Raw genomic sequence first — 286,879 nt, 5'->3', positions numbered from 1 at the left:
ATAAAAAAACCTTCTGTTTCTATAGCCAAAGCTTTCAGGGGAGCATTTGCAACCGGTTGACACCATTTTTGAGTGAATTGACAAAAGTGAGATTTTTGCTGAAATTGTGACCCCGGGGCTTAGGGATTTTTTTCAAAAAAATCTTTTCCGCCGGTTAAGTTATCGAGGGCTGATTTCCTGTCCTGTGATATAAAGCCTTCTGTTTCCATCGCCAAAGCTTTCAGGGGAGCATTTGCAACCGGTTGGCACCATTTTTGAGTGAATTGCCAAAAGTCAGATTTTTGATGAAATTGTGACCCCGGGGCTTAGGGATTTTTTCAAAAAAATCTTTTCCGCCGGTTAAGTTGTCGAGGGCTGATTTCTTGTCCTGTGATAAAAAAACCTTCTGTTTCTATAGCCAAAGCTTTCAGGGGAGCATTTGCAACCGGTTGACACCATTTTTGAGTGAATTGACAAAAGTGAGATTTTTGCTGAAATTGTGACCCCGGGGCTTAGGGATTTTTTTCAAAAAAATCTTTTCCGCCGGTTAAGTTATCGAGGGCTGATTTCCTGTCCTGTGATATAAAGCCTTCTGTTTCCATCGCCAAAGCTTTCAGGGGAGCATTTGCAACCTTCTGGCACCATTTTTGAGTGAATTGCCAAAAGTCAGATTTTTGATGAAATTGTGACCCCGGGGCTTAGGGATTTTTTCAAAAAAATCTTTTCCGCCGGTTAAGTTATCGAGGGCTGATTTCTTGTCCTGTGATATAAAGCCTTCTGTTTCCATCGCCAAAGCTTTCAGGGGAGCATTTGCAACCGGTTGGCACCATTTTTGAGTGAATTGCCAAAAGTCAGATTTTTGATGAAATTGTGACCCCGGGGCTTAGGGATTTTTTCAAAAAAATCTTTTCCGCCGGTTAAGTTGTCGAGGGCTGATTTCTTGTCCTGTGATAAAAAAACCTTCTGTTTCTATAGCCAAAGCTTTCAGGGGAGCATTTGCAACCGGTTGACACCATTTTTGAGTGAATTGACAAAAGTGAGATTTTTGCTGAAATTGTGACCCCGGGGCTTAGGGATTTTTTTCAAAAAAATCTTTTCCGCCGGTTAAGTTATCGAGGGCTGATTTCCTGTCCTGTGATATAAAGCCTTCTGTTTCCATCGCCAAAGCTTTCAGGGGAGCATTTGCAACCTTCTGGCACCATTTTTGAGTGAATTGCCAAAAGTCAGATTTTTGATGAAATTGTGACTCCGGGGCTTAGGGATTTTTTCAAAAAAATATTTTCCGCCGGTTAAAGTGTTAAGTGCTGATTTCTTGTCCTGTGATATAAAGCCTTCTGTTTCCATCACCAAAGTTTTCAGGGGAACATCTGCAACCGGTTGGCACCATTTTTGAGTGAATTGCCAAAAGTCAGATTTTTGATGAAATTGTGACTCCGGGGCTTAGGGATTTTTTCAAAAAAATATTTTCCGCCGGTTAAGTTGTTGAGGGCTGATTTCTTGTCCTGTGATAAAAAGCCTTCTGTTTCCATCGCCAAAGCTTTCATGGGATCATTTGCAACCTTCTGGAATGATTTTTTAGTGAATTGCCAAAAGTCAGATTTTTGATGAAATTGTGACCCTGGTGCTTAGGGATTTTTTCAAAAAAATATTTTCCACTGGTTAAGTTGTCGAGGGCTGATTTCTTGTCCTGTGATAAAAAACCTTCTGTTTCTATAGCCAAAGCTTTCAGGGGAGCATTTGCAACCGGTTGACACCATTTTTGAGTGAATTGCCAAAAGTGAGATTTTTGCTGAAATTGTGACCCCGGGGCTTAGGGATTTTTTTCAAAAAAATCTTTTCCGCCGGTTAAGTTTTCGAGGGCTGATTTCTTGTCGTGTGATATGAAGCCATCTGTTTCCATCGCCAAAGCTTTCAGGGGAGCAATTGCAACCTTCTGGCACCCTTTTAGAGTGAATTGCCAAAAGTCAGATTTTTGATGAAATTGTGACCCCGGGGCTTAGGGATTTTTTCAAAAAAAATCTTTTCCGCCGGTTATGTTGTTGAGGGCTGATTTCTTGTCCTGTGATATAAAGCCTTCGGTTTCCATCGCCAAAGCTTTCATGGGATCATTTGCAATCTTCTGGCACCCTTTTTGAGTGAATTGCCAAAAGTCAGATTTTTGATGAAATTGTGACCCCGGGGCTTTGGGATTTTTTCAAAAAAATATTTTCCGCCGGTTAAGGTGTTAAGGGCTGATTTCTTGTTCTGTGATATAAAGCCTTCTGTTTTCACCGCCAAAGCTTTCAGGGGAGCATTTGGAACCGGTTGGCACCATATTTGAGTCAATTGCCAAAAGTCAGATTTTTACTGAAATTGTGACCCCAGGGCTTAGGGATTTTTCCAAAGAAATATTTTCCACCGGTTAAGTTGTTGAGGGCTGATTTCTTGTCCTGTGATATAAAGCCTTCTGTTTCCATCGCCAAAGCTTTCAGGGGAGCATTTGCAACCGGTTGGCCCCATTTTTGAGTGAATTGCCAAAAGTCAGATTTTTGATGAAATTGTGACTCCGGGGCTTAGGGATTTTTTCAAAAAAATCTTTTCCGCCGGTTAAGTTATCGAGGGCTGATTTCCTGTCCTGTGATATAAAGCCTTCTGTTTCCATCGCCAAAGCTTTCAGGGGAGCATTTGCAACCTTCTGGCACCATTTTTGAGTGAATTGCCAAAAGTCAGATTTTTGATGAAATTGTGACTCCGGGGCTTAGGGATTTTTTCAAAAAAATATTTTCCGCCGGTTAAAGTGTTAAGGGCTGATTTCTTGTCCTGTGATATAAAGCCTTCTGTTTCCATCACCAAAGTTTTCAGGGGAACATCTGCAACCGGTTGGCACCATTTTTGAGTGAATTGCCAAAAGTCAGATTTTTGATGAAATTGTGACGCCGGGGCTTAGGGATTTTTTCAAAAAAATCTTTTCCGCCGGTTAAGTTGTTGAGGGCTGATTTCTTGTCCTGTGATAAAAAGCCTTCTGTTTCCATCGCCAAAGCTTTCATGGGATCATTTGCAACCTTCTGGAATGATTTTTTAGTGAATTGCCAAAAGTCAGATTTTTGATGAAATTGTGACCCTGGTGCTTAGGGATTTTTTCAAAAAAATATTTTCCACTGGTTAAGTTGTCGAGGGCTGATTTCTTGTCCTGTGATAAAAAACCTTCTGTTTCTATAGCCAAAGCTTTCAGGGGAGCATTTGCAACCGGTTGACACCATTTTTGAGTGAATTGCCAAAAGTGAGATTTTTGCTGAAATTGTGACCCCGGGGCTTAGGGATTTTTTTCAAAAAAATCTTTTCCGCCGGTTAAGTTTTCGAGGGCTGATTTCTTGTCGTGTGATATGAAGCCATCTGTTTCCATCGCCAAAGCTTTCAGGGGAGCAATTGCAACCTTCTGGCACCCTTTTAGAGTGAATTGCCAAAAGTCAGATTTTTGATGAAATTGTGACCCCGGGGCTTAGGGATTTTTTCAAAAAAAATCTTTTCCGCCGGTTATGTTGTTGAGGGCTGATTTCTTGTCCTGTGATATAAAGCCTTCGGTTTCCATCGCCAAAGCTTTCATGGGATCATTTGCAATCTTCTGGCACCCTTTTTGAGTGAATTGCCAAAAGTCAGATTTTTGATGAAATTGTGACCCCGGGGCTTTGGGATTTTTTCAAAAAAATATTTTCCGCCGGTTAAGGTGTTAAGGGCTGATTTCTTGTTCTGTGATATAAAGCCTTCTGTTTTCACCGCCAAAGCTTTCAGGGGAGCATTTGGAACCGGTTGGCACCATATTTGAGTCAATTGCCAAAAGTCAGATTTTTACTGAAATTGTGACCCCAGGGCTTAGGGATTTTTCCAAAGAAATATTTTCCACCGGTTAAGTTGTTGAGGGCTGATTTCTTGTCCTGTGATATAAAGCCTTCTGTTTCCATCGCCAAAGCTTTCAGGGGAGCATTTGCAACCGGTTGGCCCCATTTTTGAGTGAATTGCCAAAAGTCAGATTTTTGATGAAATTGTGACTCCGGGGCTTAGGGATTTTTTCAAAAAAATCTTTTCCGCCGGTTAAGTTGTCGAGGGCTGATTTCTTGTCCTGTGATAAAAAGCCTTCTGTTTCCATCACCAAAGCTTTCAGGGATCATTTGCAACCTTCTGGCACGATTTTTGAGTGAATTGCCAAAAGTCAGATTTTTGATGAAATTGTGACCCCGGGGCTTAGGGATTTTTTCAAAAAAATATTTTCCGCCGGTTAAGGTGTTAAGGGCTGATTTCTTGTCCTGTGATATAAAGCCTTCTGTTTTCATCGCCAAAGCTTTCAGGGGAGCATTTGCAACCGGTTGGCACCATTTTTGAGTGAATTGCCAAAAGTCAGATTTTTGATGAAATTGTGACGCCGGGGCTTAGGGATTTTTTCAAAAAAATCTTTTCCGCCGGTTAAGTTATCGAGGGCTGATTTCTTGTCCTGTGATATAAAGCCTTCTGTTTCCATCGCCAAAGCTTTCAGGGGAGCATTTGCAACCGGTTGGCACCATTTTTGAGTGAATTGCCAAAAGTCAGATTTTTGATGAAATTGTGACCCCGGGGCTTAGGGATTTTTTCAAAAAAATCTTTTCCGCCGGTTAAGTTGTCGAGGGCTGATTTCTTGTCCTGTGATAAAAAAACCTTCTGTTTCTATAGCCAAAGCTTTCAGGGGAGCATTTGCAACCGGTTGACACCATTTTTGAGTGAATTGACAAAAGTGAGATTTTTGCTGAAATTGTGACCCCGGGGCTTAGGGATTTTTTTCAAAAAAATCTTTTCCGCCGGTTAAGTTGTCGAGGGCTGATTTCTTGTTGTGTGATATAAAGCCCTCTGTTTCCATCGCCAAAGCTTTCAGGGGAGCATTTGCAACCTTCTGGCACCCTTTTTGAGTGAATTGCCAAAAGTCAGATTTTTGATGAAATTGTGACCCCGGGGCTTAGGGATTTTTTCAAACAATTTTTTTCCGCCGGTTAAGTTGTTGAGGGCTGATTTCTTGTCCTGTGATATAAAGCCTTCTGTTTCCATCACCAAAGTTTTCAGGGGAACATCTGCAACCGGTTGGCACCATTTTTGAGTGAATTGCCAAAAGTCAGATTTTTGATGAAATTGTGACTCCGGGGCTTAGGGATTTTTTCAAAAAAATATTTTCCGCCGGTTAAGTTGTTGAGGGCTGATTTCTTGTCCTGTGATAAAAAGCCTTCTGTTTCCATCGCCAAAGCTTTCATGGGATCATTTGCAACCTTCTGGAATGATTTTTTAGTGAATTGCCAAAAGTCAGATTTTTGATGAAATTGTGACCCTGGTGCTTAGGGATTTTTTCAAAAAAATATTTTCCACTGGTTAAGTTGTCGAGGGCTGATTTCTTGTCCTGTGATAAAAAACCTTCTGTTTCTATAGCCAAAGCTTTCAGGGGAGCATTTGCAACCGGTTGACACCATTTTTGAGTGAATTGCCAAAAGTGAGATTTTTGCTGAAATTGTGACCCCGGGGCTTAGGGATTTTTTTCAAAAAAATCTTTTCCGCCGGTTAAGTTTTCGAGGGCTGATTTCTTGTCGTGTGATATGAAGCCATCTGTTTCCATCGCCAAAGCTTTCAGGGGAGCAATTGCAACCTTCTGGCACCCTTTTAGAGTGAATTGCCAAAAGTCAGATTTTTGATGAAATTGTGACCCCGGGGCTTAGGGATTTTTTCAAAAAAAATCTTTTCCGCCGGTTATGTTGTTGAGGGCTGATTTCTTGTCCTGTGATATAAAGCCTTCGGTTTCCATCGCCAAAGCTTTCATGGGATCATTTGCAATCTTCTGGCACCCTTTTTGAGTGAATTGCCAAAAGTCAGATTTTTGATGAAATTGTGACCCCGGGGCTTTGGGATTTTTTCAAAAAAATATTTTCCGCCGGTTAAGGTGTTAAGGGCTGATTTCTTGTTCTGTGATATAAAGCCTTCTGTTTTCACCGCCAAAGCTTTCAGGGGAGCATTTGGAACCGGTTGGCACCATATTTGAGTCAATTGCCAAAAGTCAGATTTTTACTGAAATTGTGACCCCAGGGCTTAGGGATTTTTCCAAAGAAATATTTTCCACCGGTTAAGTTGTTGAGGGCTGATTTCTTGTCCTGTGATATAAAGCCTTCTGTTTCCATCGCCAAAGCTTTCAGGGGAGCATTTGCAACCGGTTGGCCCCATTTTTGAGTGAATTGCCAAAAGTCAGATTTTTGATGAAATTGTGACTCCGGGGCTTAGGGATTTTTTCAAAAAAATCTTTTCCGCCGGTTAAGTTGTCGAGGGCTGATTTCTTGTCCTGTGATAAAAAGCCTTCTGTTTCCATCAACAAAGCTTTCAGGGATCATTTGCAACCTTCTGGCACGATTTTTGAGTGAATTGCCAAAAGTCAGATTTTTGATGAAATTGTGACCCCGGGGCTTAGGGATTTTTTGAAAAAAATATTTTCCGCCGGTTAAGGTGTTAAGGGCTGATTTCTTGTCCTGTGATATAAAGCCTTCTGTTTTCATCGCCAAAGCTTTCAGGGGAGCATTTGCAACCGGTTGGCACCATTTTTGAGTGAATTGCCAAAAGTCAGATTTTTGATGAAATTGTGACGCCGGGGCTTAGGGATTTTTTCAAAAAAATCTTTTCCGCCGGTTAAGTTATCGAGGGCTGATTTCTTGTCCTGTGATATAAAGCCTTCTGTTTCCATCGCCAAAGCTTTCAGGGGAGCATTTGCAACCGGTTGGCACCATTTTTGAGTGAATTGCCAAAAGTCAGATTTTTGATGAAATTGTGACCCCGGGGCTTAGGGATTTTTTCAAAAAAATCTTTTCCGCCGGTTAAGTTGTCGAGGGCTGATTTCTTGTCCTGTGATAAAAAAACCTTCTGTTTCTATAGCCAAAGCTTTCAGGGGAGCATTTGCAACCGGTTGACACCATTTTTGAGTGAATTGACAAAAGTGAGATTTTTGCTGAAATTGTGACCCCGGGGCTTAGGGATTTTTTTCAAAAAAATCTTTTCCGCCGGTTAAGTTATCGAGGGCTGATTTCCTGTCCTGTGATATAAAGCCTTCTGTTTCCATCGCCAAAGCTTTCAGGGGAGCATTTGCAACCTTCTGGCACCATTTTTGAGTGAATTGCCAAAAGTCAGATTTTTGATGAAATTGTGACTCCGGGGCTTAGGGATTTTTTCAAAAAAATATTTTCCGCCGGTTAAAGTGTTAAGGGCTGATTTCTTGTCCTGTGATATAAAGCCTTCTGTTTCCATCACCAAAGTTTTCAGGGGAACATCTGCAACCGGTTGGCACCATTTTTGAGTGAATTGCCAAAAGTCAGATTTTTGATGAAATTGTGACTCCGGGGCTTAGGGATTTTTTCAAAAAAATATTTTCCGCCGGTTAAGTTGTTGAGGGCTGATTTCTTGTCCTGTGATAAAAAGCCTTCTGTTTCCATCGCCAAAGCTTTCATGGGATCATTTGCAACCTTCTGGAATGATTTTTTAGTGAATTGCCAAAAGTCAGATTTTTGATGAAATTGTGACCCTGGTGCTTAGGGATTTTTTCAAAAAAATATTTTCCACTGGTTAAGTTGTCGAGGGCTGATTTCTTGTCCTGTGATAAAAAACCTTCTGTTTCTATAGCCAAAGCTTTCAGGGGAGCATTTGCAACCGGTTGACACCATTTTTGAGTGAATTGCCAAAAGTGAGATTTTTGCTGAAATTGTGACCCCGGGGCTTAGGGATTTTTTTCAAAAAAATCTTTTCCGCCGGTTAAGTTTTCGAGGGCTGATTTCTTGTCGTGTGATATGAAGCCATCTGTTTCCATCGCCAAAGCTTTCAGGGGAGCAATTGCAACCTTCTGGCACCCTTTTAGAGTGAATTGCCAAAAGTCAGATTTTTGATGAAATTGTGACCCCGGGGCTTAGGGATTTTTTCAAAAAAAATCTTTTCCGCCGGTTATGTTGTTGAGGGCTGATTTCTTGTCCTGTGATATAAAGCCTTCTGTTTCCATCGCCAAAGCTTTCATGGGATCATTTGCAATCTTCTGGCACCCTTTTTGAGTGAATTGCCAAAAGTCAGATTTTTGATGAAATTGTGACCCCGGGGCTTTGGGATTTTTTCAAAAAAATATTTTCCGCCGGTTAAGGTGTTAAGGGCTGATTTCTTGTTCTGTGATATAAAGCCTTCTGTTTTCACCGCCAAAGCTTTCAGGGGAGCATTTGGAACCGGTTGGCACCATATTTGAGTCAATTGCCAAAAGTCAGATTTTTACTGAAATTGTGACCCCAGGGCTTAGGGATTTTTTCAAAAAAAATATTTTCCACCGGTTAAGTTGTTGAGGGCTGATTTCTTGTCCTGTGATATAAAGCCTTCTGTTTCCATCGCCAAAGCTTTCAGGGGAGCATTTGCAACCGGTTGGCACCATTTTTGAGTGAATTGCCAAAAGTCAGATTTTTGATGAAATTGTGACTCCGGGGCTTAGGGATTTTTTCAAAAAAATCTTTTCCGCCGGTTAAGTTGTCGAGGGCTGATTTCTTGTCCTGTGATAAAAAGCCTTCTGTTTCCATCACCAAAGCTTTCAGGGATCATTTGCAACCTTCTGGCACGATTTTTGAGTGAATTGCCAAAAGTCAGATTTTTGATGAAATTGTGACCCCGGGGCTTAGGGATTTTTTCAAAAAAATATTTTCCGCCGGTTAAGGTGTTAAGGGCTGATTTCTTGTCCTGTGATATAAAGCCTTCTGTTTTCATCGCCAAAGCTTTCAGGGGAGCATTTGCAACCGGTTGGCACCATTTTTGAGTGAATTGCCAAAAGTCAGATTTTTGATGAAATTGTGACGCCGGGGCTTAGGGATTTTTTCAAAAAAATCTTTTCCGCCGGTTAAGTTATCGAGGGCTGATTTCTTGTCCTGTGATATAAAGCCTTCTGTTTCCATCGCCAAAGCTTTCAGGGGAGCATTTGCAACCGGTTGGCACCATTTTTGAGTGAATTGCCAAAAGTCAGATTTTTGATGAAATTGTGACCCCGGGGCTTAGGGATTTTTTCAAAAAAATCTTTTCCGCCGGTTAAGTTGTCGAGGGCTGATTTCTTGTCCTGTGATAAAAAAACCTTCTGTTTCTATAGCCAAAGCTTTCAGGGGAGCATTTGCAACCGGTTGACACCATTTTTGAGTGAATTGACAAAAGTGAGATTTTTGCTGAAATTGTGACCCCGGGGCTTAGGGATTTTTTTCAAAAAAATCTTTTCCGCCGGTTAAGTTGTCGAGGGCTGATTTCTTGTTGTGTGATATAAAGCCCTCTGTTTCCATCGCCAAAGCTTTCAGGGGAGCATTTGCAACCTTCTGGCACCCTTTTTGAGTGAATTGCCAAAAGTCAGATTTTTGATGAAATTGTGACCCCGGGGCTTAGGGATTTTTTCAAACAATTTTTTTCCGCCGGTTAAGTTGTTGAGGGCTGATTTCTTGTCCTGTGATATAAAGCCTTCTTTTTCCATCGCCAAAGCTTTCAGGGGAGCATTTGCAACCGGTTCGCACCATATTTGAGTCAATTGCCAAAAGTCAGATTTTTGCTGAAATTGTGACCCCAGGGCTTAGGGATTTTTTTCAAAAAAAATATTTTCCAGCGGTTAAGTTGTTGAGGGCTGATTTCTTGTCCTGTGATATAAAGCCTTCTGTTTCCATCGCCAAAGCTTTCAGGGGAGCATTTGCAACCGGTTGGCACCATTTTTGAGTGAATTGCCAAAAGTCAGATTTTTGATGAAATTGTGACTCCGGGGCTTAGGGATTTTTTCAAAAAAATCTTTTCCGCCGGTTAAGTTGTCGAGGGCTGATTTCTTGTCCTGTGATATAAAGCCTTCTTTTTCCATCGCCAAAGCTTTCATGGGATCATTTGCAACCTTCTGGCACCATTTTTGAGTGAATTGCCAAAAGTCAGATTTTTGATGAAATTGTGACCCCGGGGTTAGGGATTTTTTCAAAAAAATATTTTCCGCCGGTTAAGTTATCGAGGGCTGATTTCCTGTCCTGTGATAAAAAACCTTCTGTTTCTATAGCCAAAGCTTTCAGGGGAGCATTTGCAACCGGTTGACACCATTTTTGAGTGAATTGACAAAAGTGAGATTTTTGCTGAAATTGTGACCCCGGGGCTTAGGGATTTTTTCAAAAAAATCTTTTCCGCCGGTTAAGTTGTTGAGGGCTGATTTCTTGTCCTGTGATATAAAGCCTTCTGTTTTCACCGCCAAAGCTTTCAGGGGAGCATTTGGAACCGGTTGGCACCATATTTGAGTCAATTGCCAAAAGTCAGATTTTTGCTGAAATTGTGACCCCAGGGCTTAGGGATTTTTTCAAAAAAAATATTTTCCACCGGTTAAGTTGTTGAGGGCTGATTTCTTGTCCTGTGATATAAAGCCTTCTGTTTCCATCGCCAAAGCTTTCAGGGGAGCATTTGCAACCGGTTGGCACCATTTTTGAGTGAATTGCCAAAAGTCAGATTTTTGCTGAAATTGTGACTCCGGGGCTTAGGGATTTTTTCAAAAAAAATATTTTCCAGCGGTGAAGTTGTTGAGGGCTGATTTCTTGTCCTGTGATATAAAGCCTTCTGTTTCCATCGCCAAAGCTTTCAGGGGAGCATTTGCAACCGGTTGGCACCATTTTTGAGTGAATTGCCAAAAGTCAGATTTTTGATGAAATTGTGACTCCGGGGCTTAGGGATTTTTTCAAAAAAATCTTTTCCGCCGGTTAAGTTGTCGAGGGCTGATTTCTTGTCCTGTGATATAAAGCCTTCTTTTTCCATCGCCAAAGCTTTCATGGGATCATTTGCAACCTTCTGGCACCATTTTTGAGTGAATTGCCAAAAGTCAGATTTTTGATGAAATTGTGACCCCGGGGTTAGGGATTTTTTCAAAAAAATATTTTCCGCCGGTTAAGGTGTTAAGGGCTGATTTCTTGTCCTGTGATATAAAGCCTTCTGTTTCCATCGCCAAAGCTTTCAGGGGAGCATTTGCAACCGGTTGGCACCATATTTGAGTCAATTGCCAAAAGTCAGATTTTTGCTGAAATTGTGACCCCAGGGCTTAGGGATTTTTCAAAAAAAATCTTTTCCGCCGGTTAAGTTATCGAGGGCTGATTTCTTGTCCTGTGATAAAAAACCTTCTGTTTCTATAGCCTAAGCTTTCAGGGGAGCATTTGCAACCGGTTGACACCATTTTTGAGTGAATTGCCAAAAGTGAGATTTTTGCTGAAATTGTGACCCCGGGGCTTAGGGATTTTTTTCAAAAAAATCTTTTCCGCCGGTTAAGTTTTCAAGGGCTGATTTCTTGTCGTGTGATATAAAGCCCTCTGTTTCCATCGCCAAAGCTTTCAGGGATCATTTGCAACCTTCTGGCACCCTTTTTGAGTGAATTGCCAAAAGTCAGATTTTTGATGAAATTGTGACCCCGGGGCTTAGGGATATTTCAAAAAAATCTTTTCCGCCGGTTAAGTTGTTGAGGGCTGATTTCTTGTACTGTGATATAAAGCCTTCTGTTTCCATCGCCAAAGCTTTCAGGGGAGCATTTGCAACCGGTTGGCACCATTTTTGAGTGAATTGCCAAAAGTCAGATTTTTGATGAAATTGTGACTCCGGGGATTAGGGATTTTTTCAAAAAAATATTTTCCACGGGTTAAGTTGTCGAGGGCTGATTTCTTGTCCTGTGATAAAAAACCTTCTGTTTACATCGCCAAAGCATTCAGGGGAGCATTTGCAACCGGTTGGCACCATTTTTGAGTGAATTGCCAAAAGTCAGATTTTTGATGAAATTGTGACCCCGGGGCTTAGGGATTTTTTCAAAAAAATATTTTCCGCCGGTTAAGGTGTTAAGGGCTGATTTCTTGTCCTGTGATATAAAGCCTTCTGTTTTCATCGCCAAAGCTTTCAGGGGAGCATTTGGAACCGGTTGGCACCATATTTGAGTCAATTGCCAAAAGTCAGATTTTTGCTGAAATTGTGACCCCGGGGCTTAGGGATTTTTTCAAAAAAATATTTTCCGCCGGTTAAGGTGTTAAGGGCTGATTTCTTGTCCTGTGATATAAAGCCTTCTGTTTCCATCGCCAAAGCTTTCAGGGGAGCATTTGCAACCTTCTGGCACCATTTTTGAGTGAATTGCCAAAAGTGAGATTTTTGCTGAAATTGTGACCCCGGGGCTTTGGGATTTTTTCAAACAAATCTTTTCCGCCGGTTAAGTTGTTGAGGGCTGATTTCTTGTCCTGTGACAAAAAGCCTTCTGTTTCCATGACCAAAGCTTTCAGGGATCATTTGCAACCTTCTGGCACCATTTTTGAGTGAATTGCCAAAAGTCAGATTTTTTATGAAATTGTGACCCCGGGGCTTAAGGATTTTTTCAAAAAAATATTTTCCGCCGGTTAAGTTGTTGAGGGCTGATTTCTTGTCCTGTGATATAAAGCCTTCTGTTTTCATCGCCAAAGCTTTCAGGGGAGCATTTGCAACCGGTTGGCACCATATTTGAGTCAATTGCCAAAAGTCAGATTTTTGCTGAAATTGTGACCCCAGGGCTTAGGGATTTTTCAAAAAAAATCTTTTCGCCGGTTAAGTTATCGAGGGCTGATTTCTTGTCCTGTGATAAAAAGCCTTGTGTTTCCATCGCCAAAGCTTTCAGGGGAGCATTTGCAACCGGTTGGCACCATTTTTGAGTGAATTGCCAAAAGTCAGATTTTTGATGAAATTGTGACCCCGGGGTTTAAGGATATTTTCAAAAAAATCTTTTCCACCGGTTAAGTTGTCGAGGGCTGATTTCTTCTCCTGTGATAAAAAGCCTTCTGTTTCCATCACCAAAGATTTCAGGGATCATTTGCAACCTTCTGGCACCATTTTTGAGTGAATTGCCAAAAGTCAGATTTTTGATAAAATTGTGACCCCGGGCCTTAGGGTTTTTTTTAAAAAAAATATTTTCCGCCGGTTAAGTGGTTGAGGAATGATTTCTTGTCCTGTGATATAAAGCCTTCTGTTTCCATCGCCAAAGCTTTCAGGGGAGCATTTGCAACCGGTTGGCACCATTTTTGAGTGAATTGCCAAAAGTCAGATTTTTGCTGAAATTGAGATCCCGGGGGCTTAAGCGTTTTTTCAAAAAAATATTTTCCGCCGGTTAAGTTGTTGAGGGCTGATTTCTTGTCCTGTGATATAAAGCCTTCTGTTTTCATCGCCAAAGCTTTCAGGGGAGCATTTGCAACCGGTTGGCACCATTTTTGAGTGAATTGCCAAAAGTCAGATTTTTGATGAAATTGTGACTCCGGGGCTTAGGGATTTTTTCAAAAAAATCTTTTCCGCCGGTTAAGTTGTCGAGGGCTGATTTCTTGTCCTGTGATATAAAGCCTTCTTTTTCCATCGCCAAAGCTTTCATGGGATCATTTGCAACCTTCTGGCACCATTTTTGAGTGAATTGCCAAAAGTCAGATTTTTGATGAAATTGTGACCCCGGGGTTAGGGATTTTTTCAAAAAAATATTTTCCGCCGGTTAAGGTGTTAAGGGCTGATTTCTTGTCCTGTGATATAAAGCCTTCTGTTTCCATCGCCAAAGCTTTCAGGGGAGCATTTGCAACCGGTTGGCACCATATTTGAGTCAATTGCCAAAAGTCAGATTTTTGCTGAAATTGTGACCCCAGGGCTTAGGGATTTTTCAAAAAAAATCTTTTCCGCCGGTTAAGTTATCGAGGGCTGATTTCTTGTCCTGTGATAAAAAACCTTCTGTTTCTATAGCCTAAGCTTTCAGGGGAGCATTTGCAACCGGTTGACACCATTTTTGAGTGAATTGCCAAAAGTGAGATTTTTGCTGAAATTGTGACCCCGGGGCTTAGGGATTTTTTTCAAAAAAATCTTTTCCGCCGGTTAAGTTTTCAAGGGCTGATTTCTTGTCGTGTGATATAAAGCCCTCTGTTTCCATCGCCAAAGCTTTCAGGGATCATTTGCAACCTTCTGGCACCCTTTTTGAGTGAATTGCCAAAAGTCAGATTTTTGATGAAATTGTGACCCCGGGGCTTAGGGATATTTCAAAAAAATCTTTTCCGCCGGTTAAGTTGTTGAGGGCTGATTTCTTGTACTGTGATATAAAGCCTTCTGTTTCCATCGCCAAAGCTTTCAGGGGAGCATTTGCAACCGGTTGGCACCATTTTTGAGTGAATTGCCAAAAGTCAGATTTTTGATGAAATTGTGACTCCGGGGATTAGGGATTTTTTCAAAAAAATATTTTCCACGGGTTAAGTTGTCGAGGGCTGATTTCTTGTCCTGTGATAAAAAACCTTCTGTTTACATCGCCAAAGCATTCAGGGGAGCATTTGCAACCGGTTGGCACCATTTTTGAGTGAATTGCCAAAAGTCAGATTTTTGATGAAATTGTGACCCCGGGGCTTAGGGATTTTTTCAAAAAAATATTTTCCGCCGGTTAAGGTGTTAAGGGCTGATTTCTTGTCCTGTGATATAAAGCCTTCTGTTTTCATCGCCAAAGCTTTCAGGGGAGCATTTGGAACCGGTTGGCACCATATTTGAGTCAATTGCCAAAAGTCAGATTTTTGCTGAAATTGTGACCCCGGGGCTTAGGGATTTTTTCAAAAAAATATTTTCCGCCGGTTAAGGTGTTAAGGGCTGATTTCTTGTCCTGTGATATAAAGCCTTCTGTTTCCATCGCCAAAGCTTTCAGGGGAGCATTTGCAACCTTCTGGCACCATTTTTGAGTGAATTGCCAAAAGTGAGATTTTTGCTGAAATTGTGACCCCGGGGCTTTGGGATTTTTTCAAACAAATCTTTTCCGCCGGTTAAGTTGTTGAGGGCTGATTTCTTGTCCTGTGACAAAAAGCCTTCTGTTTCCATGACCAAAGCTTTCAGGGATCATTTGCAACCTTCTGGCACCATTTTTGAGTGAATTGCCAAAAGTCAGATTTTTTATGAAATTGTGACCCCGGGGCTTAAGGATTTTTTCAAAAAAATATTTTCCGCCGGTTAAGTTGTTGAGGGCTGATTTCTTGTCCTGTGATATAAAGCCTTCTGTTTTCATCGCCAAAGCTTTCAGGGGAGCATTTGCAACCGGTTGGCACCATATTTGAGTCAATTGCCAAAAGTCAGATTTTTGCTGAAATTGTGACCCCAGGGCTTAGGGATTTTTCAAAAAAAATCTTTTCGCCGGTTAAGTTATCGAGGGCTGATTTCTTGTCCTGTGATAAAAAGCCTTGTGTTTCCATCGCCAAAGCTTTCAGGGGAGCATTTGCAACCGGTTGGCACCATTTTTGAGTGAATTGCCAAAAGTCAGATTTTTGATGAAATTGTGACCCCGGGGTTTAAGGATATTTTCAAAAAAATCTTTTCCACCGGTTAAGTTGTCGAGGGCTGATTTCTTCTCCTGTGATAAAAAGCCTTCTGTTTCCATCACCAAAGATTTCAGGGATCATTTGCAACCTTCTGGCACCATTTTTGAGTGAATTGCCAAAAGTCAGATTTTTGATAAAATTGTGACCCCGGGCCTTAGGGTTTTTTTTAAAAAAAATATTTTCCGCCGGTTAAGTGGTTGAGGAATGATTTCTTGTCCTGTGATATAAAGCCTTCTGTTTCCATCGCCAAAGCTTTCAGGGGAGCATTTGCAACCGGTTGGCACCATTTTTGAGTGAATTGCCAAAAGTCAGATTTTTGCTGAAATTGAGATCCCGGGGGCTTAAGCGTTTTTTCAAAAAAATATTTTCCGCCGGTTAAGTTGTTGAGGGCTGATTTCTTGTCCTGTGATATAAAGCCTTCTGTTTTCATCGCCAAAGCTTTCAGGGGAGCATTTGCAACCGGTTGGCACCATATTTGAGTCAATTGCCAAAAGTCAGATATTTGCTGAAATTGTGACCCCAGGGCTTAGGGATTTTTCAAAAAAAAATCTTTTCCGCCGGTTAAGTTATCGAGGGCTGATTTCTTCTCTTGTGATAAAAACCCTTCTGTTTCCATCGCCAAAGCTTTCAGGGGAGCATTTGCAACCTTCTGGCACCATTTTTGAGTGAATTGCCAAAAGTGAGATTTTTGCTGAAATTGTGACCCCGGGGCTTAGGGATTTTTTCAAAAAAATCTTTTCCGCCGGTTAAATGTTCGAGGGCTGATTTCTTGTCCTGTGACAAAAAGCCTTCTGTTTCCATGACCAAAGCTTTCAGGGATCATTTGCAACCTTCTGGCACCATTTTTGAGTGAATTGCCAAAAGTCAGATTTTTTATGAAATTGTGACCCCGGGGCTTAAGGATTTTTTCAAAAAAATATTTTCCGCCGGTTAAGTTGTTGAGGGCTGATTTCTTGTCCTGTGATATAAAGCCTTCTGTTTCCATCGCCAAAGCTTTCATGGGATCATTTGCAACCTTCTGGCACCCTTTTTGAGTGAATTGCCAAAAGTCAGATTTTTGATGAAATTGTGACCCCCGGGGCTTAGGGATTTTTTCAAAAAAATATTTTCCGCCGGTTAAGGTGTTAAGGGCTGATTTCTTGTCCTGTGATATAAAGCCTTCTGTTTTCATCGCCAAAGCTTTCAGGGGAGCATTTGCAACCGGTTGGCACCATTTTTGAGTGAATTGCCAAAAGTCAGATTTTTGATGAAATTGTGACCCCGGGGCTTAGGGATTTTTTCAAAAAAATCTTTTCCGCCGGTTAAGTTATCGAGGGCTGATTTCTTGTCCTGTGATATAAAGCCTTCTGTTTCCATCGCCAAAGCTTTCAGGGGAGCAATTACAACCTTCTGGCACCCTTTTTGAGTGAATTGCCAAAAGTCAGATTTTTGATGAAATTGTGACCCCGGGGCTTAGGGATATTTCAAAAAAATCTTTTCCGCCGGTTAAGTTGTTGAGGGCTGATTTCTTGTCCTGTGATATAAAGCCTTCTGTTTCCATCGCCAAAGCTTACATGGGATCATTTGCAATCTTCTGGCACCCTTTTTGAGTGAATTGCCAAAAGTCAGATTTTTGATGAAATTGTGACCCCAGGGCTTAGGGATTTTTTCAAAAAAAATATTTTCCACCGGTTAAGTTGTTGAGGGCTGATTTCTTGTCCTGTGATATAAAGCCTTCTGTTTCCATCGCCAAAGTTTTCAGGGGAGCATTTGCAACCGGTTGGCACCATTTTTGAGTGAATTGCCAAAAGTCAGATTTTTGATGAAATTGTGACCCCGGGGCTTAGGGATTTTTTCAAAAAAATATTTTCCGCCGGTTAAGTTGTTGAGGGCTGAATTCTTGTCCTGTGATATAAAGCCTTCTGTTTCCATCGCCAAAGCTTTCATGGGATCATTTGCAACCTTCTGGCACCCTTTTTGAGTGAATTGCCAAAAGTCAGATTTTTGATGAAATTGTGACCCCGGGGCTTAGGGATTTTTTCAAAAAAATATTTTCCGCCGGTTAAGTTGTTGAGGGCTGATTTCTTGTCCTGTGATATAAAGCCTTCTGTTTCCATCGCCAAAGCTTTCAGGGGAGCATTTGCAACCGGTTGGCACCATTTTTGAGTGAATTGCCAAAAGTCAGATTTTTTATGAAATTGTGACCCCGGGGCTTAAGGATTTTTTCAAAAAAACATTTTCCGCCGATTAAGTTGTTGAGGGCTGATTTCTTGTCCTGTGATATAAAGCCTTCTGTTTTCATCGCCAAAGCTTTCAGGGGAGCATTTGCAACCGGTTGGCACCATATTTGAGTCAATTGCCAAAAGTCAGATTTTTGCTGAAATTGTGACCCCAGGGCTTAGGGATTTTTCAAAAAAAATCTTTTCGCCGGTTAAGTTATCGAGGGCTGATTTCTTGTCCTGTGATAAAAAGCCTTGTGTTTCCATCGCCAAAGCTTTCAGGGGAGCATTTGCAACCGGTTGGCACCATTTTTGAGTGAATTGCGAAAAGTCAGATTTTTGATGAAATTGTGACCCCGGGGCTTAAGGATATTTTCAAAAAAATCTTTTCCGCCGGTTAAGTTATCGAGGGCTGATTTCTTGTCCTGTGATAAAAAGCCTTGTGTTTCCATCACCAAAGCTTTCAGGGATCATTTGCAACCTTCTGGCACCATTTTTGAGTGAATTGCCAAAAGTCAGATTTTTGATGAAATTGTGACCCCGGGCCTTAGGGTTTTTTTTAAAAAAAAATATTTTCCGCCGGTTAAGTGGTTGAGGGCTGATTTCTTGTCCTGTGATAAAAAGCCTTCTGTTTCCATCGCCAAAGCTTTCATGAGATCATTTGCAACCTTCTGGCACCCTTTTTGAGTGAATTGCCAAAACCAGATTTTTTATGAAATTGTGACCCTGGGGCTTAAGCGTTTTTTCAAAAAAATATTTTCCGCCGGTTAAGTTGTTGAGGGCTGATTTCTTGTCCTGTGATATAAAGCTTTCTGTTTCCATCGCCAAAGCTTTCAGGGGATCATTTGCAACCTTCTGGCACCATTTTTGAGTGAATTGCCAAAAGTCAGATTTTTTATGAAATTGTGACCCCGGGGCTTAAGGATTTTTTCAAAAAAATATTTTCCGCCGGTTAAGTTGTTGAGGGCTGATTTCTTGTCCTGTGATAAAAAGCCTTGTGTTTCCATCGCCAAAGCTTTCAGGGGAGCATTTGCAACCGGTTGGCACCATTTTTGAGTGAATTGCCAAAAGTCAGATTTTTGCTGAAATTGTGACCCCGGGGCTTAGGGATTTTTTTCAAAAAAATCTTTTCCGCCGGTTAAGTTTTCAAGGACTGATTTCTTGTCGTGTGATATAAAGCCCTCTGTTTCCATCGCCAAAGCTTTCAGGGATCATTTGCAACCTTCTGGCACCCTTTTTGAGTGAATTGCCAAAAGTCAGATTTTTGATGAAATTGTGACCCCGGGGCTTAGGGATATTTCAAAAAAATCTTTTCCGACGGTTAAGTTGTTGAGGGCTGATTTCTTGTACTGTGATATAAAGCCTTCTGTTTCCATCGCCAAAGCTTTCAGGGGAGCATTTGCAACCGGTTGGCACCATTTTTGAGTGAATTGCCAAAAGTCAGATTTTTGATGAAATTGTGACTCCGGGGCTTAGGGATTTTTTCAAAAAAATATTTTCCACGGGTTAAGTTGTCGAGGGCTGATTTCTTGTCCTGTGATAAAAAAACCTTCTGTTTACATCGCCAAAGCATTCAGGGGAGCATTTGCAACCGGTTGGCACCATTTTTGAGTGAATTGCCAAAAGTCAGATTTTTGATGAAATTGTGACCCCGGGGCTTAGGGATTTTTTCAAAAAAATATTTTCCGCCGGTTAAGGTGTTAAGGGCTGATTTCTTGTCCTGTGATATAAAGCCTTCTGTTTTCATCGCCAAAGCTTTCAGGGGAGCATTTGGAACCGGTTGGCACCATATTTGAGTCAATTGCCAAAAGTCAGATTTTTGCTGAAATTGTGACCCCGGGGCTTAGGGATTTTTTCAAAAAAATATTTTCCGCCGGTTAAGGTGTTAAGGGCTGATTTCTTGTCCTGTGATATAAAGCCTTCTGTTTCCATCGCCAAAGCTTTCAGGGGAGCATTTGCAACCTTCTGGCACCATTTTTGAGTGAATTGCCAAAAGTGAGATTTTTGCTGAAATTGTGACCCCGGGGCTTAGGGATTTTTTCAAACAAATCTTTTCCGCCGGTTAAGTTGTTGAGGGCTGATTTCTTGTCCTGTGACAAAAAGCCTTCTGTTTCCATGACCAAAGCTTTCAGGGATCATTTGCAACCTTCTGGCACCATTTTTGAGTGAATTGCCAAAAGTCAGATTTTTTATGAAATTGTGACCCCGGGGCTTAAGGATTTTTTCAAAAAAATATTTTCCGCCGGTTAAGTTGTTGAGGGCTGATTTCTTGTCCTGTGATAAAAAGCCTTGTGTTTCCATCGCCAAAGCTTTCAGGGGAGCATTTGCAACCGGTTGGCACCATTTTTGAGTGAATTGCCAAAAGTCAGATTTTTGCTGAAATTGTGACCCCGGGGCTTAGGGATTTTTTTCAAAAAAATCTTTTCCGCCGGTTAAGTTTTCAAGGACTGATTTCTTGTCGTGTGATATAAAGCCCTCTGTTTCCATCGCCAAAGCTTTCAGGGATCATTTGCAACCTTCTGGCACCCTTTTTGAGTGAATTGCCAAAAGTCAGATTTTTGATGAAATTGTGACCCCGGGGCTTAGGGATATTTCAAAAAAATCTTTTCCGACGGTTAAGTTGTTGAGGGCTGATTTCTTGTACTGTGATATAAAGCCTTCTGTTTCCATCGCCAAAGCTTTCAGGGGAGCATTTGCAACCGGTTGGCACCATTTTTGAGTGAATTGCCAAAAGTCAGATTTTTGATGAAATTGTGACTCCGGGGCTTAGGGATTTTTTCAAAAAAATATTTTCCACGGGTTAAGTTGTCGAGGGCTGATTTCTTGTCCTGTGATAAAAAAAACCTTCTGTTTACATCGCCAAAGCATTCAGGGGAGCATTTGCAACCGGTTGGCACCATTTTTGAGTGAATTGCCAAAAGTCAGATTTTTGATGAAATTGTGACCCCGGGGCTTAGGGATTTTTTCAAAAAAATATTTTCCGCCGGTTAAGGTGTTAAGGGCTGATTTCTTGTCCTGTGATATAAAGCCTTCTGTTTTCATCGCCAAAGCTTTCAGGGGAGCATTTGCAACCGGTTGGCACCATTTTTGAGTGAATTGCCAAAAGTCAGATTTTTGATGAAATTGTGACCCCGGGGCTTAGGGATTTTTTCAAAAAAATCTTTTCCACCGGTTAAGTTGTCGAGGGCTGATTTCTTCTCCTGTGATAAAAAGCCTTCTGTTTCCATCACCAAAGCTTTCAGGGATCATTTGCAACCTTCTGGCACCATTTTTGAGTGAATTGCCAAAAGTCAGATTTTTGATAAAATTGTGACCCCGGGCCTTAGGGTTTTTTTTAAAAAAAATATTTTCCGCCGGTTAAGTGGTTGAGGAATGATTTCTTGTCCTGTGATATAAAGCCTTCTGTTTCCATCGCCAAAGCTTTCAGGGGAGCATTTGCAACCGGTTGGCACCATTTTTGAGTGAATTGCCAAAAGTCAGATTTTTGCTGAAATTGAGATCCCGGGGGCTTAAGCATTTTTTCAAAAAAATATTTTCCGCCGGTTAAGTTGTTGAGGGCTGATTTCTTGTCCTGTGATATAAAGCCTTCTGTTTTCATCGCCAAAGCTTTCAGGGGAGCATTTGCAACCGGTTGGCACCATATTTGAGTCAATTGCCAAAAGTCAGATATTTGCTGAAATTGTGACCCCAGGGCTTAGGGATTTTTCAAAAAAAAATCTTTTCCGCCGGTTAAGTTATCGAGGGCTGATTTCTTGTCTTGTGATAAAAAGCCTTCTGTTTCCATCGCCAAAGCTTTCAGGGGAGCATTTGCAACCTTCTGGCACCATTTTTGAGTGAATTGCCAAAAGTGAGATTTTTGCTGAAATTGTGACCCCGGGGCTTAGGGATTTTTTCAAAAAAATCTTTTCCGCCGGTTAAATGTTCGAGGGCTGATTTCTTGTCCTGTGACAAAAAGCCTTCTGTTTCCATGACCAAAGCTTTCAGGGATCATTTGCAACCTTCTGGCACCATTTTTGAGTGAATTGCCAAAAGTCAGATTTTTTATGAAATTGTGACCCCGGGGCTTAAGGATTTTTTCAAAAAAATATTTTCCGCCGGTTAAGTTGTTGAGGGCTGATTTCTTGTCCTGTGATATAAAGCCTTCTGTTTCCATCGCCAAAGCTTTCATGGGATCATTTGCAACCTTCTGGCACCCTTTTTGAGTGAATTGCCAAAAGTCAGATTTTTGATGAAATTGTGACCCCCGGGGCTTAGGGATTTTTTCAAAAAAATATTTTCCGCCGGTTAAGGTGTTAAGGGCTGATTTCTTGTCCTGTGATATAAAGCCTTCTGTTTTCATCGCCAAAGCTTTCAGGGGAGCATTTGCAACCGGTTGGCACCATTTTTGAGTGAATTGCCAAAAGTCAGATTTTTGATGAAATTGTGACCCCGGGGCTTAGGGATTTTTTCAAAAAAATCTTTTCCGCCGGTTAAGTTATCGAGGGCTGATTTCTTGTCCTGTGATATAAAGCCTTCTGTTTCCATCGCCAAAGCTTTCAGGGGAGCAATTACAACCTTCTGGCACCCTTTTTGAGTGAATTGCCAAAAGTCAGATTTTTGATGAAATTGTGACCCCGGGGCTTAGGGATATTTCAAAAAAATCTTTTCCGCCGGTTAAGTTGTTGAGGGCTGATTTCTTGTCCTGTGATATAAAGCCTTCTGTTTCCATCGCCAAAGCTTACATGGGATCATTTGCAATCTTCTGGCACCCTTTTTGAATGAATTGCCAAAAGTCAGATTTTTGATGAAATTGTGACCCCAGGGCTTAGGGATTTTTTCAAAAAAAATATTTTCCACCGGTTAAGTTGTTGAGGGCTGATTTCTTGTCCTGTGATATAAAGCCTTCTGTTTCCATCGCCAAAGTTTTCAGGGGAGCATTTGCAACCGGTTGGCACCATTTTTGAGTGAATTGCCAAAAGTCAGATTTTTGATGAAATTGTGACTCCGGGGCTTAGGGATTTTTTCAAAAAAATATTTTCCGCCGGTTAAGTTGTTGAGGGCTGATTTCTTGTCCTGTGATATAAAGCCTTCTGTTTCCATCGCCAAAGCTTTCATGGGATCATTTGCAACCTTCTGGCACCCTTTTTGAGTGAATTGCCAAAAGTCAGATTTTTGATGAAATTGTGACCCCGGGGCTTAGGGATTTTTTCAAAAAAATATTTTCCGCCGGTTAAGTTGTTGAGGGCTGATTTCTTGTCCTGTGATATAAAGCCTTCTGTTTCCATCGCCAAAGCTTTCAGGGGAGCATTTGCAACCGGTTGGCACCATTTTTGAGTGAATTGCCAAAAGTCAGATTTTTTATGAAATTGTGACCCCGGGGCTTAAGGATTTTTTCAAAAAAACATTTTCCGCCGATTAAGTTGTTGAGGGCTGATTTCTTGTCCTGTGATATAAAGCCTTCTGTTTTCATCGCCAAAGCTTTCAGGGGAGCATTTGCAACCGGTTGGCACCATATTTGAGTCAATTGCCAAAAGTCAGATTTTTGCTGAAATTGTGACCCCGGGGCTTAAGGATATTTTCAAAAAAATCTTTTCCGCCGGTTAAGTTATCGAGGGCTGATTTCTTGTCCTGTGATAAAAAGCCTTGTGTTTCCATCACCAAAGCTTTCAGGGATCATTTGCAACCTTCTGGCACCATTTTTGAGTGAATTGCCAAAAGTCAGATTTTTGATAAAATTGTGACCCCGGGCCTTAGGGTTTTTTTTTAAAAAAAATATTTTCCGCCGGTTAAGTGGTTGAGGGCTGATTTCTTGTCCTGTGATAAAAAGCCTTCTGTTTCCATCGCCAAAGCTTTCATGAGATCATTTGCAACCTTCTGGCACCCTTTTTGAGTGAATTGCCAAAACCAGATTTTTTATGAAATTGTGACCCTGGGGCTTAAGCGTTTTTTCAAAAAAATATTTTCCGCCGGTTAAGTTGTTGAGGGCTGATTTCTTGTCCTGTGATATAAAGCTTTCTGTTTCCATCGCCAAAGCTTTCAGGGGATCATTTGCAACCTTCTGGCACCATTTTTGAGTGAATTGCCAAAAGTCAGATTTTTTATGAAATTGTGACCCCGGGGCTTAAGGATTTTTTCAAAAAAATATTTTCCGCCGGTTAAGTTGTTGAGGGCTGATTTCTTGTCCTGTGATAAAAAGCCTTGTGTTTCCATCGCCAAAGCTTTCAGGGGAGCATTTGCAACCGGTTGGCACCATTTTTGAGTGAATTGCCAAAAGTCAGATTTTTGATGAAATTGTGACCCCGGGGCTTAAGGATATTTTCAAAAAAATCTTTTCCGCCGGTTAAGTTGTCGAGGGCTGATTTCTTCTCCTGTGATAAAAAGCCTTCTGTTTCCATCACCAAAGCTTTCAGGGATCATTTGCAACCTTCTGGCACCATTTTTGAGTGAATTGCCAAAAGTCAGATTTTTGATAAAATTGTGACCCCGGGCCTTAGGGTTTTTTTTTCAAAAAAATATTTTCCGCCGGTTAAGTGGTTGAGGGCTGATTTCTTGTCCTGTGATAAAAAGCCTTCTGTTTCCATCGCCAAAGCTTTCATGAGATCATTTGCAACCTTCTGGCACCCATTTTGAGTGAATTGCCAAAAGCCAGATTTTTTATGAAATTGTGACCCTGGGGCTTAAGGGTTTTTTCAAAAAAATATTTTCCGCCGGTTAAGTTGTTGAGGGCTGATTTCTTGTCCTGTGATAAAAAGCCTTCTGTTACCATCGCCAAAGCTTTCAGGGGATCATTTGCAACCTTCTGGCACCATTTTTGAGTGAATTGCCAAAAATCAGATTTTTGATGAAATTGTGACCCCTGGCCTTAGGGATTTTTTCAAAAAAATATTTTCCGCCGGTTAAGTTGTTGAGGGCTGATTTCTTGTCCTGTGATAAAAAGCCTTCTGTTTCCATCGCCAAAGCTTTCATGAGATCATTTGCAACCTTCTGGCACCCTTTTTGAGTGAATTGCCAAAAGCCAGATTTTTTATGAAATTGTGACCCCGGGGCTTAGGGATTTTTTTAAAAAAATCTTTTCCGCCGGTTAAGCTGTCGATGGCTGATTTCTTGTCCTTTGATAAAAAGCCTTCTGTTTCCATCGCCAAAGCTTTCAGGGGATCATTTGCAACCTTCTGGCACCATTTTTGAGTGAATTGCCAAAAGTCAGATTTTTGATGAAATTGTGACCTTAGGGATTTCTTCAAAAAAATATTTTCCGCCGGTTAAGTTGTTGAGGGCTGATTTCTTGTCCTGTGATATAAAGCCTTCTGTTTTCATCGCCAAAGCTTTCAGGGGAGCATTTGCAACCGGTTGGCACCATATTTGAGTCAATTGCCAAAAGTCAGATTTTTGCTGAAATTGTGACCCCAGGGCTTAGGGATTTTTCAAAAAAAATCTTTTCGCCGGTTAAGTTATCGAGGGCTGATTTCTTGTCCTGTGATAAAAAGCCTTGTGTTTCCATCGCCAAAGCTTTCAGGGGAGCATTTGCAACCGGTTGGCACCATTTTTGAGTGAATTGCCAAAAGTCAGATTTTTGATGAAATTGTGACCCCGGGGCTTAAGGATATTTTCAAAAAAATCTTTTCCACCGGTTAAGTTGTCGAGGGCTGATTTCTTCTCCTGTGATAAAAAGCCTTCTGTTTCCATCACCAAAGCTTTCAGGGATCATTTGCAACCTTCTGGCACCATTTTTGAGTGAATTGCCAAAAGTCAGATTTTTGATAAAATTGTGACCCCGGGCCTTAGGGTTTTTTTTAAAAAAAATATTTTCCGCCGGTTAAGTGGTTGAGGAATGATTTCTTGTCCTGTGATATAAAGCCTTCTGTTTCCATCGCCAAAGCTTTCAGGGGAGCATTTGCAACCGGTTGGCACCATTTTTGAGTGAATTGCCAAAAGTCAGATTTTTGCTGAAATTGAGATCCCGGGGGCTTAAGCGTTTTTTCAAAAAAATATTTTCCGCCGGTTAAGTTGTTGAGGGCTGATTTCTTGTCCTGTGATATAAAGCCTTCTGTTTTCATCGCCAAAGCTTTCAGGGGAGCATTTGCAACCGGTTGGCACCATATTTGAGTCAATTGCCAAAAGTCAGATATTTGCTGAAATTGTGACCCCAGGGCTTAGGGATTTTTCAAAAAAAAATCTTTTCCGCCGGTTAAGTTATCGAGGGCTGATTTCTTGTCTTGTGATAAAAAGCCTTCTGTTTCCATCGCCAAAGCTTTCAGGGGAGCATTTGTAACCTTCTGGCACCATTTTTGAGTGAATTGCCAAAAGTGAGATTTTTGATGAAATTGTGACCCCCGGGGCTTAGGGATTTTTTCAAAAAAATATTTTCCGCCGGTTAAGGTGTTAAGGGCTGATTTCTTGTCCTGTGATATAAAGCCTTCTGTTTTCATCGCCAAAGCTTTCAGGGGAGCATTTGCAACCGGTTGGCACCATTTTTGAGTGAATTGCCAAAAGTCAGATTTTTGATGAAATTGTGACCCCGGGGCTTAGGGATTTTTTCAAAAAAATCTTTTCCGCCGGTTAAGTTATCGAGGGCTGATTTCTTGTCCTGTGATATAAAGCCTTCTGTTTCCATCGCCAAAGCTTTCAGGGGAGCAATTACAACCTTCTGGCACCCTTTTTGAGTGAATTGCCAAAAGTCAGATTTTTGATGAAATTGTGACCCCGGGGCTTAGGGATATTTCAAAAAAATCTTTTCCGCCGGTTAAGTTGTTGAGGGCTGATTTCTTGTCCTGTGATATAAAGCCTTCTGTTTCCATCGCCAAAGCTTACATGGGATCATTTGCAATCTTCTGGCACCCTTTTTGAGTGAATTGCCAAAAGTCAGATTTTTGATGAAATTGTGACCCCAGGGCTTAGGGATTTTTTCAAAAAAATATTTTCCGCCGGTTAAGTTGTTGAGGGCTGATTTCTTGTCCTGTGATATAAAGCCTTCTGTTTCCATCGCCAAAGCTTTCATGGGATCATTTGCAACCTTCTGGCACCCTTTTTGAGTGAATTGCCAAAAGTCAGATTTTTGATGAAATTGTGACCCCGGGGCTTAGGGATTTTTTCAAAAAAATATTTTCCGCCGGTTAAGTTGTTGAGGGCTGATTTCTTGTCCTGTGATATAAAGCCTTCTGTTTCCATCGCCAAAGCTTTCAGGGGAGCATTTGCAACCGGTTGGCACCATTTTTGAGTGAATTGCCAAAAGTCAGATTTTTTATGAAATTGTGACCCCGGGGCTTAAGGATTTTTTCAAAAAAACATTTTCCGCCGATTAAGTTGTTGAGGGCTGATTTCTTGTCCTGTGATATAAAGCCTTCTGTTTTCATCGCCAAAGCTTTCAGGGGAGCATTTGCAACCGGTTGGCACCATATTTGAGTCAATTGCCAAAAGTCAGATTTTTGCTGAAATTGTGACCCCAGGGCTTAGGGATTTTTCAAAAAAAATCTTTTCGCCGGTTAAGTTATCGAGGGCTGATTTCTTGTCCTGTGATAAAAAGCCTTGTGTTTCCATCGCCAAAGCTTTCAGGGGAGCATTTGCAACCGGTTGGCACCATTTTTGAGTGAATTGCGAAAAGTCAGATTTTTGATGAAATTGTGACCCCGGGGCTTAAGGATATTTTCAAAAAAATCTTTTCCGCCGGTTAAGTTATCGAGGGCTGATTTCTTGTCCTGTGATAAAAAGCCTTGTGTTTCCATCACCAAAGCTTTCAGGGATCATTTGCAACCTTCTGGCACCATTTTTGAGTGAATTGCCAAAAGTCAGATTTTTGATAAAATTGTGACCCCGGGCCTTAGGGTTTTTTTTTAAAAAAAATATTTTCCGCCGGTTAAGTGGTTGAGGGCTGATTTCTTGTCCTGTGATAAAAAGCCTTCTGTTTCCATCGCCAAAGCTTTCATGAGATCATTTGCAACCTTCTGGCACCCTTTTTGAGTGAATTGCCAAAACCAGATTTTTTATGAAATTGTGACCCTGGGGCTTAAGCGTTTTTTCAAAAAAATATTTTCCGCCGGTTAAGTTGTTGAGGGCTGATTTCTTGTCCTGTGATATAAAGCTTTCTGTTTCCATCGCCAAAGCTTTCAGGGGATCATTTGCAACCTTCTGGCACCATTTTTGAGTGAATTGCCAAAAGTCAGATTTTTTATGAAATTGTGACCCCGGGGCTTAAGGATTTTTTCAAAAAAATATTTTCCGCCGGTTAAGTTGTTGAGGGCTGATTTCTTGTCCTGTGATAAAAAGCCTTGTGTTTCCATCGCCAAAGCTTTCAGGGGAGCATTTGCAACCGGTTGGCACCATTTTTGAGTGAATTGCCAAAAGTCAGATTTTTGATGAAATTGTGACCCCGGGGCTTAAGGATATTTTCAAAAAAATCTTTTCCGCCGGTTAAGTTGTCGAGGGCTGATTTCTTCTCCTGTGATAAAAAGCCTTCTGTTTCCATCACCAAAGCTTTCAGGGATCATTTGCAACCTTCTGGCACCATTTTTGAGTGAATTGCCAAAAGTCAGATTTTTGATAAAATTGTGACCCCGGGCCTTAGGGTTTTTTTTTCAAAAAAATATTTTCCGCCGGTTAAGTGGTTGAGGGCTGATTTCTTGTCCTGTGATAAAAAGCCTTCTGTTTCCATCGCCAAAGCTTTCATGAGATCATTTGCAACCTTCTGGCACCCATTTTGAGTGAATTGCCAAAAGCCAGATTTTTTATGAAATTGTGACCCTGGGGCTTAAGGGTTTTTTCAAAAAAATATTTTCCGCCGGTTAAGTTGTTGAGGGCTGATTTCTTGTCCTGTGATAAAAAGCCTTCTGTTACCATCGCCAAAGCTTTCAGGGGATCATTTGCAACCTTCTGGCACCATTTTTGAGTGAATTGCCAAAAATCAGATTTTTGATGAAATTGTGACCCCTGGCCTTAGGGATTTTTTCAAAAAAATATTTTCCGCCGGTTAAGTTGTTGAGGGCTGATTTCTTGTCCTGTGATAAAAAGCCTTCTGTTTCCATCGCCAAAGCTTTCATGAGATCATTTGCAACCTTCTGGCACCCTTTTTGAGTGAATTGCCAAAAGCCAGATTTTTTATGAAATTGTGACCCCGGGGCTTAGGGATTTTTTTAAAAAAATCTTTTCCGCCGGTTAAGCTGTCGATGGCTGATTTCTTGTCCTTTGATAAAAAGCCTTCTGTTTCCATCGCCAAAGCTTTCAGGGGATCATTTGCAACCTTCTGGCACCATTTTTGAGTGAATTGCCAAAAGTCAGATTTTTGATGAAATTGTGACCTTAGGGATTTCTTCAAAAAAATATTTTCCGCCGGTTAAGTTGTTGAGGGCTGATTTCTTGTCCTGTGATATAAAGCCTTCTGTTTTCATCGCCAAAGCTTTCAGGGGAGCATTTGCAACCGGTTGGCACCATATTTGAGTCAATTGCCAAAAGTCAGATTTTTGCTGAAATTGTGACCCCAGGGCTTAGGGATTTTTCAAAAAAAATCTTTTCCGCCGGTTAAGTTATCGAGGGCTGATTTCTTGTCTTGTGATAAAAAGCCTTCTGTTTCCATCGCCAAAGCTTTCAGGGGAGCATTTGCAACCTTCTGGCACCATTTTTGAATGAATTGCCAAAAGTGAGATTTTTGCTGAAATTGTGACCCCGGGGCTTAGGGATTTTTTCAAAAAAATCTTTTCCGCCGGTTAAATGTTCGAGGGCTGATTTCTTGTCCTGTGACAAAAAGCCTTCTGTTTCCATGACCAAAGCTTTCAGGGATCATTTGCAACCTTCTGGCACCATTTTTGAGTGAATTGCCAAAAGTCAGATTTTTTATGAAATTGTGACCCCGGGGCTTAAGGATTTTTTCAAAAAAATATTTTCCGCCGGTTAAGTTGTTGAGGGCTGATTTCTTGTCCTGTGATATAAAGCCTTCTGTTTCCATCGCCAAAGCTTTCATGGGATCATTTGCAACCTTCTGGCACCCTTTTTGAGTGAATTGCCAAAAGTCAGATTTTTGATGAAATTGTGACCCCGGGGCTTAGGGATTTTTTCAAAAAAAAAATTTCCGACGGTTAAGGTGTTAAGGGCTGATTTCTTGTCCTGTGATATAAAGCCTTCTGTTTTCATCGCCAAAGCTTTCAGGGGAGCATTTGCAACCGGTTGGCATCATATTTGAGTCAATTGCCAAAAGTCAGATTTTTGCTGAAATTGTGACCCCAGGGCTTAGGGATTTTTCAAAAAAAATCTTTTCCGCCGGTTAAGTTATCGAGGGCTGATTTCTTGTCCTGTGATAAAAAGCCTTCTGTTTCCATCGCCAAAGCTTTCAGGGGAGCATTTGCAACCGGTTGGCACCATTTTTGAGTGCATTGCCAAAAGTCAGATTTTTTATGAAATTGTGACCCTGGGGCTTAAGGGTTTTTTCAAAAAAATATTTTCCGCCGGTTAAGTTGTTGAGGGCTGATTTCTTGTCCTGTGATAAAAAGCCTTCTGTTTCCATCGCCAAAGCTTTCAGGGGATCATTTGCAACCTTCTGGCACCATTTTTGAGTGAATTGCCAAAAGTCAGATTTTTGATGAAATTGTGACCCCTGGCCTTAGGGATTTTTTCAAAAAAATATTTTCCGCCGGTAAAGTTGTTGAGGGCTGATTTCTTGTCCTGTGATAAAAAACCTTCTTTTTCAACAGCCAAAGCTTTCAGGGGAGCATTTGCAACCGGTTGGCACCATTTTTGACTGAATTGCCAAAAGTCAGATTTTTGATGAAATTGTGACCCCGGGGCTTAGGGATTTTTTCAAAAAAATCTTTTCCGCCGGTTAAGTTGTCGATGGCTGATTTCTTGTCCTTTGATAAAAAGCCTTCTGTTTCCATCGCCAAAGCTTTCAGGGGATCATTTGCAACCTTCTGGCACCATTTTTGAGTGAATTGCCAAAAGTCAGATTTTTGATGAAATTGTGACCTTAGGGATTTCTTCAAAAAAATATTTTCCGCCGGTTAAGTTGTTGCGGGCTGATTTCTTGTCCTGTGATATAAAGCCTTCTGTTTCAAGAGCCAAAGCTTTCAGGGGAGCATTTGCAACCGGTTGGCACCATTTTTGAGTGAATTGCCAAAAGTCAGATTTTTGATGAAATTGTGACCCCGGGGCTTAGGGATTTTTTCAAAAAAATCTTTTCCGCCGGTTAAGGTGTTAAGGGCTGATTTCTTGTCCTGTGATATAAAGCCTTCTGTTTTCATCGCCAAAGCTTTCAGGGGAGCATTTGCAACCGGTTGGCACCATATTTGAGTCAATTGCCAAAAGTCAGATTTTTGCTGAAATTGTGACCCCAGGGCTTTGGGATTTTTCATAAAAAATCTTTTCTGCCGGTTAAGTTAGCGAGGGCTGATTTCTTGTCTTGTGATAAAAAGCCTTCTGTTTCCATCGCCAAAGCTTTCAGGGGAGCATTTGCAACCTTCTGGCACCATTTTTGAGTGAATTGCCAAAAGTGAGATTTTTGCTCAAATTGTGACCCCGGGGGTTTGGGATTTTTTCAAAAAAATCTTTTCCGCCGGTTAAGTTGTCGAGGGCTGATTTCTTGTCCTGTGATATAAATCCTTCTGTTTCCATCGCCAAAGCTTTCAGGGGATCATTTGCAACCTTCTGGCACCATTTTTGAGTGAATTGCCAAAAGTCAGATTTTTTATGAAATTGTGACCCCTGGCCTTAGGGATTTTTTCAAAAAAATATTTTCCGCCGGTTAAGTTGTTGAGGGCTGATTTCTTGTCCTGTGATAAAAAAACCTTCTGTTTCAAGAGCCAAAGCTTTCAGGGGAGCATTTGAAACCGGTTGGCACCATTTTTGACTGAATTGCCAAAAGTCCGATTTTTGCTGAAATTGTGACCCCGGGGCTTAGGGATTTTTTCAAAAAAATCTTTTCCGCCGGTTAAGTTATCGAGGGCTGATTTCTTGTCTTGTGATAAAAAGCCTTCTGTTTCCATCGCCAAAGCTTTCAGGGGAGCATTTGCAACCTTCTGGCACCATTTTTGAGTGAATTGCCAAATGTGAGATTTTTGCTGAAATTGTGACCCCGGGGCTTTGGGATTTTTTCAAAAAAATCTTTTCCGCCGGTTAAGTTGTCGAGGGCTGATTTTTTGTCCTGTGACAAAAAGCCTTCTGTTTCCATGACCAAAGCTTTCAGGGATCATTTGCAACCTTCTGGCACCATTTTTGAGTGAATTGCCAAAAGTCAGATTTTTTATGAAATTGTGACCCCGGGGCTTAAGGATTTTTTCAAAAAAATATTTTCCGCCGGTTAAGTTGTTGAGGGCTGATTTCTTGTCCTGTGATATAAAGCCTTCTGTTTCCATCGCCAAAGCTTTCATGGGATCATTTGCAACCTTCTGGCACCCTTTTTGAGTGAATTGCCAAAAGTCAGATTTTTGATGAAATTGTGACCCCGGGGCTTAGGGATTTTTTCAAAAAAAAAATTTCCGCCGGTTAAGGTGTTAAGGGCTGATTTCTTGTCCTGTGATATAAAGCCTTCTGTTTTCATCGCCAAAGCTTTCAGGGGAGCATTTGCAACCGGTTGGCACCATATTTGAGTCAATTGCCAAAAGTCAGATTTTTGCTGAAATTGTGACCCCAGGGCTTAGGGATTTTTCAAAAAAAATCTTTTCGCCGTTTAAGTTATCGAGAGCTGATTTCTTGTCCTGTGATAAAAAGCCATCTGTTTCCATCGCCAAACCTTTCAGGGGAGCATTTGCAACCGGTTGGCACCATTTTTGAGTGAATTGCCAAAAGTCAGATTTTTGATGAAATTGTGACCCCGGGGCTTAAGGATATTTTCAAAAAAATCTTTTTCGCCGGTTAAGTTGTCGAGGGCTGATTTCTTGTCCTGTGATATAAAGCCTTCTGTTTCCATCACCAAAACTTTCAGGGGATCATTTGCAACCTTCTGGCACCATTTTTGAGTGAATTGCCAAAAATCAGATTTTTGATGAAATTGTGACCCCTGGCCTTAGGGATTTTTTCAAAAAAATATTTTCCGCCGGTTAAGTTGTTGAGGGCTGATTTCTTGTCCTGTGATAAAAAACCTTCTGTTTCAAGAGCCAAAGCTTTCAGGGGAGCATGTGCAACCGGTTGGCACCATTTTTGAGTGAATTGCCAAAAGTCAGATTTTTGATGAAATTGTGACCCCTGGCCTTAGGGATTTTTTCAAAAAAATATTTTCCGCCGGTTAAGTGGTTGAGGGCTGATTTCTTGTCCTGTGATAAAAAGCCTTCTGTTTCCATCGCCAAAGCTTTCATGAGATCATTTGCAACCTTCTGGCACCCTTTTTGAGTGAATTGCCAAAACCAGATTTTTTATGAAATTGTGACCCTGGGGCTTAAGCGTTTTTTCAAAAAAATATTTTCCGCCGGTTAAGTTGTTGAGGGCTGATTTCTTGTCCTGTGATATAAAGCTTTCTGTTTCCATCGCCAAAGCTTTCAGGGGATCATTTGCAACCTTCTGGCACCATTTTTGAGTGAATTGCCAAAAGTCAGATTTTTTATGAAATTGTGACCCCGGGGCTTAAGGATTTTTTCAAAAAAATATTTTCCGCCGGTTAAGTTGTTGAGGGCTGATTTCTTGTCCTGTGATAAAAAGCCTTGTGTTTCCATCGCCAAAGCTTTCAGGGGAGCATTTGCAACCGGTTGGCACCATTTTTGAGTGAATTGCCAAAAGTCAGATTTTTGATGAAATTGTGACCCCGGGGCTTAAGGATATTTTCAAAAAAATCTTTTCCGCCGGTTAAGTTGTCGAGGGCTGATTTCTTCTCCTGTGATAAAAAGCCTTCTGTTTCCATCACCAAAGCTTTCAGGGATCATTTGCAACCTTCTGGCACCATTTTTGAGTGAATTGCCAAAAGTCAGATTTTTGATAAAATTGTGACCCCGGGCCTTAGGGTTTTTTTTTCAAAAAAATATTTTCCGCCGGTTAAGTTGTTGAGGGCTGATTTCTTGTCCTGTGATAAAAAGCCTTCTGTTTCCATCGCCAAAGCTTTCATGAGATCATTTGCAACCTTCTGGCACCCTTTTTGAGTGAATTGCCAAAAGCCAGATTTTTTATGAAATTGTGACCCCGGGGCTTAGGGATTTTTTTAAAAAAATCTTTTCCGCCGGTTAAGCTGTCGATGGCTGATTTCTTGTCCTTTGATAAAAAGCCTTCTGTTTCCATCGCCAAAGCTTTCAGGGGATCATTTGCAACCTTCTGGCACCATTTTTGAGTGAATTGCCAAAAGTCAGATTTTTGATGAAATTGTGACCTTAGGGATTTCTTCAAAAAAATATTTTCCGCCGGTTAAGTTGTTGAGGGCTGATTTCTTGTCCTGTGATATAAAGCCTTCTGTTTTCATCGCCAAAGCTTTCAGGGGAGCATTTGCAACCGGTTGGCACCATATTTGAGTCAATTGCCAAAAGTCAGATTTTTGCTGAAATTGTGACCCCAGGGCTTAGGGATTTTTCAAAAAAAATCTTTTCGCCGTTTAAGTTATCGAGAGCTGATTTCTTGTCCTGTGACAAAAAGCCTTCTGTTTCCATGACCAAAGCTTTCAGGGATCATTTGCAACCTTCTGGCACCATTTTTGAGTGAATTGCCAAAAGTCAGATTTTTTATGAAATTGTGACCCCGGGGCTTAAGGATTTTTTCAAAAAAATATTTTCCGCCGGTTAAGTTGTTGAGGGCTGATTTCTTGTCCTGTGATATAAAGCCTTCTGTTTCCATCGCCAAAGCTTTCATGGGATCATTTGCAACCTTCTGGCACCCTTTTTGAGTGAATTGCCAAAAGTCAGATTTTTGATGAAATTGTGACCCCGGGGCTTAGGGATTTTTTCAAAAAAAAAATTTCCGCCGGTTAAGGTGTTAAGGGCTGATTTCTTGTCCTGTGATATAAAGCCTTCTGTTTTCATCGCCAAAGCTTTCAGGGGAGCATTTGCAACCGGTTGGCACCATATTTGAGTCAATTGCCAAAAGTCAGATTTTTGCTGAAATTGTGACCCCAGGGCTTAGGGATTTTTCAAAAAAAATCTTTTCGCCGTTTAAGTTATCGAGAGCTGATTTCTTGTCCTGTGATAAAAAGCCATCTGTTTCCATCGCCAAACCTTTCAGGGGAGCATTTGCAACCGGTTGGCACCATTTTTGAGTGAATTGCCAAAAGTCAGATTTTTGATGAAATTGTGACCCCGGGGCTTAAGGATATTTTCAAAAAAATCTTTTTCGCCGGTTAAGTTGTCGAGGGCTGATTTCTTGTCCTGTGATATAAAGCCTTCTGTTTCCATCACCAAAACTTTCAGGGGATCATTTGCAACCTTCTGGCACCATTTTTGAGTGAATTGCCAAAAATCAGATTTTTGATGAAATTGTGACCCCTGGCCTTAGGGATTTTTTCAAAAAAATATTTTCCGCCGGTTAAGTTGTTGAGGGCTGATTTCTTGTCCTGTGATAAAAAACCTTCTGTTTCAAGAGCCAAAGCTTTCAGGGGAGCATGTGCAACCGGTTGGCACCATTTTTGAGTGAATTGCCAAAAGTCAGATTTTTGATGAAATTGTGACCCCTGGCCTTAGGGATTTTTTCAAAAAAATATTTTCCGCCGGTTAAGTGGTTGAGGGCTGATTTCTTGTCCTGTGATAAAAAGCCTTCTGTTTCCATCGCCAAAGCTTTCATGAGATCATTTGCAACCTTCTGGCACCCTTTTTGAGTGAATTGCCAAAACCAGATTTTTTATGAAATTGTGACCCTGGGGCTTAAGCGTTTTTTCAAAAAAATATTTTCCGCCGGTTAAGTTGTTGAGGGCTGATTTCTTGTCCTGTGATATAAAGCTTTCTGTTTCCATCGCCAAAGCTTTCAGGGGATCATTTGCAACCTTCTGGCACCATTTTTGAGTGAATTGCCAAAAGTCAGATTTTTTATGAAATTGTGACCCCGGGGCTTAAGGATTTTTTCAAAAAAATATTTTCCGCCGGTTAAGTTGTTGAGGGCTGATTTCTTGTCCTGTGATAAAAAGCCTTGTGTTTCCATCGCCAAAGCTTTCAGGGGAGCATTTGCAACCGGTTGGCACCATTTTTGAGTGAATTGCCAAAAGTCAGATTTTTGATGAAATTGTGACCCCGGGGCTTAAGGATATTTTCAAAAAAATCTTTTCCGCCGGTTAAGTTGTCGAGGGCTGATTTCTTCTCCTGTGATAAAAAGCCTTCTGTTTCCATCACCAAAGCTTTCAGGGATCATTTGCAACCTTCTGGCACCATTTTTGAGTGAATTGCCAAAAGTCAGATTTTTGATAAAATTGTGACCCCGGGCCTTAGGGTTTTTTTTTCAAAAAAATATTTTCCGCCGGTTAAGTGGTTGAGGGCTGATTTCTTGTCCTGTGATAAAAAGCCTTCTGTTTCCATCGCCAAAGCTTTCATGAGATCATTTGCAACCTTCTGGCACCCATTTTGAGTGAATTGCCAAAAGCCAGATTTTTTATGAAATTGTGACCCTGGGGCTTAAGGGTTTTTTCAAAAAAATATTTTCCGCCGGTTAAGTTGTTGAGGGCTGATTTCTTGTCCTGTGATAAAAAGCCTTCTGTTACCATCGCCAAAGCTTTCAGGGGATCATTTGCAACCTTCTGGCACCATTTTTGAGTGAATTGCCAAAAATCAGATTTTTGATGAAATTGTGACCCCTGGCCTTAGGGATTTTTTCAAAAAAATATTTTCCGCCGGTTAAGTTGTTGAGGGCTGATTTCTTGTCCTGTGATAAAAAGCCTTCTGTTTCCATCGCCAAAGCTTTCATGAGATCATTTGCAACCTTCTGGCACCCTTTTTGAGTGAATTGCCAAAAGCCAGATTTTTTATGAAATTGTGACCCCGGGGCTTAGGGATTTTTTTAAAAAAATCTTTTCCGCCGGTTAAGCTGTCGATGGCTGATTTCTTGTCCTTTGATAAAAAGCCTTCTGTTTCCATCGCCAAAGCTTTCAGGGGATCATTTGCAACCTTCTGGCACCCTTTTTGAGTGAATTGCCAAAAGTCAGATTTTTGATGAAATTGTGACCCCGGGGCTTAGGGATTTTTTCAAAAAAAAAATTTCCGCCGGTTAAGGTGTTAAGGGCTGATTTCTTGTCCTGTGATATAAAGCCTTCTGTTTTCATCGCCAAAGCTTTCAGGGGAGCATTTGCAACCGGTTGGCACCATATTTGAGTCAATTGCCAAAAGTCAGATTTTTGCTGAAATTGTGACCCCAGGGCTTAGGGATTTTTCAAAAAAAATCTTTTCGCCGTTTAAGTTATCGAGAGCTGATTTCTTGTCCTGTGATAAAAAGCCATCTGTTTCCATCGCCAAACCTTTCAGGGGAGCATTTGCAACCGGTTGGCACCATTTTTGAGTGAATTGCCAAAAGTCAGATTTTTGATGAAATTGTGACCCCGGGGCTTAAGGATATTTTCAAAAAAATCTTTTTCGCCGGTTAAGTTGTCGAGGGCTGATTTCTTGTCCTGTGATATAAAGCCTTCTGTTTCCATCACCAAAACTTTCAGGGGATCATTTGCAACCTTCTGGCACCATTTTTGAGTGAATTGCCAAAAATCAGATTTTTGATGAAATTGTGACCCCTGGCCTTAGGGATTTTTTCAAAAAAATATTTTCCGCCGGTTAAGTTGTTGAGGGCTGATTTCTTGTCCTGTGATAAAAAACCTTCTGTTTCAAGAGCCAAAGCTTTCAGGGGAGCATGTGCAACCGGTTGGCACCATTTTTGAGTGAATTGCCAAAAGTCAGATTTTTGATGAAATTGTGACCCCTGGCCTTAGGGATTTTTTCAAAAAAATATTTTCCGCCGGTTAAGTGGTTGAGGGCTGATTTCTTGTCCTGTGATAAAAAGCCTTCTGTTTCCATCGCCAAAGCTTTCATGAGATCATTTGCAACCTTCTGGCACCCTTTTTGAGTGAATTGCCAAAACCAGATTTTTTATGAAATTGTGACCCTGGGGCTTAAGCGTTTTTTCAAAAAAATATTTTCCGCCGGTTAAGTTGTTGAGGGCTGATTTCTTGTCCTGTGATATAAAGCTTTCTGTTTCCATCGCCAAAGCTTTCAGGGGATCATTTGCAACCTTCTGGCACCATTTTTGAGTGAATTGCCAAAAGTCAGATTTTTTATGAAATTGTGACCCCGGGGCTTAAGGATTTTTTCAAAAAAATATTTTCCGCCGGTTAAGTTGTTGAGGGCTGATTTCTTGTCCTGTGATAAAAAGCCTTGTGTTTCCATCGCCAAAGCTTTCAGGGGAGCATTTGCAACCGGTTGGCACCATTTTTGAGTGAATTGCCAAAAGTCAGATTTTTGATGAAATTGTGACCCCGGGGCTTAAGGATATTTTCAAAAAAATCTTTTCCGCCGGTTAAGTTGTCGAGGGCTGATTTCTTCTCCTGTGATAAAAAGCCTTCTGTTTCCATCACCAAAGCTTTCAGGGATCATTTGCAACCTTCTGGCACCATTTTTGAGTGAATTGCCAAAAGTCAGATTTTTGATAAAATTGTGACCCCGGGCCTTAGGGTTTTTTTTTCAAAAAAATATTTTCCGCCGGTTAAGTTGTTGAGGGCTGATTTCTTGTCCTGTGATAAAAAGCCTTCTGTTTCCATCGCCAAAGCTTTCATGAGATCATTTGCAACCTTCTGGCACCCTTTTTGAGTGAATTGCCAAAAGCCAGATTTTTTATGAAATTGTGACCCCGGGGCTTAGGGATTTTTTTAAAAAAATCTTTTCCGCCGGTTAAGCTGTCGATGGCTGATTTCTTGTCCTTTGATAAAAAGCCTTCTGTTTCCATCGCCAAAGCTTTCAGGGGATCATTTGCAACCTTCTGGCACCATTTTTGAGTGAATTGCCAAAAGTCAGATTTTTGATGAAATTGTGACCTTAGGGATTTCTTCAAAAAAATATTTTCCGCCGGTTAAGTTGTTGAGGGCTGATTTCTTGTCCTGTGATATAAAGCCTTCTGTTTTCATCGCCAAAGCTTTCAGGGGAGCATTTGCAACCGGTTGGCACCATATTTGAGTCAATTGCCAAAAGTCAGATTTTTGCTGAAATTGTGACCCCAGGGCTTAGGGATTTTTCAAAAAAAATCTTTTCGCCGTTTAAGTTATCGAGAGCTGATTTCTTGTCCTGTGACAAAAAGCCTTCTGTTTCCATGACCAAAGCTTTCAGGGATCATTTGCAACCTTCTGGCACCATTTTTGAGTGAATTGCCAAAAGTCAGATTTTTTATGAAATTGTGACCCCGGGGCTTAAGGATTTTTTCAAAAAAATATTTTCCGCCGGTTAAGTTGTTGAGGGCTGATTTCTTGTCCTGTGATATAAAGCCTTCTGTTTCCATCGCCAAAGCTTTCAAGGGATCATTTGCAACCTTCTGGCACCCTTTTTGAGTGAATTGCCAAAAGTCAGATTTTTGATGAAATTGTGACCCCGGGGCTTAGGGATTTTTTCAAAAAAAAAATTTCCGCCGGTTAAGGTGTTAAGGGCTGATTTCTTGTCCTGTGATATAAAGCCTTCTGTTTTCATCGCCAAAGCTTTCAGGGGAGCATTTGCAACCGGTTGGCACCATATTTGAGTCAATTGCCAAAAGTCAGATTTTTGCTGAAATTGTGACCCCAGGGCTTAGGGATTTTTCAAAAAAAATCTTTTCGCCGTTTAAGTTATCGAGAGCTGATTTCTTGTCCTGTGATAAAAAGCCATCTGTTTCCATCGCCAAACCTTTCAGGGGAGCATTTGCAACCGGTTGGCACCATTTTTGAGTGAATTGCCAAAAGTCAGATTTTTGATGAAATTGTGACCCCGGGGCTTAAGGATATTTTCAAAAAAATCTTTTTCGCCGGTTAAGTTGTCGAGGGCTGATTTCTTGTCCTGTGATATAAAGCCTTCTGTTTCCATCACCAAAACTTTCAGGGGATCATTTGCAACCTTCTGGCACCATTTTTGAGTGAATTGCCAAAAATCAGATTTTTGATGAAATTGTGACCCCTGGCCTTAGGGATTTTTTCAAAAAAATATTTTCCGCCGGTTAAGTTGTTGAGGGCTGATTTCTTGTCCTGTGATAAAAAACCTTCTGTTTCAAGAGCCAAAGCTTTCAGGGGAGCATGTGCAACCGGTTGGCACCATTTTTGAGTGAATTGCCAAAAGTCAGATTTTTGATGAAATTGTGACCCCTGGCCTTAGGGATTTTTTCAAAAAAATATTTTCCGCCGGTTAAGTGGTTGAGGGCTGATTTCTTGTCCTGTGATAAAAAGCCTTCTGTTTCCATCGCCAAAGCTTTCATGAGATCATTTGCAACCTTCTGGCACCCTTTTTGAGTGAATTGCCAAAACCAGATTTTTTATGAAATTGTGACCCTGGGGCTTAAGCGTTTTTTCAAAAAAATATTTTCCGCCGGTTAAGTTGTTGAGGGCTGATTTCTTGTCCTGTGATATAAAGCTTTCTGTTTCCATCGCCAAAGCTTTCAGGGGATCATTTGCAACCTTCTGGCACCATTTTTGAGTGAATTGCCAAAAGTCAGATTTTTTATGAAATTGTGACCCCGGGGCTTAAGGATTTTTTCAAAAAAATATTTTCCGCCGGTTAAGTTGTTGAGGGCTGATTTCTTGTCCTGTGATAAAAAGCCTTGTGTTTCCATCGCCAAAGCTTTCAGGGGAGCATTTGCAACCGGTTGGCACCATTTTTGAGTGAATTGCCAAAAGTCAGATTTTTGATGAAATTGTGACCCCGGGGCTTAAGGATATTTTCAAAAAAATCTTTTCCGCCGGTTAAGTTGTCGAGGGCTGATTTCTTCTCCTGTGATAAAAAGCCTTCTGTTTCCATCACCAAAGCTTTCAGGGATCATTTGCAACCTTCTGGCACCATTTTTGAGTGAATTGCCAAAAGTCAGATTTTTGATAAAATTGTGACCCCGGGCCTTAGGGTTTTTTTTTCAAAAAAATATTTTCCGCCGGTTAAGTGGTTGAGGGCTGATTTCTTGTCCTGTGATAAAAAGCCTTCTGTTTCCATCGCCAAAGCTTTCATGAGATCATTTGCAACCTTCTGGCACCCATTTTGAGTGAATTGCCAAAAGCCAGATTTTTTATGAAATTGTGACCCTGGGGCTTAAGGGTTTTTTCAAAAAAATATTTTCCGCCGGTTAAGTTGTTGAGGGCTGATTTCTTGTCCTGTGATAAAAAGCCTTCTGTTACCATCGCCAAAGCTTTCAGGGGATCATTTGCAACCTTCTGGCACCATTTTTGAGTGAATTGCCAAAAATCAGATTTTTGATGAAATTGTGACCCCTGGCCTTAGGGATTTTTTCAAAAAAATATTTTCCGCCGGTTAAGTTGTTGAGGGCTGATTTCTTGTCCTGTGATAAAAAGCCTTCTGTTTCCATCGCCAAAGCTTTCATGAGATCATTTGCAACCTTCTGGCACCCTTTTTGAGTGAATTGCCAAAAGCCAGATTTTTTATGAAATTGTGACCCCGGGGCTTAGGGATTTTTTTAAAAAAATCTTTTCCGCCGGTTAAGCTGTCGATGGCTGATTTCTTGTCCTTTGATAAAAAGCCTTCTGTTTCCATCGCCAAAGCTTTCAGGGGATCATTTGCAACCTTCTGGCACCATTTTTGAGTGAATTGCCAAAAGTCAGATTTTTGATGAAATTGTGACCTTAGGGATTTCTTCAAAAAAATATTTTCCGCCGGTTAAGTTGTTGAGGGCTGATTTCTTGTCCTGTGATATAAAGCCTTCTGTTTTCATCGCCAAAGCTTTCAGGGGAGCATTTGCAACCGGTTGGCACCATATTTGAGTCAATTGCCAAAAGTCAGATTTTTGCTGAAATTGTGACCCCAGGGCTTAGGGATTTTTCAAAAAAAATCTTTTCCGCCGGTTAAGTTATCGAGGGCTGATTTCTTGTCTTGTGATAAAAAGCCTTCTGTTTCCATCGCCAAAGCTTTCAGGGATCATTTGCAACCTTCTGGCACCATTTTTGAATGAATTGCCAAAAGTGAGATTTTTGCTGAAATTGTGACCCCGGGGCTTAGGGATTTTTTCAAAAAAATCTTTTCCGCCGGTTAAATGTTCGAGGGCTGATTTCTTGTCCTGTGACAAAAAGCCTTCTGTTTCCATGACCAAAGCTTTCAGGGATCATTTGCAACCTTCTGGCACCATTTTTTAGTGAATTGCCAAAAGTCAGATTTTTTATGAAATTGTGACCCCGGGGCTTAAGGATTTTTTCAAAAAAATATTTTCCGCCGGTTAAGTTGTTGAGGGCTGATTTCTTGTCCTGTGATATAAAGCCTTCTGTTTCCATCGCCAAAGCTTTCATGGGATCATTTGCAACCTTCTGGCACCCTTTTTGAGTGAATTGCCAAAAGTCAGATTTTTGATGAAATTGTGACCCCGGGGCTTAGGGATTTTTTCAAAAAAAAAATTTCCGACGGTTAAGGTGTTAAGGGCTGATTTCTTGTCCTGTGATATAAAGCCTTCTGTTTTCATCGCCAAAGCTTTCAGGGGAGCATTTGCAACCGGTTGGCATCATATTTGAGTCAATTGCCAAAAGTCAGATTTTTGCTGAAATTGTGACCCCAGGGCTTAGGGATTTTTCAAAAAAAATCTTTTCCGCCGGTTAAGTTATCGAGGGCTGATTTCTTGTCCTGTGATAAAAAGCCTTCTGTTTCCATCGCCAAAGCTTTCAGGGGAGCATTTGCAACCGGTTGGCACCATTTTTGAGTGCATTGCCAAAAGTCAGATTTTTTATGAAATTGTGACCCTGGGGCTTAAGGGTTTTTTCAAAAAAATATTTTCCGCCGGTTAAGTTGTTGAGGGCTGATTTCTTGTCCTGTGATAAAAAGCCTTCTGTTTCCATCGCCAAAGCTTTCAGGGGATCATTTGCAACCTTCTGGCACCATTTTTGAGTGAATTGCCAAAAGTCAGATTTTTGATGAAATTGTGACCCCTGGCCTTAGGGATTTTTTCAAAAAAATATTTTCCGCCGGTTAAGTTGTTGAGGGCTGATTTCTTGTCCTGTGATAAAAAACCTTCTGTTTCAAGAGCCAAAGCTTTCAGGGGAGCATTTGCAACCGGTTGGCACCATTTTTGACTGAATTGCCAAAAGTCAGATTTTTGATGAAATTGTGACCCCGGGGCTTAGGGATTTTTTCAAAAAAATCTTTTCCGCCGGTTAAGTTGTCGATGGCTGATTTCTTGTCCTTTGATAAAAAGCCTTCTGTTTCCATCGCCAAAGCTTTCAGGGGATCATTTGCAACCTTCTGGCACCATTTTTGAATGAATTGCCAAAAGTGAGATTTTTGCTGAAATTGTGACCCCAGGGCTTTGGGATTTTTCATAAAAAATCTTTTCTGCCGGTTAAGTTAGCGAGGGCTGATTTCTTGTCCTGTGACAAAAAGCCTTCTGTTTCCATGACCAAAGCTTTCAGGGATCATTTGCAACCTTCTGGCACCATTTTTTAGTGAATTGCCAAAAGTCAGATTTTTTATGAAATTGTGACCCCGGGGCTTAAGGATTTTTTCAAAAAAATATTTTCCGCCGGTTAAGTTGTTAAGGGCTGATTTCTTGTCCTGTGATATAAAGCCTTCTGTTTCCATCGCCAAAGCTTTCATGGGATCATTTGCAACCTTCTGGCACCCTTTTTGAGTGAATTGCCAAAAGTCAGATTTTTGATGAAATTGTGACCCCGGGGCTTAGGGATTTTTTCAAAAAAAAAATTTCCGACGGTTAAGGTGTTAAGGGCTGATTTCTTGTCCTGTGATATAAAGCCTTCTGTTTTCATCGCCAAAGCTTTCAGGGGAGCATTTGCAACCGGTTGGCATCATATTTGAGTCAATTGCCAAAAGTCAGATTTTTGCTGAAATTGTGACCCCAGGGCTTAGGGATTTTTCAAAAAAAATCTTTTCCGCCGGTTAAGTTATCGAGGGCTGATTTCTTGTCCTGTGATAAAAAGCCTTCTGTTTCCATCGCCAAAGCTTTCAGGGGAGCATTTGCAACCGGTTGGCACCATTTTTGAGTGCATTGCCAAAAGTCAGATTTTTTATGAAATTGTGACCCTGGGGCTTAAGGGTTTTTTCAAAAAAATATTTTCCGCCGGTTAAGTTGTTGAGGGCTGATTTCTTGTCCTGTGATAAAAAGCCTTCTGTTTCCATCGCCAAAGCTTTCAGGGGATCATTTGCAACCTTCTGGCACCATTTTTGAGTGAATTGCCAAAAGTCAGATTTTTGATGAAATTGTGACCCCTGGCCTTAGGGATTTTTTCAAAAAAATATTTTCCGCCGGTTAAGTTGTTGAGGGCTGATTTCTTGTCCTGTGATAAAAAACCTTCTGTTTCAAGAGCCAAAGCTTTCAGGGGAGCATTTGCAACCGGTTGGCACCATTTTTGACTGAATTGCCAAAAGTCAGATTTTTGATGAAATTGTGACCCCGGGGCTTAGGGATTTTTTCAAAAAAATCTTTTCCGCCGGTTAAGTTGTCGATGGCTGATTTCTTGTCCTTTGATAAAAAGCCTTCTGTTTCCATCGCCAAAGCTTTCAGGGGATCATTTGCAACCTTCTGGCACCATTTTTGAGTGAATTGCCAAAAGTCAGATTTTTGATGAAATTGTGACCCCAGGGCTTTGGGATTTTTCATAAAAAATCTTTTCTGCCGGTTAAGTTAGCGAGGGCTGATTTCTTGTCTTGTGATAAAAAGCCTTCTGTTTCCATCGCCAAAGCTTTCAGGGGAGCATTTGCAACCTTCTGGCACCATTTTTGAGTGAATTGCCAAAAGTGAGATTTTTGCTCAAATTGTGACCCCGGGGGTTTGGGATTTTTTCAAAAAAATCTTTTCCGCCGGTTAAGTTGTCGAGGGCTGATTTCTTGTCCTGTGACAAAAAGCCTTCTGTTTCCATGACCAAAGCTTTCAGGGATCATTTGCAACCTTCTGGCACCATTTTTGAGTGAATTGCCAAAAGTCATATTTTTTATGAAATTGTGACCCCGGGGCTTAAGGATTTTTTCAAAAAAATATTTTCCGCCGGTTAAGTTGTTGAGGGCTGATTTCTTGTCCTGTGATATAAAGCCTTCTGTTTCCATCGCCAAAGCTTTCAGGGATCATTTGCAACCTTCTGGCACCATTTTTGAGTGAATTGCCAAAAGTCAGATTTTTGATGAAATTGTGACCCCGGGCCTTAGGGTTTTTTTTCAAAAAAATATTTTCCGCCGGTTAAGTGGTTGAGGGCTGATTTCTTGTCCTGTGATAAAAAGCCTTCTGTTTCCATCGCCAAAGCTTTCATGAGATCATTTGCAACCTTCTGGCACCCTTTTTGAGTGAATTGCCAAAAGTCAGATTTTTTATGAAATTGTGACCCTGGGGCTTAAGGGTTTTTTCAAAAAAATATTTTCCGCCGGTTAAGTTGTTGAGGGCTGATTTCTTGTCCTGTGATATAAATCCTTCTGTTTCCATCGCCAAAGCTTTCAGGGGATCATTTGCAACCTTCTGGCACCATTTTTGAGTGAATTGCCAAAAGTCAGATTTTTTATGAAATTGTGACCCCTGGCCTTAGGGATTTTTTCAAAAAAATATTTTCCGCCGGTTAAGTTGTTGAGGGCTGATTTCTTGTCCTGTGATAAAAAAACCTTCTGTTTCAAGAGCCAAAGCTTTCAGGGGAGCATTTGAAACCGGTTGGCACCATTTTTGACTGAATTGCCAAAAGTCCGATTTTTGCTGAAATTGTGACCCCGGGGCTTAGGGATTTTTTCAAAAAAATCTTTTCCGCCGGTTAAGTTATCGAGGGCTGATTTCTTGTCTTGTGATAAAAAGCCTTCTGTTTCCATCGCCAAAGCTTTCAGGGGAGCATTTGCAACCTTCTGGCACCATTTTTGAGTGAATTGCCAAATGTGAGATTTTTGCTGAAATTGTGACCCCGGGGCTTTGGGATTTTTTCAAAAAAATCTTTTCCGCCGGTTAAGTTGTCGAGGGCTGATTTTTTGTCCTGTGACAAAAAGCCTTCTGTTTCCATGACCAAAGCTTTCAGGGATCATTTGCAACCTTCTGGCACCATTTTTGAGTGAATTGCCAAAAGTCAGATTTTTTATGAAATTGTGACCCCGGGGCTTGAGGATTTTTTCAAAAAAATATTTTCCGCCGGTTAAGTTGTTGAGGGCTGATTTCTTGTCCTGTGATATAAAGCCTTCTGTTTCCATCGCCAAAGCTTTCATGGGATCATTTGCAACCTTCTGGCACCATTTTTGAGTGAATTGCCAAAAGTCAGATTTTTGATGAAATTGTGACCCCGGGGCTTAGGGATTTTTTCAAAAAAAAAATTTCCGCCGGTTAAGGTGTTAAGGGCTGATTTCTTGTCCTGTGATATAAAGCCTTCTGTTTTCATCGCCAAAGCTTTCAGGGGAGCATTTGCAACCGGTTGGCACCATATTTGAGTCAATTGCCAAAAGTCAGATTTTTGCTGAAATTGTGACCCCAGGGCTTAGGGATTTTTCAAAAAAAATCTTTTCGCCGTTTAAGTTATCGAGAGCTGATTTCTTGTCCTGTGATAAAAAGCCATCTGTTTCCATCGCCAAACCTTTCAGGGGAGCATTTGCAACCGGTTGGCACCATTTTTGAGTGAATTGCCAAAAGTCAGATTTTTGATGAAATTGTGACCCCGGGGCTTAAGCATATTTTCAAAAAAATCTTTTTCGCCGGTTAAGTTGTCGAGGGCTGATTTCTTGTCCTGTGATATAAAGCCTTCTGTTTCCATCACCAAAACTTTCAGGGGATCATTTGCAACCTTCTGGCACCATTTTTGAGTGAATTGCCAAAAATCAGATTTTTGATGAAATTGTGACCCCTGGCCTTAGGGATTTTTTCAAAAAAATATTTTCCGCCGGTTAAGTTGTTGAGGGCTGATTTCTTGTCCTGTGATAAAAAACCTTCTGTTTCAAGAGCCAAAGCTTTCAGGGGAGCATGTGCAACCGGTTGGCACCATTTTTGAGTGAATTGCCAAAAGTCAGATTTTTGATGAAATTGTGACCCCGGGGCTTAAGGATATTTTCAAAAAAATCTTTTCCGCCGGTTAAGTTGTCGAGGGCTGATTTCTTGTCCTGTGATATAAAGCCTTCTGTTTCCATCGCCAAAGCTTTCAGGGGATCATTTGCAACCTTCTGGCACCATTTTTGAGTGAATTGCCAAAAATCAGATTTTTGATGAAATTGTGACCCCAGGCCTTAGGGATTTTTTCAAAAAAATCTTTTCCGCCGGTTAAGTTGTCGATGGCTGATTTCTTGTCCTGTGATAAAAAGCAGTCTTTTTCCATCGCCAAAGCTTTCATGGGTTCATTTGCAACCTTCTGGCACCATTTTTGAGTGAATTGCCAAAAGTCAGATTTTTGATGAAATTGTGATCCCGGGGCTTAGGGATTTTTTCAAAAAAATATTTTCCCGCGGTTAAGTTTTCGAAGGCTGATTTCTTCTCCTGTTATAAAAAGCATTCTGTTTCCATCGCCAAAGCTTTCACGGGATCATTTGCAACCTTCTGATACCATTTTTGAGTGAATTGCCAAACGTCAGATTTTTTATGAAATTGTGACCCCGGGGCTTAGGGATTTTTTCAAAAAAATATTTTCCGCCGGTTAAGTTGTCGAGGGCTGATTTCTTGTCCTGTGATATAAAGCCTTCTGTTTCCATCGCCAAAGCTTTCATGGGATCATTTGCAACCTTCTGGCACCATTTTTGAGTGAATTGCCAAAAGTCAGATTTTTGATGAAATTGTGACCCCGGGGCTTAGGGATTTTTTCAAAAAAAAAATTTCCGCCGGTTAAGGTGTTAAGGGCTGATTTCTTGTCCTGTGATATAAAGCCTTCTGTTTTCATCGCCAAAGCTTTCAGGGGAGCATTTGCAACCGGTTGGCACCATATTTGAGTCAATTGCCAAAAGTCAGATTTTTGCTGAAATTGTGACCCCAGGGCTTAGGGATTTTTCAAAAAAAATCTTTTCGCCGTTTAAGTTATCGAGAGCTGATTTCTTGTCCTGTGATAAAAAGCCATCTGTTTCCATCGCCAAACCTTTCAGGGGAGCATTTGCAACCGGTTGGCACCATTTTTGAGTGAATTGCCAAAAGTCAGATTTTTGATGAAATTGTGACCCCGGGGCTTAAGCATATTTTCAAAAAAATCTTTTTCGCCGGTTAAGTTGTCGAGGGCTGATTTCTTGTCCTGTGATATAAAGCCTTCTGTTTCCATCACCAAAACTTTCAGGGGATCATTTGCAACCTTCTGGCACCATTTTTGAGTGAATTGCCAAAAATCAGATTTTTGATGAAATTGTGACCCCTGGCCTTAGGGATTTTTTCAAAAAAATATTTTCCGCCGGTTAAGTTGTTGAGGGCTGATTTCTTGTCCTGTGATAAAAAACCTTCTGTTTCAAGAGCCAAAGCTTTCAGGGGAGCATGTGCAACCGGTTGGCACCATTTTTGAGTGAATTGCCAAAAGTCAGATTTTTGATGAAATTGTGACCCCGGGGCTTAAGGATATTTTCAAAAAAATCTTTTCCGCCGGTTAAGTTGTCGAGGGCTGATTTCTTCTCCTGTGATATAAAGCCTTCTGTTTCCATCGCCAAAGCTTTCAGGGGATCATTTGCAACCTTCTGGCACCATTTTTGAGTGAATTGCCAAAAATCAGATTTTTGATGAAATTGTGACCCCTGGCCTTAGGGATTTTTTCAAAAAAATCTTTTCCGCCGGTTAAGTTGTCGATGGCTGATTTCTTGTCCTGTGATAAAAAGCAGTCTTTTTCCATCGCCAAAGCTTTCATGGGTTCATTTGCAACCTTCTGGCACCATTTTTGAGTGAATTGCCAAAAGTCAGATTTTTGATGAAATTGTGATCCCGGGGCTTAGGGATTTTTTCAAAAAAATATTTTCCCGCGGTTAAGTTTTCGAAGGCTGATTTCTTCTCCTGTTATAAAAAGCATTCTGTTTCCATCGCCAAAGCTTTCACGGGATCATTTGCAACCTTCTGATACCATTTTTGAGTGAATTGCCAAACGTCAGATTTTTTATGAAATTGTGACCCCGGGGCTTAGGGATTTTTTCAAAAAAATATTTTCCGCCGGTTAAGTTGTCGAGGGCTGATTTCTTGTCCTGTGATAAAAAGGCTTCTGTTTCCATCGCCAAAGCATTCAGGGGAGCATTTGCAACCGGTTGGCACCATTTTTGAGTGAATCACCAAAAGTTAGATTTTTGCTGAAATTGTGACCTTAGGGATTTTTTCAAAAAAATATTTTCCGCCGGTTAAGTTGTTGAGGGCTGATTTCTTGTCGTGTGATAAAAAGCCTTCTGTTTACATCACCAAAGCTTTCAGGGGAGCATTTGCAACCGGTTGGGACCATTTTTGAGTGAATCGCCAAAAGTCAGATTTTTGCTGAAATTGTGACCCCGGGGCTTAGGGATTTTTTCAAAAAAATAATTTCCGCTGGTTAAGTTGTTGAGGGCTGATTTCTTGTCCTGTGATATAAAGCCTTCTGTTTCCATCGCCAAAACTTTCAGGGGAGCATTTGCAACCTTCTGGCACCATTTTTGAGTGAATTGCCAAAAGTCAGATTTTTGCTGAAATTGTGACCTTAGGGATTTTTTCAAAAAAATATTTTCCGCCGGTTAAGTTGTTGAGGGCTGATTTCTTGTCGTGTGATAAAAAGCCTTCTGTTTACATCACCAAAGCATTCAGGGGAGCATTTGCAATCGGTTGGCACCATTTTTGAGTGAATTGCCAAAAGTCAGATTTTTGCTGAAATTGTGACCCTGGGACTTAGGGATTTTTTCAAAAAAATATTTTCCACCAGTTAAGTTGTTGAGGGCTGATTTCTTGTCCTTTGATAAAAAGCCTTCTGTTTCCATCGCCAAAGCTTTCAGGGGAGCATTTGCAACCGATTGGCACCATTTTTGAGTGAATTGCCAAAAGTCAGATTTTTGCTGAAATTGTGACCTTAGGGATTTTTTCAAAAAAATATTTTCCGCCGGTTAAGTTGTTGAGGGCTGATTTCTTCTCCTGTGATAAAAAGCCTTCTGTTTCCATCGCCAACGCTATCATGGGATCATTTGCAACCTTCTGGCATCATTTTTGAGTGAATTGCCAAAAGTCAGATTTTTGCTGAAATTGTGACCTCGGGGATTAGGGATTTTTTCAAAAAAATATTTTCCGCCGGTTAAGTTGTTGAGGGCTGATTTCTTCTCCTGTGATAAAAAGCCTTCTGTTTCCATCACCAAAGCTTTCAGGGGAGCATTTGCAAACGGTTGGCACCATTTTTGACTGAATTGCCAAAAGTCAGATTTTTGCTGAAATTGTGACTCCGGGGCTTAGGGATTTTTTCAAAAAAATCTTTTCCGCCGGTTAAGTTATCGATGGCTGATTTCTTTTCCTGTGATAAAAAGCCTTCTGTTTACATCGCCAAAGCTTTCAGGGGATCATTTGCAACTGGTTGGCACCATTTTTGAGTGAATTGCCAAAAGTCAGATTTTTGCTGAAATTGTGACCCCGGGGCTTAGGGATTTTTTCAAAGAAATCTTTTCCGCCGGTTAAGTTATCGAGGGCTGATTTCTTGTCGTGTGATAAAAAGCCGTCTGTTTCCATCGCCAAAGCTTTCAGGGGAGCATTTGCAACCTTCTGGCACCATTTTTGAGTGAATTGCCAAACGTCAGATTTTTTATGAAATTGTGACCCCGGGGCTTAAGGATTTTTTCAAAAAAATATTTTCCGCCGGTTAAGTTGTTGAGGGCTGATTCCTTGTCCTGTGATAAAAAGCATTCTGTTTCCATCGCCGAAGCTTTCATGGGATCATTTGCAACCTTCCGGAATCACTTTTGAGTGAATTGCCAAAAGTCAGATTTTTGCTGAAATTGTGACCCCGGGCCTTAGGGATTTTTTCAAAAAAATCTTTTCCACCGGTTAAGTTGTCGAGGGCTGATTTCTTGTCCTGTGATAAAAAGCCTTCTGTTTCCATCGCCAAAGCTTTCACGGCATCATTTGCAACCTTCAAGCACCATTTTTGAGTGAATTTCCAAAAGTCAGATTTTTGATGAAATTGTGACCCCCGGGGCTTAAGGATTTTTTCAAAAAAATATTTTCCGCCGGTTAAGTTGTCGAGGGCTGATTTCTTGTCCTGTGATAAAAAGCCTTCTGTTTCCATCGCCAAAGCTTTCACGGGAGCATTTGCAACCGGTCGGAACCATTTTTGAGTGAATCGCCAAAAGTCAGGTTTTTGATGAAATTGTGACCCCGGGGCTTAGGGATTTTTTCAAAAAAATCTTTTCCTGCGGTTAAGTTGTCGAGGGCTGATTTCTTGTCCTGTGATAAAAAGCCTTCTGTTTACATCGCCAAAGCTTTCAGGGGAGCATTTGCAACCGGTTGGCACCATTTTTGAGTGAATTGCGAAAAGTCAGATTTTTGATGAAATTGTGACCCCGGGGCTTAGGGATTTTTTCAAAAAAAGTTTTTCGCCGGTTAGGTTGTCGAGGGCTGATTTCTTGTCCTGTGATAAAAAGCCTTCTGTTTACATCGCCAAAGCTTTCAGGGGAGCATTTGCAACCGGTTGGCACCATTTTTGAGTGTATTGCCAAAAGTCAGATTTTTGCTGAAATTGTGACCCTGGGGCTTAGGGATTTTTTCAAAAAAATATTTTCGGCGGGTTAAGTTGTCGCGGGCTGATTTCTTGTCCTGTGATAAAAAGCCTTCTGTTTCCATCGCCAAAGTTTTCAGGGGAGCATTTGCAACCGGTTGGCACCTTTTTTGAGTGAATTGCCAAAAGTCAGATTTTTGCTGAAATTGTGACCCCAGGGCTTAAGGATATTTTCAAAAAAATCTTTTCCGCCGGTTAAGTTGTCGAGGGCTGATTTCTTGTCCTGTGATAAAAAGCCTTCTGTTTCCATCACCAAAGCTTTCAGGGATCATTTGCAATCTTCTGGCACCCTTTTTGAATGAATTGCCAAAAGTCAGATTTTTGATGAAATTGTGACCCCGGGGCTTAAGGATTTTTTCAAAAAATTATTTTCCGCCTGTTAAGGTGTTAAGGGCTGGTTTCTTGTCCTGTGATATAAAGCCTTCTGTTTTCATCGCCAAAGTTTTCAGGGGAGCATTTGGAACCGGTTGGAACCTTATTTGAGTCAATTGCCAAAAGTCAGATTTTTGCTGAAATTGTGACCCCAGGGCTTAGGGATTTTTTCAAAAAAAATATTTTCCACCGGTTAAGTTGTTGAGGGCTGATTTCTTGTCCTGTGATATAAAGCCTTCTGTTTCCATCGCCAAAGCTTTCAGGGGAGCATTTGCAACCGGTTGGCACCATTTTTGAGTGAACTGCCAAAAGTCAGATTTTTGCTGAAATTGTGATACCGGGGCTTAGGGATTTTTTCAAAAAAATCTTTTCCTGCGGTTAAGTTTTCGAGGGCTGATTTCTTGTCCTGTGATAAAAAGCCTTCTCTATCCATCACCAAAGCTTTCAGGGATCATTTGCAACCTTCTGGCACCATTTTTGAGTGAATTGCCAAAAGTCAGATTTTTGATGAAATTGTGACCGTGGAGCTTAGGGATTTTTTCAAAAAAATATTTTCCCGCGTTTAAGTTTTCGAAGGCTAATTTCTTCTCCTGTTATAAAAAGCATTCTGTTTCCATCGCCAAACCTTTCACGGGATCATTTGCAACCTTCCGGCACAATTTTTGAGTGAATTGCCAAAAGTCAGATTTTCGCTGAATTTGTGACCCCGGGGCGTAGGGATTTTTTCAAAAAAATCTTTTCCGCCGGTTAAGTTGTCGAGGGCTGATTTCTTGTCCTGTGATAAAAAGGCTTCTGTTTCCATCGCCAAAGCATTCAGGGGAGCATTTGCAACCGGTTGGCACCATTTTTGAGTGAATCACCAAAAGTAAGATTTTTGCTGAAATTGTGACCTTAGGGATTTTTTCAAAAAAATATTTTCCGCCGGTTAAGTTGTTGAGGGCTGATTTCTTGTCGTGTGATAAAAAGCCTTCTGTTTACATCACCAAAGCTTTCAGGGGAGCATTTGCAACCGGTTGGGACCATTTTTGAGTGAATCGCCAAAAGTCAGATTTTTGCTGAAATTGTGACCCCGGGGCTTAGGGATTTTTTCAAAAAAATAATTTCCGCTGGTTAAGTTGTTGAGGGCTGATTTCTTGTCCTGTGATATAAAGCCTTCTGTTTCCATCGCCAAAGCTTTCAGGGGAGCATTTGCAACCTTCTGGCACCATTTTTGAGTGAATTGCCAAAAGTCAGATTTTTGCTGAAATTGTGACCTTAGGGATTTTTTCAAAAAAATATTTTCCGCCGGTTAAGTTGTTGAGGGCTGATTTCTTGTCGTGTGATAAAAAGCCTTCTGTTTACATCACCAAAGCATTCAGGGGAGCATTTGCAATCGGTTGGCACCATTTTTGAGTGAATTGCCAAAAGTCAGATTTTTGCTGAAATTGTGACCCTGGGACTTAGGGATTTTTTCAAAAAAATATTTTCCACCAGTTAAGTTGTTGAGGGCTGATTTCTTGTCCTGTGATATAAAGCCTTCTGTTTCCATCGCCAAAGCTTTCAGGGGAGCATTTGCAACCGGTTGGCACCATTTTTGAGTGAATTGCCAAAAGTCAGATTTTTGCTGAAATTGTGACCTTAGGGATTTTTTCAAAAAAATATTTTCCGCCGGTTAAGTTGTTGAGGGCTGATTTCTTCTCCTGTGATAAAAAGCCTTCTGTTTCCATCGCCAACGCTATCATGGGATCATTTGCAACCTTCTGGCATCATTTTTGAGTGAATTGCCAAAAGTCAGATTTTTGCTGAAATTGTGACCTTAGGGATTTTTTCAAAAAAATATTTTCCGCCGGTTAAGTTGTTGAGGGCTGATTTCTTGTCGTGTGATAAAAAGCCTTCTGTTTACATCACCAAAGCATTCAGGGGAGCATTTGCAACCGGTTGGCACCATTTTTGAGTGAATTGCGAAAAGTCAGATTTTTGATGAAATTGTGACCCCGGGGCTTAGGGATTTTTTCAAAAAAAGTTTTTCGCCGGTTAGGTTGTCGAGGGCTGATTTCTTGTCCTGTGATAAAAAGCCTTCTGTTTACATCGCCAAAGCTTTCAGGGGAGCATTTGCAACCGGTTGGCACCATTTTTGAGTGTATTGCCAAAAGTCAGATTTTTGCTGAAATTGTGACCCTGGGGCTTAGGGATTTTTTCAAAAAAATATTTTCGGCGGGTTAAGTTGTCGCGGGCTGATTTCTTGTCCTGTGATAAAAAGCCTTCTGTTTCCATCGCCAAAGTTTTCAGGGGAGCATTTGCAACCGGTTGGCACCTTTTTTGAGTGAATTGCCAAAAGTCAGATTTTTGCTGAAATTGTGACCCCAGGGCTTAAGGATATTTTCAAAAAAATCTTTTCCGCCGGTTAAGTTGTCGAGGGCTGATTTCTTGTCCTGTGATAAAAAGCCTTCTGTTTCCATCACCAAAGCTTTCAGGGATCATTTGCAATCTTCTGGCACCCTTTTTGAATGAATTGCCAAAAGTCAGATTTTTGATGAAATTGTGACCCCGGGGCTTAAGGATTTTTTCAAAAAATTATTTTCCGCCTGTTAAGGTGTTAAGGGCTGGTTTCTTGTCCTGTGATATAAAGCCTTCTGTTTTCATCGCCAAAGTTTTCAGGGGAGCATTTGGAACCGGTTGGAACCTTATTTGAGTCAATTGCCAAAAGTCAGATTTTTGCTGAAATTGTGACCCCAGGGCTTAGGGATTTTTTCAAAAAAAATATTTTCCACCGGTTAAGTTGTTGAGGGCTGATTTCTTGTCCTGTGATATAAAGCCTTCTGTTTCCATCGCCAAAGCTTTCAGGGGAGCATTTGCAACCGGTTGGCACCATTTTTGAGTGAACTGCCAAAAGTCAGATTTTTGCTGAAATTGTGATACCGGGGCTTAGGGATTTTTTCAAAAAAATCTTTTCCTGCGGTTAAGTTTTCGAGGGCTGATTTCTTGTCCTGTGATAAAAAGCCTTCTCTATCCATCACCAAAGCTTTCAGGGATCATTTGCAACCTTCTGGCACCATTTTTGAGTGAATTGCCAAAAGTCAGATTTTTGATGAAATTGTGACCGTGGAGCTTAGGGATTTTTTCAAAAAAATATTTTCCCGCGTTTAAGTTTTCGAAGGCTAATTTCTTCTCCTGTTATAAAAAGCATTCTGTTTCCATCGCCAAACCTTTCACGGGATCATTTGCAACCTTCCGGCACCATTTTTGAGTGAATTGCCAAAAGTCAGATTTTCGCTGAATTTGTGACCCCGGGGCGTAGGGATTTTTTCAAAAAAATCTTTTCCGCCGGTTAAGTTGTCGAGGGCTGATTTCTTGTCCTGTGATAAAAAGGCTTCTGTTTCCATCGCCAAAGCATTCAGGGGAGCATTTGCAACCGGTTGGCACCATTTTTGAGTGAATCACCAAAAGTAAGATTTTTGCTGAAATTGTGACCTTAGGGATTTTTTCAAAAAAATATTTTCCGCCGGTTAAGTTGTTCAGGGCTGATTTCTTGTCGTGTGATAAAAAGCCTTCTGTTTACATCACCAAAGCTTTCAGGGGAGCATTTGCAACCGGTTGGGACCATTTTTGAGTGAATCGCCAAAAGTCAGATTTTTGCTGAAATTGTGACCCCGGGGCTTAGGGATTTTTTCAAAAAAATAATTTCCGCTGGTTAAGTTGTTGAGGGCTGATTTCTTGTCCTGTGATATAAAGCCTTCTGTTTCCATCGCCAAAGCTTTCAGGGGAGCATTTGCAACCGGTGGGCACCATTTTTGAGTGAATCGCCAAAAGTCAGATTTTTGCTGAAATTGTGACCTTAGGGATTTTTTCAAAAAAATATTTTCCGCCGGTTAAGTTGTTGAGGGCTGATTTCTTGTCGTGTGATAAAAAGCCTTCTGTTTACATCACCAAAGCATTCAGGGGAGCATTTGCAATCGGTTGGCACCATTTTTGAGTGAATTGCCAAAAGTCAGATTTTTGCTGAAATTGTGACCCTGGGACTTAGGGATTTTTTCAAAAAAATATTTTCCACCAGTTAAGTTGTTGAGGGCTGATTTCTTGTCCTGTGATATAAAGCCTTCTGTTTCCATCGCCAAAGCTTTCAGGGGAGCATTTGCAACCGGTTGGCACCATTTTTGAGTGAATTGCCAAAAGTCAGATTTTTGCTGAAATTGTGACCTTAGGGATTTTTTCAAAAAAATATTTTCCGCCGGTTAAGTTGTTGAGGGCTGATTTCTTCTCCTGTGATAAAAAGCCTTCTGTTTCCATCGCCAACGCTATCATGGGATCATTTGCAACCTTCTGGCATCATTTTTGAGTGAATTGCCAAAAGTCAGATTTTTGCTGAAATTGTGACCTTAGGGATTTTTTCAAAAAAATATTTTCCGCCGGTTAAGTTTTTGAGGGCTGATTTCTTGTCCTGTGATAAAAAGCCTTCTGTTTCCATCACCAAAGCTTTCAGGGGAGCATTTGCAACCGGTTGGCACCATTTTTGACTGAATTGCCAAAAGTCAGATTTTTGCTGAAATTGTGACTCCGGGGCTTAGGGATTTTTTCAAAAAAATCTTTTCCGCCGGTTAAGTTATCGATGGCTGATTTCTTTTCCTGTGATAAAAAGCCTTCTGTTTACATCGCCAAAGCTTTCAGGGGATCATTTGCAACTGGTTGGCACCATTTTTGAGTGAATTGCCAAAAGTCAGATTTTTGCTGAAATTGTGACCCCGGGGCTTAGGGATTTTTTCAAAGAAATCTTTTCCGCCGGTTAAGTTATCGAGGGCTGATTTCTTGTCGTGTGATAAAAAGCCGTCTGTTTCCATCGCCAAAGCTTTCAGGGGAGCATTTGCAACCTTCTGGCACCATTTTTGAGTGAATTGCCAAACGTCAGATTTTTTATGAAATTGTGACCCCGGGGCTTAAGGATTTTTTCAAAAAAATATTTTCCGCCGGTTAAGTTGTTGAGGGCTGATTCCTTGTCCTGTGATAAAAAGCATTCTGTTTCCATCGCCGAAGCTTTCATGGGATCATTTGCAACCTTCCGGAATCACTTTTGAGTGAATTGCCAAAAGTCAGATTTTTGCTGAAATTGTGACCCCGGGGCTTAAGGATTTTTTCAAAAAAAAATTTCCGCCGGTTAAGTTGTCGAGGGCTGATTTCTTGTCCTGTGATAAAAAGCCTTCTGTTTCCATCGCCAAAGCTTTCAGGGGAGCATTTGCAACCGGTCGGAACCATTTTTGAGTGAATCGCCAAAAGTCAGGTTTTTGCTGAAATTGTGACCCCGGCTTAGGGATTTTTTCAAAAAAATATTTTCCGCCGGTTAAGTTTTTGAGGGCTGATTTCTTGTCCTGTGATAAAAAGCCTTCTGTTTCCATTGCCAAAGCTTTCAGGGGAGCATTTGCAACCGGTTGGCACCATTTTTGAGTGAATCGCCAAAAGTCAGATTTTTGCTGAAATTGTGATCCCGGGGTTTAGGGATTTTTTCAAAAAAATCTTTTCCTGCGGTTAAGTTTTCGAGGGCTGATTTCTTCTCCTGTGATAAAAAGCATTCTGTTTCCATTGCCAAAGCTATCACGGGATCATTTGCAACCTTCTGGCACCATTTTTGAGTGAATTGCGAAAAGTCAGATTTTTGATGAAATTGTGACCCCGGGGCTTAGGGATTTTTTCAAAAAAATCTTTTCCTGCGGTTAAGTTATCGAGGGCTGATTTCTTGTCCTGTGATAAAAAGCCTTCTGTTTCCATCGCCAAAGCTTTCAGGGGAGCATTTGCAACTGGTTGGCACCATTTTTGAGTGAATTGCGAAAAGTCAGATTTTTGATGAAATTGTGACCCCGGGGCTTAGGGATTTTTTCAAAAAAAGTTTTCCGCCGGTTAAGTTGTCGAGGGCTGATTTCTTGTCCTGTGATAAAAAGCCTTCTGTTTACATCGCCAAAGCTTTCAGGGGAGCATTTGCAACCGGTTGGCACCATTTTTGAGTGAATTGCGAAAAGTCAGATTTTTGATGAAATTGTGACCCCGGGGCTTAGGGATTTTTTCAAAAAAAGTTTTTCGCCGGTTAAGTTGTCGAGGGCTGATTTCTTGTCCTGTGATAAAAAGCCTTCTGTTTACATCGCCAAAGCTTTCAGGGGAGCATTTGCAACCGGTTGGCACCATTTTTGAGTGAATTGCCAAAAGTCAGATTTTTGCTGAAATTGTGACCCTGGGGCTTAGGGATTTTTTCAAAAAAATATTTTCCGCCGGTTAAGTTGTCGAGGGCTGATTTCTTGTCCTGTGATATAAAGCCTTCTGTTTCCATCACCAAAGCTTTCAGGGGAGCATTTGCAACCGGTTGGCACCATTTTTGAGTGAATCGCCAAAAGTCAGATTTTTGCTGAAATTGTGACCCCGGGGCTTAGGGATTTTTTCAAAAAAATATTTTCCGCCGGTTAAGTTGTTGAGGGCTGATTTCTTGTCCTGTGATAAAAAGACTTCTGTTTCCATCGCCAAAGCTTTCATGGGATCATTTGCAACCTTCTGGAATCATTTTTTAGTGAATTGCCAAAAGTCAGATTTTTGATGAAATTGTGACCCTTGAGCTTAGGGATTTTTTCAAAAAATTATTTTCCGCCTGTTAAGGTGTTAAGGGCTGGTTTCTTGTCCTGTGATATAAAGCCTTCTGTTTTCATCGCCAAAGTTTTCAGGGGAGCATTTGGAACCGGTTGGAACCTTATTTGAGTCAATTGCCAAAAGTCAGATTTTTGCTGAAATTGTGACCCCAGGGCTTAGGGATTTTTTCAAAAAAAATATTTTCCACCGGTTAAGTTGTTGAGGGCTGATTTCTTGTCCTGTGATATAAAGCCTTCTGTTTCCATCGCCAAAGCTTTCAGGGGAGCATTTGCAACCGGTTGGCACCATTTTTGAGTGAACTGCCAAAAGTCAGATTTTTGCTGAAATTGTGATACCGGGGCTTAGGGATTTTTTCAAAAAAATCTTTTCCTGCGGTTAAGTTTTCGAGGGCTGATTTCTTGTCCTGTGATAAAAAGCCTTCTCTATCCATCACCAAAGCTTTCAGGGATCATTTGCAACCTTCTGGCACCATTTTTGAGTGAATTGCCAAAAGTCAGATTTTTGATGAAATTGTGACCGTGGAGCTTAGGGATTTTTTCAAAAAAATATTTTCCCGCGTTTAAGTTTTCGAAGGCTAATTTCTTCTCCTGTTATAAAAAGCATTCTGTTTCCATCGCCAAACCTTTCACGGGATCATTTGCAACCTTCCGGCACCATTTTTGAGTGAATTGCCAAAAGTCAGATTTTCGCTGAATTTGTGACCCCGGGGCGTAGGGATTTTTTCAAAAAAATCTTTTCCGCCGGTTAAGTTGTCGAGGGCTGATTTCTTGTCCTGTGATAAAAAGGCTTCTGTTTCCATCGCCAAAGCATTCAGGGGAGCATTTGCAACCGGTTGGCACCATTTTTGAGTGAATCACCAAAAGTAAGATTTTTGCTGAAATTGTGACCTTAGGGATTTTTTCAAAAAAATATTTTCCGCCGGCTAAGTTGTTGAGGGCTGATTTCTTGTCGTGTGATAAAAAGCCTTCTGTTTACATCACCAAAGCTTTCAGGGGAGCATTTGCAACCGGTTGGGACCATTTTTGAGTGAATCGCCAAAAGTCAGATTTTTGCTGAAATTGTGACCCCGGGGCTTAGGGATTTTTTCAAAAAAATACTTTCCGCTGGTTAAGTTGTTGAGGGCTGATTTCTTGTCCTGTGATATAAAGCCTTCTGTTTCCATCGCCAAAGCTTTCAGGGGAGCATTTGCAACCTTCTGGCACCATTTTTGAGTGAATTGCCAAAAGTCAGATTTTTGCTGAAATTGTGACCTTAGGGATTTTTTCAAAAAAATATTTTCCGCCGGTTAAGTTGTTGAGGGCTGATTTCTTGTCGTGTGATAAAAAGCCTTCTGTTTACATCACCAAAGCATTCAGGGGAGCATTTGCAATCGGTTGGCACCATTTTTGAGTGAATTGCCAAAAGTCAGATTTTTGCTGAAATTGTGACCCTGGGACTTAGGGATTTTTTCAAAAAAATATTTTCCACCAGTTAAGTTGTTGAGGGCTGATTTCTTGTCCTGTGATATAAAGCCTTCTGTTTCCATCGCCAAAGCTTTCAGGGGAGCATTTGCAACCGGTTGGCACCATTTTTGAGTGAATTGCCAAAAGTCAGATTTTTGCTGAAATTGTGACCTTAGGGATTTTTTCAAAAAAATATTTTCCGCCGGTTAAGTTTTTGAGGGCTGATTTCTTGTCCTGTGATAAAAAGCCTTCTGTTTCCATCACCAAAGCTTTCAGGGGAGCATTTGCAACTGGTTGGCACCATTTTTGAGTGAATTGCCAAAAGTCAGATTTTTGCTGAAATTGTGACCCCGGGGCTTAGGGATTTTTTCAAAGAAATCTTTTCCGCCGGTTAAGTTATCGAGGGCTGATTTCTTGTCGTGTGATAAAAAGCCGTCTGTTTCCATCGCCAAACTTTCAGGGGAGCATTTGCAACCGGTTGGCACCTTTTTTGAGTGAATTGCCAAAAGTCAGATTTTTGCTGAAATTGTGACCCCAGGGCTTAGGGATTTTTCAAAAAAAATCTTTTCCGCCGGTTAAGTTATCGAGGGCTGATATCTTGTCCTGTGATAAAAAGCCTTCTGTTTCCATCGCCAAAGCTTTCAGGGGAGCATTTGCAACCGGTTGGCACCATTTTTGAGTGAATTGCCAAAAGTCAGATTTTTGATGAAATTGTGACCCCGGGGCTTAGGGATTTTTTTCAAAAAAATCTTTTCCGCCGGTTAAGTTGTTGAGGGCTGATTTCTTGTCCTGTGATAAAAAGCCTTCTGTTTCCATCACCAAAGCTTTCATGGGATCATTTGCAATCTTCTGGCACCCTTTTTGAGTGAATTGCGAAAAGTCAGATTTTTGATGAAATTGTGACCCCGGGGCTTAGGGATTTTTTCAAAAAATTATTTTCCGCCTGTTAAGGTGTTAAGGGCTGGTTTCTTGTCCTGTGATATAAAGCCTTCTGTTTTCATCGCCAAAGCTTTCAGGGGAGCATTTGGAACCGGTTGGCACCATATTTGAGTCAATTGCCAAAAGTCAGATTTTTGCTGAAATTGTGACCCCAGGGCTTAGGGATTTTTTTAAAAAAAATATTTTCCACCGGTTAAGTTGTTGAGGGCTGATTTCTTGTCCTGTGATATAAAGCCTTCTGTTTCCATCGCCAAAGCTTTCAGGGGAGCATTTGCAACCGGTTGGCACCATTTTTGAGTGAACTGCCAAAAGTCAGATTTTTGCTGAAATTGTGATCCCGGGGCTTAGGGATTTTTTCAAAAAAATCTTTTCCTGCGGTTAAGTTTTCGAGGGCTGATTTCTTGTCCTGTGATAAAAAGCCTTCTCTTTCCATCACCAAAGCTTTCAGGGATCATTTGCAACCTTCTGGCACCATTTTTGAGTGAATTGCCAAAAGTCAGATTTTTGATGAAATTGTGACCCCGGGCCTTAGGGATTTTTTCAAAAAAATCTTTTCCGCCGGTTAAGTTGTTGAGGGCTGATTTCTTGTCCTGTGATATAAAGCCTTCTGTTTCCATCGCCAAAGCTTTCAGGGGAGCATTTGCAACCGGTTGGCACCATTTTTGAGTCAATCGCCAAAAGTCAGATTTTTGCTGAAATTGTGACCCTGGGGCTTATGGATTTTTTCAAAAAAAAATTTTCGGCGGGTTAAGTTGCCGCGGGCTGATTTATTGTCCTGTGATAAAAAGCCTTCTGTTTACATCGCCAAAGCTTTCAGGGGAGAATTTGCAACCGGTGGGCACCATTTTTGAGTGAATTGCCCAAAGTCAGATTTTTGATGAAATTGTGACCCTGGGGCTTAGGGATTTTTTCAAAAAAATCTTTTCCGCCGGTTAAGTTGTCGAGGGCTGATTTCTTGTCCTGTGATAAAAAGCCTTCTGCTTCCATCACCAAAGCTTTCAGGGATCATTTGCAACCTTCTGGCACCCTTTTTGAGTGAATTGCCAAAAGTCAGATTTTTGATGAAATTGTGACCCCGGGGCTTAAGGATTTTTTCAAAAAATTATTTTCCGCCTGTTAAGGTGTTAAGGGCTGGTTTCTTGTCCTGGGATATAAAGCCTTCTGTTTTCATCGCCAAAGTTTTCAGGGGAGCATTTGGAACCTGTTGGACCCTTATTTGAGTCAATTGCCAAAAGTCAGATTTTTGCTGAAATTGTGACCCCAGGGCTTAGGGATTTTTTCAAAAAAAATATTTTCCACCGGTTAAGTTGTTGAGGGCTGATTTCTTGTCCTGTGATAAAAAGCCTTCTGTTTCCATCACCAAAGCTTTCAGGGATCATTTGCAACCTTCTGGCACCATTTTTGAGTGAATTGCCAAAAGTCAGATTTTTGATGAAATTGTGACCCCGGGGCTTAAGGGTTTTTTCAAAAAAATCTTTTCCGCCGGTTAAGTTGTTGAGGGCTGATTTCTTGTCCTGTGATATAAAGCCTTCTGTTTCCATCGCCAAAGCTTTCAGGGGAGCATTTGCAACCGGTTGGCACCATTTTTGAGTCAATCGCCAAAAGTCAGATTTTTGCTGAAATTGTGACCCTGGGGCTTAGGGATTTTTTCAAAAAAATATTTTCCGCCGGTTAATTTGTTGAGGGCTGATTTCTTGTCCTGTGATAAAAAGCCTTCTGTTTCCATCGCCAAAGCTTTCATGGGATCATTTGCAACCTTCTGGAATCATTTTTTAGTGAATTGCCAAAAGTCAGATTTTTGATGAAATTGTGACCGTGGAGCTTAGGGATTTTTTCAAAAAAATATTTTCGGCGGGTTAAGTTGTCTCGGGCTGATTTATTGTCCTGTGATAAAAAGCCTTCTGTTTACATCGCCAAAGCTTTCAGGGGAGAATTTGCAACCGGTGGGCGCCATTTTTGAGTGAATTGCCAAAAGTCAGATTTTTGATGAAATTGTGACCCTGGGGCTTAGGGATTTTTTCAAAAAAATATTTTCCACCGGTTAAGTTGTCGAGGGCTGATTACTTGTCCTGTGATAAAAAGCCTTCTGTTTACATCGCCAAAGCTTTCAGGGGAGAATTTGCAACCGGTGGGCACCATTTTTGAGTGAATTGCCAAAAGTCAGATTTTTGATGAAATTGTGACCCCGGGGCTTAGGGATTTTTTTCTAAAAAATATTTTCCGCCGGTTAAGTTGTTGAGGGCTGATTTCCTGTCCTGTGATATAAAGCCTTCTGTTTCCATCGCCAAAGCTTTCAGGGGAGCATTTGCAACCGGTTGGCACCTTTTTTGAGTGAATTGCCAAAAGTCAGATTTTTGCTGAAATTGTGACCCCAGGGCTTAGGGATTTTTCAAAAAAAATCTTTTCCGCCGGTTAAGTTATCGAGGGCTGATATCTTGTCCTGTGATAAAAAGCCTTCTGTTTCCATCGCCAAAGCTTTCAGGGGAGCATTTGCAACCGGTTGGCACCATTTTTGAGTGAATTGCCAAAAGTCAGATTTTTGATGAAATTGTGACCCCGGGGCTTAGGGATTTTTTTCAAAAAAATCTTTTCCGCCGGTTAAGTTGTTGAGGGCTGATTTCTTGTCCTGTGATAAAAAGCCTTCTGTTTCCATCACCAAAGCTTTCATGGGATCATTTGCAATCTTCTGGCACCCTTTTTGAGTGAATTGCGAAAAGTCAGATTTTTGATGAAATTGTGACCCCGGGGCTTAGGGATTTTTTCAAAAAAATCTTTTCCTGCGGTTAAGTTTTTGAGGGCTGATTTCTTGTCCTGTGATAAAAAGCCTTCTGTTTCCATCACCAAAGCTTTCAGTGATCATTTGCAACCTTCTGGCACCATTTTTGAGTGAATTGCCAAAAGTCAGATATTTTATGAAATTGTGACCCCGGGGCTTAAGGATTTTTTCAAAAAAATCTTTTCTGCCGGTTAAGTGGTTGAGGGCTGATTTCTTGTCCTGTGATATACAGCCTTCTGTTTCCATCGCCAAAGCTTTCAGGGGAGCATTTGCAACCGGTTGGCACCTTTTTTGAGTGAATTGCCAAAAGTCAGATTTTTGCTGAAATTGTGACCCCAGGGCTTAGGGATTTTTTCAAAAAAAATCTTTTCCGCCGGTTAAGTTATCGAGGGCTGATATCTTGTCCTGTGATAAAAAGCCTTCTGTTTCCATCGCCAAAGCTTTCAGGGGAGCATTTGCAACCGGTTGGCACCTTTTTTGAGTGAATTGCCAAAAGTCAGATTTTTGATGAAATTGTGACCCCGGGGCTTAGGGATTTTTTTCAAAAAAATCTTTTCCGCCGGTTAAGTTGTCGAGGGCTGATTTCTTGTCCTGTGATAAAAAGCCTTCTGTTTCCATCACCAAAGCTTTCAGGGATCATTTGCAACCTTCTGGCACCCTTTTTGAGTGAATTGCCAAAAGTCAGATTTTTGATGAAATTGTGACCCCGGGGCTTAGGGATTTTTTTCAAAAAAATCTTTTCCGCCGGTTAAGTTGTCGAGGGCTGATTTCTTGTCCTGTGATAAAAAGCCTTCTGTTTCCATCACCAAAGCTTTCAGGGATCATTTGCAACCTTCTGGCACCCTTTTTGAGTGAATTGCCAAAAGTCAGATATTTTATGAAATTGTGACCCCGGGGCTTAAGGATTTTTTCAAAAAAATATTTTCCGCCGGTTAAGTTGTTGAGGGCTGATTTCTTGTCCTGTGATATAAAGCCTTCTGTTTCCATCGCCAAAGCTTTCATGGGATCATTTGCAATCTTCTGGCACCCTTTTTGAGTGAATTGCGAAAAGTCAGATTTTTGATGAAATTGTGACCCCGGGGCTTAGGGATTTTTTCAAAAAATTATTTTCCGCCTGTTAAGGTGTTAAGGGCTGGTTTCTTGTCCTGTGATATAAAGCCTTCTGTTTTCATCGCCAAAGCTTTCAGGGGAGCATTTGGAACCGGTTGGCACCATATTTGAGTCAATTGCCAAAAGTCAGATTTTTGCTGAAATTGTGACCCCAGGGCTTAGGGATTTTTTCAAAAAAAATATTTTCCACTGGTTAAGTTGTTGCGGGCTGATTTCTTGTCCTGTGATATAAAGCCTTCTGTTTCCATCGCCAAAGCTTTCAGGGGAGCATTTGCAACCGGTTGGCACCATTTTTGAGTGAACTGCCAAAAGTCAGATTTTTGCTGAAATTGTGACCCCGGGGCTTAGGGATTTTTTCAAAAAAATCTTTTCCTGCGGTTAAGTTTTCGAGGGCTGATTTCTTGTCCTGTGATAAAAAGCCTTCTGTTTCCATCACCAAAGCTTTCAGGGATCATTTGCAACCTTCTGGCACCATTTTTGAGTGAATTGCCAAAAGTCAGATATTTTATGAAATTGTGACCCCGGGGCTTAAGGATTTTTTCAAAAAAATATTTTCTGCCGGTTAAGTGGTTGAGGGCTGATTTCTTGTCCTGTGATATACAGCCTTCTGTTTCCATCGCCAAAGCTTTCAGGGGAGCATTTGCAACCGGTTGGCACCATTTTTGAGTGAATTGCCAAAAGTCAGATTTTTTATGAAATTGTGACCCCGGGGCTTAGGGATTTTTTCAAAAAAATCTTTTCCGCCGGTTAAGTTGTCGAGGGCTGATTTCTTGTCCTGTGATAAAAAGCCTTCTGTTTCCATCACCAAAGCTTTCAGGGATCATTTGCAACCTTCTGGCACCCTTTTTGAGTGAATTGCCAAAAGTCAGATATTTTATGAAATTGTGACCCCGGGGCTTAAGGTTTTTTTCAAAAAAATATTTTCCGCCGGTTAAGTTGTTGAGGGCTGATTTCTTGTCCTGTGATATAAAGCCTTCTGTTTCCATCGCCAAAGCTTTCATGGGATCATTTGCAATCTTCTGGCACCCTTTTTGAGTGAATTGCGAAAAGTCAGATTTTTGATGAAATTGTGACCCCGGGGCTTAGGGATTTTTTCAAAAAATTATTTTCCGCCTGTTAAGGTGTTAAGGGCTGGTTTCTTGTCCTGTGATATAAAGCCTTCTGTTTTCATCGCCAAAGCTTTCAGGGGAGCATTTGGAACCGGTTGGCACCATATTTGAGTCAATTGCCAAAAGTCAGATTTTTGCTGAAATTGTGACCCCAGGGCTTAGGGATTTTTTCAAAAAAAATATTTTCCACTCGTTAAGTTGTTGCGGGCTGATTTCTTGTCCTGTGATATAAAGCCTTCTGTTTCCATCGCCAAAGCTTTCAGGGGAGCATTTGCAACCGGTTGGCACCATTTTTGAGTGAACTGCCAAAAGTCAGATTTTTGCTGAAATTGTGACCCCGGGGCTTAGGGATTTTTTCAAAAAAATCTTTTCCTGCGGTTAAGTTTTCGAGGGCTGATTTCTTGTCCTGTGATAAAAAGCCTTCTGTTTCCATCACCAAAGCTTTCAGGGATCATTTGCAACCTTCTGGCACCATTTTTGAGTGAATTGCCAAAAGTCAGATATTTTATGAAATTGTGACCCCGGGGCTTAAGGATTTTTTCAAAAAAATATTTTCTGCCGGTTAAGTGGTTGAGGGCTGATTTCTTGTCCTGTGATATACAGCCTTCTGTTTCCATCACCAAAGCTTTCAGGGATCATTTGCAACCTTCTGGCACCCTTTTTGAGTGAATTGCCAAAAGTCAGATTTTTGATGAAATTGTGACCCCGGGGCTTAGGGATTTTTTCAAAAAAATCTTTTCCGCCGGTTAAGTTGTCGAGGGCTGATTTCTTGTCCTGTGATAAAAAGCCTTCTGTTTCCATCGCCAAAGCTTTCAGGGGAGCATTTGCAACCGGTTGGCACGATTTTTGAGTGAACTGCCAAAAGTCAGATTTTTGCTGAAATTGTGACCCCGGGGCTTAGGGATTTTTTTTAAAAAATATTTTCCGCCGGTTAAGTTGTTGAGGGCTGATTTCTTGTCCTGTGATAAAAAGCCTTCTGTTTCCATCGCCAAAGCTTTCATGGGATCATTTGCAACCTTCTGGAATCATTTTTTATTGAATTGCCAATAGTCAGATTTTTGATGAAATTGTGACCCTGGAGCTTAGGGATTTTTTCAAAAAAATATTTTCCACGGGTTAAGTTGTCGAGGGCTGATTTCTTGTCCTGTGATAAAAAGCCTTCTGTTTACATCGCCAAAGCTTTCAGGGGAGAATTTGCAACCGGTGGGCACCATTTTTGAGTGAATTGCCAAAAGTCAGATTTTTGATGAAATTGTGACCCCGGGGCTTAGGGATTTTTTCCAAAAAATATTTTCCGCTGGTTAAGTTGTTGAGGGCTGATTTCTTGTCCTGTGATTTAAAGCCATCTTTTTCCATCGCCAAAGCTTTCGGGGGAGCATTTGCCACCGGTTGGCACCATTTTTGAGTGAATTGCCAAAAGTCAGATTTTTGATGAAATTGTGACCCTGGGGCTTAGGGATTTTTTCAAAAAAATCTTTTCCGCCGGTTAAGTTGTCGAGGGCTGATTTCTTGTCCTGTGATAAAAAGCCTTCTGTTTCCATTACCAAAGCTTTCAGGGGAGCATTTGTAACCGGTTGGCGCCATTTTTGAGTCAATTGCCAAAAGTCAGATTTTTGCGGAAATTGTGACCCCTGGGCTTAGGGATTTTTTCAAAAAAAAATCTTTTCCGCCGGTTAAGTTATCGAGGGCTGATTTCTTGTCCTGTGATAAAAAGCCTTCTGTTTCCATCGCCAAAGCTTTCAGTGGATCATTTGCAACCTTCTGGCATCATTTTTGAGTGAATTGCCAAAAGTCATATTTTTGCTGAAATTGTCACCCCGGTGCTTAGGGATTTTTTCAAAAAAATCTTTTCCCGCTGTCAGGGGTTCAGGGACAGAGGCACAGGTGAGGGGGGAGACGGAGAGCGATGGGGAAGAAACCCAGGACAGTGAGGAAGAGGATGACAATGACTTGAGGTCTTCCATGAGTCTCTCAAGTGAATCGGAGGATTCCCAGAAGGGGGCGCCCCTGGTCAAGCCAAGGGTGGTCACAGGAGGGACCTGCCAGGAGAAGGGAAGCAGCAGGGAAACCCCGAGTGGGAGTGGGAGATCGGGGTCGGCTTCCCAGGAGGAACGGAGTGAGAAGGGTGGGGTTCCCAGTGTGACACACGGAGCAGAGCAGGAAGGAGACAGGGGAAGGAGATCGGGGCAGGACGTCCTGCCGGAAGGGGCGGAGAGTAGTACAGGGAGTAGTGTAGCTGTCAAAAGGAAGGTCAGGGGTAGCGAACGCGCGCCAAGTTCAAATGTGGAGGCGCGTGGAAATGCAGAGAGCCCGAAGGAGGAGCCTGGCCCCAAAGCACGAAGGAGGGGGGAGCAGGCATCTGAGGAATCCGCGTCAGGGGAAAGCAGGAGGGAAGGAACCCAGGGGGGCAGAAAGACCCTGCGGAAAAGAAAGGACAGGAAGAGGTGGTCTAGCACAAGCCTCTTAAACTGGTGTAGAGGCGGGACCGATTCAGAGGGGACTTCAAATGTCTAGGCTAAGAGACTGCGCGCCTCGGTTGTGGAACCATTAATGAACTGCAATAAACATCCTTGTATATAAGAAGAGCTTGGCGTTGGTCTTTTGTGAGCTGAGACCTGAGGCAGCCCATGACACCCGCGGTTAAGTTTTCGAGGGCTGATTTCTTCTCCTGTGATAAAAAGCATTCTGTTTCCATCGCCAAAGCTTTCACGGGATCATTTGCAACCTTCTGGCACCATTTTTGAGTGAATTGCCAAAAGTCAGATTTTTGATGAAATTGTGACCCCGGGGCTTAGGGATTTTTTCAAAAAAATATTTTCCTCCGGTTAAGTTGTTAAGGGCTGATTTCTTGACCTGTGATATAAAGCCTTCTGTTTTCATCGCCAAAGCTTTCAGGGGAGCATTTGCAACCGGTTGGCACCATTTTTGAGTAAATTGCCAAAAGTCAGATTTTTGCTGAAATTGTGACCCCGGGGCTTAGGGATTTTTTCAAAAAAATCTTTTTCGCCGGTTAAGTTGTCGAGGGCTGATTTCTTGTCCTGTGATAAAAAGCCTTCTGTTTTCATCGCCAAAGCTTTCAGGGGAGCATTTGCAACCGGTTGGCACCATTTTTGAGTAAATTGCCAAAAGTCAGATTTTTGCTGAAATTGTGACCCCGGGGCTTAGGGATTTTTTCAAAAAAATCTTTTTCGCCGGTTAAGTTGTCGAGGGCTGATTTCTTGTCCTGTGATAAAAAGCCTTCTGTTTCCATCGCCAAAGCTTTCAGGGGATCATTTGCAACCTTCTAGCACCATTTTTGAGTTCATTGCCAAAAGTCAGATTTTTGCTGAAATTGTGACCCCGGGGCTTAGGGATTTTTTCAAAAAAATATTTTCCCGCGGTTAAGTTTTCGAGGGCTGATTTCTTGTCCTGTGATAAAAAGCCTTCTGTTTCCATCGCCAAAGCTTTCACGGGTGCATTTGCAACCGGTTGGCACCATTTTTGAGTGAATTGCCAAAAGTCAGATTTTTGATGAAATTGTGACCCCGGGGCTTAGGGATTTTTTCAAAAAAATATTTTCCGCCGGTTAAGTTGTTAAGGGCTGATTTCTTGACCTGTGATATAAAGCCTTCTGTTTTCATCGCCAAAGCTTTCAGGGGAGCATTTGCAACCTTCTGGCACCATTTTTGAGTGAATTGCCAAAAGTCAGATTTTTGCTGAAATTGTGGCTTAGGGATTTTTTCAAAAAAATCTTTTCCGCCGGTTAAGTTGTTGAGGGCTGATTTCTGCGAAAAATACAGTAATTCGAGCCATTTTATTATGTGTCATGATTTATTAATTTTTTTTGTTAAATTGCTTTGGTTTTCTAAAGAAAAGCAGGATATAATGTTTTAAATTAATAAGATCAGTCTTCTCTCTGCAGTCACCACTCCACTTAATTTCAGCTTGTTGGGGAGTGGGGGGGAAGGGGGACGCAGAGGAGAAGCTCAGAGGGTAGATGCAAGGTTTTTCGTGCAGTAAAATGAAGCTTTTTAGGAATGCAGGTCCCAAAATATAGAATCGTAGAGCTGGAAAGGGCAGGAATCTTGACTAGATCATATATGACAGATGGCCATCCAACCTCTGTTTAAACGCTAGAAGGAGAGACCATCACCTTGTAAGAGACTCTGTTGAACAGCTCTTACTGTTGGAAAGTTCAGTCGGAATGTAGCAGAGATGGTGGACTCTCATCGTTGGCCGTGATGTTTGGGGCTTCTGGGAGTCCAGCAACATCTGGAAGGCCACTGGGTCCCTACCCCTTGTACGCAAGCACCATTTGAAATGTGCCTGAAAATAGACCAGTAGAAAAATCTTCAGAGACAACAAAAAAAATAGACTAGTAGACAGTAGCTCCCTGCAACAATTTAGAGCTTGCCAGTCCTTGGGCAGCAGCGGCCAGACTTTCTCTATTCAAGAAGGTACTGCTATTATCTCAGTTATAACTTACTGTTTCTTGATCACCGTTCAGTTTCCCCTCTCAAAGTATAAAGGTAAAGGGACCCCTGACCATTAGGTCCAGTTGTGACCGACTCTGGGGTTGCAGCGCTCATCTTGCTTTACTGGCCGAGGGAGCCGGCGTACAGCTTCCGGGTCATGTGGCCAGCATGACTAAACCGCTTCTGGCAAACCAGAGCAGCGCACGGAAACGCCATTTACCTTCCCGCCGGAGCGGTACCTATTTATCTACTTGCACTTTTTGGCATGCTTTCAAACTGCTAGGTTGGCAGGAGCTGGGACAGAGCAACGGGAGCTCACCCCGTCGCGGGGATTCGAACCGCTGACCTTCTGATTGGCAAGCCCTAGGCTCTGTGGTTTAGACCACAGCGCCACCCACGTATAGCTCATAACTAATTTGCTTTTTCCCTTTTCGTACAGAATGCCCCACAGTTCCAGGTATGTTTCCTTCTTCTTTGTTCCATGTGTGACAAGAAGTAAGAGTTTTAAAGGAAGACCAATTAGAAGCAGCAATGCAGAAAACTGAATGCAGAGCTGGAGCTAGGGGGGTTTAGCCTTTTTTTGCCCCAGGGGAAGTCTCTAGAGGGGCACCATTGAGGCTCGCAGCCTGTGAGTGTGTGTATGCAAATGTGGGGTGGGTAGGTGCCAATCTGGGTCTTTGAACCGGGTGAAATAAAGGCAGATTTCACCCCTGCTTAATGAGAGATCTTCAGATGGAGGCTGGCTGTAGCTTCTCCTTAGAGGAGTGGATTATTAATTCTTGGTGATGCAGATTTATAGTATACTGGTAGATTATACAGAGGAGACTCATAGGCGTAGCCTAGGGGAGGGGTAAGCCCCCTCAATCAAGTAAGTAAAAAAAATTAAATGCTTCAGTAACTGAGGTCCTGCCCCACCTAATTTAAAGCCTGCCCCCACCCAATATATGCATGTATAAATTTATATGTATGTATAAATATATCTGCATTTATTACATTGCAAATGAGATTTTACCAACCCATTTAAGAGGTAAGAACTGCAATCTCTCACACACTTACCTGGGAATCATCCCAGGGGCTAACTTCAGAGCAAACCTAGAGAAAATTGGATAGCAAATAGCCTGAAGTGGATTGGGCAGGGCCCAAGGCACATTTTGTAGGAATAGCAAGCCTCCCAGTTTATCAGCAGTGCCCATTACTATTGGAGAAATGTACAGAATGTGCTTGCAGCAGCTAAATAATGAGATCTCTATATATTTGTTTTTTCAGTACCAACCTCATGTCGGTTTCAAAATAAATACTACCAGGTGAGCTGAATTTTCTCTCTCACAGCGAGAGTTCTGAATAAAAGCTTTCATTCCTGACCCTGTCGCTTGGACACACAGCAAGCACTTAATACAAGGCAATGTTCTTTTTCGTTAGCATCCAGCGTTGAAGGCCATTTTCTGGAATCATGAGGCAAAGAAATTGCCTGTAGCTGGGGATGGGAGCTAATTTTGATCACCATTAAAAGCTGCTCCTGCGGTATAAGCATAATGAAGCTGTGATCCGAATTGTGATTCGAAACCGCAGTTGTAAGAATCACAATTTTGAGAGAACAGGATCAGCTGAATTAAATCCTGCTGAATCGGGCTTTGGGGCCCACAGTTTTGCTCGGAGGCAACGCCAACATTGCTACCTTTCGTTATTTGGGTTTTCCAGACTGGGGAAACGTTTACTTCCCCCTTTTCTTCTTCTTGAAACCTAGCCTATCCAAGAAATACAAAGAAACTGCTGTCCCTTGAGGCTCATAGTCCTTTATTTCTTGTGCAAGTTTAAAATACCCTTTGGGCATTTTCTAGAAGCAGGAGAGAAAACCCTTTTGTGATAAATCAGATAAAATCACAGTACAAGAGCAACAGTTATTTTATTTTAGTGTTTTGTTGGAAGCCGCCCAGAGTGGCTGGGGAAACCCAGCCAGATGGGTGGGGTATAAATATTAAATTATTGTTGTTGTTCAAAAACTTAGCTCTTTACTGATGCTCTTTCACGTCGTCCAATGCTTCAGCCGTGTTTACCATCCTTGCTAGGTGTAAATGAAGGTAACCCGGTTCCTGTGAAGGGAACAGTTAATGCAGGCGGCTGCAAAGGCCAAACCCTGATGGCAAAGTGTGTTGGGGAATGCCAAAATAAGTTGACTTTGGTGCTTCTTCATAGATATCTAGAATAAGCTGCATACGTTGTATTGAACAGGGGAAGTGAACAGGAGGGAGACAAACTGAAATTACAGAGCTTTGAGAAATTGAAGGTTAAAGTGCAAGGTTGGCTCCATTATTATCAAATAATGGAGGTGTACAAACAGGACAGGAAAACTGGCTTTCAGGTGGAGAAATCAAAATTAGAAACAGAACTGTTAGAACCCAATACTAAGAATTTGTCAAGAATGTACAACTTGTTGCTGAAATGGAATACACAAGATGAGACAGTGAAATCGGCTATGATAAAGTGGGCACAAGACATTGGTCATAACATTATGTTTGCTGACTGGGAACAGTTGTGGACCACCGGTATAAAATTTACGGCATGTAATGCCTTAAGAAAGAATATTATGAAAATGATCTACAGGTAGTACATGACCCCAGTCAAGCTAGCAAAAATTTATCATTTGCCTAACAATAAGTGTTGGAAATGCAAATAAACTGAAGGTACTTTTTTTCACCTATGGTGGACGTGCCCAAAGATTAAGGCTTTCTGGGAAATGATATATAATGAAATGAAAAAGGTACTTAACTGTACTTTTCCTAAGAAACCAGAAGCCTTTCTCTTGGGCATTGTCAACCAATTGGTGTCAAAGAAAGATAGGACTTTTTTATGTATGCTACAACAGCAGCAAGAATTCTCATCGCAAAGTATTGGAAGACACAGGATCTACCCACTCTGGAAGAATGGCAGATGAAGGTGATAAGACTATATGGGACTGGCTGAAATGACTGGCAGAATATGAGACCAAGGGAAAGAGACGACTGAAGAAGATTGGAAGAAATTCAAAATTTATCTTAAGAAATACTGTAAAATTAATGAGTGCTAAAATGTTGAGGTTATAGAAAGAAGGGGATTACAGCTGTAAAAGATTAAGTAAAAGAAAAGAATAAGAGAAAATTAGACAAAATCAAGGGGGAGGATTTGCTGAAATAAATTTGGGAATTGGGATGCAGAAAGGAGAGGTACGGGGAAGTCGGCGAAGTAAGGTTTAAGAAAAAAAGGATTTGAAATTATACATGTTTGTTTATGTGTTTGTATGTTTGTATTGTGTATTGTTTGTGTTTATAAAATTGTGAAAAACCAATAAAAATTTTCTAAAAAAAAGAAAAGAAAAAAAGAACAGGGGAGGTGAAGGTACCGTAGATTGTGAGGAACAATTCTGCTAGACAATCACACAGTAGGATGTAGTGATTTTTTCCAGCCATTTCCACAGCACATGGTCCTCTCGATTCAGCATGCGAAAGGCACACGGCGGCAGTGGCATTTGGACCATGGTGTTCACAGGGGACCCACTGAAGAATTTGGCTGCTTCCATTGATATGGATCAGGATGCCCAGTCCATACAGCTAGAGCTGGAATGGGGCCAGTCTTTTTCATCTTTGCAGCTGTGGCTTTAAGGAATTTCCCCAAACACACTTGCTAGAAAGTGCTTTAAAAACACAGATACGAACCCTTCAGCACTGTTCAATTTTAAAAAGAGTATTTTTATTATCAGCTCATCACGTTTTTCTCTCCTGTTTTATTCTCATTTCAGGTATGGGGACGTTGACCGTAAATTGCTGAACAGGTGCCCTTGCTGCAAGGCGAAGAAACATATCGACAATACGTGCCCCACAGGAAAAAATAGCACAATATAAATGTCGGCACACAAATGTTGCCAGCAGCTGCCAGATTTGCGGTGGTCACTAAAGTAATCATATTTTAAATGGTTTCTCGTCCGCCCTTGCCCCATACTCTCAAACATTAATAAAATGTGGTTTTGAGATTTCCTATGTAACCACAGCCAGTGGTTTCAAGAATCGATACAATTAAGACAATGCCTCAATCTTCATAAAATTCCACAATACATGTTTTCGTAGTTATCTTCTGAAATGGAAAAATAAATTCTATTTTGAAATAGCTGTTCCCAGTTTTGTGTTGGTTTGGTGACTATTTGCACCACTAAACAGGTGTGCTGTACAATCTTTCCATTGTTGTGACCTATGCCATGACTGAAACAAGTTGCATCGTCAGTCTGAGTTAACTTACGGTTGGATCCGGGTTTCCCAAACTTGGGTCTCCAGCTGATTTTGGACTACAGTTCCCACCATCCCTGACCACTGGTCCTGCTAGCTTGGGATGATGGGAGTTGTAGTACAAAAACAAGTGCAGACCCAAGTTTGGGAAATCCTGGGCTGGATGAAAGCATGATCCTGAAATATATTACCCAACTACTCACCTGAAAAGGAGTCCTGTGAAATATGTTTAGAGGAGGAAGTGAGATACAGTAAGTAGGAGGTTTCTCAAAGTTGGAAGACCACCTTGATAAATAAGCACCTTGCAGACCTCAAAAGGAAGCCACCTGAAACCTTCTGAAAGTTTATACACTGACCATTTTCAGAAGCTTGTATCCCTAAACTTGGCCCTGTTTGTCAAGAACCAACAGCTGTTAGTTTGCGCTCAATTTGCAAGTAAATGAAAGTAGTTCATTTCCTGCAGATGAATCTCAAACCGGAGAGCAGTCAACAAACAAAATAAGTTCCTCGGGCAAAAATTAAGTCTGGAATCTTAAGAATCCTGTTTCGGCAGGATTGCTTTCTTGCTGGAAAACAATTCCGTTAGAAAACTCCCCTCCTGCACAGACAGCATGAAATGCAGGAGCGGCTGATGGTATTTCCTATCATTTTGGGTCCTTGATGAATACACAGGCTACTTTCCACGTAGAGAAAGCCTTAGGAGTTTAACTGGTTTAAATTATTTTTCTAAAATACGAAAGCAGGAGAACATTTCGCACGCTTGTTCCTTGCAGCCATCAAGAAAACTCTTTAACTATGCTGAAGGTCAGTGGAGTAAGTCACCCTATATAACCTGTATTTGCTCCATAGCACTTCTGTAATTCTGACCATTACCGGTGTTATTAGAATATTTGGGGGGAGCGGGGAGATTAAGGCTGCAAAGGAAAATGCAAGATAAAATGGTGATGGGCAACTTTCAAATTAAGTCATACTCAGAGGAGAACTGCAGGCTGTATCCAACTAACTCGTTCCATCAGTACAGGGATTTACACAAACAAAAATCTGCTTTCTTAGGGTGGGGAGGGAAAACCCCATAACAAATTAAGGGGGTTGTTTCAAGGGGGTGGGGTTCCACTGCACAAGCAGAAATCCTTACACTGACCAGATTGGTTGGATATTGTCCACTGAAACTGACCACAGTCCAAAGATGTCTATGGTTCTACACTTGCATATGAGATCACCTTATGACTTGCTCTGTGACACCTGCTCCAGATGATGCCTTTCTCCTTTTGACTGCCAATATAGAGCCTAGGACTTGCCGATCAGAAGGTCGGCGGTTCGAATCCCCACGACGGGGTGAGCTGCCGTTGCTCGGTCCCTGCTTCTGCCAACCTAGCAGTTTGAAAGCACATCAAAGTGCAAGTAGATAAATAGGTACCACTCCGGCGGGAAGGTAAACAGTGTTTCCGTGTGCTGCTCTGGTTCGCCAGAAGTGGCTTAGTCATGCTGGCCACATGACCCAGAAGCTCTACGCTGGCTCCCTCGGCCAATAAAGCAAGATGAGCACCATAACCCCAGAGTCGGCCACGACTGGACTTAATGGTCAGGGGTCCCTTTACCTTTATATAAAATACATTGTTATACTGCTGCCAACACAGCTGGTCTGCTCTCTTCTGCTTCTAACCGGAGTGCCTCTTACATGCATTTATGTAAGAATGGGTTAAGAACCTCTGAACCTGTGTGTGTTACCTGCGGCCCCCCAGGTGTAGCTGGGCTCTCAGCTGGCATCATCCATGGACACTGGCTTTGATGGTTGGGGGCAAAGGAAGCCAAAGTCCAACAGCAACCCCCGGGGGGGGGCACAGATTCAGCATCCATGAACTCACTATAGACAGCCTTCAGGAAGTCGTTCAACATGACGATACCTGATTCCCAGGGACAAGAGCAGGTGTGATGACATAGCAGTGCTGCCAAAGAAGGCTTCTCAATGGCCTTAATGGTGTTGTTCTTCCTATACCAGGGTTTCCCAAACGTTGGTCTCCAGCTCCTTTTGGACTACAGTTCCCATCATTCCTGACCACTGGTCCTGCTAGCAAGGAATGATGGGAGTTGTAGTCCAAAAACAGCTGGAGACTCAGGTCTGGGAAAGCCTGCTCTACACCATGGCTTCACAAAACAGATCAAAAGACTCAGAAGACGGCCATAATTCCAAGCAAGGAGGAATCAGTTGCAATCCGGAAGCTATTTCAGGCGGTCATTTCTCAGGCAAACGTAGGGCATGTTCCATCCTTTGTTCATAAAATGTCATTCTGACAATGTGGTTATCATTTTAGAATACTTTCCACACACTATTAAATCCTTATCACCTTCATCTTCACGAGGAGCCTGAAGTTTTATTCCCATTTTACAGACGGGCAAACTTGGGAAGATAGACCAGTTTTAGCGAAGTTATGGTTGGGGGTGGCGTCAACCCAACTTTCCCAGCTCTAAGACCATCTTAGCCACATTGTTAAGCAATATCTACTTCAATAAACACCAGACACTTTTCCATCACTCAGGACTTCTTCACCTTGGCATCAAACCCATTGAAAGTGGCGTCTGCAAAGCAGCATTCTACCCAGCAGCTGTCTGAATGCAATTTCCCATGTGGTTTGACAGTCGGGATGAGAAACACACACATACCCCATGTACCTCTTTGGCTACCTGCTTGGAGTTCCCAAGAGTAGTACTGTCGTGGAAAAAGGCTTTCAATAGTTACCATCATATTCAGTGCTATCTGATTTTCCTTATCCTTGAGCATCTAACTCTTATAAGAATTTTAAGGTCTCAAATATAGAAAAAATACTCATAAATGCACACATATCTAAATATATAAATCATGTGTCTGAAATATACAGGAGAGCAATCCTGAAGCCATTTTGACTCTCCCAATGACCATTTTGACTCTCCCAATGACCGCAGCAAGGGAGGAAAATGGGGAAAGGCTTCCCATTGTCTTTTCGCTTACAATTCCTGTCTTTGTGTATGACTAGGGTGAGCCTGGGACCTGGATCCAGGAACTAAAGTATTAACCATCACAAAAGAATGGCCAGGCTGCCAGGTAATGCAACCAGAGACCATTATCAGGTATCCTGGCAGACAGGATTTCTGCTGCAGACCACCTCCTATATATGATGATTTTGGGGTGGTCAAAAGTTTTTAAAGGTTCCAGCACCCTTTTGTTCAGGGTCTCTCCCTCCTTGGAAGGAGGGGAGGGAAATCTGTTGCAAGAGAAAAATTAATATCTGCCTTGCTTTCCACTGGATCCTGCCTCCATCCATTCTTCTCTGACCAATCACGGACTAAGGGGAAACAAGAGTCCCATTGGAGAGTTCAGCAGCAAAAGCCACACTCCAATTTTTACATCAAAACTCTGACTGGTCTTTCCACTTTGGCCTGTCTATCTAATATGGTCCTTTTCGTCCCATTGATATTCAAGTAGCACATTAAATTTATATCCTAATTTCTGCAACGCAAGGGGTGCTTTTGAGAGCGTTCCACCTTTCCTTTCCTTTCTCTTCATCAAGTTCTTCAAATAAGTCTTTGGGAAATAAATATTAGCCAGCTGAAGTTTGCTATATATGTCCTAGGGCCCTGAATGAGAACCTGTCATATTCATTGCTTAAGTTCAATGCAGGTATATGTACCGATCTCAGGTCATGGGACCACAACCTAGCAACATTTATGCTGGGAATAAGCCCCACTGAATTCACTGGGACTGCAACTGTCAAGCATTCAGTATGCCTAAATGCATCGGTTTTTCAGAGTAGGCTCCATTCTGATCTTTTCTGTAATTATGTTGAACACTTATAAACGTCTGTACATTCAGGAGAACTTGCATCTAACGTGCAGGCATGTGAAATGCTTTAAACATGCCCCAAATCTCCAGAAATTTCCCAGATTCGAATAACCCCCATCAGCTCCTTTTGCATTCGCCCCTCCACAGGCCCCAGCAAAATGAAGCCCCCGTTTTTCAAGACAACCTGTGAAATTATGAAGAGGCAGCATGACTTTCTGACTTATCTGTTCTCCCTCTAGAAGCGAGGGGCTTGTTTTCCCAACACCGTTTGTTTCAAGCGAGAGCCGCCCCATTTAAAAAACTGCACCCACTCTCGGTAGTGTGTTTCAATTTGCTTCCTTTCATGTGTTTGATTTCCATATTCCAATTATAGCAGTTAAAATACACCTTATGTTACCTGCTGCTGCTGCTGCTGTTTTTTCTAAAAAAAAACCCATAATGAAACTTCAATTCTGAAGCTTAGTTCTGTTAATTATCCTGCTACACTGTATATTGAAAAATACACATTTCACACGTCTGCGCATAGTTTTGGTCAGAAATAGGCAAAACCTGGAATCTAGAGTGCTGTACTTTGATATTTCAAGGCCCAAATTCTGTTTATGTGGAAGAGTCGAGTCCTGCTGTGAACTACAGACACATCCACAGTCTTGCTCATTCCGGAAGATTCCATGGCCTCTTTCTGAATTCTTAAAAGGACAGACAAGTCACACAGATATGGTTGGTTGGTTGGTTGCTTGCTTTTTCCTTTTTTTTTTCCTTTTCAAAGGCTTGATTATTTCTGCTGCCCATTAGCACGGTCTTAACATATTGCACAATGTTTCGTTATAAAAATGTCTTCTGCGTCGGGCAGAAAGAAAGGGCGAGAGTTTCTGAAGGAGGTGTTACTGCATAGCGTCTTCTGTCAGCAGAGGTACGTGGTTGTTTAGGTGGCCATCTTGGACTGGGACCTACAAAGGAGAAAGCGAAGCAGGGGAAAAAGTCACTTTATTCTTTCTATCTGTTTTTCATTTACTGCCGCCTGCTTCCTCGCATCCGCCTAATACAGTGGTGCCTCGCAAGACGAAAATAATCCGTTCCGCGAGTCTCTTCGTCTAGCGGATTTTTCATCTTGCGAAGCAACCCTATTAGCGGCTTAGCGCTATTAGCGGTTTAGCGGCTATTAAGGGCTTAGCGGCTTAGCGGCTAAAAGGCTATTAGCGGCTTAGCAGCTTAGAAAAAGGGGGGGGACCGAAAAAAATCGCAAGCCCATAGGGAAATTCGTCTTGCGAAGCGCATCGAAAAACGGAAAACCCTTTTGTCTAGCGGGTTTTTCGTCTTGCGAGGCATTCGTCTTGCGGGGCACCACTGTATTTTTCCACAAATAAACCCCATAAAGCCAATGGGGAACTCAGTTTGGGAACACTGGTGTGAGCATCTGCTTGGACCCAGTGTTGCATCAGGACCTCACTCAGGAGCAGGCAGTGAACTGAGGCGTAGGGGATTTTCTGTATTTATTTCACAAGTTTTATAGACCACCCGGTTGTAATAAAACTTCAACACACTTCACAAAAGTATTGTTAAAAAAAATAAAAATCTCTTGGGGGAAAAAGTTCTCTGAAGCTTTCCTTTTAGGAATTCTAGGTGCCAAAATTTAACAGATCAGAAAAGACTATTTATGTACGCAGCCACTGCTGCTCAGATGTTATTGGCCCAGAGATGGAAAGATGACAGAGTCCCAACCAGAGAAGAATGGCAGATCAAGTTGATGGACTATGCCGAATTGGCAAAAATGACCGGAAGAATCAGAAATCAGGAAGACCAAATTTTAATCAGGAATGGGGAAAATATATAATTTACCTTAAAAACCACTGTAAACAATTAAAATTGTTAGTAGGATTGGAATAACACTTGCAGCTTTAAGTTGAATTTGGGGTATAATGGAGTTTTAATAGATTTGGATTAATGGACAAGATGCAGGAGAAAAAAGTTAATATAAGGACCCACAAAGGGGAGGAGGGAAGCTCAGGAGATTATTCAGAATTCCCTTTCTATGTTGGCTGTTTGATAATTGTTTGTAAATTTTTAAAATCTGAAAAATAAATTATTATTATTATTGAGAAGTTCTCTGAATAGCCAAGTTTCCGGAGTAAACTTCATATTTTGATGCCAGGATTGTTCTCTCAGTGAACTAAAATTCAACTGTGCCTCAAGTTTTTAGCCAATAATTAAACATTTGCTGGAAAATCTTTATGGACCAGTCAAGACTCCCTTTCCAGCTGCAAATACCAGATCAGATCCAAAGAACATTTTGCCCAATTTTTCATTTCATTGGGTTCATCTTAAGGATCATCTGCCTTCCCTAGAGCCCATGGGTCATAAAGTACCAATGAACCGACAAAAATATATATGGGAGTATTCCCCCCCCCCCAGTTGGTACCAATGATTGTTCCAAAGAAAGTGTGTTGGGTAGCAGATCTGGAAACATCAAAACCAGATTCCGCAAGTTTCACAACCAGAAGAGCAAGTGTATCCCTGGATCTTCCTTTCTGGTAGAGAGGAGTTATTATTCTCTCTATTGGTTCCTTTTGCCAGATCTGGAGGATAGTGGCAATTAAAATTCCCTGTTTAGGGAAGTTTTTAATGTTTAATGCTGCGTTGTGTTTTTAATATTCGATTGGGAGTTGCCCAGAGTGGCTGGGGAAACTGGGCGGGGTATAAATAATAATAAATTATTATTATTGTTGTTGTTGTTGTTGTTGTTGTTGTTGTTGACAAAAGCAGGACTATGACGAGAAGAACTGAACAGAATACAGCTTCATGGGAGATTTTTGGAGATCAGCCTCTTTTGACAGAGATGGCTGGACAATACCATATTTTTCGCCCTATAGGACGCACCGGCCCATAGGACGCACTTATTTTGGGGGGGGGGGAATAAAGGGGAAAAAATTATTTCCCCCCCCCAGCCCCAAAGAGCAAAGAAGCCATGACAGCAAGCGGGATGGATCCCGCTCGCTTTCCTGGCTTCGTTTTTAGCCTTGGGGCTGGGGGTCCAGAAGCGAAGTCGAGGTTGCGCGCAACCTTGCCATCGCTCTCGGAGCTTGCGGGGCTGGGGGCGGGGGAAGTCCGAGCTTCCCCCGACCCCAGCCCCCAGAACGGGTCGGAGAGCGATGGCGAAGCTGCGCGCAACCTCGCCATCGCTCTGGGAGCTTGCTGGGCTGGGGGGATAGCTTCCTGAAGCCTGGATTCACCCCATAGGATGCACACACATTTCCCCTTCATTTTTGGAGGGGGGAAAGTGAGTCCTATAGGGCGAAAAATACGGTACTTCAAATAATGAGGAGTGTTATTGCTCTGCAGAATTCCCAGTCTCCATCCCAGGGCTACTATTATCACCTGCTCTAAAATCCTCCTCTAAAAGTAATCTCTGTTTTTCTGACTCCTTGGTCTAGGCTAGCATTCTCAGTGGCTTTATAAAATGAAATATTGGAAGCGGAAGTACACTCCATAAGCATACACAAACAGCTGCATAATCTGCCTTCCTTGAGGCACTTTGTAGCCTGTCTGAGTTTAAAGTAGTTTATAATGGTCTGGATCACGTCCCCATTGACTTTTAATTCCACTGGGCTGCTAGTAATGGCAAGTGTGTGTTCCATTATTCTCAGCCCCGAGGTCGCCATCTATTATTATTATTTTTTAATTCTTTGGCATGCAAAACACATATTTAAGCACTGAGAGCCGTTCCTCAGAATACACTTACAGATGTAGATTTATGAGAGCCCAGTCTGAAACGACAGCAGATGATTTCCACTATGAATCCCCCAATGCCGTGTAAAATTCCTGCAAAAGGGAGAACAATTTGGACGTATGGAAATGCTGCTCTTTCATTATTGACGTAGCTTTGCAATCAGTCATAAAATGAGAACCATTTCATAGGTTCAGCTACCGGCTACACACACAACAGGGAATGGAAACCCATCCTGACAGGAACGCCTCGTGTTAAGGTACCATTTGGCAAACATGATAATAACAAGAATACCTTTATTGTCAATGTACAACCTGTGTACAAAGAAATTAACCGAGCCCCCCCCCCCACTCGATCTCATTGCACTCTGTGTGCTTGTCGCACAACACCCCAACCCTGAAAGTCAGTTGCACTATATTATTTTCCGTTCAGCAGCCTAACAGCCCACGGATAGAAACTGTTTTTTAGCCTGTTGGTACCACTGATTATACTTCTGTATCTCCTGCCTGAGGGTAGAAGATTAAAGAGGTGCTGGCCGGGGTGTGAATCGTCCCTGAGAATTTTTCTCGCTCTCCTAAGGCAACGATCCCTTGCGATGTCATCTAGCAGGCTCAGGGGACAGCCCATGACATCATGTGCTGTGTTCACCACCCTCTGTAAAGACTTTCTGTCCGTGGCTGTCAAGCCAACATACCACACTGTGATACAACATGAGAGGACACTTTCTATTGTGGCCCGGTAGAAGGAGGTCATCAACGGCTGTTTAACATTGTTCTTTCGCAAAACCCTGAGAAAATGGAGTCTCTGTTGGGGCCTTCCTAACCACCTGAGTGATAATGTTTTTCCAAGTGAAGTCTTCACTAAGGTAAACTCCCAGGAATTTAAAGGAAGAGACTCACTCCACACTCACACTCTATGACCTGTGACCCTTCAGATGTTGCCAAACCACAACTCCCATCATCCTGGGCCACCAGATAAACCTAAGCTGATTTAGGTTTAAGGCTGATTGAGTTGGGAATCTGATGATATCTGGAGGGCCACAGCTGCATTTCAGGTACACATTTAAAACATGTACACATGAATATGCAGCATGTGAGAGTCCTGAAATTCTCCCATGGTTAAGGAGTGTGTGACTGTTCTCCCATGTGATGATGATGATGATGATGATGATGATTTGTACCCCGCCCATCTGGCTAGGTTTCCCCAGCCACTCTGGGCGGCTTCCAACAGTAATAAAAATACAATACAGTGGTACCTCGGGTTAAGTACTTAATTTGTTCCGGAGGTCCATTCTTAACCTGAAATTGTTCTTAACCTGAAGCACCATTTTAGCTAATGGGGCCTGCCCTGTTGCTGCCGCACGGCCAGAGCCCGATTTCTGTTCTTATCCTGAAGCAAAGTTCTTAACCTGAAGCACTATTTCTGGGTTAGCGGAGTGTGTAACCTGAAACATATGTAACCTGAAGCGTATGTAACCCGAGGTACCACTGTAGCCTATTAAACATTAAAAGCTTCCCTAAACAGGGCTGCCTTCAGACGTCTTCTAAAAGTCTGGTAGTTGTTTTTCTCTTTAACATCTGGTGGGAGGGCGTTCCACAGGGCAGGTGCCACTACCGAGAAGGCCCTCTGCCTTGTTCCCTGTAGCTTTGCTTCTCGCAGTGAGGGAACCGCCAGAAGGCCCTCGGCACTGGAACTCAGCGTCCGGGCAGAACGATGGGGGTGGAGACACTCCAATACCACTGATTTAAAAGCAGTGACATGGTCGTCAGCAGGGTGGGAGTTTGGGAACAAATAACAAGAAGGAGGAAAGAGAGGGAGAACCTACTCTTGTTTATGCCATGGAGGGAGGGAAACAGTTCAAAGAGCAAAAGGAGGAAACAGGCCCTTGATATACTTAATGAAATTCTTGCCACATAATCTGAGTTTGTACCTGTCGTTGAAAAGATTCCTCCAATGATGCCACAAAGCCTCACTAAAAACTGCCAAAAGGGCATGTGTTCTTCTGTCACCGTCACCATAAGGGAACTGATGTCGTATTTCATGAAAATCCCGGACACTCCATGACTGCCTGCCGCGTGGTTTATCACTCTTTCCTAGCAACAGGGGGAAAAGCCGGACACAATTTAGCAACTTTAGATCGTGCGCAAGCAAAGACGGAGTATCTCGCCTGTACAAGACAGGAAAACAGAGCTTGTGAGCATCTTGGCAACAGTGAGGTGGCACTGAAATGAAATGTTATTTAGTGAGGGTGGCAAAACTCGCATGTTGTTGGCGCCAATCAAGCAAGCAATCGCTCGTTTTATTTGCACAGCTCCTTTCCAGAGTTAAAACTGTGCCCAAGGCAGTTTACAACACACACAAAAATTACATAATTTAAACGTAACAAATGTAGCATTTGTCAATGATAGTTTGTTTGCTGTTTTAATAAATAAAACAGCAAAAAACACACAACCAAATTGAACAATTTCTACATCAAACGTAAGATCTAGAATAAAGATACACAAAAATTAGTATCAGTAAATAATACCCCAGCCCAAGAGTCTGCTCAGCAGCCTCAGCTTTTGTAGTTGGAGTCAGTCCGGGCCCCACCCTCCCAGGCCAGGAGGAAAAGGCCTGCAAAGCAGGGAGCAGGTCTTCCAGGGCTAACAGCCAAGATGGTCTCTTGCCTCAGTTTTGCTCAGAGAAGACTCACCGAAATTAACAAACATGACTGAGTTGGCTCCATTAATTTCAGCGGGTCTTCTCTGAGTAAAATACAGTTGACTACCACCCTTCAATAGCATTTAAAGCTTTAAGGAGAGCTTGAATTCGTGAATTTTTGGAAAAAGAAAATCAGGTCACAATATAACGAGAGAGAGATTTTATTGATACATTTTTTAAAAAAACAAGCTTTATATACAGCTTACACCAGCATTTCCCAAGTTATCGTCCCGCACAGACTTACCCTTTCTGTTACTGAAAACTGATGGGTTTCCGCTGCGATTTTATACGTATGAAGTTTCGTTGGCACAACAGTGATAAAGTACTGGAACATCTGGTTGTCTAAAAGGCAAAAAAAAGGTACCTATTGAAAGAAGACTCCCCATTTGGGAAAGAAACAGTCGGCACAGACTTGCAGGCACCGATGTGATTCGAGGTGGGTCGCAGCATTTTAAAAACAAGCGTAAACTTTCATAAAGGCAACCAGCCCAATACTGTGGTTTGCAACATACAGGCACAGCCCCTCACAGGTCTGCATTCTCAGAAGATCTGAAGAATCATAGAGTAGGAAGGAAGCAGCCCTGCTAGATTAGACCCAAAGCCAATGTAGCCTGGATGCCTCTGGGTACCAGCTTCTGGAAATCACAAGTTGGGTAAGTGCCTGGGGGCTGGTTGGCCCCTGGGACAACAGGATGCTGGAATATCGTGGGCCTTTGGCTGGATCCAGGAGAGCTCTTCTTGCACAGTATCCTATTCTCACAATGGTAAAGCAGAGGCCTATTGGAAGCCCTATTGAGTCCACCTTAACCCGTGGTTCCCAACGTGGAGCACACACCCCACGGGGGGCAATTTGATTTTTAAGGGGGGCAATTTGAGAATGTTTAGACCAAGTTAATGGCCTTCCTCCATGTGAAAAGGAGTTCACTTTTTGAATAATAAGAATTATATTTCACGGGTGGGGGGGATCAGGATTTTAGAGATGATTAGGTGGGAACCACTGGCCTAAACCCATCATGATTAAAAGTATTGGGTTATTTGCTAAATAAATTTATATGTGTGTTTTTTTTTGTATCTCTCTCTCTCTCTCTCTCTCTCTCACACACACACACACACACACACACACACACACAATATACTTCTGAATCAGTAAAAGGCTCACCCAGAATTTAAATACACGTTAGTCTTTATATAAAATTATAATACTTGCATTGTAATACATAAGTGTCAAAATTGTACTGTTAAAGTTTAAGTGAAGATGGATTTTTAACGACTGAAAGATAGGCAAGAAAATCAAGCTTGCAGTAGGAAATAAAAACTGTAAAGTAAGGCTGAACGGAACTTTTTTTTACTTTTTAAACCTGCCTTTCAATATTGCTTTGACTCAGGGCAGTTTACAGCCCATACAACTGAGGAAGATACCCCCCTCCCCTCCAAAAAAATCACATTCTACTAAGAATTCGGGGAACATACATAATGTAAGAAGACATTGCTAAAAATAGAACAACATGAAAGATACTTTTCTGTGAGGTGAGTGACACTTACGATCTGATGCAATCTTTTCAGTGCCATCTAAAGGATTGATAACCCCCGTGATGAGCTCCCCAAAAGACAAGTGATCTATCCTGTGGGAGAAGTTGTACGCTGAAAAACAGAACAGAACAAAAGCCGCAGAGTTAGCAGCGCTGCTTAGCTTCCCCCAATAGCGGCCGTTCTGTTTCAAGTTATGCAGTCCCTGAGAATTTCACTCTAAGCCAAACAACTTCTAACAGCTAACTTCAAGCAATTAAGGCTTCTACCTTCCTTTTAAAAGCATATTTTAAAAAGGTTTCTTTAAACCCCCAAAGCCCCGCACAAAGCGACAAACCTGGAGTCAAAACACAGAGCTCAAGCATGTGCAGTCTTCCAGAATGCAAAAATGGATGCAAATATTTATGCTAACGTCAGACCGCTTATAAGGAAAGAAAGGATTTGTCACAGACTCACCGTGAGCAGGATGCTCAAATAAAGAACGACTAAACAACACGGCAGTCATTGTGTTTCAGAATATTAGATGGCTCGGTTCAGTCTGAAACCGTGGATGAGAGCCAACACACTGAAGCTCAGTCCAGATAGGACTGAGGCACTGTTAGGGGATGGTTCCCTAGACCAGATGGGTGGGAGATCGCCTGCTCTTGATGGGATTACACTTCCTCTGAAGGAGCAGGTTCATAGCTTGGGGTCCTCCTGGATCCTCTGCTGTCGCTCAAGGCTCAGGTGGCCTCAGTGGCCCAGAGTGCCTTCCATCAGCTTTGGCTGGTGGTCCAACTACACCCCTACCTGGGCAGGGATAGTCTAACTACTGTTGTCTATGCTCTGGGAACCTCAAGGTTAGATTACTGCAATGCATTATACGTAGGGCTGCCTCTGAAGATGGTTCAGAAACTTCGGCTGGTGCAGAATTCAGTGGCCAGGTTGCTCACGGTTTGAGCATGTTACACCGATCCTGGTCCAACTGCACTGGCTACCAATTAGTTTCCGGGCCCAATTCAAAGTGCTGGTTTTGACCTATAAAGCCTTAAACGGCTCAGGACCGCAATACCCCAAGGAACACCTCTTCCCATAAGAACCCACCTGGAGCCTGAGATCATCTTCTGAGGCCCTCCTTCGTGTGCTTCCTCCTCGAGAGGTCCGGAGGGTGGCAACACGAGAACGGGGCCTTCTCTGCAGTGGCTCCCCATCTGTGGAATGCTCTCCCCAGGGAATTTTGCCTGGCGCCTTCATTGTACACCTTTAGGCACCGGGCAAAAACGTTCCTTTTTAACCAGGCCTTTGGTTGATCTTATTGACATCCTATGTCCTTTTAAAATGTGACTCTTTTCTGGGGGGGTGTTTATTGGGTTGCTGTTTTTATTTGCATTACAGTAGACCTGGGTTTAAGAAAACCAAATGTTTATGAAAACCAAATGTTTAAGTAAACCAAATGTTTAAGTAAACCAAATGTTTACGAACCATTTGGTTTACTAACTCCACAAAACCGGAAGTAGTGTCCCAGTTTGCAAACTTTACCTCGGTCTTAGAATGGAATCCGAATGGTGGAAGGGCACCAGCGGCGGGAGGCCTCATTAGGGAAAGCGTGCCTCAGTTTAAGAACGGTTTTGGTTTAAGAATGGACTTCTGGAACGGAGTAAGTTCGTAAACCAAGGCACCACTGTATATATTTTGTGGTTTTATATTTCAGTTTTATTCTGTGAACTGCCCTGAGACCTCTGGGTATAGGGCAGTACATAAACTCAATAAATAATAACTTAATAAATAACAATAAATAAATAATAATAACCAGGTCTTTCCACCCACAGATCCCTCTTGTTCCCCTTTACAAAATTTCAATCTTATGGATCGCTGTTATTAAAACAGGTAAAGGGGTTCACCTGGTTTCATTTTAATCCGAATGCCAATGACCACACAGAAGATGGAAGTTGGGTAGGGGAATTATTAATGGAAGGAAATTACTAATTGATTACAACCATATATGGAATGCAAGAGGGATTCAACAAGAACTTACAATTTTCCTTACGGAGTGCTTGAAAGAATAGACTGTGTGAAATACTGGGATGATTTGTAACATTGCCAGCTAAAGAGAGCTCTAGTTCTGATTTATGATGGCTTTGGTGAGACGCCAGCTCGACTGAAGAAACAAGGAGATAAACACTGAAAGTAAGCCAGAAGTCGCGGCCTGACTTCTTTCTGCTTTCGGTCTCAGAGAGGCAAAACGAAGCTGTGACAAAATGAGCTTTCGAAGGAGGGGCCACGTTGAATAAAATTGACTGATCACAACATGAAGGAAATGAAGAAGGTAAACAAATACCGTATTTTTCGCTCTATAAGATGCACTGGACCATAAGACGCACGAAGATGCACAGTGATCCCTCTTGATGTTCTGGCTTCTGGGATAGCTGTGCAACCTGTATTCGCTCCATAAGACGCACACACGTTTCCCCTTACTTTTTTTGGGGGGGAAGGTGAGTCTTATAGAGCAAAAAATACGGTATTTCACACAGCTACAGGATATAAATCCCCTCTGCAAGTTAATGGATTTGGATTTATTAAATACGATCGAAAGTCATCACATCAGTGGCTGCTAGAACAAAGGATTAAGATCGGAATTGTGGAACTTGGATTAAGAAAATTGGCGCAGGATCAAGAAATAACATCAACTCCTGATAGCCGGAACACAGGAAGCCATCCAAAAATGTTTAATTCAGAACTGTTTAATTGGCTCCTTTGATTGTATTGTGATTTGATATGATTTGGCATTGTATTAATGTGGCCTCCATTGGATTCTTACTAATGGAAAAATAATTTTAAAATAAGAAGTTGGGTAGGGAGTGGACAAGGGACAGATTTATCCATGAAAGAAGGGAGGGAGAGAGAGGTGTTCATCATCATACACAATGACACCCCCCCAGCCAATACAGTGATACCTTGGTTCTCAAACACCTTGGTACTCAAACAACTTGGAACCCAAACACTGCAAATCCGGAAGTGTTCTGGTTTGCGAACTGTTTTCGGAAGCCGAACGTGCTCTGGTTTGAGTGCCACACTTCTGTTTTGAGTGTTACGCTGAGGTCTGTCTATTTTTGCTATTTATTTTGCATTTTTGTGGCTTTTTTGTTTTGTTTCTGTGACTGTGTGGAACCCAGTTCAGCTACTGATTGATTGTGTGACTGCAGTACATTGTTTATTGCTTTTACTTTATGGATCAATGGTCTCGTTAGATAGTAAAATTCATGTTAAATTGCTGTTTTAGGGGTTGCTTTCAAAAGTCTGGAACGGATTAATCCATTTTGCATTACTTTCTATGGGGAAGCATGCCTTGGTTTTGGAACGCTTTGGTTTTGGAACGGACTTCCAGAACGGATTAAGTTTGGGAACCAAGGTACCACTGTGTCTGTTCCACAAAACCTGGTGCCAGCGGTAGGTCTGAACTGGTCTGAAAGAAGCGGGCAGAGCTTTTTGAATGTGCCACATCACAGATGGAATATTTCAAAACGTTTTTCTTCCAGATGTATTTGCCCCAAACATCTCATAACTAACAATCTATTCATGCAAGATCACAAAAGGGACTCACATTCATGGCTCACAAGGGCTGCCAAGTGCGCATGGCCTCTTGGGTGTGGAATTGCCCTAAGGAAAGAGAGAAAAAGAGGGAGGAGGGAACAAAGTTTCAGGATGCGATAAGAAGGACAAACTTCAATAGGCAGAGCAAAGCACCACTTACAAGGGGACACAGCCATTTGGAGACAGCACACCTGGAGATTGTGAGAATGGCTACCCCTGGTGTATACAGAAGAGCAACAGGCAACCGAAGACCTAACATTGCTCTGTGGAGCCCCGAAATAAGTCTATGTTCCGGGGCCAAGGCAGTTTTGTCTAGCGTTCAAATGCATGGCAAAACTGCTGACAGATGCCATCAATGTAATTCGGTGTAAGCGTTTTAGGAATCTGGTAAATGAAATCTTCACTGTGCCTGCCTTGTTAGTGGACATACTGCATACCGGCTACTCTTAATCGTGAGCAACCAAAACTTGAGACAGAAAAAAACCCTTTAAAGTCACATGAGCAGAATGCAGCTTTTTCTCTCTCTACCCAGTGTCAAAATTATTATTCTTATTATTAATAAGAATAATAATAATATATTTGTACCCTGCCCATCTGGCTGAGTTTCCCCAGCCACTCTGGGCGGCTTCCACAAAAAACAAAAATACACTAAGATGTCACACATTAAAAACTTCCCTGAACAAGGCTGCCTTAAGATGTCTTCTGAATGTCAGGTAGTTGTTTATCTCTTTGACAAAGAGTTTGGATTTGATATCCCGCTTTATCACTACCCGAAGGAGTCTCAAAGCGGCTAACATTCTCCTTTCCCTTCCTCCCCCACAACAAACACTCTGTGAGGTGAGTGGGGCTGAGAGACTTCAGAGAAGTGTGACTGGCCCAAGGTCACCCAGCAGCTGCAGGTGGAGGAGCGGGGAAGCGAACCTGGTTCACCAGATTACGAGACTACCGCTCTTAACCACTACACCACACTGGCTCTCTGATGGTAGGGCGTTCCACAGGGCGGGTGCCACTACTGAGAAGGCCCTCTGCCTGGTTCCCTATAGCTTTGCTTCTCGCAATGAGGGATCCGCCAGAAGGCCCTCAGTGCTGGACCTCAGCGTCCGGGCAGAACGATGAGGGTGGAGATGCTCCTTCAGGTATACTGGGCTGAAGCCCTCTCCGGAGGGTCATATCCCTGCCCACCCATCCCCAAAGCAGGGAGGGTTGCGTTGTGTGGGGCCACACCAGCAGAGTTCTTGCTGATGCAATATCCCTTTGTCCAATTTCCGGTGATTCGCAAACTTGAGCCTCATATGGCACAGCCCACACCGTGCACAGGGTGTGAAGGAGAGATCCCATCAGATGTCAAGGAAATAAACAACTGTCTGACTTTTAGAAGACATCTGAAGGCATCCCTGTACGGGGAAATTTTTATTGACTAATGTTTTACAATTTTTAATGTGGTGCCGTTGTGGGTTAAACCACAGAGCCTAGGGCCTGCCAATCAGAAGGTCAGTGGTTCGAATCCCTGCGACGGGGTGAGCTCCCGTTGCTCGGTCCCTGCTCCTGCCAACCTAGCAGTTCAAAAGCACGTCAAAGTGCAAGTAGATAAATAGGTATTGCTCCAGTGGGAAGGTAAACGGCGTTTCCGTGTGCTGCTCTGGTTCGCCAGAAGCGGCTTAGTCATGCTGGCCACATGACCCGGAAGCTGTACGCCGGCTCCCTCGGCCAGTAAAGCAAGATGAGCGCCGCAACCCCAGAGTCGGTCACGACTGGACCTAATGGTCAGGGGTCCCTTTACCTTTACCTTTAAGCCGCCCAGAGTGGCTGGGGAAACCCAGCCAGATGGGCGAGGTATAATATTATTATTATATCAGTTGCCTGAGCTGCCCTCTGCCAACACAACCACTGGATACAACCCTAACGCTAAAGGTCTGAGAAAAAGAACAAGCATGTGACTTAAGATTCCTTGGTGACAGGTTAAACAGAAAGTTAGGAAATCAGCATAGCACTTTGGCAGTTGTTCTGTCAGCTTGCCCAACAGAATGATCTACCCTCCGAAGTACTGTTCTGGAGGTTTTCCAGACCCCTCCGAGCCAAAAAAAAATTTTTTTTTGGGGGGGGGAGCCCTGTTGTGCTAGTGAAGGCCTTGCCCAGGTTTTTGCAAGCAGGACCGGTTTGCTGACTCCCATCCCAAGGGGTTCACAGGTAGAGGGAGATATTCAAAACGTTTAATCTTGAGAGGAGAAAAATCCCAAAGGGCTTTAAAAAAAATCAAAAGCAGTGTTATAAAAAAAAGGGGATGGGAATCACCTCAGGGTCATGGATCTGAGCCCCACGTTGGGCGAAAGATTCTTGCATTGAGGGGCTGGACAAAATGAGGAAGGACACAATCATAGCTCGTGGTCCCTTTCCAAGTCTAAAAATCTATGATTCTATGAATTTGCTTCAAGGTAGACATGCGTATGATCTCACTGCTGATTTGTCCATCATAAAGTGAAGCCCCCAACATGCCGATAACGGAGGGAGGAGTTGGTTTATAGTGTTTTCAGTAAATGAAATGAACATACTTGCCCACAGTTATGTGAAAGTTCCCTGCGACTTTATTAACATACAGCTGCCCGTGAATTCTGCAGGCATCCGGAGGCTGGAATGACTTGTCCTCCCTGATGGAAGAAGGAAAACGAGTTACAGCCACAGATAGCGTTACTTTTCACGCACCGCGGGCATTTCTGTGTCACCAGTTACGCTATTTGCAGTACTGGGCAAACAAACAGCAGAAGAAGCCAAAAGTTGAGCTCCTCAGAAGCCCAGAAGTCATTGTTGACTTCAGCCTATGACAGGAAAAAAGGAAAGAGCATGCTTGATTTCAGAAGCAAAAAGAGACACAGTGCCAACAAGAGCAACATCCAGGAAGAATATCCTTACAGGCCTGACCTATTTTGGAATGCATGTCAGAACTGTCAAGTCACTTCCTTTCCTTGCCCCTTAAGTTCCTCAAAAAACGCATTTAAGAGCCATTAGTTTCACTGGAACTTGCTGGTGAGCAAGCGTAGCATTGTTTTCTGTGGGGAGGAGACTATAGAAGTGAGTAACCTGCAGATCAGTATGACGATCTTAAACACACCTTGAGGGCAATGGCATTTACCTCTGAAGAAACACACATAAGACCACATGTATATACCATATTTTTCGCTCTATAGGACTCACTTTTTCCCCTCCAAAAATTGAGGGGAAAGGTGTGTGCATCCCATGGGGCGAATGCAGGCTCCTTGGCTTGAGCAATAGCAACGCTAACCCTCCGAAGCACAGAGGGAGCGCTCCCTCCGTGCTCCAAAGACTTCGCGTTGCTTTCGCTGAAGCCTGGAGAGTGAGAGGCGTTGGTGCGCACCGACCCCTCTCGCTCTCCAGGCTTCAGGGATAGCCGCACGCAGCCCCTCCGGCAGGGAGAGGTTGCGTGGGGCTAAAGAGGAAGCCAAAACAGCGAGCGGGATCCATCCCGCTGGCTGCCTTGGCTCGTGCCATAGCCGCATGCAACCCCTCCGGCAGGGAGAGGCTGCGGGCATCCTGTACGCTGCTCTTTGGGGCTGGGGGGGGGAAATAATTTTTTTTCTTGATTCCCCCCCCCCTAAAAACTAGGTGCACCCTATGGTCCGGTGCGCCCTATGGAGCGAAAAATACGGCAATTGTTATTATTTTTAATTCCCCTGCATATAGTAAATGCTTGAAGCAAAGGATGAACTGCAAACCGCAAACGTTTACCTTGGTGGTAGTGCCGTCGAGGCACTTTTTAGAGCACTTTTAAATATTATGTCTTGGAGGGAGTGTTCTTCCTGCAGCCTGCTCTGAATTATCTGCAGCATCCTGCAAGTCAGATGGATAACGGAGAAAGAATTCAGCCGCGTAAAAGCAGGGTTGGGAAACCCATGGCCTTCCAGATGTTATTTGATGCCCAACACACATCATCCTTGAGCCCAAGCACATCTGGAGGACCACAGCTTCCCCACTCCATGTGTGACATGGACACAATAAAGCTGTACAGGATTTAGTCATCTATACACAAACACGCACAAGATACTGGCTACTCTTATTTGCGAGCGACAACAATTTGAGACAGGAAAAAAACCTTCAAAGTTGCACCCAAATGTCATACAGTGAGGGAAAGAAGTATTTGACCCCCTGCTAAATTTGCCCTCTGACAAAGAAATGACCAGTCCATAATTTTAATGGTAGGTTTATTGTAGCTGTGAGAGACAGAATCTCTGACTTTTGTCTTCTGGGGTTCTGGGGGTTTTTCCTGTTGTTATTCTGTCTCTTGCAGCTAGAATTAACCTACCATTAAAAATACGGACTGGTCATTTTTTCGTCAGAGGGCAAACGGGCAAACTTAGCAGGGGATCAAATACTTCTTTCCCTCACTGTATGAGCAGAAGGCAGCTTTCTCTCTCCACCCAGTCTCAAAAAAGCCTCTCTACTTTGCACGTCAAAGTGCAAGTAGATAAATAGGTACCGCTCCAGCAGGAAGGTAAACGGTGTTTCCGTGCGCTGCTCTGGTTCGCCAGAAGTGGCTTAGTCATGCTGGCCACATGACCCGGAAGCTGTACACCGGCTCCCTCGGCCAATAAAGTGAGATGAGCGCCATAACCCCAGAGTCGGCCACGACTGGACTTAATGGTCAGGGGTCCCTTTACCTTTACGAGGGTCGTGTTCCAGCCCGCTCATCCCCAAAGCAGTGTGGCGTGGGGCTACGCCAGGATAGTTTTTGTTATGTAGTGTAGTTTCACCCTGGGCCAACAGGGGGATACTGTATATAGTTTTCACTCAGGTCTGTAGATAGTTTTCACTCAGGTCCGCGTCCGTTATTTTAGGCGGGAACTCTGAGCTGTTATGGTTACAATGTTGACAGCCGGCTGACTATAAATACAGGCCGGCTGAGCTGTTCGCTGTCAGTTTATTTCCAGCTTACCAGAATAAAAGAGCTACTTGAAGAAATCGCTGTGCCGGCTGCTATGTCAACCCACAACTTAACTCTGGCGACGAGGGTGGGATGGATGGACATCAGAGCACAGCCAGATGCGGCCAGCCTCTGAACTGAGCTGAATCACAGAGCGAAATCACTGAGCGAAATCACTGGGCAGAACCAATTCAGAGCTGACTGTTCTGGCTGGAGCACTGTGTTCCATCCATCGCCCTTCACGCCGGCATCGGAATCATGGCTTCACTTGTGCCTCTACCGCCGTTTGCGCCAGCATCTGAATCATGGGACTCCTACCTCGCTCGGTTCGACTGCTACCTCCAAGCCAACGAGCTGACAGCAGTATCAAAGGATCGGAAGCGGGGCATATTCCTCAGCCTCTGTGGGCCTGAGGTGTTTGAGACGGCCCGAGCATTGGTTGCGCCTGAAGCAGTCCAGGAAACACCATGGGACACGATCCAAGAGTCGAGGCCTACACCACCGGCAGCTAAGGGACACACCTGGGAGACGCCAAAGACACCCTGGTCGAGGGTGCACATCGATCTGGCTGGCCCCTTTCACGGCCGGACCTTTATGGTAGTGGTGGACGCCTATTCCAAATGGCTGGAGGTCACCCTGATGCCCTCCACCCCTACCGAAGCTGTCATCCGGGTGCTGCGAGGCCTGTTTGCAACGCATGGGTGTCCTGATGTCCTGGTCTCTGACAACGGACCGCAGTTCACGTCAGGCACGTTTGAGCGGTATCTTTTGGGACTGGGCATCCGCCATGCCCTAATGGCACCTTTTCATCCATCCAGCAACGGGCAAGCAGAAAGAACGGTGCGCTCGACAAAAGAGGCACTGGCGCGCCTGGACCGGGGAGACTGGCATGAGCGGGTCGCCGAATACTTGTTCGTGCAACATATCACCCCTCATGCGGCCACAGGGAGGAGTCCTGCTGAACTGCTTATGGGCCGCCGCCTCAGGTCACCGCTCGACCGGCTACACCCAGACTTTGCCGTGGCTGAACCCCCAGGCTGTGCCAACGCACCACGGTCATTTGTCCCAGGAAACCAGGTCTTTGCCCGGAACTATGTGGGGGACATCCCTTGGGTGCCAGCCACAGTAGTGGGAGTCACTGGACCTCGCTCGTACCAGGTGGCACTCGAAGACGGACGTTTGTGGCGACGGCACATAGACCAGCTTAGGCGCAGGGTTGGCGACTTGGACACTACCGAGGTGCCCCCAACTGCGTTTGCGGCTCCAGAAGAGACACGTACAGATGGCGAGGCCCCACCTACACCTCCCTCGCAAACTGCCAGCGTGGAGCCGAACCAAGCCGTTTCAGAACAGACTCAGACCACTCCACTTGCGGAGGCTCCACCCACAGCAGCGGATCCAGGGGAGTTGGTTCCAACGCCACCTAGGGTCGCACCACAGCCTCAGCAAGAACTGTGTGGCCCTCCGGACTTGGCTACCAGTCCCCGGCGGTCTGGCAGAGTTTCCAAGCGCCCAACTTATTTAAAGGACTATGTTGTTGGACAGGTATCACTGTTGGTCTAAGTATGGGAAATGTAACCGATATGCTTTTGTGCCTAATTGAACCATTACGCGTAGTGCTGTATATAAGGAAACCATTACGATTGTAACTAACGCCTTATCTCGGTGGGGAGGGGTGTTATGTAGTGTAGTTTCACCCTGGGCCAACAGGGGGATACTGTATATAGTTTTCACTCAGGTCTGTAGATAGTTTTCACTCAGGTCCGCGTCCGTTATTTTAGGCGGGAACTCTGAGCTGTTATGGTTACAATGTTGACAGCCGGCTGACTATAAATACAGGCCGGCTGAGCTGTTCGCTGTCAGTTTATTTCCAGCTTACCAGAATAAAAGAGCTACTTGAAGAAATCGCTGTGCCGGCTGCTATGTCAACCCACAACTTAACAGTTTTTGCTGACACAATATCCCTTCGCCCAGTTTTGGATGATTCCCAGACTTGAGCCCCATATGGCACAGCACCGTGCAAAGACGGTCTCAGCACCACTGTATGTTAATGCAGGAGCAAGGGAGCGCCTAAAAAACTCAGTACTTGGAGGCAGGCAGTCAAGTCAAGTTGAAATGATCCCTGGGAGGAGCGCAGAGAGAAGAAACACAGTGGTGCATTTGCAGCAGCACAAACGGACGCCTTCATCTGAACCCAGCTGCAGCAAAACATGTCTCTCCTGTACGGTCTCTACAGCCACAGAAGGCGCTGCAACCTTCCAACAGCTTGACCTCACCCCCAAAGGCACACTCTTCCGAAACAGATGGATGCCAAGGAACCGGGGATTGGAGACCGGCACTTTGTATTGTGCTCTGATGCAAACTGGTAGCCAGTACAGCTGCTTAAGAACCGGTGGGATGCGCTCCATCAGACTGGTTCCAGTCCACAGCTGTATACCGAACTAAGCCAAGTTTCCGAGCTGTTTTTGAAAGGCAGCCCCACAAACAATGCGCTGCAGTAGTCCAGGGATGAGGAACCTTTGACCCCAAATATGTTGCAGGACTCCAACTCCCATCAGCCCCAGTCATCGCAGCCACGGGTCAAGGATCATGGGAGTTACTGCCTAGCAAAATCTGGAGGGACTTAGGTTTTCCCAACCAGGCAGTAGATCAATCTATTATGACTGCAGCCAGCTCCATTTGCAGAAATTACACAGCAAATGGACTTGAACTGCAGAAGGCCCCTAAGGGCATTGTGCGCCATTAGCTGTTTATTTTTATTTCTTAGTTTTAAGTGGAAAGTGTGTGTGTCAAATTTAAACACCCACCCTTATTCGGCCTGCTTACATGCACTGTATGGCACCGGTATTATTTCTTACCTTTGCCACTCTCTTTGCAAAGGACTGAGTTCAAATATTACCTGCAACGGAGAAGATCGACATTCAGTAAAGAGTTCCGCAAACCAAGCAAAAATTAAAGAATGCTGTGTTAATTTCACACGCCGTGTAAATATCTTAATTTTCCAAAGAGCAACAAGAAAGATTTAAAAAGAGATAGTCACAGATTTGAAACTGGTTTTGTATCCCTCACATTACTAGATTTTATGAATTTTTAAAAAAAATATTTTAAGAAATGGAAAATGTTCAGCCCCACAGCAATGATTAATCCTCAAATGAAACTAAGCTTATGTTAATGCATGAACTTGCCTTCAAGCCTTGCTATTCTTGGCATTCCTCACCTCCCCCACCCCCCAGTCTAAAATCTGGACTACAATATCCTTGGAACAGGGACTTTTATGGTACTTGGTAAGGCAAGGCAGTGTTTCTTAAACTCAAGTCCCTCGCTGTCGTTGGACTACAATGCCCATCATCCCTGACCACTGGTCCTGCTAGCTAGGGATAATGGGAGTTGTAGTCCAACAATAGCAGGGGGGACCCAGGCATCGTGCACCCTCTCTAAGGTTAATCCATCTTGTTTTACACAACTAAAACTTGTGCACAGGACCTCTGCGAACTGTGGATCTTTGCCTAGGCTCATTAAAATGAAAAGTAGTTTTCTACGCCCCTCTACATTTGAATAGAATGTACATTTATGAATAGAATCTACATTTATGAATGGAATGGAGCGAACTTACTGGCTCGTAAACTAATCCATCAGCAGAGGATACCATTGTTTCTGCCAGATCTAGAACGTCGGCCCCGATATCTGTCACAAAATAGTTCAAATGTTAAGGCAGGCAGGTAAGAATAAAAACAGGCCTGTAAAACTGGCATATCTAACAGCTCTTTTTCTAACGGTTTGTCTTGAAAAATGTCGGGTTTTCTTTCTTCTGCCTCTTAAGGAGATCTCAGTTTGTCACAGCGACCTTTGGCGCCGCACACGTGAAAAAAGATTGTGCAATGGTGAGTTTTTTGAGCCGCCCAATTGCAGCACCTTAAGTGACCCGTTTCTTCCTAATGAGGACTTTGGAAATGTCACAGTCCTTTCATGACAGCAAAGCCTTGCGTGGTTTGTTGCTACAGACTGCTGTCAGCACGTCTGATAAGTAAAAAAGGACAAATTTTACAATGCCTTAGTTCAGGAGAAGGCTGCCGCAAAGTATATGGGCATTATTTCAGCTCATTTTGCTTTATATTAGCTCCAATGTGCACTTCTATTTTTCTTTTTCTTACAGTAAGAAAAGAATGAATGCTTTCCCCCCCCCCCTAAAGACAGAACCGGGTTGATTATTTCCCCTTTCCCTCTTCCAAGTAAAAACCATAATCGTTAGAGGCAACAGAAAAAACCCACAAATGTCTTATTATCTAAAGTTTTATGTGATGCAAAGCTCATCCAGCTTAGCAAAGTTGAACTTAGTCCAGAGCATTAGTAAATGAGGATTTGTACCAGAGAAAAATCAGAAAAATCAGGTTTACTTTGTGAATTAAAGAATGTCTGCACTTAGAAATATGGAAAGCACGTACCACATTAAGTTTGTTTTATAGAAAAATGGGGTAGTGTAATAAAGTACTAGAAAATGTAAATCCACATATTTTATTATAATCCATTCCAGTAAAACTTTACAGATATTATTATGTAGATCAAGAAAGCTATATATATTTCCATTATTATCATTTATTATATTTTCAACATCACTTCTTTTGGATTACTACTGAATAAAAAGGAAAAAGGGAAAAAAATATGTGTGTGTGTATTTAAAAAAGAAATTATTGCTAAAATTAACATCCCCGTGCCATGAGGTAAATGATCACACAGTCCCGGGGACACAATTTTTGGCATCAACTCTTGTTTTTGTGGGTAATAGATAGTGCCCTCCTATTACTGTAACAAAAACAGTAATTTCAAACTGAAAAAATTAACAGCATTGCATTAGAATACTTACACTGACACTTCATTGCGACAGTAATGTCTATATTGATTCTTAATTTGCTAGGGGGGAAAAAGAAGACACAGCATGTCAATTTCACAAAAGCTACGTGAGATTGCTGTAGAATACAGTCATACCTTGGTTGTCGAACGGAATCCGTTCAACTTCTGAAAACGTTCGACACCAAGGCGGGGCTTCCGATTGGCTGCAGAAGCTTCCTGCACGCAATCGGAAGCCGTGTCGGACGTTCGGGTTCCAAAGAACGTTCGCAAACTGGAACACTCACTCGGTGGTGTTTGGGAGCCAAAACATTTGACTCTCAAGGCGTTTGGGATTCAAGGTACGACTGTAATTCCTATGGCATACGGTGGCTCACGTTTCATAGGAGACAGCAGATCATTTGTATCTGAACTACGAGTGTATACCGTGAATTCTGAGCCAGAAAGCTAAAGGCAGATTTAGAGAGGCATTTGCCACATTGCAAAAGAATGGCGGGTGTCACCTCTTAACTTCTGGAACAAATAATAAATAAATATAATAAATAAATAAATACATAAATAAATAAATAAATAAATAAATAAATAAATAAATAAATAATTTATACCCAGCCACTCTGGGAGGCCTCCGACAAAAGATTAAAAATACATTAAAACATCAGTCATTAAAAATGTCCTTAAATAGGGCTGCCTTCAGATTTCTTTGACATCTGATGGGAGGGCATTCCACAGGGCAGGAGCCACCACCGAGAAGGCCCTCTCCCTGTAACTTCACTTCTTGCATATTTGGCCTTCCTCAGTTTGCACATAACGCTGCATGGAAACCACGAGCTAAGTCCCTAATCTCCCAAATCACAGTTTGTAGGATTCAAATAATTATGTTTGGGCTATCTCTCACATGACTGCTGCCCCAGAAGTGCACTGAACATCTCATGACCGCAAAGTACTGTATTCCTGCTCCTCTTTCAAATTGCTGTTTGTGGATCCCGAGTAAAGAACATTCTGCTTGGTGCTCTATCTATGTCCAGTCAAAATGCCGATCATTTTGCACTCGAGGCCAATGACTACTGCAAAATCTCACCTTGGCAAAGCATTTCTCCTAGCAGAAAGCCTCAATTATGCTATCTGAATGGGAATGCTTATAATTTGCTTCACTTCTGCTTGCGTTCACACCCACAAGAGGAAGTAAGGAAAGGAAGCAAGTTTGCATTTCTAGTTAAAGCAAGACATAACGTCTCTACGTACAAATCAGCACCAGATAAATGCAGTTGTATCTGCGAGTTGAACAGAACCGTCTGAAGAAATCGGAAGAAACTCCTACGAAAGTACCTACATTCAGTGACTTCCGTGTGCATAATACTGTGAACTATCACAGTGCTTCTTAAAATGTTGGAAGGAATATTGAAAGATATGCAGAGCCTCAGATAAGGTGGAAAGGCAGAAACACTCAAAATACTCTTTTTCTTTTATATAAGGAACAGGAAGTTGAAGCAAGTCAATAGATTTAGGAAGGAGCCCCCACATTTAACTGGTCAAACAAGGCAAGATAGTTCACCTGGGACTTCTTACCAAGGGGTACAGCATCTCAAAATTTCCAGGCACCTCCTGCTCATTAGACTGATGCTGACATCAGCCAATTATCTCCATGACAACAGGGCAAGGAGCCAAAATGCACAACAGCTATTATTTGCCAAAGCATTAAGATCACATTGGCTTCAAACAGAGACGCAAGACGCTGGTGACTCCCCAAAGCGATGCACAGCAGGCAGACACGTGCTCTGATCTGAATATTATTATTATTTCTCAGCTTGGGGGACCATGTTTAAGAGACTGGGAGCAAGTTGCGGATTGTATGCTCTCTTCCCATCGATTACGAATTCGTTGCAAGCTTTAACCACTGTTATAGCACTGAGATTAACTGTGGTTAAGATGAACTTGGGTTGGGCCATAAACAAGAATTGAAGTCAGGGCTTCAAACAGCTCAAAAATCACGGTAAATAGCGAGCCCCAGAGTTATAGCAGATTAAAAACCCTGGACGGAATGAAAAGGTGTTCAGCTGATTGAAAATGGCATGAAAAGTGTTGGGGGGGGATAATTTTAATTCTTGCCCCAGTGGTTACCAAGTGGAAAACTCCCCCAAATGGGCCCCAATGAAGCCTTAAACTGGGGGTGCCCAAACTTTTTTCAAAGAGAGCCAGATCTGATGAAGTGAACAAGCATGAGGGGTGACCACAGTTGTTGAGCTTTTTTTTACAATTTTATCCCAAAGTTATTGTTGAGCAGGGGCATGATTTATTTAATGATGGTTATTAAAGGATGGTTGTTAGCCGCCCTGAGTTCTTCTGTGAGGAAAGGAGATATACACTGGTTTTATATTTTGATTTTGTCCTGCGAACCACCCTGAGACCTCCGGGTATAGGGCGGTACAGAAATTCAATCAATCAATCAAAATAATAATAATAGGTAAATAAAGATGAAGTCTTGTGGGAAAGGGAAAGGAGACTTCACCCTTGAAGGGAATGACTGAACAATCCTGCAGGCCATTTTTAACTCTTAACCATAAAGGTAAAGGGACCCCTGACCATTAGGTCCAGTCGTGGTTGACTCTGGGGTTGCAGCGCTCATCTCGCTTTATTGGCTGAGGGAGCCGGCGTACAGCTTCTGGGTCATGTGGCCAGCATGACTAAGCCGCTTCTGGCGAACCAGAGCAGCACACGGAAACGCCGTTTACCTTCCCGCCAGAGCGGTACCTATTTATCTACTTGCACTTTGATGTGCTTTCGAACTGCTAGGTTGGCAGGAGCAGGGACCGAGCAACAGGAGCTCCCCCCGTCGCGGGGATTCGAACCGCCGACCTTCTGATCGGCAAGTCCTAGGCTCTGTGATTTAACCCACTGCACCACCCGCATCCCTGCACTCTTAACCATGGCCAGCAGCAAATGGATAACTGCAAGAACATGCCAATTCAATGGTGTCAGACTTTTAAATACAGTGGTGCCTCGCAAGACGAAAAGAATCCGTTATGTGATTCTCTTTGTCTAGCGGTTTTTTCGTCTTGCGAAGCAAGCCCCTTGACGGATTAGATTAGCGCTATTAGCGGCTTTTAGCGGCTTATCGGATCAGCATGGCAGCCGATTCTGAAAGGCAGGAAAGCACATTAATTCCTACAGAATGTGACCAGCAACCTCATGGGCTTAGGTGATGGATTTGATCACAAGCTCAAGGACAACGTTCACATTAGAAGTAACCAAATCAATCGTCATGTGATTTCTTCCTACAGACATTACTGAGAAGGCATGGAGTTCAGCCACACAGTAATGGTTCTCGTGCTGCCAGAATAACATGAATTATCCCCAGGTAACTGGTCACATCTGTTGGACTCTGACTAAATGCCATGCTTCCTCTCCTCAGCTCTTCTTGCCCCAGGAGATAGGTAATAATTTTGTTTTTCAGCTTCTCAAGCAGCTGGGCGTTGCTGTTACCAGGGCATCCTGGATTCAAATGGAAATCTGAAAGCTATTGCCTGAGGGCAGCCAAGATGTTTTTAGGAAGCGTAAAACAGCATGCCATCCGCACAGGTTTGAAAAGCAAATGAGCGAAAAATTACCTTGTAAAATCTTTATCTACTTCATATTCATATTTCATCCAGGTGTCTCGATAGACCATAAACTCCATTATGGTTAAGAGAGCCATCGTTGTAAACGCTATTAAAGAAACTGGGAAGAAAGAAAGAAAGAAAGAGCTAGCATAAATACAATATCCATTAAATTTGCAAGGAGAAAAAAGGTAATGTGGAACACACTTTCTACTAAACACATGAATATATTAAGCGATGCCGTTTGAAAAGTTTCTCCCTACTCTGCTTCAGGACAGTAATGCAAACTCAGGAAAAATTACTCTGCTCCTAGGAGCTGTCCCCAAGAACAGCTTCGACTGGGTGACTAAACCAGGAGAGAGAGACCCCTGCGTGCAAATACAGACTCTGGCAGATTGTGCAGACGAAGCCAGCAGTGGGTCCAGCAGTCAAGAAGACAGTTTCTGCATGTGCTGTCGAGGGGAAATGAGAGTCAGACTGGCCTCAGAAACCTGGGAAAGCAGCCCATCTGGGGGGGGGGGACTCTGATCCTAAACCTCTGCTGCCTTATGGGATATCTTCAGGTGGAGGAAACCCTACACAAATCCAGAGTGGAGATCCTAAGACGGCCAGATGGCGCCTTGCAAGCCTCCTTCTGGCAACTCTGGCAGCTAAGCTGGTGCCAAATGTCTTGCTCTGCTTTCCTTCGGATCACATCAGCAAGGCCACGAAGGGTCTTGTCTAGGCAGCCCAGGACCTCCAGACACGCTGCCCAGCCTTGTGTCCCCTAATTCATCTCCCCTTTCCCACTCTTCAGTGTGACTGATCAGTTCTCACGATGCCCCGCAGAGGACATGGAAGGGGAGCGCTTAGGTGAATGTCACAATCGTTATTCCTAAAAGGCAATGGTCTACACAAGCAACAAGAACAAAAAAGAGCCTTGCTGAATCAGAGCACAGGCCTATCTGGCCCAGGCATTCTGTTCCAATTTCTCGCAGTGGCCAACCAAACGATTACGGGAAGCCTGCGAGCGCAAAGACAGAACTTGCAAATTCTATATCTGAGGAATCATAAAAATGGGTGAAGGGGTTGATCCGTGGTAGGAAAGGGCACACCATCTTCAGTAAAAGAAGCCCAGTGAGTTCTTGCAATGCAAAAACCCGGAAAAGGTCTGCCAAAAAAAGAGAGGGGAGAAATGCTTTTTGTACCAATTACAGGTTTTAAAAAGCAAATTCTCAACCTTTTTTCTTTTTGCTCCTAATGAGCAAAGAGCACACATGAAAAGCACCAGAAAAGGACTCGAGGCCAGTCTGTAGCACAATGTGTTCAGTTCAGGTATTCAGAAAGGAGCCTTTTCATTAAGGCTGAGTAATCATTCGGGCAAGCAAAATGTAACTATGCTAATTGTTCAAAAAGAAATCCAAGGCTGTGCGCACTTCTTGGGGAGCAAGTCCTGTGGCACAACCCCCCAAAATTCTGTGGGGAAGGAGGTATAATTTGGGGACTTTGGAGTAATAGCCTGCCTGTGCAAGAGGGTGAAAAAGGCAGCCACAAATAGTGTTTCTGTTCATTTAACGCCGCCTACAAAGTCTGGCAAATCCCCTCAGTTGTATCCCAGAAACTGCTACGTAGGTGAATTAGCAACTAGCTATTTATCAAGGCCAGCCCCAACATCAGGTACGGTTTGGAAACCTGTCTCAGGTGGTAGATTTTGAGATATGATGAAAGGGAAGCAAATGGCAAATCATTTATTCATTATTAAATGGAGGAGTGCCATTTGGATTTTCTATCCTGGGCATGGAAATCCCTTGGGGCTGTTCCCAAGTACACTATCTCCTTTTGCTAGAGTCGCTGGTCTTTCCAATCAGTGCATTAAAAAACAGAATCCAACCCTTGGAATCAGAATTCATTAAGAGGTTAAAGGAGAAACAGGAGCTGAACTCCGTGAGTTTCAGGATAATTCCAGGTGGGTACTGAAGCTGACTTCTGAGCAAAGGATTTAAACATAAAAAGTGGACCTCAGATTACCTTCAAGATGCTATATGCCATGCCAATGAAGTCATTCCTGTACAGCGGAACTTTGGTTCTCGAACGTAATCCATTCCTGGAGTCAATTCAACTCCCAAAACTGTTCGAAAAGCAAGGCTCAGCTTCTGATTGGCTGCAGGAGCTCCCTACACTCAACTGGAAGCTATGGAAACTACGTTGGATATTCGGCTTCTGAAAAACGTTCGCAAACCGGAAAACTCACTTCTGGGTTTGTGGAGTTTGAGAACCGATTTCCTTGGGAACCAAGCTGTTTGAGTACTAAGGTACCACTGTACACAAAAAAACAGGGCCTTCACACATGGCCACACTGAAGTATTTTCTGCACACAGCTAGTCCTTTTCTGTGTTTCCTCCCTGGTGGAGGAAAGCCTGAGAATCGCAAGCACTGGAATGCACCTGGAAAGTCATCTATCCTAACCCTCTGTGCACAATGCAAGATGCAGATATTGGCAGCCCTGACCGATCAGTGTCTCTGCTGCAACTCCTCCAGCGACAGAGAGGCAACCATCCCCCACGGTGGCCTGCTCCCACTGTCAAACATCTGCCTTCCTGACAGGAGGTTTCTCCTGATATTCAGCCAAGATTTGCTCCCCTGCAATTTCCAACCATCTGTTCTTGTCCTGCTCCTTCCCTCTGGAACAACAGAGAACAAGACCGCTCCACCTTCTGCATATCTGAAGATCACGATGTCTCGTTTTAATCACCTCTTCTCCAGGCTAAACATACCCACTCCTCGTCATAAAATAAAGGGACCCCTGACCGTTAGGTCCAGTCGTGACCGACTTGGGTTGCGGCGCTCATCAAGCAATGGACTCATTGCTTTATTGGCCGAGGGAGCCGGCGTACAGCTTCCGGGTCATGTGGCCAGCATGACTAAGCCGCTTCTGGCGAACCAGAAGCGTTTACCTTCCCACCGGAGCGGTACCTATTTATCTACTTGCACTTTGACGTGTTTTCAAACTGCTAGGTTGGCAGGAGCTGGGACTGAGCAACGGGAGCTCACCCCGTCGCAGGGATTCGAATCGCCGACCTTCTGATCGGCAAGTCCTAGTGTCCTCGTCATACTTGGCTTCTAAATCCTTCCCCCTTCTGGTCAGATTCCTCTGGACCCGATTCTCTTTGTCAGTGACAATCAACCTCCAAGCCACCCAAGACCTGTGCCATTCTGAACACTGCTACCAACAACAACACTTGGAGGAAGCAGCATTTTTTTACATTAAGGTGCTACATTTAAAACACCATTACTGTATAATAATAATAATTTTAAAAAAATTATTTATATCCTGCCCTCCCCAGCCGAAGCCAGGCTCAGAGTGGCTAGCAACAGTAAAATAATACAACATTCTAAAATCAGTTCATTATAAAATCAGTTCAAATCAGATTAATGGCAACCATTGGGCTAGAGTTCTGTGAGGATTGCCAAAGGTGGGGGTCAGGCTGTGTCCTGGCCAAAGGCCTGGTGGAACAGCTCTGTTTTGCAGGCCCTGCGGAAAGATGTCAGGTCCCGCAGGGCCCTAGTCTCTTGTGACAGAGTGTTCCACCAGATTGGAGCCACAGCCGAAAAAGCCCTGGCTCTGGTTGAGGCCAGCCTAGCCTCTCTGTGGCTCGGGACCTCCAAAATGTTTTTGTTTGAAGACCATAAGGTCTTCTGTGGGATATACCAGGAGAGGCGGTCCCGTAGGTATGAGGGTCCTAGGTCGTAAAGGGCTTTAAAGCCTTTTCATCCAAGAATGTTGACCCAAGTTTGTAGGGTTATTTACCCAAATCAGGGGTCCTCCAGAGAATGAGAGTCATGAGAACGTCTGACTCTAGTCAACATGGGGTAGACAGAGGTGTACGAAATGGGGGGCAGAGGGGTGCCACTCTGAGTGTGTGTGTGTGTGTGTGTGTGTTTGTGCGCGTGTGTGTGACCAGATGGCTCCTGCCTCTCCCTAGCTGCAGTGTCCGAGGGCGCGCGCAGTCAGCATGGGCGCTGCGCATACAGAGTGCCTCTCGCATGGCGACCGCACGGGATGCCGCACATGAGCAGTCCGTATGGACGTCGCGTGGGTGTCACCGGGTGGGTCGCTCTGGCCCTTGGCGTCCCTCCCTGGGTGCCGGAGAGGGTTCCTCCAACACTGGGGGTAGAAGAAGAGATTTTGAATAAACATACACAAATTTATTGTTGATAACATGATGGACAGATATGTAAGGATATATACAATTTTATCATATGAAGAGAAAACATGTGCAGTGAAATCAGGGAGAGGAGCTGAGGGAAGTCCTTGGTGGGGGGGGGACGGGAGGAAATAAAGGGGGGAAATTATGTAGGTGATTATATGGTTTGATAATTTGTTATGTGGAAATCAAGCAATAAAAAATATTTTTTTAAAAAAAGAAGAGGAGGGAGAAAATTGGGTGCAGTTCCGAACAGAACCAATTTGGGCTGTGGGGCCTCCATGACCTTTCTCAAACCGTATTAAAACTATATTGGCAAGTTTCTTTAATGTGAAGTTTGAAAATCACTGTGCGACAGCTTGCTCTTCTAAATATTTGTATCCTTTTTTATTATGCTAATGCAGCTTGCTAGAGCAAATGATTCGACAGCGGCCCCCCTTTGGTGGAACATAATTCTTAAAAATGGAAATTAATCTGCCAGCAGGGCTTACCTGTTCCTCCAGTTGCCGTGGTCTCTATGTAGCTTTCAGGGACTTTTGGGAAGGCATCCAGTTCCTTCATTAAATTCAAAGTCTTCTTCCGATTCAGTCGCCTCATCTTCAGCTGATTCCTCAACGCCTTCCTTCATATATTCACTCTGTATTTAAGAGAGGAAAGCCCAATGGTAATAAAATTGTAATTAAAAAAAAAACGCTACTTCTGAGCTTCTCAACATTCCCTACCGCAACTGAAATGAGGTGGCCAAGATGAGCACAAAACTCTCCGGGATTTAATAACCCCAGTTCTATAAAATTACTGAAGTGAAAAGGCATCCTGCCCTTGGATATCCGGCATCAGCATTAACGGTTATTTTCTTGGTTGGCTAAAGCAACTATCAACATTTGCAGCGTGAAATTAAATCAAGATTAAGTCTCTTTTTGAGGCACACGACAACCTCACGCTTTTTAAAATCTCCTGCCAATGTCACTAATCTCTGTTTCACTTGAGAGTCCATGGCCCTTTTAGTCATAAGAATGGCTATGGAGACTTAACGTTTTATGGGTCAGCAAAAAAGCATCATGTGACCTAGCCCAATAATACACAATTTAAGATCCTGGAAACAGATGCTGTTATTTAAATATTCCCACAACTCTCTTGCCCTTGAGATACTCAACAAGCTCCTGTGATTTTCTTGCTGCTTATAAGTGACACCATGACTACAAATTATAACTGTGAGTGCAAATCAGGAAAAACTGAATTTGTGTGTCAACGTTAACTAAAAAAAGTTTCCTCTTCGAGTGTAAACAGATACCTGGAGCTATTTTGCTCTGACAGCCACTTTAGTGGAATCATTCATGGAAGTCGCAGTTTTCTTTTTTCCTGCCAGTTATGCTGACCTTTTTCAGTTATGCCAACCTTGACATCTAATGCATATGGCAGAATAATATTGAACCTAGTGCATGTACTATGAATTTGCCCCTACAGCTAGGCTTCTTCCCAAGTGTGGAGCCTGTCTGGGGGAAAACAATCCCGAGGGGGTTGGCTGCGGATGAACAACAATCACAGCGGAAAGGTTAAGCACTGCTTTTCCCCACCTGCTCGAGCATTCATGTTACCAAGCAAAGATGGATTTAGGAACACTTGCTAACCAAGACCAGCCTTTCTCAAGTTCAGATGCTTTTAGCCTGCATTCAAAAATTCGCCAGGCGCATTTCTCACCTGGCTATTGGCCACTTGCGACCATGCGGCGCATGCCTGGGGTTCCTTCAGTCTTGACTGTTTTCACATACTAATAATCCATTCCTGTAGAATTCTATCCGTTATATTTTATCTGCACAGAACGATTTTCAGGAACCAAAAAGTTGCACTGAAAAATACAACTTTCAAGCCATCTGACCCCAAAATGACAACTAGGCATTACATTTTGGCAACTGTAACCCCAGTTTAAGGAGCCATTTGGCACCTAGCTTATATATCTGAGCTTCTAACACTGCTTCTGGCAATTCCTCTCCACCATCTCTGACCATTGGACATGCTGGCTATTGCTGGTGGGAGTCAGAATTCAACCGAGGACATCAGGTAGGGCACGGCTGTCCAAGGTAACACATGGCTCTGGCCAGAAGATTATATCCTGGCAAGAATATTTAAATGGTATTTATTTTTTTAACATAGCTTGCATTCAGGCAGTTATGAAACAGCTATGAAGTCTCCCACATTATGCTGTTTTAGATTTCACAACCTAAAAAGCTTTTAAAATACAAAGCGTACATGAATTATGTAAATTCCACTACTATTTGCTTTCCTCATTTGCAGTTACCAAGCTGGGCTTAAAATCATTTTGCTGGAAGTTTCCCTGGAAATTCAAACACATTAAAACTCAAACACAATTCCATTTGTGAAAGCACAGTTTAAGAAAGAAAGAAAGAAAGAAAGAAAGAAAGAAAGAAAGAATCTAGCAAATGAACGATCTTACCTTGGCCTTCAGTTCCTCTTGCAGTCGTTGTTTGTATTGCAGAGGTCGTGCAACAGGACAATGAGCAGAGATGCTGAAAGGAAGAGACTACGGTCATGAAAGGTGTTTCAAATGCACCTAAACTCTCAGGGAGATGCTCTGTTTCCATCGCCCCATTGCATTTTGGAAACTTAATTCTCTTTGACAGCATAGCCACTGGAACTGGAAAGGTGCTGCAACTTATTTGGGCAACTGGTTATGCTGAAATTGATTGAAGTCAGAGAAGGCTAAATAATTCATAACCAGGTTTGGAGGGAAATGAAGCAGGTCAAAATAAGATAAGACAAGATAAAAAATAAAATAAAAAAATAATTTTTATTTATACCCCGCCCTCCCCGGCCAAAACTGGGTTCAGAGTGGCTAACATCAAATGTATAACACATAACATAAAATCAGGCAATCAGTTAAAATATATCCTAAAATCAGATCAGCACCAGAATAAAATCCAATCAGATGGCCACCCCCAAATTAGAGTTGGGGACCTTAAATGCTCAAAAAGCACAAAGGTGGGAAACTAAAGTATTTAATAAATGGACAACGCAAGTGAGAGAAAGGGAAGAGGCTAACTAAGACGCAGAATAGCTGAGATCCTTCATATTTTGAAATCCACTATATTGGCAGGGTTCTGATTACACTGGAAGACTATCTGCAATGAAATGCTTTTATATAGATGAAATGGGCTCCCATGTGGTTGTTTGGTATGGAGTTTTGTAGCGATCACACAGGGTCCCCGGACATTTGACGGTCTATTGATCCCTATGCCACCACTGTGCTCGCTTCCCCGCTGCCACCAACCCGTCACTCTCGGGTACACACGGAGTCCAGACAGTTGTTAAAATTAAATCAAATAAACTAGTTTATTTTGTAAGCATTAACAAGTATGGTTTCTCAGTTAATTTTCTTGCCAGTTTCTTATGCTTAGTTTCTTTACCGGCCTATACCTTCCTAATACCTTCTGACTGATTATCTCAACTGTTTGACTGACTCCTCTTAACAGATTCTCTCACTCTCTGGCATCAGACTAGCCCAACCCAAAGACTTATCCTCCCTCTCCCTTCTCTAACTCCAGACTGACTTCTTAACTCTAACTCCTTCTTTTGGGTTCCTATAGGTTAGTCATTTTACCATTAGTTAACCCTTTCCTTATGAACCCAGTATGATGTCACACACCTAGGAGGGCAAACGCACAAGCGGCAAGGGGGGGGGGAAATCACTGATCAATCCACAGTGCACCTATAATCATGAATTACAAAGTTCTCGCCTTCCCAAGCATCATTTTTAGTGCAGGATGGAACAGAATCCATCCTGGCACCAAATACACTACAAATTCTCCAGTGTTACCAAATCCCTGCTATTTATCTAATGGGCATTAGTGCAAGACTCCAGAGCCTGTCTTCTCATGCAAGTGGAAGTCCTTAACTCACAGAGGGTTTGAGACTCACCAGGTACCCTCACCTGGTTTAGCCGTTCCCGGGGTGTGACCGCAGTTGCATGCGGACAGGTTCTAGGAGCCACAGGTGAGAGCTGAGGGTCTCCCGCCAGAGGCATTACCCCTCTTAAACCTGAATCCTAGATACTGCAGGGACTAAGTGGCTTTAAAAGGGGGCAGAAATCAAGCATCATTCTAAGTAAGTTTTGATTAGCTGGACTTGTTGACCACATGACACCACTTTGCCAAGCTTAACAGAAACATAAATGTAAGAAGCCAGTAGACCTGTTATTAGAGAAAGGCTCTGATCCAATTAAAAGTTAGTCATGGCTTTCATTAAAAGCAATGGGATTTAAATTGGCTGTGACTCACATGCTCCATTGGGACACAATGGTGGCTAACTTTAGCAGGCCAAAGAGGTTTATTCCGTAGCCTTTCTCCTTCCTGTTCTTTCGAAGCAAACTGAGATCAGATCACAGATCAGAGAATTCTCAAGGGAGTGTAATTCATGCCCTCTCACACATTTGCTGCAAAGCATTAAATCACGTGCTAGTTTCCACTGCCCCGCTGCAAGGGGACACTTGGCTCCATAACTCACCCTTAGTTCCACTACAGCAGCACCCACAGGCAGCACAGAGCTGGAGAACAGATCTATGCAGTTGAGGGCTGAGCCAAGGACACAGGTGGTGGCAATGGCTCTGTCACCCTAGCACAGGGCCAGGAAACCAGCACTGCGGGACTCCGATTCCCATCAGCCCCGGACAGCCTGCCCAACGGTCAGGGGTGATGGGATCTGAACTCCAACACCTGGAAGATCACAGGTTCCCCATCCCTGTCCAAGCATAAGCATGCACCACCAAGAAGCTACAGCAAGCCTTGGATGCTAGCGTCCTGCAGCCACGTTCAGGACAGGAGCCAACGCTTGCGGCCATTGTTGCATCAGAATCATCCGCTGGCCCTATAGAAGGCGGAAAAGGTAAAGGTAAAGGAGCCCCTGGCCGTTAGGTCCAGTCGCAGACGACTCTGGGGTTGCGGCGCTCATCTCGCTTTACTGGCCAATGGAGTCGGCGTACAGCTTCCGGGTCATGTGGCCAGCATGACTGAGCCACTTCTGGCGAACCAGAGCAGCGCACGGAAACGCCATTTACCTTCCCGCCGGAGTGGTACCTATTTATCTACTTGCACTTTGACGTGCTTTCGAACTGCTAGGTTGCCAGGAGCTGGGACTGAACAACGGGAGCTCACCCCATCACGGGGATTCGAACCGCCAACCTTCTGATCGGCAAGTCCTAGGCTCTGTGGTTTAACCCACAGCGCCACCTGTGTCCCAGAAAGGTGGAATGAGGCTGCAAATTCCTACCAAGCACAGGGACTCTCTTCCTACCTCTGGAAAGCATTTGTGAAAGAAGCAATTTCCATGCAGTGAATTCAAAAAGGCAGTAAGCAATGTTATAATGGATTGAGGGCAGGCTATACTACTGTACTAACGTGCCCAACCATAATTACAATGTGAGTCAGTTAAAATAAACAGTTCTGGACATTAACTTTTCAAAGTCAAACAGGAATCCTGTTCTGCAACCATCTTACCTGTCTCCCCCCACAAAACACACTCCTCTGCCACGGCAGCCTATCAGCAGCTGCCAAATTATCTTTAGCCACCTATCAGACAAAGCCAGATAGGAGGAAATGTGCTTGTCACAGGAACCCAGGAATTCTTTTTTCATTCCTCTCTCTCTCCCTCTCTCTCTCATCTATTTCTCAGCACTCTACCTAAGACTCCAATATTTAACAAGAGACCAACTCGCTACTCCTTTAGCAAGCAAAGTATTATTGCAATCTGTCAAGTAACCAAGGCAACAGGTTTCATTATCGGACAAATCTGAAGTCTGTTTGACGAAGCATTTGCACCCGAACTCAATGCAAGTTACTCCCAAAGTAATGTGTACATGGGATTACATTGCAAATCCAGTGGATGGACACTGAAATATATTTACATTATATATATACACACACAAACACACACACACATTACATATCTGTTCTAAAAACCAGACTGCAAACCCATTTCTTGCAAGAAGTGTAGCCTGCACATGTTGCTTCAATAGCAGAAATGAATACTGTGATTTAAAAGACATTAACATCCCCCGGCAGACATCCTTTTATATGGTATTGGGTACTGATTCGGGCAAAGAAGATAACGGAATGATGAAAGAATGAATCAAAGGGGAAGCCACTAGGAATAGCAAATTTGCATAACACGAAACTAAACACTTTTACGAGGAGGGAGAGACAAGGAACACGAGAGAAGTTTATAAAAACTCTCAAACTCATAAAAACTGCAAACATTCCAGGAGAAATTGAAGTGTATATGAACAGCTCATTGGCCACATCTATATACTCTCAGAAATCCTAACGGTTATTAAAGCAACAGGGAAAGGACAAGTGCCCTCGAGGAATTTTCATAAATGATGACCTTCAATTGCGAATGTGAATTAAATCAGTTGTTATTATGGGGGAGAAGAATTAAAAGGAATTTTCACACAGGGCACTTTTTGCCTCCCTTATACTGCCCCTACACATACACAGGAATAGTATTAATGCAAGATAGAATCCATTTACATCTTAGGATTTACGTTTGACCTTACAAACCAGTTTATAAGGCATTTTCACAAACTGAGATTTAGAACAGGTCTGGGGTCATATGCAGCGCTGTGTATCCACTGGCCCAAGAGTCCTTTTGCTAGCGCAAGTCTCTTTTTCAATGTTGCGCGTTAAGAGAAATGCAGCTCAACAGGTCTGGTGGAGGAGCCTATGCACAAGAACATGGGTGTAGCCAGTATTTTTGATAGAGGGAGACAACCTCAGATTTGTCTTGTTTTGCATTGATTTAGTTGACTCCCCTCCCCCCACCACCTATGCCCACGCACCAGAGCATATTCCAGTGGAGATGTTGCAAAGCTGCCTTCCCATTTCCCAGAAAAGGTCTACACGCGAGATCCACTTTCTCAAAATGCCCCACTAGTAATGGAACAAGTCCAGCGCTGACTGAAAGAAACCGTGGTTAATACGCGACACGCTTCGCACTCGAGTCTTTTTCGCACCCCATCCATCGCAGGACACCGTTCGCACACAGCACAGGCCAGGAAGGAGTTGCTCCCGGTCTCTAACATGTCAAACCCTGTACACGCTGCTTGCTTGCGCGTCCCCACGTTCTAGTTGCTCCCGGTCTCTAACATGTCAAACACTATGACAAGCTGCTTGCGTGCGCGTCCCCACGTCCTAGATTCGAAACCCGCTTCGGCGGCGACGCGATCCCGAAAGCCCTTTCCGTTCTGACCCGCAGGAGCGGCATTCACACGTGCGGAAAGAGGCGCGACCGGCGTCACGTGTGAAAGCGTCACGGGGCAAAAGATTTAAGAGTCGGGGAAGCCACGGACATGGGGAAGGGATATATGTACCTCGATTCCCCTGCTGGGGGGGTGGGGTGTCTGCGCGCCTCGGAGGCAGCGAGGGGGGAGCAAGGGGCATCCAGGTGGGCGAAAGCGGAGCGGGAGCTCGGCGATCGCGGCGGGTCAGGCGCCCGTTCCCTCTCCGCCTCCCGCGCTCAGCTTCCCCGCAGCATCTCCACCCGGTCCAGAGCGAGCCCGGCGGCACCGGCACCTCCTGCCCGTCTTCCACGGCGATCGGGGCGGCGGAGGCAGCAGGTGAAGCGCCCGGCAGCTCCGGCGAAGGCGGCGATGCCAGCCAGCCGGACCGATTCGGAAGCGGCTCAGGGCACCGCCGGTCGCCCCGCCCGCGCTCACCGGAAGCGGCGCGCCCGGAGGGGGAAAGAAGCCGGATCGGAAGTGGGCGCCTCTCTAGCCTCTACCCGAGGCTCTATGGTAAGATTCCGCGCCCTCGTCCGGCTCGTTTGTCGAAACGCGCGGCCGTCCGCGGCGCAAGAGTCTTTCCTCCCGGAACCAGCAGGGGTCGCTGGCGGCCTGTTGTGCGCAGCCCAGTGCGCCGGGAGAGAAATGTTCCCTGTGGCGCAATAGATCCGCGCGTTTCGGTAGTTCATCAGAAGGTTAACGGTTCGAGCCCGACCCTTGATGGCTGTGGGCAAAGTTGGACGAAGATGATCCTGCTAGTTCTATGATTCCCCTCAGGGCAGGGATTTCCCCCTATGCTTTTAGCAGTTATTATTTTTATCTTTTATTTTTATAAAAATAATAACCAAAGTTTGCATGATGATTCCTGAGATCAAGGAGCAGATTTTAATCTAGGTCAATTAGATGCCGTTTTGAGTCCCAATGACGGTCTGAACCTTTCAAAGTGCTCTGATTTTAACCACTGATTTCAAAACATTTTTTTTTTTTTATTTCTTAGAATTCATGAGCAATGCCGGGTTTGAGGCTGTTAGTGAATAATATGCTATAAATCACTATATAGAAGGATCTGGCAACTTCTGTTTCAGTGTATCTGAAGAAGTGTGCATGCACACGAAAGCTCATACCAAGAACTCACTTAGTTGGTCTTTAAGGTGCTACTGGAAGGAATTTTTTTATTATGCTATAAATCTATTAGTGCTGTTCTGAAAACCTTAAATTCACGTGCTTCAATGGCGTTTCCCCCTAATTACTTCTATAACTAAGTAATGACACCTCCCACTCACCACACGCAGGAGGGAGGAGAACCCCAAACAAGGGTGCGCAAGCCCCTATAAAGACTTTTGAAATTGCCCACCCCGTAGCTCACGACTACCCCCCAAAACATCATACATACATCACAGAAGGAGGTGGTCTCCAGCAGAAATGTGAGCGTATTGCTTCTCTCCTGTCTGCCAGGATACCTGACAATGCCTTACTTGGCTGTATTTTCTGGGTAGCCTGGCCATTCCTTTGAGATGGCAAATACTTTAGTTCCTGAATCTCTTACGCATCTTGATTGTGTGCTCAGCTTAACAGATACTTGCCTGTCTGTATTTGCAGGGAGGTGTAAGCCCCTACAGTCCAAAGACAACTGGAAAGCTTTTCCCATTTCCTTCCTCCTTGCAGAGAAAAATTTGAGGTCAATTTGGGAAAGTCAAAATGGCTTCAGGATTGTTCCCCTGTAGTATTTCAGATATGTGCTTTATATACTTATGTATTTGTTTGCCTTCTACATTTATGAACATTTATTCTATTTTGGAGACCTTAGAATTCTTATAACAATAGCCTTGTTGACAAATCAGTTAAGCCCCAGGATTTGGCATTTAATCCAGTTTAATATCCATGACCTAAGTGGGACTAAAGTTAAAAGTTTAATCACCCAACTCTCTTAACTCTTCGTATTGATGTAAGATTAGGAGGGGATTGAGGAGAGTTAATGGGGCCAGAATGACATCGTTTTTAAATTCAAACTCTTAGCCATTTAGAATAATCAAATTGGAAGGGACCACTTCGCCACCGCCACAGCTAGAACCTTATTGAACAAGGATAGTACCCACTAAGGAAGAATGGCAGTGTAAAATGTTCGAATATGTTGAACTGGCCGGTCTGACGAACAGGATAAGAGAAAACAGAAGATAAGAAATAAAAGGAGGAATGGAAAATGTTTATGGAATATTTTGAGAACCAGTATAAACAAATACATAGCTTAACAGGTCTCGAGTAAATTCAGCAGAGTTGAAATAGATAGAGTTTTTAAATAGATAACAAATTGGTTAATGATTAAAAAAAAGATGTGGATTATTCGGAGTGGTTGAAAAGCAAAGGAACCAGGAAAAGGGTGGAAGGGAAGTCATATGGTCTATATACACATGCTGTATTTGGTACGAAGTTGTAAGTGGGTTGTAAGGGGGTTATGCGCTCTGTTCCTGTTTTGAAAATGCAAATAAATAAATAAATAAATAGGGAAGGGCCAGGAGGGTCATCTAGTCCAACCCCCTGCAACGCTTGAACCCACAAATTTGAGATTAAGAGTCGCATGCTACACCGACCGAGCCATCCCTTAGTGTCTATAATGTTCTGGTGGAAGGGGGTGGGGTTGTCTCACATTTGTTGTGCTTTGGTGCAAGAGCACCTCTCAAATGTTGCACACTGAGGAAGCATCACAGAATAACTAAGAAACTGCAAAAATGCGTACCTGGACCATATAAATCCATCTTCGATGCTCTACTGTTGTGTCAGTTACATGTTGCAGAATATACCAACTAAAGATGCCCAAAGCCAGGCATCCGCAAACTCGGCCCTCCAGACGTTTCAGGACTACAACTCCCATGATCCCTAGCTCACAGGACCAGTGGACAGGGATGATGGGAATTGTAGTCCCAAAACACCTGGAGGGCCGAGTTTGGGGGTGCCTGCCCAAAGCCAACAATGTTTTGAGGGTGCTTGGTGTCCCCTGGAAATCTGATTTGGGGCAGTGTCATTGGATTTCGGCTTGATAGTGTCTACCTATGCTCAATTTGTATTTGTGTAAATGAAGTGAGAGCTGGACCATAAAGAAGGCTGATCGCCGAAGAATTGATACTTTTGAATTATGGTGCTGGAGGAGACTCTTGAGAGTCCCATGGACTGCAAGAAGATCAAACCTATCCATTCTGAAGGAAATCAGTCCTGAGTGCTCACTGGAAGGACAGATCGTGAAGATGAGGCTCCAATACTTTGGCCACGTCATGAGAAGAGAAGACTCCCTGGAAAATACCCTGATGTTGGGAAAGATGGAGGGCACAAGGAGAAGGGGACGACAGAGGACGAGGTGGTTGGACAGTGTTCTCGAAGCTACTAACGTGAGTTTGACCAAACTGTGGGAGGCAGTGGAAGACAGGAGTGCCTGGCGTGCTCTGGTCCATGGGGCCACGAAGAGTCGGACACGTCAAATGACTAAACAACAACAACAAAAATGAACTTAAATAATACAATAATCCTCCACTGACCTTCTTCCAGTGGAAACCAAACCTGGACAAGCTCTGCCCCCCTGGAAATTTTCAACATTCAGAGAATCAGGGTGCACATAAGGTTATTTACTGTTTTACTGTAGCTGAATGTAGAAAAAGGTGTCATTCACAAACCATTTGGGGTGAGGAATAGCCAGTGGGGCAAGCTTTATGGGTTGCCTAAGTGGACTAATTTTAAACCAATGGTTTCACTGTTATGTCCTGCCTCTCTATTTTGGTAGCCTTTAAAATACCTTTGAGATTTTCATCAAAAGCACCAGCTCTCAACTTTTTACTAATTTCAGGTGCCTCTTCCTGGTAGGGTTAGCCGGCACTTGGCAAGGCCCCACGCTCTTTGCTGGGGCACAGTAGTTCAAGAAATGGAGACTATTCCATGTTATTTTTTAAATAGTAAAACCCCCCAAAAAACTACTGGACCCTGGAACAGTAAACCTCCGTTTCCTTACAATTTTACAAAGCGTGTTCTCCTTCATGGAAAGCACGTGTTGTGGTGGGGGCCGCCAGGACACTCCAAAGTTGGGGGCGGGCTAACTGATCGTTGGCCACTGATGCGATTGGGGCTACCCTTGTTGTTGGGAGGAAATTAATGTTGCCATTTATTGATTGACAGCCAGAAATGCTAAAACTCCTTGCACGAGGCTAGGGCTTCCTCTTTTCGCCCGTGCAGCGGATTGCCCGCCCCTCCCTCCCTAGAATAGGGTTGTTCGCTTTGACCTTGCTATGCCTGTCATGGGGTCGTCTGCTTTGGAGCGGGGGCCTGGTAGGAATTTTGTCCATCTGGCTGATTGGCTGGGGCCATTTGGTTTTTGCCTACTGCGTAGCAAATCGTCACAACTTGTAAGGTTCACGGTTAGGCATTGGTTTATGGTTTGGTTGGTTGAGGGGCATGGATTGGCTGTGCCTGCCCCTCTAATGCTGCTGCTGCAAGGGATTCCATTAAAGGAATCGGGGGCTAACTATTGCTTGTCCACTCTGACAAGGGGGCTTGGGCCATAGCAATGAGCTCCTGGTTGCATTTGGGGTGAGGGCAGGTTCCCTGCTCCGCGTAACCCCCAAGTGTATTCCCCCATTCTGACTTTCGCATTGTGCGGAATGTCAGTCTGTCCCCCACGGTGGGGGCAGATAGTCGCAACCAATGCCTAAGCAACCACTCACAAATTTGTATTTTAATAAAGTTGTGGCCAAAATTATGCCAAAAACCTTAAACAAAAAATTCTGTGTGATGTGTGAGTTATTGGGGTGGACCTGGGGACCTCGACACGCAAATAAATTTATCATCTGCAGAAATCTCTTCTTTCTAATGTGAAAGGTCTTGTCCTTAAATATCTCCACCTGCGCAAATTGGCTGAGTGTGGCTTGTTCCAGCAGGTCATACGGAGTATATTTGCCTGTACAAATGTTCTCTAAGCATGTTGACTCCTGTATACCAGGTGTGAAATCGCTTTGGAAATCTTCAAAGGGGATTTCATGCTCCTTTTCTCAGTATGAAACATTTCATTTGCTCAGTTAGGAGGTGTAATAATCAAGAGACCTGACACAATACTACATATTTTTTTAAGTATTGCCATTTCTTAGCATTGTTTATTGAAACCCCTGCAAAATGTAATGCTGATTGAATGACGTTGGTTTTGCTGTAGAACAAAATTGCTTAAAATGCAATTTGTTGTTTTCCGCAGAATCTGCAATATCTATAGGGCCTATGGAGCATGAATTTCACTTCTCTCTACATGTAATTTACATAGCTGTTGAGACTTCTTCATGTGCAGCAGAGGTGAGGAAACACAGAGCACGTAAGAATGCAAGGACACAGAGTAAGTTTGATGACACACTATAGAGATAGAGAATTTGACACAGGACTGCCAAGCTGGTACCATCCTAAGATGTTGTTGGGACTACAGTTCTGTTGCCTCTTTGGTGTGACAGGTCACAATTGTGCCAGTCTGGTTGCCTCTTGAGTTATTTGTCACCCAGCTTGGCACAAAGATTCCCAAGGTGGAGGTGGTGGTCTTTGTCTATGTTTGGACATTGGGCGCCATTTTGAATCAAGATGGCGGACTGAAATTTGACTTTGGTGTGATAGTTACAAAAAAGGCTGCAGGAGGTGGGGGGTTGGGGAGTTTTCACCTACGTTTGGTTGCCAACAGATGCACTGAGCATCAGTGTGTGTGTGTGTGTGCGCGCGCACGCGTGCATGCATGCATATGTGTGCACAATCACAGCCCCTCCACTCACAAATTACACTACCCATTTAAAAATCACAGATTTTTGGGTTTCTTGGAATTCCCAGGCAGCACCAGGAACTTTCTGCTAGTCTAATATAGTAGATGCATATCTGCTATAGGTTTTGGAAAACTTTTTGTTTGTTCACTAAGCATTTGGACACCTCTTAAAGAGATCATAACCAAAGTTTGCATGATGATTCCTGAGATCAAGGAGCAGATTTTAATCTAGGTCAATTAGATGCTGTTTTGAGTCCCAATGATGGTCTGAACCTTTCAAAGTGCTCTGATTTTAACCACTGATTTCAAAACACATTTTTTAAAATATCTTAAAATTCATGAGCAATGCCGGGTTTGAGGCCGTTAGTGAATAATATGCTATAAATCTATTAGTGCTGTTCTGAAAACCTTAATTCACATGCTTCAATGGCGTTTCCCCCTAATTACTTCTATAACTAAGTGAAAGTAATGACACCTCCCACTTTACCTACAGATGAATCTAATGCCGTCTTCAATACATACATCTGCTTTTGCCAAAAAAATCCAGGCAGGATAGCTTAACAAATCACCTCTTTGGCAGGTTTTAGACTAGCTCTCATTTTCATCTACACCCAGATGCCTGAGGGGAAAACACTTTTCTTTCTTTTAGCTCTATCTGAGACTTACGACTTTACTTCCCTGCCTTCATTTTGCCGTACCTGTTTCTACAATTGCTTATAATTCAAAGACCAGGTAAGACATTTTGTAAGCTTCAATGTTCTTCCTGAGTTGTTGGAATATGGGATGTCTGCATTAAGCCAGCTAAGCTAGCTTCTCCTATAAGGAGAGAGAACACTTTAATGACCACTAGCTTGTGCTGTGTTCTAAGTATTGTTAGACATACGAGAATCTTAATGTCAAATGTCAGCTTAAGATTGCGAGATAGCAGAAACCTATTGTTACAGCTGACATACCAAGCTTTCTAACGTTGCCACGTTGTTCAGTTGTGGTCCTGCACAAAGTGTTGGGTCTTTGGTACTTTGCAACGATACTTCCTTTGGATTTCCAGCTTATGAGGGGAATCTTTGCTATGTTTCAATATTACTAGCCGCAACAGCTGTAAACTTTCTTTAGAAATGGTGCTGTGAGGACTCTTCAACCAAAATGATTCAAAACTTAATATTGTAGAGCAGGCGTCTTCAACCTTTTCAGACCCAGAACCCACTTTAAACCCAAACATGCCTTTGGGGACCTGTTTCTTAAACTTTTACCATATATTTGAATGGTGAGTAGTGTTTCCTTGAGTTCTGGCCCACTGCTTGAAGACCAGTGTTGTACAGATCTCCTTATTTCATCAAATGTAATTTTGCCATTAGTGCTCAGTGGTTCTGTGATGGTGAAAAGTCTAGTATAACGTTCTCATGTTTTCTATTAATAATTTTCCTCCCACCACAAAAATAAAATAAAAGAAACATTGGAAGAAAGTATTATATTATTAGCACCCGTCCTGTGCACTTATCTGAGCAAGGGTGCTCCTTTCTGAATCAATTGGAATCAATTCCTCATCTTAGCAAAAAAAATTCATAGTTACTTTCTTGTGATGGTCCATATTTCTTTCCACTGAAAAATACAACATGTTTCCTGGAAGAATCTTTTGCTTCCTTTTGAACAAAGTTAACATGTTTATTAATGTTCCAGGAGTTCTCAAGAGCTACATATAAACTTGCAGAAGAAGCTGGAGTTCAGTTAGAAATCCATCACATGCGACTTTGACAGGGGTCATTTTGCATTTTTCTCTTTGTGTGGTGCAGATGTATTGTATCACTGTAATTAATAGCACTTCTTTTCCTTTAGTATTGCCGTTCTAGGCTTGAGACCTCAAGCATTTGCACGGTTCCCCATCAGAACAACTTCTCCATTTGTTTCAATATGTAATAATGAGTATTTTGTGTGTGACGTTCTTCCCCTCGCTTGAAATTTATTGACATCCATTCTGCTTTTAAGAGATCTTTGAACACTTTCTTTTTTAATAATATTTTTTATTAAATTTTCTGTTTTACAATTTCAAATAAGCATTTTACAAACTTTAAAATACCCTTCTTTTCTTTCCATGGTTCATTTTACATATTCTACATCCTTGCATGTTTTAGTATAACCATTCAAATCAATTTTCCACTTTTACATCCATCAATAATTCTTTACTCTGTTGAATTTATCTTAACGCTGCCAGTGTTTTCAGCTGTACACAGTCATTTTCCATATACTCAATAAATGTTTTCCAATCTTCTTTAAACGTATGTTCTTCTTGCTCTCTTCTTCTATATGTTAAATCTGCAAGTTGTGCATATTCTGTCAACTTAAGTTGCTAGTACTCTTTAGTTGGGACCTCGCTCACTTTCCAGATCCTTGAACACTTTCATGCCTGGAATGGGATGATTTTCTAGTAAGATTAAATAATAAGACTATTAAATTTAAGAGATCTGCATGTTGAAAGAACTAGCCTCTTGCTTGGGTTCACGGTTATATTTGTAAATGGCAAGAGAAGTGATTTGGTGTCATTGTGTGAAATGTCATGTGACATGCCACCAATGGCCGCGGCATCCACTAGTCATGTGCCTAATGGGTGTGTTGCCTAGGGAGCTGTGACCTACAGCAGGGCCTTCTCCGTGGTGGCATCCCAATGATGGAACTCCCTCCCTGGTGAGCTGTGTTTGTCCCCATCTCAATCATCTGAAGACATTTCTGTTCACCCAGGCATTTGGTACTGAAAGACAATGGTTTCCTGCTAGCATAGAACCACTGCACTTGGATATATTGCTGTGTTAAAATGTGTTTTTAAGCGTTTTAAAGTTTCGTAATGCTTTTAATTGGGTTGGATGGCAAGTCGTGGGCTTAGGAAGGGTGGGGCAGACATTTAAGTAATTATAATGTAGCAGCTTCATGAGACTTTCAGGGATAACTCACTGTTTGTGTGTGCAGAATAACTTCCTTTCCAACAGGGCAGAAATCCATCTATGCCCATGCAATATAAACCTCCGTGGGAGAAAAAGCAGGAACAGTGTGGAAACGAAACATGATGTGTTATTATTACTTCTTTTTATTTATGTCCTGTAATTTATACACCGCTTGATTTAAGAAAAAATCAAAGCAGATGACAAAAGATTTTGCAGGCACAAAATCAATGTATTAACCCAGCACCTATCTGACTATGGGACTGACTGTTGAGCAGCAGTTTAGCTAGGTACTTAAAAGATTTCGGGCATAAACATAAGTCTGCACAAAATTAATCTACAGTGGTACCTCGGGTTACATACACTTCAGGTTACATACGCTTCAGTTTACAGACTCCGCTAACCCAGAAATAGTACCTCGGGTTAAGAACTTTGCTTCAGGATGAGAACAGAAATCGTGCTCCGGCGGCGCAGCAGCAACAGGAGGCCCCATTAGCTAAAGTGGTCTTCAGGTTAAGAACAGTTTCAGGTTAAGAACGGACCTCCGGAACGAATTAAGTACTTAACCCGAGGTACCACTGTATATGTTTATTATACGTACAATTATATGTTTGTTATCATTTAAAACAAAAATAATAATTACTATTACTTAAACAACTGCTGGGGACGCGGGTGGCGCTGTGGGTAAAACCTCAGTGCCTAGGACTTGCTGATCAGAAGGTTGGTGGTTCGAATCCCCATGGCGGGGTGAGCTCCCGTCGTTCGGTCCCAGCTCCTGCCCACCTAGCAGTTCGAAAGCACCCCTAAGTGCAAGTAGATAAATAGGTACCGCTTTATAGCTAGAAGGTAAACTGTGTTTCCATGTGCGGCGCTGGTGCTGGCTCGCCAGCTGCAGCTTCGTCACGCTGGCCACGTGACCCGGAAGTGTCTTCGGATGGCGCCGGCTCCCGGCCTCTTGAGCGAGATGAGCGCACAACCCTAGAGTCGGACACGACTGGCCCGTATGGGCAGGGGTACCTTTACTAAACAACTGCTAGGGGACGCGTGTGGCGCTGTGGGTTAAACCACAGAGTCTAGGACTTGCCGATCAGAAGGTCGGCGGTTCGAATCCCCGCAACGGAGTGAGCTCCCGTTGCTCAGTCCCTTCTCCTGCCAACCTAGCAGTTCGAAAGCACGTCCGAGTGCAAGTAGATAAATAGGTATCGCTCCGGCGGGAAGGTAAACGGCGTTTCCGTGCACTGCTCTGGTTCGCCAGAAGCGGCTTAGTCATGCTGGCCACATGACCCGGAAGCTGTACGCCGGCTCCCTCGGCCAATAAAGCGAGATGAGCGCCGCAACCCCAGAGTCGGACACGACTGGACCTAATGGTTAGGTCCCCTTTAGCTTTAAACAACTGCTAACTCCCGGTTTGAGGACCCTGCTCCTCTCCCCCAGCCCCCAAGCAATTTTTTTCTGGTCCCCCAAGAGCCTACCAATATCGGTAATAGCAACAAACAGAGGTGGGGGGAATTAAAACAGACAGAGCACCGGGATGGAACAAAACAAGGTTCCGGCACTTCTCAGGTGGGTGCCCTTGCCATTCTGAGAAATCAAGGGAGGTGTTCATGGTGAGTTCCAGCACCTCTTTTTCTAGAAACATGTTTAGTCGTTTAGTCGTGTCCGACTCTTCGTGACCCCATGGACCAGAGCACGCCAGGCACTTCTGTCCTCCACGGCCTCCCGCAGTTTGATCAAACTCATGCTAGTAGCTTCAAGAACACCATCCAACCATCTCATTCTCTGTCGCCCCCTTCTCCTTGTGCCCTCAATCTTTCCCAACATCAGGGTCTTTTCCAGGGAGTCTTCTCTTCTCATGAGGTGGCCAAAGTATTGGAGCCTCAGCTTCACGATCTGTCCTTCCAGTGAGCGCTCAGGGCTGATTTCCTTCAGAATGGAGAGGTTTGATCTTCTTGCAGTCCATGGGACTCTCAAGAGTCTCCTCCAGCACCATAATTCAAAAGCATCAATTCTTCGGCGATCAGCCTTCTTTATGGTCCAACTCTCACTTCCATACATCACTACTGGGAAAACCATGGCTTTTACTATACGGACCTTTGTTGGCAATTTTCTAGAAAAGCAGCGCTGATTTTGAACACATGATAATAATGTTGGGAAGCCTTAAACATACTAACGTTTTTCATTTCAGGTCCCACTACCGATGCTCAGGCAAAGGGGGACGTCACACGGACAACGGTCGGTTTTTAGTCTAGATCTGAAAGATGCCCACCAAGAAATGGCTTCCGCTGGCCATCCTTTTCAAACTTGGTAAGTTCAAGGACTTTAAATACGCTCCGTCGTTTCCCCTGTTATCTCTCCATTTGCAGCTCCTTCGGGACGTGGGTGACCAGCCCGCATCATGGATGCCACTAGCCAGTCAGTCAGTTTTATTGCACGTAGCCAAAGGCTGCCGCAATGTACACAGAATCATTCAACAATTAAAAGAAAATATGCTGGATTAATACAATAAACTTAAAACATTTATATTATCAAGACATTACCTACAGTACCTTAATATACAGGTTAAGACATTAAACAATCAAATTTATAGGCTAAAATTGTCACATGGCCACTAATATATAAAAAAATAATGTTAATTAATACAATGTGTAATACAATATTCGGAGTTTGGTGATAAAGATAGAATATAGCTTGATGTAGATAGGGTCAAATAAATTCATCTCCTTTACAGTTGGTGGCTATCTTGGCTATATAATTTGCTCTAATTTTCCTAGCGGCAAAGAGTTCTACACGCCAGGTCACATACTTATCTGTGTCTGCGAGGAGATCTAAAATCATCCCAGCTCTTGAGCCACTGCTCTTTACCAGGAAGTCACCTCCCTGCCACTTTGCCCCTGCCCCTCTCCTTCCTGGTAAGCAGCAACAGCGACTCAGACACTGGGAGGTCAGGTGAGCGCTGATCCCCCCACCGTGCTGTAACTTATGGATGGCTGCCACAATGGACATGGGGAGCAGGGCTTTGTGGCACAACTGAACAGGGTCAGGAGAACTCTTGGACCTGGCTATGCTGTGGTCTTGCGTGTCTATCCCACACTGTGTCGTTGCCCGTTCCCTGACGCAGTAGCTCCATACTTTGGTCCTGTGGCACACACTTACCCAAAATGGTACCGGTCACTACTCACTTTTGAATTTTACTACAGTCATACCTCATGTTACGTTTGCTTCATGATACGTTTTTTAATGAGGGTGAAAGAGGAGAGCGCAAAATATGGTCTGAAGCTCAACATCAAAAAAACGAAGATCATGGCCACTGGGCCCATCACCTCCTGGCAAATAGAAGGGGAAGAAATGGAGGCAGTGAGAAATTTTACTTTCTTGGGCTCCATGATCACTGCAGATGGTGACAGCAGTCACGAAATTAAAAGACGCCTGCTCCATGGGAGAAAGGCGATGGCAAACCTAGACAACATCTTAAAAAGCAGAGACATCACCTTGCCAACAAAGGTCCGTATAGTTAAAGCCATGGTTTTCCCAGTAGTGATGTATGGAAGTGAGAGCTGGACCATAAAGAAGGCTAATCGCCGAAGAATCGATGCTTTTGAATTATGGTGCTGGAGGAGACTCTTGAGAGTCCCATGGACTGCAAGAAGATCAAACCTATCCATTCTGAAGGAAATCAGCCCTGAGTGCTCACTGGAAGGACAGATTGTGAAGCTGAGGCTCCAATACTTTGGCCACCTCATGAGAAGAGAAGACTCCCTGGAAAAGACCCTGATGTTGGGAAAGATGGAGGGCACAAGGAGAAGGGGACGACAGAGAATGAGATGGTTGGATGGTGTTCTTGAAGCTACTAGCATGAGTTTGATCAAACTGCGGGAGGCAGTGGAGGACAGAAGTGCCTGGCATGCTCTCGTCCATGGGGTCACGAAGAGTCGGACACGACTAAACGACTAAACAACAACAACAACAACATTTTTTCAGGTTGCGTCCTGTGGCGACCTGGAAGTACTAGAAGGGGTTACTTCTGGGTTTCGCCGCACTTCGCCGCTCGCACATGCGCAGACGTGCAAAATGACATCGCGCGCATGCGCAGAAGCGGCGAGTCGCAACTCGCGCATGCGCAGAAGTGCCGCCGCTGGTTTTGTTCTGCTCATGTTGTGAACGGGCCTCTGGAACGGATCCCGTTCACAACCAGAGGTACCACTGTATGTAGTTTCTTTTTGTCAATCCTCTAATAGTTTTTACAGAAAACAATTTTGCAGACTGGTTACGGGATCCTTTTTTTCAAGCCCTAGAGGTCTGCAGCCAAAGATTTGGCTGCTTATTTCAGTCTCCTCTCACCTCATACTGCTTTCTTGGTATTCGTGTCCCCTCAGCTTCCTTGCATAGTTTACTTGCCTCTCAAGTGATCCCTGGGTCTGGAATGAGGGTCAGGCATTGCCTTCGCCTCAACTATGTTCTTTGTCCTATGCTAGGGATGGGCAAATCTATCCAGTTTCTCTCAGTTCTTCTTTTCCCCCCAATTTTAAATTTAGTTCTCCACATTTCCTCATCTGTTTGCTATTTAAAAAAGAGAGGAAGTGAAGAAAAAGTCATCAAGAGATTTAATCAGCATTTTAGTGCAAATGTCTCCTAAAATGCACATTTTTCTATGAAACTTTGCCTAATATACACATTTTTTTGCAAACCAGCTTTCCTTAATAAGATGCATCATACATTATTTTCACAAACAGATGCATTTTGTACACACTTTACCCTGGGTACATTGGTACCTCGGGTTACAAACGCTTCAGGTCACAGACTCCGCTAATCCGGAAGTAGTACCTCGAGTTAAGAACTTTGCTTCAGGATGAGAACAGAAATCGTGCAGCAGCGGTAGCAGGAGGCCACATTAGCTAAAGTGGTACCTCAGGTTAAGAACAGTTTCAGGTTAAGAACGGACCTCCGGAACGAATTAAGTTCTTAACCAGAGGTACCACTGTATATGCATTTCTGTACAAATTAATTGGCTGGAGAATCGCATTGCAAAATTCAAAGGTGTGCGGATTTCAAAATATAGTTCTGTTTTAGTTAACATATTGTTTTAGACGGTGCAAATTACCGGTAGGTAGGTTTGCCTTGCGGGACGCGGGTGGCGCTGTGGGTTAAACCACAGAGCCTAGGACTTGCCGATTAGAAGGTCGGCGGTTCAAATCCCCGCGACGGGGTGAGCTCCCATTGCTTGGTCCCTGCTCCTGCCAACCTAGCAGTTTGAAAGCACGTCAAAGTGCAAGTAGATAAATAGGAACTGCTCTGGCGGGAAGGTAAACGGTGTTCGCCAGAAGCGGCTTAGTCATGCTGGCCACATGACCAGGATGCTGTACACCAGCTCCCTTGGCCAATAAAGCGAGATGAGCGCTGCAACCCCAGAGTCGGTCACAACTGGACCTAATGGTCAGGGGTCCCTTTACCTTTACCTTAGGTTTGCCTTGAAATGCAAGCTGCATAAAATTTCTCTCCTAGCTCTGCATAGAACTGAGGCAGCTTCTATCTGTCTTGCTCCATTCATCCCTTCCATTCCATACCCTGGGTTTCATTTCTTGTTATATAGTATGTGTAGCAGAATCCTTTTTCAAAAAGAATATTAATGTTTCGGGGCTGCCCACTGTATTGTTTCAGTTCTGTTGCATCTATCCTCTTTGCAGTAATAATATCCTTGTGCTAAAAAAATGAGCAACTATTGTGAGACAGATGAGGCTGCCTGGCATTAGAACTGGCCTTAGATGGATAAAAAGCAGGAAAGTGGACTTGCCTCCCAGACAGACATGCAGTGGGAAAGAGTGTTGACTTTTAGAAGTGTGTCTTGAGAAGTAAACAAAATAATTGGCAGCTTCCCTGCTTATCTCATCATAAGCGTGGAGCAGGTGTTTCTAAAACTGTATGAAAAACATCTCTAGATTTCCTTGCAACCTGTACAAACTTCTAAGACACTCACATGCCCCATCATAACAAGTTGAGCCAAGAAGCACTAAGAAGTCTGTAAGGGCCCCAGACCTGTTCAGTGTTTCAGCTGAGAACATGTTTCAACAAGCAAAATCCCTGAAAGGAAAGTTAGCTCAGTGGAAGAAAAATGCTCAAAGTCATTTCAGGCAAGGTCTTTGTCCAAAGCAACTGGATTCCATTTTTCTGGGCTCTCCCAACTTCAATCAGTGTTTGGAAAATGTGGCTGTTTATGGGGTTCGGTTACAACCGGTTGAAGCCTTAGGAATGGTGGGCTTGCCGTCAAGTTGTTGTCATGCCATTTATTACATTTCACATCTCCGGAAATCTAACGGTTGAGGTTTATTTATTCTCCTCCTCGTTGAAGATCAGAGCCCAGACTTCATTGTAGACTTCACACTGCCCATTAGCTGGGGATGTTTTGAAGCTGAAGGATAACAACATCTGAAGGGCTACAGGTTCTTCATCCCTGTCCTACATAATGATAAATCAGGCATTGGTGGAGGGGTTATTTAGAAAGATCAGAAGGCGGAGGGTAACACATACTTGCATGTTTTAGCTACCTTATAGGGAAGACCGTATCAGATTAATTCCATGCACATTTGTTTGTTTGTTTGCTTGTTTGCTTGCTTGTTTTATACTCCATCTTTCTCCCAGTGCAGGACCCAAGATGGCTCACAACATGAGCTAAGCACAGATACAGCTACAAAACATACTGTATTTTTCGCTCTATAAGACGAACTTTTTCCCCTCCAAAAATTAAGGGGAAATGTGCGTGTGTCTTATGGAGCGAATGCAGGCTCCATGGCTTCAGCGATAGCAACATGAAGCCTCTGAAGCGCAGTGGGAGCGCTCCCACCGCGCTACGGAAGCTTGGCGTTGCTTTCGCTGAAGCCTGGAGAGCAAGAGGGGTCGGTGCGCACCGACCCCTCTTGCTCTCCAGGCTTCAGGGATAGCCGCGCGCAGCCCCTCCGCGCGCAGCCCCTCCCTCTCTGCGCAGCGCCCCTTCAGCGAGGCAGGAGGAGAAATGGAAGGGGCTCAGTTTCTCCTCCTGCTTCGCTGAAGGGGCACAGCACAGAGAGGGAGAGAATTTGTTTTTCTTGTTCTCCTCCTCTAAAACAAGGTGCGTCCTATGGTCGGGTGCATCCTATAGAGCGAACAATACGGTACCTATCAGTTATACATATTAAAGCACATGTAAAGTACTAAACTGTAGCTTATTACTGTATTTTTCCATCTATAAGATACCCCCATGTATAAGACACCCCCCCCCAATTTTGGGGGACTCAATTTTAAGAAAATGAGGGGAGATGGCCCAAAGTTGGCGAGCTTCTCCCCCCATGTAGCTGCGGGCAGGAAACACTCCCTAGATCGTTTCCTGCTCACTGCAGCATTGGGGGAAGTTGCGTTCCTGCCAACTGGCTGGCTGGCAGGCGTACCGCTTCTCCCCCCATTCCACTATCCGTGTACTGGACGACCCCAGTTTTTTGACATGATTTTTGGTCAAAAGACTTTGTCTAATACACGGAAAAATACGGTATTTCTCTCCATAGGAGACTGAACATTTGAGTTTTGTTTGGAGATAATAAAAAAAATTCCTAGTGCCCTTCACAGATTGCTGGAGGCTAAAAAGAAGCACACTAAATGTGGTTTGCACCTCCCCACACAAAAAGTCCCCTCGAGATTTCATAGAATCATAAAGTTGGAAGGGATGCACAAGGGTAATCTAGTCAAAATGCCTGCAATGAAGGAATCTCAGCTAAAGCATCCATGACAGTTGACCATTCAACCTCTGCTTAAAACCTCCAAGCAAGGAAAGTCCACAACCTCCTGAGGGAGAAGGTTCCATTGTCAAACAGCTCTTACTATCAGAAAGTTCTTCCTTTTCATTTTCCATTTTTTTATTTTGACAAAGTAATAACAATAAATAAAAAAGAATAAAATGTGTACCCCACTCCCAAGACCCTTCCACTGTAACTATCCAACCTCCCGAAATTTCAACACCTCTTTGAAAGTGCTTTAAAAGTATCCTGGGTGTGCAGACTTTGAGGCTTTCTTCTTATTTCTTTGAGATTCCAACGCGGAGACCAAGAGCTATCAGACTGATGATCTTATTTCCCATAGCCTAAAGCCATGTGCTTTGAAAGGTGGATTCTCAACAACTGCACACAAGCAGCTCCTTGACGGCTAGCGGCTGCCCGGAGAGGAAATTATCATAAAGACGTGTGCCAGCCTGGCAGGCCCCTGCCTTCGCTCCTTGCTGTCACATAAGTGCCAGTCCAAATAACATTTACTATGCTTCATCTTTCTTTTGTGGACAGCCCTGCTGACAGACTTCCTGCTTGGCCAGAATCCCTGTGAAAATGGTTTCTGTCACCAGCCTGTTGGAGATCTACTTGTGGGTCGCGGTGACAGCCTAACAGCTTCATCCACGTGCGGACTGTTTGAGCCTCAAAAATACTGCATTATCGGCTACCTGGAGGTGAGTTTATTTTATATATCGCTCCAACGTTTAAACGGGAAATAGCCCTAGAGCAGGCTTCCTCAACCTCGGCCCTCTAGGTGTTTTGAGACTACAATTCCCATCATCCCTGACCACTGGTCCTGCTAGCTAGGGATCATGGGAGTTGTAGGCCAAAAACATCTGGAGGGCCGAGTTTGAGGAAGTCTGCCCTAGAGAGTCTGTAACATCCAGCCAGAGTCCTCTTCCAGTTTACGCCTTCTTTAAACCGGCTTTCTAAGAGCGTGTGGGGAGCTTCTTGAGTTTGGTCGGGAAAATGCTCACTGCTTCCACAAGCTGCCTGACAACCTGTCTTGTCTTGTCCGGTTTGTTTCAATGCTTTGTTGGCCTGATGGAGAATGTGTGTGTGTGTGTGTGTGTGTGTGTGTATGTGTGTGTGTGTGTGAACCTTTGTGCGGCTGGGATGTAGCTGTTTGGCAAGAGGAGTCACCCAGTTTTGCATCTGAGCCCCTCCCCACCCCCCAGCGCCATGTGTCCTGCTGTTCCAAAGACTACCTACGATGACATTGCGGCTCACTGGCTGAAAACTGTCCCCAGTCTCAGCTGCACAGCAAATGATTTTTGGAAGGGGGAAGCTTTCCTAAAGTGAGTTTGATTGGGAAAATGCTCACTGCTTCCACAAGCTGCCTGACAACCTGTCTTGTCTTGTCCAGTTTGTTTCGATGCTTTGTTGAAATCCCTATTTATTTTTGCATTATTCAGAAGTATGCAACGTTGTGACCAAAAACTGCTGAAGTGGTTTGGAATAAATACAGTGGTGCCCCGCAAGACGAATGCCTCGCAAGACGGAAAACCCGCTAGACGAAAGGGTTTTCCGTTTTTGAGCTGCTTCGCAAGACGAATTTCCCTATGGGCTTGCTTTGCAAGACGAAAACGTCTTGCGAGTGTTCCGATTTTTTCCCGCTCCCCCCCCTTTTCTAAGCTGCTAAGCCGCTAATAGCCTTTTAGCCGCTAAGCCGCTAAGCCTTTAATAGCCGCTAAACCGCTAATAGCGCTAATCCACTAAGCCGCTAATAGGGTTGCTTCGCAAGACGAAAAAACCGCTAGATGAAGAAACTTGCAGAACGGATTATTTTCGTCTTGCGAGGCACTACTGTACTTGCAGAGTTTTCTTCGAAGTGAAATGCTCCATCTACAGCACTGAACTTGCATATGCATAGAGCTTCTGGATCAGGCGTGTTGGAAATTTATAATTTCTGCTAGATTAAAACCATGTATTGATTCCCCCCCCCCCCAGCGTGGTTAAAAGAGCAAAAGAAAACAAACCATTTGCAGGAGGACTTGCAAGCTCAGGAATCAATGCTACCTGGTAAACTTTGCTAAGCAGGCATGCAGATGCTTGTCACATTACCTTTTGCTTAGAAGGAGGTAGCACCAGGTAATACCTGTCTATGCACACCTGCAGGGACCCCACCTTTTGCAAATGCTCATTTGGTGTCTCAGTCCTATAAATAGGACTGAAAACCAAATGGTGCTAAAAATGCAAGAGGCAGTTGCAACACATCTCATGCCCGGGTTGTGCCTACAGTACTCGTAGCTGTATGCTAATGTTTATTTTCAACGCACTGAGTTTTATGTCCACACAGAACACAACAGCCCATGGGAACATATGCTGTGCACACATATTACCTAAATTAACCTGGGGGAAGAGCACCAATAGCTCTTTGAAGTGTGATTTCCTCCCCTAATGATTATTAGTAGCAAACCTACTAACGATCAATTCATTGGACGACTGTCAGTATATTTGCTGTCAGAAACTGCGATGTCTCAAGTGCGGCCAATTTAACTGATGGGCGGTAGGCTCAGAACAGAGGAAACGTCGTACTATTTCATGCTAGTATATCATTAACATACAGAATTTACTACTGCAAGATGTGGAGATGGCCAGTAGCTTACACAGCTTTTAAAAAGGGCTAGATAAATTCATTGCAGGGAAGACTTTCGTGGACTGTTAGTCATGGACCTTTTCTGATAGGAGATGGAGTCTAGCAATAGCCAATAGTTCCCCATCCCTGGTTTAGACAGAAGAACCGAAACTAAGGCTGAATTTAAATTAATGCACCTGAGGCCTGAATAAGGGTGACCATACTTAGAGTTAGCCAAACTGCCAGATACAGTATAATAAGACAAAAACCACAAAGTGTAGTGAAAAAGGAATGGGAGTGCCTAAACAAATGCCTTAAAAGACAAGGTTCGAGGACAAAAATCTGGCTGAGTCTGCAATAACCTTGTGAAGTGAGAGGATAAGAAAGAGGGATATATATTTAGATGCTAGGATCGAGATGATAAGGAAAACAGGAAGATACAATGAGAGATAAAGGAAGGTGCTGTGGGATTGGTGGAAGCCAACGTTTGTTTTCCTTTCTAGTGTTTATACTATTAATTTGTAAGATTTGGATTTGTTTTTCATATGTTTGTTTTTGTGTATTGTTGTTTTTCGTTTTTTGTTTTCTGTTGTGTGGAAAATACTAATAAAATTTACTTTAAGATAATAATAATAATAAGAGTGACCAGTTGCAAAAGAGGACAGGATTCCTGCACCCTTAATATCTGTGCTGAAGCAGTAATTTAAGCAGGTGTGGGTTGCTCACCTCTTTTGTATCTATCCAGCCTAGGCCTGATACACACGAACAAACTGTTGAATACTTTGATTATATGCAAACCTTGAAATATATTCACTGGGCTCCAAAGCTCCATACAGAAGGGGTAGGGCAATTTGGCACCCGCCAGGTGTTTTGGACTACAATTCCCATCAGCCCCAGTTAGCATGGCCAGCGGCCAGGAATGATGGGGATTGTAGTCCATGACATAAAGACTCCACGGACCATGCAGGATCCTATATAGTCTGTTCCCTTTAATACCGGATAATTTTCAGCGTAATCATGAAAACCACTAAATCAGAACCATACTCGTAAATATGTTATTGGTGCTTGCATGATTAAAACAATTATCTAGGAGGCATTTTGACAATCAAAGCCTAAACTTGTTAAAGAGGCTTTCCGCCCATTCATCCCTGAATAATCCATACATTTAAATTTTGCTGCATCACATTAATCATCCTTGAATGCTTTTAATTTGTCATAAAGGAATTTCTTCCCTAAACTCTGCCTGACTTCAAGGCAAGTGGCTTCCTACGCAGTCCGACACTCAATCATTTGTCACCACTTTAAACTTTTAACTCTTTCCAAAAAAAGAGAAAGAGAGAAAGTTGAGATAAGAATAGTTGATCTTATGACATATCCTTAGGTCTCCTGTTTGGACTAGGAGCACTGAAGGGTTGTTGTTTATTAATCATCCTCAGCTACAATACAGTGGTACCTCGGGTTACATACGCTTCAGGTTACATACGCTTCAGGTTACAGACTCCACTAACCCAGAAATAGTACCTCGGGTTAAGAACTTTGCTTCAGGATGAGAACAGAAATCATGCTCCAGCGGCAGCGGGAGGCCCCATTAGCTAAAGTGATTCCTCAAGTTAAAAATGGTTTCAGGTTAAGAACGGACTTCTGGAACAAATTAAGTTCTTAACCCAAGGTACCACTGTATTTGGAGAGAAACAAACCATGAGCACTGTTTTGAACATCACAGAAAACCAAGGTTCTTGGTTTGTTACTTGCATGAAGGAAGAAGGGCAGTGGGAGTGTATCATAAATTTCCTACACTGTTTGGCAGCAGATAAATAGCCCCGGCTAAGCTACTTCCCTCTGTACAGGCCGATGCACAGAAATCAGTACTGGAGAAAGGAGAATTAGTGAACAAGGACCGGTCTAATCTCTTATCTGGGCTTCAGTGCCCCCTTCTTTCACTGGGGGGTGGGGTTGTTGGTCAGATTTATCCCTTTCATTTTTCGAGAAGGCAGATTAGCCCCATCCACCCCAAACAAACCTCAAACCTCTTGCCTCTGTTTGCAATCTAGGAAGCCCGCTATGTACGGTCCAGCTCCCCATTCCTTCCTTCATTGCTCCAAGGATATCCGATGCTCAGAGCTAACTTAGATGCTTCCCAGTTCTCGGAATAGCATCTCAACAATGTCAGTACAGTGGTGCCTCGGGTTACATACGCTTCAGGTTACAGACTCCGCTAACCCAGAAATAGTACCTTGGGTTAAGAAATTTGCTTCAGGATGGGAACAGAAGTCATGCTCCGGCAGCGCAGCGGCAGCAGGAGGCCCTATTAGCTAAAGTGGTGCTTCAGGTTAAGAACAGTTTCAGGTTAAGAACGGACCTCCGGAACAAATTAAGTACTTAACCCGAGGTATCACTGTAGTTGGTGTTGCTTGCTGTCTAATCCTGTACTGCTGCTTCAGTTGTCCGCTGGGCACGAGTTCCTGGTAGCCATAATAACCATTCATCTTGCCCACCATTCTTTTTCTAGGATGAGCAGAAATGTTTCACCTGTGATTCCAGATACCCGTATAATCCAGTTTTCCAGGCTGAGAGTCACTTAATTGAAAATGTTATCACAACTTTGGAGCCAGATCGGAAGAAGTGGTGGCAGTCTGAAAACGGTGAGTGGCTTTTCATTCATGTTCGTTTCTTAGTCTAATTTGAATTAGAGGCACAAATACAAGATGGGTGACACCTGGCTTGAGAGCAGTACATGTGAAAAGGATCTAGGAGTCTTGGTTGACCACAAACTTGACATGAGCCAACAGTGTGACGCGGCAGCTAAAAAAGCCAATGCAATTCTGGGCTGCATCAATAGGAGTATAGCATCTAGATCAAGGGAAGTAATAGTGCCACTGTATTCTGCTCTGGTCAGACCTCACCTGGAGTACTGTGTCCAGTTCTGGGCACCACAATTCAAGAAGGACACTGACAAACTGGAACGTGTCCAGAGGAGGGCAACCAAAATGGTCAAAGGCCTGGAAACGATGCCTTATGAGGAACGGCTAAGGGAGCTGGGCATGTTTAGCCTGGAGAAGAGGAGGTTAAGGGGTGATATGATAGCCATGTTCAAATATATAAAAGGATGTCACATAGAGGAGGGAGAAAGGTTGTTTTCTGCTGCTCCAGAGAAGCGGACACGGAGCAATGGATCCAAACTACAAGAAAGAAGATTCCACCTAAACATTAGGAAGAACTTCCTGACAGTAAGAGCTGTTCGACAGTGGAATTTGCTGCCAAGGAGTGTGGTGGAGTCTCCTACTTTGGAGGTCTTTAAGCAGAGGCTTGACAACCATATGTCAGGAGTGCTCTGATGGTGTTTCCTGCTTGGCAGGGAGTTGGACTCGATGGCCCTTGTGGTCTCTTCCAACTCTATGATTCTATGATTCTATGAATTTACTGCAACCTCCAGCCGCATTATAGAGGGGGGTTCAAAATGGAGGGGTTAATATCATGAACGGGTCATTCAGATATTGCAAACAAGTAATTGGAAGCAGGTTTTTTAAAAACATCTCCCCCACCACCACCACCACGGAAAGGGTAAATCTTGATTAAAGCTGAAGAGAGACTCCCATGTTTATGCTCAAAATGAGTGAATATTAAAAAGAAACCTTGCATACGTGAGCATAAACTCACCATAAACACCTGGCTGGAAACAGCCAGAGGTCATTTCCAGATGACTTGTTTATGGAGCATTCATCCTGATTTGTTTGCACAAAGTTTTGCAAGGAGGTTATTCTACCCCAGCTGTTTATTGAGCATTTATTCTGAATTCTTTCTAGGTTGCAGGATGTTGCCTTAAATAGTTATCCCACGCTTCCCAGAGCATTTTCACATCACTTTCCTCACTGCAAAGAAGTCAGGTTGTCGGGGAGGGGGGTGGCAGTAGGTTTGTTGTTAGGTGAGTCCCAAATCATTTAAACGGCTCGCCCACATGATGAGAACAGCGACCAGAATCTCAGTGAAGCAGAACTTTGCTGCTGTTTTGCCTGCCTATCTCTGCTTCCATTACAGGGCAGTTTAGATAAGAACATTGGCAGGATTGTTGTAATAACCTGCAGTTTTATAAGTAGATGAAGAAATGATTTATAAGTGATTAAGTTAATTTGGAATATGCAGAAAATATAAAAAATAAATTTAAGGAACCACAGAAAGAGGGGGAAGGAAGTCGAGTTTCGAAATGTTAACATGATTGTAAAATTATTGAAATGTATAAGATTGAAAATCATAAATATATTTTTTTTAAAAAAAGACAGGGAAGTTTATATGTGTTTGTAATGAGATTTTGAGATTATTTTATAAAACCAGCACATAGCTCAAAAGCATTTCTCTTCAATGGGTACCCACAAGAAACTTAAGGCAGATTTCAGTTATCTTCAGCAGGAATTCATACTTTTGATGATGCTATTGTGTTGTTCGCCCATACAATAGGTAGGTACACATTCTAAAGAAAGGCAGTGAGGACTCAAGCAACCATTGCTTTACTGGGAATGCAAGGGTGCACCCATATTGCCTGAGGCCCAGGGGGTCCACTAACTCTGGATTCTTCCCTGTCCTGACTTGAAACGATTTGCTTTCCTTCTGGAAAAAGCAGCTTTCTTAACAACTTTCTTTAAAAAAAAAATATTTATTACTTTTAAAAGTTACAAAAAAGTAGAAGAAAGAGAGAAAAGACAAAAAAGAAAAAAGGGGGGAACAAGAAAAGAGAAAAAGAAAAACAATACAATATATAAACAATACAAACCCACCCTAAACCCATTAAACTAAACACATAAACAAAGCAAAACAAAAACAATTTAAAAACATCCCTCCTTTTCCATACTCTGTCCTTCATTCCCTTGTTTCCTCGACTTCCTCACACCTCCCTTTTTGTGTCCCACTTCTCGTACTTGTTTCAGCAAATCCTTTCCATCTTTCTCTATTTTCTGTCATATTATAAATAACATATTCTTTAACCTTATTTCCCATTAAAGGTAAATTACTTATATACACCCAACTTCTTATAGCATTTCTGCTAACAACTTTCTTGACCTAGAGCAGGGGTCGGCAAACTAAGGCCTGAGGGCTGGATCAGACCCAGTTGCCTTCAAGATCCGGCCCGCGGACTGTCCGTGGATCAGCGTGGGGATTCTGTTCATTCGGGCTGCGCCATTTTCCCCCCTGTGCCATTCCATTCCCCCCCCATCCCTCACATACACTGTGGCGGTGCCGGCGCCTCCTCCCTCCCTCCTCCTGGCTTCTCCCCGCCCTGCCTAGAGGAGGAAGGGAGCTGAGCTGGCTGAGCACCATTTTAAGTAGCCTCTCTCTGGAGCCAGCCCCTTTGCGTCGTTCATCTTCCCGCCTGCCGCCCTGGTGCTCCTGTGGGCCAGAGAGCAGAGCAAACGAGCTCCCTCTGCCTACCCATGAGAAGCAGCGGCGGCAGTGGTGGTGGCAGCGGCAGCCCCTGGGAAGGATAAGCAGCGGCTGGGGCTGGGGGTGGGGAGGAGAACTCCTTGCCCCCCTCGCCTCCTCTTTCAGTCCCCCACCCCTGGCACCGCTTCTCTGGCCCACCACTAGGTCTGAGGGACAGTGGACTGGCCCGCGGCTAAAAAAAATTGCTGACCCCTGACCTAGAGTAAGCAGAGGTATTGGCCAAGAAAACACACGTGTGTAACATTCGCTAGCAGAATGCAGTTTATAACCCCCATCTTCCTGCGCCCAAGGTGCCAATTACTCATTTCCTCTGAAGAAAGAGCACCCGCTGTCCACCTGCAAGGGTTCTGCTAAACTTTAAAAATCATGTTAAGGTTCGGTTTTTATGGATACATTGCGGTGCAATCAAGTGGTGTGAACAGCGCATAATATTGCATGTTTTGCATGTGCGGTCATATTTAGGTAAGTTCTTGATCGAGCAGCTGTTCTGATTGTTCCCAAATCCCCATCCCCAGTTTTCGGTTGGCAGGGCTGAAGCAGGGCAGTTTGTTAATCCTGAGAACTCTCAGTTGTCCTGGTGGTAGAGACCCATCTTGAGATGGTTTTCAAAGAGCAACTCAGAAGCATCAAAAGCACAGGGCACTATGTTGCATTGGCTCTGACTGTTCCTTCTAATTGTTATACAAAGAGAGGGATTTGGAGACTTATGCTACAGCCTATGAAAATTAGCGACTGGCATGCCAGAAAATGTCCATCTTGGTTCCAGTTTTTTTCCTGTTGGGGAAATTTCACTTAATCTGAAGTTGATCCTTCATGTCTCTAAATCCCAGCCACTGGGTGACAAGACACCAGCTCCAGGAGGCCAAGCCCTTTATGGCCCCCCCCCCAATGTTTTCGGGGTCAGGGCCAGCCCTTCCCAATGTCTGAAAAGCACAAAGTCTCCTTCTCCCTTCTCCTGCTATGGAGGGGAGGGAGGGTCGGAGCAGCCTTCTGCCCATAGTGGCATGGCTGCCATGTTTGGCTCCAGCCCCACTCCTCCCAATGTCCTGGTGTCACATGTACAGTGGTACCTCGGGTTACAAACACTTCAGGTTACAGACCCTGCTAACCCGGAAGTAGTACCTTGGGTTAAGAACTTTACCTCAGGATGAGAACAGAAATCGTGCGGCGGTGGCGCGGCGGCAGCAGGAGGCCCCATTAGCTAAAGTGGTACCTCGGGTTAAGAATGGTTTCAGGTTAAGAATGGACCTCCAGAACGTATTAAGTTCATAACCAGAGGTACCACTGTACAATGTCAGGCTCCCCCATCATCCTCATAAGCTGGTGCCTCTGTTGGGTTACAACAGTGGAGAGTTATTTTGCCCTCACTTCCTGCTCCTGAACTTTCGTACAGTTTGCCATTCCACCTAATGTTCTTTCGTACAGTTTGCCATATCGTACACTCATCAGATAAAATAGATAATTCGTACTACTTAACGCTTTTTTCATTCCATTTCAGGTGTTGACCATGTCAGCATCAGGCTGGATTTAGAAAATCTGTTTCAGTTCAGCCACCTTATCCTGACTTTCAAGGTACCCTGCACATAACTACATAACCATGTAATATTTAAATTGATTTATAGACTAGTGACTTTAATTAAACCGTGGAAAACCTTTGGAAAATCAAGCCGTCTGAATTGTTGACTAGGAAATCTGTCCAAGGAGTTGCACAGATGTGCAATGTATGTTGTTGTTTAATGTGCTATCTGTGTGTTGTGGCTAAAGTAAAAAGGTAAAGGGACCCCTGACCATTAGGTCCAGTCGAGGCCGACTCTGGGGTTGCGGCGCTCATCTCGCTTTACTGGCCGAGGGAGCCGGCGTACAGCTTCCATGTCATGTGGCCAGCATGACTAAGCCGCTTCTGGCAAACAGGAGCAGCGCACGGAAACACCGTTTACCTTCCCGCCGGAGTGGTACCTATTTATCTACTTGCACTTTGACGTGCTTTCAAACTGCTAGGTTGGCAGGAGCAGGGACTGAGCAACGGGAGCTCACCCCGTTGCGGGGATTCGAACCGCTGACCTTCTGATCGGCAAATCCTAGGCTCTGTGGTTTAACCCACCGCACCACCCGCGTCCTGTGGCTAAAGTACTTGTGTTTAAATCCTCACCCGCCCATCAAGTGGGTGATTTGGGGACAATCACTACTTCTGAGCTTAGACTACCTCAGAGTGTTGTTTTAGGATAAGGATAACCCTTGCATATGCTGTCCTTTAGAGTTTAAGTAACAGTCAGATGGAAGCATTGGTTATTACGTGAAGGATTGGCTATTATGTGATAGATATTAGACTTCAAATCTTCGTACTTTGTTAATCTTAATGAGGAAGTCATCTGGAGGTTTGGGTTGAAATGTCATCAGTATGCAGATGACACTCAACTTTGCATTTGTTTTCCATCTCCTCATCCTAAAGAGGCGGTTGAACTTCTGGATTGGCACCTTGAGGCAAGTTTGGGTTGGAAACTGAGATTAATCCAGATAAGATAGAAGTGCTGTGGGTGGGGAAAACCCAGATGAAGGGTTGTTATGAGGATCAAATTTGCATTTTAGCAGTGTTGTTGAGCACAAGGCTACCAGGCAATAGCTGTAGCTGGGTTGGTTTTTATCAGCTTCAGCTGCCTTGCCTTCCCTTCTCGAGAGAAAATGGACAGTGTCTCAGTTATCCACACACTAGTGATAGCCAGGCCTGACTACTACAATGTGCTCTGCGTGGGGCAGTGTTAGAAACTGAGATGTGAAAGCTAGGAGCTAAACAGCACCTTAAACTGAGGTTGTGGGTGCAACAATGGAATGTGTAGGCACACTTTTTTTAATATATAACAAGAATACAGTGCTGAAAATGAATGAACTGCAGCTAAAATATTACAGTGGTGCCCCGCAAGACAAATGCCTCGCAAGACGGAAAATTCGCTAGACGAAAGAGTTTTCCGTTTTGGAGGTGCTTCGCAAAACGAATCTCCTATGGGCTTGCTTCGCAAGACAACAATGTATTGCGAGTTCCTGCTGGTTTTTTTCCCTTCCCCCCTTTTTCTAAGCCGCTAAGCCGCTTATCAGCTGATCCGATCAGCAGATAAGCCGCTAAAAGCCGCTAATAGCGCTAATCCGCTAATCTGTCAATGGGCTTGCTTCGCAAGACGAAAAAACCGCTAGACGAAGAGAATCACAGAACGGATTCTTTTCGTCTTGCGAGGCACCACTGTATGGTCATTTTTCAAATGGTCTAGTCCTTCCCTTGCCCACCCCACTAATATTCTTAAGAGGGTCTCTTCTCCAGTCTTTGGAGAGTAGCTGGAAGTGGGGAGGCAGAAAAAGGTCCTTTTTCCTTTCCACTCTGCAGTTTTAATTGGAAATCTAAGGCTCCTTATGGAACATATTATATCTATATTGGACCAATGCCACTGATTACAATGGCATTTCCAGACCTAATTTAAAGTGCCGGTGATGAACTTCAAAGCCCTGAAGAGTTTGGGACCCAGTTATTTAAAGAACTGTTTAAATCAGCCAACCCATGCCTTAAGATCTGCTTCATAGACCTGCCAACAAAGAAAATTAGGCTGGCAGGCACATGGAATAGGGCCTTTTCGCTGGTGAAATCAGAGATGCCCATCCCTCAATCCTTACAAGTATTGTGAAGACACAACTTTTTCTCATGGCATTCAGTGGTGAACTGTAACCTGAGATGTCGAAATAGTGTTGTGATCTTGGTTCATATGTTTAAATTACACTGGACTACCCCCCCGCTCGCTTTGCTGGCTTTTATTGGTATTATGAAATAGATGTTTTAAGTGGCTTTGAATTCTGTTTTTATTGGTTATGTTTTGATGTGTATTTTGTAACACAGTTTTGCGAAGAATGTCTATTGAGAAGCAGGTAATGCTTAAACAAAGAAACAAATGAAAACCTTGATGAGTTCCAACCATGGGCAGTCTATGGCAAGCCAGTCATGTGCATCCACTGATAAGCATATTATTATTATTATTATTATTATTATTATTATTAATTCCATTGTAAATAATAATAATAATAATAATAATAATAATAATAATAATAATGTTATTTATATCCCGCCCTCTTCAGCCGAAGCCGGGCTCAGAGCAGCTAACAACAGTAAAATGCTACAACATTGTAAAATCATTTCATTATAAAATTAATTCAAATCAGATTAATGGCAACCATCGGGCTAGAGTTCTGTGAGGCTTGCCAAAGGAGGGGGTTTTCATCATAGCAGCAATAAATAGGAATTTTATATCTTTTATAAAACACATTATTTAAGAGAGTCACTTTCACTAACATGAAACCATTGTTAACACAACTGGGAATTTAAAATTAACATAACGCTGAGATAATTTGAGTTTGGGCATGGATGGAGCTGAGGAACGAAAATCTATCGCTGGGTAGCTTCGCTATCATTTAGCAAATGCTTGAGAAACATCTGTAGTGTCACGTCAGAATCTGAATCCTGCCCAAGACAAGCTCACGATAAATGAGGACACATCTGGAAGTCCACAGATTCGGGTTTCCCCCTGGTGCCACTGAGGACTGAAGTGGTCATTATAGTGGGAGTGATCTGAATGAAGTTCTCTCTCTTCACAGACATTTCGGCCTGCAGCAATGTTGGTGGAGCGCTCCACAGATTATGGTCAAACCTGGAAAGTGTTTAGATATTTTGCGCAAGACTGTGCTACTTCTTTCCCTAATATTCCTTCGAGGCCAGCCACCACTGTTGGAGATGTTGTTTGCGACTCAAGATATTCGGATATCGAGCCCTCCACTGAAGGGGAGGTATGCCTGTTCTTTGAGTTCATTTCATCGTAAGGATTTAGTCTTAATGTTGATTTCGGCTTCAGTGGTGTAGTCCTTAGCTATGCATTTCTTATGTAAGAACATATTCCAGTTACCGTATTTTTCTGTGTATAAGACAATATTTTTTCCTTAGAAATAATAGGCAAAAATTGCAGGTTGTATTATACATGGATAGCAGAGGGGGGACAGGCGATTGGTGGCAGCAACCAGCAGGAGATTGGGAGCGGCGACTGGGCGTGTGATTGGTTGCTGCTGCAAGGCCTGCTGGCGATTTGCTGTGGCTGTGGCAGTTGGGCGTTGATTTTCGGCAGCTAGTGTGCAGACGACTGGTGGCCACGGCAATGTGTGTGATTTTCACTGGCGGGCATGCTGTAGAGCAATTGGCGGCTCAATAACTCTGGGCAATCTCCCCCCCCCAAAAAAAAAACAACTGAACAACTCTCCCCAATTTTTTTTGTTGCTGTCCCAAAAAATAGGGGTCATCTTATACATGGGGGCATGTTATACACGGAAAAATACGGTAAGTCATTTACTTTTACAATGACAGTATAAATCTTCATTGCATTTCCACAGGTTGTATTTAAAGCTCTGGATCCCAGCTTTGAAATAGAAGATCCCTACGCCCCATACATCCAAGGTAGTTTGGAGTTTCATAATGCCTTTAAAAATTCTTTTGCTTTCATGCAAAATACTAATGCAGAAATACAGTGGTGCCCTGCAAGACGAATGCCTCACAAGACGGAAAACTCGCTAGACGAAAGAGTTTTCCGTTTTGGAGGTGCTTCGCAAAATGAATTTCCTATGGGCTTGCTTCGCAAGACGACAATGTCTTGCGAGTTCCTGCTGGTTTTTTCCCCTCCCCCCCTTTTTTCTAAGCCGCTAAGCCGCTTATCAGCTGATAATAGCGCTAATCAGCTAATCCTTCAATGGGCTTGCTTCGCAAGACGAAAAAACCGCTAGACGAAGAGAATCACAGAACGGATTCTTTTCGTCTTGCGAGGCACCACTGTAGCCAAGATCCAGATATTGATGGTCTCGAACTCTGATCTTCCCTGACAGCTGGCTAGGCTGCCAACAACATCTGGAAGATACTACCTTGGCTACCCCTAAATGTATACTGTCATGGCAGTCTGCTGCCTTCAGCGAAGATTGACATGTTTACATCTATGGTAGAGCTACTATACTTGGGTATTTTAAATGGAAAGGGCCAAAGCTCAGTAGCAAAGGATGCTTTACACTGGGTGTGATGAACCTTTAACCTTCCAGATGTTGCTAAACTACAACTCCCATCATCCCTGGCCATTTGTCATGCTTGCTGTGGCTGATGGGAGTTGTAGTTTAGCAACAAGCGGGCCAAATTTTCCCTACATCTGCTTTACACATAGAAAGTACCAAATTGAATTTTGTGATGGAGCAAGGTAGGGAAGACTGGAGGGCCATGGCCATCTGAACTATTCAATCTTTGACATGGTGGGGACAAATGTCTGACTTGGTATATAAGGCAGCATTGTATGTTCACATTGTTAGCAAATTGCATAAATAAAACACAGTTCAGAGAGAAAAGGAAAACCCCCACTTTATTGCACAAAATTGAACAAAAACGGCATAGAACTTGAGGAGAAAGAAGCAGAGAGGTTTTGCCTTTCTCAGTTCAGACCTTGTACATAGCAGGGAAACATCCAATCAGAACATGCGCTAGCTCAGCAAAGCCCATGCCACTCTGCCTGGTTGCTAAGCAACACCCCCGCCTCCACCCTCTAATAACAGAATTAACCCTTTAGTCATACCCTGAATGATCTCTGCTGTTGTGCTTGAATTGCATCAACTCAATGTTGAGGCCAATTAACCAATTATTTCTTGTCCTTGCTCACAGAGCTCATTACCTTAACAAACCTGAGAATAAACTTTACTAAGCTTCACACGCTTGGAGATACTTTACTCGGACAAAAGCGGCATGATCCTCTGGAAAAATACTACTATGCGCTTTACGAGATGATAGTTCGCGGAAGCTGTTTCTGCAATGGTCACGCCAGCTACTGTGGCCCAGTGCAAAATCTGAGGGGTGATGTTTTTCATGAGCCTGGAATGGTACGTCACAAATCTTCTAATTCTTGACACTTTATTAGAGGCAAAAAGAATCCAGCTTCTGTAAGGTACTGCAGAGATATTCCTAAGAGTAATTAGATCATATTTGGCTAATAGCAGGGAAATGCCACAGCTGTAATTATGCGGATATAATGCAGATAATAGCCAGTGCTGTGTGTAGACTTGAATTGTTTATAGATAAATGCAATAATTCTTAACTTGCCTAGAATAGCTTGTATAAGAAAGAAAGAGCGAGGGAAGTGACCAGTGATTTAAAAATGTAAAAATTATTCCTCTACAAATGCAACCTGCAGCAAAATGTTCCTGCGTGAAGTGCTCCTGTTCATGGTGCCAGCCAGCCATTCACTAATGCCCTCTCCCAACATACTCCATTCCATTAATTAAGTTTTTCTGTTCCCTTCTGTAACACTACCACTAAAAGTAAGGTTGTGTCTGCACTATTCCTTTGAAGCACATTGAAAGCCTATATCTCTACTCCCCCACCCCCTGCCAAATTCTGAACACTATAATTTTACCCCTCACAGAGTTACAGTTCCAGCAACCCATAAAATACTACAGTGCCCAGAATCCTTTGAGGGAGAAAATGTGCTTTGAATATGGTTTAAAAGCATAGCATGTATGAAGCATAAATCAGCATTATGTGGGCCCTGATCATGCTTGGTTTTCATTGGACTGTTTTGGGGTCATCCCCCAACACCACCATTTTGTACTTCTATAAACCTCAGGGGGGTTTCTCCAACCTTGCTGATAATGACCCTTTTTTGTATGTGTTGATGGTCAGGTCAGATCAGAAGAATCTTTCTTTTCATCAGCCACTAGCCATAGCAATAAAGTAAAAAAAAAATAATGTACTGAAGATAGAGGTAGAAACTTAACTATACAAAATACATTTTGGAGGTTTACATCAATAAGGTGAGCAGTTCCCCTTTTAGCTGCCAGAACTGAGAGCTGACTGTGATCCAGCAGAGATCTTGGAATTCCCCAATTATCATGCTGCCTATGTGAGTGTAGATTGGACTGATTACCTTTGGAAAAAGTTGCTTTTATAAAAAAGACGATAAAGATTTGGATTTGTGGACGTCTGAGAGCACTGCTGCTAAATTGCCAAGATCATGTCGCTTGGATAGATGTCTCTTGCTCAGAAGATGTGTTGTGCAACACTGGGACACTTCTGTTGAAGCCTATCTGAAGGACCATATCTTTGAGGAAAAAACTCAACAACTTTGGGGGGGTAAAATAATAAAAAACTCAACTTCAATCCTTAAAAAAGGTCAACAACTTTGGTCGGCCCTCACGGCCCTTCACTTCATCAAATCTGGCCCTCTTTGAAAAAAGTTTGGGCACCACTGAGCTAGTCCAACCCCCTCAATGTAGGCACATGCAGCTGTCCCATTCGGGGATCGAACCCGCAGCCTTGGTGTTCTCAGCACCACTCTCTAACCAACTGAGCTATGCACACCCAGTTAATTTCTGCAGGACATGGACAAGAGACATTTCTGTTGAATCACATCCCAGGAAAGAAAAGCACGGATGATAACTGTGTGTTTTTAATTTGTTGTTGACATGCTGCAGGTCCATGGGAGCTGCCTCTGCCAGCACAACACAGACGGCTTGTCCTGTGAGAGGTGCAAAGATTTCTACAACGATGCTCCCTGGAGGCCAGCAGAAGGATCGCAGGAAAATGCTTGCCAAAGTACCTCAAAGTGATTTACTTCGTTGTTATCAGTCTTGCGAATAGCAATCGGCCATCGCCGTGCGGTGCTTGGAAGTGCTATGCATTGATAGGCTGAACTCTCTGTTGAAAGTGCCTTTCCACTTAAGAGCCATCCACGGTTCCTCATGCAAAGTTATTGAAGCTAGAGTAATAATAATAATAAGGCAGTCAGCAGGCAGATAGGGTCTCAGCCTACGTACCAGATGGAGCTGGTAAACAGCTGCCCTGGACACAGATTTGACCTGCGCCTCCATGGACAGCTGTGAGTCCAAAATGACTCCCAGGCTGCACACCTGGTCCTTCAGGGGCACAGTTACCCCATTCAGGACCAGGGAATCCTCCATACCTGCCCACCTCCTGTCCCCCAAAAACAGTACTTCTGTCTTGTCAGGATTCAACCTCAATCTGTTAGCCGCCATCCATCCTCCAACTGCCTCCAGACACTCACACAGGACCTTCACCGCCTTCACTGGTTCTGATTTAAAAGAAAGGTAGAGCTGGGTATTAACTGCATACTGATGAACACCCAGCCCAAACCCCCTGATGATCTCTCCCAGCGGCTGCATATAGATGTTGAAAAGCATGGGGGAAGAGGACAGAACCCTGAGGCACCCCACAAGTGAGAGTCCAGGGGTCTGAACACTCATCCCCCCCCCACTTTCTGGACACGGCCCAGGAGGAAGGAGCGGAACCACTGTATGACAGTGCCCCCAGCTCCCAGCCCCTCGAGACGGTCCAGAAGGATGTTATGGTCGATGGTAGAATTCAGAGTCTGTTTTTCATATACTTGGATGAACATACCGTTAAGGGATTGGGTTCACGGTGTCCCTATTCCTGTCTACATCATACGTATGCCTCTGTTTTTGTCTTCTGTTTCAGAGTGTGAGTGCAATGGTCATTCTGAAAGCTGCCACTTTGATATGGCCGTGTACCTTTCTAATAACCGCATCAGTGGTGGGGTATGCGAAGATTGTCAGCATAATACCATGGGGCAGCACTGTGATCGCTGCAAGCTTTTCTTTTATCAAGACCCAGAGAGGACAATTTCGGACCCTCGTGCATGTATCCGTAAGTGTGTGACCTTCCCTAGATGATGACCCATAGAGCTGGACCCAGGCCTCAGTTAGTCAAATGCCATTCCTACTGAAAGCAATGATTTACTCATCCCATTGATCTCAACGGGATCTAAATTTAGTTTGCACAGTCTGGATCCAACTCGTGGCATTTGCTTACAAATCAAGTATTTCGTATTGGTGATCCAAGATGCTAAGCAACAGGGGCCCAGACCAGCAAGTTGTACACGAGCTGATTTAGAAAATGTGGGAAATCTGAACTAGATTAGGAATGATCAGGCACATATGCAATGGGAAACACCTCTGCTCTTAAAGACCTTTTAAGATGCAGAGTACCAAAAATTGAATTCTGGGAGGAAGACATAGGACAACATCCCCTCTAGCCATGAGCAGCCAGCGCAAGTGGAAAAATTCTAGAGTGGGGCATGGCTCCATCATAACACAGCTTCTTCTGGTTGCCCCATATTTCTAGTGCCGCTTCTGCAGTGGAGAGCCTTTTCTGCCATTTGTGTTACGAAGAGTTGTGATCTTCCAGGGTTCTTCATTGCACATGGATCCTCCATAAATAGAAAAGGCTCCCCGCTACAGAACACAGGTAAACTGGAAGGAGCTGTGCGATGGGAGAAGTTAAAGATGCATTCTCATCCCATCTCTGTACTTATATTGCTCCTTTGTGGCTGTATTGCCTGAATAGGGCTCCTCTTTCCTTAAGACAACAAGGTAGGCCCTAAACATGGCCCATGTATTTCATTCCACACTCAATCTTTTTTTCTGGCAAATTATCCCTGTTTCATCGTATTCATCCTGTTTGGATTTGGAGGTCTGACTCCACAGGAGTATAAAAATGTGTACAATTTGCACTCCTCGCAATTGTGCTGTTTCGTATTCTCTTACAGTCAAGGAGTCGACTGCTCTGTGATACAGTGGTACCTCAGGTTACATAGGCTTCAGGTTACATACGCTTCAGGTTACAGACTCCGCTAACCCAGAAATAGTGCTTCAGGTTAAGAACTTTGCTTCAGGATAAGAACAGAAATCGGGCTCCGGCGGCGCAGCTGCAGCAGGAGGCCCCATTAGCTAAAGTGGTGCTTCAGGTTAAGAACAGTTTCAGGTTAAGTACGGACCTCCAGAACGAATTAAGTACTTAACCTGAGGTACCACTGTATTAGTTTCAGACCCTTTCCCTAGGCAAACGTATATTAAATTTGAGCTTTTCACTAAAAGGGTATAGGGGTGAGCTTAGCCGTATCAAGGCTAACTATTACAATGACTCGTGAACATTTCCGGCCTGTGAATGCTTCCATTTAACTGCTTTCCACTTACATCTGTGACTGCCTATCTGTCCATAGCTTGTGAATGTGACCCTGAAGGTACATTGTACAATGGGCTGTGTGAGGATCGTACAGACCCATTTCTTGGAACCACTGCTGGCCAATGCCACTGCAAGGAAAACGTCGAAGGAGTTCATTGCGACAAGTGCAAGCCAAACTACTATGGGCTGAGTGGAAGTGATCCTCTGGGCTGTCAGCGTATGTTTTTCTTTCTTTCTTTCTCTTCCTCCTCCCCATTAAAGGCTTTGATTATCAGAACACACCTGCCTTAAAACTGTGGCTCAGTCTGTACGTCACATGAAGCCGTAGTTTGAAACAAATCTTGGTTCAAGGTGCTGGCAAATGCAAGCATGCTGGTGAACGCTGCTCTAAAGTTCGCGTGGTACTCCTTCCCTGCTCCTGCAGGAGAAACACAAACTGCAAGCCCAGGTCAAGGCAATGTGAGAAGCCAGACTCTTGCTTGCTTCATTGTGGTGTAGCAGGAGCACCACATGAACACACTAGCATGCAGCTCGTTCGCATTAAACTATGGCTTGCTGCAAACTATGGTTTAACCAGACCATAATCATTTCATTCGTTCAGTACTGCAACCAAGGGATTGTAGAACTTTCCCCCCCCCCTTAAAGCAAACGCTGTATTATAAAACTCAGAGGAAATGAAGGGGGGAAAGGATCTTTTACATCCCCTAGCTGGGCATTTTACCCTAGCTGCCAATTGCAAAAGTGTCAGAAATATATAACAAATGGAAGTCCGTTGTATTCCATGGCTTTTTCAAAACTACATATTGTTATGCACACCCGTTTCTTGAGTGGTAAGAGAGGTCAGGTGTTGTGCCAGCACATCCCTTGGGATTTGTGTCCCTGGAATAAAGGTTGCTGGAGGCAGATGGTGTTTTCCGCCTTAGAAGGTTTATTTCTACTGAGGGCTCCTCCCCGCTGCCTGTGAAGGGAGCCTCACGGAGATGGTGATTCTTTTGTGTCCTTTCAGCCTGCAGCTGCAACCCTTCAGGAAGCTTGTCTTTCTCTGCTTGCGACCCAGTGACTGGAGAGTGTCTGTGCCAGCGGTTTGCCACTGGGCAACATTGCGAGGAATGCCCTGTAGGTACCTGCGATAGGTTCGGAGACAGTTACTGCAGTATTCTGCGTTGACAAAAGTTCCCGTGGGCTTGTCTTTTACCTTTTGAAAAATCTCTTCCGCTGTGGAAGTGATGAAGCAAAGGTCAAAGTGGCAATCCGTGGTACTCAGCTGAGAATTCTTTGTCTTTTACAAATTGCTAAGGAAACAGGGATCAGAGTTAGTGTACTGCCATAGGGAGAACCCAAGAAACATGGCTTGCTGCTAGGTTACAGGCCCAGGTAAAGCCCATATGGGTTTTGGACGTGCCACTTTTGGAGAGGGTGGGAGTCCGTTCTAGGACTGAAAACAGGGAAATTCAACCCAACTCTTTACTTAGCCTGTTTCCATTTTTGAAGCAAGTGCCGCCCACCTGCACCCCTTTCCATGTTAATCTGTTCATACGCTCAATGTTCTTTAGCAGGTGTAGGGGACCTACCATATTTTTCGCTCCCTAAGACGCACCTGACCATAAGACACCCCTAGTTTTTAGAGGAAAACAAGAAAAAAAAATATTCTGAATGAAACAGTGGGTGCGTGATTTTTGTGGTTCATGCTGTGGCCATAGACATGTGATTTGATGGTGAGTTTGGGGTAGCCCAATGCAAAAATCCTGAGAATCCATGTGGATCCGTGCTTTGTAACCATGTTTTTGCACCATTGCGGCCCCAGGCAACAGTGGGTGCGTGATTCTTTTGGTGCAGGTTGTAGCCATGGACATGCTATGTGATCTGATGGTGAACTTGGGGTGACCCAATGCAAAAATCCTGAGGATCCACGTGGATCCGTGCTTTGTAACCACGTTTTTGCACCACCGCGGCACCAGGCAACAATGGGTGCGTGATTTTTTTGGTGCAGGCTGTAGCCATGGACACTCGTGTAAGCGGCTCCTCTTCTCTCCTGCTTTGTCCTTTAAAGCAAGCAGGCTCTCCTTATCTCCCGCCTCCCCGGCTCAGCGAGCTGAAAAGCTTTGCTGCTATTCAGCCAGCTGAGTGGGGAACGAAGGAGGGAAAGAGAGCATGCTCACTTTAAAGCAGCCAACCAGACAGGAGCCGCTTACACTCGTGTAAGCGGCTCCTCTCCTCTCCTGCTTGGCTGCTTGAAAGCGAGCGACGGAGGAGGGAAGGAAGGGGAACCATGGATTCTCCTCGCAACTGCAGCAGATCCCCCCCACTATCCGTAGGCATTCGCTCCATAAGACGCACAGACATTTCCCCTTACTTTTTAGGAGAAAAAAGTGCATCCTATGGAACGAAAAATACGGTATGACTCTCCAGATATTGCTGGACTTCATTTTCCATCTTTCAGCCCTATTGGCCATATTGCCTGGAGCTTATGGAACTTGGAGCCTGATGAGATCTGAAGTGCACATGTTCTCCATTCCCGGAGAATGGAATGGAATCAAAAGGTTCAGTAAGTAAAACGGTTTTTAATATTAAATGGGGTTAACTGGTTTCCATTTTTATTTTACTGCAGCAAGGATACTGGGGCCTTGGGAGCAATCTACACGGATGTTCTCCCTGTGGCTGTGACATTGGCGGTTCCCACAATAACTTGTAAGTCTGTGAATTCCCATTTCAAATGCTTCATTTAGCATCTAAGAAATGTTGCGCCACAAACTCCCACTGAAAGTGGTGCAGATTTTTGCCCTTCTTTCCTTTGCCATTAGAGTCATTGGAAATGGAGTGGATTTATGGATTGGATTCAAGCATCAGTGCAACAGGCTACTAGCTGTATTGGGGAGACTCTACAAACAAAGAAAGAATGTATTGTGATGTATAGCATCTGTCCATGGTTGTGCAGTTTTTGTACTGTTTCGTTTTCCTCTTTTCTGCTAGGTGCGCACCTACTAATGGTCAGTGTGAGTGCCTTCCCAACATCGTGGGCCGTCAGTGTTCTGAGCCAGCCCCAGGCTACTTCTTCTTACCTTTGGACTATTATATATATGAAGCCGAAGACTCGATGCCACTCCCAGGATCTTCACCTTTGGTATTTTATTTGGCATTACTTCCCATATTCATATTCATAGAGGATGTGGGTGGCGCTGTGGTCTAAACTACTGTTGGGCTTGCTGATCAGAAGGTCGGCAGTTTGAATGCCTGCGACGGAGTGAGCTCCCATTGCTTGGTCCCTGTTCCTGCCGACCTAGCATTTCGAAAGCACACCAGTGCAAGTAGATAAATAGGTACTGCTCTGGTGGGAAGGTAAACGGCGTTTCCGTGTGCTGCTCTGGTTTTGGTGTTCCGTTGTGCCAGAAGCGACTTAGTAATGCTAGCCACATGACCCGGAAAAACTGTCTGTAGACAAGCGCCAGCTCCCTCAGCCTGTAAAGCAAGATGAGTGCCGCAACCCCAGAGTTGTCCACGACTTGACTTAACTGTCAGGGGTCCTTTACCTTTCCCTTTCCCATATTCAAAGTGCAGTTGTGGTAATACAGATCAAAACTAAAGAGGGGAGTCAGAGCAGAAGCAGAAGTGAGAGGGGAAGAATGAAAGACGTCGATCAAATGGCAGTATATTTTAATTTATGTTATTTACAATATTTATAGACAATGTTACCACTAAAATCTCCCCGTGTATGGGATGTAGTAAGATGTACTTTTAAGCACGGTTGTGTTTCTGTTAGTTAGTTAGTTAGTTAGTTAGTTAGTTAGTTAGTTAGTTAGTTAGTTAATTGGTTAGTTAGTTAGACTCTTTATCTTGTCCCGGGCAACCCAAAGTGACTTACAACCAACCAAACAGACAGACAGAAAACCTCACACAAGATACATTAAAACCAAGGTGAAAGGAAGTACATTAGAAACATCCCACACACTTCTAAATGGTCATAGATAGGTAAAGGCCAAAGACCTGGTTACAGAGGAGAGTTTTTGCCTGATGCCTAAATATAAATGATATTGCCGCCATGCAAGCCTCCTTGAGGAAAGTGTTCTACAAATGGGGAGCCACTGAAGAAAAGGCCCTGTTCTCATGTTGCCACCCTCCAGACCTTTTGAGGGGGCACATGAATAAGGGCCTGAGAGAATGATCACAGGGTCAATTCACATGGAGGTCCTTGGGGTACTGCAGTCCTGACCATTTAAGGCTTTATGGGTCAATACCAGCTCTCTGAATTGGGCATAAAAACTAACTGGCAGCCAGTGTGGTTGGGCCAGGATTGGTGTTATATGCTCAAATTGTCTTGCCCTGGTGAGCAACCTGCATGCTGGAATCTGGCAGTGGACAGAAGGTAGATCTGGATCTACTGGTAAATCTCTGGGTGATTGGCAAAAAAGGGTCAAGTATTACTACAGTGGTGCCCCGCAAGACGAATGCCTCGCAAGACGGAAAACTCACTAGACGAAAGAGTTTTCCGTTTTGGAGGTGCTTCACAAAACGAATTTCCTATGGGCTTGCTTCGCAAGACGACAATGTCTTGCGGGTTCCTGCTGGTTTTTTCCCCTTCCCCCCCCTTTTCTAAGCCGCTAAGCCGCTTATCAGCTGATCCGATCAGCAGATAAGCCGCTAAAAGCCGCTAATAGCGCTAAGCCGCTAATCCGTCAATGGGCTTGCTTCGCAAGATGAAAAAACCGCTAGACAAAGAGAATCACAGAACGGATTCTTTTTGTCTTGCGAGGCACCACTGTATTTTCTTTTACTCCCAACTGTTTAACAATAGAAACAGCACAATTATCCACCCAGCACCACTGCCCTAAAGTCATAAAACTTCATAGCTAATCAATAGTTGTGTCCACTTCTTGTTAATTTTCTCTTTTTATTCCCTTCCTTAATTAACATGATTACGGTTTAAAAATTAGAAGTTTGGTTTTCTTGGATTTAGATCCCCACCCCAAGTTAAGCAGAGTTCTCTTTGTGTGTAGAATAGTAGTACAAAGTTCCTTGACATGGAGAATAATATATGGTTTAGACTATTAATTATGCAGATTCATTACTTTCCTAGTTGTCCATTGTTTGATTGTGTTTGTGTGTCAACTAAAAAACCAAAGAAAACCAGCATTTTGACACTTAAAACACCTGTTTATAAGGTTCAGCCCACAGCTTTACCATGGTGTGATGTCTATTTTCGGCAACAAGGTTATGATTTCAAAATTGAAAATGGAAAGATCGTATTGAACAGAAACAAGAAACGAGGCATAAGAAAAGCAGCCGTTGGACAGGTAACACGAATGTCCCATTAATTGATTTGTAAGGGATTTCAAGAAAGGGAAAAGTGTCTTAAAAGTGTGGGGTAGGATCCTTGGAGAACTGTAATATATGTGCCTTATTTGAGTCACTTCACATTATCTGTAGCTTATGGCTTGTGCAAAACAATGAGTAACCTCTTAGGTTATTGGTGAGAGGATCTGAGAATTTACTGACGCTTGGTTTGTATGTATAAAGTTCCGCATTCAATCCCTGGATCTCTGGTAGGAGGACTAGGAGTCTGTAGATCTTTCAGTATTGTGAGTCAAGATTGACATTTTTTGGTTAGATGGACCATTGGTCTGATTTGTGTACATAATTTTCTCATATTTTGCAGTCTTCATGAATAGGACATTCCTCTAATCCATCCCAATCCTATGCAATTATTCCCCCTCCCCACCAAGAAAGGCTTCAGAATGCTGTTAACATTTCCAAAAGATTTAAGATATCTCAAAGAAATGTAATTAATCTGGTCATAATGCACTGACATGTTGGCCTGAAATACTAAGATATCAAGGGTGTAAAGTAAAATTTAAAAAACTATTTATGTTCTGCATAGTTCACACATATTCCAGATTATGTGTTAGTCTGCTGAGATATAAGGAATATTGCTGATAACCTGGATGGAGATAGTAGCCAGGTTTCTGCAACACTCAATGAGTACAGTCGTAGCTTGTATCCCAAACACCTTGGTACTCGGACGTTTTGGCTCCCGAATGCCGCAAACCCGGAAGTGAGTGTTCCAGTTTGCAAACATCCTTTGGAACCCGAACATCCGCCAGGGCTGCTGCGGCTTCCAATTGGCTGCAAGAGCTTCCTGCAGCCAATCAGAAGTCGTGCCTTGGTTTCCGAACATTTTGAAAGTCGAATGGACTTCCAGAACGGATTCCATTCGACTTCCAAGGTATGAGTATATTTGTGAATGTTATATAGCACTAACTTAACTGTTAGATGCTGGGGTTTTTTTAAAATGAGTGGTATTTATTTGTGGCTGGATCTTCTAGAACGTTATATTTAATAATGCTTAAAACGTTTAATGCAGTTTCCCATTGGTGGTGGCTCACTGCTCTGCAGTGCTCTCTGGTGTCACATTTTAATAACACATTTTTAATGTTATAAACTAAGAGTGTAGATCCGCCCTGATTGTAAGTAAGAAAGCCCTAGTGGCCTAACTTCAATTATTCATACTACTGTTGAACTTGAAGCTGGCCTAACTCATCTTCCCTTTTCACAAAGGACTTATGGGACTGGCAGGGACCTTCTACTCAAGCGTAGGCTTTGAAGAGGGGAAATTCAAGAGTTCATGGCTACCCTGGCTAAGGGTGTGTGTTGCTCTACACCTAGCAAGACAGGATTCATTTTGTTTCCTGAATAAATGTGATATTTAAAACGCAAATCTATCCTTTCAGGATTCAATTCTGTTTGGCAGGAACCCTGCTCTGGATGTTGTTATTAGAGAGTCTGTTCCTGGGAAACCTGTGACATGGTCAGGGCCAGGTTTTGCACGAGTTCGGAATGGAGCGGGGTTAAGATTTACAGTCAACAACATCCCTTTCCTGATGGATTTTAATATCATCATTCGCTATGAGCCAGAGGTAATTCTTACACTTTTTCCACGGCAGTTTCAACTCGTATTCAAATCCTCAAAAAAAGAGCAAAGACTTCAAAGTAAAGCAAAATATGGACCATACGTAATAAAATTGTGTATGTGGAATATATTGAACAAAACCCCACAAAATTTATCCTGATCTTCAAATTTATCTTTGTCGTGTTAATAGTCACCACTACATGACTTTCCCTCATTAGTTTTGTGGTGCGAACATTTCTCAACATATGAAAATTGTAGAACTGTAGATGCAGACACTGCATAATGCCCAAATCTTAGGATCTGCGTTTGTATGGATGCCATATATGTGTACTGCAGAAGGGGATTGTCACAGACTATTTATAAGTGTAAATTTCTGGTGGAACAAGAGCATTTATGCAACTCTTGTTGGATTTCCTTGTTCCCTGGTCAATTAAACTTTCGGGAAGCTTTTAATGTTTGATGTATTATAGTATTTTAATACTCTTTTGGAAGCCGCCCAGAGTGGCTGGGGAAGCCCAGCCAGATGGGCGGGGTATAAATAATAAATTATTATTATTATTATTATTATTATTATTATTATTATTATTATTATATTAAACTCACGATGTTCTTGTTTATAGGCACGGAAAGAATCAAGCATGTTTCAACTTTGTATGAAAACCAACTTATTTTTTTCTTCCCAAACACATAGACTTTAGAAGACTGGATAGCAAGCATTGCTGTAAAGACTTCAGGTTCTAGAGGAAGCGAACACTGCGGGAACACAGCGGCCCTGCAAGAACCACACTCACTTGCTCTGCCATATACATCAAGGTTTGTATATCGCGTGGACAGGTGGAGTCCCCCCGACCCCAGACAACCCCTGAGCGGAATAATGACTCAAGACAACGTGGTATGGGATTAAAATTGGCCACAACTTTATTAAGTTTCAGATGTAGGGAGACCTTGGCTCAGGCATTGGGCGTTTATCCTTTCCAGTCCCCAGCCGGGGATCTGGGAGACATCAGGGTTATCCAAAATGTGTGGGGATTGGGCTAGCTCTGGAGAACGTCTGTTCAAGCAGAGAGCCCGTCCCCCGTTTCACCGCCGTCACAGGGGAGAGCAATGACTACCTATTGGTGTATGGCCAATGCCTCCCCTCAAACAACCCCTTTAACGAGGAACCCTGGGATCACTGCCGCAAGGGGGGCGTGGGTCACCGCTTCATGCCCCCCCCCCATTTAGGAAGATAGACTAAAGGATTCCGCCCAAGGCCTGAAACCACCACCCGAGACCGCAAAATCGTGGTCTCGCCACCAAGACTACCTACACCTGAAAAGGCCCTTTGCCATCCAACATCCATTCCAAAAGGCCATGCCTAATGTTACCTTGCCAACAAAGGTCCGTATAGTTAAAGCTATGGTTTTCCCAGTAGTGATGTATGGAAGTGAGAGCTAGACCATAAAGAAGGCTGATCACCGAAGAATTGATGCTTTTGAATTATGTTGCTGGAGGAGACTTGAGAGTCCCATGGACTGCAAGAAGATCAAACCTATCCATTCTGAAGGAAATCAGCCCTGAGTGCTCACAGGAATGACAGATCCTGAAGCTGAGACTCCAATACTTTGGCCACCTCATGAGAAGAGAAGACTCCCTGGAAAAGACCCTGATGTTGGGAAAGATGGAGGGCACAAGGAGAGGGGGATGACAGAGGACGAGATGGTTGGATAGTGTTCTCGAGGCTACCAGCATGAGTCTGACCAAACTGCGGGAGGCAGTGGAAGACAGAAGTGCCTGGCATGCTCTGGTCCATGGGGTCACGAAGAGTCGGACACGACTAAAGGACTAAACAACAACAAATGTCGAGTTCCTTCCTGTAGATTTGGATGCTGGGATGCTTCAAGATCCAGGGGGGCTACGCGCGACCATGCAAAAGGCACCCCCCATTTGATGTGGGGAGCGGTCATTACCTGTTTGTTTCTTCAAAGAAGATATATTGGGGGAGAAACCCAAGGAGAGGCCATCCTTTCCCCTTAAGTCTTCCAACACTTGGTCATTTCTGTTCTGTTACTGTTCTGTTACTCATGCACACGAATAGCTCCACCAAATGAGCATCATAAAACCTTGGGGGAAAGAATGACAGAATTCTTTAATTTGTTTTGACTTTTCAATTAAACAGAATGGAGCTGCTACCTACTGCTGTATGCTTTGAACCAGGAACAGAATATTTTGTAGATGTCTATTTTTCCAAGTCTTCTGCCTCTGATCCAGGGACCCGGTCATCCATATTGGTTGATTCAGTAAGTATCTGTGCTGCGTAGCAACTTTTATTTTGTGTTTGATCACATTTTCTTGGGACGTTGGTTGGTTCATCCATCTGTCTGCCCGTTCCCTTATTTATATCCTACCTGTCAGGTGGCCAGCAACCGCCATTGCAGACATTAATCAATAAAACGGATAGGGCATCGGTGATTTTGTAGGCTGTGTGCCTTTAAGAAAGCAGGGAGTGTAAGTGACTAAAGGAAGACTGGAAAAGGAAGGAGGAAGCAATTCAAGGTTGCTTAGGCCAATAATAACAACTCCAGTGTAAAAATATATTATTAATCCAATTCAGCTGTTAAAAGGGATCCCCCTGCCCTGAACTATACTTCTCTATGCAGTTGTTTAAAACTTCTTTGCTTTTGTCAATTTTGAAGCTTGGACTTATTCCTAGAATCAGTTCAGTGGAAAACTTTTGCGACAAATCTGATTTAGAAGAGTACCAGCAGTATCACTGCATTGAAATAGCGTCAGAAATTGGACCGCATATCCTACCAGAAGCATGTGAAAAACTAATAGCAAGTCTGTCTGCCCGTATTCACAATGGAGCGGTTTGTAAGTATCTATACCACTGGCTGCTTTTTCATGCTGCCAATGTTTTCCAAGGAGAAGCAAAAGTGAAAGTAACTTTTGTTGTTCTGACTTTTTAAAATAAACTTAAAAATTTAAGAGGCACTAAAACTGTTTTCCATGCTGTTGAAAGATGTTTGCAAATGGTACAAAATTTCAACAGCCTGTTTCTTGCTGGGTAGGTAGTATATAGCAGAGTTCTGTAATGAACTGGCTTTTGCTTTGACCATTCGCTGTTTCCTTTCACAAAGCATGAGATTTGCAGTACAAAACAGTACAACACGATTGCAAAGGTTTGGCACCAGTTTGGAGGGAATCAGACAATCTTGGGTTTTGGAGGGATCCCTGTGGCCTGTGGTCGCTTAGGGGTTTACTTTTGGGGGTTTGTGCATGGTTTGTGATACAAAACGATTGCAAAACTTTGCCCCCAGTTTGGAGTGAATCAGACAATGTTTGGTTTGGGGGTGGGAGACCTGTGGCCGCTAGTTTGAGTATCAATCTCTCGGTTTGGTGGGAAATACACAATGTGGGGTTTGCAGTACAAAACTATTGCAAAAGTTTGGCGTGAATCGGACAATGTTGGGAGTTAGGGGTTAACCTCGGTTTGAATTGTCCATTACTCAGTTTGGAGGGGACAGTGCAAAATGAGTACAAAACTTTGGCACCAGTTTGGAGGGGATCCCAAATTTCAGGGTTCATAGTAAATAAAGCTGAAGTGAGAGGTGGAGGCAGTGTCACAGGCTGGTCTTCAAGGCAAGAGAGGCATCTTCCATCCCTGCCATCCATTAAGGTCACCAGGGGAAGCAGTGCTAAAGATGCCAACACCTTGCACAGTGAGATCAACATGGAAAAGAAGCAAGATCTTTACAGTAGCAGCTTCTGCCTTTGCTTCCCAATCTGATAAAGCTCAGCATTGGCTATCCCTACTTGTTAATCGAAGCAAGCCAAAAAGAAACCACTCCATAGCATGTTTTTTAAAATACATTTTCACCTTATCTTGGCTGGCTTTCCTCCTATTTGTTTTTTTAAAATATTCAGGTTTTGTTGTCGGTATTTTACCTTTTGATTTACTACCCTGAAGAAGAGGGGAATGCAAATAATTTAAATTAATAAATGCAGAGTTTGGTTGCAATCATCTGTTTGTATGAGAAAGCATGTTTCTGTTAAAAGCCTGCAGGTGCCATCCACAAGGGTCAATAAACTCTAACTGCGAGAAACTTGGAGGTCAATGTCAATGCAAACCAAATGTCATGGGGCGCTGTTGTGATAAATGCTCAGCTGGAAGCCATAGTTTTGGGTCTCAAGGTTGTCTTTGTAAGTACCGATTGCCACTTGCTTTCAGTTGTGGTTTGTTTGTTTGTTTTTTGTTTGTTTTGTGCTTTTAAAATTTTAAGCTATTTCCTTTTTAAAAAACAACAATGTTTAAGTCTTGTGGGCAGACTTTTGTTTTCCTTGAACCTGGGAAACCTGAACTGAAATCTCCTGATGAATGTGAACACTCTGGGTGGTCTTAGGCAAGTCATTATTTCACGTCAAACATTCCTCATCTGTAAAATGGGGATAAATGGTCTCCCATTGCCCTTTATGAGAATAGGTATGGACTGTTGATCATATGGTCAACAAAGAGCAAGAGACATCTGTCTATACAGAGATCTTGGTCATGTCACATTGAGGGCTTTATATTAAGATAACGCAAGAATTTGTCATTTAAGTATCATCTCTGCTTCTTTTCCATCAAGCATGTGACTGCCATCCTCAAGGATCCGTGAGTGCTCTGTGTGACCAGGTGACAGGGCAGTGCTCATGCCGGCCAGAAACAGATGGCCGACGGTGCAGTCAATGCCTGGTTGGGTATTTTGGATTTCCCCATTGTCGGCCTTGCCCTTGCAATGGCTTTGCGGAACTGTGTGACGCTCAGACTGGAGCATGCTTGGACTGCAGAGGGTTTACAGCTGGAGCCAACTGTGAAAGGTATGGGTGGGTGGATACTGAGAAGATGCAAATTTAATGCACATCTTTAAGTGGCAGGGATAGAAAATAGATGGGGGTTTTGGTTGGGGGGCAAATAATTTTTATGGGTGGACTTGATGGCCATAGGGGTACAGACCAACTTCACATTCCCCACAATGGCTTTTGTGCTGCCATTGTGCATGCACACATTTATTTTTTATGTGTAAATGCACACACACATTTTTATTTATTTATTGAATTTATATACTGCCTTTTCCGAGAGGTCTCAGGGCATTTCACAGAACAAGATCAACATATAAAACCACAATATGTATAATCAAAATAAAAACAACAACCTAATAATAACCCCCCCCCAAAAGAGCCACGTTTTAAAAGGGCATAGGATTTCAATCAGATCAACCAAAGGCCTGGTTAAAAAGGAACGTTTTTGCCTGGTGCCTAAAGGTGTCTAATGAAGGCGCCAGGCGAAATTCCCTGGGGGGAGCATTCCACAGACGGGGAGCCACTGCAGAGAAGGCCCTGTTCTCGTGTTGCCACCCTCTGGACCTCTCGAGGAGGGGGCACACGAAGGAGGGCCTCAGAAGATGATCTCAGAGTCCAGGTAGGTTCATATGGAAAGAGACAGTCCTTGAGGTATTGCTGTCCTGAGCCATTTAAGGCTTTATAGTTCAAAACCAGCACTTTGAATTGGGCCCAGAAACTAATTGGTAGCCATTGCAGTTGGACCAGGATCGGTGTAATATGCTCAAACCGTCTTGCTCCAGTGAGCAACCTGGCCGCTGAATTCTGCACCAGCTGAAGTTTCTGAACCATCTTCAGAGGCAGCCCTACGTATAACACATTGCAGTAGTCTAACCTTGAGGTTCCCAGAGCATAGACAACAGTAGTTAGACTATCCCTGCCCAGATAGGGGCGTAGCTGAGCCACACGCTCACACATAGGCAGTGGGTCCACTCCATCAGTTACGTCAGTGATGCCACAGCCACAAAACGAGGAAAGGTGAACTGTTGCTGGGGTTTTTTATGGAAAGACTCTCCTCCTGCACAGAGGGGAGGGGTTGTGGGCGGGAGCTGATCTCCGCCCCAAGCAGGGGGCGTTAGCCCCCTGCCACCCACTCACCTGGCTGGCGCACCACGCCCATGGGCAAGCACCCAACCAGGTGCCTTGGAAGGGGCGTGGACGGCAGCTTAACTTGCTGCTGCACCAGCCACGCGGCCTCACTTTTCGTCGTCCCGTCGTGAGTCACCCGCCCTCCACTCCCTTAGAGCTCAGGGTTTCAGTTTTCTCTTGGCCTTGCTATGGACCTTAGGTTGGTCACCCTGGTTGTCTGGGGGGCCTGGTAGGAATCTTTCCATTTGGCAATTGGCTTTGTGGTTTTTTCGCCTACCTCGTAGCAATCGTCACAGCTTTCGTGGTATTGGTGGGTAGGTTAGGCATTGGAATAATGTGTTTGTGGCGTGTGGAAGGGCTAGGTGTGGCCATCGCCTACGCCTTCAATTTTTGGGTATTCCGTTAAAGGAATCCAGCGGTCGTGTATTCTGTCCGATGCCTGTGTGGCGGGGGGCCATGGCACGACCCTCGGTGACATCAGGGGAGAGCCTATAGGTGGATTAGCATCAACAGACTCCACCTACTGGTGAATAAACCCCCCTTTTAGACTCACCCCTCTCCGAGTGGGTGGAGTCAACAGATGTGATCCAATGCCTAAGCCAATACCTTTTCACTTGCTGTAATCAATAAAGTTGTGGCCTTTTCTTGCCCATTAACCTTATATCACGTGTCCGTGTGTTTTCATTCCACTACGCGGGGATCGGGTCCTCGAACCACAATAGAAACCCTGCGTGCTACTTTCAGGTTCAGAGGCCGTATGAATCATAGCAAGAGAGGGCTGGTTGCAATCTTACCAGACGGTTGGCCACTCTGAGAAAAGAATACTGGGCTAGGTTTGCCTGTCGGCAAAATCCAAAAGAGCGCTCTCTTCTTATGTTCTTGCCTTCTTCTGATGCCATTTTGAAATAGGTTCATAAGAACGTAAGAAGGGCGTGCTGGACCCAGCCAATGGGCCATGTAGTCCAGCATTCCTGTTTTCACCGTGGCCAACCAGATGCCAATGGGAAATCCGTAAGCAGGATTCGAGCGCAAGGGAACTCTCCCATCCTGTGGTTTCCAGCAACTAGTATTCAAAAGCATTACTGCCTCAAACCTTGGAAGAAGATTATAGCCATGATGGCGAGGAGCCTTCAATAGCCTTATTCTCCATATTCACTGTTCTTTTTGGCAGATGTGTAGATGGTTATTATGGAAACCCTCTCAAAGGAGAGCCGTGTCGTCCATGCATGTGCCCAGACGCTCCAGCAAGCAGTAGGTACTTTGCCCATTCCTGTTACCAAGATCCTTGGACTTTGCTATTAGTCTGCAACTGTCTTGTGGGCTATTCAGGTAGGAACCATGACATCTTCTATGAATTTCACAATTTCTGTTTTATGTTGTCAGAGACGGAGGAAAATCACAATTCATTCTAACTTTGTCTATTAGTCTGTATCCCCCTTTAAAAAAAAAAAAGTTTGCGTTGTGGGATATAGGGTAGGAGGACATGGTTTGACCCAAACTCCCAAAATACAGGCCGAATTGGGAGGCCTGGTGGACCACAGGCTAAAGGTTCCCAAGTACTGATGGAGGAACTAAACAGATGCAATATTCAGTGAAGTTTCTAGGTTTGGGGGCAGTGACATTTAAGACTGCAGTCCTATACAACTCTTGCTGAACTCACGGAATGCACGGTTAAGTTCCTTCCAAGTATGGTAGTGGAGAACCCATTTTTAAAAGTTTGAGGAAACACTAGCACAAGTATTTCCAAATATTTATTATTTGTGTGTCTTTGTGGGTTTGTTTTATTTTAACAAAATTTAATATACCACTCGATTGTTTAAAAAAAACCTCTGAGCAATTTACAACAATATAAAACAAAATATTGTTATTTAAAAAATTCAAAAGATGATTGAAATCAATAGTAACTAAACAATAAAACACATGTAACTTCTATATGTCTGGATAGAACTAACCTATATTTATTTATTTATCTGTTTAACTCTTAACAGTTAGGGTTCTTTATATTTATATTATGGAATCTGCTGGTGTAATGTTATTTCTGGAAAGGTGAGCCGTGTCTGACTGTCACCAAAAATTGTGTGTGAATTTTGGTTTGTTAGGTGATCGGTGTGATGAATGCCCTGGTGGGTTCTACAGGAATCCAGATGCAGTAGCCAGCCAATGTCTTCCATGCTCCTGTAATAATAACATTGATGTGGCAGATCCAGACTCCTGCAACAAGGATACTGGGGAGTGTTTGAAATGCTTGCACAACACCCATGGACCAAGCTGCGAGTTCTGTAAACCAGGTTACTTTGGATCAGCACTCCTTCAAAACTGTAGAAGTAAGCAAACAACTTTTATAGATTACAAATCAAGGACTGAGCACATTAAGGAAAATAAAATAGGTGTGGCTACAATAAATTATGCACATTAATGAAATCATCATGGATTCTCCTTAGTAGCATGATCTATTCTGGCTACAATATTATTGCATAAGGTGGAATGTTTGGGAGTAGAGCAATTGATGGCAAGATGAAAGACGGTTACACAGTTGGCTAAAGGTGTTCTAGGACCAATGCTGATAGGGAGAGTCAAAAGGCATGTACAGAGAATTCAGTTTTGAAAATACCGTAATTTTCGCTCCATAAGACGCAGTTTTTCTTCCTAAAAAATCTTATGGAGCGCATGCGTGGTCCCTGGAGCTGAATTGCCCAGGGGCGAAAAGCAGATCATGCTTTTTCAGGTTTTTTTGAAAGAGGGAAGTGGGTGCTGAAACAAAGCCGCTGATCGGCAAGTGATCGGGAGGGAGATAAGGGACACTAGAAATAAAGGAGGCTGCCTGGGAGGGGAAGGTAAAGACAGCAAACTTGCAAGGAGAGGAGACAGGACTAAATCAATGAGAAGAGAAATTAGAAGAAAAGGAGGAGCAAAAAACTGCTCAAGCTAAGGAAAAGACACTAAGGCAAACAAGAGGGAAAGGAGTGTTGAAAAGAAGCAGCTGATCGTTAAGCGATTGGGAGGGAGATAAGGGATGCTAGCGATAAAGGAGGCTGCCGGGGGGGGTAAAAGCCCATGGATCCTCAGGATTTTTACATTGGGTCACCCCAAATTCACCATCAGATCACATAGCATGTCCATGGCTACAGCCTGCACCCCCAAAAACACGCATCCACTGTTGCGTGGGGCCACAATGGCGCAAAAACGTGGTTACAAAGCACGGATCCACATGGATCCTCAGGATTTTTGCATTGGGCTACCCCAAACTCACCGTCAAATCACATGTCTATGGCCACAGCATGAACCACAAAAATCATACATCCACAGTTTTGTTCAGAATATTTTTTTTTTCTTGTTTTCCTCCTCTAAAAACTTTGTCTTATGGTCAGGTGCATCTTATGGAGCAAAAAATACGGTACCTGGTTTACACATGCACCTGTGAGCTTAAGACACCATCCCTAACCTACTCTGAAGTGACGTTGCAGGATAGGCATTTTCATGCCAGTTTCTAATATAGTTCACAGAATTGTAGAGTTGGAAGGGACCCCAAGGGTCATCTAGTCCAACCCCCCTGGCAATACATGAATTCTGACTATAGCCATCCCTGGGTGGGCTCAAGCAACCAACATTCTGGTTAATAGCCAGATGCACTGACCCACAGCGCCACGGGAACAAATTTTTCTGTTATGGAGGGAGCACTATTACAACGAAAGTGACAGATATATAAGAAATGCAGGACAGGAAGACTCCGAGATGAAGCCTGTTGACCTGGTTCATGCCTAGTTGACAGACTGGATAGTGATGACAACAAAGGACACAGAGGGCACCCTGGGAAAGAAAGTTTGAAGAAAGAATTTCAGTCTTGGACACTGAAATATACTCGGAGTTGAGAGTGGATTTCCTGCTCTTTATTCAGCTCATAGTGGTGAGGAGGAATCGAAGTTCCCCCAAAGTATCTGCTTTATATACATTATTTACACAACGGGCTGCACGTGATTGGCTAATTCCGGGATTCTCCTGTAGGCCAATCAGGTTGTGGATTCACTTCCAGCTGGAGCTGGATTGGGTGGCTCCTGCGGACCAATCATACTGCTGCATTCTGAATCCTATTGTTCTAGGACCAATCAGACTGCTGCATTTTGGATCCTATTCAACTCAGTACATAACACACATATTGCAGCTGAGGTGGCAATGAGAAAACCAAGGGTAAATGTTTGAGGTGCAGATGTAGATTCAAGACTGAGCAGAGGGGAAGGGGTTTTGGTCAAGGTCAGAAGATGCAGGAGTGCTATTTTGAGGCGTGAAGAGCAAACAGCAAAGGAACCAAAAACTGAACCCCAAGGAACTCCACTAGAAGGGGATGAAAGCAGAGGGGAACATGTTCCTGATGGAAGTAAAGAACAAAAAACTAGGCAGACAGGAAGAGAACAAGCTGAGAACAGAGTTCACGGCCTAGGACTGTCGTGCCCACAGGACCGCCTCTCCCGGTATGCCCCACAGAGGACCTTAAAGTCCATAAACAGCAACACTCTAGTGATCCCGGGCCCTAAAGGAAGTTAGATTAGCCTCAACCAGAGCCAGGGCCTTTTCAACACTGGCTCCGGCCTGGTGGAACAATCTGCCTCATGAGACCAGGGCCCTGCAGGATCTGATTTCTTTCCGCAGGGCCTGTAAGACAGAGTTGTTCTGGCTGGCTTTGGCTTGGAATCACTTTGATTCCCTCCCTCTCTTTCTTTTTTCCTTTCTCCTCCTGTGATGAGGCTGCATTTTAATGTTTTAATGTTTTATTGTTGTATTTTAATCTTGTTTTTTAAGTTGTATTTCAATCAACTTATTTTTATTATTGATTGTTAGCCGCCCTGAGCCCGGTCTTGGCTGGGGAGGGCGGGGTATAAATAAAATTATTATTATTATTATTACAGATAAATTGATGTTTACAATGTAAGGTAACTTAAATTCCAGGTAGAACATTGCCTTTTTTTTTAAGGGATTTCCCCCCATAACTAACTGTTCTCTTTACAGAATGTGACTGCAACCCTTTGGGTGTGGACCCAGTGAAATGCCCACCTGGAAACGGCTTTTGCATGTGTGATCAGATGACGGGAATATGCCCTTGCTTGCCTCATGTGATAGGCGCCAAGTGTGATCAGTGCGCTGCTGGCTACTGGAATATGATCCAAGGAACCGGATGTCGCATCTGTGACTGCAATCCAAGACATTCCCAGAACAACTTATGTGATCAGGCAAGGCTATTGAGCTGATTCTCCATTTATAAATTATAATGTCACTAAATTTTAATGCCTGTCTTAAAGATTTCCTCTTGCCCGCTGTTTCTCAAACAGTGGGCCAGGATAGGGTTACCAGACATCCCCGTTTCCCAGGGACAGTCCCTGGATTTGCGAATAAATCCCCGGACAAATTCCAACCCCAGAATGTCCCCGGGAAATGCAGCAGCGGCAATCTCAGCAGCCCAGAGCAGTTGGCTTTGGCTGGCTTCAGGAGCTGCTCAGAAGTCCCCATATGATGGTGGTGCAGGGGCTCTTAAGATGGAGCTTCCGGGCTGCCTCCACCTTCCCTGACCCCAGCAACTAAGCTGTGAAGGGAGGCTTCATGCTGCCTATCGGAGCAGCTTCCCAACTGCGTGCAAGCAGGAGCGGAGCAGGGATGTCTCAAGTAGGCAACACTAATGTCTCACATCATATGTAACTGATCTATAGAAAAGACTTTGCAACCTGAGAAAAGAGACAATGCACATACCGTATTTTTCGCCCCATAGGACGCACCGGCCCATAGGACGCACCTAGTTTTTGGGGGGGAAATAAAGGGGGGAATTATCCCCCCCAGGTGCGGGGCTGGGGCGGGGGAAGCCCGAGCTTGCCCCGACCCCAGCCCCCAGAATAGGTTGCTATCCGGAAGCCGTGGGAGAGCTGCGCAAAGTCGCGCGGCTCTCCCATGGCTAGCGGAGAGCTGCGCGAAGCCCAAAGCTTGGGGCATGCTGAGCTCAGCACGCCCCAAACTTCTGGGTGCCGGCAAGCTCTCCGCTAGCCGTGGGAGAGCTGCGTCTCCCACGGCTAGCGGATAGCTTCCTGAAGCCTGGAGAGTTAGAGGGGTCGGTGCGCACCGACCCCCCTCACTCTCCAGGCTTCAGCGAAAGCCTGCATTCACCCCATAGGACGCACACACATTTCCCCTTCATTTTTGGAGGGGGAAAAGTGCGTCCTATAGGGCAAAAAATACGGTACTTTTGTAAACAAAATATTTTTTTAAAAAATTAAAAACCTGCCCTTTAAGACAGTAATCTGAAAACATTCTGAAAAGAAACTATTCTTGCTTTGTTGATAGAAATGCAAAAATAAGAGCAAGTTTTTAGGTTTTTTTCAGAGCTAGAGATCAGAAAAAACCCCTGAAAAGAATTGCTCACATACATATGAGTTGACAGTTTAAGTAGCATGGGGGGGGGATTGCAAAGAAGGCAGGGAGTCCATTAAGCCCGTTTCTCACTGTAGACTCTTTTTGCAGCTCACAGGTCAATGTTCGTGTAAAGTGGGCTATACTGGAAGACGTTGCGACACATGCGATGAAAATTATTTTGGTGATTCTCAAATCCATTGTTTCTGTAAGTACTGTAGTAGTATGTAGCAGAAATCCTAACATTCTTTTAATTGAAAACAGAATATTTGTACCCCTCAGATTTGAACAATCATTGCATTGTTTTAGATGTTTATAGATGTCTTTCTTTTATTTTTAATTGTATTATTTAGTTGTTTTGATATTTGCCTCCTTGGGCTCCTTTCGGAGGAAGTGCGAGATATAAATTATCATTATTATTATTATTAATGTCTAGCAACTCTTTTTGGGGGCAAGCGAATGAGTGGATTGTAATGCAAGCTGCAGATGAAATTGTTTACAGTGGTACCTCTGGTTACGTACTTAATTCATTCTTAACCTGAAACTGTTCTTAACCTGAAGCACCACTTTAGCTAATGGGGCCTCCTGCTGCTGCTGCGCCACCGCCACACGATTTGTGTTCTCATCCTGAAGCAAAGTTCTTAACCCGAGGTAATATTTCTGGGTTAGTGGCTGTAACCTGAAGCGTATGTAACCCGAGGTACCACTGTATCTCAATTCCTTCCAGTCTTGCTTTCACATAGGGAATGGTCTCAGGGAACCTTCAGACCGGGGTACTATAATGCATTCCAGAAGGGACTGTCCATGAAAATCATCCAAGATATGACTATATTTTTTTGCAATCTGTTCTGCATGTGCAAACTGCTTAGAAACCATCTTGGAAATTAAGTGGCATATAAATGTACTGTAATTATAATTGTAATAACTTCATTCGTCAATTATCAGCAGTTATAACATATTGTGCTTTCACCCCCGGCCAGCGTGTAAGTGTAGCACGGACGGCACTCTGACACCCGGGTGTGATAAAGACACTGGAGCCTGCAACTGCCGTGTTGGGGTCACTGGAAGATTCTGTGACCAATGTGCTCGGGGCTACATCCAGGAATTTCCTTCCTGCCGCCGCTGCCACGTTTGTTTTGATCAGTGGGATAACGCCATTACTTCCCTGTCTCAGAAAATCCAAATATTAATGAGGTTTGCCGCAACGCTGGGAGATAAGAGACAGACAATGCCTGGCTGTGATGTAGACCTCAAAGGCCATGAAGATACAATTTCTGAAATAGAAAGAATCCTAAAAAGCCCCACCCTCTTGCCAGAGGTGCTATTGAGCATGAAGAAGGAGCTTGACTACATTCGGTGAGATGCGTTTCCTTAGACAGGAGATGCTCATTTGTTCATCATTTAACAGATATTTATTTAAGCATAATCTCAGGTCTCAGGCTGGGGAGAAGCTACTGAAAGCTTGGGGTCCAAATTCAGCTCCCTAAAATGTTGCACATCTTGTTCCTCCTCCAAAAAAACAATGGTACCTCAGGTTAAGTACTTAATTCGTTCCGGAGGTCCGCACTTAACCTGAAACTGTTCTTAACCTGAAGCACCACTTTAGCTAATGGGGCTTCCTGCTGTCGCCACGCCATCAGAGCACGATTTCTCATCCTGAAGCAAAGTTCTTAACCTGAAGCACTGTTTCTGGGTTAGCGGAGTCTGTAACCTGAAGCGTATGTAACCTGAGGTACCACTGTACTCAGTTCAGCTGCTTTCAACCATGCTAAGGCATAAAAGGGGCTTCTTAATTCACCCTCCTGTAGCATGAACAATAACAAAATCTCCAGCAGGGTCCTTTGCTTGTCTTTTTACATCAGTTGCTCTTTTATTTCAAAAGCTAAGGTACAGGGAAACGGGAATGAGCAACTGAGGGACCTAGAGGAAGAACTCTGCCAAAGTTTCTCTTTTGACCAGGCCTCAGCACCCACGGGACGCAGGTGGTGCTGTGGTCTAAACCACTGAGCCTCTTGGGCTTGCCGATCAGAAGTTCGGCGGTTTGAATCCCCGCGACAGGGTGAGCTCCCGTTGTTCGGTCCCAGCTCCTGTTAACCTAGCAGTTCAAAAGCACGCCAAAAAGTGCAAGTAGATAAATAGGTACCACTCAGGCGGGAAGGTAAATGGCGTTTCCGTGTGCTGCTCTGGTTTTGGTGTTCCATTGCGCCAGAAGCAGCTTAGTCATGCTGGCCACATGACCCGGACTGTTTGCAGACAAATGCCAACTCCCTTGGCCTGTAAAGCGAGATGAGCGTCGCAACCCCAGAGTCGTCTGCAACTGGACCTAACAGTCAGGGGTCCCTTTACCTTACTGGGTGCTGTAAAGGTAAAGGACCCCTAACTGTTAAGTCCAGTCGCGAACGACTCCGGGGTTGCGACGCTCATCTCGCTTTTACTGGCTGAGGGAGCCGGCGTACAGCTTCCGGGTCATGTGGCCAGCATGACTAACTAAGCTGCTTCTGGCAAACCAGAGCAGTGCACGGAAACGCTGTTTACCTTCCCACCGGAGTGTTAGCTATTTATCTACTTGCAGTTTGACGTGCTTTCGAACTGCTATGTTGGCAGGAGCAGGGACCGAGCAACGGGAGCTCACCCTGTCGTGGGGATTCGAACCGCAGACCTTCTGATCAGCAAGCCCAAGAGGCCCAGTGGTTTAAAAAAACTTCAGGGAAGTTTTTAATGTGTGACATTTTAGTGTATTTTTGGTCTTTGTTGGAAGCCGCCCAGAGTGGACCACAGCGCCACCCGCGTCCCTTATATGGTAGGCTAAAATGCTAGGCCCCATAGGGCCCACTGCAGCTGAAAGTGGCCTTTCTTTACATTAATAAGAACATCTTTGCTGGCCCAGTGCTGACGAAAGCACTGGGCAAAGCAGCCGCAGCACCTGCCATCATCTTTATTTCCCCAGAATGCATCTAGGCCTTGACATGAGCTAAGCATGATAACACATAACGTCAGATGACCTTTTTTCAGGGTCAATTTTGTATTTTCACGTTCATTCTAACTGGGGTAGGACTGACCCAAAGGCCAGAAGAGTAAAATAAATAAAAACATTATTTTTCACAAAATGAAGGAAAGCTGCCCCAGAAATACCAATTCATTTGTGGTATACCTGGAACATCAAATGGTGGAAGACTGACATAAAAGTTTTATGGGGTTCCCACACCCCCACCAGTGCTGCTTTTAATTCCACCTGTCAACAGAGGATGTCACATTTCCAGAAAGAGACCTATAAATATTTGGGGCTTGCCTCCAATCTTAGGGTAGCTGTGGTGCCACAAACTGGCATTTCCTTTACGTTTAGCATGTGCTGCCTTTCCAACTGATGCTATGAATTATTTTAGTCTGGGATACATCACTTGTAAATATTGCCAAAGTGAATTAGACAGCTATTGCTTAAATTGAATGTGCAATAGGGGAAAAGGAGGAACTTGATTCAGTTTTTTGCATTTAAAGCTTAATCGATCAAATTTGCAATTCCCAAAACAATACTAGAAACTGAAACATGGCCATCCTTTGAAATTTGCGCTTTCCTGAATTTTGCGGTGCAGTTGTCCAACCAGTATTAAAAAAAAATACATATATTAGGTGAAATTGTGCCTAAAAATGAATATATTCATGAAAATAACATACATGCCCCATATTAGGCAAAATTGCCCAACAAATTTGCACATCTGTCAAAACTGCATATAAGAATGTGTTTATTAGGAGAAATTAACACTAAAAGTTTCACGAGGAATTATTTTTAAATCGCAGATTGCTGCAGAAATGTAGAGAGCTGAATTTAAGATAAATGAGAAGATAAGATAAATGAGAAACTGAGAAGACTGAAACCGACAGATGCTTCCATCCCTAATGTCATACCCATGTCAATGTAGAATCTGCCAAATACAGAAAGTACAAAAAAGAATGCCACTCCTCAAAACAAGCTAAAGTGATGTGCATCTAGATTCAGTAAAAGAAAATTTAGAATTAAGGAGTTTGAAGGGAACTTGGAAACCATCTAGTGCAGCTGCCTCCCTGCTCAAAGCAGGAATCCTGTCCAAAAACTGTTGGGTTCAAGATGCTGTGATTTCCCAGGAATATAGTCAAGACTATTAGTGTACTAGGTTAGGATGCTAAGTTTAGGCAAAGTGTGGTTCTTAACCCTAAATCTTAGGTGGCTGCTGATCTGTTGTTGTTCTTTTTAGACAAAAGGTTTCTGAAATATATCTGCAACCTGACTTTCTGGACCAGTTCCCTGACCTCAGCAGTATGATAGAAGGCATTAGGAAAGATGCTGACCATCTGTCTGAAACCCTGCAAAAGATGTCTGAGCTGCATCAAAGGAATAATTACATGCACCTCCAAGGTAGGAAGGGCCAATAATTAAACTTTATTAAATTACATGGGGGTGGGGGGAACATCACAACCCCTTGTAGTGCAGAGGTTTCAGACCTTCAGAATTTATATTTAAATTGAAACACTTAATTTATCAAGGTGAAAACTCGGTTATTAGTCCTCTTGAGCAGCTTGAACGTCCCATAGCGATATAGTTTCAGTCCTTCCAAATTGAACAAAGTTGCATTGTTTCAGAAAGCAAACTAAATCTGAGAAGTCTGTCTGGGTCCTGTGATCCCAGGAATGCTCAGGCCCCTCTGAAGCTCATGTTTAATTTATTTTCTTTTTTAACGTGCATGTTAATTGCACTCATGTAATTAATGTCAATCCAGTTTAGTCCTTTGTAAACCCGTTTAACCGAGGTGCAAAGGAGGAGCCGTGCAATGCAATCATATGCATAGTTGCTTAGAAGTAGGACCCACTGTATATGGGACGCGAGTGGCGCTGTGGGTTAAACCACAGAGCCTAGGGCTTGCCGATCAGAAGGTTGGCGGTTTGAATCCCCACGGCGGGATGAGCTCCCGTTGCTCGGTCCCTGTTCCTGCCAACCCAGCAGTTCGAAAGCACGTCAAAGTGCAAGTATAAATAGGTACCGCTCCAGCAGGAAGGTAAAGGGCGTTTCCGTGCACTGCTCTGATTCACCAGAAGCGGCTTAGTCATGCTGGCCACATGACCCAGAAGCTCCCTCGGCCAGTAAAGCGAGATGAATGCCGCAACCCCAGAGTCATCCGCGACTCGACCTAACAGTCAGGGGTCCCTTTACCTTTACCTTTGGACCCACTGTGTTCAGTGTGGGTTCCTTCTCGGAACCTGGGCACTGGACTGCACCCTTCATTGCAAGTGAATTCCTTTGAGAGCAAAAGAAGTCAGCAGCTCTGGGTGTATTCTACTTGACCACAACTGGAATTGGGGTGTGTGAGTGGGAAACTCATGTAAGCTTCAGTTTCCCCTGAAGAGTTTTGGTCGAGAGCAAAATAATAGTTTCAGATTATTCTGTCATTCCCACAGAAGTGGGAATGACGTGTGATGATCATGCACATCAATTTCTGTTTCACCGTGAGTGCAGCACCAGGCATGGATGCAAACACTGCTCTGGTTTCTACATTTGACTACTGTATAAACTAAATGCCAAATCAGGGGTCAGCAAACTTTTTCAGCAGGGGGCTGGTCCACTGTCCCTCAGACCTTGGGGGGGGCAGACTACATTGGGGGGGGGGGAATGAACGAATTCCTATGCCCCACAAATAACCCAGAGATGCATTTTAAATAAAAGGACACATTCTGCTCATGTAAAAACATGCTGATTCTCGGACCGTCCATGGGCCGGATTTAAAAGACGATTAGGCCGGATCCGGCCGCTGGGCCTTAGTTTGCCTACATATGTGTTAAATGCATCTAGTTTAAATGCATCACTTGAAGTTGTGTGTGCATGGCTGTGTACACACTCCCATTTACTTTGCATCCACCACCAGTTTCAGAAGCAGTGTACACAATCCACATCTATCCTGCCATTTTTTATTGAAATACTATGTTTTGATGCATTCTTCTCTGAATTGAGGGAGGGGGGAGAAGCATGACCTAGCTATGTTTTAAGCAGATAAAGTGTACAAAAGCATATGTGTGTGTTTGGCTCAAAATGGCTATTGTAAAGGGACCCCTGACCATTAGGTCCAGTTGTGACAGACTCTGGGGTTGCGGCGCTCATCTCGCTTTATTGGCTGAGGGAGCCGGCGTACAGCTTCCGGGTCATGTGGCCAGCATGACTAAGCCGCTTCTGGCGAACCAGAGCAGCGCACGGAAACGCCTTTTACCTTCCCGCCGGAGCGGTACCTATTTATCTACTTGCACTTTGATGAGCTTTCGAACTGCTAGATTGGCAGGAGCTGGGACCGAGCAACAGGAGCTCACCCCGTTGCGGGGATTCGAACCACTGGCCTTCTGATCGGCAAGCCCTAGGCTCTGTGATTTAACCCACAGTGCCACCCGCATCCCACATGGCTATTGTAGGACCCCTTTTTTGTCAGAACCGTGGTGCAAGGGAAAGTGGATTAACTCTTTCCTCCTCCTGCCACAGAATTGGGAAAATTATCTTTCTGAAGCTGCTATTACCCCAGGAGTAAGAATTTCCATGAGTGCCAGTGCAAACTTCCATCTCTGGGCTGATAGCAGCTTTGGGTAGGGGCTGGATGATTTTCATCAGACCTGTGATAGAGGAGGAAAGAGTTTAAACTCCCTCCTCACATACCATGATCCTGGCAACAGGACACCTCACACACCCTGAGTTGGGATCTCGAAGAGGAGAGCCCATTTATTTCAGTGGGTCCCATCTTCAATATATGAAGTGAAACAAGGCAAAGTAACATTGTCATTTGATTCAGATTCCCTCAACAAAATAAATAACTATTACCAAATAACGTTGTCGGCCGGAGAGAGAATCAGTGGCTCAAAGTCTGTCCTAATACACGGAGGAAAAACCAGGAGTAATACATTTCGCATGTTAGATGATTTAGTTTCAAAAGAAAGTGCTGCATTGGGGCAGCTGAAGTTGTTCAACACTTCAGATATTCAACATCTAAATGAAAAGGTAAGTATTAGTTCCTTGCAGAAGGTATAACTTTACTGCTCATAATGAACAATTCAGCCATCACAGCATGGCTGGTGAGACATCATATGTATTTGTTTTATTGTGTAAATTGCCCTGAAAAAATATATGTTCTTAGCCAGTTTGGAAGGCTTTGACCCGATAAAGAGGGGCATAGATTGTGAAAACGAACAAAGCCAACCTGTAAACCACAGCGGCAGAACTCTGCATTTTTGCTTGAAAGTGAGCCCCATTAAACCCCAACAAGTCATATTCTGTAGTAAATGTGGTTCATATTGAAATGTATAAATAAGAAACATGCTTCTTCACAGTTACTACTGGGAATGCATGTCTGGTGTGAACAGGGTTTAACGTCTGCAAGAGAAGAAAATGCTTTTAGCATTGTGTCCAGTGTTAAGGAGTGCCATAAAAACTTTTTTAAGGGTTCCTCATTGGAAACATTAGTAATGCTAGCCTTAGAGACTTTGGGAGGAATTCAACATTACAGTCTTTCCAATTGTTCTGTCAGTGCAAACATTTCTGCTTGCAAAACTGAATTATCACCCCTCCCCTCTACCAATGCACTCTTCTGCGGGTTCTCCTGACCCTCCAGAGCAGATTGGGGAGAGGTGTGGGGAGCACACAGTGGGGAGAAAGGGAAAGGGAAAGTCCTGTTGCACTGGCTTCCGCAAGCATGCTAGGTTAGTTGAATCCGGGCCTATGGGTTGTGTCCAACACTCGTCCTAGAACGATTGAAATGAATGGTCGTAAATTAGTCATGTCTGTTAACTTCAATGGGTCTACAATGGGCATTTACCACCATACAGCTTCTGCTGCAGGAGAAACTTGGTTGTGTTCCAAAGCGTGTTCTCAGGGCCAAGTTAAATGTGACACTTCTTCTCTTTTCTTTTGCAAAATGCAGCTGCACAGCAAATCTCAACTCACATTAGATTACAATGAGGCACAACAGGCCTAGTTAGTGCATTGTGCACACCCTGAAAGTTGTTGAGCTTTTCTCTACAAAAACACAATTTTTGTTGTTGACTTGCCTAAGATCCTTGCGGAAGTTCCCGCCCAGATGTCAATTCCGCTTTTGAAGTTCTGGGAAAATCCTGACATATGGCAGCCCTACCTAATCCATACCTCAGATTGCTTTGCAAATCAATGTGGGGAGGGTTCTCTCAAGGCAGAAAGTTTTTGGAAAACCATTAATTTAAAAGAAGGCTTCATATTTCACCTTTCTGAGGTAGATGAAGTACATACAAATGTAATGTTTTCAAGCTCTCTTCTAGCACATTTCATTAATATCATGTTGTATTATTGCTTCCTTCAACCAGTACATTTGTTTCGATGCAGATATGTGGGTTACCAGGAAACTTCCCTTGCGCTGTATCAGATTGTGGTGGGGCTTTATGCCGAGATAGCCGGGGAAACAGACATTGTGGCGGCCCAAACTGTAATGGAGCACTCCCTCTTTCTACAAATGCTATCAGAGAAGGACGTCAGACAGTCCTGTTGTTAAATAACTTGACCAACCAAATGCAAGGATCTGAAGAGAAGGTACCGCATGTAACAGCAATCTTGTGTGTTTCAATGTAAACTTATTGAACATAGCACATTTGAGCTACGAAAGGTTTTTACAAAATTCTATTTTTTCCCCAAGATATGCCAGTATCTTATTATATCTACAGTATTGAAATGTAGGTTTTTGTATGTTACTACATTTTCGTTTTGCTATCTTATTATGACTTTGTTTTTGTAGTGTTTGTTTGAAATGCATCCCTGTTTCTTTGCTGTAAGCCGCTTCTGAGCATGGTTGTTTTTTGTGGGAAAATGGCATACAAATAAAATGAATGAATGAACGACCCAACCCTTAGGCTCCTTAAGTATGGCTTAGAGAGTTCCAGATTCAGATGGGCCCAGAAGTTACAAAAAGAAATGGTGTTATTACACCCAATGGAACCATCTTATCAGTTAGGGATTTGAGATGTAGAAACAGGTTTAGGAAATATGAATTTGCTTTGTCAGGGAAAGTTAAACTTTAAAGAGATCAGTTCATTATTTAAATATCTGTCTATATATGTATCTACACTCACAGATTGAAAGTGCAAGGAAAATGACTGGGGATACCAAAAAGAAAGTCTCGCTGATGGCTGAAGAGCTGGAGAAAAATAAAGATCAAATAGAAAGGGAAAGAGAAAGCATCAAATTGCTCATCAAGAGATTGAAGAACTTTCTCGTAGGCAAGTATGCTCAAAACCCATTTTTTGATCCACCTGTCTTAGATATATCTGTTGTTGTTGTTTAGCCGTTTAGTCATGTCCGACTCTTTGTGACCCCATGGACCAGAGCACGCCAGGCACTCCTGTCTTCCACTGCCTCCCACAGTTTGGTCAAACTCATGCTGGTAGCTTCGAGAACACTGTCCAACCATCTCGTCCTCTGTTGTCCCCTTCTCCTTGTGCCCTCCATCTTTCCCAACATCAGGGTCTTTTCCAGGGAGTCTTCTCTTCTCATGAGGTGGCCAAAGTATTGGAGTCTCAGCTTCAGGATCTGTCCTTCCAGTGAGCACTCAGGGCTGATTTCCTTCAGAATGGATAGGTTTGATCTTCTTGCAGTCCATGGGACTCTCAAGAGTCTCCTCCAGCACCATAATTCAAAAGCATCAATTCTTCGGCGATCAGCCTTCTTTATGGTCCAGCTCTCACTTCCATACATCACTACTGGGAAAACCATAGCTTTAACTATACGGACCTTTGTTGGCAAGGTGATGTCTCTGCTTTTTAAGATGCTGCCTAGGTTTGTCATTGCTTTTCTCCCAAGATATATCTGTATATTCATATTATACGTTAGACCAAGGATATTGGGACTTAAACAGTTCTTTCTCCACTTTTCCAAGAGGAGAGTGCCCCACCAGAAGACATAGAGAAAGTTGCAAACTATGTCCTGGGCCTCCAGTTGCCAGGGTCTCCCCAAGAGCTAAGCATGGTGCTCGACAAACTCAAGAGCCTCATGGCACACTGCGAGGTCTCCCCGACAGAGGTGAATGGGTTAAGTAAGCAAATGGAAGAGGCACAGGGACTATTGGTGAAAGCACAAGAAGCCGAGTAAGTACAAGATTGTCTTCCTTTACAGTCCTGTGGAAGAGATTGGATGTGGCTGAGCAACTGCTATGCAAAGCCATGCTGACTGCTTCCAGGCTGAATTGGAGATGAAGGAGTAGCTTTTCCTCACTTGTCCCTTTTCCCATTCCACCTCCCCACTGACTGTAAGGGGAGGGAAATTAGCTATGCCATCTCCAGGCCTGATATATTTTCAGTTCTGATTCACGGGAATATCAGAGGAACAAGAGTGTTTTGGATCTTGTAAATCCAAGGGAGCCCCATCCTGCACCCTCAATATGCCCATGGAAGACCCTGCTTCAGGTCCTACCACCAGTGGTACATGTACTCCAGTGAGTTTTCCGCTGGTATATTGTGTGGTCCTTCATGGACATAAATGCTGCGCTTATGACCCAGTCAGTAGAACAGCATTCAGGCCACCCCCAACAATCTCTCAGGTAGCCTTTGGCTAACTTTTGGACTATTGTGTTGTGTTTGTGATTTGGAAACTATCCCTAAATCATAGAAAATTGTATATCTGTCTGCCTTTGTTTTACATTCTGAAGTGCATTTTCAGCCCCACAATGGGTAGACCGATGTGAACTAAGTCATATAAACATTCTATAAATGTACTCTCTCTTTCATCCTCTATTTTTATTGTAAGCTCCTTGGGGCAAAAACCTATTGTTTGTTAGATATCTGTGTGTGTGTGTGTTGCATATCTATATCTAACCGTCTAGCTATATCTCAGTGCCTTTCTTATACTTCAGAAGATCTGGGTTTTTTATTACTTAGGAAAGTAGCAAAAGGTCTCCCAACACCTGATGAATTGATAAGCAGCTTGAAAGACATTGAAAATATTCAACGGCAAACCAGAGATGACTTCGCAAAGTTAAATGGAACAATAGAAGAAACCAAAACAAAAATCGCAAAGGTATCCTCTTTACAGTTAACTTTCATCAGAGACTTTTCAAAAGCGAGTAAGAGAATGTGCAAACAAGAGAATTTCACTAACATTTATTTTCTTAGGCTTCCAGTTCGTCATTCAATTGGCTTCAACCCATTATCAAAGCAGTCTGTGGGTTTTTCTTTTTAATAAGTTATTGCTGTATTTCATCAATGTATTCCTGTCAGCTTCTGCAAATAACAAAATTGCTCTTGTTCTTTTTGCCACGTGTTTTCACATATTTCTGTCTTAAAGGGGGGAGGGCAGAATGAAGCTGCCAAGTATTTTCCGCTTTCAAAAGACTCCCTTTATCACAGTTATTTCTCTGAGCTTTGAACATCAGCATAGTAGTGGGGTGGACCAGGCGCCAACTCCCACATGGCTCCTGATGATTAAGCCCTACCATTCCCATTTTGGAGCTTATTCCTGTCTCAACTTTGTGGGCCATATCAGTCAGGTGGGTGGGAATAGCCTGGTGGAATGAGTTGCTTAGATAACAATGTTCCTTCCCAAACTGGTGCTAACAGAGGAAAATAATTTTTTATACCAGGACAGTTTTATATGTGCTCCTCCATAAGTCTGTTCTATCCCATTTCTACATAAATCTGTGATTTTTGTATTTTAAAAATCCTTCGCCAGCAGGTACCAGGTTGGGTTATAACAATTTTAAAATGCATTTTTTAAAAAAGCATGCCAGCTTTTAGGATACATCCCCCCATGCCCTGGTAATTTATTTATTAACTTGCTAACTTGATTTGCTATTTAAATAATGTACCTCCCATCCACACTATAGAGTATAGCTATGGAATCCTTGCTTAGTCTGTTTTGTGCATCTGAAGGAGCAAACCCATTGAAATCACTAGGCCTAAGTAACTTAAGCCCATTGATTTCAGTTGGTCTCCTCCAAAATTGTCTTGTTGGGTAATGAGTTACAAGCATCCCATTGATTACATGATGATTCTTCTGCAGGCTGCGGACCAAATGAACAAGACGGATGATGAATTAGTGGACTTTTCAGAAAAGCAGTCAGAGCTGGAAGATGAAATCGCTTCCTTGAAGACAAAATTGCAGATGAGCAGGGGCCAAGTCACCAATGCTAAATCAGAGGCCGAAAAAGCACAGAATCAAGCTGTAGCGACTAATAAGGTAATGCTGTAAGCTCACAATTTACACAGGTGTTATGTTCTGAGAGGGACGCGGGTGGCGCTGTGGGTTAAACCACAGAGCCTAGGACTTGCCGATCAGAAGGTCGGCAGTTCGAATCCCGCGACGGGGTGAGCTCCTGTTGCTCAGTCCCTGCTCCTGACAACCTTGCAGTTCGAAAGCACATCAAAGTGCAAGTAGATAAATAGGTACCACTCCGGTGGGAAGGTAAAAGGCATTTCTGTGCGCTGCTCTGGTTCGCCAGAAGCGGCTTAGTCATGCTGGCCACATGACCTGGAAGCTGTACGCCAGCTCCCTTGGCCAATAAAGCGAGATGAGCGCCGCAACCCCAGAGTCATCTGCGACTGGACCTAATGGTCAGGGGTCCCTTTACCTTTACGGTCTGAGAATCCCACCTAAAGAACACCCAAAATTGTGTTCTTCACACTGGCAACTGTGTAAAAAAAACCAGACAAACGCTACAGTTAAAGGCACTGAATTACTCTATATCCAGATTACCAGCAAACCTAGGCTGAAGGAAATTTAAAAAGTCAATGACCTCATATCACGAGTTCAACACAAGCATTGTCTCAGTATGGGATTGACTAGAATCTTCCATATCATGACATGTCAAATGGAGTGGCTCATTTTGCGGCTAAAATGGGGGTGGGGATTGACATCTCAATTGGCCTTAAGCCTTATTTATTATCCTATCTCTGACACCATTTTGGTTTGTTGCAAATAAAATATTTTAATCAATTCATGAAGTAGGCAAATATACCATTGGCTCAAGCATCCCTTGTATAATCCCTAGTGGAAAGAAATAAGTGCAAAAGCCGGGATACCATATTTGAGTAGAGTACAGTGGTGCCTCGCAAGACGAAAAGAATCCGTTCTGTGATTCTCTTCGTCTAGCGGTTTTTTCGTCTTGCGAAACAAGCCCATTGACGGATTAGTGGATTAGCGCTATTAGCGGCTATTAGCGGCTTATCTGCTGATCGGATCAGCTGATAAGCGGCTTAGCGGCTTAGAAAAAGGGGGGGAGGGGAAAAAACCAGCAGGAACTCGCGAGACATTGTCGTCTTGCAAAGCAAGCCCATAGGAAATTTGTTTTGCGAAGCACCTCCAAAACGGAAAACTCTTTCGTCTAGCGAGTTTTCCATCTTGCAAGGCATTCATCTTGCGGGGCACCACTGTATAACCAATCATATGCTATAATAATTTCAACCTGTTATCGTCATGGCAGAGAACAGGAAAGGAAGAGAATCTACATCTCTCACGGGCCTTGCAAACAAGTCAGGACCCCTGCAAGAATAAAATGTTAGCTGTGTGCCATTAATCCACTTTAATTTCATTCAGATTCTGATTGACCTGAGATCTTTACTCTCTGTATTGGAATTCAGAAGAATAAAAGTCAGAAGGGTATTCTGTCTTGTTTTTTGTTTTGAATGTATGTATAATAACAGCATTAATGAAGTCTGAAGGTGAAAGTCAAATAGGATAGTTGGAGTCTCCCACTTTCTTAACATGTTGGATTACTTATTGAGATTTTTTTATTAACTGCCAGAAATAGTATGTTTATTTTTCTTCCATAGTGGTATTTTTTCTTCAGTGACAATGTTTATTTTTTGGCCGAAAAAATTGTTACTTGATTAAACCTTTAAAAAGCAAGCAAGAAAAACCAGACAACTAAATTTCGTAGCAGAGGTATAAAAAACAACAACACTTTTCATTGGGAAATATTGTCGTTACAGGAATTTGCTAATCTTAAAAAAGAATATTCCAGTTTACAAGAAAAGCTCAAAGCCAAAGGCCTTCCTTTGGAAACCTTAGAGAAACTGAATCGGTTGAGAAATGAGGCTGAGAAACTGGCTAAAGAGACTGAAAAGAAAATGAAAAGAATAGCAGGTATATATATTGAATTTACATACCCATTCAATGATTCTTGCATGTTCCTCAGTGAATTATCGGGCATCCCTCAATGAGAATATCAGTAATGATGCAAAAATATCCCAGAATATAGCTTGTCTTCCACCACTGGCTTTTTCCTACAATACACGGCCACAGGGAATGTTCTGGGTCAGGGGTAGGGAGACTCCACGCTTGTGCATTATATTGAGATGCACCAATACAAGCCAGGTACAAAATAGTGGCTCAGTGGAAAAAGCCAATTACAGTGGTACCTTGGTTTAAGAACAGCTTAGTTTATGAACAACTTGGATTAAGTTTGTGAACTTTGCCTTGGAAGCAGAACATGTTCCGCTTCCTGTTGAGTGTGTTCCATTTGTAAATTGAGTCCCCCGCTGCTATGGGAAAGCACACATTGGTTTAAGAACCCTTTGGTTTAAGAACGGACTTCCGGAACGGATTAAGTTCGTAAACCAAAGTACCACTGTAGTTACTGTTAGAATTCCTGCTCCGTGATTGCAGTCATGGGATTTTTGTCTATCACATGACGGTGTATGTTTTGACTCCACAGAGTGGGAAGTGACAGAGACAGGATGTTTGTGTTACTGTGTTCCGTGAAGTGGGACTATTGTCCTTTGTTCTTTCTCTCTTTGCTGTCTGATGCTAGAGAGGGAGCCATGTTGCAGTGCTCCACGTGTGTTTATATGTAAATAAAGTAGATTAGCCAAAATGCTGAGTTGCTGAGGTCTGTTAACACAACTGCGCAAACTCTGCAGATCCCTAAGTGTGCCGATGTCTGTTGGCATTGGTTGCTGTGATGTTCGGGCAGAAGAAAGCTTTTGAAGCTCCCGAACGAAAGACCAGGAGGGAGAGAACATGCCAGTCTTCTTATGTCCTCAGATCAGAGTTTCTGCTAACCAAGGGAGGGAAGCGGGTGTGGAAGACAGGACTGCGAAATGAAAAGGAACTATAGCTGCATTATTCCGCCTCCCTCCTTGCCCCAGGAGATTTAAAGGCCCATATTTGGTGTCTGGGTTGCAAGATGGCAGCCCTAATGCAGAGGTTATTTGACTGCCAAGCCAATATGAAAAAGAGGTCCTTCAAAAAAGAAAGTTTGGAAACTCAGGTTTTTTTTTGGGGGGGGGTGCAGTGATTTACAAGGATTTTATTTACTTAATTGTACGTAACCACCTGGTGTTTTCTTTTTTTAATTTCAGATTTAGAAAATAAGATACAGGAGCTGAACCAGATTAAACAAAACAAGGCTGATCAGCTGAGACAACTGGAAGATCAAGTTACAGCTATCAAAGATGAGATTATGCAGCAGTCAAATAAATACGCTATTTGCAAAAGTTAATGAGTCTAATAATCTAACAATATAACTGTAAATGAACAAAGAGCTTTCCACGACCACTTTGTAATGATGAACAGTTTATAAATTGTATAATTATAACATCTAAGGTGATGTTGTGTGGTTTTCTGTGCTAGTCCTTGACCTTTATGGGGATCGGTACTTTGCAGGGATGAGTTACACTACAGTATATGGATTGCTTTGCTGCTACACCAGGCACCCCCAAACTCGGCTCTCCAGATATTTTGGGACTACAACTCCCATCATCCCTATCTAACAGGACCAGTGGTCAGGAATGATAGGAATTGTAGTCCCAAAACATCTGGAGGGCCGAGTTTGGGGATGCCTGTGCTACACCGTTATTTAGAAACTTAAGGATAGTTTTCTTCTCACACACTAGGTGGCAGCAGGAAACTATTTAAAATTTTCATCTAGGAATTACTTAAAAGCATATTATTATTTCCTTTTTTAAAAAGTAAATTACCACAGAAGAGGAGCCTGGCGTATCAGGCCACTGGCAAAACTAGTACTGCATCTGTTCTCACAGTGGCCAATCAGATGCCCGTGAGATGCCTGCAAGCTGGACATAAGCTCAACAGCATATTAGCAATTTAGGACAATTCACTCTTTTAGCAGAAATTAATGGCATAGTAGGCAAGAAATGAAGCAGAGTGCTACTTGTAAAGGGGCACGGGTGGCGCTGTGGATTAAACCACAGAGCTTAGGACTTGCCGATCAGAAGGTTGGCGGTTCGAATCCCAGCAACGGGGTGAGCACCCGTTTCTCAGGCCCTGCTCCTGCCAACCTAGCAGTTCGAAAGCATGTCAAAGTGCAAGTAGATAAATAGGTACCACTCCGGTGGGAAGGTAAACAGCGTTTCCGTGCGCTGCTCTGGTTTGCCAGAAGCGGCTTCGTCATGCTGGCCACATGACCCGGAAGCTGTACGCAGGCTCCCTCGGCCAGTAAAGCGAGATGAGCGTCGCAACCCCAGAGTCGGTCACGACTGGACCTAATGGTCAGGGGTTCCTTTACCTTAGGCAAGAAATGAAACAGAGTGCTACTTGTAAAAGTATTTTACTGTTTAAGCCCCACAGCAAGCATGGCAAATCATCCAGATGTTGATGAACTACATATCCCATCATTCCTGGCTGTTGGCTATGGTGGAAAAGGCAGATGGGAGTTGGGTCAACCTCTGCCCTACAGCATCTCCAGTTGTGCAATCGGTACCAAGATCAGTTAACAGCAGAAGCGGAGCAATAGTCATCAAATGGAAACTATAGCAGCATTTTATGAATTGTCAGCTGAACTTAGCTACGTGCAAGGAAATGGCTAATTTGGCCCATCCCAATGGGCTACATTCTCCTGTCCATTTATTCACCCATGTAGGGATGGCCAGACATTCATCAATATTGAAATTCTGATGGCATGTGCTCCATCACCTGTAGGAAGTGGTTTATAACTTGAGCATGCATCTTGCATGCTTGATATTTGCTGATTTCCTTCCATCTATCTTTGTTCTGGTGTGATTTGATTATGCTAATCTGGTATGTCATACATAAATCGGGCAATGTCATGCATACAAGTGGTAGCCTATGTGGCGCCCTCTAGAGGCTGTGAACTACAACACTCATTATTCTTGAGCATTGGCCCTGCTACCTGGGGTTGAGGGGGTTGTAGTCCACAATATCTGTTGGGTACCTGATGTAGACAGATTACACATGCAATCCAAATTACACTTCGCTTCAAATGGCCAGAGTGGGTTATGAGGATGCCAGGCCTAAACTCCACAACATGCGATTTTTTTAATCACATTGAGTAACATGTAAAACAGCCCATCAGCTCTCATGCTCATACAGCGGTACCTCAGGTTACATACGCTTCAGTTTACATACACTTCAGGTTACAGACTCAGCTAACCCAGAAATGTACCTCAAGTTAAGAACTTTGCTTCAGGATGAGAACAGAAATCGTGCTCCGGCAGCGTGGCAGCAGCAGGAGGCCCTGTTAGCTAAAGTGGTGCTTCAGGTTAAGAACAGTTTCAGGTTAAGTACGGACCTCCGGAACGAATTAAGTACTTAACCCGAGGTACCACTGTACTTAGACAATAATCCTTTCTTTGTTTCCAAATGCCTCACTGCTTGGAATACAGTCAGCCATACTACAAAGGCTACCACTATCTGAAATTCACCCACAACTGAAAACAGATGTATTTCCAGCTCAAGGGATGAGAAAACTCATCTGCACCACATACTAATGCTGACAGCTAGGGCTTCTGTTTAGCTGCATCTAATAGTGACAAATGTTTTTCTAATAAATCTGCCATTTAATCTAGTACAATGTCTTAAAACGGCATTTAGAATCATAGAATCATAGAGTTGGAATAGACCACAAGGGCCATCGAGTCCAACCCCCTGCCAAGCACTTTGGAAAGAGTATACAGTATATTTTAAGTTAATACTGTATTGCAGAAGACTCAAAACACCAACAGCGATTGAGTTTCTATTTGAGAGTAAGAAGATATGGTTATGGACTCTCCTTCCTGGAGGTTCTTAAGCAGAGGTTGGATAGCCACCTGTCATGGATGCTTTAGCTGAGATTCCTTCATTGCCGGGGGTTGGACTAGATGACTCTCGGGTCCCTTCCATCTCTATGATTCTACAGTATATGTGGCTAAAACATTTGTGGAGTGGGATTTTGTTTGTTTGCATGACAAAGTCTCAGTCCATGTTATATCCCTAACTAGTTAGATTAGTTGATTAATCCCACAGGAATTAGATTCATCTTTTCTTTTTTAATTTATTTAATCATTTTTTCTATGCAAACAACAACCACAAAAGACACTACAACAAAAACCATAACAATAATAACACAATTTGACAACTCAGATTTAAATATACTGATATACTTATGACTTTTAACAATATTTTCCCACCTCTCTCTCCTCCCACTTCCCCCCACTTGTCGCTTAAATATTCATTCCAGATTTCTTCATATTTATCCATTCTTAATTTGTGTCGACATGCAATTCGTTCATATGTAGCTAATCTGTCCATATTATCAATCCATGTGCTCAATGGAATCAGATTCATCTTGTCATTGAGACGTTAATTTTCCCATGGAAGCCAATTTTGCTTTTAATAACTGCACCTGGACCTAACCCAAAACCAATTCACAAATCATGGTTGGGCTAGAAACACAGGAAACCAAGCTATTGCATGTCAGGTTTTTTGTATGTATAACCTAATATTGTCTAGTCTGATTTGCAGTGGTTGCCAGGGTCTTATGCAGAGGCTTTTCACATCAGTGTCTCCTACCTTATTCCTAGAGGTGCCAGGGACTGAAACCCAGAGCTCATACAACTCAAGCATGGGTTAGGAAAACGTAAAGGGACCCCTGACCGTTAGGTCCAGTTGTGGCTGACTCTGGGGTTGCAGCGCTCATCTTGCTTTATTGGCCGAGGGAGCCAGCGTACAGCTTCCGGGTCATGTGGCCAGCATGACTAAGCCGCTTCTGGAGAACCAGAGCAGCGCACGGAAACGCCGTTTACCTTCCCACCGGAGCGGTACCTATTTATCTACTTGCACTTTGAGGTGCTTTCGAACTGCTAGGATGGCTGGAGCAGGGACCGAGCAACGGAAGCTCACCCCATCACAGGATTCGAACCGCCAACCTAGGCAAGTCCTAGGCTCTGTGGTTTAACCCACAACACCACCTGCGTTCCTCAAGCATGGGTTGCCAGTCAGCAAAATGACGCTTCTGTAAGGTAACTGTCTTGTCCTTTGCTATTGTGTAGAAATTCACTGCAAATGCACTCTTCTCGATGAGGCCTGGGAATTCTGCACAGAGTAGCAACTAACTGCAGCCACACTACGCCACCATGACTGTTCTCCACGAGTCGCCTCTTGTGGCTTTTCAATGCCTCTGGAAATGGCATCTTCCAGTTGCTTCTGAAACTATAGATATCCTTTTAAAACCCAGAAACAAAACTGATTAAAACCAATCTCAAAGTTAAGCTTTTTTTCTTCTCAACTCAGAATAATTTATGTCACTGAGAGGTTGGAATTTCCTGTGGGATGGGAAATCTGTGTCCTGTTCTGCCTCTTGTTCTGACTTGGCTGATAATTTGAAATCATTACCATAGCTTTAGACTTGTTTAAAAAATTGCCCCATTGACAGTAATGGTTTCCAGCCAACAGATTTTGTTCATAGATTATCAAATCACCAGATGTAGAATTCAGGAGGTTACAACAGTTTCTTTCCTCCAACTACAAGCTATAACACTGGGAATGTTGTCTGAAACATTCCTAAATAGCTAGTAAGCCAAGAGTTTGATCCAGAAAAGATAAAACGCTCACAGCACAGCATGGTGGTTTTATGAGCTGAGATAGTATTATTTGTCTCATCTAAAGTCAGAGAAGGGAATTTATAGCAGGCATGGGCATACATTAAATTAAATGTAAAAGTATTCTAATTATATGTCCCCCAGGGCAATGGACAGACAATATGCATTTGTTGTGAAGGCAGTGGAACAAAAGAATTGATTACATCTAATAAAGCATTCTCAGCACAGGAATGCAAAATATGTGTGGTTTCAACTTTGCTGCATTTCCCCCTATTTAAAAATATTAGTCTACAAGGATCCCTTACAAGCTACACATTTGGACAGCAATACAAGACCAGCCATGCTTTGCAGGTCTATCTACATGCAACACACTTACTGACATACCTATTCAGAACTGAGTCTTACTTAATTCAATGGGACTTACTTCCAGCTAAATGAGGCTAAGATTGCAGCCTTAAATTACTGATTAAATCAATTAAAGCTATGGTTGATGGACAAATTTGAATCAGTGGGGTTGTGAATTAAGGTCACATGTTTATTCTGTATGGCTATTTTGTTTCTAGTGTTACTATAATAAACAAGAAATTATTAACTTTACAGACACAAGCAGAGAGTGCCTAGCACTGCCTAGGAATTTTTAGAACCCCCAAAATATTGAGATGCTTTAAAATGGATAGTGTGCTTTGTGAGTTTGGGCCCATCACACTACATATCACTTAAAGTCACACTAAAATCCCTTTTTGGTCTGCCATCTTGATTCAAAATGGCACCTGGCACACAACCATCAGTAAAGACCCTCCCACCCCCACATTGGAAACCCTCCTGCTGAGTTTGGGGAAAATATTCAGGAGGTGGCCAAACCTGTGCCAAAAATCAGCTGCAATAAGGCCCAAGTCATGTTTTGGTCAGCCATCTTGATTCAAAATGGTGCCTGGCACCCAAACATCAATATAGACCTCCATCTCAGGAACCCCTATGCCAGTTTTGGTGACAATATGTCAAGAGGCGGCCAAACCTATGTAGAATATTGGTTAAGAGACCTTTAAAAAAAATTGTATATCTTTATGTGAGCGAGCAAGTGGAGGAAAAATGTTAACTTGGTCAATTATTTTTAGCTAGAACACTTTTAAAGGGCAAGTTTTTCTTTTGAGATGATGACTTTCACGTTTCCAGTTAATTGGAGGAAAGTGAGATTGAAACTCTACTAGTTTTTATGCTCTTTATGAAACTTCTGTATGCTTTGATGGAGTGGCATTTACTCGTATGGAAACAAAAGTAAGTTAACTAGACTAAATGGTAGCAAATAAGGAATACATTGCAACAGAAGAATGAAATTGCCATGGTTGTTTCTTAGGCTTGTTAGGGAAGGGATGCAGGTATAAAATTACAAGCCTAATTTGCCTAAGTCCCAAGGACACTGAATGACAGTTAAGAAGCCTTGGGGTTTCTGTTTTGTTTTAAAGGATTTTAAAGACTTGAGATGCAATATTATAGATACTTACCTGGAAGTAAGTCCTGTTGATCTAAGCAGCTCTTACTTCTAAAAAGACATGCATAGGATTAAACGTAATTCAACCCATAGTGTCATGCATTCTAAGAACTTATGTGCAGGAAAAAATTGACAAGCAGTAAAAGGCTTGTCATGTGAAGTGAAGAATGTATTGTCTTCCAAGCACTGGACTGGGGTGCATTGGGTTAGATTATATGCTCTTCATTAGACTGAGTTGATCAGGGAGAAAAATATACTGTGTGGCTCAGCTGTTCGTGTCATGGCTGAATTTGCTGTGCTGTGATAGGCAGCCGGATCAGCACCCAGATCTCTTCATGTTGTTTTACCTATCAAACTAGGTTCTTCATATTCCAGCCAATGAAGCAAGGAAAATCAGAGTGTTAAGGTAAAGGTAAAGGACCCCTGACAGTTACGTAAGTCCAGTCACGAACGACTCTGGGGTTGCGGTGCTCATCTCGCTTTACTGGCCGAGGGAGCTGACGTTTGTCTGCAGACAGTTTTTCCGGGTCATGTGGCCAGCATGAATAAGCCGCTTCTGGCAAACCAGAGCAGTGCACGAAAACGCCGTTTACCTTCCCGCCGGAGTGGTACCTATTTATCTACTTGCACTTTGATGTTCTTTCGAACTGCTAGGTTGGCAGGAGCTGGGACTGAACAACGGGAGCTCACCCTGTTGCAGGGATTCGAACTGCTGACCTTCCAATCGGCAAGCCTTAGGCTCAGTGGTTTAAACCACAGCACTACCCACGTCCCTTAATATCCCAGCTGATGAAACAAGAAAAATTAGAGTGTTGCTTAGAATGCATTCTAAGTACAGTGGTGCCTTGCAAGACGAAATTAATCCGTTCCGAGAGTCTCTTCGTCTAGCGGTTTTTTTGTCTTGCGAAGCAACCCTATTAGCGGCTTAGCGCTATTAGCGGATTAGCGGCTATTAAAGGCTTAGCGGCTTAAAGGCTATTAGCGGCTTAGAAAAGGGGGGGAGCGGGGGAAAATCGGAACACTCGCAAGACGTTTTCGTCTTGCAAAGCAAGTCCATAGGGAAAATCGTCTTGCGAAGCAGCTCAAAAACGAAAAACCCTTTCGTCTAGCGGGTTTTCCGTCTTGCGAGGCATTCGTCTTGCGGGGCACCACTGTACAGTACAGTGGTATCTCGGGTTACAAACACTTTGGGTTACAAACACTTCAGGTTACAGACTCCGCTAACCTGGTAGTACTTCAGGTTGAGAACTTTACTTCAGGATAAGAACAGAAATCGCACAGCGGCGGTGCAGGGGCAGCAGGAGGCCCCATTAGTTAAAGTGGTACCTCAGGTTAAGAACAGTTTCCGGTTAAGAATGGACCTCCGGAACGAATTAAGTTCTTAACCAGAGGTACCACTGTACAGTGGTGCCCCGCAAGATGAACGCCTCGCGAGACGAAAAACTCGCAAGACAAAAGGTTTTTTCGTTTTCGAGTTGCTTCGCAAGACGAATTTCCCTATGGGCTTGCTTCGCAAAACGAAGCTTGCCCCCCGCACCCCGGACCTCTTTTGAAGCAAGGGGCGGCGGGGAGAAGATCGCTTCTCCCCGTTGCCAGCCCCGCAATCTCCAGGGACAGAGGGGAAGGCGCGCGTGCGCCTTCCCCTCTGTCCCCGGACCCCTTTTGAACCAAGGGGCGGCAATGGGGAGAAGCGATTCTCCCCGCTGCCCCTTCCCTTGCTTTAAAACAGGTCCCCTCTGTCCCCGGACAGTCTACATAGGAACGCATTGATTGATTTTCAATGCATTCCTATGGGAAACCGTGCTTCGCAAGACGAAAAACTTGCAAGAAGAAAAAACTTGCGGAATGAATTAATTTCGTCTTGCGAGGCACCACTGTATATTTTTACAGTTATATTATAACCCTAACTCTTAAATAGGGCCAATTTATTCAAGTGCAACGTACTTTTTTGATAGTAGCAGCAGTGATGATGACTGTTCCTCCCTTGCCATACTCCTACCATGTTCTGTGGCTAATACGAGTTATGAACCTGCAAAGAGGCAATTCTCACAAGAGCGAAAACAGATTGGTCTCAAAATGTAGGCATGTCCTGGCTTAGTCTCGCCCTGTATGTTCAGACTTTACCTTGGGGCACATAGGCCATTTTCGCCACTGATACTACTCCCCTCACAATCAGTTTCCTTCCGTTTCCCTGCTGTTTTCCTCCACAGGTCAAGTGCTCTCTTTCTTGAGATCACCTTGTTAAAGAGAGAGTAAACAACAGCCTGGCTATCTGCCTCTCCTCTCCACGGAAGCAAGGCTGTGTGCTGGTTGGATCCAAAGCTATTTCTTCTTTCAGTAAGTGCAGATGGGATATTTTGCCTTTAAATTAGGGCTTTCTGGATCAGGTTAGCCATATTGATTTGTATGCTGTTGGTGGATTATTGTCATTGTCTTGTTGGGCTGTGTAGGTGATAAAGGGGAGCCATACCGGGGTAAAGGCGTCTTCTTCTGTTTGTCCCCGTGTCAGTTTCAGTTTACAGTGGTACCTCGGGTTAAGTACCGTATTTTTCGCTCTATAACACGCACCAGACCATAACACTCACATAGTTTTTAGAGGAGGAAAACAAGAAAAAAATATTCTAAATGAAATAGTGGATATATGATTTTTGTGGTTCATGCTGTGACCACAGACATGTGATCTGACAGTGAGTTTGGAGTAGCCCAATGCAAAAATCCTGAGGATCCATGTGGGATCCATGCTTTGTAACCACGGAGGAGGGAAGGAAGGGGAACCATGGATCCTCTGCTCACGACTGCAGCATATCCCCCCGCCACCCGCAGACATTCACTCCATAACACGCACAGACATTTCCCCTTACTTTCTAGGAGGAAAAAAGTGAGTGTTATGGTGCAAAAAATACGGTACTTAATTCGTTCCGGAGGTCCGTACTTAACCTGAAACTGTTCTTAACCTGAAGCACCACTTTAGCTAATGGGGCCTCCTGCTGCTGCCGTGCCGCCGGAGCACGATTTCTGTTCTCATCCTGAAGCAAAGTTCTTAACTCAAGGTACTATTTCTGGGTTAGCAGAGTCTGTAACCTGAAGCGTATGTAACCCAAGGTACCACTGTATTGGTTAATTTTTCTACTAGGGCTGTTTCCCATACTATTTGGTACCATTGGTCTATGCTTACTCCTGACAGGTCTCTCCAGTGTCTGGTTATGGTGTTTCTGGCTGCTGAACATAGGTGGGTTATGAGTGCTTTGTGGTGTAAATGGGCATTGTTGTCTTGGAACATGCTTAGTTTGTAAAAATGTTACATGGAAAAAATATGAGAAAAATATAAAGAAAATCTTTAATAAAAAAATAATAATTAGGGCTTTCTGAATTATCCTTCAGAAGCCTAAAATATTGTGAAGGCACACTTTGAACAGATTGTCTGGATAAGCCAAGGTACGTACACGTACGTGTGTGTGTGTGTGTGTGTGTGTGTGACTGCAAGCTTTGTTCTATAAAACATTCTCATGCCCTTTCAGGTGACCTCATGCTTCTGAGACCTCCTGGACTGTATTTTAAACACCTGGTGTCAGCTATCTTGGAGTTCTTTCACACGCAATAACTCTCAGAATTCACAACCTATATTTATTATTTTCTCAATTATAAATCTTTCCCCTCCCTCTTAATTTCCAGAAAGCCTCAATAGTCACAGCAGGAGGGGAATGCTTTCATCTTGCATAACGCTTTACCTACCAACATTTATTTACCAGCGGACCACTTTTCCCTCAGTAATACCCTAACCTCGCTGCCTAATGATTAAACCCATATGCCTCTTTCTGGAGCCTGGGGAGCTTAATAATTAGGTCAGGGGAGTGGGAGGAAAAGTTGAGGAGTGGTTTGCTAGACCCCACTCCTACCCCTCACCCTACGCCTGCAATGCCGTTCCCAGATTGATTGATGAGGCAGCAAGAACTTTTAAACATTGCAATAATAAATTCCCTCTCCCAATCACGTCTCCTCCTGCCCCCACGCAAAGTGCAGGGAAAAGAAGAAAACATGTGCAATACTCTGGAAGTATTTCCAGCAACGCTGTTCAAAGCAGCTTGTGTTTACATTCAGATCTCTAAAACATGAATGTTTGGGTATTCAGAAGGAACCTAATCCACCTCAACATCTAAATCTCTCCGCTACCTGTGACAAACCAGCTGCCATATTGGTCCCGGGCAGCATTATTCGGAATATATTTCAGGCTTTCTTTGTCACTGGTGTTTACGTATAAATTACTGGGATGGTGCTCAGCGCCAGAGCATATGCTTTGCACCAAAAGGTGCCAAGTTTGTTGCAGGAAACCCCCCCCCCAATCATTCAGTTTGTACAAACACAACACACACACACACACCCATTCACAAATGACATATGCGACGTTTCTGTTATAAATTCATAGTAAATCAACCATACATCGGATTTACAGTGGTCCACTTTTATTTTGCTCCATGAAGGAAGGACTATCAAAGGGGGACGATTTGATACAGGACGGCCATAATCCCTTAACCGTGCCAACACGTACTCAGGAGCCCTGCCCAGTTGGCATGGCAACCTTGATGGTCCCAGACAGAAGACCACCAAGGACACAACAGACTTGCATATGGGAGTGGATTCAACACGGACTGGAAAAAAAGGACAATGATCAGATCTTCCCTCTGGGGGCAGGAAACTGCCAACTCCCCTTTGTCCTCTGGAAATGACTCATGGGGAGGGGGAAAGGAGGAACCAGCCAGGTGACAAGATACTCAGGTTACTTCCACAACCCCTCCCTCAACCCCTCCTTTTTGTGATGTGTCAATAATGTAGTCGTGATGTAGTTCTAGGGGTGTAGCTTGGGGGATTAGTAGCTAATAAAAGTTGGGGTCTTCTTTTGTTCGGGACTTCCATCTTGCTTCATCTTGTTGTGGGTGGGAGTCCTGTCGCGACAGTTTTCAATAAAGGCCAAGCCTACAGGCTGCTGTTTTGCTCCAAATTGTCCTGGTTGCTGTCTTTGTCCTTTTGTCCAAGGGAGCCCTCGGATTCCTCCGTTAACAAATTCAATCCCTGACATCTCTAGGCAGGGCAGAGAGAGAATTTTGCCTGACACCTTGGATAGCCACTGCCAGTTGGCATTGATCAAGGAGAAGTAACCTGTGGTCCTTCGGTTGTTATGGCATTTGACCTCTCAGCAGCCCCAAGCATGGACAATACTTAGGGCTGATGGGGGTTCCACAACATCTGGGAAGTCGGAGCTTCTCCATCACTGGTGGAGGCCATACTGGCTGGACTAGAGGGCCTCGGACTGCATATAAGGCTGCTTTCTATGTTTTGTCCAGCAATCTTTACAGCAGTTGCCTAATTTTGTGAACCCAATTAGTGATAACAGTCTGTAGTTTTGTGAAAATAGACTCTGTGTGTTAACATTTATGCCGAATCTTAAAAACAAAAAAATTATTGTTTTTGTACAGCCTACTTCATCAGATCATCTGACCAACTGCACTGCCGTCCACAGAAGCTAGTTCTTGTTCTAGTTTTTAATGTGCCACAAGACTTTTACTTTTTCTGCAGACTCTGGAAGCTGCATACAGAGTTGCTGTACGTACTAAGCTAGCTGCAACTTTATTGGCTTGACATGTTGCTCCATGCATCATAGCGACTCTTATCTGTGGACTAATATGCAAACTATGCAAGAAAGATATTGGTGGTTGTGACAGACTCCAGTTGGTGGGCCTCATACAACTATGTCTCAGTTGGGGTTTTAAAGATAGGGAGTCTGAAACAGTGTGATTTCAAGTCTTGAAGCACTATGTGTCACCCAAAAAGATTACCACCACTCAGGCCCAGTTCCCGGCTGGGAACAGAAAGCTAGATTATTAGGGACACAACTAAGCTGGAAACCTTCTGACTTTCCACTTTGTATGTACAAGCAGCCTTCACTCATGTGACTGCAATCTGAAGTAGCATTGTCCAGACACATGTTTTCCACCCTAGCTGCTCTTTGTGCAAATAAAGCCTCAGTTAGGTTAGATGTGAGACAAAACGAGGCTGTTCTCTCACCGTTAGAAATGTTTCTAACCCAATTTATACTTCTAATTCATAATTTTATCAAATTTATTTTTATAGTCTGGATATACAGTGGTACCTCAGGTTACATACGCTTCAGATTACATATGCTTCAGGTTACAGACTCCGCTAACCCAGAAATAGTACCTCTGGTTAAGAACTTTGCTTCAGGATGAGAACAGAAATCGCGCAGCAGCGGCACGGCGGCAGCGGGAGGCCCCATTAGCTAAAGTGGTGCTTCAGGTTAAGAACAGTTTCAGGTTAAGAATGGACCTCCGGAACGAATTAAGTACTTAACCCGAGGTACCACTGTATAGACACTGACTTCTTGTATCACTGTGTACTTGCATAATCAAATAAAAGTGTTTTTTCCTAGGAGTTCACATATTTTGACTGAGTGACAAGTCATCAGATGCAAACAGTGAGTGGTGTATGAGAATTCCAGTACATTTTTTTAAAAAATCCTCTGTGTTAAATCATACTCTAATGCTGCAACCCTATGCAAGTTTACCAAGAAGGCCTCATTGTAGTCAATGGCACTTACTCCCAAGTATAGAATAATAGAATTGTAGAGTCAGAAGGGACCCCAACGGTCATCTGCTCCAACATCCTTCAAATGCAGGAATCTCAACTAAAGCTTCCATGACAAATGGCCATCCAGTCTCTGGATCCTTTTCACATGTACATGTCTCTCACAATTGCACACACATGTAGGACGCGGGTGGTGCTGTGGGTTAAACCACAGAGCCTAGGACTTGCCAATCAGAAGGTCGGCGGTTCGAATCCCCACAACAGGGTGAGCTCCTGTTGCTCAGTCCCTGCTCCTGACAACCTTGCAGTTCGAAAGCACAAAGTGCAAGTAGATAAATAGGTACCACTCCGGCAGGAAGGTAAACGGTGTTTCCGTGCGCTGCTCTGGTTCACCAGAAGTGGCTTAATCATGCTGGCCACATGACCCAGAAGCTGTACGCCGGCTCCCTCGGCCAGTAAAGTGAGATGAGCACTGCAACCCCAGAGTCGTTCACGACTGGACCTAATGGTCAGGGGTCCCTTTACCTTTATTGGACAAGCATGAAATGATTGTTGCCTGTACAATAAAACATAATGTGTTTGCTGCTTTTAATCCTCTTCACAACCCTTTCAAATTGTTTCCAGCCCATCCCGGAGAAGTCCCAGATTCAGTTGTTCACAGGCACACCCAGGGACCCCCTGAATTGAACTCAGTGGTTGTGGACCAGTTTGGGAAGCCCTGACTTAAAGGGTTAAGTAGCCTTGGCTCCCTGTGAGTTTTAAGAGCCTCCAGCCGTTTCCTCATGACTCACCTCTCTCAAATGTGGGTGGCCTAATCAGTGGGTGGCTGCCCTTCCCCCCAGGCTATAAACATCTCCAGGACATAAACTGTATTCAACAGGCAGACCCATCTCCCAGTGCTTTGGGGTGGTGGTGTTGTTGCATTCTCTTGCCATGGGCAGAAGGGGGGGGGGCGGGAAGAGATGCTAAATCAGGTTTTCTAAGCAACATGTTGGCAAGTCTACAAGCTCACACATTGCCTAAACTGTGGTTACAAAAATGGTAGGGTTGCAAATTTCAAGATATTTGATCAGCACAATAATCAGTTAAAGATTTAATAAGGAGTACACACCAGCTAAGTGGCCATATCAGTTGATTTCTGGGACGTGTGTCCCAGGTTGTTTTTCACAAACAGCATTAAAAGTCACACACAGAGTGAAGGTAGCTGTGTTGACCGATAAGCAAGATGCTAAAGACCATAATAGGGCAATACCTTTGTATGATATTTTGGTTGGCATAATAAAGGTATTTCCCCAGGAATATAGAATATGGAACATTAAATGCACCTTTCAGACTTTTTTGTCATTTGTGCTTGCATGGAAATTACTGGGGCACAGTTCTGAATGTGAAAAAATACAGTTTAACTCAAATGAAGGCTGTATAAAAGGTAGGTTTCTACTGACAAGAAGAGACAAGGGTTGTGTTATCAACTAATTTGTCAAAAGACACCTTATTCTTGATTAGATAATCTGCCATGTATTCAAGATAAAGGTATTAGCTACAACACATTATGGAATTTTTGTGCTGGACAGGACTAGAATACTAGAATCTTATGCCTTTCCTACCTCAGCACCCCACACATCAACCCAATAATCCACAATACTGCCTGAGACAAACACAGAACAGATCATAAACCTTCAGCTTAATGCCTACAGATGGTAAGGTCAATGTTGCACATAATTCTACAAAGCACCCTGTGATTTTAAAAAACAACAACCCATAGTCCTCAGAGACCAAGCCATTCAATCAATGCAACAGGTGCTCTACTTCATCATCAATTTGCCCCAAACTAATTGTGAATGAAAAGTTCAAAAACTCAAACCTTCAGGACAACATAGAGATGGGTAAGATAAAACTTTATTTGCATTAGCCAATGGCTATAGCAACAGTAAAATATATTTTATAAGGAACAGTTAAAATGTCCGTCTTCAGAACTTCTTCAGGTTGGATGTCAAAAAACAAAACAAAACATGGATGGCATGATATTGGAGCCCAAAACTCTGCAGTTCGTTACAGACTTGACATGAAGTACATAGGAGGTAATAAGTATACTCAGGCTACAATACACACCTGGAAGTAGGTCCCATTGAATTCAGTGGGACTTACTGTTGAGTAAATATGGATAGGTTAGTGCTGTGAGTTATTGTCACTTATAACATTCCTCGGGGGTAGCTAGACTTCAGCCTTACAGGAGCAACATTGCCTTTTACTAGAATCCGAGTTCCACCAACCAGATCCAGGTGCAAAATATTTAGAATTAAAGAATTCTGAGCCTAAGAACAGGTTCCGAGTACCAGAACTAAACTGAACAGCAATTTTCCAATTCTTCCACACAAAAATCCACTCTTTGTTACATCATGCATTTCCCCCATGCCTGGTCTTCAAATCACCAATGTAACTTGAGATAAGGGTTTTTTTTGTTGTTGCCTTTGTTAAACAGGGTGAAAAATCCTTGCCTGTCTACTTCAGATCACCAGTAGATCTACTCACCAGTAGATCTACTCACCCCTGCCATTGATAGTTACTATAGACAACTATGACTTACATGGAACCCAAAACATTTTGTCTATCAATAGCTTTCACATATATTTGGTAAGAGGAAACAGCTTGTTTCACTTGTCTCAGTAAATTACTACTAACACAGAGGTGGTTTTGGGGGGGGGGAATCAGGGATTGAAACTGCATCGTTTAAGGAACTTTCTGACGGAATTGTTAACATTTTAAAATGCTTCTAGGTCCCAGTCGGTGTGGAATACAAAATCATATTTGATCCAAGTAAATCCAGAAGTTTTGTGACTAGTATTTCATTTCGTCACAGCATCCCTGCGAGGTACGTTAGGCGGAGGGCAGCAACTGACCCAGGGGCGCCAAGTGAGTGGGAATTTGAAACCTGGTCCTCCTAAGTCCTGCTCCCAAACGCTAACTGATAACCCAAAACTGTCATTGCCTTCTAGAGTTCTGGAGGTCCTCTGTTTTAGCTATGAAGCAACCGATGAGCATACCAAAGTCAAGTCCCGAGTCTAAATATTTGCAGCAGAAATAACCTGAAGGCGCTAAGCTCTTTGCCCGACTGTAAAGTAAACAACTGTCATAATGGTGCTTCGGCGCGGAGACAAAGGACAGAAGTTCCTGTGCAACCCTCGAGGGTCTCTTTGCAGGAGCTCTCCCGAAAGTTGCCCTGCCCGGATTGCAGCCTCACCGACCCTCCCTCTAGCGCCTGCGTAGTGGAGCCTCCCTCTCTCTAGGGCAAGCGGAGATTCCTTTCTCCCAGTGTCAGATTTGCATCCCGGCTGGAAGGAAGGAGCAGAAAAGGGTAAGGAGATAAAACTGCATGCCTTGCTGCCTTTGCTGTGGGAGATAAAAACCCTGCAACTTACTCTTTTTCCTCTCCCTTTTGCAGAAAGAAAGGTGAAGTCCGGGTGGCTGTTTTGTTCTCCTCTTTTCTTTCCTGGCAGAAGTAATGAGATGGGGCTTCTCCAGGTGCTTCTTTGCTGTTTCCTAGGTAATTAAACATTATTGTTTAATGTTGTTATGAACTGCCTTCTTGTTTTAAGCGGTCGGTGTGTTCCCTGTTCCCCAAGCTGAGAAGAACGTTGTTAGTCCCGGAGCAAAACTTTTGTTTTTCATTCAAACCATCCCGTTTTAACAAATTTCAGATGTGCGGCAGCAACAAAAGGGGCTGCAGCACGAACTTTTGCAAGCGATGGCATTTGCCCAAGTAACTTAGAAAACTCCCTTGTTGCAATTTAACCATCACCCCCCTCCTCTCGTTTCTCGCTGCCCTTATCTCTTCCCCTTCCTCTCCCTAGAGATTGCAAGCTCATTGCGGGCATAGACCGGTTTTCTAGCTACATCCGCCTTTATGTTACTCATGTCTTATGAAGGATCGAGCGGGCTGCTTCCTCCTAAAGTTCCTTGCAGCTGTAAGGATGCGCTGGAAGTTGGGGCATTTGCATGCCTAAGGCTGCAATCCTGCGCCCACTTACATGGGAGCAAGCCAAACTTACTTTCGAGGAAGTGCGCGTGGGATCGGCTGGCAATCAAAGAGTTGGAGAGTTGGAAGGGACCCTAAGGGTCATGTAGTCCAACCGCCTGCAATGTAGGAATGCACGTTGATGTGGGAGTACATTTTACGGAAGTGGGTTTACTTCCGCGTAAACCTGCATAGGATGAGGCTGCAAATAGGCTCGGGATGTAAGGCTGAAGTTCCAACTCCCACCTGGGAGTTTGTCCCATTGAATCCACTAAGGGCAGGCACCCCCAAACTCGGCCCTCCAGATGTTTTGGGACTACAGTTCCCATCATCGCTGACCACTGGTCCTGTTAGCTAGGGATGATGGGAATTGTAGTCCCAAAACATCTGGAGGGCCGAGTTTGGGGTATGTGCCTGCGCTGGGGCTTACTTCCCATAGGATGGCACTGTATAAGGCTTCGATCCTGCGCGCATTCTTCATGGTGCAAGTCCCATCAAACACAGTGGCATTTACTTCTGAGTAAACGGGCATCGGGCTGCGCTTTACATAAGTCAATACTATGTTACGATTTTTTTTGCCTGCATTTTCGCAGTGACTCATAGCCCCCTGTCCTGAAAGATGCTAAGAACCGATTTTTAAAGTAGCCTGTGAACAATTCAGGCAAACTCAGACCTTTAAAAGAATCCCCACAACCCCAACGGACACGCTGATAGAGACAGATCCACACGTCTGGGGAGTGCAGAAAAGCCCCCAGTTGTTTTTATTTTGATTATACATTTTGTGGTTTTATATTTTGATTTTATTCTGTGAACCGGTAAGAGAGAGTGTGTGTAACCCAACCCGGTTTATGCCGCGATTCCTATACATCCCAGGCTGTAAACCCCATTGAAAGCAAATTGGGTCGCGTTCCTTGAGCACCGGCTTGCTTCGTTAGCTTGCAGCCGTGTAAACAAGCGCGAAGCCTGGGAATCCAAAACCCCGCGGAACTCAGTAAGGAGGACGACGCCCGTGGGCGCGTTCGTGAGAATGGCGCGACACCCGAGTCGCGGGGAAACGCAACCGCCTCGTCTGCTGCTCAAGCCCCCTGTTAGCAAAGTGAAATGATGCCCTGGAACCGCTTCAGCCTCCATAAACCCTGCGCGCACGCACACACACACCCTACCAATGCGCATTCCTAGTCAGGTCTACTCGGAAGCAAGGCCCGCCGCGGCGCGCTTGCTCCCAGGTAAGCGCCAAGAGGCCTTGGCTTTCCGCTCCGCCTTCTTCGCGCTCTTCCTCGCCGCCGCCGCTGGTTTGCGTGCGCTCGGCTCCCCAGAGGGAGAAGCGGCCCGGCGTGGATTTGGGAAGAGTCGTCGCCTGGCGCCATATGGCTTTCCTTGCCCGCTTGTTCTCCGCCGCTGGAGAGGCTCCGTCGCTGGGCGAGGAGGGGAGGGAATGGCGCCGGCTCCGTGAGGGGGAAATTGGCGGGAACTTGTTCCTCCTCCCGAGCCGCGCTTTCCCCTCAGCCTCGTGGCTCCCTCCGAAGCCTTCAGACGTGGCCTCCTCTTTGGGGCACGCTTCACCTCATATTCCTATTCCTATCCCACTCCTTCCTCCAAGGTGGCCTTTCCCTGCTCTCCATATCGTCCTCAGGACAACCCTGTGACTTTGGTCATGGTGTGTCCAGAGCGAGGACAAAAATGTGGAGCCCTCCAAATATTTCTGATTTCTTATTCGGGATGGTGCAGGCGGTTTTACACACACACACTGCATTGAGCAGAGAGGGCACTATATGGAGACCATCCCGTTTGGGGGGCGCCAAGTTTTGGCCCCGCACAGTGTTGCAAAAGATGGCCAAACTTCTTTTCGCAACAGTTCCTTTGGGAATGGAGTTTGTTGAAGCACCTCGCCTCCTGCGCATGCTCTCAAGGGCGCTGTTTATGCGCCCCTTTGGCTCACACCCAGCGCTGGCAAAGTGTTGCCTGTGGGGCAGGTTAGGGAGAGAGATGGCGGCTGCGCCAAGGCCACCAAGTGAGATTCATGACGGAAAGGGGATTTGAACCCAGGTCCTGGTTCGGTTTTTTTTTAACAACCACACAGACTCTCAAAAGTTAGTCTCATTGGGACTGCAGCCTTTATGGGTTGCACATGTGCAAGCTTGGTACAACTGCGCCAGTGGCTAGGATTCAGTCTGAACACAGAACCCTATGTATGTTTACACAGAAGTATATTCATTTCACGTGCATCTCATTGTTCATCCAAGGCTCAAGGCAGCATACAAGCTTCCTTCTATTTTTCAAACAAGAGATTGAAGAAAGAATCCCTGGCCTAAGGCCCCTTGGTCACATCCACACCAGCCATATTACTTTAACAGTAATGGTTTCCTCCAAAGAATCCTGGGAATTTTGTATTTAACTTCTCACAGAACCGCCATTTTTAGCGCCCTTAACAAACAGCAGTTCTCGGGATTCTTTTTTTTTATTTTTATTTTAGGGGGGAGGGTTATTGGGTTGTTGTTTTTATTTTGATTATATATTTTGTGGTTTTATATTTTGATTTTGTTCTGTGAACCTCCCTGAGACCTCTGGGTATAGGGTGGTATATAAATTCAATAATTAATAATAACAATGCTTTGAATGTGGATGTACCCTGGTCAGCTTCATGGCTACCGTCACATTTGAATCGGGGTCTCATCGGTCCCAGCCTGACGCACTAATCCAATGGTAGCTAAAGAGGGATCCACCAGATCACTTGGACCACAACTCCCATCATCCTGGTGGGAACTGTAGTCCACAAATCCAGAGGGCCCCTGGTTGGCTGCCCCTTTTGTAACCATTTTTCTACACTGGTATTCTATCATACTGCCTTCTTTGTTCTTATTTCTAGGTAAAAAATGGGAGGCAGTGTAAAATTGTGCCTGCTGTCTTTTCCCTCAGTATCACTGAATGCTTTAAACTGAAGGGGAAAATGGTAGTTAATAACAAATGCTTGTCACCTTTTGCTCATCCTGTACTAAGTTTAAATAACTCAGTGGGTAGATAACCATTCTCCCCTATAAGTGTTTGGGCTCCTTTTCTATTTAATTTTTATGGTGACATGCATGTGTCGTGGATGGAAAATGGAAGGAATTGTGGTCTGGATGCTCGACCACAGATCCATATCACAAGTTAGTGCATCTTGCTCAAATAACTTTCTGAAGTATTTTCAGTGGTGCACTCAACTGAGGCCTCACTGTGAAGTGAATCACTTTGATTTCTCTTTCATCACCTGGGTGTCCCATTTGTGGCAACCTAAATGAAAAAAATAAACAAACCTAAACCACAGCTCTCCCCAGACAGGAATGAGACAGAGTTGTGTGATTTGTCCTGTGCTGCTGAGGGCCCCCTATATTTTCAATAAATCTGTTCTGTTGTTTTTTTTTGCTACTTGCCCAGCTTAAATAACCATAGAATCCAGATTCCTTTTATTCTAATCTGGGACAGGAATCGGTGGCTATCGCCTGCTTACTTGCAAGTTCACAAGAGCATTGACAGAGATTGCTTATTCTTCAGCAAGAAAATGATTTGGCACAACTACGTAGGGTTTAGTGTCTATCCCTTATTATTGTTAGCATCAACACATTTATGAAATTGCCATCTGGCAATTACAGTGTGTGTAAGGTGATGCTTACACACGGGGTAATTGCCAGATGGCAATTTTATAAATGTGTTGATTTATGAAATGTGTTGATTTAAGGGATGTGGGTGGCGCTGTGGGTTAAACCACAGAGCCTAGGACTTGCCGATCAGAAGGTCGGCAGTTCGAATCGCCGCAACAGGGTGAGCTCCCGTTGCTCGGTCCCTGCTCCTGCCAACCTAGCAGTTCGAAAGCACATCAAAATGCAAGTGGATAAGTAGGTACCACACCAGCGGGAAGGTAAACGGCATTTCCGTGCGCTGCTCTGGTTCGCCAGAAGCGGCTTAGTTATGCTGGCCACATGACCCAGAAGCTGTATGCCAGCTCCCTCGGCCAATAAAGCGAGATGAGCACTGCAACCCCAGAGTCTGTCACGACTGGACCAAATGGTCAGGGGTCCCTTTACCTTTAAGGTGATGCTAATCATGGCATCCACCACTGAAACATCTCCTCTTCCAAATGCTGATCTGCTCCTGACCCTTGCTTCTCCTTCCCATTTTTAGGCCTTTGGACCATTGTAGTAGCTCAGGAACCAGAATTCAGCTACGGATGTGCGGAGGGGAGCTGCTATCCAGCCACAGGAGACTTGCTGATTGGCCGGGCTGACAAGCTAACTGTCACGTCCACATGTGGGCTTCCAAAGCCTGAACCATACTGCATTGTGAGCCACCTCCAGGTAAGTTTTTGCAGAAGAAGATTGTCTCAGAGCAAAGAGGAATTCAATTGAGTGTAGTTGAAGGGCAATTGATCATAACAGTCCTGGGTCTTCCTCTCTCTCCCCCCTTAGCTGACCAAGCAGCCCCACACCCTCTCTAGATAAGTAGAAACATCTGGTGCTGTCCAGAGCTTTGAGAGGAAGCAGACACCATCCCCCTGGCTCAGATTTGTTTGTACAGTTGCATGTGTCCTGCTGTTTCCTGCTCTTGTTTGTTTTTGCTCCCTGAATGCACCAAACCACCTTCTCCCAGGATCATTAGGAGCGTGAGCCCTTCTTTCCTGCAGTCCTAGCTGTGACACCAACAAAAATTCTTATCTCAGACTTCTGGGAATTCTGTCCAAAAATGCAGATAAATCCCAGAGCTCTTAGTTTTAACAAAATATCTATGTCACTGGGCATGTCTGCATGGGAAGTTACCCCATTTCTGATTCAGCTTTTTTTAGTGCTGAAGTGAAGTCACATCAGGAAGAAGCAAATGATGTGGGTGGGCTATCCCATTCTTTAATTGTGTTTCAAGTCGTTTGGTTAATGCTGGCCTAAGATATTTTGATGCCTGAAAGTTAAGCAAAAAACAAAATACCACCACCAACATCAACAATCTTATACTTAAAAGTCATGTGTGCACTGCAGACAGAGTAGCTACTGTTTGGGAAAGTCAGTTATTGCCTCCTTGAATGGATAGATCTCACTATCTATGGATCAAGACCACCGGTCAGAACTCGGGCTGCGTTCCTGTATACACTTACAAGGCAGTAAATCCCATAGAACACATTAGGATTACTCTTGATTAAATATTCATAGGAGTGTGCTGTCTACTTACACTGAGATTAGTATTGGGACCACACTGATGTTAATGGCTACTAATTTTCCTCAAACTAGCATTTATAGTTCATATTCTGTATACTGATAAGATGGTTCTTATAACTAGCCATTACTTGTGTGTGTGAGGGGGGTGGGATTTCCGCATCAGTGTCAAATTTCTCTTATGTAGTTTGGGTCACAGTTAAGCAGGTCTTAATTCCCAATGCATTACAGTGGTGCCCCGCAAGACGAATGCCTCGCAAGACGGAAAACTCGCTAGACGAAAGAGTTTTCCGTTTTGGAGGTGCTTCGCAAAACGAATTTCCTGTGGGCTTGCTTCGCAAGATGACAATGTCTTGCGAGTTCCTGCTGGTTTTTTTTTCCCCTTTCCCCCCCTTTTTCTAAGCCGCTAAGCCGCTTATCAGCTGATCCGATCAGCCGCTAAAAGCCGCTAATAGCGCTAATCCGCTAATCCGTCAATGGGCTTGCTTCGCTAGACGAAGAGAATCACATAACGGATTCTTTTCGTCTTGCGAGGCACCACTGTATAAGTACATGCAAAATTTCAGCTGAAGTTACTTGTTCTTAAACTATAATTGTTTATAGACTAGGAATGTTAATGGTTAATGTGATTGTGGTGTAATGTGTCCAGATATATTAATAAAAACATTCTGCTGATTGCACTACCCCCAGCATGATATATGAGAGCTGTCTAGACTACTTCCTTCATTTACAGTCTCTGGAAAGATATATAGCTAAAATTCTAGCAATTTCAGTGTGGTTGTAGATATAGACTAAGGAAATACAATTAAGCAAACAAGGTCTAAGCAATACATTGTTAAATAACCCATTATTTTCCCAGAGCATTTTTCAGATATAAAACAAATTTTGTCAAAAAGAAAATGAAATATGCTTTGAGTAAACAAATAGACAGTTATATATATATATATATATATATATATATATATATATATATATATATATATATAAACTTAGTAAGTATTTTCTTAAAATAAATAAGAGAAAGTAGCAGAGTAGTTTTTAATCTGAATTATGGGGAAAAGCAATATCCAGTTTTGGAAGACTCAACCCTTAGGGATGATGGTGAAAATGTTTCTGGCTATCCAGGTGAGAACAGGGCAATGAGCATATGGAAAGTAAAGATATCTACTTGAAGAAATCAATTGTAAGAGGAAGTTATAAACAAAAAGGGAGTTGGTGTATTGGTGGATTATATGTAATACTAGAAGCCTACAAGCCAATCTGGGGAAGAGGGAGTGCTCAGGTTGAAAAGAGAACATGGATAAAATACTGAGCATATGAGAATCATGTTATCGTGAGATAAAGAAATTGGGAATAATCGAGACAGAAAGAGTTTGCAGTAATGAGGGACTTCAAAAACCTTCACAGTGACCATGCAAAATAGATGTTCATGTTGCAAGAAAAAGGCAAACTTTCTGGATAGCACAAATAGCTGTGCCTTGGAATGTATTGTAATGGCATCTGGTGCTCCCTCAAAGGTTGGCTACAAGTCTACCCACTCTGCCATTCCACTCCCACCAGCAGAATATAGCTAGTCAGGGGGCACAGCCCACAGAAACTACGTTAATCTAAGATTTATAGCTATTGGTCATGCTTATAAATTGCTTGCCATCCACACATGATATTAGGCCACCACAGAGCAACACAATGCAGACTGCAACTGTACCACAATCAGCAAAAAAGAAATTAACTTGTCTTGAGAGCAGATAACTCAAGGAAAAAATGTCACTCAATACAGAATTATATGCACATAGTTAAATATGCAGGATATATCCTAGAAAACATTCACACGTTTTAGAGATAGAGAACATCAGATGGAATAGTGTTTTCTTATAACCACCTGGATAAGTTTATGACAGTATTGAGACTCATGGGATTTGGCCCATCACTTTTAATAGAGAGAAGTGCAATTAGGAAACTAGCTGGGTCAGATGCATTCTTATGGGTCTGGTTTGTCAACAAAAAGACTAACGTGTTCTCCTACCCAATCAATACCTTTTTGCTGCTGCCCCTGCATTCACTATAAATTTCTGTCTAGGGCATTTATACTGTATTGACAACACTGCAATGCAATATGCCACATTGGTTTCCATAGCCGATTGTTGACAATGACATCAGTGTTCCTTCAGGAGAATCCCTCCAAACCATCCTAACATAACTGCAGAGGAGAGGCTAATCATTAATGCAAACCGATTACCCTCCAGTCTCCAGCGAATAACTGGATCATAAAATCTGTCTCACCGCATAACTAAAACCAGCAGACAGTAATTTGGACAGGACCCATCACCACATCGGAAGCACAGCAGTGGCGACACTATTGACACCCTGTGCAAGGCCAAAATTTGCCCCTCCCCCTGTCTTCACACTGCCTTCCCAAAGGTGAGTAGGTGCATGGCTTTGGGAAGGAGACGGGGACCCTAGGACCCTTTCAGAGCCTTATGCCTCCTTCCCAAATATATATATATTTAATATTTAGATTTATTGTGTTTCTAGTTGTATCTTTTAATTTATGCTAATGCACTGAAAGAAAGGTGGGACATAAAATAAAATTTAAAAGTAGTGCTTATTCAGAATTATACACTTTTAAATACATTCTAAGATGCTGCTATGGATCTATAACCATGTGCAATTAGGTCATTCTGTAAGAGACACTGAGTTAGACTGACAATGTCAAGGCATCCAGGAATGAAGTATCACTCTGGTAGACTGCCCAGTATCTTCCAAATGACAGTTTCATGCTAGGCAGAAAAAGCTTGAGCCAGTAAAAGCACTTCAAAGCAAACACAGACTTCAAAGCAATCAAACCATTTAGATTATTCTACAACTTTGTTCTACAATTATTCTACAACTTAGCATGTTTGTCTTTACTTCTGCTTTCTGAGTACATTCACATGTAAAGCTAAACCATGGTTTTCCACTATGCAGACAAACCTTAAAGCTTTGGCAAGGTGGCAGAGTACCAACCTCACCCCCTTCCCCCTCTTTTCTTCCCACGCGTCTGGGAGAAGGAACATTTCAGTTCCTTTGAATCTCAGCTCAGTGCTATGAATGCAGCATAAATTCTGCTTTAAATTCTGATCAATTTCAAGATAAGCCAGCTTCAATCCATGTGTTATAAAGCTGATTTATTAAACTAGCCATATTTTGTTTTAAACTGTGATTTCAGTTTCATGCATAATGCTAAGCCAAGATTTAAAGAAACCAAAACTGATAACAATCTCAGCAGGAAGGAGCCAGGCATTTTGCTTCAAATCACTGAGGCTCATCAGTGTAGTGCTAAGCCAACCAGGTAGCCAACAGGCTGCCCTTCAGATATTTTGGTCTCAAACTCCCACAACAGCCTCAGTGGTCAAGGAAGATGGGAGTTGTTATCCACAACACCTGGAAGTCAGCATGTTGACGACCCCTGCACTAAACCACAGTTTAGCATTACAGTGGTACCTCGGGTTAAGTACTTAATTACTTAATTTGTTCCGGAGGTCCGTAGTTAACCTGAAACTGTTCTTAACCTGAAGCACCACTTTCGCTAATGGGGCCTCCTGCTGCCGCCACACCACCGGAGCACGATTTCTGTTCTCATCCTGAAGCAATGTTCTTAACCTGAAGCACTCTTTCTGGGTTAGCGGAGTCTGTAACCTGAAGCATATGTAACCTGAAGTGTATGTAACCCGAGGTACCACTGTACATGTGAACAATCCCTTTGCCTTCCAAGAGACCCATGTGTTCTAATAAGCATGGCAGACTGAACCAAGTAACTACTGGATTTTATATTTTCAAAACTGGGGAAACAACCCATTATCTTTTCTTTATCTTGATAGCCCTTAGAGTGCCTCCTGTGATCTGTCTTGCACCTGGTGAGGCTAATCTAAAGACATATATCCAACTTATCCTGCAGTTCTTCTTTGACTATTAGAAGCTACAAAATTTGGGCCAACGACATACCCACCTTTTCCTCTGCCCTCCTCTACCCCCTTTTTAATTAACATTCTGTTCTGTTCAAAAACTCTCTCATAACTTTATGGTGTTTTTGCTAGACCCTAATAAAGGCAGTCACATCTTGTGGCTTTTGGATCCCTCCCCAACCTACCTTCAAAGCAATCAATCCCTGGAGTCTCTCAAGTGACTCAGTGATGCTGAACCAGACATTCAGAGATTGCTCCTCCATCACCCCTCCCCCAAGTTAAAGGCACAGATAAGTACAATAGTATGAAGCAACCATTCATTGTGCTAGAGCATAGTGACTGTCCATGAAAAAGAAAGAGGCATGCAAGGGTATTTATCTTTAGTCGGATGCATATCCTAGCATCAGGCTCAGACAGTAGCAGAAGTGAGATAAGAGAACAATAAAAGACAAATATGTTGGGTCGACTGAATGCCTGTGTAGTGGTTGGGAGTTACTCGTGCGTAATCTTGCTCCGTTTGAGCGTCGGATTGCCTGGTTAAACCCTCCGGACTGCGCAGCCCATCTTAGCGTGGCTGCCCTTAGTCACTCGTAGAATCTGTCTGTGGGCGTTTCTTAAAGCGTTGCCAACATAAGAGTTGTTTGACGCCCAATCGTTTCCGCCTCTCACTGTGCGGGAGTCTCCTGCGCAGGGTGGGCGTGGGCAGCGGGGTGCTGGGGCTCTCCTCGCTAACTTCCAACGAAGAGTCTTGGAGCCCCTGCACCTCCCTGTCCCGTTGCTCTCCCTGATCCCTGGTGTTACACTCATTCTCTTCCCCTTCTTCCCGGCTGAGTCTCCCTCTAGCGCTTGGACCTTCCCCTGCAGAATCAGAGACCCTTTCCTTTTCCCGTGCCTCTGATGGCAGTTCCCTGACAGCCTGTTTCCAGAAATGCTTGCAGGAGTTGCATGCAAATAGCTCAGATAAATATGATATAAATATTTTTTTATAACCATTTTGAGCCCCCAGCAAGTTGAACTTAATGTGAAGCCTTCCTTTGATGTGACCCTAGACTTTATTCTGAATGGTGCTCAGGATCTGGTGCAAGTGTTGTCAGATGGATTTTGAGACGTGACTACAATGCTATCAAATGCAACATATATGTCAGTGACAAAATCCCCAGAGAGTTCCAACGTTTGATTTCAAAAGCAGAAATGAGATTAAAAGAAAGTCAGAAGCAAGAGTTAGAATGATAAAATATATTCAGGAAACTTGCAGGTTCTTTAAAACCCTAGTAAGAGAAGCTCAGATAGAATTAATACCATCGATTAGGAAAGGTTCCAAGAAATCCATGAGCATGTCAAAAGGCAAGATGGGGATTTCCAAAAATGGAAGTCTTGCCCATACAAAACACAAGCTCTGGTTAAACAACTATAAGACAAGATGAAAAATGGCCATAGTTACCCTCTGTCTTTGAATAAGGCGTCGTATTCAAGTCAGAAGAGGAGTACTGCTGCCCCTCCCTTTCATGTGTTGCTGTTGACTAAGGATAAGTGCAGCATAATTGTGAATTGGGTGGTCGGTGGAATTTAGGGGAAGACAGTAACTTCTGCAAGATTGATCTGTCTTGTTTGTTTCAGGAGGATAAAAAGTGTTTCACCTGCTCTTCACGGGACCCATTCCACGAGACACTCAATCCTGACAGCCATCGTATTGAAAATGTGGTCACTACCTTTGCTCCAAACCGTCTCAAGTTATGGTGGCAGTCAGAAAATGGTAAGCTGTTTATGTGGGAAGAATTTCCCCAACACTTAATTGGTTGCCCTCAGTTGATCTTAAAACCTTGCTTTGTATTCATAATCATCTATATAGCTGTTTGCCTTGTAATTACTTCTGCTTCATAGTTTCAGTCTTTTGAACATTGTGTTTTTTGTGTGTATGTGTGTAAAACTATATCCTTTAATTAGAGGTTGCTGTTTTTTCAGGCAACGTCTCAAAATGCTTGGAAGGCAGGAATTAATAGTTCCAATTATCTAGTTATTTTAAAAAGGAGAAATTTTCACATATTGCCCTCAATCTTTTTCTCCTTTAAGATCAGAATGAGGCATATGAGAAAATGTTTCATCAGGAATAATCCTAGGCAATTCCGTGATTGGTTGTGAAACTCCTATGATTTTAGTTTACGCAAAGTTTCTTTCATGAACAAATACAAGTGTATTATAAGTAAGTGCTCTTAAGAAAAACTCTTCCTTAGATTACAGAGAAAAAATAATTAAGAATTAAGTAACTTGAGCTCTCTATCTTCAGTATTTTCCGTTTGGTATTCTAAACAGCCGTCATGTAATTTTATTGTACTAAACTTGGCAGCAGCAGCGCATAAATGTTTCAGCATAAAAGTTCACACAAGTATCCCTCAGAAATAAATAACACATGGATCTTCTTGCCTGGTTTGTTTGTTGTTGTGGGTTTTTTTTTTCAATTAGACCAGGCTCCAGTAAGGTCATTTATAATGATTCATAGTTCAATGGAAATTATTGTTGTCTAAAATGTTGAGAGCACAGTTCTTTCCTTTCTTCTTGTGTCTGCCTCCTGTACTTAAAAGGATTCACAGGCTTACATTTTATGGCAGAGGGACATCAAACTTCTGCCATTGGCTGAGAAAAACTTGAAACTTATTTAGGCTTAGTAAGCTGCAAGCAGCAGCCTCTCCTGACATGGTGTGGCTACGTTGGCTGAAGGCGGCACCATAAAGGGGAAGGCAGAGGCAAGTAAATCAGACAAACCAATCCTTCCTTCTCAGTGCTATGCCCAAGTGGGCATATTATACCCTGTTTTCCCCAGCTGCCTCTATGAAAGAATCCTTTAACATTTCGGACTTTTAACTGGCCTGACCTATTCCATGCACTGGGAAGAATGGAATATCACTTGGGTGACAGGGTGAATGACAAGGCCTCATACCACATTTTTCCAGAAGAAACAAGGTGTTAACTGGGGTCTTCCTCTGTGTGCTCCCTCAGAGAGAGATTTAGAAGGTGGTGATAAGGGAAGAGGGCCTTTTCAGTTGTAACTCCTTGGTTGTCAAATATTCGTCCCAGTGAGACCTACCTGTCCCAGATATTTGACAAGTTTAAGATGATTTGGTTGTGTGTTGATGCTGGTTGTTTTTTTTTTTTTTGTTTGTTTGTTTTTGCTGAAGTTTTTGCAGCTGTTTTATTGCAGCTGTTTTACATACTGCTTTTTTTTATTCTAGCAGGCATTTTAACTGAAATCTGATTTTACAGTTTTAACTAATTTCTACCTTTTCTGTATAGTATTTCTTGTGCACTGCTTAGAGACAACTATAGTTAAGTGGTATATAAACTTCCTACTAAATAAATCAAGCAAGCCTTTCTGGCCATAGCAATGAACTTCGGTATACCATAGTTAGTTACTGCTGTTTAATCATATAAAGCATTCTATACCAAGTTTAGTATTCTGTGGTTTCAGGCACAGTATTCTAATGTTACTATGGAAAAGGGGTTCTGAAGTGATGTCTAAAAAGCACATTACATATTCCATTGATGCTGTGTGAGAATTTTTTAAAAAATGATGATGTTCTTCAGTTTTATTCAGGTCTCCCATTGATTTTTATACAGCTTGTTTCCAAACAACTGAGCTTAAGGATAAGAACACTATGTAGAATTTGTCCCTGGTTTCCTTTTGACTCTGTGAATGTTCCCAAATATAAACGCTAGAGATCTTTTAAAAATAAAAACCCTGTGATTTTTTAATTTCTACAACAAATAGCTGATTAGTACTTTGTTGTTATGTTACTCTATATTGCACCCTTTCACAGAGAACAAAAACAAAAAACAAACTGGCTTTTTTGTAACCAAACACATACCCCCAGGGAAAAAAATGATGAAATTAGACTTTTGACAAATGTTCTTGTTTACTGTGCAACTTCCTCTCTTGGTCTTGTAGGAGTAGAAAATGTAACCATCCAGTTGGATCTGGAAGCCGAATTCCATTTCACTCATCTCATTATGACCTTCAAGGTAAAGAATCCATAACATTCTCGCAAATCACAAATGACCCTTGTGTAATCTGATACTGGTCATGGAAGGCAGTTAACTAGCTGCTTGAGAATAAAATGCATAGCACCCCATGTTTTGAGGAGATCTTTTAAAAAGGATTTTAAAAGCTATTAAAACTGGAATGCAAGAGGTAAGATAAACCACATCAGTTTTACGATACAGGCTAATTGGCTTCTTCTGCATTCTTAGGTAAGTCTTTAAATAAATTCCAAACACTCAGAAAGCAGGAAAAACAAAGATTAGGACTGCAACCCTGATTCCTCTAGCCCCACTGAATTTTGTAAAACTTACTACTGAAAGGTCATGGTTAGGATTGCAGTCTTACTGTTGCTTTTTCATCTGTGCCCTCTGCAGCAGTAATCAGTAGCTGGTCTATCACTAATTTTTTGTTGATAAAGTTGAGGGTTCTGTAGGATGTTTTGTCCACATAGCCTTCTCTGTTCTCCTTATAGTTGTATCAGATCCAAACCGGGGAATGTGATTCTTTAAGACAACAAAATTATTGGCTTTAGAATTCTCTCAAATTTGGCAGCTGAAATAATCTCCAGGAAAAAAAGAACATCTGTATACAAAGTTCTTTTGTTTCCTTCTGAACAGATGTCTTGGCAGGGCAGATGCGCCCATATGGTTTAAAATATATTTCACTGGGGAGGTACACGATAGTTTGACTCTCCTGAGATGTGCATTCAGAAAATCTGTGCTGGGATTACATTTAATGCATTGCTTATGTGAAAATAATTTAGACGCTTAATTTCATACCAAGTGAGCAGTACCTAATAATAATCAGTACCTACACCCAAGAAGCACCATATATGTTTGTACAGTATAGCATTTGTAATCAATTGAATACCCGACTTTTAACTGATATAATCAATCTCTTCCATTTAGCTTACTTTCCCCCATCTTTATCAAAGCATCAATACAGGTGCCTTTCTATGAACACACATAACTGCCTAATATTTGGTCAGGCCACTGGACTATATAAACCAGCAGTCCTCAACCATGGAGCCAAGGGGTACATCAGGAAATCCAAGAAACACTCATGACTATCACAGAACACCTATTTCATTTAAGATAAATTGGCAATACTCAGAGCCCACCCACCCCCCCAAGCAGCCAAAACACTCCCTGAAACAAACAAACTGCAGGCAGGGCTTTTTTCAGCAGGAACTCACCAGAAATGAGGTCCAGCAACTCTTTATTGCATTCTGGCATCTCTTTGGTGCCATTCCCCTGCATGGCACTCTGGGCTGTGTGACAGAGGCAGCGGGCAACAGGTTGAGATATATTCCTGTTCCTGTGGCGGTGGGGTGAGCCGGTAAAGAAGAAATGTCCCACCCCCATAAAAGGCTCAACAGCTTATTCGGGTGGGTGCTCCCCCTGAAAAAAGCTACACAAGTTCCAACACCTCTTTTTATATATATATAAAAACCCTACATCCAAACAACCTCCTCAAAATGCAAAAAGAAAATGAATAAAAACTCTTAGGAGGCGTGGGGGCATTGGTGAGAGCCTTAGGAGGAGGCTTTCTGAAGGCACCACACTGGGGCAACTAGGTCCAAACCAAGTGACTCTTAAGATATGAAGTAGACATATTTCTCAGCCCTGCTACCTGCTATCTAGAAATACCAGAGATTAAATATTGTGCCCACAAAGCATTGCTGTACTGCTGAGCAATGGTCCTTATTATGTTAGTCTGGTTGATACCCCATACTGATCTATTTGTGGCAAAATAAACTGCAACGCAGCCTTATTGCTACTGATACATTTGCTCGCGCTGTGACTTCATGAGTCCTCCATCCATCAAGCAACACCATTCCTATACAATCTGGGGATTTAGCTGGTGCAGCTGTGCCTTTTTCTGGTACAGCCTGGACGAATGAATGAATATCACTATTAACACGCTCCTTGGCCCATGAGGGGGCCTTGACCTGTTGGAGCACCTGCAATTACAAGAGGCTTATTGTTGTTTAAAAGCATATTCTGTAGACTGACATGCATAGGCCACACAGATCTGAGCATAATCAGTGCAAGAAGAAGCAGTGGCAGAAAAGTCAAATAAATGTTCAGGAAATTGTAAATGATACTGGAAAATTATTTCAAATATTTGATGAACATTGTTCCAAATAATTTGTAGCTTAACATTCATTAAAATCTATTCTTCTTCTTGATTCTTAGACGTTTCGCCCAGCTGCAATGCTGATTGAAAGATCCTCAGATTTTGGGAAAACTTGGCAAGTATATAGATACTTTGCCTATGACTGTGAGACTTCATTCCCAGGTGTTTACAATGGACCAATGAAGAAAGTAGATGACATAATTTGTGATTCCCGTTACTCTGATATTGAACCTTCAACTGAGGGAGAGGTTCGTAGTTTTATCTACAATTGATCTGCCTTACTAGTGAGGCTGTATCTCTGTGACGCTGATGAATCCTCATGTTTATTTCAGGTAATTTATCGTGCTCTGGACCCTGCTTTTAGAATAGAGGACCCGTATAGCCCAAGAATTCAAAGTAAGTATGCAAGCTTCTTATCTTCCTATACATTTTTAGGATTGCGCTTGAACTGCATTAAATGCTTTACAATAATTACCTCACATGTCAGCCTTGTGTGGTGAAGTCCTCTTCACTTTTTGCAGACAGAGAAAGAAGGGTGAGAAATAGTTACTTATTCAAGGTTATTCAATAATTCTGTCACCAAGCTGGCAGATCGTAGGTTCCTTGCGGACTCATGTTTTAATACTACTTGCACTGATTGCACAACCTCTTAGTCTTGAAAGTTAAAAAGAATTACAAGTTGTTGTTACAGAATATGGAAAAACTTGCATCCTTGTACTGGCTTGTTGGAGCCAGTATGTTTCAACATTTCAGAGCACAGGTTCGTTTCAGATGGATTTCAAGTGAGCTTGGAAATGTATGTGTTTGCAAGACTGGAGTGCCTGAAGAATTTTCATTAACACCAACCTGTGATCCCCACTAGGATCAAAGGGGCTCTTAAACATGCATGCCTAGAAGCTGATGAAAGGGTTAGGCTGAAATGTCCTCAGGTGTCCCATCACAAACAACAGTGGTGATGAAAATACGGAAATTTTAATTGACTCAATAGAGCTAAGTCTATTTAAATCAATATTTCACCTACATAAATTCCTGCTTCATTTCAGCATATACTATTAACGAGTGACATTTACAAGAAACTTGCTGCTGAACAATCATCATACATTTAAATGTATTTATTTAATAGGGCATACTTCCTTTCCTATCGCAGAGCTTCAGGTTGATTAAAATCAGGCTAGGCCCAGGGCATGGATTTAAGGTTCATGATACAGTAACTTTGCAAAAGCTGAGCAGGACCAAGTCTGCTCAGCGACTGAATGGAAGACTGGATGAGAACCCTACTTATGCGTCTTTGGTGTCTGTGATGGAAGAAAGGCAGGGTATAGATGTAATAAAATAGATTTAACATTGGAAAACAGTTCTTTAATAATAATACTTTGAATTTGTATAGTGCTTAAACTTAGTTGCCTTAGTCTAAGTGTATTTTCAGGGAAACTTATTGCTGGTATATTTATTTTCTTTTCATGAATTTCCACCTCACTATTTAGCCAAAAGAGGCTCCCAGGAAAGCTTATACACTAAAAACAAGATAGACCCTGCTTCTAAATGGTACAAAACAAAAGGGAAATGGATTGGGGGGTGTGGAGAAAGAAATAAGCAAACACAGGCACCAGATATTCATTACAGGATCTTCTAGTGATCAGCTGGGATGGAAACAGTTAATTGAGAAGAGGTCCCCAATGGTTGCTGGTGTCTTTAAGTTGCACCAGTTGTTGCATCCCCACCCCCAGCTCATTACTGCTTGGTGGAATGGCTTGCAGTTGATGGGGGAATGGGAGGCAATAAATATGTGCAACTCCCATCATCCCTGACTGCTGGTCCTGTTAGCTAGGGATGATGGGAGTTGTAGTCCAACAACAGCTGGGGACCCAAGTTTGAGAAACGCTTTGTTAGACTCATAGGTTTTTCATAATAAATATTCTTAATATGTCTCTTGCAACGAAACTAAATTTCTTTTTTTAAAAAAACAATAACACCCTTACTTTATTTATCTTTGGTTTTTCAGATATGTTAAAAATCACAAATTTAAGAATCAAATTTACCAAACTGCACACACTGGGAGACAACCTTCTGGATTCGAGAATGGAAATCAGAGAAAAATATTATTATGCCATTTATGACATGGTGGTCCGTGGAAATTGCTTCTGTTATGGACATGCCAGTGAGTGCGCACCGGTGCATGGATATGATGAAGAGGTGGAAGGAATGGTAAATCTTTATATATTTTTCATAACAAGTAGTGTTAAAGTCAGATAGGTTACAATTCTGCCACTCAGACTCTAAGAGGTTCCCTCCTTGAGGAGAGCTACCAACATAAACAAAGGTAACAAAACTAGATTTTCTGTCAGTTTAAATTATTGTTGAAGGTCAAAGTAAATGAGACATCAGTAGCTATGGGTAAGGGGGAGGTTTAGCACAACCATGTCCTAGTCCCTGAAAAGCTTGGATGTAGAACAGCTCTAAAACTTGTATATAGCTACTTGGTATAAACTCTGGATTAAACAAACTGAGCTGTCACAATCTAATTTGGCCCTAGAGCCAAATTAGCATCTCAAGGGTGTTCTGTAGTTCCTTTTTACATTAGACAGGTGAGAAAGGAGCCACTGCTGCCCTGGCAGTCAACATCTTCCCAGTCAAAGATGAAGTGACTTGTTCTTCTTGTTGTTCCATTATTTCCAAGCCACTGGATTTTTGTAAAAAAGTCCCTAGAAATTCTCGCAACAATCAAAGACTACTATTTCTTTATATGAACCCTTAGTCAATGAGAGGAAATGAGCATTGCTTTTATTTTCAATATATTGTGTCTTTGTATGTATGTTCCAATCTCTCTCTCTTTCTTTAAATGAAAGGTCCATGGTCACTGCATGTGCAGGCACAACACCAAAGGCCTAAACTGTGAACAGTGCTTGGACTTTTACCATGACTTGCCATGGCGACCTGCCGAGGGTCGCAACAGCAATGCGTGCAAAAGTAGGTGTGACAAATTTAAATTCTGCTTTGTAAAATCTATGGTACTAATGTCTGATGAGCCTTTCATGAGAAACTGTGCTCTCTGTCTTATAAATGGCACAGATTACCCAACTTTTAACCGATTTTGCTAATAAAAATACTCAACTGCTGCTACACTCCTTTCTAAATAAGTTAATGTAGTTGTTTTAGTTTTAAAAATGGATTGTCGCTTAGAATTAGTTTGTTTATCTTTATCCTAGAATGCAATTGCAACGAACACTCTGCACAGTGCCACTTTGACATGGCCGTGTACATGGCAACTGGAAATACCAGCGGTGGAGTGTGTGATGACTGTCAGCACAACACGGTGGGGCGTAATTGTGAGCAGTGCAAACCCTTCTACTTCCAGCATCCAGAGAAAGATATTCGGGACCCCAACATTTGTGAACGTAAGTACATTGTCTTCAAAGTGTAGACAAAGACAAAGTGTAGACAAAGACAGCCTGTTGAGATAAATGAGAATTTCTCTGTCGTTTTAATAATAATAATAATTTATTATTTATACCCCGCCCATCTGGCTGGGCTTCCCCAGCCACTCTGGGCGGCTTCCAAAAGAATATTAAAATACTATAATACATCAAACATTAAAAGCTTCCCGAAACAGGGCTGCCTTCAGATGTCTTCTAAAAGCCTGATAGTTGTTGTTCTCTTTGACATCTGGTGGGAGGGTGTTCCACAGGGAAGGCACCACTACCGAGAAGGCCCTCTGCCTGGTTCCCTGTAACTTGGCTTCTCGCAGTGAGGGAACTGCCAGAAGGCCCTCGGTGCTGGACCTCAGTGTCCAGGTAGAACAATGGGGGTGGAGACGCTCCTTCAGTTTAATATACAAGTGTGATTCTGAAATAATGAATAAAACTTTGTAGTTCTTTTATATCCTAAAATGTACAAATGGAAGACTTACTGCATGTTCCAGAAACATTGTGGGATATATCTGATGTAGGCCACAGTCAGAGTAAATCCACTGAAATTAAGGGGCATGGCTAATTTAAGTCCATTCATTTCAGTGGGTCTGCTCTGAATATGACCACTTATGTGTACTGATTTGTAATAGCAGAGGCTCCTGTATTCAAAGTGGTATAGCATAAGATTTTGGCTAAATGGGAAAGCTAGTTGCCATTTGGTGGGGTACAGCAGCTTCAGACAGTGGGAGGCTTTGATGACAGAATTTTCGGAAAATGGAATTGGTGTTGTATTTGGCTATAATATATGCTTCCTGCCTAGTAGCTATGATTACATAGTAAAGAGCTGCTATTTCTTTTAGCATGCAACTGTGATCCAGTTGGCTCCCAGGATGGCGGGGTATGTGATCGCTACACTGACTACTCAACTGGCCTTATTGCTGGACAGTGCCGTTGCAAATTATACGTGGAAGGGGAGCGCTGTGATTTCTGCAAGGAAGGATTCTATGGATTAAGTTCCGATAATCCACTTGGTTGTCTGTGTAAGTAAAACAAAAAGAAACCACTTTGTAGTTTTGAACAAGAGGAGTGTTGCTAATGCTGCACCTCACTGATTAACTGAATCTTATTAAGTTTAGAGCTATAGTTTTTATTTGTAAATACATTGCCTGCCCTGCCCGCCATTGTGCGTGCGTGTGTGTGTTTTACTGACATAGAGGATCAGGAAGGTATAAATTCATATTATCTTGCATTGTTTACTTTCCTGGCCTTTCCTGTACGTTCAAATTTAATTTTGGTGTGGGGATACAAGGGCTGTTTTTTGTTTTTATTTGTTTTGTTTTCCAAGCAACAGAAGTCTCTTATCCTGTTCCTTGCACACCGGAGGGGGAAACCCATCACCTTTCAGTATTCTGGCCAACAAGTGCAAAGGTGCTGGGATGGTCTATAAGCACATGAGCATTTGAGGGCAGAGAGTTGTATTAAATTTAAATGACTCACTTTAAATATATCAGACTTCTTGCAGTTTGCTTTTTACTGGGTTATATTTAATTACAATGCCCTTATAAATGATTGCTTAGCATTGCTGGCTCTAGAACTTTGAGGACTCCACAGCACCCACATTTGGAGTCCTAACCTGGAAGAGGCGGATGATGCATACCCTCAAACAGGTTGCCGCAGAAAACCGGGATGTGTGTCTACTGTAACACTCTCCCATGCAAGTCACATGACCTACATGAGATCACACCCCATGTCTTTTGAGGCTGAGGCCCCTGCGAAACAGGAAATCCTGATTTAATTGGGGCAGTTGAGGGGTATGTGCATACAGACTGAGAATTCTCATAGGCTTCAGCCAACCATATTGAATACTCTGTGCAAGGTTAACACTGTTAGGGTGATGGGCTGTTTTTCTGGTCCTGGGGACTTGGGAATTTGCCAGTCTTGCCACACTGTGGAGCCAGCTGTGAGCCTTAGAAAATGCCACAAAATTTCTAACTGTAGGATTTCAATTTATGGTATACGCTTCTACTTCACAGCTTTTGTTTTGTTGTTTGTGCTATTTTTTATCACTGACTGTAGGTTATGCTGACTGGTTTTTTGTTTTTGTTTTGTATTGTTCAGTATGACCTTTGGTCAACAGGCAATACATCTGTCTCCTTGGCTTTACTTATACACAGGATGGTGTGTGAATGTGTTTTTGTGAGCTGGATAAGAGAGAAAAGCCATTTGTCAGTAAGTCTGCAGTGAAAATGAGGGATAGTGTTGATGTAAATATTTGTATTCAATGCTGTGCAAATTTATAACTTAAACAACTGCATCCTGATTTATTTACTTATACTTCCTAATATAGCTTGTGAATGTAATCCTTTGGGCACAATTCCTGGAGGGAATCCTTGTGACTCAGAGAGAGGAAGCTGCTATTGTAAACGTCTTGTTACAGGAAGACGTTGTGATCAATGTCTGGTAAGTCGCCTTGCTTAAAAGAACAGAGCTTTTATTGTGTGTGTGCATTTTTTTTTAAAAAAAAAACCCCTTTCCAAATAAGGCGACAAGTGTCATTTGTCTGGTAAGCTTCATTTAAAAACTTCAAAATAATCAAACTGATTTGCAACACCAAGCTCCTCTACTCAAATGCCTAAAGGGCATTCTCGATACTTCATGGTGCAGTATTTAAATTCAAAAAAGTTGCATACATTTGTTTTGGAATGCCAAATTATTAGGCCTGGGACATCCTGCTTCGGTCTGTTATATCACATGGGCAGCCAAAGGTGCTAGGCCTGCCCCTCACGCACAGGCTCTCTGTAACACCAAAGCCAATAACAGTGATTGGGGCTGTGACCCCTCTGCTTGCAGTGTCCCATCCTGATGTCAAAGCTGGTCAGCAGCTTCCTGGCTATGAGTACTACTTCCTGAACTTCCTTCAGGATTGCACACTTGGTTCTCCTCCCCCAGTCATTTATTCTCACAACATCCCTGTGAGGTAGGTTATGGTGAGAGTTTGTGACTTAACAGCTGAGCAGATAGTTGAACCTGGCTCTTGCCAATCTTAGCCACTACCCCACGTAGCTTAAGGAAGCAGATAGTTCTGCTGTTACTCATTGGTGTTAGCCTTGGACATGTCCACCTTTTTGCGCAACCTTGAGCTTGAACTATGCTTGAGTTTCGCAACATCCTGTTATACCAGTAACAGTCTAAATCTTCCCTTGCAGCCTGAGCATTGGGGCTTGAGCAATGATATGGATGGTTGCCGACCGTGTGATTGTGACCAAGGAGGGGCGCTGAACAATAAGTAAGTCTCAAAAGAAGCAATGTGCTGTATTTTTCGCTCCATAAGACGCACTTAGTTTTTAGAGGAAAACAAAAAAAATTATTCTGAATGAAACAGTGGGTGCGTGATTTTTGTGGTTCATGCTGTGGCCACAGACATGTGATTTGATGGTGAGTTTGGGGTAGCCCAATGCAAAAATCCTGAGAATCCATGTGATCCGTGCTTTGTAACCACGTTTTTGCACCATTGCGGCCCCACGCAACAGTAGGTGCATGATTTTTTTGATGCAGGCTGTAGCCATGGACATGCTGTGTGATCTGATGGTGAATTTAGGGTGACCCAATGCATGGACTTTTACCTCCCCCCTCCCAGGCAGCTTCCTTTATGGCTAGCGTCCCTTATCTCTCTCCCGATCCCACTGATCAGCTGCTTCCTTTCAACACTCCCTTCCCAAGGACCATGCATTCACTCCATAAGACACACAGACATGTCCCCTTACTTTTTAGGAAGAAAAAAGTGTGTCTTATGGAGCGAAAAAATACGGTACTTGGTTTTTCTTTTCTTTTCAGAAGCACCTGATTCATCTGCAACTTACCTCTGTTTTTAAAAACAATAATGATAATAATAAAAACAACACTTACTGTTTACATAGTGAATTTCAAGTATTTAAAGCATTTCACTATTGTTAGCTCAGTAATTCTTACAACAGCCCTGTAAAGTACATCGAAAATTTTATCACTATTTTGCAGATGGGAGAGGGGCAGGGCGTGGATCCAAATTTAGTCATATTTTGAGTAGCGTAACTCTTGCCTAGGTCATGGCTAGCTTAAATTCCATAAATTTCAGTAGGTCTTCTCTAAGCATGGCTGAATACAATCTGCTGGTGGCCAAGTCGCCTAGCCAGGATGTTTCCCAGCTGCATCTCTAGATAGTTAGATAATCATTTAAAGCTTTCCTGTTTAGTTACTCACTTCTGCATGTGTTGAATGGAAAGGAGGAAGAATGCATGAGCCGAAGATCTGATTGCACTTAAATAAACCTCAAGGGCCAAGTAAATGTCCTGTTTTTTTCTTAATTTTGTTCAGTTAGTTAGTTTACACTTGGGAAATAACTATTGCACAATCAAATTACATCAACACAAATCTTTCTGTCATTTCAAACTTACTTGCCAATCTGTCTGAAGTAATCACAAAGAAGATAATTCCAGCAGGCTCATGTTTGTACCCCTGTTATTGGCCCCTAGTTATTTGTTTTCCCATGCAAGTATCAGATGTCCTCAGAAGTACTATTAAAATTGTTTGATAGAACCACGAAGCTGCCTACCCTTTGAATGTTAATGACACTGATTGCAAAACCATCTGAAAGTGGGTGTTGCCCACTAGCAGAAGTCAAGCCAATTTGCTTTTCCTTTTTGTCTCCCAAGAGAATGGGCTCATTCATTCTGAAGATTTTCCTTTAAAACGGCTGCAGTTGAGATGCCTATTCTTACAAGCCTGTTTTCTATTTTTACAACAGCCTGTCAGGAAGGATAGAGGGTCTTATTCCAAAAAGTTTCTAACTGCAGTTTTATCCAGCATAGATCATGGTGTCTTGATACAGCACCTGAAAGGCACATCTGGGTTGAAATCCTTGTGATTTTGAATGCTGGAAAAATACAAGGGAAGCAAAACAAAGGATGGAGTTGTTGTTCAACCATAGGGTACTTTCCATATTTGTTAAAATCTATCTGGGATAAATACAGGAATTTCACAGGAAGGAACAATGTTTAATTACAACAGTTTTCCCCCATGGAATTTCCCCCTCTGCCATAATTTGTATTCTGCCCCCAAAGTTTTAAGCTGACTCATATGCAAGAAAATGCACTTGTATTTGAGTCTAAACATCTGTGCCAGTGTATCTCCCTGTGTCGTCCAAACAGTGGTGGGACTTAGCAGTACAATTTGTGATGGTTTATAGAATCATATAATTGTAGATGGTTGGACAGTGTTCTCGAAGCCACAAACATGAGTCTGACCAAACTGCGGGAGGCAGTGGAAGATAGGAGTGCCTGGCGTGCTCTGGTCCATGGGGTCACGAAGAGTCGGACACGACTAAACAACAACAACATAATTGTAGAATTGGATGGTACTTTGAATGAGGGCCATCTAGTCCAACTCCCAGCAATTCAGGTTGTATTGCTACAGTGTCAGTGGATCCTATTCTCAACCCTAATTTACTTTTGTGCATTGAATGGTTATAGGTTCTTTTAAATTTGTCTGTCTGTATTTGCTTTTAGAAGATTGCAATATAAATGCATTATCTTTTTCAGCTGCTCGAGTGAATCTGGTCAGTGTCAATGCAGGCCTCATATGATTGGCCGCCAGTGCAACGAAGTGGAACCGGGATATTTTTTCATTTCTTTAGATCATTATGTCTATGAGGCTGAGGAAGGCATCTTTGGCCCTGTGAGTACCTACTCAGTTAAACTTCCACAGGCCCTTTTCTAATGCTCTGATATTTCCATGTACGGTAATCTGTTCTATTTCTAGCCTGTTGGTTTTACACTATACCTACCGAGGGACGCGGGTGGTCTAAACCACTGAGCCTCTTGGGCTTGCTAATTGGAAGGTCGGTGGTTCGAATCCCTGCAACGGGGTGAGCTCCTGTCGCTTTGTCCCAGCTCCTGCCAACATAGCAGTTTGAAAGCATGCCAGTGCAAGTAGATAAATAGGTACTGCTGCGGCGGGAAGGTAAACAGCATTTCCGTGCAGTCTGGCTTCTGTCATGGTGTTCTGTTGTGCCAGAAGCGGTTTAGTCATGCTGGCCACATGACCCAGAAAGCTGTCTGTGTGCAAACATTAGTTCCCTCAGCCTGAAAGTGAAATGAGCGCCGCACCCCATAGTCACCTTTGAACTAGACTTAACCGTCCAGGGGTCTTTTACCTTTACTTTTTTTTCAAACATGGTCTGAAATAAACATGAGCTGTCTTAGGTGATCTGTTTAGGAAAGACAATGTGAAAATAAAAGTAAATAAATACAAGTGTGCTAACGGGCCACTAGAGAGTTGGCCACTGGACCTTGATGGTTATGAGTTTTAGCAGTCTACACTGAGAAGGTATATGGGCCATGTACCAGAGCCAGGGTCTGCTTAGAGGCAGGTTCATCTAGAACACTGGCCTTCAGCTGGTAGGTTCTAACTCACAACTGGTTCATACCAGCAGCCATCTTGAATGACCATGTTTTGGAAAGAGGGAGAGAAGGAAAAAGGTACAGAGAGCAAGGGTGGGAAGATGGGTCTAAACAGAGTAAAGGTTAGTATTAATGGTATAAGATTTTTTAAAAAGTAAATATTAAAGCATAATTATGTGTCTATCGAAGTTGAAGATCACTTGCTAAGTCTAACTTCTTGTTTAGGAAGCTCATTCCATTTATGTTAGGTAAGGTATCTCCCTGAAACCATCAGCTGAAGATTCCTGCCTTTAGTTATTTCATAAACATTAGGCATTTCTGTTTTCTCTACAGTTATATTATGCCTGATAAAGTGGTTAATAGTACAAGTGATTTTTACACTTCACATCTCATTACGCTAAACAGAAGTGAATTTGTGCAGTATACTTTATCTCAATGAAGTGGCCTATGTAAATGTAGGAGAAGATGTAAACAAAAAACATTTGTCAGCAAATAGGAATAGGAAGCAAGAAGAAATTAAGGTCAAAATAACCTGTAGTGCTACTCTTCTACTGTGTCTTTCCCTTCAATTCTTTGAAAGTGCATGTGCCAACTTAAAATAATATGTAATAACTCCTGATTCTGTTCCACAGGGAGTGAGCATAGTTGAACGTCAGTATTCCCAGGATCGCATACCTTCATGGACTGGAATAGGATTTGTGAGAGTTCCTGAAGGAGCATTTCTGGAATTCTACATAGACAATATTCCTTACTCTATGGAGTATGAAGTTCTGATTCGCTATGAACCGCAGGTAAATACCTACCCTAGACGCATGCTCTTTCATAGTGTTGAATCTGAGTGAGAAGGTTTAAAGCCTGCCTATATAGGTTGATGTGGCTTGCTTTTCTTTTGTCTTAAGGTCACGCAGATATTCCAGTGGCTTATTTTAACAGCACTTAAGTCTACATTAGGCATAATAATCTCTCAAGTGTTCTTCATTAACAATAGACCTCTGCACACATGTGGTGAACGTGACTGTTCCTATTGTTCCTATTTTGCCTAAATATTCCAAATTTTCATGTATTTAGCATTTTATTTGTATATTCTGCACGTAGTAGTGTGCTGTTATGAGGAGAAAGATGAGTAAATAAACAGCAGTTGTGGTGTATGAGTAAGGGAAAGGAGTCAAGTGCATATAATCATGCGGAGTTCAGAAATGCTGGAGCATAGACTTTCTTTTCTTTTTAGATTTATCTAAGAAACTATGAGGGCTGAAACATTATTTTATTTCCCCCCTCTCCCCTCCCAAGCCTAAGATGTTCCTCCTATTTGCAGAGGTTCATAAAATGTCCAGACCTAATTATAGATTATTAATTATAGATTATTAACTATTTAATGGGAACGTGGGTGGTGCTGTGGTCTAAACCACTGAGCCTCTTGGGCTTGCCAATCAGAAGGTCGGCGGTTCAAATCCCTGTGATGGGGTGAGCTCCTGTTGCTCGGTCCCAGCTCCTGCCAACCTAGCAGTTTGAAAGCATGCCAAAAAGTGCAAGTAGATAAATAGGTACCGCTCAGTCGGGAAGGTAAATGGCGTTTCCGTGCACTGCTCTGGTTTCTCCAGAAGTGGCTTAGTCAGGCTGGCCACATGACCCGGAAGCTGTACGCCGGCTCCCTCAGCCAGTAAAGCGAGATGAGCGCCGCAACCCCAGAGTCGTCTGCGACTGGACTTAACTGTCAGGGGTCCTTTACCTTTTTAACTGCCATTTATACTGGATAAAATCTGGTGATTGTTTGCGCTTTTACTCAGAAGTGTATCCCACTGTCCAATGAGAATTCCCTCAATGTACTTACAGCAGCTTACCATGGTTGCTAATACAGTCCCAATTCCTGCATCAGGGGAAAAAATGGTTCATCTCCATGGAGAGAACTTTGATTACTGCTCGGCAAAGAAAATATGTTAATGTGTGCCAATTTTTCCAGTTACCAGATCAATGGGAGAAAGCTGTCATCACTGTATTTCGCCCAGACAGGATTCCAACCAGCAGCAGATGTGGCAATACAGTTCCTGATGATGACAACCAGGACGTATCATTATCTCCTGGTTCAAGGTGAGTATCACAACAAAAGGATAAACAAAGGAGCAATGAAGACATGATGGGAGGCAGAGGGAGAAGGAAAGGTTTGATTCCACATAATCAACAATCTCAGTCTAATCATTTGTTGTTTTAACATCCCATTGTTTTATCTCCAATGTACCCTTCTCTTCATGAACGTTGTGTCCGTCCTGGTCTTGCAGATATGTGGTCCTTCCACATCCAATATGCTTTGAAAAGGGTCTGAATTACACGGTTCGTCTGGAGCTGCCACAATACTCCCATGATACGGAGGTGGAAAATCCATACACACTCATAGATTCTGTAAGTGCATGTTTAAATAAAAATCTGTTTACATAGTTTGCAACTTTACCCGCTTAAATAAAACTACATGTATTGTGCTTCCTCTCCATGAGCACAGAATTTTAGCACAAGTAGACTGCAAGCAGGGGCAGCCTTGAGAGAAGCAGTGTGAATGGATTCCTCCCCATGAGAGAAGGAAAGGCTCAGTGGCAATGGCTGTGATTTATTGTGGTGTGCCTGGAACACTGCGTGCCTTGCTGAGTGCCAGCAGGTGAAAGGGGCAGGAGAATGAGTTCCATTGCACTTCGCTCAGAAAGCTGTGAGCATAGAAAGGGATGGATTGTGCTTCCCTTTCCTCCACCTGTAACTTTTCCTAAGAACATCTTGTGTGTCAGGGGAAACTTTGGGAACTGTCGCCAACAGTGTTGGTTGAGGGAGGGAAAGCAAAACACCCTGCTGCTTATGTAGTAGCTCTTTTGTGCCCCTAAACCAGTGGTGGTCAAACTTGGCCCACCAGCTGTTTTTGGACTACAACTCCCATCATCCCTAGCTAACAGGCCCAGTGGCCAGGGATGATGGGCATTGTAGTCCCAGAACAGCTGGAGGGCCAGGTTTGGCCACCACTGCCCTAAACACTCCTTGGAAAGCATTTTTTAGGTGAACACTGTGCATATTAATGATCAACCATCTATTTTTTTAAACTATTGTAGATTTCTTTTTCTAACAATATCGCGTGGCACTGTACAAGGTTCGGCTACAGATCTAAATAGTAATTCTGCCATGTTAAAATCAACCCACAGCTTGTTCTCATGCCTTTTTGCAAATCCCTGGACATATTCTCAGTTGGAGGCAGAGGTGATGATGTGATGACTAACAGTGCCTGGGAAGCCTTTCAGAGATACCGGTGCCTGGAGAACAGCAGGAGTGTTGTTAAAACACCCATGACTGATGTTTGCAGGAACATCATTTTTAGCATCTCAGCCTTGCTGCATGAGACAGCATTAGGTAAGTAGATGTAACTGATTATTGAACTGAATTTCACAAAGTGGGATTGGGGTTAACTAGGAGGAAAAGGCAGTAGCCATGTTTACTACCGAAATAGGTAGCCATCCAGATGTTGTTGGACTCCATTATTCCGGCTTGCATGTCCAGTGGATGAGGGGAGTTGTAGTCCAACACCACTCGCAGGGCAACAGTTTCCAACCCCTGTTAAACTTAGCATCTGAACAACCCCATTGATAGAAGACAGGACCCCGGGTAAATATATATAAGTGATTCATAAATGAAATTATTATCATCATCTTAATCAGAAATAGATAGGTAGCCGTGTTGGTCTGCTCATCTCAGCTATCTGCCAATCTCCCATTCCCACCACCCTTCTGAGTAATACCCCTCCCCACCTTCTCACTATATAGAAGGGTCTGGCAACTTCTGTTTCAGTGTATCTGAAGAAGTGTGCATGCACACGAAAGCTCATACCAAGAACTAACCTAGTTGGTCTTTAAGGTGCTACTGGAAGGAATTTTTTTATTTTAATCAGAAATAATATTTAATATCTGTCCAATCAGGTTTACGCAGATCATTCCTTTACTAACCCATTGGCACCTTGCATAATACTATTGCTGCCAAGATGGCCCACACTTGTGCATTTGCCACTCCTGCAAAACCTGTGTCTTTCCCTGTTTCAGCTTGCCAGTGTGACCCACAAGGCTCATTAAGTTCTGTTTGTGACCCTAATGGAGGCCATTGCCAGTGCCGGCCAAATGTTGTTGGAAGAAGATGCGACAGATGTGCTCCAGGCACTTTTGGATTCGGACCTAGTGGATGCAAACGTACGTTGCTGCTTTATTCTAATCAAAATGTCATATGTTGCTGCTGTTTAACCCTTACCAAGTAAGTTTGATTGAAAGAAGGAAAATCCTTTGAGCCCCTTTGTTTCAGTATACATCTGTAAGAATCCTTTAAAAAAATAAAACCTTCACTCTCCAAATATTTTATTTTTAAGTAATTTGAGGCTTCATGTCCTAGTGTCATCATAACTTCATGAATGTAAGCAATGTATCCAGTTTCAGTATCATTCAAGATGGATACCTATGTTCTTTTTAGCTTGTGAGTGTCATGTCCAAGCATCAGTTAATGCTTTCTGCCACCCGGAGACTGGTCAGTGCCACTGTTTCCATGGAATATATGGCCGTCAGTGTGACAGATGCTTGCCTGGTTACTGGGGATTTCCAAGCTGCCAGCCCTGCCAGTGCAATGGTCATGCGGATGATTGTGACCCGTACAGCGGACAGTGTTTTAATTGCCGTGATCATACCTCTGGCCACAACTGTGAAAGGTATGCCTTCTTTTTGGATTAACTGGGATAGTCGTTAAATGATATATTACTTTTCAAGCAAGATTTTATCATGCTGCCCTCTGAAATGCTGAGTTCAAACCCATTTACTTAGGCTGCACTTATTTGCAGAGCATATTTTGTAGATCAGATGCACTGATCTCCACTCCTCCTACTCCTACCACTACTCATTTCAAAATGATTCCTGCCTGTTTAATGGCTGTGAATCTTGAGCACGCACACACTTTAATTGGCACCTGTTGTATAGTTTTCCAGCTTGGCCACTCTGCCTCAATTGCCTATTCCTTTTTTATTTTTTTACTCGCAGAGAACTTAATTTTGCTTACACGGGTCCAAAGACTGCTCTAGGACTAGCACAGTCATTTCCAGAACCCTCAGGAGTTTGGGGAAGGGGGGAAAGACAGCAAAGTAACCATTTGCAAGATCTTAGAAACACAGCTCTTCTAAACTCTCAAAACTTTCAGCAGTGCACATTCGCTTGTGAACTGAAGTGTATGTTTATATGATACATGAAATAAATGGGTTTGGTTTGGCACTCCTTCTACTAACATCAAGGAAGAGCCAATGAAAACATCTGTAAAATAGTGATTTTACAGATTATGGTGGGCTGCAAAAAACCTGCTGAACTGTGTGCTATGGACTGTCACCAGCCCATATCAGATATGCAAATATATGTGTGGCAATGAAGGGGAGCTCGCTCAGGGTGAGAGACTGGGAGAAGAGAGAGGTGCTCCCAGGTAAGAGCTGGGAGGGCTCACCTTTTTCTGTATGGGGTAAAAGTTAAAGTATATCTGTGAGAGAGGATCTTGTATTCTTCTTTTGCTTTTCTTCTTTTCAGTCTTTTTCTTTTTCTTTGTGTAGATTAGTTTGTGGGTTTTTTTGTATTGTGAGAATGTTTAATGAAACTTTACTATAAAAATAATAATAAAAGATATGCAAATATATGTGTTCTATTCCTTGGGTATGCTTAACAGACTTTTATATTGTAAAATTAAGATGCCTTGGTGGTTATTATGGAGATCCTGTCCTGGGATCTGGGGATCACTGCCGTCCTTGTCCTTGCCCAGATGGGCCAGAAAGTGGCCGCCAGTTTGCCTCTGGCTGTTATCAAGAACGTTCTACTCTGCAGGTGGTGTGTGTCTGCGAGACAGGATATAAAGGTAAAATACTTTGTGAAACCAAGTATAGTGAATGCTATTAAATTGAAGCCGTTTCAATGAGCATACATATTTTGATTATCACAAAGTGTCATATTTTACACTTACAATTATTATTATTATTGTTCTTTTATTAAATTAGTTGCTCAATCTTAGGAATGGTTCACATGTTAGTAATAATAATTCTACCATCAACAAATGTGCCATCCACATAAGTGATGCATTATAAATAATATGTGATGCTTTGTGCACCAAAGGCAGTGGCAGACTTTTGGGTCTCAAATTTGAGCAGCACCCTGTGTGACACCAAAATTTGGCAGACCCACCCACTTAATTTCCCTCCATTCTTCATCACAGTTCTTGGTGACTCCGATGCTCCACCCCCAGTGCAACCAAATTGGTCATGTTCCCCTAAATCTGCCTCTGTTAAAGAGAAACTTTGAAACATTTTGAATGGAGCACAGACATTGCAACATATTAGGTTTCAAAATCTACACAAAAGCCAGATTCTCAACAAAGCCTAAGTAATATTCTCTCTTTTGGCATGTGAATTGATAGTGGCGAATCTATCTGAAATCTTTCTGATGGTTTTCTTGTTTGTTGTGTGTTAAGTTTCTCCAGACAAACTTCCATCCTGCGTCTTAGCACATACCTTGATCTTTTCCTCCCCTTTATCATGCTTTCTTTTGTAGCTAATGTTTATGTTTGAGTGAGCTGAAGAGATTTCTTCTTCCTTTGATTTGGTTTGTTGAGCAGGGAGCAGATGTGGCGAGTGTGCTTCTGGTTTCTTTGGAAACCCTGAGGATGTTGGTGGAATTTGCCAGCCCTGCCAGTGCAACAACAACATTGACTCAACTGATCCGGAGGCCTGCGACAAGAAGACTGGATTGTGCCTGAAGTGCTTGTATCACACAGAGGGTGAAAACTGCCAACTGTGTAAACACGGTTATTATGGCCGGGCTGTTCAGCAGGACTGTAGAAGTAAGTAGGGGAAGGTCTCTGCTCCTGACCTTTGCAAGCATCACTTTGTCTTCTTTTAAGCACTAAGGTATTATTTTGGTGCACTGGGAATTTGCAGATTGGGAGCATAATCCTTCATTAAAGGTCAACAGATAACTCAAAACTAGTTTGAATGGGGCACTTAAGTGAAGAAGAACTCCAAGCCTGATCTTGAAAAGATGAGGCTTTTGTGTGAGAGAAGGCTTTCTTGTTAGCTTTCATTGTTTTCTTCTTATCAGGAGAAAAGCCCAGGTCATTTCCTGCAGCCCCTCAGGCTTTGGAGGAAGAAGAGGGGATTGTCTTTTGTTTACAGAGACATTCTTGGTAAAGAGTAGAAGTGGATTTCTGAAAAGTCATAGGGGGAGGGTAGAGAATATGCACCATAACAAGCAACAATATTCAGAAATCCTCTTCTTCTACTCTTTGTTTTTCTGTTATATTTTATGCATCAGGCAGTAGTGAATAACCTCAGCTGATAGGTATAGAACTATATGTGTTAAGAAAAAGGCTTAAAAGTGTGTGTTTAAAAGTTTTATGCTGTGAAGTACAACCTAGAAACTAGCAGTGTTTTAATGTTTAGATGACTGCCCCATCCCAAAGACTTCAGGTACGCTTCCATATCTATTAATCTTTTCAAAACAATCTCCTGAAGTAGATCGGTATCATTTCCATTTTAAACTTTGGGAATATACCATGAGAAATTGTTGCTTGCTCTGTGCCTGCTTATGAGTCCATGGCTGATGCAGTATTTTAATGCAAATCTCATAGTTCCTACCAGGTGGATAGTGGTTGTTTTGCTCCCCAAGAATGAAAGGCCTAAAGAGAGTGAGTTTGTTGGATCAGGCGATGTTCACAAATGAGAGAAGCTGAGCTTTTGAATAATGCAGAACTCTCCTCTAGGTAGTTGTGAGGATTCATTGAGATAATTAAATTTTGAAACCCGACTTCAGCAACTTCATTTTGCTTTGACATGTAGAGAGCAAGTGGGGGATCTGTAGGAAATGACTCACAGATGCTGCTTATATACTTGTGTCTGGAGCAGGGAAATGGCAGCTGCACATTTCTGGCTCTCTGCTGGAGACATTTATGCTTGGTGGGCCTCTTTTTCTCCAACCCCCCCCCCCATACTAGGAGCTCATTTTCACATTTTCACACCATTGTATATAGCGGCCCACGAAACTCTCACCCTTCCTATAATCTTTTGGAAATATAAAAGTGGCTATAGAGAAATAAATCTAGTTTTACCTTGTTCTGCTGGGGTTGAGTTGTCCCAGCAAGACAGCAACTGTGGTGTGGGTCTGGCCGGCAGCCTCTGCCCCTCAATCCCTTTCCCTCATGTGGAAGTTAGGTTGAGAAAAATGATCCTATTTGCACCAAAGGGAAGTTTTCCTCCCCCGAAACTGGTTCTTGCAGATGTTTATTGTTTTTCTTCATAGAATGAAGCAATCCTGACTAAAGCTATCCACTTATGCCAGGCATGTCCAAAGTCCATTGCGGGGGCCTAATTCAGCCTGCCGGTCAGTTTAATCTGGCCCATGTGGCAGTTTATTTCCTGGGGTAAAATCCTAAAAAACCTCAACAACTTCCAATTCTTAAAAAAAGGGTCAACAACTTTGGTTGGCCCTTTGGTCAGCCCTTCACTTCATCAAATCTGGCCCTCTTTGAAAAAAATTTGGACACCACTGACTTATGCCAATGGGAGCTTTTCTCTAAGCCTAATTGTTGAGGGAAGTGGTTGCTCTTTTTGGTTGCAGGGAAGGATTCATCCTCCCTTCCCTGCACTCAGAGAAATTATGCTTTGGGGGTTGGGAGCAGGCAAGATCCCACTGCTGCCAATGGGAGCTTTGTTGCCGTGCCTGATTGCCACACAAGGCACTAGCTGATAAGGGAAGGGTTAACCCTTCTTTTCCCATGAACTCTTATTTTGACAAAATACCACCCCCATGTGAAGGAAAAGCAAAAGAGAGGAGGCAACCTTTCCTACCACTGGCTTTGGCCTTGCCCACCCTGATTGCGCAGCCTGGAAGAGATTATCCCCAGGGAATGTGATCCTTGATATCTCACAAAGCTTCTCCAAATCTGCTACAATACCTTCTTACATGTCACAGTTTGATAACATATTAATCAGCCAAGTGTACTGCAACACGTTACATTGTCGGCTCTTTCACCCCCAGAGTGTGTCTGCAACTACCTGGGAACAGTGCGTGAGCATTGCAACAGCACTGAAGAATGTCAGTGTGAGAAAGAAACTGGCCAATGCCAATGCCTTCCTAATGTGATTGGACAGAACTGTGACCACTGTGCCCCCAATACTTGGAGGTTGGCTAGTGGGACAGGGTGTGAACCATGTGGCTGTGATTCTGAACGTTCCTTTGGCTCATCTTGTAACGAGGTAAGAAAAGCTGATCGCTGTGGAGTCAGACCATTCAGGGCTAGCTCTGCTCTCCCACCTCTGCTACTACTACTATGACTACTACTCCTACTAATATTTTATTTATACCCTGCCCATCTGGCTGGGTTGCCCCAGCCACTCTGGGTGGCTTCCAACACATAAAAACATAGTAAAACATCAAACATTAATAGTAACAATCTGATCAGATATAAAAGTCACTATAACTTTAAAATAAACAAATTATATCAAACAAAGCAACATTCAACAATGCATCAGAATCTAATAGTAAACAGTAAAATTAAACTTAGCACACTATCTCACATTTGAGAAGTTTAATAGCAGCAAGAACATATGATGTTGATAATGGTAAGAATATGAGATAACAATAATAGTATGAGATCTAATGGTAGTGTTGGCAGTTTTATCTACTTTTTTTATTGTGTTTGCTTAAACTTGTATTCTGCCTTGACATTTCATCTGAATAGAGGGTGTAGAAACGTGTTTAGGAATTAAATAAATTCACATGCTACAGGGATTTTAAATAATCCAACAGAAAGCAACTCTGTGCATACTGAGCTCTGTGAGTTTTGTATGTACCAGTTTTGTTTGTTGTCTTAATATTGAGGAGCATTCAAATGCCTGTTCTTGCAAAAGTCACACTATTTGAGTACAGTGGATGACGATTGTATCACAGTGTTTGGCAGTATGACAAATTGCTTTGTATTAGTGTTGAGAGAGAATTTCCAACAGGTTATTTTGGCCAGTGGCCCTGTGGGCTGTTTGCTTTAGCTTGACTTGCCTGCTTACATAAATCTATAGCTGCTTGTTCTGCTGGCATCATTTGTACATGGTGCCTGCTGCCTGCAAAATCCTGTTTGGACCTGACTTAATTTACCAGGGCAATCAGGGTCTGGTACATAAGATTGTTGTGCTCTGGGACATGGCAATCAGCTGTGAGTGGTGCTGAAAAGTTACATCAAGGATAATGGTTAAAATTTAATATCCCATCAGATGTGATGATGCTTTAGATGTTTCTTGAAGAGCTATTGCTGCAGCAATAGCTACAATGCAGACTAGCTATGACTTGTAGTAAAAACCCATTCATTTCACTAATTCATTCATAATCACCTGATGATTTCCATAGAAGGTTGCATTAACAGTTGAAAACATTTCTCTACAGAGTTAGTGTGCCACACATTTGCACTTGGTATACAGTACTAGGAAGCAGCGGCCGACTGATCTGCTAACTCATGTTATATGCAGCAAAATACACACGTGTAATTGTCACACATAATGGGTTGCTCCCTAATTCTTACATGAAACCAAGAAGCTTGCTGATATTTCAAGTTCCTTTTCTCTTTATTAATGTGACATTCAACCTGATTTTTCTATTTACTGAGCCTTTGCAAGTATTCAGAGACCACAAAGAGTAATAACGGGAAGAGCATGCGCTCAAAACTATGTTGGTGTGGTATATTATGTATATTTGTGTATTAATTAATATGAACCATTGTAATTCCTTTGAAAATCTGATGAACTGTTAATACTAAAGGACCTAGTACAGCTACTTGAAAGTGTTCTTCACCATAAGCTTGAAACCCTGCAAGTAACTGATATGAAGTCGGAAACAGTGGAATCTATTGTTTAGCCAACTTCTGTTATTGTAAAGATATGAAAGTTACAGAGAATGCTTGGTGTGGGAGATCCATATTTTCAAAAGGAATTGCAACCGAGGGAGAAGAATTTAAATTGACACTGTGGTACTGGAAAGGGCTTAATCCTTTCTCCTGTTCCACTTTTCCAAAGGAATATGTCTTTGTGTGATCTTTGACCTACAGTCTCAGCTGCAAGGGGAACAGCCTTTCTTGGGGAAACAGTGCAAGAAGTATTGGTTTTCTGAGTAGCCTCTTCCCGAGCTGCTATTGACTCTTAACAAAACTAACCGAGATCCTATTTAAGGATCTCCAGAGTCATGTGTACTATGTCCATAATTCTGATAGGTGGCCAGTTAACATTTTTAGCTCTTTTGACACTTAATGTATCGTATTGACAGATGGCTCTAGTGGCCTAATAAAGTCCCTGTGGCTTGTTCACTTTGTGAAATGCACCCTGTTCAGCTTATTTTTGTTGCATTTATTTGAATTAACAGTTTACTGGGCAGTGCCAGTGCATGCCAGGATTTGGAGGGCGCACATGCAACGAGTGCCAGGAGTTTTTCTGGGGTGATCCTGGTGTGGACTGCCAAGGTGAGCACATTACTTTCATTGTTCCACGTGCATTATTAGCCTTTTGAAGGAGCACTTCTGTATGTGAAATGTGCATGCGTTTCCCATATTGTAGCTTCTGCTGCGGTTGGGAGCCTAGAGATAATTGCTGATAGCTTGCCCTGTGCCTATGCGTGTAGAAAGGAAACAAAGCAGCATTCATATTGGCTCCCTCATGCTATGTTGCAAGGAATTAGATACACGAGAGAACTATGATTCTATAGTGCATTCATTAGCCTCTTCATGTTGCAATGTTTGTTACTATGCAGCACTTAAAAAAGAAGCTCACTGATCTTAGCTGGCTTTTTTTAAATGCTATTTTTGTGCATTATTTTTGCTAAATTTAATTCTAGTAAGAGTTTGGTTTTGAAGTGGATTTTTGCAGCTTTGTAACAGAAATGGCAGACTGGCTTTAGATGATAGAGATTTAGGTGTTCATTTTCTAGTTTCTAGTAGTTGGGTTTTTTCATATTGTTAACAAAAATAATGTGAAAAGAGTATTTTCAGTTTTCCATATGGGGAGAATAGTGTCTTCTCGTTTTGGTTCTGTAAGAAAAGCACAGCATAGAATAAAAGGGGAGCAGCACCTAGGTGTATAAATAAATTAAGAACTCATTTACTGAGGCATGTTTTGTAAATATGCCTGGTCACTTCAGTTGCTATCCAAACCAGAACACCATACATTTAGAACACATTTAATGCCACTTAAAGCACATGACTTATGCCAAAGAACTCTGGGCACTGTAGTTCACCCTTAACAGAGCTACAATTCCCAGCACCCTTAACAAAATACAGTTCCCATCATTCATTGGGGAAAGCCTCTTAGGCTGTCACATTTTGCCATTAACTATGGTGGTTGCCTCACCTCAAAAAGGGTACTGAAGAGCTGGAAAGGGTTCAGAAAAGGGCAGTCAAAATGATCAAGGGGTTGGAAAGGTTCCAACTTTGGGGTCTTTTTTGTTTGCAGAAAAGGTAAGTAAGAGAGGGCATGATAGGTTAAGGTAAAGGTACCCCTGCCCGTACGGGCCAGTCTTGACAGACTCTAGGGTTGTGCGCTCATCTCACTCTATAGGCCGGGGGCCAGCGCTGTCCGCAGACACTTCCGGGTCACGTGGCCAGCGTGACAAGCTGCATCTGGTGAGCCAGCGCAGCACACGGAACGCCGTTTACCTTCCCGCTGGTAAGCGGTCCCTATTTATCTACTTGCACCCAGGGGTGCTTTCGAACTGCTAGGTTGGCAGGCGCTGGGACCGAACGACGGGAGCGCACCCCGTCGTGGGGATTCGAACCGCCAACCATGCGATCGGCAAGTCCTAGGCGCTGAGGTTTTACCCACAGCACCACCTGTGCCCCATAGGGGGCATGATAGAAGTGTATAAAATTATGCACAGTCTTGAGAAAGGGGATAGAGAAAAGCTTTTCTGCCTCTCATAAAACTTGAACCCTGGAGTACCCAATTAAGCTGAGATTCAGGACAGACTGAATATAGTTCTCCATGCAGTGTATAGTTAAACTATGGAATTTGCTCTTAGAAGAGGGTAGTGATGGCTACCAACTTGAATTACTTTAAGAGGAGGATTAGACAAATTCATGGAGCGTAAAGGCTCTGAATGGCTACAAGCCACAACGGCTATGTTCTGCTTCCACTGTTGGAGGCTACATGCCTCTGCTGAATAGAGACGGCAAGTCTAGTAACTGCAGACGATTGCACTCAGGTCCTTGTGAGCTTCCCATACACATCTGGTTGTTTACTGGGAGAAGAGAGTGCTGAACAGATGGGCCTCTAGCGTGATCCTACAGGGTGCTTCTTATTTTCTTAATTTCTGAAAAATTCAGATCTAGTTGTATTCAATGGATTTCAAACCAATTCCTGCCTAAGTGTGTATGTGAGAGAAAGGTATCTGGGTATCTGCATTTAAAAATTGTTTCAGCTGAATGTTGTTGTTGTTTAGTCGTTTAGTCGTGTCCGACTCTTCGTGACCCCATGGACCAGAGCACGCCAGGCACTTCTGTCCTCCACTGCCTCCCGCAGTTTGATCAAACTCATGCTGGTAGCTTCAAGAACACTATCCAACCATCTCATTCTCTGTCGTCCCCTTCTCCTTGTGCCCTCCATCTTTCCCAACATCAGGGTCTTTTCCAGGGAGTCTTCTCTTCTCATGAGGTGGCCAAAGTATTGGAGCCTCAGCTTCACGATCTGTCCTTCCAGTGAGCGCTCAGGGCTGATTTCCTTCAGAATGGAGAGGTTTGATCTTCTTGCAGTCCATGGGACTCTCAAGAGTCTCCTCCAGCATCATAATTCAAAAGCATCAATTCTTCGGCGATCAGCCTTCTTTATGGTCCAGCTCTCACTTCCATACATCACTACTGGGAAAACCATGGCTTTTACTATACGGACCTTTGTTGGCAAGGTGATGTCTCTGCTTTTTAAGATGTTGTCTAGGTTTGCCATTGCCTTTCTCCCAAGGAGCAGGCGTCTTTTAATTTCGTGACTGCTGTCACCATCTGCACTGATCATGGAGCCCAAGAAAGTAAAATCTCTCCCTGCCTCCATTTCTTCCCCTTCTATTTGCCAGGAGGTGATGGGCCCAGTGGCCATGATCTTCGTTTTTTTATGTTGAACTTCAGACCATATTTTGCGCTCTCCTCTTTCACCCTCATTAAAAGGTTCTTTAATTCCTCTTCACTTTCTGCCATCAAGGTTGTGTCATCTGCATATCTGAGGTTGTTGATATTTCTTCCGGCAATCTTAATTCCGGCTTGGGATTCATCCAGCCCAGCCTTTCGCATGATGAATTCTGCATATAAGTTAAATAAGCAGGGAGACATTATACAGCCTTGCCATACTCCTTTCCCAATTTGGAACCAATCAGTTGTTCCATATCCAGTTCTAACTGTAGCTTCTTGTCCCACATAGAGATTTCGCAGGAGACAGATGAGGTGATCAGGCACTCCCATTTCTTTAAGAACTTGCCATAGTTTGCTGTGGTCAACACAGTCAAAGGCTTTTGCATAGTCAATGAAGCAGAAGTAGATGTCTTTCTGGAACTCTCTAGCTTTCTCCATAATCCAGCGCATGTTTGCAATTTGGTCTCTGGTTCCTCTGCCTCTTCTAAATCCAGCTTGCACTTCTGGGAGTTCTCGGTCCACATACTGCTTGAGCCTTCCTTGTAGAATTTTAAGCATAACCTTGCTAGCGTGTGAAATGAGTGCAATTGTGCGGTAGTTGGAGCATTCTTTGGCACTGCCTTTCTTTGGGATTGGGATGTAGACTGATCTTCTCCAATCCTCTGGCCACTGCTGAGTTTTCCAAACTTGCTGGCATATTGAGTGTAGCACCTTAACAGCATCATCTTTTAAAATTTTAAACAGTTCAGCTGGAATACCATCACTTCCACTGGCCTTGTTATTTGCAGTGCTTTCTAAGGCCCATTTGACTTCACTCTCCAGGATGTCTGGCTCAAGGTCAGCAACTACACTACCTGGGGTGTACGAGACATCCATATCTTTCTGGTATAGTTCCTCTGTGTATTCTTGCCACCTCTTCTTGATGTCTTCTGCTTCAGTTAGGTCTTTACCACTTTTGTCCTTTATTATGGTAATCTTTGTACGAAATGTTCCTTTCATATTTCCGATTTTCTTGAACAGATCTCTGGTTCTTCCCATTCTGTTGCTTTCCTCTATTTCTTTGCATTGCTCATTTAAGAAGGCCTTCTTGTCTCTCCTTGCTATTTTTGGAAATCTGCATTCAATTTCTTGTATCTTTCATTATCTCCCTCGCATTTTGCTTGCCTTCTCTCCCCCGCTATTTGTAAGGCCTCGTTGGACAGCCACTTTGCTTTCTTGCATTTCTTTTTCATTGGGATGGTTTTAGTTGCTGCCTCCTGTATAATGTTGCGAGCCTCCACCCATAGTTCTTCAGGCACTCTGTCCAGCAAATCTAAATCCTTAAACCTGTTCCTCACTTCCACTGTGTATTCATAAGGGATTTGGTTTAGATTGTATCTTACCTGTCCAGTGGTTTTTCCTACTTTCTTCAGTTTAAGCTTGAATTTTGCTATAAGAAGCTGATGATCTGAGCCACAGTCAGCTCCAGGTCTTGTTTTTGCTGACTGTATAGAGCTTCTCCATCTTTGGCTGCAGAGAATATAATCAATCTGATTTCGATGTTGCCCATCTGGGGATGTCCATGTGTAGAGTCGTCTCTTGTGTTGTTGGAAAAGCGTGTTTGTGATGACCAGCTTGTTCTCTTGGCAGAACTCTATTAGCCTTTGCCCTGCTTCGTTTTGATCTCCAAGGCCAAACTTGCCAGTTGTTCCTTTTATCTCTTGATTCCCTACTTTAGCATTCCAATCCCCTATAATGAGCAGAACATCCTTCTTTGGTGTCACTTCTATAAGGTCTTGTAAGTCTTCATAGAATTGGTCAATTTCAGTTTCTTCAGCACCAGTAGTTGGTGCATAAACTTGGATTACTGTGATGTTAAAAGGTCTGCCTTGGATTCGTATCGAGATCATTCTATCATTTTTGAGACTGCATCCCAGTACAGCTTTCGCCACTCTTTTGTTGACTATGAGGGCCACTCCATTTCTTTTATGGGTTTCTTGCCCACAGTAGTAGATATGATAGTCATCCGAACTGAATTCGCCCATTCCCGTCCATTTTAGCTCACTGATGCCCAGGATGTCAATATTTATTCTCGCCATCTCATTTTTGACCACATCCAACTTACCCAGGTTCATGGTTCTGACATTCCAGGTTCCTATGCAATATTTTTCTTTACAGCATTGGACTTTCCTTTCGCTTCCATGCATATCCGCAACTGAGCGTCCTTTCGGCTTTGGCCCAGCCGCTTCATCAGCTCTGAATCTACTTGTACTTGTCCTCCGCTCTTCCCCAGTAGCATGTTGGACACCTTCCGACCTGAGGGGCTCATCTTCCAGCGTCATAACTTTTATATGCCTGTTGTCTTTGTCCATGGAGTTTTCTTGGCAGGGATACTGGAGTGGCTTGCCGGTTCCTACTCCAGGTGGATCACGTTTGGTCAAAACTCTCCACTATGACCTGTTCATCTTGGGTGCCCTGCTCGGCATAGTTCATAGCTTCTCTGAGTTCTTCAAGCCCCTTCGCCACGGCAAGGCAGTGATCCATGAAGGGGTTCAGCTGAATAAAAAGGCCCAAATAACTCCATTTTTTGGCATCAAGCATATAAAGGATTAGCCATTACACAGGGGGGAAATTGTGTTTAATGGATAGGCTGGAATCAAATCAGAATTCTGTTATCTTTCAAGACTAAATGACTTTGTTATAAGAGTCCAAATCCTACTGAATCCCCCAGATTTCCTCTATCTGGAAGAGCATGCCTAAGAGACAAAAATACTGGTGAGCTTCGGATTTAGCATTAAAATAGGTCTTATTGCCAGGAGCTTTTGGAGTATTGTTTTAAATTAAAATGCAGTTGTGCTTGTTTTAACTCAACACAACTGCTAATATTTGCATTGTATGTATTATTGAATAAAAACCTCAAGAACAGGAAGAAGAGATGGGGGAAAGTTTTGTACTTATTGTTTTCTAACAATAGTAGTTACTGAAGGTAGGATATCTGAAATTTTCAGAAGTTTCTCAAAGGTGTACTTAGGTAGGTGCAGGTCTGTTTCTATGAAACAGGTTTAGAAAACATGTAAACACTTGCAAAACTCTAAAGCATCCCATCAACTGAGACCTGGTTCACAGGTATTCCCAGGCTAGTTCACGGGTATTGTTTTTGTGACCTTCCAAGGTTATCTCGGGTTTCCAAGCCTGGTTTGAAAGGCAAGCACAAACCATAGATTGTTAGTTCAGATGCAATGACAAACTATGGTTTGCCTGGACTAGGAAGTAACTGACCATGAACACACAAGGAGGAATAAAGCACTTAATTCTAGATTTTATAAGCTATGACTTGAAGGGTAGCAGACATTATGCAAGAACTATATTTCAGCTTGACTGCTGTTCAAAACTGTTTACATGTGAGGCTATACAGCATTAGGTCAAAGAAACTGGAGCATACATAGTTTAATTTTACTGACACCATTAATTCAGTTCAGACCTATGTTTTTAGCTAATATATATACTATCTCAGCCATCACCAATCTGATGTTCTCCATATGCTTTGGACTACAACTCCCATAAGCTCCAGGCAGCCAGATGTCTTTCAAGCGTGTCTTTTGTCCTCCATTGGGAAAATAAGATGTTTTTTGTCCCCCATTGGGAAAATAAGAATAACAACCTAATGATTTTGCATAAACGTCATCATCTACAAGATGTCTGTGTGCTACAGGGGTTGTCATAGCCAAATGAGGAAAAAAACAAGGGGAATTTTGCACTTTGGTACGTAAGATAAGAGACTTGCAATGTCTTCGTCATGTTCTATGGAACTTGGGTGTCCTAGAGATCCCATTCAGTAAGAGTTTTCTAGCTACATACATTGTAATTGTGGAATGTATGAGATTTGGCTTCTTTACATTTCTTATTAGGATTGTCTACTCCAGGCATCCAGATGTGCTACCTAGGGATTTGCACTGACGTTTTTTTAAAAAAACATTCCTCTATTCCACATGTGTATTGTTCTAATCAAGTACTGGATGATCCAGCAACAGTCAGTGTTCCCAAGTGTGTCCAGCACTAAGAAGTTCGCATGGGAATTTTCCAAGTACATGCTATCCTGATTTGATCCTCTAAAGAGTTTCTGAGGAGTATGGAATAGCTTTTTAGTGTTTATTCAATAGTCAAAAACGAGAGAAAAATTGGGGGCTCTGAAGAGCTGTAGCACACAGAAATTAGGTAGGAAATCAGATTGCACTTGATTCACTGCTAGTCATATAGGACTCATTTTTATTTATATATTTACTTATATTTTACTATTACATTTATATACCACCTTTATTTTCCAAGGAGTTCAAAGTAGGGTACATGGTTCTCCTTCCCATTTCATCCTCAACCCTGTGAGGTAGGTTAGCCTAAGGTCACTCAATGAGCTTTCATGGTTGATTGAGGATTCGAACCCTGGCCCAACACTCTAACCATTACACCAGGGAAATGCCATTGTTAGGTTCTTTAGGGGCACTGGATCATTTACAGACCTCTGTACCAGGTTGATTGGTTATCTTGACAGATTTATTTTGACATATAAGCAGAAGAGGGATCAAATTATTTATCACTTTTAATTCTTCTGTAGTTACCTGTTCATACATGGCACTAAATTATGGTTTATTCAACTACACACACACACACACACGTATTAAAAGTTCTGTATTATCCTTGTTACAACTGGAATTTGGTCTTTTCGTATACCATAAATGAACATGCAATTTTGTGTTCTGTTTATTATATTCATAAAAATGCCTCTGAATCACAGACATTTGAGGCAAAATCCCAATGCCTACAAAGAAAAGATAAATATAAATGCCCATTCATTTCAGTGTGATCAGGATCGTGTGCTCAAAAGTGAAACAAAAAATAACTTGACATGCTAAAATGGATTGAATGTGTAATGTGATATTATCTTGGGATCTTCAAGAGAAGGCAGCCATATACTGGTGGGCTTCTGTTTTCGTTACACCCATGTAAGGAATCTGAATAATTCACCATTATCCAGATAGTCTAATTTCCCACAAAGTAATAATAGTTTACTGGTGGTGGAAAGGGTTAAGTGCCTCCTTTCCCCTTCAATCTTCAAAGAGGAATGAGTTGCCGGAGGGGGTTTAAGAGGGGGTTTATGTTCCATTGCAATTCACTGTGGGAATGCTGAAGTCTCTTTGATGGAAATAAAACCCCTTGTGTTGGCTTATAATTCTGAGAACAAAAAGGCCATTTTGTTAAATTGCACCAACATAAGTTGAACAGCAGGACAACACATTTTTTTGTATCCTATGTATTGAATTCCTCTCTACAAGAAAGCTGGTTTTGTTTATGGTAACTTGTTCTTTTAAATGGTTTTTAAGAAACTTGGCCAAGAGATGTGAATATTTAAATAACAGTATGTGCCCAAAGTATTAGCCCAACCTGAAGCTTCCCTTTCTTACATGTTCTTATGGGAAGTTTGAATATTTGTGGAAGAAACCTTGACAATAGACCACAACATCCAGACAATACCTTACAGGATTCCTGATTGATGGATCATTTGCATATGTTAAATTTGTGAAGCCTTTTTGAAGGATGTGCATTTTCCTATGGGCTTTACATTGCTGGGGGTCAAACTCCTGTCATTTTGGATGCTGGCAGCATGTGCCTTTTTAAAATCATTTCATTTCACCTGCAGCTGTGATGAAAAGGATTCTCTCAACTGTCTCATCCCTTGTTAAAATGAAGCTTTTCAACACTGGTAGCTTCTAATTTTCTTGCCCTGCCTGGCTATTTGGGGTCGACTAATGGAAAGTGCCAACTACCTATTGATTGTAAATTCTATTTCTGCTACACTAATAAGCGTGGTCCAGAGCCATTCATATCCATGGGAGATTTGTCATTGACCTTAGTGGGATGTAAAATGCATTCATAGTGCAGACTGTTGGTCTTCAGACTGGTGGGACGGAACCTGCTGGTGGGCCATGGGTTGATTTAAAGTGGGTCACAACAGTAGCCATACAACATACCATCATGCAAATATATTTCAATAAATTAAGAAACATGGCTCCAAGGTCTGAAAATCTTGCGGACTACTGGTTTTTAGACTATAGTACAAATACTTTTGATGAGAAATAAAACAGCTAAACTTAACCAGTACTGCACTTTAAACCCTGTGGGTTATCTCTGACCCACATGTGAGGAGCAGAAGCAAGAAAGGGAGGAGAATTGGGAGTGTCAGGAACAGGGAAGCACTCCCTTGTGTCAGTTCACTAATTCACATTTAATTTGCACGCATTTCGCTTCTATTCCAACCTTCCTCCAAGGAATTCAGGGCAGCAAACATGAGCCTCACAGCAACTTTCTGGAGCAGGACAGGCTAAGGTGTAAGACAGGCTTCAGTAGGGACATTATGGTTAGATAGGGATTTGAATGCAGATCTCGCTGGTGTTGGCATGCACAGCTATGGAGTGTGATCTGTACATTCACCCAACAAATAGATGGATAATCCCCGAGCTGCAGGAGTAGCAATTTTTCAGGAGAATTGGCATGGTTTTGTTCATTTGTAAAACCGCTGCCTTATTTGGTGGTTCCCCGCCCTTTGTTTGTGGTATCTCCATTTATTTTTGTCTCTTTTCAGCTTGTGACTGTGATCAACGTGGCATCCAGACCCCACAATGCAACCGCACGACTGGGCAATGCATCTGTAACGCAGGGGTTGAGGGAACCCGTTGCGATAAGTGCACCCGAGGCTACTCCGGCACTTTCCCAGACTGTGCACCATGTCACCAGTGTTTTGCTCTTTGGGATGTCATCATTAGTGAGCTGACGAACAGGACACAGAGATTCCTGGAAAGAGCGAAAGCCCTGAAAATCACAGGGCTCAGTGGTCCTTACCGGCAGACACTCAGCTCTGTGGAGGAAAAACTGAATGAGATTAAAAGTATCATTGCTCAAAATCCTGCTGCTGAACCTCTTAAGAACATTGGGAATCTATTTGAGGAAGCAGAGTAAGTGTGGCATAAAACACAAATAGTGTTCTTTCGCATTTGCTCAGACATGGGGAGTAGGGATCTCGTCATTCTGCAATTTTAATTAGACTTGTAAGCAGAAAGTAAAGAAAAAGAAGGTTGGAACTGTGCCTTACAGTGATTATGGAAAATTTGAAGGAAACTGTGAAACAGCTTTTCAATTAACAAGGTGGCACACCTGTTTGTTCCTTATCTTCTCCCTGAGTATAGGATAGAGACTTCCGTTAAAATGAAGGAATGTGGGATGAGAAATGATGCGCTTGAAATGTTCAGCCTCTAGCAAATTGCTCCTTCCTGTCCCTCCTTTCAGTCTAAGGAAGGGAAACTGCAAGACTGATTTGGTTTCTTGATACCACCAGTTGTTTTTGTAGCCTTCATGACAGTCGAGCAATTAAAGTAGCTTAACTGTATTAGGCAACTTAATTGGGTACAAATTAGGTGACTTAACTGTACCAACTTCTGTTAATGGATGATCATACAGTCCTTTCAGGTTTTTAGTTTAACCTAACAGCTTGTGCACTTTCCCCTGCAGAACTTAGTCCTGCATAAGAAAAACCAAAATACATTACCCCTTTTAGTACCTTGTATGCATTCAGCACCGACTATTTCCCTTGGAGCGCTGTGCAATAATTTTCCCCCACTGCAGATGATAATTTAAGAATTAAGCACTGTTGAACATGTTTAGACATAATTTATACCCACCCTGATTTGTACTTTTATCAGTTGCGAAGACCTGTTGTATATGGATGCCAAAAGAGAGGAACTGCAGTTTCAAAATCTCAGGCTTGGCAGACGACCACAGCACAATCTTGCCCAAGTGTTGTCTCGCAAGGGCTTTCAGTACCTTTTGTTTTCTGGCACTGTTATTCTTCAGGCGGTGCCAAATTATAAGCAACTCCTGTATGGATTAGCCTGTGTGAATCAACTTTCCCCCAGTATTATCAGTGTGGTCTTGCTTTGGTTTACTCGCCTACCCTGTTTGTGAGTTTTGCTTGCCATAATATAGATCTTACTACTGGATCTTCTTTATTTTTCAGTTATGCAGTTTTAAGGCACACACAGAGAAATTTCCCAAGAAAATATCCCGGAGAGTTAAAAATGCAAAAACAAAAAAATTGCCATGCCCTAACAACTCCTTAATTCACATGCATCTTTGAAGAAAGAGTTCACTACATTCTCCCTTCCTTGCTAAACTGTTGTTGCATTTTTAAAGCTATAATAAGCAGCAGCATTTGAACACTAGTTTTCTACATTCAGTTTTCATTTGCAGAACAAATCAATCTCAAACGATGCAGGATGGAGAGAAGTGTTCTTAATTCAGGGTCTAACTCTGACTACTTGCCCTTGTTGGTCCCACCCTAGGAACAAAAAAAGTCATGCTAGATCAGGTCAGAGGGCCGTCTGGTCCTAGTTCTCACAATGGCCAACCAGGCGCCTATGGGAAGACTGCAAGTAGGAATTGAGTTGAACAGCACTCTCCCCACCTGGTATTACCAGCAATTGGTATATGAAGGCATACTCCCTTGGCCACTGGAAGCACCGTATTTTTTGCTCTATAGGACGCACCTTGTTTTGGAGGGGGAGAACAAGAAAAAAAAATTCTCCCCCTCTCTGCTCAGCGCCCCTTCAGCGAAGTGGCAGGAGAAACGGAGCCCCTTCCATTTCTCCTCCCGCTTCGCTGAAGGGGCGCCGCGCAGCTCTCCCTCTCTGCTGAAGCCGGGAGAGTCTTGCTCTCCCGGCTTCAGCAAAAGGAACCCAAAGCCTTCGGAGCACAGCGCGAGGTCCCGCCGTGCTCCAAAGGCTTCAGACAGCTATCCCTGAAGCCTGGAGAACGAGAGGGGTCGGTGCGCACCGACCCCTCTCGCTTTCCAGGCTTCAGCAAAAGCAACGTGTAGCCTCCAGAGCGCGGAGGGAGTGCTCCCACTGCGCTTTGGAGGCTTTGCGTTGCTATCGCTGAAGCCAAGGAGCCTGCATTCGCTCCATAGGACGCACACACATTTCCCCTTAATTTTTGGAGGGGGGGAAGTGTGCCCTATGGAGCGAAAAATACGGTATAATATAGCCATCATGTTGCCCTACCCTAAAAATTCCTACTGAGCTTTTGCACAAAACATTTTCCACAGGCATTTCCCACATGTGAGGGTTAGGGAAAGTGGGTCCTGTTCCCTGCTGTATGTGCATTTGGTGTAACTGAGGACTACAGAAGAACACAAATGCTGGGACAGGCGTTATAGTAGGGTTAAGGAGAATTTCCCCTTTTTAAAGCAAGATACCTTGCACAAATACATTAATATCTCATTTCATTTGTTCAGAGGTTGAGTCCATGCAGATAATGCCCAAGGACTAATTCTCTAGGCTTGGCAACTTCCCTCAAAATGTTGTTTATGTTCATTATGATGAGTCCTACATTGTGTTAAACGTGGAGGAAGTCTACAGCACAGCCAGCTTCCATTTTGTCTCATATTTTACGGAATAAAATAATCCATTATGCATTGACCCTCCCACCCCTTAATCATAACTAGTTCGTCTGTGAAAGAGTCTGTGAAAAATAAATTAACAACCATTTGTTAACTATGTGGGATACAAAAGAAATTATGTATGGATTCTATGAGCCAGTGCTATGACCTATGCAGTTGGCAAAGTTCAAGCACATTACAGCAGACTTCTGGAATCCAGATTGAGTTAAATCTCACACAAAACAGCTGTTCTCTGAGCTCTTTGCAGCTTTCTGCTTATAAAATGTGATTTTGTTTTTAAGCCACAAATTCTGATTAATGAGTATTTTGAGTAGGGAAGTTGTAACAAACTCATTAACCACATTCTTGGGGTGAAAAGGAAGGAATTAACCTATCATTTGGATTTATTTATATTTTAAATTCAAGGCCAGTAGGTTTTTGTTTTGTAACAATAAATGTTGGTTCTGTTTGGTTCACAGGAAGTTAACAGCAGATGTTACAGAAAAGATAGCTGAAGTAGAAGAAAAAGTATCGAAGGTGGCCTCTGAAAGCAATACCACAGACACTCAACTGAGCACCCTGGAGGCAGATGCAAAGAGCCTAGACAATGTTGTGAAAGAACTTGCAGAGCAACTAGAATTCATAAAAATATCTGATGTTCGGGGTCAGTGTTTGTATGCTTGTGTTTTGGGAATAAGTTTAATTAGGGGGGAGGAATCCAACCAAAATTAAGTGCTTTGAATTCATTTATTTCAGAGCAACAAAATTAAGTTTGTGCTTAATATGCCTAGTCAATTATATGTGCTTAACGATGGCTGTAGCATGCCTTTCATTTTCTTGGAAGAGCACGCAGAGATCTTGGGTCTGTTGACTTCCAGGGCAATTACACCCAGTGTATTGCGTACATTCTTCTCATGTTACAATTTCAAATGAGGCCAGCCAGAATACTCAATAATCATCACATTGGATTTTTGCAGGAGCCTTGGACAGCATCACCCAGTATTTCCAGAGGTCCCTGGATGCTGAAAGGAGAGCCAATGCCTCAACTCTTCTTCCTGGTAGTGTAGTAGAGCAGTCAGCTGAAATGCGCCTAGAGGTGGAGAGCTTGATGAATGAGACTGAGGCCAGCTTCAAGGCTAAGCAAGAAGAGCAGTCACGCCTCTTGGATGAACTTGCAGGCAAGCTCCAAAGTCTGGATCTTGCAGAAGTGTCTGAGAAGGTAAAGTGCAGAGCCTTTGGTAAAAGGGCCAGTGACTGCAGGAAAGGGCCAGAGAATGGTCATAAAACAAGAAGAGCTAAAAGACAGGAGCAGCGTTGAATATGCTGCATGTAAATGGAAAAGTGTGAGAGCTGCAGTTGGGCACATTGCAATGGATTACAGAGGCTAATGTGCTCTTTTACAGATACATTACAAATGAGGCACATATATAGAAAACTAAAGCCCTATTTAGGCAGTCACCTTCATGTATGGCGTAACAGGGAGAGGGGGGCTATTCTGTGTGGGGTGGTGGGCATTTCAAATTCCTGATCCCATCCACCCATGTATTGGGTGCTGAAGTGTGGAAGGGGGCAATGAAATCCCTCCTGCATAACAAGAGAACATAAATGAGAAGAGGGTCTAACCGGGCAGCCACTTTCTGGAACAAAAAAGAATTAGAATTCCACACCTTTGGACCATTCAGTAATGATTGGAACGAAGTTTTAAAAAAGAAGGGACCTATGTTTTCCACAAGAAGGGAGTTTTGGGTTACAGCCACTGGCTTGAGAATATCTAATAAAAGTTCATTTTTTTCAGTTACTGGAAGTTAGTAAGGACATAAGATGAGTCTGTTGGTTCAGGCCAATGACCCATCTAGGCCAGATCCTGTTCTCAGTGGCTGACCAGATGCATGTGCAAGTTGAACATGAGTGCAACAGCTGAAATCTGACCACCTGGTAATCAGAAGCACAGTACCTCTAACGACGGAGGTAGAACATGGCTATTATGGCTGCTAGCAACTGATAGCCTTGCCCTCCATGAATTTGCCTGATCCTCTTTTAAAGCCATCCAGTTTGAGGACCATCACTGCCTCCTGTGGCACAAGTTCCACAGTTTAGCTGTGTGTTGAGTGAAGAAGTACTTTCTTTTATCTGTTCTGAATCTTCCAGTGTTCAGCTTCATAGGATGTTCAGTGTTATGAGCGGGCGAGAATGCCTTTGCTTTACTCACTTTCTCCATGCTATGCAGAATTCCTTAAAATTCTCTAAACTCGAAAGTCCGAAGAAGCTGCAACCTTTCCTCATCGTCATTCCACCCCTTAATCATTTTGGTTTCCCTTTTCTGAATGATTTGGAACTCTACAATATCATTTTCTTGAGACTGTGCACTGTACCTGACAAGATAGCTAACCTAGGTAAATGGAGAGACACTTACTGCTCTGTCTAAGCAACCTCACCCACCCACACACCCACCCTGGTTTTAAGAAAATGCTAACCTTTCACTTTTGTTCATTCTTTTCTTGGGGTTGCCCAAAGGCAACTGCTGTTGTCAGCATTCTGCTGTCAGTTATAATTAAAAGTAACATACTGTAGGCATAAGGTGGGCTAATCACTTCCCTAAAGCAAACTAGTGTGGCCAAGGTACCGCTCTCCCAAGGTGGAATAATTTCATGCTAACCCCTTCTCCTTTTCAAATGGGAATACTAAACTGTATCGAAATCTGATAGCCATGAAAGAAAACTGCACATGCAAATCCTGGTTACGTGCGTCTCAAAGGCCAATACAAACACTGAGGGGGCATAATTATTCACTGCCCGAGCTGGAGCAGTGCCCCTATGAGGAAAGGTCTCCATGCTTGGGGCTTTTGTGTTTAGAAAAACAGGCCAGTACAGAAAGGAGCATCATAGAGGCGAAGAGAGTAGCAGGAGAATAAACATTTTCTAACAGCCTTTGTGTTCTCGATGGGGCTCTGGAAATTTGTCAAGCCGCAACTAATAGGATAGGGCTTTAGGGAGCTGGCTCGGAAATTTGTTTGGAAAGGGTGATAACCTCAACGCCACCCCACTCTTTCCTCTGTCTAATCCTGTCTGCTGCAGACGTGCGGAACTCCCCTCGGGGCTTCCTGTGCTGATTCAGAATGTGGTGGCCTGAGCTGCCGCACAGAAGATGGAAAAAGGAAATGTGGAGGACCAGGCTGTGATGGGTTGGTTAGCGTGGCCCACAATACCTGGCAGAAGGCGATGGATTTCGACAGAGACATACTCAGCGCTTTGGCAGAAGTTGAACAGCTCTCCAGAATGGTGATTTTATTATTGACTGTTGTTTTTAAAAGGTAGATCAACCAGAATGAATTTTAGAATAGTAATAAAAAGCTTAATCAGCAGATTGGGCAAGTCTGGACAATTGCAAACAAAACTCCCCAAAATAATTGGTTCTTTACAGTTTGCATGATCCTGCTAAGTACCCTCATTAAAGAAAAAGGTCTGGCTTAAGTAGAGATTCCGATGAGTACTACACAAAGCATCTTGGGCTGTTTAAAATATTGTTGTGTTTACATCAATTTAAGAATGTTCTCTAACTTTTATGAGACCCGCTCTCACACAGCTTCAATGCTGACGAATTGCTTTCTCAATGTCTCTTCTTTTTATCCCTGAGCATTTTTAAAGATGGTCAGAAATAGAAGATAATGGCCCATTTATTTCACTTAGGTCTCAGAGGCAAAACAGAGAGCAGACGAAGCAAAACAGAGTGCACAAGAGGTTCTCCTAAAAACCAACGCCACCAAAGAGCAAGTGGACCGGAGCAACAAGGATCTGCGGAATCTTATTAAGCAAATCAGGGAATTTCTGATGAGTAAGTCTTGTTTTAATATGGTTAGCCTGCTGTTTTGGGACTGTTGTGAATAAGCGCTTCCTCTTCTTAACTTATGCACATTTATTCAATTGCATGTACTTATATGAGACATTCCAAAGTCATGCGTAAACAAAAGGGTTTTCACTTTGTGCCTAGATTAAATCATTGCAACAGTTTTCTGGGGGGAATCCCATAGTATCTTTCCCATTCAAGCACCTCTCTCTTCCTTGGGACTACGTCCTCCTTTCCTAAGTTCCCATGCTTCCCTGTTGCTGCTGGACAGGCAGACCAAGCCTGTTTTGGGTGTGTTTCTACTTCCTTCATTTATGTCTCTCCTGCCTGTTCTAGCCAATAGCTTTATGACTGCCCCATCCAATTCTGGCATCAGGGCAGCTCAGCTAATCACTGGTAGTGACTTCACTTCTCCCACTCCAACCCTTACTGTGTTACCATACAAAAGTGTACTGATGATTTGAACATCCTCTGAAGGCAGGAAACTGCGATGGGGCAACACGAAGAACTGCTTTTCCTCACATTCCACGATCAGTACACTTAGTGCCGAAGTGACTTTATTCATGGTACTTTGTGCGCTGAGAACCTGGATCAAAGTATTTGGGTTTTTCTAGGAGGAAAGTAGTTTGCAGAGTACAGATATAAATCCACCCACAAAGATTTAACTAGTGGCAACAAAGAGCAGTAAGATCATTATTCTTTGAAGAAGTTGGAATACGCTGCTCCCTTTTAACAGCATCCAAGATTGCTGGCCCAGAACATGTGGAACAGCTTATATAACTGCTTCGGCTCATCACACCAGCCTGATTAGCTGCGTAGCATCACTCCTGTACAGGCAAAAAAATGGCTATGCAACACGATAGACGTTCACTTTTAGTGGATAGATATATATATATATATATATGCAGGTTTTGGTGTCTTCGGGTGTCTTCCCGTGTAAGAGTCGGGGTGTCTGGGCGACGTTTCGACGAGGTCTCACTCGTCATCTTCAGGCTGGTGCTTTCGGCTTCTTGTTACTGGAACAGAGCAGAATCTGGTGTTTGAGTTTCTATAAATACTGTTGAGGGGTGTGGTGTATAGCCTCCAACGTTCTGGGCAGAGAGGAAGTTCCTAGATTAGTGTGCCTTTTCTTCTTTTGTTCCTTAATTACTTGAGGGATATCTTGAGTGATTTCATGAGTGATATTCTGAATACCACTGGGTGGGTCATTAAGTGTAGATTAGTTGCTAAAGCTTTCGTGTCTTGACCTCTTGAGCTTGTGAAGAGTTTGTGGCCAAATTACAAAGGTGTTGTCAACATATCTGAGCCAAAGTTTGGGTTTGTGTTCTGACTTGTCTAAAGCATTGGTTTCAAAGTGTTCCATGTACAAATTCGCGATGACCGGTGAGATATGTTGACGACACCTTTGTAATTTGGCCACACGGGAAAGAAAAACTAGATAGCTTCCTCACACATCTCAACAGCCTACACCCCAAAATACAATTCACTATGGAAATAGAAGACAACAACCAACTCCCCTTTCTTGACGTCCTAATCTACAAAAAACCTGATGGCTCCCTAGGACACACTATCTACCGGAAAAAAACACACACCAACCGCTACTTACATGCACAATCACACCACCACCCTGCACAAATAAACTCCGTAGCCAAGACTCTCATCTCCAGAACCAAACGCCTGGCTGACAAAGACCACTTGACAACTGAGTTACAGAATCTCTCAAATGTGTTAATCGCCAATGGATACCAGAAAAACAGGGTTACGAAGCTAATCCAAAAAGAAACACCCCCCAAAAACCAAGACACAGAAGAAAACAATGACATGGCCCTCCTTCCTTATATCAAGGGCACTACAGACAAAATTAGCAAAATCCTCCATAAACACAATATCAAAACAGCCTTCTGCACCAACCAAAAAATAGCCAATATCCTCAGAAACCCAAAAGACAAAATCCAGCTGGAAAACCAAGGGGTCTATGAAATACCCTGCAAAGTCTGCCCAGCCACGTACATTGGACAAACAAACAGACGAATAAATGCACGTATCGCAGAACACAAGAATGCCGTCAAAAAAGAAGAAAAAACTTCCTCTCTTTTCCAACACATGAAAGAAACAGGACACGAAATTAATTTTGCAGATTCCAAATTGCTCTTTAACATGGAACATCACCACAAGAGAATAATCATGGAAGCCATCGAGATAGAGAAACACCCTCACAACATGAACAAGCGTGACGACACGTCCCGCCTGCCAGACATCTGGAAATTAGCCCTCCCCACAAAAACCGACACCAGAACCAGAGGCACACAGAACGCCGTCACCAATCAACCACACCAGACCCAAACCCAGACCCTCTCCACAGACATATTACAGACTCCATCCAGTAGCCAAACTATAGTGGCACCTCCGGATGCTGCACCCCCCTGCAATCCCCACACAGATCTGGCTGGCACAAGGCACAAAATCACAGCTCGCCCCTATACACGAAGCCAAGCCAGAGCACAACTAAATGCAGCACAGCCATCTTCTCAGAAAAACTCTTCACAAGCTCAAGAGGTCAAGACACGAAAGCTTTAGCAACTAATCTACACTTAATGACCCACCCAGTGGTATTCAGAATATCACTCATGAAATCACTCAAGATATCCCTCAAGTAATTAAGGAACAAAAGAAGAAAAGGCACACTAATCTAGGAACTTCCTCTCTGCCCAGAACGTTGGAGGCTATACACCACACCCCTCAACAGTATTTATAGAAACTCAAACACCAGATTCTGCTCTGTTCCAGTAACAAGAAGCCGAAAGCACCAGCCTGAAGATGACGAGTGAGACCTCGTCGAAACGTCGCCCAGACACCCCGACTCTTACACGGGAAGACACCCGAAGACACCAAAACCTGCATTCCTGTACCCGTGAAAATCTACGAAAGCATATATATATATATATATATATATGCATGCAGAAACAGGATTTTTATCTGCTCCATGCAGTGTTGCATGCACATACACTCTCTTGACTTCTTCATCCATATAAGTCATAGAACGCATGAGCACCTTTTGTTGTTATATAAGCTACAATGTTATATCAATTGATCAGAGATTGAAGTAAGTTGAATGCAGGATGGACCTGCATAATTTTAACTCTCCATATTACTCAAAAGTAATTTTGTCAATGACAGAAAGTTCATTACATTTGCTATGATACATTATTGATCAAAATCCACCACATGCCTGAGGCCATCATTTATTTTTGATGTTACTTCCATCTGCCATTGCCCTTTGGCAAGAATTCCTTCCCAATACTCAGCTGCCTGATCAGATGCGAGATTCTTAAGACGCCTTAGAAATTCATCAAAGCTAAAGCACTTCCAAAGAGTGTGGACTTTTATACCTTTTTTATTATTATAAAAAAGTGCCACCTGGCCCCTGTTTTTTCTTGGCTTTATAGGAAATAAAACGTGATGAGGAAGGGAGCCATCTCACTCACTGTTTCTGTTTACCATTTCAACAGAAGACAGTGCTGATCTGGACAGCATTGAGGCAGTTGCTAACGAAGTGCTCAACATGGAGATGCCTAGCACACCTGAGCAGTTGCAAACACTTGCAGATAATATTCGTGAACGGGTGGAGAGCCTTTCGGATGTTGAGACTGTCCTACAGCAGAGTGCCGGAGACATAGCAAGGGCAAAAACGCTGTTAGATGAAGCTAAAAAAGCCAGGTACAAATTTTTTACTCCCCCTTGCTCTGAAACAGGTTGTCTTTTTTACCTTTCAGTGGAATCCTAGAAGACTATATTTGTGCCCTGAAAAGCGTTCAGTATTTAATAAGCATGTTGAGAAACTGGGAGTAAGTTTAGCCTGTTGCATATTCTTTGAAAAGGCCAACCCAAAAGAATCCTCTTTAAGGAGAGCCTGTCCTTTTGTAATTAATTTCCATTCCACAGTAAAAGTGCAACAGATGTCAAAGTCACTGCAGACATGGTGAAAGAAGCTCTGGAAGAAGCCGAAAAAGCCCAAGATGCAGCTGAAAAGGCCATCAAACTAGCAGATGAAGATATACAAGGAACACAAGACCTACTTACCTCTGTGAGTTTCAATCACCTAAATCTGCTTTTGGAAGTAGAGTTATGGCCATGTATGTTCTCATGCTGTTCTACTTTTGTACAGGATACACAATAATCTTATCTTCTGGTTCATTCTATTGTCACCTAATACTATCTGTTCCTTAAATCAGTGTTTCAATATAGCTAGGCTTTGTCTAGAAAAGTACAGAAACCGAGAAAACAAAAACAGCAGATGGTTGATGGCTGATTTGGGGTGGGATGGACAAGAAGCGAAAAATCCGTTCACCACCCTTTGTACAAAAGCAGTGGAGGTAGAATGGAAGAAAGCCTTTGTTGCTAATGTACTGGCCCTGTTACATGCTCAGTCAGATACCATGCCACAAGCATTAGTCACTTGCATCCAGGTTGTTTGTCTTGCTGCCTCTATAATCTGATCTTCCTTTCATACCATAGCAGAGGAAATGCAAAGGTGGTCAGAAGGAGTTCCAAGGGGCTCCTGTATCAGTTATCTGTGTTGGCAGTCGGGTCCAGAAACAGAAAAGGCAATCAGTAGGAAAGAAATCATTGAAAAACAGTGGCAACCAATTTAGCACATTGGTTGAACAATTATGACTAGCCCATCTGCACCCTGAATTAAGATTGCAATTCAGCCTTTTACCCCATATGATGATGGTCTCAACATAACAAGCAAACTTTCAATGCTCCCCTTATATCAGGTTGTACATCACAGCTGTTGGTTTAGGCAGGGAGTTGCTGGAAATATTAGGGATGCGGGTGACACTGTGGGTTAAACCACAGAGCCTAGGGCTTGCCGATCAGAAGGTCGGCGGTTCGAATCCCTGCGATGGGGTGAGCTCCCTTTGCTCGGTCCCTGCTCCTGCCAACCTAGCAGTTCGAAAGCATGAAATGCAAGTAGATAAATAGGTACCGCTCCGGTGGGAAGGTAAATGGCGTTTCTGTGCGCTGCTCTGGTTCGCTAGAAGCGGCTTAGTCATGCTAGCCACATGACCCAGAAGCTGTATGCCAGCTCCCTCGGCCAGTAAAGTGATATGAGCGCTGCAACCCCAGAGTCATCTGCGACTGGACCTAATGGTCAGTCCTTTTGCTGGAAATAGGGCATTTTTAAAACCATGACAGCAGCAAAACAACTCTCCACCCCTTAAATTACTCTGCTGAAATAGAGAAAGCTTGGGTAACAGAGAGTGGATTTTTGTCTGGAAGGATTGGTGAGCTGTAGTCTCAAACATTTTTAATTCTCAGTGTGCCTTTTGCCCCAGGCTGATTGAGATACCTTGGGCTTATAGTAAAATACAAACTGTAGGTCCTGCAAGCGTGGTGCCTGCCTGCCCTGCCTAGATGACAATTGCACTTAGGCCTGTCTTGGTACTACTACTTTCATCCAGCTAGGCCAGAGCTTTCCAAACTTTTCATGTTGGTGAGACACTTTTTCGACATGCATCACTTCTCAACATAGTAATTCAGTTTTACTAGGAAACACAAGCTTAAACTAACCCCTTTCCAGCCCTGGGAGGAGCGTTAATGTGACACACCTACACACTGCAGTCGACACACTTAATGTGTTGTGACAGAGTTAGGAAAGCTCTGAACTAGCTAGACCTTGGTGATATATGGCAGATTGGTAGCCATGCCCTTGCTCAAATCATAGGAGATCTCTTTTTTCTTAGTAAGCTGGATTTAGTAATTAGCCGAATGAGTGATTTACTACTGAATTTGATTTGGGACACTGTTAACAGGCAGCAAAGCTACCATCTACATTCCCTTCCCCTGAAACCCCTCCTTCCTCCAATTGTTTTGCTCACAATTCAGTGCACCAAAAGGTAGCACAGCAACTTAACTCAATAGGGTTTAAGCATCTAACTGTAGTTAGTTCAAAGACTGTAATGGAGGGGATCACAGCTCAACAGTAGAGTATCTGCTTTGCATGCAGATGATCCCAACTTCTATTCCCAAGCAGTGTCTCATGGAAGTGTACTGTATAGAACAGGCATAGGCAAACTCAGCCCTCCAGATGTTTTGGGACTACAACTCCCATCATCCCTGACCACTAGTCCTGTTAGCTAGGGATTATGGGAGTTGTAGTCCCAAAACATCTGGAGGGCCGAGTTTGCCTATGCCTGGTATAGAACAAAATAATTATTGGACAGGCTCCCCTTGTCTTCCCTCATTTTTGCATGAAGACCACAACCACCTCTTCCCACTGGGCCGGAGAAAAACTATCAGCTGTATAGCAGCAACATCCCAGGTCAGTGGAAAAGAAAGGAAGGCAAGTGTCACCTCATGCAGTTGATGAAAGCTGGGGAAAAGAGGAGGAAAAGCATAAGCCTGCCAGAACACAGAGACTTAAACGTTTGGAAAACTTTGTAAGCTGAACAAGTATGTCGTTAAAGTACTGTGGTTTGGGAAGAAATTTGTGCATCATGTTCTCATTTGCAATGCTAGATTGAATCTGAAACTGCAGCTTCGGAAGAAACTCTGAACAACGCCACTCTGCGCATTGCTGAGCTAGAGAAGAACGTGGAAGTGCTTCGACAAAAGACTGCTACAAACATAGAAGACATTAGAGCAGCCGAAGAAACTGTTGCGACTGTGAATCAAAGTACCACAGATATCAAAAGAGTAAGGCTCTCCATTTGAAATTACTTTCTATGTTCTCAAGAAACAAAGGCATTTTCTTAGGTACCAGCTTGTGTTGTGTGGTTTGCCCTTGGATTTGTAAGTAAAATCAGGCCTGGCCAAAGATACTATCAAAGCAGTTTGGCCATAACACAATGCAAACCATCGGACTGTAAAAAGCATGTGCCATTTTAACTGTTGTGTGAAGGGCATCTCACCATCCCGTGGAACTGAATGAGGTTTTCTTGAGGCAGGAATCTGACATTCCATTTTCAGTGGTGGTTAAAAGTGCTTCACATCTTGAGAGCACACATAACTTTATGCAACGGTGAGCTATGGATTCTTGCTTGCATGGCTATAGGGACTGTGTAGTTCCTGGGGCAGGGAGCTAGCTAAACCAGGCACAACTCAGTGAGTCCTCTTACTAAGATGGCTGGAAGCCACATCTAGTTACATGCTTCACCTCAAGAGCATAGCAAGAACAGCAAAGAATTGTTCCTGTTACGAAGGCTCCAGATTTTCTGGCCATGTGTATGGGTGATGTAAGACAGTAGTAAAGAAGCTTCACTTTGTAGGCTTAATTAGGCCCACTAGGCCTATTTGACTGAAGCCAGGCCCACTGTTCAGCACCTTACTTTCTGCAACATCAGGCTCAGAACTGTGCAGTCACTGGTACCAATTGCATTCGGCACTTTTCTGATGCCCTGCGGCAACAAAATAAGGTGCTAAAATTGAAAAAGGCATTGAATTTGAGCTACAGAGAAAGTATTGGAACCGTGGAGTACGCTCTCAATTCTTCATTTGAAGGTGTACCACTTGATAAGTCACCCACCTGTCCAAGCTGACTCTGGAGTTTGGGCACAGCCCCATTTTGGATCTGAGGCAAGGCACTATATGGTGTTCCCCTTTCCCGTCAAGGAAGAGGTGGTAATGAAGATCTACATCAGGAACAAGGGAATAGATAATGGAAAAATCTTCTGCCACTATGGATCCTGATGTCTGAGGCTGTCACCTCACCTTGCCTCATGGGGCCTGAGGATGGGGCAGTTCTGGATCAGTCTCACCGGCTGGATCCAGCGCCTCACACCAATGTAATGCAATGGCTTATGAAAACACCTGCTTGCAGGATTGAATAGTAGTTTATTTCTATTTAAAAACATTGTCAAACATTGTCTGTTGTTCCATTCTTAAAATTGGAAGTCAGCTGCTGTCAATAAGGGAGCAGGACCTTTATTTTCATTTCCAAAAAGAGTACGGACACTAGTGCATGTATCTGCTCCAGCTGTGACCCATTTTTAAAGGCTGGGAACAACAAACCACAGTTCTTTTTCTTCTCATGGGGTAAAGAGAGTAGAAGGGAAGGGATGCTTTGAACGATACTGAAAGAGAGGTCCATTTCCATGGACTCCACTCAGGATGTGTGTGGTCTCTGCTCAGTAGATCCTTGTTATGAGTGAAAGTAGGACGTCAAACAAAGAATGTGTTCCATTTCTGTGTTCTGAGTAATACTGCCACCTTGTGTCTCAAATCGCAGGTACTAGATAACGATGTGGATGACAAGTATAGAACAGTAGAAAGCTTAATTGCCAAGAAATCAAGCGAGTCTGCAGCTGCCAGAAAGAAAGCAGAGGCACTACAGAATGAAGCTAAAACACTGCTAGAACAAGCAAACAGCAAACTTCAGCAGCTCAAGGGTAAAGTCCAATCTGGAAAAAGGGGTTGAAAATTTCTTTAAAACTGCCATATGTTCTCAGTTACAGCTGAGCACTCCTTCCCCACCTCCTAAGCCCATTTCCGCAGCACTGTGACGTAAAACATCATCATCATCAAATACAGCTGTTTCTCCTTTTTATTGGAAGCCTCTCACATTCTGTAAAGCCAAATAACTGAGTACAATGGGGTTTGACTTCTTTCCAATTCCACCTTTACTTTAGCTTTCAAACTACCCAACATGTAGTGTCTGCTGTTGGAATAACCTGACTCTTCTCTCTCTCCCCCCCCCCCTCGTTTTTTCTTTCTTTGCAGAACTGGAAAATACATATGAAAAGAATCAAAGAATTCTGGAAGACAAAGCCAAGCAAGTGGTGCAGCTGGAAGAAACAGTCCGCAGCCTCTTGCAGGCCATCAGCCAAAAAGTTGCTGTTTACAGCACTTGCTAGTAACTGATTGGAAAATGGAATCAGAAAAAAAAAACCCTTTGGAAAGGGAACGTGTAAATCCAAAGAGAGAGAAGTCTTAAACTGACATACATTCTTTCCATACCTTAAGACCTCATAATTTGACTAAATACCAGCTTTAATATCTTAAAACCAAAGACTTTCTCTTTTACTTAATAAACAGTACTTTTGTAACAAAGCATATGATTCATTTAACCAGTGTTACTTTCATTATCCCAAAATGGTATTTTAACCCTTTTAAGTACTCTAATAATAAAACCTTAGATGGGAAGTTAATTTCAATTTAAAGAGTTCTGCTTAAGAGTTTATGAATGCAGCTCCAGAACTTCCTCTGCTAAGTCAACAGATGTAAAGAAAGTGAAACGCTTAATTCATAAAATAAAGCCATAGAGGACCAAACATTTGCAGAATCAGTGAGGGGAAGAGACGCCTGAAACAAGACAGAAACATAATTTATTTCATTATGTTTTGACTGTCACTGTATCAGGTGCTTGCTTGTCTTAGCACTCCCTGGAACAGGTGCCAATTTTTGCCTGCAAGACATGAGTTTTGATATTATGTATTTGTACTCTTTGGAAAACAGTAGAAAATAAAATACCCTTTTTACATTAGCTGAGGTGTCTGCATGAGTTAAAGGGTGTGTGTGAACCCTTAGGCCCATAAGATCCCTGAACCAGTGCCATCCAGGAAGCAAATTCGAGTTTTTTCCCCCTCTTGTTTGAACAGATTCATTCCCCCACTATTTCTAACAAAGGAAGAACGCCACCATAAAAATGAGCTGATAATGTACCATGAATTATTTTTATGCAACTCTAGGGACAAGAAGAGAGATCCTCCACCACAATAGAGGTCATGAAACCCAGTATGTGAAGCGCAGGCATAGGGAAAGAAGCAGGGAAAGTGCATCATGGATTCTATTACCTGGATTCAGATGTGCATACAAGCAGAAAGGAAGGAGACTGCTGCTTGCACCTCATGTCAGAACACTGTGAGAGGACAATGGCGCTAAAGCCAAAAATGTTGGCTTGCTTGTGCAACAGCTTTGTACGAACTCTTCCACTTGCCTTCCACACAGTGTATTTTTTTATATACCAATTTTTGTTTCTCCAAAAGAACTTGATTTTCTTTCAAAAACGGAGGTGTGTTTCCATTTTTAAAAAATGTATCGATACAAATGGCTGTTCACAGAGCAAAACCAGCCGTACTCATTTTGTCCTACATATCAAGAGGAGCCGAGACAAAGACTAGCCTTGGTTAAAAAAAAACTTTTAAAAGATTGTGACGCGTTGAAACCTATTGCTATCCCTCTCACTAAAATTACCACGACAGCATTGTGCAAAGGTGACAGTGGCATATTTTAAGTATCATGATATTACAGTATCAGTTCCTCAGCAATGACAGAACAGCAACACTGGATAGTATCAACAATTATATTTTGCCCAAGAACATGATGGACTCTTTTTAAGCACGCTACAACCTTCAGCTGTCATTGTTGTAGCTTGTCTTCTGCAGAAACCTAGAATGTACAAACAAGCAAACATACTTAATGTACAGCTGTTGGGTGATTTCCCAACCCCAAATCTGTTTAAATAGCTCATGTTGAAAAGAAAAGTTCACTTAGTTAAGTCCCAAAAGTTTTCAAATGACTCAGCTTTTCACAAAGCCTCCTGTCAGTTTTCAAAGGAAAATATGCTTTGTGCGTTAACTGTATCCTTTTGCTTTAGAAATTGATCGCTTTGCCAAATGATGCTGCTAGGTTGGCTTCCCTGAAGGCTTCAGACACAGTCTGTTGAGAACAAAAGAAAGTAATTAGGAAAAGGTAATGGGGGGTCACAAAGAGTCGGACACAACTAAACAACAACGGGGGGGGAAAGAGTAATGGTGGGGGAGAACCTTGCAATTATCTGGATCTTCAATTAACCCACAGACAAACAAAAATGACTAGACGGCTCACACCAACTTACTGGATGTGCGTGGCAAACTCTGGCAACATCTTCACACGATGCTCCATATTCCATTGCAAGAGCAGCTTCATTAATCATTTCTCCAGCACCCTGGGGGGGGGGAATTATTATGATACCAGTAATAAATGTACGAGAAAAAATTTAAAGCAGAGATACAGAGAACTATAAATAGAGCTCTCTGTATTCTGTGCTTTTACAAAGATTATCAAAATTTGGTGTCAAATCTGATCTGCGTTAAATGCTTAAGGTAAGCAACTATACACCTAGCAAAGGCTTAGGGCTATCAATGAAATCTTCATTAAATTATGCAAGTACTGATTAAAAAACCCCACAAGATTTACACATTATACATGTGCATATTTCATCAGCTGCCATCTTTGAAGAGTTATTACCTTGTGAGAGAAAGCAACTGGGGAACACCACTTCTAAGAGGCCATTGGCTTCTTATATTTGTATGTAATAGTATCATAAATCTGGGTTTGGGTGCCTGTTTGCATGCTTTCAAGCATAGCTTCATAGATATAAGGACTCAAGACATGCTATTTAAAAAACACCACCCCCATGAAAGTTGAGACGCTCAGGATGTTTAAAGTTGTGCATAAGACCAAATTATATGCTTTTATCACTGCACACAGAGTGCTCTGAACGCAGTGTGCATGATGGGGGTTTTCATGTTCTGGTTTGCTTTTGTTTGTTTTTAAAGAATTGCATTCTGCTGGCGAATGCCATGACTGTCAAAACCTCAGACTGAGAAGCACGGAGTAAGAGAAAACTCATACAACACAAAACTGGCCAAGTCCACTGTGCCACACTTGGTAGTGGCACATGGTAATAGCACACCATGACTGGGGATTTGGGAGCCAGCATGTGAAAAGCCTTAAGTCTGCAATCCAAAAAAAAAAATCAAATTCTGCAGTGCACTAAGTTATGCAAGAAGGCATGTGTTTATTTTAAATGCCCATGAATCCATCATTTGTTGTGGCATTCTTAGGTTATCTTCTTGAATTATGGAAGGAAAAGGTACACAGAACACCCAAGAGGCATGTAAGAAGAGCAACTGAGCTGTGGTAAACAAAACAGTCTTGGGGATATAAACATTTTTCTGAAGTCTTAACAAGCCACCAGCAAATGCTTAGAGGCCAGAAGTATACATGGTTGCATATTATGAACTCCTGTCCACCAGAACCAAATAAATTCAAGATTCTGTAGCACTATGTGCAGATTCCGCATAGTACTCACTGCTCCTAAAATATGCGCTCCCAGCATCCTGTCTGTTGTTTTGTGACTTAGCATCTTCACCAAGCCGTCTGTGTCAGCGTTGGTCTTAGCTCGGCTGTTGGCAGCAAAAGGAAACTTGCCAATCTTGTATTCTACCCCCTAGAAAGCAAAAGGCAGTTCTGAGAAGCTGGACATTATCTCCTGCACCTGGCAGAAAAACTAAAGTACGACTTCTCTGGCAGTTTGCTGCATCTGAGCTCCAAAAGGCCAAGTTAGAGAGGGGATGCTATGCATCCTGCTCCACACAAAAGTATTTCCTACATAGAAAACTAGGTGTCCAGGAGAGGGTTTTATCCTAGCCGCCTCCCAAACACGAATGTTTTGTGTGGAGAAGCATTCAGTCCTGGAGTTGCAACCCTGCCATCAGATGTGGTGCAGCACACTTTACATTTTCGTGAGGTCCAAAGAAGACATGACCATTGTAGATCCATGTACAGAAACTGCTGCAATTGCTTAAGAATATGGAGTGGGGAGTGGACACTTGATTTAACGCAGTGGCGCTCTCAAAACAGCCCCTTTCCCCAAATTGTTTTCTTCCCACTGGGGCTGCCGTAGCAGAACCTTACAGAAAAGCACTTGCTACTTTGGGGCAAAAGGCAGGAAAACTGAAGAGCACTCAGAAGACACGTATGACACCACGTATGTAACTTTCAGAACTGCAGCAGCATTGTTTCCAACATCCATGGGGTTCTCACTTCCGCAAGCTTTTAACAGTGGTTTGTTTCTGGGAGCAGGACTTAACGACATCTATGATTCCTAGCACCTGGCTTTGTGGACTCATGGCTGCTCTATAGCTATCTAAAACAATAACAATAACATCATGAAAGGCTCCCTCTCCTCTCCGCTATAAACAGAAACACTGATATTCAAGCACGTAGTTGCTACTGCCAGATCCATTCTTCTACCCTTTGCTCCAAAAGAAATGCAAGTCCAGTTTGCACATCACATTTAGCTATGGCTAGCTTAGTGTTAGCACACAAGCATTCAGGTACTCACAGTAAAAAAAAAAAAATCACATTGCTCCACTCCTCTCCCCAGCTGTTCTGGTGCAGTGTTACTTGCCACTAAGCCACGGTTTGGTTTAGCTTTATGTCGGGACGCAGGCTGGTGGTTTGCCTCCCCTGAACGAACCATGGTTTAATGCAAAAGTTAAAAATAGATTTGAAAAGACAGCACCTCAAATGATCCAAACAAAAAAGGAGAGCAGTGCTAACTGCTGCCGAACTCCAATGCCCTTTTAAAACATGTTGTAGAAAAGGGGGTTCTTCTTGTCTTTGTTTTTTTTTTTTAATGTTTTTATGTTGTGATTTTATGTGGCCAGACCTGGGGGAGGTATACAAATTTGATAGATAATAATAATAATTCTTTAGTGAAGCTCAAAGCAGTTGAAAGCAAAAAATACCTTCAGGACTCTGAAAAGTTCTTAAAATTCATTGGTTGTCTGGAGCAAGAGTCTGGGGGTTTGGATGGTATTCTAAGCCAGCCTTTCTCAACCTGTGGGTCCCCAGATGCTGTTGAACTACAACTCCCATCACCCCTAGCTAGCAAGGCCAGAGCTCAGGGATGATGGGAGTTGTAGTCCAACAACATCTGGGGACCCACAAGTTGAGAACCACTGTTCTAAGCTAAGCTATGGTTTAACTGGGCAGCAGGACTACTGGGTGAGGAGCAAACTGGCCGAGACGTTTGTAGCAAGTACCTGCACAATCATTAAGTTCATGCTTAGCTGTGGTTTGGCTTAGTGACACATGCAAACCAGGGCATAGACACACTGCTCTACTATGAGCAGACAGAAGAAACTCCGAATAGTACCTCTTCTTTCAGCTGTTCCTCCGATTTTCCAATCCAGGCAACTTCAGGATGTGTGTAAATGACCGAGGGCACACAGTTGTAGTCAATGTGAACTGCACCTCCAGCGATTCCTTCAACACACAAAATACCTTCATCTTCCGCTTTGTGAGCAAGCATCGGCCCAGCAACTACATCGCCAATAGCATAGATGCTGCCAAGTAAAGAAAAACAGGCAGATAGACATAAAAACATGCACTGTAACAGCAGCGTTTGACCCACTGTCCTGAATATACATGGAAGAGGCAAAAAATACAACGAAGAGCCAAATCTCTAATCTTATTTGAAACTTTTCATTTTTTAAGGTAAAATAACTTTGAGCTACAGTCTCGTTTTAACCCAAAGGTTCAAATCCCCATGACAGGGTGAGCTCCCGTTGCTCAGTCCCTGTTCCTGCCAACCTAGCAGTTCGAAAGCACGCCAAAGTGCAAGTAGATAAATAGGTACCACTCCGGCAGGAAGGTAAACGGCGTTTCCATGCGCTGCTCTGGTTTGCCAGAAGCAGCTTAGTCATGCTGGCCAGATGACCTGGAAGCTGTACGCCGGCTCACTCGGCCAATAAAGGGAGATGAGCGCCACAACCCCAGAGTCAGTCACGACTGGACATAATGGTCAGGGATCCCTTTACCTTTAAATGAAGGCCCAAGGTAAACGGGCTGTTCTTGCCATCCTTTTCTAGCATATATTAATTATGATTGTAAGCAAGAGTAACACAAGCCCAAAGAGGAGATTGTAACAATCTGACACAGTATAAATCTTCCTCCACTTAACCAATGCTCCCGCACTAAACTACAACCAGTTTTTATACCCATCTTGCTAATACAACTGAACCTTAAATTTAAACTCAAAATAGCAACTCAAAAAAAAAAAACAATTTCCAACAGCCCAACAACCCATCTGATTACTTCACTTACTTTGGGATTTTGGTTTGGAATCTGTTGTTGATCGGGATTCTTCCCCTATTATCTAGTTCAATACCCACATCTTCCAGGCCAAGATTCTTAGTGAATGGGCGCCGCCCGATACAAACCAGAAGTACGTCACAAGTGATCACTTCTGCCTTGCCACCAGCAGCAGCTTCAATCCTGGGGGAGAAGGAGTAGGGCAGTCCTCATGAATGGAGAAGCAACATACTGTTAGTACACCTGCTGTCAACTGAATCCTGATCACTCCTTTTTATCTAACAATTATGGGTCGTTACACGGATAACACGTCAAGGCACTGCAAAACTACAGCAAATTATAGTTAAGCCATATTAGATTTACATGTATTTACATTCATGTCACAGTAAGTGACTACGGCAGTTCTCCAACAAACAGCTTAAAGGAAAGAAATGTTATAATCATAACTGTCACAACACCACCATGTCTATAATGAATAGGTGGGATTGTCTCTTAAACCCTTCTTCGAATTGTTTCGACTACGCATTGTCCAGCTCTTTTCTGAATCTTGCCAGCTGTGCCACAAACAATACAATCAAACTGCATAGGAATTTTGTGAAATTTGTGAATTTTGTGAAATTTGTGATTACACATCAAGAGTGTAACAAATGCAAGTTTAAACTTTGTGGTTTTTATCCAGCCACTTTAATTCTGAAGGATAAAACATGCGACTCATGTAAGATTTTGAACATGTGAACAGGATGCCAATGCCTATTACATTAGAAAAATTTCAATTTGTGCAGTGTAAGAGGCATAAGTAACTGTCTTTATCCAAGATTAGCAGCTCCAAGAGGACTTGTCTGTGTAGTGTGTTTTTTTAAGCATGAACTAATGGATTACATCACCTATGTTTACCAGTTCCATCTGGTACGCAGGCTGAGACCCTATCTGCCGGCGGACTGCCTCGCCAGAGTGGTGTCGCTTGGACTACTGCAATGCGCTCTATGTGGGGCTACCTTTGAACTACAACTACCGTATTTTTTGCCCTATAGGACGCACCTTTTCCCCCTCCAAAAATGAAGGGGAAATCTGTGTGCGTCCTATGGGGCGAATGCAGGCTTTCGCTGAAGCTTGGAGAGCGAGAGGGGTCGGTGCGCACCGACCCCTCTCGCTCTCCAGGCTTCAGGAAGCTATCAGCAAGCCTGGGGAGCCCGCGGGAGTTCCCGCAGGGCTCCCTAGGCTGCGGATAGCAGCCTGCTGCATGGAGCGCGGGGAGCACTGAAGCAGAGCGCCTCGCGCTTCAGGCAGACATCGGGCAGCCCCACAAGCTCGGGGACAGCGGGGAGGCGCAGCGCCGTCATCCCGCTGTTCCCCGACCTGGTTTGGATTCCCCAGCCTGGTTTTGGGGGGAAATAAAGGGGGGGGGGAAATGTGCTTTGCGCATAAGCACAAACCATTCTGCGCACATTCACAGATGTGACACTTTGCCATGCGTCCTTTTCGGCTAGTGGCTGGGGCTCCGGAATGGATCCCGACCGCAAAACGAGGTACAACTGTATATAGATGCCAGTAATTCCACCACTCCCTTGATCCCAAGTCTAATCTGGGGCTAATTTAGGTTTTATAAAGAGAAGACAACCCGTTTCTTTAAGTTACATATTTACATAGTTGCGTACATACTTACGAAACATCAATCTTTCCATCGGGTCTCTTGGTAGCACCGGTAACTTTAGTATTCAGTTTAAATTTAAAGCCTTGCTTCTGGAGAATACGCTGGAAGTTCTTAGATATCTCCATATCAATACCCAATCCACCTACGTGGCCCAAGAACTCCACAGCTGTCACATCTGCTCCGAGACGTTGCCAGACTGAACCCTGCGATGTAAACAAGCCCATTTTTACTTTAATTTTTTTTTAAAGCTTTTTTTTAAAAAAAAAAAAAGGGAGGGAGTGATTTTATAGCTCCTGTGTATTGCTTTTGCTACAAATTAATTTGACTAATGGCAACCATGGAAGATTAAACTCCACCAGAAATCTTTAAACAGCCCGGGAATGTTTTGTAACCTTTTGCACAACGCCTGCTACACTTTCATGACAATTTCACTGACCGATAAATTTCCTTAACTAGGAACACAATAAACCAGGAATGGGGAACCTGTGGTCCTCCAGAGGTTATTGGATTCTAACTCCCATCACCTGAGTCCATTGGCCATAATAGCTGGGGCTGATGGGAGTTGGGAGTTCAACATCTTCTGGAAGGAAACTTCCAACTGGCTGGGAGCCACAGCTCCCAAACTGGAGGATTCCCAATAGGTCTTGGAATAACAGCAGAATTTTTTATTGTAATTCAAAGGCTTCCAGTCCTGCAGAAGCCCTGCTATATATCAGCCCTGTGCAAATATTCACTAAGCCCCATGTGTTTGATCGTGCAAGGATGCAAGGCTGCAAACCAGAACGGCCTAGAAATAAAGCCTGGATGGCGTGGCACCTCCACATGCCAGTGGATAGAGAGCTGCTGCTATTTGCACAATTGCTGCCATATGGAAAACTTTTTCTGCAGTTGCAAGAATCGTAACAGCCGTATAAGCAGCCCCCACAGAAGGGCACTGGTTTATTCAACCCATGTTTCCTTAGTACCTTGACTGGTTTGCGTGACTGCCGACAGCCCAATAGACCCCTACAGGCAACTGCATGAGGCCCAGAAATATTTTTTCGCATGTCAACTAGGAATATTGACAGAGGTTGAAAAAAATCAAAAGGAGGTAGAGCACTTCTTACCAGTTCCACACCAATGACTCCTGCACCGATGACCACCATTTTTTCAGGGACTTGCTTCAAAGAAAGAGCCCCCGTGGATGATACAACCGTATCCTCATCAATCTAAACAAAAGAAAAATAAATTCCCCCAAATATGAGACTTTTGCATAAAAGCATACACTGTGTATAAAATGCCAACATTTTTTTCAAGGTTGTATGTAAGACAACAGCCATACCACTATTAACACACCTAATTTCCTCTGATCCCAGAAGTGAATATTTAACAGCTACCACACCATGGGTTGTTTAGCCTATTTGTAATTGCAAACGGGATTTGTTGCACAATATATATTTGAGCTAGTTTGCATGTTGCACACACCTCTGGCCATAAGCAAGAAAAGTTTGACCTGGCCTAATTATGGTTTATCTGAACTTAACCATGGTTTAATTCAGGGCAGCAAACCACCATCTGAAACCATGTTTTGCTGCTGGCTTACAAATCTTGGCTTCCTATCAAGTGTGGTTTGCTATTACATTTGAACTCAGAAGCCTGGCTTAACCCTTGTTGTTTTGGTGCACTATTCTTGCCATTCAACTAGTTACATCAGCACAGGACAGAAGCAGCTAGAAAATGAAACCATTCTCCAGACCAAGCAACTCTCGATGGCACTTTTCCAGAAATGATCATCCTCATTCTAGATTGTATATAACGTTAGTCACACAGAGGAGACCCCCTGAATGGAATGGGCAGAACCAACTTGGGCTTTTTAATTTCAATGGACTTAAGTGGATACAACTCTTTGCCTAGCAACAGGCTCCCTTCATCACACAAGCCCTCCTGTCTACCTTGGCTGTAGCTGTGCAAGGTGAAGGGAGCTCAGCCTCATTTGCCAGCACATGCAACTCAAGTCCTAGCAAGCTAGCATGATTCTTACACCTATGGAAGGTAACAAATAACACTGAAAACAGAAGCAACAAAGACTACTAATGTTCCTATTTGACAGCCCTGTCACTGGAAAATTATAACTTGTTACTGCAACATATTAAAAGACCAAACAATGGCACCTGAGAGCTATCTGCTGCAGGGGTAGAAAAGGGTTAAGAATTTCTGGTCCCAATACAATGTTAGGCATGTATCTGATTGAGGGCAGGGAGAGAGAGGAAGATTTCTTGACTCAGGGCATGCCAAGCACAGCTGAAAATTTGGGTTTGCTGGCCCGTTTTTGCAGTCAATCAATGGCAAGTAAGCAGTGAGCACACCAGTAAAAAAGTTTAAAAATCAAGTCATACCGTAATTCCCGGGAAAGGTGTTACTTCTGAGCCAGTGGCTATGAGGATGTTCTTTGTATTAATGACCTGAGTGCTGCCGTCATCTTTCGTTGCGGTGACCTGGTTTTTGCCAGTTATTTTTCCAAACCCAGAAACATGTGTCACCTTCAAAAAAGAAAGCTCTTGTTAAACAAAATTAACTAAGAAACATTTCAGGTTGCAGCAATGCTATTCTTTACCCTGTTTAAAAGGAGGCACTGAAATCTGATGCACAGAGGCTGATGGAGTAAAAAGCTTTTTGTATTTTTTGTGACACAGGGCACACATGAGATGTTTCAGTTTTTTATTGTGGCACATTGGTGTTTTTAATCTAAGCAAACAACTCTTTAAGTTTCCGTGCACTTAATGAGTACAACTTTATCCTATCAGCATGCGGGTCCCAGTGTTTCCCAAGAACACCCAAGAGGACGCCAGCCAGCCACCTGTTTTTAAAAGTGTGAAGAAAGTATATAAATCAGTATCTTCACTTTGAAAAGAAGCTTGGCCTACATATGAAGCAGATTAGATGGCTGGCAAGCCTTTAAAGAATGGGGGAAACTGTAAACAGCACACATATTGATGGGGCTTCCACTTTCAGCAGTTGCTAGTGGATATGCAGCCCATGATATCAGGAAGTCAGGAAAACTTCATCCTGTGGTTCTTCGGGGATGTATTTGACCATGTTCAGACTATATATCTGAGCAAAAGGAGTTAATTATTGCTCTGGCTTCTTTCGCCAAGAACTATCAGTTTAGATTTGAAGATGGGATTAAAACCACTAATCTCTGGGCAATAGCCAACGTGAATCACCCTCAGGCAACATCCATCAATTTCAATGGGTCCACTCCCTGTAAATTGGGCTGCCGTCCTGGCAACCACTTACAGAAAAGCGGCAACTTACACCAGCATCAACTTCTAAAGTGACTAAGAAATGGCCAGGAATAGCGCAAGCAGTAAACTGCTTTTGGTTCAGAGTCCAGACGTACCTTGTTCTGTTTAAACAAGTGAGCAATTCCCCCTGTTAAGGCCTTGACTGCACCACTTTTCTGCTCCATCATCTTCTCTAAATTCAATTTGAGTCCTGTAACTATATAAATATGTGCAAACGTAACAAAGTCTTTATTTTTGCAGACCTAAGCACATGGCAAAGTTCTTACAGTTCTATTAGATGCACTATTATTCCAAGCTTTTAGTGGAAGATGTATCCTTTATGCTGCTGGTGATATCTTAATTGCTTTTTTACTGATAGACTATTCTGTAACATTTTGGACTTAGTAATTCTAATTTGTTTTACTTTTCATTTGTTAACTACCTTGAAAGCACTATTAAAAGGGGGGAATACAAATGTCTTGAATAATAAAACAATGTTCAGTTTATTTATCATTTCAATTTATCCATTTAAAAGGTGTCTCTGATTTTTCTTAAATAAAGCCCTCCTCCCCTTTCCGTCACATAGGAGAGCATGCGTCTTCTAAGAAGATGCCTGTTGCAAGAAACGTTTAAAATGTTAGGGTTATTTCTGTGAATTCAGAAGACAGGTTAATACAAACAGCATGGCATGGTGACTAAAAGAAAGAGAAGCAGACCTATAAAATTGGCTTAAATATATATTTTCTAATGATTTAAGTTTGTTTAGATCAGAATCAAGACCATAGCCATGGAATGACCTGACTCTTTCAGGCTGCTTCCCTGAATTTTTAGCTTTCATTTAGAACAAAACTGAAAGGCAAGGCTTCAAAAGCCAAAGAACATTCTGCTTTTTCATGCAGAGGGTGGAAGAACATTGCTTATTCTCCCACCTGCTCTAAATCAAGCAGTTATTTATCAAATCCCACCCACAGGAGCAGCTTGGGGAACGGAACACAGGGCTGCACCAGGAAGCATGTGAAAGCCCTGCTGTGCGCAAGGAATGTTAAGCGCAATTCTTTCTATCAAAATTTAAGTCTTTTGCCCTTTCCTCTACAGACAAGAGCAACTCGCGGACAATATTCTACCCAGTAGCTTAGACCAAAGTAATGTACAGGTTTCCAGCTAAGTATTGGCCTGGCAAGTTTCTGGGAATATATAATTTTAATTTAATTAACATTATTTAATGTACTGCATCCTGTTAAATATGCAGAGTAGACTCCCTATATTTAGGGCTTTACACTATCTTAAGAGGATGCAGCAGTCTAACCCAATATCCAATCCCGTAAATTATCTCACTATGCACTAGCACAGCAGAACCAGGATATTTGGAATGTCAACAGATGGTATTTCATACTTACCCTCGATTCCTCTACTAGCAAAGTCTTTTCCATGGGCCAAATGATACAGGTGTGAATTGTTCAGCAAGGCCTGTAACATAAAACAAAATTAAACTAAGCATGTAATTTCCACAGGGGATATTGTACTAAAAGATTACTGAAGTTCAGGAGTGGCTAACCTGCAGCCTTCCAGATATCGTTGGACTGACTGGGGCTGATGGGAGTTGGGAGTCCAACAACATTTGGATGAGCATGGGTTAAGTCACCCTTGCTATAGCATGACATCCCTACTATTTATCCTAAGATCAGAATGAAGTAATTTCACATTGCTTTTCAGGAAAACACCACCATGTTCAGCACTTGATGCCTGCAGTATCAAGTGAATGAATGAATGGAAGTCTCAATGGACGACATAAGTTTCCACAAAGAACTTCCTAATCAATTCACATTATCTCAAATGCAATGTTATTCAAGGGAGTCAGTTCACACAATCAGCTGCTTGTCACGAAGTAATCAAGTGACAGAGGTGCATGTGTGAACCAATGCTCCAATGATACATCTTTGTAACTTTCGTGGGTCGGCAAACTAAGGTCTGCGGGCCGGATCAGGCCCAACTGCCTTCTAGATCCGGCCCGTGGACGGTCTGGGAATCCAGGCAGCCGGCATAGTGCGCACACGATGGTTTTTGCAACTCAGCCAGCCTTGGGGGTCAAAATGAGGCGGACAGCTGCTCGAAACAAGCCCCTTTTCCGTTCGTCATGCCCGCAGAGCAATATTTTCTTCCGGGGTGGGGAAGAGGGAAAAGGAGCCACAGTTTGGATTTCTACCATGGAGCTGCCAGTGACTGACTTCAGGAAGGGCAGTTATGGCGGCAGGGGCTCAGAGGTGCCTCGGGAGCGGCGCTCGGCGGTGTCTGTGGCGGCGGTGCCTCCTGCCGGAGGAAGCAGCGAGAGCCTTAGTGGCTGCACTCCGAAGCAGTTCTGTGCCCTGCTAGGGAGGCCACTCATTAGCTACATGGAAAAGTAAACAGCCACTGCCTCGTCTTCCCTCACGTGGGGAAAAGAACATTTTTGCTTGAGCGGCGCTGGCCTGACTTAGCGTAGCCAACGGCTTTTCCCTTGACCCATGCATGCGCACACGCTCTCCAGAGCTGACAGGAATGGTGCGCTTACCTCAGCCCCCACCCCCCACTATGAGAGAAATAATAACTGTCAACACATAAAACACAAAGGAAGCAGTGTGGGTGTATAAGGGAACACCCCCTCCCCACCAAAAAATACACACATTTGGGCAACGTTTGGGTTGGTCCCAATAAGGGTTTTTGCCAAAAATGCAGGTCATAATCATGGCAACATATAGTGCAGCCCCCCACAAGGTCTGAGGGACAGTGGACCAGCCCCCTGCTGAAAAAGTTTGCTGACCCCTGAGCTGGACACTTAAAAGCAACTCACTTTCACAAAATCATCAGAAATTAATCAATAACACAAAGGAGCAATATCAACTCAGCAGCAGCATAAGGTTAGTGTTTGGCATTAATTCTACCCAATTAGTTGGGAAGTCACAAAGATTCTCAAAGAAAATGATACTTCAGATTCCAGAATAAAAAGACAACTACTTTCTTTGTATCATATTTGCTCCTGTGGATATTCTATGTCTAATTCCAGAAATAAAGCTGTGCCCTTTTTTTTTTTTTTTTTGCTGGCTGTGGATCACCTAATAAACTTGTTTGGTTCTCTAAATAAAAGCACATACATAACTGAGATTTTAATAACTGTAGTCTTACCCCTACAGGTAAATTTAAAGGGGGGGGGAATATTAGACAGCACCAGTGCCATATTATGAAAATTGAAGCCTTAGTAGAAAGCCTCATTAGCCTGCTCTTTAATCTGACCATGATCAAAACAGCCAAACCTCCACTGTCAGAAAAATAATAATCAAGTGTAGGGTCAAATACTGTTCCACAACCTATCAGGCATGCTGCATAGTTTAAGAACATCTGGTCTAGAGTATACCTGGCTAGATGCACAGCAGCCAAACCCAGCCTCCAAGGCATAGATTAAATAAAATAGTATTTATTTATCTTATATATTTGTATTTTGTATTTTATAGTAGAGTTAGCTGCTGCTTGTTAGGCCCCATGATTAAATCTTGATGGTCAGGTTGACTTAAATAACAAATGTGCTGGCAAAGAACTGACTACCAGATCCTGGCAACAACCAGTCATTTAAGGTGAAACCGCTTTTCCTTTCTTCTGCTGAGGATATAATCCCATTAAAAACTGAATACAGTGGTACCTCGCAAGACGAATGCCTCGCAAGACGGAAAACTCGCAAAATGAAAGGGCTTTTGGTTTTTTGAGTTGCTTCGCAAGACGATTTTCCCTATGGGCTTGCTTCGCAAGACGGAAACGTCTTGCAAGTTTGTTTCCTTTTCCTTAAAACCGTTAATACAGTTGCAACTTGACTTCGAGGAGCAACTCATAGCACGCCTTTTTTGAGGTTTTTGAAGACTTTGGTGATTTTTGAAGCTTTTCCAAAACTTTTCCGACACCATGCTTCGCAAGACAAAAAAAACAGCAAGATGAAAAAACTCGCGGAACGAATTAATTTCGTCTTGCGAGGCACCACTGCACTAATATCTGTTACATTTCCACCCTGCCCTTCCTCCAAGGGCTTCAGGTACCTGATTCTCCCACATCCACTTAATCCTCACAGCTACAATTCACGTAAGGTCACTCTTGAGTTTCCATGCTCAGCCTCTCTGTCCTAATTATGGTCTGACACACTAGCCAACACACCAAAGGGACTGCAAAACGACAATTCATAGCTTCTCATACTGTGGGACCGTATTGGCTGTGAGTCCTGGAAGACCTGCTCCCTGCCTTTTCCCACTTGGCCTGACTGACTCCAACAACAAAAGCTGAGGCTGCTGAACAGACTCTTGGGTAGGGCTACTGTTTAGGAGTTCTTGTTGCTGTTATTGATATTGAATTTTTTTGTATCTTTATTAATTATGTGGAATTTTTTTCAGTTCAGCTGTGTACAGGGCCATTTTTGGCATATGCAGCGCTGAGGTGCAAAAAACTGCCCAGCGCCCCCATTTTGGAGGGGGAGGGGGAGGCCAAAGTTGTTGAGCTTTTTTTAGGGGGGCAGCTCAGAAAAGCCTGCTACGTTCCAATGGGCTCTGCTCCGCTTGGTGGTGGCGGCTGGCCTGGCTCTACAATCCCGGACTCCAAATCTCAGCCCTGGACTCTCGCCCTGTCGCCCCTGGGTTTATGGGTAAGCCAGCCCTGGCTGTGTACTTTTTGAAGAGCTTTATTTATTTATGACTACTTCTGTTATGCTTGTGATCATATAAATCTTTTCTTGGCTTTAACTATGGAAAGGCAGCATGCAAATAAAATGATGGTGACAACGATTTGATTAAGTATTTTCCCACCATGAAGCTGATGAGCCCCAGTAGAACTTCTGTGCAAAAATGAATGTAGATGTTCCTCCAATCTAGATACAGCACAAGGCGAGAACTAAAAACTCTACCTACCTTAGAAGGTATGCATCCCACATTCAGACAGGTCCCTCCTAGTGTTGCATTCTTCTCCACACAGACAGTCTAAGAATTAAAAGGAAAAGGAATTTTCATAAAACAGTCTCTCCCTCCATGGATCAAATAGGCCACAATGGGTTCCTACACTTTTATTTTCAAACAATTCATTCTTTTTTCTTTCTTTTTTTAGAATACTCCTATAAGCATTTTTTCTAATAGCAAAAGGTTCATTTTGTTAGACAGCTCCCATTGTTCCTAACCAATGGCTATTCTGACCAGGGCTGATCAGAGTTGGATTGCAACAACATCTAGCGACTCATAAGTTCTCCATCACTGCTAGAGAGAAACAGAGCATCACAGATCTTCTGAAGAAATGTCTGATATAACCTTATCTGATTCAAAGACACCATTATTGTCTACTACACTGGTACCTCGGGTTAAGTACTTAATTCGTTCTGGAGGTCCGTTCTTAACCTGAAATGGTTCTTAACCTGAAGCACCACTTTAGCTAATGGGGCCTCCTGCTGCTGCTGCGCCGCCGGAGCACGATTTCTGTTCTCATCCTGAAGCAAAGTTCTTAACCCAAGGTACTACTTCTGGGTTAGCGGAGTCTGTAACCTGAAGCGTATGTAACCCAAGGTACCACTGTACATAATAAAAGCCACATCTCTATATGAAAGAGACACACTGCTGAAGAGTTTATTCTTAAAGCTTTTATTTCAAAATCAGCCTGCTGTAATGTGTATTCTCTATTTATTAGATGTATCTGGCATATTTAGCCTCCTATCTGTGCCAAGCGAAGTCTGCACATTACCTTTCCAATGTGACGCGGCTTTTGTTCAACAAACAACTCTTTCCCCCAAGTTTGAATAGCAGGTTCTTTAGACTGCAGGCAATTCAGAAGATCACAAGGGATCCTGCTGGATCAGGCAAATGTCCCATCTAGTTGAGCTTTCTCACAGTGGCCAACCAGATGCTGATGGGAAACCTGTAAGACCCAAAAGCGCTCTCCCCCTTCCAGTTTCCAGTAACTGGTATTCAAAAGCATACTGCTTCTAACAGGTAGTCTTGCCCTCAATGAAATTGCCTAATCCAGGCATAAGCAAACTCAGACCTCCAGATGTTTTGGGACTACAACTCCCATCATCCCTAGCTAACAGGAGCAGTGGTCAGGGATGATGGGAGTTGTAGTCCCAAAGCATCTGGAGGACCGAGTTTGCCTATGCCCGGAATCCTCTTTTAAAGCCATCCAATTTGCATCTTCAAGATACAGACGGCAAAGCTACAAATGGTCGTCTTCCTTTTGACTTAATTGCAAGAACCACAACTGCAAGATTATCTGCGCCACGGCTACATTATGCGATTCTTCTCATCCTGTTTCCTTACCTTAAAGCCAAGTTGAGCAGCTTTGATTGCTGCAACATACCCTCCAGGGCCAGATCCAATGACAGTAACATCGGCATCAACTGACAGAAAAAGATGTCAGATGTTTATAAGATGTGGAAGATGTAAGAAAATATTTTACATTAAAAAAATTTCTAGTCAAATATTTCAGACAGAAAAAGAGATCACACTGGGTTGTGCGATCCATTGAAGCAGATCCACTGAAATCAACAAACATGACTAAGTCCCTTTTTTTCAGTGGGTCTGCCCATAGTATCTTTCTTGGATACAATCCCTCTACCTATTCTTTAAAATGGGAGAAAGAAAGCAATGCATTTTTTCCATTTAAAAAGAAGAAAGTTTCTGAACATGTACCAGTGCTGCATTAATTTTGATTGGAATGCAATCAAAGTCCATATGCATGTGTTCCAATGCAATTAATTGCACATAACTTAAAAGATGTATGAGGACATTTACATGATTACATATTTATTAAAATTATTTATATACTGGCTTAAAACCAGAAGTTACCAATACAGTGTACAACATAATAATGCAAGATAGTCCACTAAAAGATATTTCAGTAAAAAAAAGCCTACAGGAACAATAACAACGGATACAACAATCCAAGTAAGCAATCTGACCGATCAGTCTTCCATGGCTACAGAATCGTTATTTATCATCATCTTTTTTATTATAGCTAAAATCACAAAAATACATCGGTAAGCTTGAAGTATTGCAACACAATGTTTGTGGTATCTCAGCTGTATTTTCCTTTTAAATACATGAAAAAGGGGCCTGATCCTTTCCAGTCACTACTTCCATGTATCTTGAAGGAAAACAATTTTTTTTTTGCTCTTCTGGAATCTGCATTGCTACCACAAAAAATGTGGAGAAGCAATCTTCATGTGTTGGTCAGGCAACGATGCAACTTTTCACAATGTAGTAACATCTTAATAATCCTGAGGAACATCACATAGGCAGAAATGGCGAAACAATGACCCAAAATATTTAAATGTACAGTTTGATGTGGCTATTGAATGTAATGTTTAAAGTTGCATAATATTTACCTTGGTCAGCATAGGTTCTTAAAGGCACTACAGAAATGCCTTGTAAGCCAGGCTGGATCCGGTTAAAATGGCTTCTCTGATTTGAAAAACAAGAAGAAATAAATTTATGTTCTCCATTAAGGATAGTTTATGTATTAAAGAAACAAACAAATTGTTACAGGATTAACTAAACTCCTTAAAATTCAAAATTCATTTTAAAACCTTCACTTGTCCTCCCACTTTAGTTCCTAAGGAATCATATTTTCTATGGGTCATTTCCTTCTTCAGATCCTCAATATCTGTATTTATCATTTGAAACAACTAGGGTGGGGTGGAAATTATCACAGTGTATTGGTAAAAACCCTGCCTCGCTTGTGTGAATTCTGCACACTAAGGAACACTTTTGTTTACTATGCATCATTAGCTGCTGGAGTTAGAAAAATAAATGTTGGGAAAGTTCCACTGAAATCTATTTTAATGAGCACCTGTTCTGAACACTGCCTTTCACTGCTGATAGGAAGTGGCAAAGTCTATGTACAGATAAATCCACAAGTCAACACTTCCTCACTTCTTTTTGACCTCTGACTTATTAGAAAATACAAAGACTGACAACTTTTGAACACCAAAGGTCTCTGTGGAGCAGGCAAAAGGCCTCGCATACCGCCTGGCATCTCTTATCATACTCTCTAGTGCAGAACAGCTAACAAAATATGTCCTTTATTTCAGAATACGACAGAAGAAGAGCCTCTTCTTTTTGAATTCTCCTCCTGGAAAAGTCAAAGGAATAAGCCTCTCTACCGGGCTCAGACGCAGATGCCATAAAAAGAAACAAGTAATGCAAAGTAGAATTAAGTAGGTCAAAGGATTGCCAAGTAAAAGGGGGCTTCTTGTTTTTTTTTAAAGAATTAATTTGCAGGAAGCTGCTGCAATCCCCCTCTTACCAGCCCATGTTTCTTGCTTAGGTTTGCTACAACCACATACAAAGATGCCAAGCCCATTCACCACCCACTAGCACAGGCAGCATGGGCTTGGTGGTCAAAACAGTAGCAGAGTCCTCCTTGCCTCTCTCAAACTACCCTGACACCTTCTCCTCAGCTAAGGGGGAACTTAAAACCCACCCCAGCAGAGAGAGAAGCAGCAGCATATACCGTATTTTTCACTCCATAAGACACACTTTTTTTCCTCTTAAAAACTAAGGGGAAATGTCTGTGCGTCTTATGGGGCGAATGTGGGGTCCCTGGAGCTAAATTGCCAGAGTGCGGCACGCTCCTGAGCCACTCCTTGGGGCTGGCGGGGGAAACCCGGGCTTCCCCAGTCAGCCAGCCCTGACAGCGCTCCCTCTAACTGTTCTAGCTTCTGCCTTAGCAGCGTGAAGCCTCCGCAGGGCAGCGGGGAGCCTTCATCCCGCTGCCCTGCGGAGGCTTCTCACGGCTATCCCTGGCTTTTATGGGAGGTGGGGGAAGGGACAGAGCATGTGGCTCTGTCCCTTCTCCCACCTCCCGCAAAAGTCCCCAAGAGCCGTGCTCCCTTTAAAGAGTATGCGGCTCTTGCAGGAGGTGGGGGGGAAAGCCAGGAGGGGAAGAGGGATCGGTGCGCACCGATCCTGCTTGCTCTCCTGGCTTCAGGGATAGCCCCGCAAAGCCTCCTGAGTGAAGAGGGAGGAGCATTCCCTCTTAGCTCAGGATGCTTTGCGTTGCTTTCTTATTTCTTGTTTTCCTCCCCTAAAAACTAAGAGCATCTTATGGTCCGCTGCGTCTAATAGAGCGAAAAATATGGTATCCTGCAGCCTACACTAGATGCAAGGTGCAATACACCTGCTGGGATAGCTCAGTCAGTACAGCATGAGACTCTTAAACCTTAGGATCATGGGTTCGAGCCCCCCATTCGGCAAAATATTCCTTCATTGCAGGGGGTCGGACTAGATGGCACTCATGGTCCAATTCCAACACTGCAATTCTATGAAATGGCCACCACAGCACTAACAGCTGTTGGGCTTTTGAAGTTTTGTGGCCTTCTCTCCTCTGCCCTGCCCCAACGCTCCATGTGCATAACAAGCTGGAAAGGGCAGCTCCGTCTTCTTGTTGAAATCCATCTGTCTCGGGAGGCAGTTGAGTTGTGCATCTTTGGGGGTGAAATCAAACCAGTGGGCAGAGTTTTGTTGCTGCTCTGGAGCAGGTGACAGCGTACAGTTGTTGTGCTGCTGCAGCAGCAATAAAAACTTCATAGCGGCAAATAAAACTTCTTATTCCTGCCCCAATAAAACAGGCAGCGCTGTTTGCAAAGCTAAGCAGGGTCCAGTATGGTTTCAAACTGGATTTTTTTTGGGGGGGGGCTGCAAGTTGAGATTCTTACATTGCAGAGAATTGGCTTTAGATGACTCTCCGGATCTCTTGCAACTCTACGATTCCATGATAAAGGAAGACACAAAAATTATCTTACACCAAACAGTGTTTGGTCTGGGATGGCTAAATTGGTAGAGCAAGTGATGCTCCAGCTCAGGGCAGTGGGTTCGAGCCCCACGTTGGGCAAAAGATTCCTGTAGTGCCAGGGGGTTGGACTAGATGCTATGCCCTTTTAAAATATGGCTGTTGTTGTTTTTATTTTGATTATATCTGTTGTGGCTTTATATGTTGACCTTGTTCTGTGAACCGCCCTGAGACCTTCGGGTAGAGGGCGGTATATAAATTCACTGAATAGAATAAAATAAAAATAGATGACCCCCGTGGTCCCCTTTCCAACTCTGCAATTCAGCCATACGAGCTGATCACCGCCTAAAGCACAGCTCTTTCTTCGGCCTCAGGGCGCCCCACGTCGCCGCACTACGACCACCGGCCTCGGGGGGCGGCGGGGAGGCTGTAGCCCCGACGGGACTCCCAAGGGGGGAGCACAGCGGCCTCCTCGGCGGGCGGCCGATTCCCCCTCACAGCCGCGACCTGGAGGGGCTTCCCGCCCGCGAAGCAGGTGCTCCGCCTCGGAGCTTCCCCTGTTGAACAGCTGCCTGCCAGAGGCGCCAAGACCCGACCGGGCCCAAGGTCGGAGCGCGGCCTCGCCGGGGCGTCGCCTGAGCTCCCGCCCGCCCTCTCGCCCGAGGCAGCGGTGAGGCCCGCCGCTCCTCCCCGCCCGCCCCCCTCCGGGCCGCTACCTGGGCGAGAGCGCAGTAGACGCGGCTCCAGCTCTGCATGTCGGCCTCGTTCGGGCAGCGTCGCCGCCGCCTCAGCGCCAAGCACCTTCAAGGTTCGCCCTTCTCCGCCCGGCGCTCTCCGAGGCGGCTGCGGCGACGAGTCGCGCAGGCGCGCGGCGGGGAAGCGAAGCAGGCCTCCGCGCGAATGCCAGGTCTCGGGAAAGGGCACGCCGAGCGTGCCCACCCCACCCCCCCTAGCGGAGGAGGTCTCCGAGTGCAGCAGAAGTCCGCGCAGGCGCAGGAGGGGAACGTGAAGCCTCGCGCAGACGGCAGGTCCCGGAAAAGGGCACGCAGCGTACCCACCCCTAGCGGAGGAAGTCTCTTAGCGCAGCCCCGGCGCGAGCAACAGATGCTCGCGCAGGCGCGCGGCGGGAAAGCGAAGCCGCCGGCCTCTCGGCGAACGCCAGGTCCCAGAAAAGGGCACGCAGCGTGCCCCACCCTCCTAGCAGAGGAGGACGTGTAGCGCGGCTCGCGCAGGCGCACGAGGGGGACGTGAAGCCGGCGCCGCCCGAAGGGCAGCCCCCGCGGCGATTAGGCGCCTGGGATGCTGAGTGGGCCTTGCGCCTCCTAGAACGGCGCCGCCTAGAACTGTGGCGTTGCCGAGGAACCCATCGCAACCCTCTGCCATGCAGGGATCTCCCAAGGGACAATGTGGTTTAAGCGCGCGGCTCTGCACTTACATTTCAAGACGGATAGCCGTGTTAGCTTGTTGGCAGCGGGAAGAAAACAAAAGCGAGTCGAGGTTAACACACGTGTGGAAGGAGTCGAGGCATGCTTGCGCCCAGCAGCAGGAAACAAGCTAGGGTCCCTGGGCAATTAAGATACTAATTAAAATCTGCTGTGGTTTCAAGGCTGCAATCCGCTCTTCAGGAAGAAAGTTTTATTGCACGTACTGCATAGCTGTCAACTTTTCCCTTTTTTTAAAGGGACATTCCCTTATTCCGAATAGGATTCCTCGCAAGAAAAGGGAAAAGTTGACCACTATGGTACTGTGCGAGTAATAACTTCCTAGTAAACACAGCTGCCAATGACTAACTGACCACTTAAGATACGAGGGAAAACACATCAAACACTGTACTCCCAATTCACAGTCAAATACCTGAATAAACAGAAATATTTTAGCCTGGCAGCTTAAAGCAAACAATGATGGTATCAGGCATACTGGGGAGAGCATTGCACAAATGGAAAGCCATCTCTGAGGCGGCCCATTCTCATGTTGCCACTCTGCACCTCCCTTAGAGAAGGCACACCGAGAAGGACCTATGATAAGAAACAGAGGCTGGATCTACTGGCTCACCGCAGAGCTGTCTGGTGTCACGTTTTAATAACGCATTTATAACGTTTTAAATGGCGAGTGTGGATTAGTCCACATTGTCCAAGTAGGTTCGTACGAGGAAAGGCAGCCCTTGCGGGATTGAGGTCCTGAACATTAAGCTTTGTGGGTTAAAATTAACACATCAAACTGAGAGCAGAAACTCAAGGATAAGCAGACCTCATATCATTGCCTATTACCAACCACACACTTCAAAACTCCAAATGAACCACTCAGCATAAAAAGCAAGGGGGTTAAAATTATGAATACAACAAATGTGATTTTGTAAGAGACCTCAAAATATCCGCCTTTTCATACATGGAGGAACTCTCCTCAAAGAGCGAAATAGATTTTCCGGTACTCATCTTTTAGTTATCTCAACATGACAGAGTCTTCCATAAGGTGGCAGCATATGCCAATTTGCAATATTCTTACTATTCCCTTCCTCAGCTTTTAACAGCCAGAGACAAATTAGAATGCTGTGATTTAGTGGTTGGCAGGATATAAGGAAAAATACATAGGGATGGCAACCCTATTGATTCCAGTAGTTCGTGAAGACACTTTATTAATCAAGAATTAATCCTGACTCAGTTCTGGCATAAGGCTTTATAGGTTAAAACCAGTACTTTGAATTGAACTCAGAAATGAATGGGTAGACAGTACAGTTATGCAAGAATCAATGCTATGCATTCAGATCGCCTCACCCCAGTCAGCAATTTTGCCACTCAATTCTACACTACCGACTTTGAATAGGATATGGTATAACTCAACACCAAAACCCAGCGTACCATCCGAGAGAGAGAGACTGCTAGACTCCATGAGACTATATTTCCTTAGCCCCACGTCATGCATAGTTAATGCTCCCAAGGACGAACTTTGGCGATAGGAAACTAGAGAGAAAAGGCTCTTTACACAGAACAGCCTGGCTTCACGATGTACGTGGCACGAGTGCACATTGCCAACACTTCTCTGTTTAGAACCCTAATAAGTCCATTGCCTTCAGACCCCAGAGACAAACTAAACAGTTATTTGCGCCCACTGTCAGGTCTGTCCTTGGTGGCTCCCCAAATAGGGCTGGCTCCTCGCTTGACTGGCGGTGATGTAGCACTTCAGATATCCGGTGACACAGAGGTGGACTGTTCCCTAGGCCAGTGTTTTTCAACCTTTTTTGGGCAAAGGCACACTTGTTTCATGAAAAAAATCACGAGGCACACCACCATTAGAAAATGTTAAAAAAATTAACTCTGTGCCTATATTGACTATATATAAAGTAATTCTCTTGAATAGGAATCAAATAAACACAAAGAAGCACGGTTTAACATTCAAGCATGGTTTAATATTTTTTTCTTTAATGGCAAACAAAAACGTTGCAGACCGTTCTCTGCTCAGCGGGAATTGATCCAATGATCCCCACTGAGCTGGCAGATGACAGCTCCGTCTCCGCACTGTGTGTGGAGAGGGAGATGTCAGAGCCCCACTGCTCTCTTGGGGAATCGGATGAGAGCGGACCGCCTGTCCGCTCTCATCCGATCCCATCCGATCTGATCCCCACCCAGGATGGAGGGAAAATAGGGTGGACACAGTCCAGCGCCTGCCTAGTGGGCGAAAATTT

The 286,879-nt window shown here is 43.1% G+C and overlaps 4 protein-coding genes and 2 long non-coding RNA genes across 14 annotated transcripts; 3 read left to right on the top strand and 3 right to left on the bottom strand.

Moving 5' to 3' along the window:
• Positions 1–76,194: 76,194 nt before the first annotated feature.
• On the top strand, positions 76,195–78,866 carry LOC309541805. Its single transcript, XR_014223951.1, has 2 exons — positions 76,195–77,842; positions 77,873–78,866. It is a non-coding gene; the product is annotated as an uncharacterized lncRNA (long non-coding RNA).
• ERGIC2 (ERGIC and golgi 2) lies at positions 78,336–114,785 on the bottom strand. The gene is made up of 15 exons (XM_082239840.1): positions 114,467–114,785; positions 109,541–109,613; positions 107,580–107,725; positions 102,917–103,025; positions 99,328–99,374; positions 98,080–98,150; positions 97,325–97,365; positions 93,275–93,376; positions 92,083–92,178; positions 89,544–89,599; positions 85,979–86,077; positions 84,681–84,778; positions 83,667–83,829; positions 81,752–81,831; positions 78,336–78,962 (listed from the first exon to the last, which is right to left on the bottom strand). The coding sequence occupies exons 3-15, from the start codon at positions 107,683–107,685 to the stop codon at positions 78,897–78,899; spliced, it is 1,134 nt and encodes a 377-aa protein (XP_082095966.1). The 5' UTR covers positions 107,686–107,725; positions 109,541–109,613; positions 114,467–114,785; the 3' UTR covers positions 78,336–78,896.
• Positions 114,786–119,596: 4,811 nt separating this feature from the next.
• Positions 119,597–184,700, top strand: LAMB4 (laminin subunit beta 4). Of its 3 annotated transcripts, none has more exons than XM_082239419.1 (35): positions 119,597–119,735; positions 125,259–125,377; positions 131,371–131,531; positions 135,945–136,077; positions 140,367–140,440; positions 143,498–143,686; positions 144,281–144,344; positions 145,581–145,795; positions 147,386–147,506; positions 148,407–148,595; positions 149,950–150,129; positions 150,919–151,028; positions 152,521–152,600; positions 152,883–153,033; positions 155,069–155,200; positions 156,635–156,820; positions 157,505–157,626; positions 158,972–159,092; positions 159,489–159,666; positions 160,852–160,995; positions 161,421–161,652; positions 163,934–164,091; positions 164,862–165,086; positions 167,764–167,984; positions 169,261–169,357; positions 170,130–170,505; positions 173,379–173,539; positions 175,947–176,152; positions 177,506–177,709; positions 178,248–178,392; positions 179,049–179,256; positions 180,046–180,184; positions 181,166–181,342; positions 183,094–183,247; positions 184,465–184,700. In XM_082239419.1, the coding sequence occupies exons 2-35, from the start codon at positions 125,332–125,334 to the stop codon at positions 184,602–184,604; spliced, it is 5,439 nt and encodes a 1,812-aa protein (XP_082095545.1). In that variant the 5' UTR covers positions 119,597–119,735; positions 125,259–125,331; the 3' UTR covers positions 184,605–184,700. The 3 variants fall into 3 exon arrangements, with proteins under 3 accessions (XP_082095545.1, XP_082095544.1, XP_082095546.1); XM_082239418.1 differs by lacking the exon at positions 119,597–119,735 and adding an exon at positions 120,678–120,875; XM_082239420.1 differs by lacking the exons at positions 119,597–119,735; positions 125,259–125,377; positions 131,371–131,531; ... (2 more) ...; positions 143,498–143,686; positions 144,281–144,344 and having other exon boundaries at positions 145,633–145,795; positions 147,386–147,516.
• Positions 122,228–202,290, bottom strand: LOC309541756. Of its 4 annotated transcripts, XR_014223892.1 has the most exons (4): positions 202,202–202,290; positions 200,443–200,563; positions 190,443–190,480; positions 188,569–189,955 (listed from the first exon to the last, which is right to left on the bottom strand). It is a non-coding gene; the product is annotated as an uncharacterized lncRNA (long non-coding RNA). The 4 variants fall into 4 exon arrangements; XR_014223889.1 differs by lacking the exons at positions 188,569–189,955; positions 190,443–190,480 and adding an exon at positions 122,228–122,544; XR_014223890.1 differs by lacking the exons at positions 188,569–189,955; positions 190,443–190,480 and adding an exon at positions 145,782–145,877.
• LAMB1 (laminin subunit beta 1) lies at positions 200,347–263,128 on the top strand. 4 transcript variants are annotated; one of them, XM_082239424.1, is made up of 34 exons: positions 200,347–200,378; positions 200,466–200,567; positions 205,197–205,369; positions 211,774–211,909; positions 214,097–214,170; positions 216,388–216,576; positions 216,661–216,724; positions 218,331–218,533; positions 219,175–219,295; positions 219,535–219,723; positions 220,596–220,775; positions 222,083–222,195; positions 222,942–223,021; positions 225,309–225,444; positions 226,802–226,960; positions 228,130–228,257; positions 228,446–228,566; positions 229,346–229,550; positions 230,234–230,377; positions 230,652–230,883; positions 231,898–232,061; positions 232,815–233,039; positions 235,232–235,449; positions 237,599–237,695; positions 246,955–247,324; positions 250,281–250,465; positions 250,779–251,020; positions 252,876–253,079; positions 253,488–253,632; positions 257,154–257,361; positions 257,587–257,728; positions 260,167–260,343; positions 261,875–262,034; positions 262,366–263,128. In XM_082239424.1, exons 2-34 carry the CDS (start codon positions 200,531–200,533, stop codon positions 262,497–262,499), a joined length of 5,355 nt encoding a protein of 1,784 aa, XP_082095550.1. In that variant the 5' UTR covers positions 200,347–200,378; positions 200,466–200,530; the 3' UTR covers positions 262,500–263,128. The 4 variants fall into 4 exon arrangements, with proteins under 4 accessions (XP_082095550.1, XP_082095548.1, XP_082095549.1 ...); XM_082239422.1 differs by lacking the exons at positions 200,347–200,378; positions 200,466–200,567 and adding an exon at positions 202,150–202,264; XM_082239423.1 differs by lacking the exons at positions 200,347–200,378; positions 200,466–200,567 and adding an exon at positions 203,137–203,227.
• Positions 262,946–284,075, bottom strand: DLD (dihydrolipoamide dehydrogenase). The gene is made up of 14 exons (XM_082239742.1): positions 283,917–284,075; positions 280,796–280,871; positions 279,729–279,808; positions 278,340–278,408; positions 274,821–274,890; positions 273,540–273,640; positions 272,536–272,679; positions 271,267–271,368; positions 270,173–270,363; positions 268,522–268,692; positions 267,572–267,761; positions 265,721–265,858; positions 264,482–264,571; positions 262,946–264,303 (listed from the first exon to the last, which is right to left on the bottom strand). Exons 1-14 carry the CDS (start codon positions 283,953–283,955, stop codon positions 264,238–264,240), a joined length of 1,527 nt encoding a protein of 508 aa, XP_082095868.1. The 5' UTR covers positions 283,956–284,075; the 3' UTR covers positions 262,946–264,237.
• Between the last annotated feature and the right edge of the window lie 2,804 nt (positions 284,076–286,879).

The sequence above is a fragment of the Podarcis vaucheri genome (genome assembly GCF_965113315.1).
Source record: "Podarcis vaucheri genome assembly, chromosome: 10".
NCBI classification, from domain to species: domain Eukaryota; kingdom Metazoa; phylum Chordata; class Lepidosauria; order Squamata; family Lacertidae; genus Podarcis; species Podarcis vaucheri.
The sequence above is the reverse complement of the archived record's forward strand: the minus strand, read 5'-3'. Positions and strand labels throughout refer to the sequence as shown.

What these genes read in the sequence shown, in the direction of transcription:
- LAMB4 (XM_082239419.1), top strand. Translation starts at nt 125,332, where the DNA reads ATGCCCACCAAGAAATGGCTTCCGCTGGCCATCCTTTTCAAACTTG. An exon ending in ACCTTATCCTGACTTTCAAG is followed by an intron (nt 140,441 to 143,497) that starts GTACCCTGCACA and finishes CTCTCTTCACAG; the next exon opens with ACATTTCGGCCTGCAGCAAT. An exon ending in GTGAAAGCACAAGAAGCCGA is followed by an intron (nt 179,257 to 180,045) that starts GTAAGTACAAGA and finishes TTTATTACTTAG; the next exon opens with GAAAGTAGCAAAAGGTCTCC.
- ERGIC2 (XM_082239840.1), bottom strand. Translation starts at nt 107,685, where the DNA reads ATGAGGCGACTGAATCGGAAGAAGACTTTGAATTTAATGAAGGAACTG. An exon ending in TTTCACATAACTGTGGGCAA is followed by an intron (nt 89,600 to 92,082) that starts GTATGTTCATTT and finishes CTCTTTCCTTAG; the next exon opens with GGCAATTCCACACCCAAGAG. An exon ending in AGGAATCTTTTCAACGACAG is followed by an intron (nt 81,832 to 83,666) that starts GTACAAACTCAG and finishes TCCCTTTTGCAG; the next exon opens with GAATTTTACACGGCATTGGG.
- LAMB1 (XM_082239421.1), top strand. Translation starts at nt 204,115, where the DNA reads ATGCATGTGTCGTGGATGGAAAATGGAAGGAATTGTGGTCTGGATGCT. An exon ending in GCATTGTGAGCCACCTCCAG is followed by an intron (nt 205,370 to 211,773) that starts GTAAGTTTTTGC and finishes TGTTTGTTTCAG; the next exon opens with GAGGATAAAAAGTGTTTCAC. An exon ending in GGACCCCAACATTTGTGAAC is followed by an intron (nt 219,724 to 220,595) that starts GTAAGTACATTG and finishes TATTTCTTTTAG; the next exon opens with CATGCAACTGTGATCCAGTT.
- DLD (XM_082239742.1), bottom strand. Translation starts at nt 283,955, where the DNA reads ATGCAGAGCTGGAGCCGCGTCTACTGCGCTCTCGCCCAG. An exon ending in CACCTTTCCCGGGAATTACG is followed by an intron (nt 271,369 to 272,535) that starts GTATGACTTGAT and finishes TCTTTTGTTTAG; the next exon opens with ATTGATGAGGATACGGTTGT. An exon ending in GAGTTTGCCACGCACATCCA is followed by an intron (nt 264,304 to 264,481) that starts GTAAGTTGGTGT and finishes TGTTCTCAACAG; the next exon opens with ACTGTGTCTGAAGCCTTCAG.